This window comes from Girardinichthys multiradiatus, chromosome 4, assembly GCF_021462225.1.
Source record: "Girardinichthys multiradiatus isolate DD_20200921_A chromosome 4, DD_fGirMul_XY1, whole genome shotgun sequence".
Lineage (NCBI taxonomy): Eukaryota > Metazoa > Chordata > Actinopteri > Cyprinodontiformes > Goodeidae > Girardinichthys > Girardinichthys multiradiatus.
In genome coordinates, this window is record NC_061797.1 from 10811714 (window position 1) to 11087662 (window position 275949).

A 275949-nucleotide genomic window follows, 5' to 3' on the forward strand; every position below is an offset into this window, starting at 1 on the left:
GATTACTAATATTTGAATTAAATTTGGAAAAATACTTACATTTTTTCTAAGGCAGTGGGCATATCTGTTGATGCCAGAGGTCCTTGGTGCTTAATGTGCTGACTCTGCCTAGAAGCTTTACATGAATGACACACAGCCAAGCTTAGCTGGGTATTAGGAAAAGAAGGTCACTCCACATATTTTTGGCACACATACAACAGAGATACGGCCATCATACTGTAGTTCAGTACATATCAGTCTTCCACTTATTATTCATAGTTTTATGTTTTACTGTTTGTACAGAACATATTTCTTTTTTAAATATTCCATGATTTATAGAAGTATTCATACCCTTTCAACTTTCTGACATTATGCCATGTTACAACCACAAACTCCAATTTATTTTAATGAAATTTTATGTCGGGTCCACTGCAGAAATGCTGATTGGGTCATGGGAGTTTGCTTCTTGAGTCTACACGTGTTTTGTGGATCTGGGCCTACTACCGTCCTTTAATATTCAGACCCACAACTATGATGAGAAGATATGGATAATGACATAAAGTACAAGGTCCTAAGATGAAAGATGTTGATAGATGCCTACCAAAGAGGTCTAAATGCTGCAATGTGCTTCAGAAAAGTTTTAGTGTGCACACTTACGCAACCAGATTGTTGCAGTTTTTTTTTTCTTACCTCAAATTGTTGAATTGTGCATGTGAGTGTGTGTCACATCTCATCTCCTTGTCATCATACTACTCCAAGAAACTCCACAATGATGCGGCTTGGCCTCTGTGTGACACATATCATTCTCTTTTTGGCTGCTCTGATTGTGTGTTCAAATTCATTTTGCAGCTGGAGAGCAAATCTGCAACAAATCAGACTCTGTCTAATGCAATCCAGCTTTTCACTTTCTGTATACACTGAGGAAGAGCTGATTCATAGGGGCAGGTATGTTTGATGACTGAAGAAGAGTAGGAAATCCATCTGGATTTATGTATTAAATCTTTACACAAGCTATACGGTTTGATTAATTGAAAAATACTTTATTAAATGTTGTTGTAGCTCATATTATGCAGGTTTCTTCAAAGAGTCTTTGTAGCGGTCTGTCTTACAGTAGATCTGAAGAGGCCTCTGACTGAAGACACTCTGATGTTGTAAGACAGTCTCGTGAAGAGGATGCTCAGGGTTCTCCATAATTCTCTTCATTTTACAATTCTTTCATTTTAATGTTCTTTCATTTTTCAGTTGCTGTTAAATAAACTCAAATGAGTCTGCCAAGTACAAGAGCTAGCTTGGAGAGACGCAAGCTGTGACATCTGCATGGACCAACAGCCAGCAGCATTTGGATGCTATGTAAAGCCTCTAATTAATCCTAGCTTCTGAGAGGTCAATGGCACATCAACATTATGTCACTTGTTCTCTTTGTTTTGCAATTAAAATCCTTGTACATCAAGCCATGCAGTGACTATTTGAAATATTATTCTGCAGGGTTTTGTTTTGCACCTTTCACCATATGAGAGAAAAAAACATTCAATTTGAAAATTTAATTTCTTTCTTGCTTTCTTTCTCCATCTTATCTCTTAAAACAAACGCTGAAGGCTGATTTGCAGCTAGCATGGATCTGTGTAGGTTTAAAGCAAATTGGGCCTGACATATATCTCCACTGTTTGATCTGAAATCTTTTAGCTTAGTCTTCCATGGGATGGTCGTTGAGATGTTATTCTCTCGTTAAAACTACATCCCTTGTTATATCATTAAAGCAATTATCTAATAGTGAAAAATGACAGATAATAATGACTCAGTGGTCCTGTCCTTTACGGTTTTATTCCTGTTAACAGCCTATCTCAGTGTCACCCTGTCTAGTTATCTTCTCATTTACTTCCTTCTCGGCACTGACAGGTAGTGTTTTTAAGATTTCTATGGATCTGGCTTTAATTCTTGCACTTCTTGTTACTTTGTTTTAATAGACAAACGATTTACACTCTCATTACAGTGGCTTTCAAAAATACTCACAGTGGTTGAACTTTTTCACATTTTTCTCATGTAGCCCTGAATTTTCAAGAAACTTAATTGGGAATTTATGATCAACATAAAGCTGTACATTGTTGAGTGAAAGAATACATGATTTGTTAACATTTTCTACAAATAGAAATATGAAAAGTGTGACATACATTGATATTCAGCATTCAAAGTTGTGATGTGCATTACTAGTGGTTGTCCTATGAACAGATTCTCTCAACAGAGTGGAGATATCTTCTGCTTCCCAAGAGATACCATGGTCCTTTTATCTGCTCCTCTGATTAATGTTCTCCTTGCAAAGCCGGTCGGTTTTGGTGGACAGATGTGTCTTGGTAGGTTTGCAGTTGTGCTACATCCATTTTTTAATTATAGATTGAACTTAGCTCTCTCAGGTATTTAAAGCCTAAGATATTGTTTTATAACTTAATTCTGACTTGAATCCCTCCACGACTAACATGTCTGCTGTTTTCCTTGGTCTTCATGATGCTTTTTGTTCATCATTGTTTTCTAACAATAATGAACAGAACAACAGGATTTATCCTGAGATTAAATTACACAGAGATGAACTCTATTTACTATAAAGAGACTTCTGATGGCTGTTGGTTGCACTGGATTTTATTTAGAGGTATCAGAGTAAAAATGGCTGAATAAAATGCAAAGTACACTTTATATATTGTTATTGTTAATGTTGAAAAACAGGTATCCTTTTCCTTTTACTTCACAATTATGCAGTACTTTGTGTTGGTCTTTCAAGATTCAAGATTCTTTATTGTCATTATGTCACCATAATGAAATTTAGCTGAGACCCGGCTCAAACGATACACATGTAGGTTATAGACACTTACAAAATGTAAAAATACTTATAGAAAAAGTGAACATATGTACGTGGAATGTGGCCTGTTGTATTTAGTATTTATATAAAGTGCAGCTGAAACAGACTGAGATGGGCTGGTGTTTTTTTTTTGTCAGCAGGGATGTTTAGTGTCTGCCCGCAGGGGGGCAATTGTCCTTACTGCTTTAGGAAATAAACTGTTTCTGAGTCAATTTGTTTTTGATTTTTGTTTTCCTAAATCGTTTTCCTGACAGAAGTGGGACAAACAGTGCCTTGCCCAGGTTGGTGTGGTCTGTAGCAATGTGTCTGGCCCTTTTCTGGACTCGTGCAGCATAAATCGAGTCCAGATCCAGTAGATGACATCCTACAATACCCTGTGCTGTCCTCACTGCCCGTGCTAAGTCCTTTCTCTCCTGTGACATCCAGCTCCCATATCACACTGTCACACTGACGCACAGGATGCTTTCAGTTGTTGCCCTGTAAAAGTTTCTGAGCAGCTGAGTAGAGGGTCCAGCCCATTTCAGCTTTCTGAGAAAGAGGAGCCATGTTGGGCCTTCTTCACCAGGTGACAAGTGTTCTCAGTCCAGGAGAGGTCAGAGGAAACGTGAATGTCCAGAAACTATATGCTGTCCCCATGCTCCACCACCTCCCCCCGTATGCAGAGATGAGCGTGTTCAGTCTTCCTGTACTGTGGTTGTAACATGAGCAAAAATTTAAAAAATTTTCAAGAGGTATTCATTTGCTACTTACAGTTACTAAACAACGAAAAAAAAATAAAATCAGTACCTTGTAAATAGAATGTAAGCTGTTCATGGTGAGACTTGCTCGACGTTGTATAGAAGAATCCAATAAAGACGCATCTATTAAATACTCTGTATAAGAAAGACTATTCAGTGCTGTTTCCCCTTCAGAAATACACAGGCCAGTGAACAAATCAGAGTTAAAGTGGAGTTCAGTGTTCTGTCCAAGAACACCTTGACATGAAAAGCCATGGATCAAAGCACCAACCTTTCTAATGACAAATGACCTCTCCCTGTCCTTCCTCTGGAGAGTCAGCCGAGGTGTGCTGTGTGAACAGGTCTAGGATATGTGATCTGGCTGGTGTCTGTAAATGTCTGATAAAGGGAAAGATGGAATTTGTATGATTTATGACTCAATTATATTTATTATTATTAATGTACAAAATGTCTTTGCTAGTATCACAAAGTATATAATGTATACTTTAAAATAATATTAATATATAATGTAACATCCAGGGCGGCCTTCCCAAACCTTATTTTAATCTTAAATGTCGTGTTTTCATTAACTGTAAACAGAAAACCATCATAATTGACAGAAATAAAAGCTTGAAACATCATTCTGTGTGTAATCTGTGTGTTTCACTTGTGAATTATTTTAAATGTACTTTTGCAATTTACAATATTTAAGTAAAGCTGTTGCATTTAACTCACTAGAGTCTATTTTAAAGGAGGTAATGATGGAAGTTGAGGGGGCAGCTGCCACCTGTCTGCCGGTACACTGGCAGGAGACTGGCTGCAGGCTGGAGGAGACATTGCTGATCGTGGTATTATGCAGGTTCCTTGGTTAACAAGATATGTTGGTTTTGCTTAATGTCCATGTACTGTTAGTTCTCTCACATCTGAATAAATAACTGTATCCAAATCTTCATGACAAGCAAAACAGAATTTAGTTTCTTTACATATTTTAGTATTTACAAAGGATACATTCTTGTATAACTCGTACTCGTACTCGTTTGCTATTTAGGAAAAGACATGGTCCAAGTCATACCATGGTCTACAACTTGTACTTGCAGACCACATATAACACATAGCTAAAAAAGAATAAAGAAAAACATGATGCTTTCTGTTATTTTTGACAGGAGTACAGGGTTACAAAGCTTTGTGTTAATGGTGTAATGCATGCTGTGGGATTAGCCAAACATTTTTATAGTATGATGGGAAAAACCTGTAAAGACAATGTGTCTTCTCAGTTAAACCTCCCAGGAGTTGGCAAACACATGCTGCATTATTTTTGCATCTCAACTCAGCTTCAGGTATTTGGGCCTCTCACAGGAAATACAAAAATGTGTTTTTTAGGTGTGACCTGCACACACAGGTAAATAACCAGCTATGTTTTCTCTCTTAATTGCCAAAAGAAATGCTCTGGGAAACACACCCGACGGATTCATGCGAAACAGTCTATATTTTCTACTAATTCCTTTTGGAGAACATTGTTGGTACTTTTCCAATGTGGTGAGCGGAATGTCAGATTCAGTTTTTTTTCCATGTGATGATGAAGAACAAAAGTTTTTCTTATATGTAGATTTTTTTGCCATCAGTACATCCCAACAGCACCTGCTGATGTGGTGTTTAAATGGATCCTGAAGCATAGGTTCAGGTTACCTATTAGTAACAGCTGCCTTGCTTTTCTTATCTGTTTTTTTAGGCTGTATGAAATAAAATTTATGTTCCTGATTACATTTTTCCATCCAACAAAACCATTAGATAAACATTATAATACAGCATTTTGTGTGGTCCATCACTTAAGCATCAGACTCAAACTGCTGTCTGTTTTGTTTGTCTGAATCTCTTAAAGATAAATAATATATTTGATATGTTGTCTATTATTGTTGTGTTTTTAAGTGGACCTGAATATCTTTGTTGTATGTGATTCTATCTGGTTTTATGTAAAGATTCCAGAGACCCCTGCTGTTTAGAGACAGCCTCAGTCGCAGGAGAAAATGGTGCAAATAGAATTGAACGTGTTAAACAAAGCAGAACTATGTGGAAACTGCTTGCAATGTGAATGAAGGTAGTTTCGGCCAGATGTTTACATATCCTTATCATTAACTCAAATGTCCGATCACTTTTGGGTTTTTATTCATGCATTTGAACTGTCGGGGGAGGATCTCGGGTCGGACCAAAGCGCAGACAAGAGTTCGGTAGACGCATCATAGTTTATTCTTAAAAAAGGTAGAAACGTAACAAAAACACTGCAGGTACTTTGGCAAAACGTAGCATAAGCAAAGCAAAAACAAAACATAGTCATGGTAGGGAAAGGGGTAATCAACAGAATAACAGAAGGAACCAGCCCAGAACAGAGACACCAAACCAACTAATATCCTGGGGAAATAACAAAAGCAGATAATCAACGGAACAGGGAACAGGTATGACAAGGGGTCAGGGAAGGAGCAGGAACAGGTGAAACAAATACAAAGGCTGAGGAAGAGTGAAAGGACAGAAAACACAAACTAAGCAAGAGAATAAATCACAGGAGGAAATAAAGAACTAGAATAACTATGAACTAAAGTAAACAGAGAAACTAGAGTGGAACATAGAAACAATAACCTAAGAAATAAACAAAGAGCCATAAGGAGAATCTAAATTACAAAATTATCCATCAAAGAACCCACACAGTCCAAAATGTCACTCCATGACATGAACCATTTCTCTTTTTGGAGGGATTGATGACAAATGATCCTACTGCAATCATTTTAGAAAACAAGCGTCAGTTTCACAAATTCAAATTTATTGTGGATTTTCTCTAACCCACAGAGGAAAAAATCTGGGCATCAGCAAGGTTCTGGCATAATCCTGGCTGGAAATATGACCACCCTTCTTATGGGCTTTCTTGGTGCAGACCAGGCTTTTAAATTGTCAATGGGGCTGAGGACAGCGGAATCATTGTCCTGTTTAAATGCTTTTTTTGGTTCCAGTGTGTTGTGATTATGAATCTGAGAATATTATTTAATATCTACTATTAATATTTTATCAAATAATATTTTGGTCTGTTAAGGGTTGTCCTGTGAATACCAGCCCAGTAAGGCGATGGTATTAGGACAAAATAGAAAGGTGTGAGACGAGCTCTGACATTATTGAACAGCATAAACTCTGCACATATATGGAATGAATTCACACAATTTCTTAAAATACAAGAATTTATTAACAAAAATAAGTCAACTCAAAGTCAAACATATTTCAATCAACAAACTCTTTACTTTGCTAAAACAATCCAACTAAACTACCAAGCAGAATTAAAGAATAACAAAGACTAATGGACTATGTACAATATAAACAAGTTGATTAAAGATGATTGAAAACCATGACCAAAAGAGTGATGCAACATTACTATGCAATGTTTATGTTTGAGAACCAAGGATTATCTTGAAGGATCTGGAAATGAAGTTAAGTTAGTCTTGGAACCAACTTAGGCAATAATCAGCAAACGTTTAGACAACCCTTCACAATGCAAGATCAGATAAAATGTTATTTTATTAAAATAACGTTTTAAAGAATGATCTGCTCAATAAAACCAACCTTCTGGATGACTAATTCTCAACGGGGTCTCATTAGCTGCCTTTATTTATTAAAATAATATTTAAAGAAATATTATTAAGGGAATATTTTGGAAAAGAGCCAAATCTTTCTGGAGAAATGGGGCTTAATGGTGTTTACTTAGTTATCAGATTTAGTAAAATAATGTTTAGGGACTATTATTTACTAGCTTGAAAACTAACAACCTTTCTGTTAAATATTCCCTAGCAGCAAGCACGTGTTCTTAGCTTGTTAGCAGTGAAGCTAACAAAGAAAGCTGATAGCTTAGCACCAGAATCAAACACACACTTTTAAAAATACCGTTACTAAAAGGGTTAAAGTGCATGAGCGCGGACGGCGCGTTATGGCCGATCTTGGGGGGTTAATGCAATTTATTTTGAAAGTTCCAGAAAAGTCCGTACCACATTTCCTGTTGTAACTCATGGCTGTGGGTCCCAACAAGTGTCAACCACTTAGTTATGCTCCAGGGTCACTTACAGTGTAACAGTCCCCCAGCATAATGCTGCCTTGATGATGCTTGAGCATTCGTGCACTGCCTCACCTCACTGCTCCAGACAAACCTCTTGTAATTGTGACTAAATTGCTAAACTATTGTCTCATCTGACCTGTGTGTTCATAAGGCTTTGTTGGTAACTGCAAAAATCAGTCAAGCTTGAAGGTGTCGATTTTGGAGCGGGTGCTTCTTTCTTGGTTGTACACATTCAGTCCATATCTATGTTAAACTTAATGGTTTTCTACTATTTATATGCCATGCTTGAGCCTTGGTAGTTCCTAGGTTGTTCTCCAACATCCAAACAAATTTCCTATTATCTGCTGTGATAATTTGGATCAGAAAGTAAAACATTGACACAACTGGATGTTCCAACTGAACACAGGTCTACCTTAGGGTCCAAACACTAAAAGTTGCTCCTTTTGGATCTTTTTTGTCTTTAGCCTTAAAAGAAAATGTTTGCACCCCAAGTGGGGAAAACATACCTTAGTGCTTAAGTAAAAATACTCATTTGGAACAGCATGCACATTCCAAAATAGGTATTTTTGACTGTGGGAAGAAGCTGGGCTTTGTTCTGTATCCCACTCGGATACAGAGAGGAAGAGCAATCTCTACTTACTTATGTCTCCAGCCAAGACTCATATTTCTTCTCATGCTCTGGAGTGCACAGTCAAGCCAACCCACCATGCAGCTGAAAATGTACAAAATGTCAATTCAAAAATATTTCTATTCACTAACAATGTGTACCCTTGTTTGTTTGCACTACTAAAATGGGTCTTTGTAGTAATGATTTTATTTACATTTGGGGAAGGCAGTGGAATACCACAATGCAGATTAGGAGAAGGGCATTTTATTAATTAATGAAACCTCTTCCAACTAGCATCAACTAACAATTTCTTTGTTCTTTTTATAACCCCAAAATAAAGCAAATCTGAGATTAAATGTAAAAAATCTGGACTCAATTATGGGGGGTGGGGGCTTAATACTTTCATTGTGACATTTTGCTACTGCAGTAAAAGATGCCTCATTTTTGCACATTGTTACTAGAGATGCCAACGTTAACATTTAGTCTGTGCTTAAAAGTTATAGAAATAAAGATAATTCCTTAATTCTACCAACAAAAACGCAACCCTTGCTTTTCCTAAGTTTTTTTTTTCTTTTCTTTTAAACATAAAACCTTCACATCTTCAAATACATCCTGACATATTCTTTGATATTGGTGAAATCAAATAAAAAACAAACAATCAAAGCTTAAAGTTTGGGCCTATTTTACCATATTTCCCTGTGATATAAAAATCAAAAGTCAGACTAAAAACAAAAAAACACTAACCCCCTTCCTGAATCCGCCTCGTCACAACATGATGAGCAACTATTCGGCCTCGAAGACAGAGATGCTAATAGGGACTGCGGAGTCTAATTGCATTTTTTTCTGCAGGGTTAAAATTTGAAACTTAGCGGCGGAGCTCGAGCTGCACTGAACCGACCGACGCTCGCGGGACGCGGAGAAGTTCGTGCGCGCGCTCACTGAGAGCGTCTGACACGTGCACGTGCACGGCGGAGGGAGGAGGGTAGAAGAAGAAGCTCACCACAGAGCGCGGGACACATCTGCGTGGAGAGACTCTGTGGATAAATGCATTATTCTGAAAGGACACACGCAGGACGAAGCCGCAGCCGGCCTGGAACAGCATTTACTTTGGATTTCATTTCATGTTTTTTTTTTTTTTTACTTTGTTTGCAGGATAGAACGCTTGGGACTCTTGTGAGTTTGTTAACATTAATATTTTTCGATTATTTGAGATGTACATATACATTATTTTTCTCTGATAATGCATAATGTCTTAAACCGCGGGTTCCATACCAAGAAGTAAAAAAATAGTAACGGCAATCATTTGACAGTAACTATTAGAAACGTAATTAAAGTATGTGTTCTTGTAGTTGCTGAAATCAATGTGGAAATTTCAGTCCACGTTTGATCTGTCAAATATTGAGGTTTATTTGCTTGTCTCAGTCTAAAGATCTGTTGCCAAAAAAGCCGTTGTGTAAGTTTCCAACAAAATAATACTAAATTTCATGTGTTTAGTGTAGGGTTCAGGTTTGATCAGTGTATTTTCAGATTTGAACAAAAGATGATCAAATATTTTCCAACTTTCTTTAAAAAAACATTGAAACTCCTCTTTAATTTAGTGCCAAATAAGAATTTTGAATCAGATACCAATTATTGCACCCTGACAGCTGTCAGCTATATTTTAGTGTTTACACTATGAACATGTCGGGGTGCCTGATAGTCATTGACTGTAGGTGACAAACAATAGAAAACTTGTTGGGGCACAAATGACAAATGGGGCACTAAGTACCGGTGTTGCCCCTAATAAATTCACCCACTGCCAGTGACCTATATACCGGTTTGAAAAACTACCACTATCTTTAGATATTCAGTATAGGCTACCACAAATTATAAGCTATCTTTAAGTTTTACTGATAGTTTACTCCTGATTCAACAAAAAAAAAAAAAAACCCATACACACACAACCAACAAAAACGCCATCACAGATATTGCTGTTATGGTCTTCAAACCCTAGGCCTGTTTAAAAAAATAAAGGTACGCTCCTAGAGATTCAAATTCCTAATGCACAAATTTTTTAAAGTACCTATACAAACAAAAACAAAAAAATCAGCTGAATAGTGCTTGTGCTAAATTTTAAATCAGCCAATTTGGAATTTTACCACAGGCGTAATTTTTAGCCCCCACAAAATTTCCATGCAGATATTTTTGCGATATCATAGGTGTCTTCATTTTCACTCCAGATGCTTGTGTCATTTCAAAGTTTGTTTTGACATTTGACATATAAATTTGCAAATACACCGTTTTTATGCTGTTAAATGTATAGAGAGGTGGTGGCAGGGCCAGGAGGATAAGTAGCACATACAGGTCCTTCTCAAAAAATTAGCATATTGTGATCAAGTTCATTATTTTCCATAATGTCATGATGAAAATTCAACATTCATATATTTTAGATTAATTGCACACTAACTGAAATATTTCAGGTCTTTTATTGTCTTAATACGGATGATTTTGGCATACAGCTCATGAAAACCCAAAATTCCTATCTCACAAAATTAGCATATTATTAAAAGGGTCTCTAAACGAGCTATGAACCTAATCATCTGAATCAACGAGTTAACTCTAAACACCTGCAAAAGATTCCTGAGGCCTTTAAAACTCCCAGCCTGGTTCATCACTCAAAACCCCAATCATGGGTAAGACTGCCGACCTGACTGCTGTCCAGAAGGCCACTATTGACACCCTCAAGCAAGAGGGTAAGACACAGAAAGAAATTTTTGAACGAATAGGCTGTTCCCAGAGTGCTGTATCAAGGCACCTCAGTGGGAAGTCTGTGGGAAGGAAAAAGTGTGGCAGAAAACGCTGCAAAACGAGAAGAGGTGACCGGACCCTGAGGAAGATTGTGGAGAAGGGCCAATTCCAGACCTTGGGGGACCTGCGGAAGCAGTGGACTGAGTCTGGAGTAGAAACATCCAGAGCCACCGTGCACAGGCGTGTGCAGGAAATGGGCTACAGGTGCCGCATTCCCCAGACCTGGGCTACAGAGAAGCAGCACTGGACTGTTGCTCAGTGGTCCAAAGTACTTTTTCGGATGAAAGCAAATTCTGCATGTCATTCGGAAATCAAGGTGCCAGAGTCTGGAGGAAGACTGGGGAGAAGGAAATGCCAGAATGCCAGAAGTCCAGTGTCAAGTACCCACAGTCAGTGATGGTCTGGGGTGCCGTGTCAGCTGCTAGTGTTGGTCCACTGTGTTTTATCAAGGGCAGGGTCAATGCAGCTAGCTATCAGGAGATTTTGGAGCACTTCATGCTTCCATCTACTGAAAAGCTTTATGGAGATGAAGATTTCGTTTTTCAGTACGACCTGGCACCTGCTCACAGTGCCAAAACCACTGGTAAATGGTTTACTGACCATGGTATCACTGTGCTCAATTGGCCTGCCAACTCTCCTGACCTGAACCCCATAGAGAATCTGTGGGATATTGTGAAGAGAACGTTGAGAGACTCAAGACCCAACAATCTGGATGAGCTAAAGGCCGCTATCGAAGCATCCTGGGCCTCCATAAGACCTCAGCAGTGCCACAGGCTGATTGCCTCCATGCCACTCCGCATTGAAGCAGTCATTTCTGCAAAAGGATTCCCGACCAAGTATTGAGTGTATAACTGTACATGATTATTTGAAGGTTGACGTTTTTTGTATTAAAAACACTTTTCTTTTATTGGTCGGATGAAATATGCTAATTTTGTGAGATAGGAATTTTGGGTTTTCATGAGCTGTATGCCAAAATCATCCGTATTAAGACAATAAAAGACCTGAAATATTTCAGTTAGTGTGCAATGAATCTAAAATATATGAATGTTAAATTTTCATCATTACATTATAGAAAATAATGAACTTTATCACAATATGCTAATTTTTTGAGAAGGACCTGTATATATCTAGTCTTTACTTTCTTAAATTTGTAATTATTAAAAAAAACAAATGCATATAACAGTTTCTGGCTTACAACCAGGAGTGGTAGGAATGGGAGCTGAGGGGCTCTCATTATCATGAGGCTGGTGCAGAGCCCCAATATGAATTCATAGGTCATCCAAAAATCTGAGGAGGTTTCTTAGCAGCAACATTTTGTTAATCCTTTTGAGACAATTTTCCTCTTAAAATTTCTGTGCTTATCTGTACTTATCTTGATTGGTTTCTTGGTGGTGCTGTAGAAGGTGCTTTAAATTAATACTCTATATCCTCTCCCATGCACTTAATGTGATTTGTTAGAGCCAAGTGTCTTTCCACCTCATCAAGCATCAAATGTGTTTCCTCCTCAGCAGACTGCTCCATCTCAGCCAGCCACTGTGTGACTCACACAGCTAATTTCTGGTCTTGAAATACAAATCCACAGACAAATCTTTGGCTTTAACTTCATGAATATGATTTATGTATATGTGTGCTTTCTTTCCCTTTAGTAACACAAGCCTCTTTTTGCTGAAAGAAATGCTGAGAGTTAAAAAATGAATGCCTCTTCCTGCTGTGATTCTCCAGTCATCATTTATCAGCAAAGTTCAGGATCGGACCTCGATGCCAGCTGTGACCTGCTGCCCTCTCACTGCAATTGGACGGCTGTGGACAGGACCCCACAGTTGCCTACTTTTTCCACAGCAGCGAAAGTCAGAGTGATTGTTACTTTCATCCTGTGTGGTATATCCACTTTCTGCAATCTGGCTGTGCTATGGGCAGCCAGCGGCCACAGACGCAAATCTCATGTCCGTGTGCTGATTGTGAACTTGACCACAGCAGATCTCCTGGTCACCTTGATCGTGATGCCAGTGGACGCTGTGTGGAACATCACTCTTCAGTGGCTGGCCGGAGACCTGGCCTGCAGATTCCTGATGTTCCTCAAGCTACAGGCTATGTACTCCTGTGCTTTTGTTACAGTGGTGATAAGTCTGGACAGACAATCGGCAATCCTAAACCCTCTGCTGATAAGCATGGCTCCGAAAAGGAATAGGATCATGCTGATGATGGCGTGGACAATGAGCGCCTTGCTCTCAGTCCCTCAGGTGAAGATGTACTTTATCAGCTGATGATTTTAAAAAGTTTACTACTGGTCAAAAGTTTTAGATTTTCTCACTTTAGGAGTCTCTTTATTTCATGACTATTTAGATTGTAGATTCTCACCAAAACTAGAAATGAACACAAATGAAGTTATATAGTAAACAAAAAGTGTGAAATAACATTTTTATATTTTAGATTCTTCAAAATAGCCAACTTTTTGCTCTGATTACTGTTTTGCTTTCTTGGCATTCTCGCCATGAGGTGGTCACCTGAAATGGTTTTCCAAAGAGTCTTGAAAAAACATCCCAGAGGTTCATTGAGAGACGGCCAGAGGTTAATATTTCAGTCATCACAGCAAAGGGCGTGTTGTGATTATGAAGATGAATATATTATTTAATATTTATACCTTAACATTTTATTAAATAATATTTCGGTCTGTTAAGGGTTGTCCTGTGAATACCAGCCTAATAAGGCGGTGGTATTAGGACAAAATTAAAAGGGATGAGCCGAGCTCTGGCATTATTGAACAGCAAAACTGTTCACACAGAATTAATTCACACAATTTCTAATAGAAGAATTTATTAACAAAAATAAGTCAACTCAAATACAATATAAACAAGTTGATCAAAGATGGTTGAAAACCATGACCGAATGAGTGATGCAACATTACCATGCAATGTTATTTATGTTTGAGAACCAAGGATTATCTTGAAGAATCTGGAAATGAAGGCAAGTTAGTCTTGGAACCAACTTAGGCAATAATTGATATACCTTCAAACAACTGTTCACAATGATAAAACAGCATTGTAAAGAATGATTTGCTGACTAAAACCAACCTTTAGATGACTAATTCTCAATGTTGTTTAATTAGCTGCCTTTATTTATTAAAATAATATTTATGGAAATAATATTAAGGAAATATTAAAATAATATTTTAGGAAATAATATTTTGAATAAGAACCAAACCCTTTGGATCAATGGGCCTTAATGGTGTTTACTTAGTTATCAAGTTGAATAAAATAAAACTTAGGGAAATATTATTTCCTAGATTGAAAACTAACAACCTTTCTGGTTAAATGATCTTTAACTGACTCCTAAAGTGGCCGAGCACGTGTTCTTAGCCGTTAGCGGTTGGAGCTAAAAAAGAAACTAATGGCTGGTTACCAGAATCAAACAAATACTTTTAAAATACCACTAATAAAAGTGTTAAATGCATAAGCGTGGACAGTGCATTATGGCGGATCTTCTGTGTTTAAAAACCAACCTTTAAATAAAGTCTGTCTTAACTGTAAAAACACAACACAGAACACATCCTTAGCTGAGTGCTAGTCTGCTAGCACTTACTATAGCTGAGTTTCTCAACACAAACAAAAATAAACATCATTAAACCAACATTATTTAGATTATTTACCTCTAAACTAATCTTCTCTACCCAAACCTAACCTCTTACGTGAACCGTGCTGAGGAGAAGTTGTCTGGGGTGACGAAGTTGAGGAAAGCATCCACGGTGAACAAAGGGTTAACTTGCAGCTAACCTCCGTAGCTGTGGGTTGGGGCGGCTCATTCCGCAGGGCCGGCCAAACTGCCTGTTACTGCTTTAGCTACGGTGATGTGGTCCCGTTGTCCCTCCTTCAGACCGGGAAAAACTGCTCCACTCGGCGTTGTAGAGACAGGGTCTCTGCTGGGAACTCTCTGGAACACAGTTTGCTTCTGTAGACCTCAGAAAGAAATACCTACTTGCCTAGTTCTGCTGGATTTAGTAGAGAGAATCCTAAAGTCCACCACAGCAGACATCTTGCAACCTCCACAAACACACCTGGCTGATAGCCTAAGTAGTGCAGTTCCATTGTTTTTTTTTTTCTCCCTTTCCCCATCTAGATAACTTAGAGACATGAGTTATGTTAAACAAATTCAATTCAAATTCAGATTCAAAAATACTTTATTAATCCCAAAGGGAAATTAAATGCTGTTGTAGCTCATTATGTAGGTTTACCCTATCATAATTTGAAGGAGCTAATGTGTTTAAACCTAAACCAGTGTTAAACGTTGGTTTTTGTTAAGATAACACACTGCATAGTCGGTTAAAAACCAGGATTGACTCATTTATTTTCCCATGGTTAATGGCGCCGCCTATGCCATTGCCACAAGCTGATTCCCGTGCCTGACTGGAATTGGATGACTAAGCTAAGACCCCATTATTTGGTTATCTTGTTAATTTTTCTTTCATTTATTGTTGTTTCACTTTGTCTCAGGGTTGTCAAAGCTGATGACTGAAAGAATGTGATGATGATGTGAATGTATTGTTTTGTATTTCCCTATTGAACTACATAGACAGGTACGAGTTAGTCAGAGTTTAGTCCTGCCCAGGCTAACCTTATCCTGCCCGGTCATAGGCCTTTGAGAAGTGAACTGAACTGTGAACTACTGTTTCTGCCAACAGGAACACAGGGACGGTATTTTCGTTTTTTATTTTTGCTTCTTCATGGATCATTGATTTTCAGCTCTTATGATGGATGGACCCGGTAGCTTCAAAGACTGCGATTAATCGCACCTTTTGAACCTAGAAGCAATGTTGGGGTCAACCATTTTGGTCGGATAGACTGACTGTGCTGCCCAGTTCGACATGCACGGCTCAATAGATGTCACCCGGGATTATAAAACCTGCAGAAAATAAATGTTCGTTGCTATTTCCCTCGTGTATTTAGAGGTCTGAGCAGGATGATGCATAGTTAAGGTGATTTAGAATCACCAGTAGTTAATCCAAGGTATCAACTTGTTCCATGCAAGATTCATTGAAGTGTTTTATGAGGAGCTGTTTTCATTTGCAGCGCAAATGTGCTGAATTGCGGAGCTCGGATGCATTCACGGACATTCAAGGTGCGTGTTTTGTCCAGCCGATCCCAAATCAGCCAGGTGTTAGAAGTAGGACTTTTAAAGTTTTTCCATTCAAAGCAGCTGCGGTCTGGGCCTCGTGGCCTGACCACTCCTTTATCCCAGTTTTATTACTGGAGTTTTTCCACTGAGTTCCGGCCTTAGAGTTTTATGACTCTTTGTTCGAGATTTGGGGCAATCAGCTGCTAGGGCCTAAGGGAACAGCCCACCATCTACCAGCTGATCGCCAAAAATAAAGTCATCAGCACATCAGGAGAGCTTCTCTTTCCAAGTTAAACCAAATTGCACATTTTGTCCATAAAACTGCTGGTTTGATCTTCATAGACACTCAATGTGCATATATTTTTTTATTATTATTGTTAGGTAGTCATTTTTATCCCCTTTGTGTAGAATAGTGCTGGTTAGTTAGGTGAAGGTTTTTGGACCAAAAAAGTAGTATATCAGGGCTTTATGATGTTTATTTTGTGCAAGACTGATTTATCTGTCAAAATAAGGTCAACGTTCCCCCACCTTTAGTGAAGTGGTTGAATAAACAGTGACATTTAGTGGTTTTGGTTAATAACATTTAGTGGTTTTGGTTAATAATTATCAATTATTAACAATAAATAACTAATTATAGCCCCTCCTTGAACCGTCACCTTAACGTGGTGGAGGGGTTTGAGTGCTCAAATGATCCTAGAGGCTATGTTGTCTGGGGCCTACATGCCCCTGGTAGGGTCTCCTATGGCAAACAGGCTCTAGGTGATGGGTCAGACAAAGAATGGTTCAAGAACCCCTTATGAAGAACAAAATATCGAGGCACGTGACGTCGCCCGGTACGGCGGAGCCGGGGTCCCACCCTGGAGCCAGGCCTGGGGTCGGGACTCGTCAGAGAGCGCCTAGTGGCCGGGTTGCGAGGAGCCATCCCCCAGTGGGCCCACAACCTGCAGGGGGAACCGTGAGGGGACGGTGCAAAGAGGATTGGGTGGCGGACGAAGGTGGAGACCTCAGCGCCCGATCCCCGGATGCTTAGGCTGGCTCTAGGGACGTGGAATGTCACCTCGCTGGGGGGGAAGGAGCCTGAGCTTGTGCGGGAGGTCGAGAGATATTGACTAGAAATAGTCGGGCTCGCCTCCACGCACAGCGTGGGCTCTGGAACCCATCTCCTTGAGAGGGGTTGGACTCTCTTCCACTCTGGAGTGGCCCACAGGGAGAGGCGGCGGGCTGGTGTGGGTTTGCTTGTTGCCCCCAGCTCAGCCGTCTCGTGTTGGGGTTTACCCCAGTGGATGAGAGGGTCGTATCCCTGCACCTTCGGGTTGCGGAGAGGTCTCTGACTATCATTTCAGCCTACGGGCCGAGTGGTACTGCAGAGTACCTGGCCTTCTTGGCGTTTCTGTCGGGGGTGCTGGATAGTGCCCCTCCCGGGGACTCCATTATTCTGCTGGGGGACTTCAACGCCCACGTGGGGAACGACAGTGACACCTGGAGAGGCGTGATCGGGAGGAATGGCCTCCCCGATCTGAATCCGAGTGGTGTTTTGTTATTGGACTTCTGTGCTAGTCACGGATTGTCCATAACGAACACCATGTTCAAACATAAGGGTGTCCATCAGTGCACTTGGCACCAGGACACCCTAGGCAGGAGGTCGATGATCGACTTTGTTGTCGTATCATCAGACCTTCGGCCGCATGTTTTGGACACTCGGGTGAAGAGAGGGGCTGAGCTGTCCACTGATCATCACCTGGTGGTTAGTTGGATCCGCTGGAGGAGGAGAAAGCCAAACAGACTTGGCAGGCCCAAGCGCATAGTGAGGGTCTGCTGGGAACGCCTGGCGGAGCCCTCGGCCAGGGATGTATTCAACTCCCACCTCCGGGAGAGCTTCGACCAGATCCCGGGGGATGTTGGAGACATACAGTCCGAGTGGACCATGTTCTCCGCATCTATTGACGATGCTGCTGCGCGTAGCTGCGGCCGTAAGGTCTGCGGTGCCTGTCGCTGCGGCAATCCCAGAACCCGGTGGTGGACACCGGCAGTAAGGGTTGCTGTTAAGCTGAAGAAGGAGTCCTATCGGCTGTGGTTGGCTTGTGGGACTCCTGAAGCGGCTGACGGGTACCGTGAGGCCAAGCGTGCTGCGGCCCGGGCTGTGGCAGAGGCAAAAACTCGGGCCTGGGAAGAGTTCGGTGAGGCCATGGAGAAGGACTACCGGTTGGCCTCGAAGCAATTCTGGCAAACCGTCCGGCGCCTCGGGAGGGGGAAGCAGTGCTTTGCCAACACTGTTTATAGTGGGGGCAGGAGACTGCTGACCTCGACTGAGGACATTATCGGGCGGTGGAAGGAGTACTTCGAGGATCTCCTCAATCCTGCCATCACGCATTCCGTGGTGGAAACAGAGGCTGGGGACTCGGGGTTGGACTCTTTCATCACCCAGGCTGAAGTCACCGAGGTGGTTAAAAAGCTCCACGGTGGCAAGGCTTCGGGGGTGGATGAGATCCGCCCTGAGTACCTCAAGTCTCTGGATGTTGCAGGGCTGTCATGGTTGACACGCCTCTTCAACATTGTGTGGCGGTCGGGGACAGTGCCTCTGGACTGGCAGACTGGGGTGGTGGTCCCACTTTATAAGAAGGGGGACTGGAGGGTGTGTTCCAACTACAGGGGGATCACACTCCTCAGCCTCCCTGGTAAGGCCTACGCCAGGGTATTGGAGAGGAGAGTCCGACCGATAGTCGAACCTCGGCTTCAGGAGGAGCAGTGTGGTTTTCTTCCCAGCCGTGGAACACTGGACCAGCTCTATACCCTCTACAGGGTGCTCGAGGGTTCATGGGAGTTTGCCCAACCGGTTCACATGTGTTTTGTGGACCTGGAGAAGGCATTCGACTGTGTCCCTCGTGATGCCCTGTGGGGGGTGCTCCAGGAGTATGGAATCGGGGGCCCTTTATTAGGGGCCATCCGGTCCCTGTACGAGCGGAGCAGGAGTTGGGTCCGCATTGCCGGCACTAAGTCGGACCTGTTCCCAGTGCATGTTGGACTCCGGCAGGGCTGCCCTTTGTCACCGGTCCTGTTCATAACTTTTATGGACAGGATTTCTAGACGCAGCCAAGGGCCGGAGGGGGTCTGGTTTGGGGACCAGTGGATTTCGTCTCTTCTTTTTCTTCTGAGCCGAAAAGCAAAGCTCTCAATTTACTGGTCGGTCTACATTCCTACCCTCACCTATGGAAATGAACTTTGGGTCATGACCGAAAGAACGAGATCACGGATACAAGCGGCTGAAATGAGCTTCCTCCGTAGGGTGGCCGGGCACTCCCTTAGAGATAGGGTGAGGAGCTCGGCCATCCGGGAGGGGCTCGGAGTAGAGCCGCTGCTCCTCCACATCGAGAGGAGCCAGTTGAGGTGGCTCGGGCATCTATACCGGATGCCTCCTGGACGCCTTCCTCGGGAGGTGTTCCAGGCACGTCCCACCGGGAGGAGGCCCAGGGGACGGCCCAGGACACGCTGGAGGGACTATGTCTCTCGGCTGGCCTGGGAATGGCATACCTTTACCTGCTATGTCTTCTATGACCGCCACCAGGCGCCAGGAGAATGTCTACGATTTAACTCTTAGATTAAATTAGAATACATAAATAAATTCAAATCTATCTCATAGATGTAGGTATTACATTTGCTATTATGGTCCATGATGACTTCTGTTTGACTCACGTTTTTTTTTTATTGCAAATACCGCCAAATGAGCTGGCTAACATTATAATTCATACAATACTAAAAATACCTTTTATAAAATTCAGTAAATGTGGGGCATGTAGGGTAAGTTGTATTTTCTACTTCTGTGTATGTAAAAATTAGGTGATCAGAGTATTTAATTTCTAAATAGCAGACATCAGTTCTCAGGACTTGTAATCTCATTAATTTTAATTCTCTAAGGATAATTGTTGTCATATATCACACTGGCTACATAGTATAGATGATTCTTCTTATGATCATATTCTCTGCTGTTGGTTTCATTTTGACTATAAAGAATTTATAACTTATTTTCTGGGTATAGTTGATTTACACTGTAGAATGGTCACTGGTTACTGAAGATAACTCATTTAGTGTGACCTACCTGGTAAATTTGGCAGTGAAACCTGCTTTGCTACAACATAAGGTTATTTGGTGCAGAAGATATTTTGTGATAAAAGTACAGAATGACATAGTCAAGACAAGCATGTTGTGCTCAGTGTGTAAAAAGAAAATAGCTGTCTCTGGGTCTCTGGGTTGTGAGTCACTAATCTAACTTTTAATCAATCTATGATAATTTTGTTTCCTTATTAATCTTAAGAATTTTGTAAAATGCATTCTTGTTTTGAGTTTCTTTTTCCTGGGTGGTCATTTCCCTAGATCCCACAGGAAAGCTTGTTTTGTGGGTGCTTAGTAATACATATAAATTTTGTTCATGCTGTGCCCGTAATAAATCTCACACTACAAGGGCAGCTGACAGCTCCATGTGCCGCACAAGGTGCCCTTTTTTCCACTGGAGCACCTACCCCCCCAAAATGTCTGTGCATACCACTGATTGTAATTATTAAGGGCTTTGAGCCCATAATCACAACACCAGAGGACATCTCTGATTTCTATTCATAAGTAATGATTTTTGGTAATGAAATTATTTCTCTGAATTATGATTTTTATTTATAATTTTTTAAAATATTAGTTCATCAATAATCGTAATCCTTACCGGCGGCTGGATTAAGGAATCTAAAATATAAAACATGTTTAAAGTTCTTATACAATTTTTGCTAATTTCATATGTGTTCATTCACAGTTTTGATGCCTTCAGTGAGAATCTATGTACACACGTGGACAAAATTGTTGGTACCCCTCGGTTAATGAAAGAAAAACCCACAATGGTCACAGAAATAACTTGAATCTGACAAAAGTAATAATGGATACAAATTCTATGAAAATGAACAAATGAAAGTTAGACACTGGTATTCAAACAAGCTTCAACAGAATTATTTTAAAAAATAAACTCATGAAACAGGCCTGTTTCAAAAAATTTATATTTTTTTCTGCCCAAATTTCTGAACATGATGAACTGACTGACCCTAGCGTTGAACTGCTTGGTGATAGACTGGCCAAAACTAATTCTGCAAAAATATCCAATAAGTCTGTTTGGGGCATCACAGAGAAGTTTCAGCAAAGGGTCAACAAACACTGTGTTCAGCTTATGTTGCGTCGCTATGTGGTCAGCTAGAAGAAGTAGGAGACAGAATTTCACCAAGTTTGTCAGATGCTGCAAAGGAAATAAGAGCACTGACATACCATTAACAACACTCAAGAGTTATATCTTTTGCGGCATTACAAAGACTTTAGATGATTTAGACTTCTAGCTGATATCTGTCTCTTTTAGACCCTTCATCTTACATCAGTGAGTTGTGAGTGAGTCTCTGTCTTGCTGGAAAAAAAAAACTACCTGAGGAACAACAACAGGGACAGCTGAGGAAGTGACCTGGTAAAAAATCTCCAAGACCCTAGACCATGATAGAACTACTAACGCCTTTGTCCTCTACAGAACAACATTTTCCTGTAATGAAGACATCTGGTACTAAGTGTAACATTTCCCCTCTGCTAAATATCATTGAGTTTTCATGTTGCAGACCAAGTGTGTTTCTAAATAAACAGTTTACAATGGTCTTGTTTTTGTATGGTGTCATCGACAAGCCAGACATTTTCCACATACAGGTGCTGGTCATAAAATTAGAATGTCATGAAAAAATGTATTTATTTCTGTAATTCAATTCAAAGAGTGAAACTTGTATATCATATTCATTCATTGCACACAGACTGATATATTTCAAATCTTTTCTTTTTAATTTTGATGATTATAACTGTCAACTAATGAACACCCCAACTCAGTATCTCAGAAAATTTGAATATTGTAAAAAGGTTCAATATTGAAGACACCTGGGGGCACACTCTCAAACTCAAAACACTTGTAAAGGCCTTTAAATGGTCTCTCAGTCTAGTTCTGTAGGCTACACAATCATGGGGAAGACTGCTGAGTTGACAATTGTCCAAAAGACGACCATTGACAACTCGCACAAGGAGGGCAAGGTGTCAATGGTCTTCTTTTGGACACAAAAGGTCATTGCTAAAGAGGCTGGCTGTTCACAGAGCTCTGTGTTCAAGCACATTAATAGAGAGATGAAGGAAAGGAAAAGATATGGTAGAAAAAAGTGTACAAGCAATAGGGATAACCACACACTGGAGAATATTGTGAAATAAAACTCATTCAAAAATGTGGGGGAGATTCACAAAGAGTGGACTGCAGCTGGAGTCAGAGCTTCAAGAACTACCAAGCACAGATGTATGCAAGACATGGGTTTCAGCTGTTGCATTCCTTGTGTCAAGCCACTCTTGAGCAAGAGACGGCATCAGAAGCATCTTGCCTGGGTTAAAGACAAAAGGGACTGGGCTGCTGCTGAGTGGTCCAAAGTTATGTTGTCTGAGGAAAGTAAATGTTGCATTTCCTTTGGAAATTAAGGTTCCAGAATCTGTAGGAAGAGAGGAGATGAACAGAATCCATGTTGCTTGAGGTTCAGTGTAAAGTTTCCACAGGCAGTGATGGTTTGGGTGCCATGTCATCTGCTGGTGTTGGTCTACTGTGGTCCAAGGACAACGCAGCCGTCTACCAGGAAGTTTTAGAGCACTTCATGCTTCCTGCTGCGACCAACTTTATGGAGATGCAGATTTCATTTTCCAACAGGACTCGGCTCCTGCACACAGTGCCAAAGCTACCAGTACCTGGTTTAAGGACCGTGGCATACCTGTTCTTAATTGGCCAGCAAACTCGCCTGACCTTAACCCCATTGAGAATCCATGCGGTATTTTGAAGAAGATGCAATACACCAGACCCAACAATTCAGAGCAATGTGGGCTCTCATAACACCTGAGCAGTACCACAGACTGATCGACTTCATGCCACGCCGCATTGCTGCAGTAATCCAGGCAAAAGGACCCCCAACTAAGTATTGAGTTCTGTACATGCTCATACTTTTCATGTTCATACTTTTCAGTTGGCCAACATTTCTAAAGATCCTTTTGTTTGTATTGGTCTTAAGTAGTATTCTAATTTTCAGAGATACTGAATTTGGGGTTTTCATTAGTTGACAGTTATAATCATCAAATTTAAAATAAATAAACATTTGAAATATATCAGTCTTTGTGTAATGAATGAATATAATATACAAGTTTCACTTTTTGAAAGGAATTACTGAAATAAATAATTTTTTTCATGATATTCTAATGTTATAACCAGCACCTGGTATCTATTGGACACATCATTTATAATAGCAGGGTATGCTGAAAGTGTTATAGAGGAACATAGTGACTTATGATCACTTCACAGCACTCACAATCAAACGCCAAGCTTCCTCATGCAGAAAAGGTAAACCGTCAGCCAAGTCTTTTGCACCCTATAACAGGTTTTATTTCGAGATTGCCCTGAATTTAGGCCCATATAGCTTCCTATCAACTTCGACCAGCATCGTTGACCCTGCTGAAAAAATATGCCCCCACAGCATGGTGGTGCCACTACCATGTTTCACAGCAAGAATGGTTTGTTTAGAATAATGTGCAGTGTTATTCTACTGCAGCACACAGTGTGCTGACAGAAGGCAAAACAATTAAAACGTTGGTCTCACCTGATCAAAGTACCTTCTCCACATATTTCTTATGTCCCCTCCATTATTGTGGCAAACTGTAATTGAGACTCATTTTTCAAAGATTGCTTACATCTTTCCACTCTTTCATTAAAGCCAGATTTGTGAATTGTACAACCAATAATTGTTCTGTTGACAGTTTCTACTACCTGAGCTGCAGATCTCTGCAGCTGTCAAAAGTATTGGGGGCTTATCTGTCTGCTTGTCTGATTAATGGTCTCTTTATCTCAACTGTCATTTCATGTGGATAGCCATGTCTTGGTAGGTTTGCAGTTGTGCCATACTGGATAATGCCCTGACAGATGTTGAAAGGCTTTATACATCTCCACAACTTTCTCTATGACCTGTCTGCTGTGTTCCTTGGTCTTCATGGTGCTGTGTCTTTGATCTGACAAGACCAAGATAAACCTATTTGGTTCAGATGCTGTCAAACATGTGTGGCTGCCACCAGGTGAGAAGTACAAAAACAAGTGTGTCTCACCTACAGTCTATCATGATGGTGGGAGTGTCATGGTTTGGGGATGGATCAGTGCTGGCAAATATGGGGAGCTATAGTCCAATGAGAGAACCATGAATGCCAACATGTACTGTGACATATTGAAGCAGAACATGATCCCCTCCTTTCGGAAACTGGACTCCAGGTCAGTATCCAATATGATAACGTCCTCATACACACCTCCAAGATGACCGCTGAAGAAACTGAGGGTAAAGATGCTGGACTGGTGAAGCATGTCTCCAGACCTAAACCTTATTGAGCATCTAGGGGGCATCCTCAAACAGAAAGTGGAGGGGTGCAAGGTCTCCAACATCCACCAGTTGCGTCATGTCATCATGGTGGAGTGGAAGAGGATTACAGAGGTAACCAGTGAAGCTCTTAATGAACTCCATCGACAGTATGCTTCTCAGTACACAGACATAATGCAGATAACAGCTGTATTGTTGCAAACCTCCTTTCCAACTTCAAGTATTTATTCTCTCCAAGGTAACAGGTGTCTTGAACTATAGTTCATCTGCAATAATGTAAAAGACTGATAAGGTCATTCACACTGCTCTGTGATTTTAAACTGTGTATTAGGTATGTAACTAAAAAGTGAAGCCATTGAAATTGTCCATCTTTGAAACAATATACACTACAACACTACAATGTATGTAGTGGTTAAAGTTAACTTGAACCACATCTATCCCAGCTCTGACTAGACATTAGCTGTTGGGTTCAATAAAAATATGTATGTCTGAAGGACACAAAATTATACTTTTAAATGTAAAAACTCTGTACCAGCTGTCAAGTATGGTGATGGTAGCATCATGTTGAGTGTCTGTTTTGCCACCAGTGGTACTGGTGCATTGTAAGTGAGTTATTGCATGCAAGATATTTACTGATCATAACCTCTCAAAAGAACTTCACTTCCACTCTTGAAGCTGTGCATCTTGCATATTTTACACCTGTTTGTGTTTTATGTTTTTGGTTTATGCAAACTTAATATTAAAAACTAGTAGCTTGGTCTAAAAGTGATTTTTACATGCCCAGAGATATTTTTCCTCAATATGGACTGTGAACAGACATATAATCTCCAGTGCTACACGCAAAGAAATAACTGAAATATTTTCGCTTCCAAAGTTAGAATCTAATGTTTCTTTACAATTACCTCCACAGATGTTCATTTTCCATAAAGTCACCATTACTTATCCAGCAAACTTCACTCAGTGCACCACTAGAGGAAGCTTCGTCACTCACTGGCAAGAAACTGCCTACAACATGTTCACCTTCTCCTGGCTCTTCCTGCTGCCACTGGCCATTATGATCATCTGTTACACCAGGATCTTCATCCACATCTCCAAGCAGATGACAAAAAAGAATGGTAATGACACAAATCAGATAACGTTCACTTGCTAAAACAAAGCCCTGTGTCTAAACAAAGACAGGAAACACCACATGGAAAGACCCTATATTTCAAGCTTCTGTTGTCTGTTTTTCCATTTGTTTTGTGTTATTTTCTTCTTGCCACCCTGTTATACATTACTGTTACCACTTCAGGTGATGTAGTATCCAGCAGACTTATACGGCACATTGCCAGGCAGCAACCCACCTATGAGCATTTCACACAATTCTGTTGGTCTCAAAACGCTGGGCCAAATAATTAAGAAAAAAAAAACATCTTTCTCTGTCTTTAGTTCATTTTGCCCTGTGCTGGAAGTACACTGCAGGTGTGATTTTGGAACTTTTCTGAATGTGAGAAGTGCATGGCATGTACGTTCATTTAGACAGTTATATATGTACAGCTAATCCCATAATTATTCAAACCCCCGATAGAATTTAATTTAATATTATAGCTATTTTCATTGAACCAAGAAGTTTGTTTCTGAAAATAGCACAAGCATCTCCCCAAAATATTGGGGTATTGTTTTTGAAAAAAAAAAGTTTTGATTTACATTTTAACAAAACATTGTCAATTAAAAAATTATTTTTACCATTCTCAATAATATATGCTGGGTCTTCATTGGCATTGCAGCCATTAAACCTGTCTTGTCATTGACCCAGTACATCTCTTGGTGGCAGAGCGATGGCAGGGATCTCTCCCTGCCACCCACTGCTGATGCCCTAGGTGCTATTTGGCCCCCAACTCTGGTCTTTCCTCCTTAGCCACAACGAAAAGCTGTCCTCTTCATCCTCTGCTAGTTCTTTGATGGCTTTCTGACACCCTGCTGATGTGCATCCCATGTCGCAGAGCAGGCAAACAGTTGAGGACCCGATGAAGCCCATGCATTCCATTCGATGGGACACGTGGCAGTTTTCCAGCCTGCCTCCATGCAGACTTCTGCCAGGTCTGTGTACTTGGCTCGTACTTGTTTCACTCCATAACCTCCTCCCACGGGACAGTGAACTCCACCAAGAAGATGGTTTTGCATGGCTTTGACCACATAGTCAGGTCTGGCTGGAGCGATGTTTCTGCTAGAGGATTTGGGCTGCCTCCCCAGGTCGACCCTCATTATTCACTGACTGCCAGGTGAGAAGAGTCTTGATGTTACTCTCTGGCGAGGGGGGTTGATGATCTGTCCAGCCCTTGCAAACATGATGGGACGTCTCACTGGAGCATAAGGTCTGCTATTAGCCTCCTGTCTGCATGACTCTGCTACCTGTGCCAGCTTCCTCAACACCAGATCATTCCACCACCAGTTGCGGCCTTGGGACAACGTTGGTTGCAGCGTGACAGGATATGCTGGAGGGCTGCATTACTTCATAGAGGAGAAGTCTCTTTAGTGCTGAGCTACTGGTGAAGGTTTCTAGGACAGGTGGATCTGATGAGGAACCTGAACCTTGCTTGGGGGATCTTCAACTCAACAGGTCAGACTATGAAAAGGCCCTGTCTGCTATGCCTTCCCATGACATCCCGCCTCCTTGCTGGCTCTGAGACACTGGTTTGATGTTGAGGCGCTCCTACCTGGACAATGTCACGTCTGCCACCACCATGGCTTTCCTTTCTTCCTTAGAGGCCTTTGACCAGAAGAGGGGGGCCTTGTTCCTCCCAAGGTCTGCTAGCCCCTCTTGCACACTGCCAACTACCTCACGGTGTTTCAGTATGCTGATTGCACTGTCCATCTCTTCCTGGGCTTTCCACTTCGTAGGTCATGGGATTCCCTCAGCTCCAGCATCATCTCAACCTTCTCCTTCTTGTATCCCAGGAGAATGGATCGCAGTGGCACTTGAAGCCATTGCGATCCTGTGTTCCCGCCAAAGAGGCCTATGTCTGACAGGCATCTCGGCAATCCCAACCACTTCCTGATGAACGCATTTGCCGGCCTATCCATCATGTCTGCCGCCAAGGAGGGGACTTTGCTCATCTTCAGAGGCCAGATCACCCTTAGGGAACACTATGAACCAGTCCCATATTAGGGTATTTTATCCCTGAAACTATTAAAAGTCATTCAAAAATAGGTATTTGCCAGAGTCCCATTCCAATACTTTATTAAATTCTGTGCCATGTATACGCTTGAAAAATCTATAGCTTTAGTGCAGCAGATACTGTATATCTGACACTCTCATACAGCTATAGTCTTCAATAAACTCAGGTCTTGTTCCTGCTGACAATGTTTTCTTGGGGAGCAGTTTGCCATTCTGCTAGACTAACAGTAGCATGTTTCGTCTCTGGTTGGACAGGATTTGTTGACAGTATGGTATAACATAATTCAGTGCAGTGTCAGTTAGTCAAACGTGAACAAAACTCAGAGAAAAGGGTGTTCTCCTGCTTCACAAACTTAGCTCTTTGCTTAGAGCATCATAAACTTTAATAATTGGTGTTTCAGCTCCTCTCTCTCCTTCACGTGACACATAGCAATAGTATGGCAGCCAATACAGCCTCTGTTTAATTGATTCACATATTTTTAAAGATTTTTAGATTGTTTCAGAAAGGCCAGATTTGTTAGATCAACAAAATAATGTGCACAGCCTAGAGTACAGTTTTAAAAGCAGGGTACTCAAAAAACATTAGCCAAGCAAATGGCAGCTACATGAAATGCTGTGTGTCAGATACAATAATAGACAGTAGGCCAAAAACAGGTACAGTACAGACCAAAGGTTTGGACACACCTTGTCATTCAAAGAGTTGTCTTTATTTTCATGACTATGAATATTGTAGCTTCACACTGAAGTAATCAAAACTATGAATTAACACATGTGGAATTATATACTGAACAAAAAAGTGTGAAACAACTGAAAATATGTCTTATATTCTAGGTTCTTCAAAGTAGCCACCTTTTACTTTGATTACTGCTCCGCACACTCTTGGCATTCTGTTGATGAGCTTCAAGAGGTACTCACCTGAAATGGTTTTCCAACAGTCTTGAAGGAGTTCCCAGAGATGCTTAGCACTTGTTGGCCATTTTGCCTTCACTCTGCGGTCCAGCTCACCCCAAACCATCTCGATCGGGTTCAGGTCCGGTGACTGTGGAGGCCAGGTCATCTGGCGCAGCCCCCCATCACTCGCCTTCTTGGTCAAATAGCCCTTACACAGCCTGGAGGTGTGTTTGGGGTCATTGTCCTGTTGAAAAATAAATGACGGTCCAACTAAATGCAAACCGGATGGAATAGCATGCCGCTGCAAGATGCTGTGGTAGCCATGCTGGTTCAGTATGCCTTCAATTTTGAATAAATCCACAACAGTGTCACCCCCACACCATCACACCTCCTCCTCCATGCTTCACGGTGGGAACCAGGCATGTAGAGTCCATCCGTTCCCCTCTTCTGCGCCGCACAAAGACACGGTGGTTGGTACCAAAGATCTCAAACTTGGACTCATCAGACCAAAGCACAGATTTCCACTGGTTTAATGTCCATTCCTTGTGTTCTTTAGCCCAAACAAGTCTCTTCTGCTTGTTGCCTGTCCTCAGCAGTGGTTTCCTAGCAGCTATTTTACCATGAAGGCCTGATTCACACAGTCTCCTCTTAACAGTTGTTCTAGAGATGTGTCTGCTGCTAGAACTCCGCGTGGCATTGACCTGTTCTCTAATCTGAGCTGCTGTTAACCTGTGATTTCTGAGGCTGGTGACTCGGATGAACTTATCGAACTTATCGCAGCAGAGGTGACTCTTGGTCTTCCTCTTCTGGGGAGGACCTCATGTGAGCCAGTTTCTTTGTAGTGCTTGATGGTTTTTGCGACTGCACTTGGGGACACTTTCAAAGTTTTCCCAATTGTTCGGACTGACCTTCATTTCTTAAAGTAATGATGGCCACTCGTTTTTCTTTACTTAGCTGCTTTTTTCTTGCCATAATACAAATTCTAACAGTCTATTCAGTAGGACTATCAGCTGTGTACTGTATCCACCTCCTGCACAACACAACTGATGGTCCCAACCCCATTTATAAGGCTTGAAATCCCACTTATTAACCCTGACAGGGCACACCTGTGAAGTGAAAACCATTTCAGGTGACTACCTCTTGAAGCTCATCAACAGAATGCCAAGAGTGTGAGGAGCAGTAATCAAAGCAAAAGGTGGCTACTTTGAAGAACCTAAAATATAAGACATATTTTCAGTTGTTTCACACTTTTTTGTTCAGTATATAATTCCACATGTGTTAATTCATAGTTTTGATGCCTTCAGTGTGAAGCTACAATATTCATAGTCATGAAAATAAAGAAAACTCTTTGAATGAGAAGGTGTGTCCAAACTTTTGGTCTGTACTGTATCTAAAGTTGAGTTTAATCAGGGTGTTCCATACCAGTCCTTCAGAAATTATGTGATCTGACCCCAATCTGATCCAATTTCACTTTTCTAAGTACAGGCTTGTTTGTGTGCACAAACGTAACAAATAAGGTTCATTCTTATAGTCTCATTTTTTTACATGACCAAACCTGACATTTTTACGTGTGTTTACCTGTAAAAGCCACTATGGAGTGAGTTTAACGTGTTCATTTATAAAAAGGATAACGGTTTTTTTTCCCATTTTTCCTATAGTGTCTTCTGATGAGCCACATCTTCGCTGCTCTAAAAACAACATTCCAAAAGCTCGAATGAGAACTCTAAAGATGAGCATTGTCATTGTGGTCTCCTTCATAGTTTGCTGGACTCCGTACTACCTGTTAGGGCTTTGGTACTGGTTCTTCCCTGACGACCTGGAGGGAAAAGTCTCACACTCCCTCACCCACATCCTGTTTATCTTTGGGCTTTTCAACACCTGCCTCGACCCCATCATCTATGGCCTGTTCACCGTACGTTTCAACAGAAGACTGAGGAACGACTACTGCAGGGCCACCGTTGTGTCTGGGTTGGACGCCAACACAGTGACACTGAAGTCAGTAAAACATACATTAGCTGCTCTACCTTCTAAAGGAGGGTCTGTAGAGAGTGAAAAAGACAGCAACTGTGGGCAAATTGAGCATAAATCTACTCACAGCAGCCTCTGAATTCATTCAGCCATTGATTAGGAAGACAGGTGTCATTTTGGCACAGAAAGCAATATGTGAAGAGAAACAAAGACAAGCAATCTAGACAAGAGATTTAAAATGCTTTGATGTTTTATAAATATTTCTCCCTCATTATACTGAATGTATTTCTTTCCCTCTCACACCCAATATGCACGTGTAAAGGTATCTATAGTACTTACTAGGATCCAAATATTTGTTCGTGCAAGTGCTGCTTTGGGTTTAGAACCATTTGAAGGTGAGTAATATGTTTAACAACTTCTCACTGCATATTCTATATGCATACTGCATCTGCAAATAGCTTTAGCATTTGCTCATTGCTTGCTACTGAAGACCTTTGTGTTCTGACAGAGGTTCATACAGTTTCTAAAGGTCATTGAAATGTGCGAAGGACTTCCTGTGTTAGGTTAGTCATCATATTTCACATGTTCTTTGACTAAGTCAGACTTTTACAAGATAATCTTAACTGGGTGCTTTGCAAAAGTATTCATACCCCTTATATTTTCCACATCTTGGTACTTGTGTATTTTTATAAAGGTTTTATGTGATAGACCAACACATTGCACAGCATAATTGTAAAATAGATATTTTTACAAATAAAAAGCATGGAAACTGTGTTGGTCATTTATATACAGCCCCAGTGAATACTTTGTAGAACTACATTTTGCTATAATGTTTAAATCAGCTTTTCACTTTCAGAGTCTGTCTGTATTGCTCATTCTTCTTTGCAAAACTACTCAAGTTAGGCCAGATTTGATGGTGAAAAAATATGACAAAATAAGCACACAAAAAAACTATTTACCCTTAAGGGAACTTCTGAATGCAAGTCCCTGTACTGGATATTATTTAGGAGTGGTGTTTTATTTGTAAAAAAAAGTTTTGAAATTTTTAAAAAGTCCATCCACTTGACAATTATGCTCTGCTTTTTGTTGGTCTGTCACATAGGATCCCAATTAGATACATTGTTATTGGCAGTTGTGACATGACAAAATGCAAAACCATTTAAGAGCTATAAGTAATTTAGTAAAAAACTGTAAATTACCATGGTTTTAATGTGCCATTTTAAGGACTAATAGTTTGATGGTTAAGGTATATAGTAAAAAGACATAAAAAAACTGACAAAGTTAACTCTGCAAATGATATCAGAAACAAAACTAAATTACCATTACTGAAAGTGGGTACAAACTTGCTCTTTGTGGCCCACATTTTGACTCATGCAAGGACACGGACACAGCTGTAGGCAAGCTGTTGGTAGCGATGACTTTTTCCATCCATTTCTAATTTATCTGTTGTATCAACTCAGAAAATTAAATGTTTAACAGTGTCCGTGCTCTGAAACCACCAGTTAACGCTTGCCATGCCATTGTTGTACTTAGCCATGCTATCAGGCCTCTGAGGTTTTAAACCGAAGCAGCTCAGAAGGAAACAGTTGTGTGGTAGAAAAGAAGACCAATGAATCAGGTTGTCTTTTTTCATTTTTATTTCCCTGGAGATTATTGGATTTGAGTTTTACAGTAACCATAGAAACAGTCTAATGTTGCATTTGTTCAACCTCATGTCCATTGGTTAAAATTATTTAAACTGTCAGAAATTGCCATGTTTTAATTGTTTTAAATATATTAAACAGTGTAAAAAATGGACAACTCAAAGCACCTAATTTGGATTTGTATTAAATATAATAAAATAGGTGATATGCTGTTGTTTTCATGCTGACATAATTTTCTTCTTTTTCTTTGATTTAGTAAAAATATGAACTTCAGAATTTGCTTATCTCAGGCTGACCTCTTTGTTTTTAAGAATTTATCTGATGCCTCCCATTTATAAGATAGCTCAACAGCAAAGCATTATTGCATTGCACTAGACAGCACTGCACATTGTAGTATGTTATACTCATCCTTCACTGCTAAATGAATGGTTGAAGATGATGAATATTAGGCAAGAATTATTTACAGTAAAGACTAACACAGAGGTACAGTTCAAATGTAGGATTAGCTTACAGGTGATAGAATCTATAAACATGGTGCACTGTAAACCAGTGATGTGAAATTGCACTCCTCAGGGGCTGCAGTCCTGCACATCTTAGATGGGACACTGGTTAAGTACAGACCAACAAAAAGTAACGCAGGAAGTGTAAGGAAAAGGATCCATGATTTTTAACATTTTTGTTTGAAAAGTAAAATCTGAGAAGTGCAGTGTGCATTTGTATTCAGTCCCCCCTGATTCAATATTCTGTAGAACCAGTGTTTGCTGCAATGAGAGCTGCAAATCTTTTGGAATATCTCTATGTGTTTCTATACATCTAGAGATAATTTTTCTGCCATTTGTCTGCTTTGAAAAATAGCTCGGTCTGATTTAATGGTGAAAGATGACATCCACACAGCATGTTTCAGTGTGGTGGTGGGTTGTTCAGTGTGCAGTGTTAGTTTTCCACCACAAACAGCATTTTGCACACAGGGCAAAATAAAATATTTGGTAATTCTGGCCTCATCTGACCAGAGTTTCCTCTTCCACCGTTTGCTGTGTCCCATATATTGTTTGAGGTAACCTGTAAGCTGGACTTCACACTGCATCCAATAATGGTTTACTTCTTGTATAGGGCAGATTTGTGGAATGTATGAATAAAAGTTGACATGTTGAGATAGTCACCTGAGCTGCGGATCTCTGTAGCTCTAACTAGAGTAACCCTGGGGCTCTTGGCTGCTTCTCTTGTTAAAACTCTCCTTGCTTTTCAGTTTGTGTGGATGGCCATGTCTTTGTAGGTTTTCAGTCGTGCCATACTCTCCATTTTCAGATGATGGACTGAACAGTGATTTTTTATATGTCCAAAGCTTTGGATGTGAACTCTGAGTGACATTTCTCCCCAGCTGTATCTCTTACTTTTGTTACTTGGTCTTCATGATGCAGGTTGTTAGCTAATGTCCTCTAATGCACCTCTGAGCATCTGGAGAAACTTCACAGAACTGCTGGATTAACACTGAACTTAAATTAAACAGGTGAACTCTTTTTAAAAATCAGGTAATCTTTGAAGGCAAGTGGTTGCAATTAATTTAATTTAGGGGTATCAGAATAAAGAGGGGTGAATATTTATTTGTAAAAAAAAATTTTTAGAAACCATGTATCCCCTTACTTTAACTACATATTTAGGCACTACTTTGTGTTGTTCTTTCACAAAAATCCCAATAAAATACATTGAGACAAAATGTGAACAAGTTTAAGGGGTGTGAATACATTCCAAGTCATTGTACCTCTCCTCTAAAAGAAATGTAAGCTAACTTTTAGCTTTTCAATTCTTTGCACACATGATACGGACATCCAATGAGGTCTCTGTTAACAGTCTAGTCAGCAAATCTGGTCAAGGACAAACAAAATGACAGGACAGCCTCTGGCGTAATGGATGAAAGAAAAGGATTACACAGAGCTGTAGTGACCCATGACTGAGCCGTTGTTTTAATGTGACAGGTCACCTGCTAGGGTCTATATCAGTCATGATCAAGCTACTGCTATTTTTGGCAAAGATTGAAAGTGCTGAGTTGGATGACAATGCACTGATTTAAAATAAGATTTTATTTTCTGTTTAAGCTTGGCCCACAGCTTCTCATCTTTTGCTGGCTGATGATGTCCACACACTGACAGCTCAGTGATCTTTCTCGCATCTGTCCACCTCTATCACGTCTTATCAGGAGTGGGCAGCACACCACTTCTCCCAGCTGTATCAGAAAACACATGTGGACACCTGTAGCTTATAGAACAACAGCTGCTTTGTTCAGCAACCATGTTAATGTAGGCCCAAGTTTAATCACAAATCCAGTCCGCTGATTACAACAACTGGCTACTTTTGGACAGCCTGTTGTTACAGCCCATTGGCCCATAGTGATAATGATTTTCTGTATTAATCCATAGGAAAGTAGAGCATATCCTAGTTGCAATAATTTATTTTTATTGCGGAAGTAAGCAATTGGTGCCCAAACTTTTTGCCCGTGAACCAAAATCAAAGTACAAAAATTTGATTTTAATTTAAATTTAAAAAGCAAAAATATGGGCTTAACAATAAACTAAGCAAACAAGATTTTAAGGAAATGAAGAAATTAGTCTGACTTTTCTAGAAAAGACATCTGTAAATCATCCTTAATCAGAAACATATATTTGTACATTTGCCCAATCAGAAGAAGGGCATACAATTTCCCAAATGTTTTGGGGGGTCAATTGTTTTCCATGTTCTTTGTCTAGAAATGTTTTAGATCTATACTCAGCAACAAGAACTGGATACAGGTCAATCTTTCTTTGAGAACACCTGCTGTGTAGCCAAGTTAACTAAATAGGTGCGCCCAAGTTTGCTTTTGAGTAATAGCATTTAACCTGAAATAAAAGCAGTAAAAGTGGTTAATAAAGATGGATACTTTGTGTTGTACCTAACATTTTCTTTTAAGCTTTTAATTTGTCTGCTTTTTTGAAAGGCTTCACATCAGTGAAAACCTCACATCGAAGACTGAAAAAAACATCTCCATTAACCTCCTGCGCCAGGCATAATTCATAACATTTTTAAATTGCTCCCACAGACCATACAATATAATTCTGAAGGCTGCAAATGACCCACAGGCCACATTTTTGACAGCCCTATTTTACATATTCTGAACTTCATTCAGAGTTCCAACTTGAACTAGTTTGTAATCTTTTACCAATAAAAAAGAGAGTTATACAGACTGTGATATGCACCAATAAACATTGTAATTGCTTTGCATTTGTAACCTCCCCTTAGCCAGCTTATGCACCTTTGTTTAATTATCTACTTTTTACTTTGCTCACATACCTTAAACCCTACTCTAGATATGGTCAAATGTTCCCTTAATCTGCTGTGATTCACATATTTCCTGTATGAATTGACAGAAAGGTAAATGAGTCCGAAATTGTGATAGAACATTTGCTCTACACTGTCTTTATGTGCAGCCACTTTAAAGCACTATGATAAAACCCTTATTCTATTCAAGCCCATCAGCTGACAAAACTCCCACTCGTGTCGATAAAAAACAAAACCTGTGTTGTTATTTTGGCTACAATGACCTGTACTATAGTCAGTAAGCAGTGTCAGTAAAGACTGATTGCATTAGGCCTCTGTCAGATAGAAGAAGCCATGAGCTGCGCTTGCTGTGGGGGTGGAGCCAAAAGCAAGAGAGAAGAGAGCTGAGCAGGCTGCACAGAGGAGGCAAATATGTTCATGAGGGAATCAGTTCTTGACAAAATATAGTCATTCAATTTCAAAAGGTACTCACTCATACCAGAGTAAACTGATTGTAAGAAAGGGCAATTGTGTTAGCTAACAGTTTTTCTATCATAAAAAACAGATCTAACTCCATCTCGTTTAAACTCACCTTTTACTCCAAAAGTGTTAAATGGTTTCACAGACCTATTGTTGTAATATGTCTTTAATAACTCATCAAAAGCTCCAGATACTAAGAGATTGCTAGCTTCTCCTCTGCATTGGTTTTTGTGGACTTGTACCAGGTGGTCTGTGATTTTAGACATCCTGATGACATTACAGAACCAAGAGCCCAAGTTAAAATATTTTTAGCCTAGGCACATGGAACAGGAACAGGGTTGCATGCTTGGCAGTTAGCTGCAGTCTGAGCTTCGCTTATCTTGGCGCAGCCCAACCCTGCCGTCAAACAACACATTCACAGTAATGGCTTGGAAAGCATTGTCCACAGCTTATTACGTGAGGCAGTCTTAAGTTGCAGATTCTGCTGCTCGTCTCTCCTGTACCTGCAAACCCAGAGTTGAACTCACTCCCTGCCTGCAGTAGGCTCACACAAAAGAACTGCCATTTCATATTTTATTAGTTTTGATGGTTATGGCATGAGCTGGTTTATATTATTAAGTTTAAATTGAAGAGTAGGGGAAGCATCATCAGTAAAAGGTTCGAGAGAGATTGCATATCCATACATAAACCATGCCCACACCTTGACACACACACACACACACACACACACACACTTGTTTTGCTATATGTAGTGAGGACCATGTGTTGACTCCCATTGACTTCCATTGATTTTCAGTCATTTTCAACCCTTTCTATGCCCTAACCCTGACAATAACCCTAAACCTAACTATTACCAGTGCATGCCTAACCCTAACCTTAACCTAAAGTCAATTCACACCTTAGTCCTAAACCTAACCGTTAGCAAAATAGGTCGTGAGGACCAGCAAAATGTCCTCACTTTAGTACAAACGGTCCTCAATTTGATGGTGAAATCGGGAAAATGGTTCTCACTGTGATGCCAAGACAGGAACACACACACACACACTCTTGTTTTGCTATATGTAGTGAGGACCATCTGTTGACTCCCATTGACTTCCATTGATTTTCAGTCATTTTCAACCCTTTCTATGCCCTAACCCTGACAATAACCCTAAACCTAACTATTACCAGTTCATGCCTAACCCTAACCTTAACCTAAACTCAATTCACACCTTAGTCCTAAACCTAACCGTTAGCAAAATAGGTCGTGAGGACCAGCAAAATGTCCTCACTTTGGTACAAACGGTCCTCAATTTGATGGTGAAATCGGGAAAACGGTTCTCACTGTGATACACACACACACACACACACACACACACACACACACACACCAGAGGTAGGTAGTAACTAGTTACCTTAACTTAAGTAACTTTGTGGTAGAAATATGGAGGTCAAGAGAACATACAGGGGTTGGACAATGAAACTGAAACACCTGTCATTTTAGTGTGGGAGGTTTCATGGCTAAATTGGACCAGCCTGGTAGCCAGTCTTCATTGATTGCACATTGCACCAGTAAGAGCAGAGTGTGAAGGTTCAATTAGCAGGGTAAGAGCACAGTTTTGCTCAAAATATTGAAATGCACACAACATTATGGGTGACATACCAGAGTTCAAAAGAGGACAAATTGTTGGTGCACGTCTTGCTGGCGCATCTGTGACCAAGACAGCAAGTCTTTGTGATGTATCAAGAGTCACGGTATCCAGGGTAATGTCAGCATACCACCAAGAAGGACGAACCACATCCAACAGGATTAACTGTGGACGCAAGAGGAAGCTGTCTGAAAGGGATGTTCGGGTGTTAACCCGGATTGTATCCAAAAAACATAAAACCATGGCTGCCCAAATCACGGCAGAATTAAATGTGCACCTCAACTCTCCTGTTTCCACCAGAACTGTCCGTCAGGAGCTCCACAGGGTCAATATACACGGCCGGGCTGCTATAGCCAAACCTTTGGTCACTCATGCCAATGCCAAACATCGGTTTCAATGGTGCAAGGAGCGCAAATCTTGGGCTGTGGACAATGTGAAACATGTATTGTTCTCTGATGAGTCCACCTTTACTGTTTTCCCCACATCCAGGAGAGTTACGGTGTGGAGAAGCCCCAAAGAAGCGTACCACCCAGACTGTTGCATGCCCAGAGTGAAGCATGGGGGTGGATCAGTGATGGTTTGGGCTGCCATATCATGGCATTCCCTTGGCCCAATACTTGTGCTAGATGGGCGCGTCACTGCCAAGGACTACCGAACCATTCTTGAAGACCATGTGCATCCAATGGTTCAAACATTGTATCCTGAAGGCGGTGCCATGTATCAGGATGACAATGCACCAATACACACAGCAAGACTGGTGAAAGATTGGTTTGATGAACATGAAAGTGAAGTTGAACATCTCCCATGGCCTGCACAGTCACCAGATCTAAATATTATTGAGCCACTTTGGGGTGTTTTGGAGGAGCGAGTCAGGAAGCGTTTTCCTCCACCAGTATCACGTTGTGACCTGGCCACTATCCTGCAAGAAGAATGGCTTAAAATCCCTCTGACCACTGTGCAGGACTTGTATATGTCATTCCCAAGATGAATTGACGCTGTATTGGCCGCAAAAGGAGGCCCTACACCATACTAATAAATTATTGTGGTCTAAAACCAGGTGTTTCAGTTTCATTATCCAACCTCTGTATATTAAACACTAGATATTGTCACTGGAAGTAATTTGCTCTAATGAATACTGATTACCTACTGTAATACCGGTACTGTTTTAAAAGCTTTATGCTGTGAAAGAATTTGATTTGTAAATAGTTTCTCCAGCCTGAATTTGTCATTTTGTATTAATGTTATTGAATTTTGTGCATATTTTATTTTATTCAGTAATATGCCTGAACTGGCACATAACTTTACATTTTTGTCTGTCTGATTACATAATTGTTCTCAAATTAAATCAGATGTTATGATCAAACAGTTGCGCAGTATTTAAGTAGCCCTTTTTCTAAGTACTTTTTTAATTCTACTAGAGGAATTTTTTTGGAGCACAACGTTTTACTTTTACTTGAGTTAAAGTAACGCTACTCTTGTTATTTTTTTTAGTACAACCCACCACTGGGCAGAGATGCCAAAAATGTTGCAACCTTTTTACTCTTTAGCATATTGCGTGTGGCTCAAGCCACCAAGCAGCCCAACAGTGTGTTTTAATTTACAAAAATGAAAGCCTGACCCTAACCTTGGCCAACGGTGACAAGGGAGAGGCCTGACATTACTATGTCATCATGTTAGGAGGGCAGACAGGCAGGTTGCAAAAAAAATAATAAACCAGAACCTACAATGAATGAAGAAACAGGGGTCCGACAAGGAACCAAGAAGGCATATATGATTACTTGATGGAAAACAGCTGTGATTACTGATGTGTTCCAGCTGTGTCGGAGCAGGTCCAGGAAATTGAGGACAGCTAATTGGAGAGAATGGCTGAAAATAGAGAGCAAACACAGGGATTCAAAGCACAAAAACACAAACTGACCCAAACCAAGGTGTCAAAACTAAACCAAAGTTCTCTACATCATGACAAATACATGCTATACTTGTTTATATGGATTAAAAAATGTCCTACCGTGTTAATATCATAAACTCACTAGAAAAACTAAACTGAGATAATAGATCAATTTCCTTTTTATAACTCAAGAAATCACTAAATACAAAGCTTTGAAAAGTTATTTTTGAGTTCTTTAATTGCCTTCTAGTGAAGCTCTTGCAGTTTAGTGCAATTTAGAATGTTTGACTAATAACCCTGAAAAAGGTGGACTTCTCCCTACAGGTCAGAGATCAGTCTCTGCTTCAAGGGGAGGAGTCTAAGTTTTTTTATGGTGTCTTGTTTATGAATGATGGAAGGATGGATTTATCGGTGTCTTCTTCCTTTCATTGGGCGAGGTGAAGCAGTGAACTACAGTAATTTTTGTACACAAAGAAATCAATAGAAATTGAATTTTACTTTGTCTGCACAAGTGTTTAGTTTTTAGATGGAAATGTCAGCTTTGTAATGTGTACAGCTTTGTTTCAGTCAATATTAAACTTGTTGGGCTGTAGGCTTTGCACTCCAGGAGCCACTTTGTCACTGTGGTCAATGAATTTTTCGGTCACCTACAGATAAAGTGCAAAGATAGCAGTCATCAGAGCTCACAGTAGATAATACAACCACATTGGACATGCAGGGGGATGTAATCTCTGCTGACTGGCTCTGCCATTTCAAAGTGGCATTTAACACAGAGTGACCTTTTCAAATGTTTCATCTCTCTCAGCATCGAGACTGGTTCCTGTGAGTTACAACAGGAGCTCTCTTTTTAATGAAAAAACTAGTTATATGATTTTTTTTTACTACATTCCTGGATTTCTTTTGATATTAATCATTAAATTTAAATGTTGAAAGATTGGAGCAATTTAACTTTCTGATCCCCTGAGCCCTCCTTCACTCCAGTTAAAGCTATAATACTGTGTATGTCTCTACCTGCTTTATCCTTTTCTTTGCAAACTAGCTCATTGATGAAAAGTAACTGTGAACAGTATTTTCAAGTCCTGCCACAAATGATCACATTTGGACTTTGACTGGGCCATTTTAACAAACATATGTGCTTACATCATAACGGTTTCTCTGTAGCTCTGGTGGTGTTTAGGGTCATTGTCTTGCTGGAAGGTGAACCTCTTTTACAGCCTCCAGCAGGTTTTCTTCAAGAATTCCCCTGTATTTAGCTCCAGTTATTTCTCCATCAACTCTGATCAGCCTCCCTTTCCCGACTGAAGAAAAAGCATCCCCACTGCATGATGCGGCCACCACCATGTACCACTATGCAGATAGTGGCACATGATGGTGGCATGTCTTCCCCTTCTCTCTCCATCCTTATTCATGTCTGATTATGTGCTTCGCTCCTTTTTTTTAAACTTACAAACTTACAAAACCAAACATGGCATATATCAAGTTGACAAGAACACGGAAAGGAGTTCGAAGGAAATAACCAAAAAGGATACAACTTTAGTATACCATAAACACAAAATGCCGGGGATTTCAAATCATTCTAACACACTAAATGAAAGTATATTAAAAATTTTTAAAAGATGACTTGTTTTTAAGGCGTTTTTTATTATGCTGTCCATTGTTGCATCCAGTCGCACTGGATCCATAAGCAGAACAGGTTTAAATCATTACTTTACATTTTTAGGCAAATCTTTAAAAGGGAGTAAAGGAGTAATGCCATCTACTGGACTGTAGGTGTAGTGCAGTTCTTTTCACAACTTCCCCATAAATCATTAGGCTGATTTAAATAAATGGTCTTTGGCCTTTTTGAGAAATGCAAACAGAAGGTACCCAAATCCCCAGGATTCCTTTTGTCAGATGTGTGTTGGAGGTTCTGTACCTATAATCAAATGCAAGTTGTTTCCCTATCGGCTTCACAAAGATTACAATTGTACCCTGCCTTTCGCCTATAGACTGCTGGAGATAGGCACCAGCTTCCCCGCGACCCACTATGGAATAAGCGGTAGAAAATGACTGACTGACCTCTAAGTCTCTCAAGGTAGCGGTTAGTTAGATAGGCTTCAGTCACATTTAGGGGAACCCAAAACTTGTATGCAAGCAGACCCTCAACTACATGTCACTTGTCCAATAAATCTGACAAGCTGTTAAGCAGACAGACCAGACAACTCCAAAGAGCACAAACATCCAGCTACGCGTTACCTAATTTAGCATTAGCTGCATGCGTGGTCTGGGAAAACGTTTTACCAGGGGAGCCAACAAACATGTCCATGTCTGTATGTTAAAAAAGCCTACACTGAAGTATTTGTTTGATTATTTTCAGATACAAAATTGCAATGCTAATTAATGCTTCAGTCTTGATCTGATTTAATTGAAGTACAGGCAGCATGCCACTGCTGTGGAAATGTGGGAGGGGGAAATGTTTAATCCAGGTTTATGATTTCAAGAGCCATGAGATCATTTTGAGGATAGAAATCAAAAGAACAATTAAAAAGGCCATTTAAGTCCATGCTGTCTGCTTTATTGAAATAAATCTTGAAAAATGAGTGAAGTTGGTCACAAATAATTGCTACCCTTACAACCCAGCTGTACCAACCTCATCTTAGTTTTTACTAGCACCGTTATTCTATTGTTTCTACCTCCTTTATCTTAGGGAGAGTTGTTACAGCTGCGGGTTGCATGATGCACAGTTGGTAGAACTGTTGCCTTGCTGCAAGAAGGTCCTGGGTTCAACTCCCGGCCGGGGGTCTTTCTGCATGGAGTTTGCATGTTCTGCATGCATGGTTCTCTCTGGGTACTTCAGCTTCCTCCCACAGTCCAAAAACATGACTGTTAGGTTAACTGGTCAAACTTAAATAATATCTCTCAATTGCCCTTGTGTATGAATGGTTGTTTGTCCTTTGTGTCTCTGTGTTGCCCTGCGATGGACTGTCGACCTGTTCAGGGTGTAGCCTTCCTCCTGCCCATAGACTGCAGGCGATAGGCACCAGTTCCCCAGCGACTATGGAAGAAGCAGGGATGGAAAATGGATGGATGGATCTTTGATTAACACCAAGGTTTAAAATTTGATTAGATAAACAGTTACTTTCTACCATTTTAACAAACTTGAGAACTTATGTGATTTGATTTTCTGGGTTCTGTCTCTGAAAGATGTACAAATGAGTGCTTTAGGGTTAGATTCTGATAAGAGAACTGTGACAACAGCACTCAGATGAAAGCGGATAGTATGAGTGGCTTCTCTGAGGCACTTACAGGTTTTGTGCAGAAATCCAACAGGTTTTTAACAGAAGCATAAATCAGTGCATTTGCAAAGTGAAAAGGTACAGTTAGAGATACCAACATAAAGTAGACAGTTTCTTATTGCAATAACAATAATAACATTGTATAAGTTTGAATAGATGCTTTTATTAGAAGAGCAGGTCTAACAGCTAGGATTAAAATAAAACAAGTAGGAGACAGAATATATATAAAAATAAGCTATACAAATAATATACTCCTACAAAGAATGTAAATGAGTTTGAAGGGTTTCAAATCAAAAATGTTCTCAGGTTTTAATGCACAACACTGTAACTGAACAAGGTTTGGGATTAGAGTTGTTAGAAAAGGTTTTGCTGCCATCTGCTGACACAAAACCCTCAGACTCAGCCAGATGTACAGTGCCATGAAAAATGATTTGCCTCATTACAGATTTCCTGTTTTTTTTTGCTTTTTTCTCACACTTACTTCCGATCATCAAACAAACTTTTATTATCAAAGACAAACTGAGTAAATAGAGCAATTTTCCAATGGTGGTTTCATTTATTAAAGTAAAAACCAGTTTGCTGGCAATAAATCTTATGCATTCCTGTTTAGGCATTCTGGCTCACTCTTCTTTGCAGAATTGTCTTAATACAGTCACATTGGGGAGTTTTCGAGCAACAACGGTGTGTTTAAATGTCAGGCCACAGCATCCAAATCAGATATCAGATATATGAATAACATATTCAGTACCAGTCCAGACTGAATAGAGCACCTTAAAATCCTTTCTTTTTTTTTTTGATGGATCAGAGGTGGACTTGCTGGTGTGCTTCAGATCATTGTCTGGCTGCAAACCAATTACTCTTCAGCTTAAGGTCACAAACTGATTACGTCGTCCTTTAGGTTCTGATAGATAATTCATGGTTCCATCATTTACGCCAAGTCATCCAGGTGCTGAAGCACCAAACAACCCCACACTATCATGACCATGTTAGATTAATGCTAGGTTCTCTTACAGGGGGCCAGGTTGGGTTTGATAGCTTTTCCCCTAAATAAATACAAAACATCATTTTAAAACACTTTCTTGTATTTACTCAGGTTTTGTCTGGTATTAAATTTTGCATGATTATACGATACATGCAAGTGTGCCAAAAAAGAAAAAAAAGGAAGACACAGCGAAGGGGCAAATACTTTCCCACTGTTTAATAAGGCTTGGATACCTTTAGGTGGAGACATTAGATTCTGCCAGAAATGTTCATTTTTTTAGTTCAACAAGTCCTGTTTATTTTTACTCAGATTTTACACCGCATACAGTTGACTTGTCATATGGTGTTACTTGGGATTTTAATTATTTATTTTGAACTGGTTCACAGATGAGCTGGAGCTAAGCGTTGAGCAAAAAAAGAAACTGCTTTTTCACATTACAAAAATGATAAATGGAGTGAAGGACATATTATTGCTAAAAAAAAAAATCCATTGATAGGCAGAAAGAGCGATTCATCATGTAATTTGTGGACAAAAAGAAGGAAGCCAGAAAGAGTTTTATTTCTGCAACAGGAAACATCCATAAACAGTGGCCGAATTTCATAAGGGTAATATGGTTTTCTTCCAAGGGGTGCAATGTTCTGGGGGGCACCACCAAGCCCCATGTATCTATATCTATCCATCTACACTATATTGCCAAAAGTAGTTGCCTGTGTACTTTTACATGTACATGAACTTTGATGTCATTCTATTCTTAATAATCTATAAAGGTCCAATTTGTTGATGGACCCACCGTTCCCAGCAGTAGCAACTTTAACTATTCAGTAAATATCTTCCACAAGGTTTAGGAGTGTGTTCATAGATAAGAAAACCAGAATTGCAGCATCCGCTCTAATTCCAAAGATTTACAAGAAGGTTGCAGTTCGGTCTCTGTGCAGGTCAGTCACAACAAGCTTTAGACAAGTGTGCAGACTGATCACAGGCAGTAATTAGTTACAAAGAGCTTCTTCAACCTAACGACCTTCGTATTTAACCAAAATGCAACGTATTGTACTCTGGCACAAATGATTAGCTAGCTTCCCATTAGGATAGCCATATCATTAACAAAGGTAAAGTAAAACAGTCCAATTGAGATCTCTCAATCTAATTATTTGCAGACCGATTGCTAAAAAAAGAGAGGCAGATGGGTTTAAAATCATTGGCTCCTTCAATTCAGTAGTGGTTACCTCCAAAGAAAAGTCACAAAGCATTGTATCTAGGATCAAAATGGCCTCAGATGTAGGCAACCTCTGCTACAAATCACTGCCCCTGGAAGAAGGCTTTTCTGGATCATTGGGAACTGAGAGGTTCAGCAGCAGTAGAACTACAGGATAGCAAATGGGTGTGGATGCATCTGCACATTCAGTGAAGTCTAGACTTTTACCGACCCAATTATTCCCTTCCACAAAGACAGACTGATATTCTGCAATTATTACAAAATACAACACTGCCACAAATGAAGAGTTCTATCAAAATGCCCAAGAACAACTTCTTCCAAAAGATGTGGACAGGATCAGCGCATTTTCCAGAATTTTTTGACATAAGGGGAGGAAACTTCAGATTTGAACCTCAATAGAACATGTGTCAAGTTCTCTAAAAAGTAGGTGAAGAAGCAGCAAACAGCAAACTTAGATTGCTAAACTAAGAAAGCCTGTCATGCAGGATGGGGAAGCACTCCGATTTACTTCTTTTGAAAGGTTTCCCCAAATCAATTGGGCTGAAGAAGCTGTGGAAAACTGCAAAATGTGAGCGAATTTGTTTTTTTTAGAATGAAGATAACCCTCCTGTTTGTATAATCTGGACCTTTGCGAAGAACACTGGAAGAACCCAATACACTTTAAGGAGCAGGAAACAAATTGTGTAAGGAAAAAGCAAACTTTGTTACTTTTCTAGTGTTTTTATGATGTCCAGAAAAGTACTTGAATAATTTCATCAGTGACCCACACTGAAGGAGATTTTAACAATTACTGAGGAGTTTCCCTCATATTTTTTTCATAAGAAACATGAGGTTTAAATTATTTGCAGAGGTTTATTGGAATGTGACTTATTTGAAAATTAACAAGTTATTTAGAAAATGTAAATATGCAAACTTATAAAACAGATTTAAAGCTCTCTTCTTAAAAAAGAAAATGGAAGACTAGCTGCTCCATGTCAGTAATTCTTTTCTCAATAATGAACGCTGTCGATTCAGAGCCACAAGTTGTGTCTGAACATGATAAAGCTCAAGAAAGTTTCACTTTAGATCCTCACCATTTTAGTTCACACACACACACACACACACAACCTCTTGTTTTGCTATATGTAGTGAGGACCATCTGTTGACTCCCATTGACTTCCATTGATTTTCAGTCATTTTCAACCCTTTCTATGCCCTAACCCTGACAATAACCCTAAACCTAACTATTACCAGTTCATGCCTAACCCTAACCTTAACCTAAAGTCAATTCACATCTTAGTCCTAAACCTAACCGTTAGCAAAATAGGTCGTGAGGACCAGCAAAATGTCCTCACTTTGGTACAAACGGTCCTCAACTTGATGGTGAAATCGGGAAAATGGTTCTCACTGTGATGCCAAGACAGGAACACACACACACACACACATGCGCACACTTTCCGGTTTCGAAATCACTGAAATGATTGTAGAAATCAATGGTTTATGCTGTGGCTTTCACATTTATTTCAATGTAACCATAATGATAACAGACCAAAGCAACAGCTATATAAAGTAGAGAACTATATATCACAATAACTAATCTGTTTGCATGTCAGCTGTCCATTATTAGTCCGGGCCGAGCTGGGGTACCCTTACTGCCAATATGCAGATGTTCCCAATCCACTGGCTCACAGCTCTTCCATGTGTTAAACAATGCTGCTGTGTTCTCCTAGTGAAGCCACAGCAGGCCGGGTCTTATGCAGCGCAGCAGGTAGGGATGCTGTTAGTTTTTAGGAGGTGATGGACACCATGTTGTTAGGACTCAGAATTTCAATCCAATATCCATCAGGGTCCTGGATGAAGGCCAAGCCTTTCATTTTACCTGAGGAAAAAACATGAGGAGGAAGAGGAGAGAATTTACTTGAACAACCTGAATCTCATAAAAAATGAATCAAACCTTTAAATATTTACTGTGGGTCCAGAAAGACTGGATAGAATTTTTTTCTCTTCGCCGTTTCTCCCATCTTACCATCATCTGGCTTCTTGACGAATGTTACTCCTTGCTCCTCAAACATCTTACAAGCTGCATAAACATCAGGAACTGCGATACCAAGGTGTCCTACAAACAATTCAAATAGAGAGTATTTCTTTTTATGGCACACTGAACTTATAAACTTATACAAAACTTAGCCAGGTGGGTTTACACTGGCATATTTAGGAAAATCAATAATAGAAAGTCAGTTGCTCCAATAAGAGTCACAGGAGGGCTGCTAATCACAAACTTTAACACTATGCTTTCAGTAAAAATAGGAACCAAATTTACCAAATCCACGTGGATCGGAGTTCCCATTGTGATAAGATTGGCTGTCATCAGACTCTGAACCCCAGTTACTGAAGGACACAGGGGACAGTAGGACGAACACATGAGGAAAGACAGGGGACAAGGAGGACAGGCAAAGTTAATACCCAGTGAGATCCAGTCTAGATTTCATCTGAAGCTCTAATAAAGCCAATTACCAATTTATATTACTAACTGTAGCCTGTAGTACTGCTCCTTGAAAACTATTGATACCAGCTGAACTTCATCACCTTGACACTTTACAACCCAGACTTTAAACTCCATTATTAGGATTTTATACCATACACCAACACAAAATGGTGGATAATTGTGAAGTGGAAGGAAAATGATACATGCTCTTAATCATTTTTTACAAATTAAAATCTAAAAGGTGTGCTGTGCAGGTGTATTCACCCCACTGAGTCAAACCACCTTCTGCTGAAATTACAGCTGCAGGTCCACCACAGAATGTCTCTAGCAGCTTTAAATATTTAGAGGACATTTCTGACTCTTCTTTGCAAAACAACTTAAGCTCAGTCAGATTGGCTGGAGAAAATGATTTCTTCTCAATTATATGCTGGCCTGAACTTTGACTAGCCCATTGTCACACATCAGTATGCTTTAATGCAAACCCATGGTTCTCAAACTGTGGTGGGGGTACCACCAGTGGTCCTAGGGCTCCCTCTAGTGGCCCTTAGAGGACATGTGTTATTAATAATTTGCAAGGTGAATATAATGCAATAAGTGTTCTGTATTGGATGACAGCGAACAGGAAGAAAGGTTGATGGCTACCAATACGGTCTTCCATTTACATCTGAAATCGTCGGGGAATCATATATAACCTGGATCAACTGTGTTCCAGTTGAATCTGAAGAACTGATGTAATTATTGGCCATCATGCTATTAGTAATACAAGCTAAGACAATGTATTCGTCTGATTTTTACATGTTAACAAAAACAAGTTGTATAGAGTGAAAGATTTAATAAAATACAAACTGGCAGACGGGCTGTTGGAGTGTATGGTTGGCATTGGTGAGAAACCGCTGACTTCCCTGTTCAAATTTCCCATCTATGGATAACTGTTTTTATTTTTAAAACTTCAAACTTGGGAAGTTGATGTTCCGAGTAAAACTCAACTCCCCCGTCCACGCCTTGTTGACATATCCTTATCCTTCCACTTCCCACTTATGCACTTCTTCGTGTTGTTCAACCACACAAGTTCGGGGTTGTAATGTGACAAAAAGGGAAAACGTTCAAAGGGTAAAACTCCCTTTGCAAGGCTTCATCTCTTCTGTGTTGGTAAGAATGATTATAACTGAGCATCGCAGTGCTGTGAAACTCACAGCCTGTTTTTAAGAAAGCTCACAACTGTTACTGAAAGTGTTTCTTCCCAGCCATCACTGGTACAACCTCCATCCTTACTGTGTAAGCTCGACGGTGGCTCTCCTTGAAAAGGTCCAGGCTGTCCTTTCCTTCACATCTGCAGGAATCTCCTTCTTGTCCTCATAGCCCAAGAAGAAGAGCGTGAAACGCATGGAGGGAAAGTCAAACTTTTGCAGTAGCCTGCAACGTATTGCACAGCAGAAGGAAACCTTTCACAACGCTTGATTAATCTATGGCAGCTAGTCACATGTCATAAAATACATAAATATTTTCATATCCAGCAGCCTGCAAACCACAACTCACGTCATGCCAAGGATCCTGGTGTAGAAATCCAGGGATTTCACTGGATCTTTCACCCTCAGCATGGTTTGCTGCATCATAAAATCCTAAAACAGGCATAAATTGACAAATCTTTACACACACATAAACACATCACTTTAACAACAGCTACAGCCACCTTCAGTCATAGTGAGAAGCAGCTGGTATCTTATTGCAGCTAGTTTACCCATGAGTGCAGCAGAGCTTCCTGGCATCAGAGCTCAACGCTTAGTCTGTGGCTCGAAATCAGTCGGTCACCATGGCAATGGTGAAATAAATCGTAAAATTTGGCTTAAGACAAATTGTCAGAGGGACACCGACAGTGGTTCACTGTATAATATGTTTTCATACATAAACTTTTCTTAAGTAAATGTTGTCAAGTCACAACCAGCAACCTCTGAGTTGGTCTTTAAGGTTTTCTACTAAGAGAATTCTGGATGGTTGGCTTGCATTTATACTCAGCCCCCACCGGGTCAATACTTTGCACAATGATCCAATTACAGCTGCAAGTTTACATCTGTGTTCTGCTAGAGGGTGAGCCTCTGCCTCAGTCTTTGCTGCCCCCTTAAATCAAGGGGGGGCAGACATCATATTCTTAATCTATGAAGTCCAATATGTTGATGGACCCACTGTTGTCAGCAACAGCAGATATAACTTTTCAGTAAACATCATCCACAAGGTTCAGGAGTGTGTTCATAGTCAGATGTGAAAACCAGAATTTCAGCCTCCTCGTTAATTTCATCCCACAGGTGCTCAACAAGGTTGAGGTCAGAAATCTGTTCAGAACTCATCGATTTGGTGGTGTGACCCAATACTTGTGGCAATATAGTGTTTTTGGATATTATGGTGACTCAAGATCTTAAACATAAACATGTCCATTTGGGAGCACCTAGGTCAAACAGTGGCATTTAATGAACTATGGAGATTTGTAGATTGAACATTTTGGCTAACAGGGCAGCTCAGACAATGATCTAGCATTCACAGTTTGAATTCACTTCCCCTTTTAAGTCTGCTATATTCACTGTGGGTCCATTTACATAAAACTATTAGGAAATGTAACACTTTTAAACAGTACTTTGTCTAACATTTGATATGTGGATAGAAAATAGATTTATGTGTTGCTTTTTAAGGCATTTTAAGCATCCTCTCTTATAAAGTGTACGGCTCCTCAGGGGTTTGCATGATGGTGTAAAGCTGTTTATTATATAATCAAGTAACTAACACCAGCTTCGGTTATCAGAGCTGTATAAGGGAGCTGTTGTATTTAGACTAAACACATCACATTCATATAGGACCTCAGGAACTTCTGCCAGAGTGCACTGCAAGATGTGAAAGGTCATCCAATACTAATGGATCCATCTGTTGATACACCATCATTCAAATACCCTTCTTACCAACCAAATAAATGCTGCTTGTATATTCCAGATCAAAGCGAGCCCTGGGGGTACATGAGCACGCTTGGGACATCCATGAGGCATGAACTGAAACTGAGAACTGATCATAAATCCACCAAAGCTAATGCAAGAAGATATGATCTCATAAGGATATCCCAGTTCTCCTGTGTCAAACACATGAAGCTGCCTTCTTCTTTTTGCCCTAGAAACGTCTCAGTTAAAGTACAACCCCGGTTCTAATGAAGTTGGGACGTCGTGTAAAAAGTAAACACAACCATAATACAATGATTTGCAAATCCTGTTCAACATATTTACAATAAATACAATACAAAGAGGAGATATTTAATGTTCAAACTGATACTCTGTTTTTTTTTGCAAATATTCACCCATTTTGAATTTGATGCTTGCAGCACGTTCCAAAGAAGCTGGGACAGGAGCAAAAAAAAGACTGGGAATGTTGAGGAATGCTAGAAAACACCAGTTTGGAACATTCATCTCATGTCCTCCAGGCCAAAGAGGAAAAGGATCATCCAGATTGTTATCAGTGCAAAGTTTAAAAGCCAGCATCTGTGATGGTATTGGGGTCTGTTAGCAACCATGGCATATATAACCTGCACATCTGTACCATTAATGCTGAAAGGCACATACAGGTTTTAGAGCAACACATGCTGCCATCCAAGCAACGTGTTTTTCAGGCCTGTTATCTCAGTAAGACGATGCCAAGCCACATTCTGCACAGTGTTACAACAGCGAGGCTCACAGTAAAGGAGTCCAGGTTCTAGTCTGGCCTGCTTGCAGTCCAGACCGGTCGGCCTTTGTAAAATGTGTGGAGCATTATTAAGCACAAAATACCGGACTGTTGAGCAACTGAAGCTGTACATCAAGCAAAAATGGAAAAGAATACGCCTACAAATCCTTAACAATTAGTGTTGCTCATTAAGTAGTGCTAAAAGGAAAGGTGGTGTAACACAGTGGTAAACATAGCTTATTTTGGAATGTGTTGCAAGCATCAAATTCAGAATAAGTGAATATTTGCACACAAAAAAAAACACGTTTATCAGTTTGAACATTAATTATCTTGTCTTTGTAGTGGTTCTAATTACTTATAGGTTGAACAGGATTTGCAAATCACTGTATCCTGTTTTTTTTATTCGGTTTTACACGACGTCCCAACTTCATTGGAGGTGGGAACTGATATTTTAACTCATCTGTCAGTTTTGATGATGATTTAATAATGCAATATTGTTTCAAATGATTTCCACTAGAACGTAAACCAAAGAGAAGCCTCCATTCGTGTGATTTAACATGTATTGACGTGTTTCCCTGCAGACACCAGTCCACTCTCGTCTATTTCATGTCCACAATCTGCAGCAGGACACCCAGAGAGACACTGCATGTTGGCTAAAACCAATTTAGACCCGTAAATCCCTCTTTGTATTGGTCAGTTTACTCCCCTGTGCTGCGCACGCTTGACGGGAATACGTTCATAAATCCTGACCCGGGACAAAAACGTCCACCGAGTTCCGGAGTTCATTTATCGAACAGGCAAGCACAAGTTCGGCTACAACGGCCTCTGCGAAAAAAAAAACCACTTCAGTAGTTGGGAATGTGATCATCTACATAGCAGGTATCAGGCGCTTCGCCAACCATGTCCAAACGAACCAAAGAACTGCAAACGTCGAAAAATCCCACGTCTACAAATTAAGGAATGTGTCCGAAAATAGGCGCAGCGCAAACAGCAGGTTAACCTATCAGGAAGTGTTTGGCCTGTTGGCTTTGAGCGTGTTTATGGTTTATTATTTATGTTCACTAACACAACCTTCTGCTTACCTTAGTTAAAGGGTCTCCGTTTTTACAAGCCGCCGCCACGGCCTCGTCTGACAAGCCGGTGTCACCCATCTTTACACAAAACTACGTTTCTATACCTCGCTGCAGCCTTATGGGACTGACAGGACAGCTGTACAATTTGAAGAGTAAGAACATCCGCCATAGGCTTTCAAAATAAAAGACGTAATCACAATGCTAACTATTACATTTCAAATTACACCTTTCCACTCTAAACGATTACTTTAATTAAAACAAAAACTGTTGTAAAAAACACTACAAAACGAAAAACTAAAAGATGGTGACATAGAGTATTCATAATCAGAGTGGAATCATTTTTCCCATGTTTGACCAGACTAAATGTTGTGCTTTTTATATTTTATCAATTGGAGTCGACCCTAATGCCAAGAAAGCAGCAAAATACACATTTGTGTATCCAATAAGCCATAGAAAGATCGGTTACGTTCAGGCCACACCTGATGACGTTTTGTTGTGCTGCCCTGTGTAGGAAGCCATACAGTATCGTCCACATCAAAAATCGTTACTGACAGCCTCAGTACAGAACAGATATTACTTATTTATTTTGAAAATATATCAAATTGACCTACATTAGGACTCCTGATGTAAGCATCCTGATTAGTTACATCACAGCAATTAACCATCTGCTTGTTGTTCAAGTTAGTTATGACAGACTTCATGTAATTTTGAACGATTCCAAAAGCTATCAATAATGCAATACTCCCATTAAGTTATTTTAGTTTTACCATACAATAGACCATATGACTCAAACAACACAGGACCGTTTGCAGTGGAAATTACTTTATTATACACAGACTGCAAAGATATTTTGCTGGACAAAAGTGGTATGCAGCTACATCATTGACCTGTCAACATATAGTGATTCCTCCGGTGACAGTTTGTAGGCTTCAGAAGATCACAATGAGCCAACATGACGGAACCGGACAAACAGCATAGCTGATATACCTGTGAGAATTACTCTCCCACTGCAAGTCTTAGTACTCACCAAGTTCCTGAGACAGTTCCTCTACAAGTGAGGCCGAAGTGTTGCCAGGTTTTTCCTCAGATAGCAGATTGTTAAATTCCTTTCATTGCTACTTCTTATGTTTTGTGTTTTCCAGATTTCTAAACCCTCAAACCCATTAGATACAGAAGTTATGACCAAAACCATGACACTGATTACATTTGAATTCTAGAAAATACATTAGGTTTAGCAACAAGTCTGCCTTTTGGAAATTCTGGGCAAGAACCAGGATTGCCTTTTGGGATGCCTCTGCTATAAAAAGGCCTGATAAAGGATAATAAGCAAATTCTAACAGTAAACTATTTCCAGATCCCTAACTTCCCTTAATTTGCTTCACAACATGTAGAAAATCATGAAAACAAACATACATATTTTAAATTTGAACCACAGGAGTCAGCCCCCTCCGTTAAGTTAAACAGGTTAGAGAACGTGGGGCAGCCCTTTTTCTACTGGGATGGTCATTTTTAGTGGGTGCTTAGTAGCTCCGTCCGAACAAAGTGTAATACTGCGCCGGCTCCTTGCCGCTGACGCACATCTGACCTGGCTGAAGGGTTTTAATAGGAGAGAAAGGGATGCACAGGCTTTTAGCTCCCATGGATGGAGCTCCAGGCTCCAGGTCCTGGTCCCTGTGAGAGGAAGTATAGGTTTAATTCTCCACTTCCTCACTGACATATGAATTATCAAAATGAGACTAATAATAAAAAATATCAGTAAATGATCCTAAATGACAGTAAACAGAAACTTATTATAAACAAAGATGTTGGACATACTTGGCAGTGGTCTTCTTGATCCAGTCCTCACATTCGATTCCTCCACAGAAAGGAATCTGAACAATCTATGAAACAAGACATACGATCCACTGATTATATGCTCTAATGAGGAAGGTACACCGTCTCCACACATCTCTGGATTCTCCAGACTCAGAATTCAAGAGAAGAATTTCATTTTTAAAGTTCACAAGAAATTTGTTGTAAATATTTCTACAGTGGTCAGACTTTGCGTACGGAACCTGCAAAAAAATAAGACTAGGGTGGGAAGCACGGAAAAAGAAGGGAGTGGATAAATAGAAAGATGGACGGATGATGGAAAAACAAATGGCTGGATGTGGTTGATAGAAGAACCAATGGAAGGAATGGGTGCATGGATGGAAACAAGAGGATAGATGGATGCACAGATGGTTTGAAAGGGACGCGTAAAACCAAATGGATCAAAAAAGCAAAGAATTGTATGGACAGATGGATGGTTGATGGAAAAACAAAAGGACTTGCAGCCAGATGGATGGATAGACAGAAAGTAGTTTCTTGAAAAGCAAATATTTTTCTACACACTGTTTTCTTTCCAATACCTGACCAGACATGGAAAAACGCCTAAATGTAAGTCATTTTTTCCGGACTGCATTGTAACCCTGAAGCTAAAGAAGAATCTGTGGTATGAACAGGGGGGACTCACCTGGCCCTGGTCCAACTCTTTCTGGAACTCTTCCATTGTGTCTACAGCCACCATGTGAGTCTTCAGGTCATCTGAAGCTCTGATGAACACATTCAAGACATTTTATAGATAATATGTAATCAGAAAAGCAGGGTGCAGAAATCCTGAGTAATTCCCCTCCTAGCAGGTAGGGCTAATAATTTTTTGGGCGTAGGGATCAACACTACGTACCCATCATGCAGTAGTGTAAGCCAGAGGACAGTGATCATAACCTTCTTCTGCAACAAGCATGCCAAATTCTGACACTAATGTGAAACCTTATTATTCTGGACTACTGACATGCCATATAAGTATATTGTTTTTAAAGCTCAGCATTCATGTTGCACAGGTCCAGCCATGTTCCTTACTTCTTAAACAGGTTGTTCTGGATATCCTCCAACGTGCCAAGCAGCCGTTTCTCCACCTCGGCCTCTGGAATTGTCATCTTTGCGCCGGTGTCTCTCCTCACTGCGACACACTGCTTCTGCTGCATGTCTTTGGGGCCCACTTCCAGACGAACAGGGACTCCCTACAGAAAGGATACAGGCAAAGAAAAAAAAAAAGACCAGCAGAACATAAGTAGAGCTGGTTTTTCTTGATAATTTACTGAATGGTTGCTTTATTTGATCATATCTTCTCATTTTACTCATTTTTAAATCTAAACGGAATCAAGACCTTTAGCTCCCAGTGGTTGAACTTCCATCCTGGCGAGTAATTGTCTCGAAGGTCGGTTTTCACCCTGACGCCAGCATCTAGCAACCTGCTCAGGTATTTGGAGCACTGAGCCAAGAGGGCCTCCTTATCCTGCTCTGACAGGGATGCAGTGATCCCACATGGAATAATGACAACCTGAGAAAAGGAGCAGTTTGTCAGATTTTATTTTAGGAGCCATTTGTAACAAAGTCTAAAAAGCTATAGATGTGTGTACCTGTAGGCAGGCCACCCTGGGTGGAAGTACAAGTCCCATGTTGTCTCCGTGAACCATAGTGAGGACGCCGATGGTCCTGGTTGTAATGCCCCAGGAGTTCTGGAAAGCCAGCTGCTTTTCCCCTGGCTTCTTGGGGTCCTCAAACACAATCTCGAACATCTTGGAGAAGTTCTGACCTAGATGGTGGGATGTAGCACCCTGTGGGGACAAAAAAGTATTGAGAAATACTTTATGAATCACCACAAGGAGTTCCCATGGTTCCATAAAACATACAAGGGTTGGACAATGAAACTGAAACACCTGGTTTTAGACCACAATAATTTATTAGTATGGTGTAGGGCCTCCTTTTGCGGCCAATACAGCGTCAATTAATCTTGGGAATGACATATACAAGTCCTGCACAGTGGTCAGAGGGATTTTAAGACATTCTTCTTGCAGGATAGTGGCCAGGTCACTACATGATACTGGTGGAGGAAAACGTTTCCTGACTCGCTCCTCCAAAACACCCCAAAGTGGCTCAATAATATTTAGATCTGGTGACTGTGCAGGCCATGGGAGATGTTCAACTTCACTTTCATGTTCATCAAACCAATCTTTCACCAGTCTTGCTGTGTGAATTGGTGCATTGTCATCCTGATACACGGCACCGCCTTCAGGATACAATGTTTGAACCACTGGATGCACATGGTCCTCAAGAATGGTTCGGTAGTCCTTGGCAGTGACGCACCCATTTAGTATAAGTATTGGGCCAAGGGAATGCCATGATATGGCAGCCCAAACCATCACTGATCCACCCCCATGCTTCACTCTGGGCATGCAACAGTCTGGGTGGTACGCTTCTTTGGGGCTTCTCCACACCGTAACTCTCCCAGATGTGGGGAAAACGGTAAAGGTGGACTCATCAGAGAACAATACATGTTTCACATTGTCCACAGCCCAAGATTTCTGCTCCTTGCACCATTGAAACCAACGTTTGGCATTGACATGAGTGACCAAAGGTTTGGCTATAGCAGCCCGGCCGTGTATATTGACCCTGTGGAGCTCCTGACGGACAGTTCTGGTGGAAACAGGAGAGTTGAGGTGCACATTTAATTCTGCCGTGATTTGGGCAGCCGGGGTTTTATGTTTTTTGGATACAATCCGGTTTAGCACCCGAACATCCCTTTCAGACAGCTTCTTCTTGCGTCCACAGTTAATCCTGTTGGATGTTGTTCGTCCTTCTTGGTGGTATGCTGACATTACCCTGGATACCGTGGCTCTTGATACATCACAAAGACTTGCTGTCTTGGTCACAGATGCGCCAGCAAGACGTGCACCAACAATTTGTCCTCTTTTGAACTCTGGTATGTCACCCATAATGTTGTATGCATTTCAATATTTTGAGCAAAACTGTGCTCTTACCCTGCTAATTGAACCTTCACACTCTGCTCTTACTGGTGCAATGTGCAATCAATGAAGACTGGCTACCAGGCTGGTCCAATTTAGCCATGAAACCTCCCACACTAAAATGACAGCTGTTTCAGTTTCATTGTCCAACCCCTGTATATACACTGTAAGATGGGGAAGAGCCACGTTTCTGGCAACCACATTATCCTGCACTCCTCCTCTTCCCCACTGTGTCGTTTTCAACACTCCATTCCAATCCGTATTTTATTTGCCAGGAATATTCCCAGAGACAGTTGAGGGAAGAGATAGGTAAAAATGTCATCTATACACTTAACTTCTGTCCTTCCCTCCACCCACAATGTTTGATTTTATTATTGATGTGAATCTTATTCTGGGCTTTTGTAAAAGTTTATTCAGCTGCTACTGACTTATGATGTATTTAGTTTGTTGGGCAGACTTTTACTGCTCTTGATGCCCAAGATGCTTAACTTCCCAAAAAGTGGAGAAGAGAAAGAAAATATGGGTCAATATTAATCATTGCAATCGTATCGCAATTATTTGTTTTCCTGATATCGTACGCCCTAAATTTATGTAATAAATCAACAAAAAGTAGTGCCTAATTTTGAAGTGGAAAGAAAATAACTTTTCGTTTTTTGACAAATAAAAATCTGAAAAGTGTGGCTTGCATTTGTATTTAGCCCCCCTGAGTAAATACTTGGTAAAAACACGTTTCACTGCAACTACAGGTTTTTTTTTTGCACATCTGAAATGTTTTTCTGTTCCTCTTTACAAAATAAATTGAGGTCAGTCAGACTGCATCTAGTGTGTCTGAACAGCAACTGCAAGAGTTGACACAGTCTTGCTACTCAACTGAATTTAGCTCTGGACTTTGTCTGGGCCATTTTAATATGTAATTATGCTTTGTTGTAAAGCATGTATGTGTAGAGCCTTTATCCTGTTGGAAGGTGAACCCTTAGGCTTATTGGCAGAGCTATGCTCCTTTTCCATTAGTTTCTACTCAGCACGGTTCGCCTCGGGTCGGCTCTACATGGTTTGGTTCGTCTTCCATTACAATTGAGTACCATCTCAATGTGGGCGGTGCGAAAAAGTAATGTGATTGATGTGATTTCTTGTGACACAAACACAACAAAAGCGTTGACTGCTGCTCAGTCTGTGGCTGTTCTCAGACTCAGAGTGAAAGAAGAGCCAGAAAACGCTGGGGGTGGCAAGACAAAACACTCAGTACAGGAGAGAGAGGGAAGCCATGAAGTGGCTAAAGGATGCGAGGGTGAGCTAGCGCTACGTAGCACTAGCTTGTCATAGTGGTCATTTACACAATAAACCCAGCATACACCGAGTTAATGGTTGAAGATATTAGTTATTATAGTATGTATGCAGTGACTAATGACACCACTCCCATCTCAATCAGAGATCCACAGTCTTCTGACGTCATGTTTTCAGCATGACTCGGCATGGTTGGAACCGCATTCAACCAGGTACTAAAAACGGTAACGGTTCCATGCAACCACACTGAACCACGCTGAGTGGGGACTAGTGGAAAAGGGGCATTAAATTCCACGCACAACTGGCGCTTTAAATTTGTAAGAGTAATTTTGCATGTTTGTACCCACCTTGTCTAAATAGGACAGAATGAAGGGGTCAGAAAGACGATCCAGTGTATTACCTGAATGGCTCGGCCGCTAGCAGAGATGAATGCCTCCACTGTAGTTGTGTAATCTCCTCCAGCAAACTTTTCCTTCTCAGTCTTCCTCCCCTTCACCACAGGGATGGCCATCAGCTCTTCATACACCCTGGCATACAGATCCAGGATCTGCAACACCTATATATGGAGGACGAAAAAATAAATAGTCAAACAATCTTTACATGATGCAGTAGGTAAGGGCTGCTGTTCAGCTGCCAGGTGTGGTACCTCCTCAGCTGCTTCCTCCTTTGTGGCAAATGCTGTGTGTCCCTCTTGCCACAGGAACTCTCGTGTCCTCAGGAAGGGCTGGGGGTGTTTGAACTCCCATCTCTAAAAGGCAGCGTATTGAAGTGTTAAAACACAAAAAGATCTGTGCACTAATCAAGGAGGGTGAGTTTCAAAGAGGGTGAGTTTTATTTACTAACCACAACGTTGCACCACTGGTTGAGTTTGATTGGCAGATCTCTGTGGGACTGGACCCATTTGGCGTAAGCCGGATACATCACTGAGACGAACAAAAACAGAAGATCAGTACCAACACATCAGCAGTTTTTAAAAAAATGTGTAACTTTGTTCCAAGGCTTCACGTTGTGTTCATCAACACAGCAGAACATCAAATCCAAGGTGCTTGGACAGACCTGTCTCACTGGTGGGTCTGACAGCGATGGGCTCAGACAGCTCAGTCTTTCCTGAACGGGTTACCCAGGCAACCTGAAAACAACCATCTATAATGATCATAGGCACATCAAGCACTTTTATAGATTTACAGCTTTACACAGGAGTTGTATTTATTACCAACATGCCCATCATTCATGATGGCGCCTTCATGAGGACTACTAAATTGAGGAACAGTACAGACCAAAAGTTTGGACACACCTTCTCATTCAAAGAGTTGTCTTTATTTTCATGACTATGAATATTGTATCTTCACACTGAAGGCATCAAAACTATGAATTAACACATGTGGAATTATATACTGAACAAAAAAGTGTGAAACAACTGAAAATATGTCTTATATTCTAGGTTCTTCAAAGTAGCCACCTTTTGCTTTGATTTCTGCTCCGCACACTCTTGGCATTATGTTGATGAGCTTCAAGAGGTAGTCACCTGAAATGGTTTTCCAACAGTCTTGAAGGAGTTCCCAGAGATGCTTAGCACTTGTTGGCCCTTTTGCATTCACTCTGCAGTCCAGCTCACCTCAAACCATCTCGATTGGATTCAGGTCCAGTGACTGTGGAGGCCAGGTCATCTGGCGCAGCACCCCATCACTCTCTTTCTTGGTCAAATAGCCCTTACACAGCCTGGAGGTGTGTTTGGGGTCATTGTCCTGTTGAAAAATAAATGATGGTCCAACTAAACGCAAACCGGATGGAATAGCATGCCGCTGCAAGATGCTGTGGTAGCTATACTGGTTCAATATGCCTTCAATTTTGAATAAATCCCCAACAGTGTCACCAGCAAAGAGCCCCCACACCATCACACCTCCTCCTCCATGCTTCATGGTGGGAACCAGGCATGTAGAGTCCATCCGTTCACCTCTTCTGCGCCGCACAAAGACACGGTGGTTGGAACCAAAGATCTCAAACTTGGACCCATCAGACCAAAGCACAGATTTCCACTGGTCTAATGTCCATTCTTTGTGTTCTTTAGCCCAAACAAGTCTCTTCTGATTGTTGCCTGTCCTCAGCAGTGGTTTCCTAGCAGCTATTTTACCATGAAGGCCTGATTCACACAGTCTCCTCTTAACAGTTGTTCTAGAGATGTGTCTGCTGCTAGAACTCTGTGTGGCATTGATCTGTTCTCTAATCTGAGCTGCTGTTAACCTGCGATTTCTGAGGCTGGTGACTCGGATGAACTTATCGTCCGCAGCAGAGGTGACACTTGGTCTTCCTTTCCTGGGGCGGTCCTCATGTGAGCCAGTTTCTTTGTAGTGCTTGATGGTTTTTGCGACTGCACTTGGGGACACTTTCAAAGTTTTCCCAATTGTTCGGACTGACTGACCTTCATTTCTTAAAGTAATGATGGCCACTTGTTTTTCTTTTTCTTTACTTAGCTGCTTTTTTCTTGCCATAATACAAATTCTAACAGTCTATTCAGTAGGACTATCAGCTGTGTACTGTATCCACCTCCTGCACAACACAACTGGTGGTCCCAACCCCATTTATAAGGCTTGAAATCCCACTTATTAATCCTGACAGGGCACACCTGTGAAGTGAAAACCATTTCAGGTGACTACCTCTTGAAGCTCATCAACAGAATGCCAAGAGTGTGCAGAGCAGTAATCAAAGCAAAAGGTGGCTACTTTGAAGAACCCAGAATATAAGACATATTTTCAGTTGTTTCACACTTTTTTGTTCAGTATATAATTCCACATGTGTTAATTCATAGTTTTGATGCCTTCAGTGTGAAGCTACAATATTCATAGTCATGAAAATAAAGAAAACTCTTTGAATGAGAAGATGTGTCCAAACCTTTGGTCTGTACTGTACGTGGCATAGCCCGGTACGGCAGAGCCGAGGTCCCACCCTGGAGCCAGGCCTGGGGTCAGGATTTGTTGGGGACAGCCTGGTGGCTGGGTTGCCCCTTGCGGGACCATGGGCGGGCCAAGCCCGAATGAGAGATGCCAGGCCATACCCCAGGGGGTCCTACACCTGCAGAGGGAACCATGAGGGACCGGTGAAAAGAGGCTTGGGCAACGGACGAAGGTGGAGACCTCGGCGACCCGTTCCCCGGATGCATAGACTGGCTCTAGGGACGTGTCACTTCACAGGGGGGCGGAGGAGCCTGAGCTAGTGTGGGAGGTCGAGAGATATCTGCTAGCAATAGTCGGGCTCACCTCCACGCACAGTGTGGGCTCTGGAACCCAGGTCCTCGAGAAAGGCTGGATTCTCTTCTACTCTTGAGTGGCCCGTGGGGAGAGGTATCGGGCTGGGGTGGGCTTGCTTGTTGCCCCCCAGCTCAGCTGTTTCATGTTGGGATTTACCCCGGTGGACGAGATAATGAACACCATGTTCAAGCATAAGGGTGTTCATCAGTGCACTTGGCACCAGGACACCCTGACAGGAGGTCGATGATCAGCTTTGTAGTCATGTCTTCAGACCTTTGGCCGCATGTTTTGGACACTCGGGTGAAGAGAGGGGATGAGCTGTCCACTGATCACCACCTGGTGGTGATTTGGATCCAGTGGAGGAGGAAAAAGCCAGACAGACTCAACAGGCCCAAGCGTATAGTGAGGTTCTGCTGAGAACGTCTGGCGAAGCCCTCGGCCAGGGATGTATTCAACACCCGCCTCCGGGAGAGCTTTGACCAGATTCCGGGGGACGTTGGAGACATAGAGCCCAAGTGGACCATGTTCTCCGCGTCTATTGTTGATGCTGCCACCCATAGCTGTGGCCGTAAGGTCTGCGGTGCCTGTCACAGCGGCAATCCCTGAACCCGTTGGTGGACACCGGCATTAAGGGATGCTGTCAAGCTGAAGAAAATGTCCTATTGACTGTGGTTTGCTTGTGGGACTCCTGAGGCGGCTGACGGGTACGGTGAGGCCAAGCGTGCCGTGGCCCGGGCTGTGGCAGGGGCAAAAACCCGGGCCTTGGAGGAGTTTGGTGAGGCCATTGAGAAGCACCACCAGTTGGCCTCAAATCAATTCTAGCAAACTGTCCAGCGCCTCAGAAGGGGAAAGCAGTGCTTCTCCAACACTGTTTAGAGTGGGGGTGGGGAGCTGGTGACCTCAATTGGGGACTGTTATACTTCTGATTTCTTGTTTTTCAGAGTTTTAATTACCTCAGGAGCAAAATCTGCAATATGGGACTTTTCCTTCTCCAGTGCAGCTTGGGAAACAAACATGGGGAAGTAGCAGTTCTCCACACCCAGTTTTCTAATTTCCCTGTCAAAGAAGTCTTTTATTGCCTCCCAGATGGAGTAGGACCACGGCCGCAGCACATAGCAGCCGCTCACATCATAGTACTCGATCATCTCTGCTTTAGTGATGACCTGAAAGAGAAAACAAAGAACTTTGGATATTCTGGACTTTTATTCAAACGGACTGAAAGTAATGTGGAGTGAATAAGTCTCACCTGAGAGTACCACTCAGCAAGGTTCTCCTCTTTCTTGACCTCTAGACCCAACCTGAGAGGGAAAGAAAATAATTCAGTATTTGAAGGAAACTTTGAAAGTTACACAATACCTTGTCAATTAGTCAGTTTTTAAGCATTAGTTTATTTTTTGTTCAAAAGCTGAATATTTGTTGGTTTAAAGGCTGCAGTTATTGAGTTAAACACACACACACTTTTACAGGTCCGTTACATTATGCAAACCATGATACACTTTTCAGTCCAGAAACCGATGCAATTCAAACCAAGTTAGTCCTCTGCAGCAAAATGACAAAAATAAGACACAAATTAGTCGTTTTTTGGTTTGTTTTTGAGGAACAAAATCTTTTTTGACTTTTCACATCTTACAGTTGCATCCAACAGTTTCTTTAATTCATCAGGTTTTCTGATTACCATTTACAAAGAAGTCAGTCTTCCTAAACTCTGTGCACCACTAGGCATTGGCCAAGTATGAGATTCTTCAAACAAAAATCTATACCCTGATCTCATTATGTTTAAAACAGAAAAACAACAATTATTCTAAATGCTGCTAAAACACCAATAATATACAGGGGTAGGACAATGAAACTGAAACACCTGTCATTTTAGTGTGGGAGGTTTCATGGCTAAATTGGACCAGCCTGGTAGCCAGTCTTCATTGATTGCACATTGCACCAGTAAGAGCAGAGTGTGAAGGTTCAATTAACAGGGTAAGAGCACAGATTTGCTCAAAATATTGAAATGCACACAACATTATGGGTGACATACCAGAGTTCAAAAGAGGACAAATTGTTGGTGCACGTCTTGCTGGTGCATCTGTGACCAAGACAGCAAGTCTTTGTGATGTATCAAGAGCCACGGTATCCAGGGTAATGTCAGCATACCACCAAGAAGGACGAACCACATCCAACAGGATTAACTGTGGACGCAAGAGGAAGCTGTCTGAAAGGGATGTTCTGGTGCTAACCTGGATTGTATCCAAAAAACATAAAACCACAGCTGCCCAAATCATGGCAGAATTAAATGTGCACCTCAACTCTCCTGTTTCCACCAGAACTGTCTGTCAGGAGCTCCACAGGGTCAATATACACGGCCGGGCTGCTATAGCCAAACCTTTGGTCACTCATGCCAATGCCAAACGTCGGTTTCAATGGTGCAAGGAGCGCAAATCTTGGGCTGTGGACAATGTGAAACATGTATTGTTCTCTGATGAGTCCACCTTTACTGTTTTCCCCACATCCGGGAGAGTTACGGTGTGGAGAAGCCCCAAAGAAGCGTACCACCCAGACTGTTGCATGCCCAGAGTGAAGCATGGGGGTGGATCAGTGATGGTTTGGGCTGCCATATCATGGCATTCCCTTGGCCCAATACTTGTGCTAGATGGGCGCGTCACTGCCAAGGACTACCGAACCATTCTTGAGGACCATGTACATCCAATGGTTCAAACATTGTATCCTGAAGGCGGTGCCGTGTATCAGGATGACAATGCACCAATACACACAGCAAGACTGGTGAAAGATTGGTTTGATGAACATGAAAGTGAAGTCTGACTCACCACTCTTAACAGTCACTGACTCACAGCAGTGTGTGGTCTTAACAAATCCATCTTCTGTGTCCACATCATCTCCAAACACCAATGAACCTGTGTGCCAGCACTGCTCTACAGCAATGCACTAAAACCATCCAGGAGTCATTCATAACAACATCACACTGAGGACTGACAAAGTGACTCTGCATCCAGGCTTTTTATTGGCCAAGACCTTCCAACTTTGGTGCTAAATAATTACAGACAACTACTAGAACAAGCAGCTGTGGATGATCAGTTTATGGAAACACATCTATGATTTCTGTCCTTTACTAAAGTCCCAGATATATGACTTATTAATGCTTTTGAAATGATGTAACAGCTCCTTGATACATAAAAAGTAAAATAACATTTTGTTCCTCATTTTCCTGAAAATTACATTTTTTATTAAAATTTAGATAAACTCAAATAAGAGCTCCAGTATGAAGTCCAGGTGTGTCTTGAACTGGTTTTAAAACTGAAACAGATGATCATTGTTACAGCTTCTCTCTCCTTCTCCATCATTATTCTCTCACCGTGTCTGTTTCTTGGGGCCTTGTCCCTCTCCTGTGCCTCCTGCACCTCCAAATGACTCCTTTCCTTGACCTCCCTTGTCTCCTTTCCCCTTTTTCCCTCCTCCACCACCTCCTCCCCCCTGTTTCTCAGACTTGTTCTCCCTCTCCTTGCGGTTCTTGTCCTCTCCTCCAGTGGCTCCAGCAGCAGTTACTGGTTTGTAGTCCTCTCCAGTGAGAGACTTGTACTTGCTCTTCAGGTCCAGTAGAGTCTTCACAGCTTCATCCACCTGCTCCTAAAACATGACAGCAGTGTAACACTTCTCCTGCAGACTGAATACTGTATGAACAGAGCGGTTCATTCCCTTTAATGGGACATGTCCTGTCAGGGTTGTGAAAACAACTTGTGACTTGTCCCTTACCTTAGCAGCCTTCTCAGTCTTCAGTTTCCTCACCAGCTCTCCCTGCTGGGCCACCTGTGAGAAGAGTTGCTGAGCCAGGGCTGAGGTGCTGGTTTGGGTGGAGGCAGTACTGGCCTGGGTCTGAGCAGGGCTAGCTGAGGATTGTGAGCCTGGCTTGTATTCCTGTCCAGTCTGCTGTTTATACTGTTCCTTTAGAACCAGAAGCTGTTTCACCGCCCCGTCGACCTGATCCTGACACAAGTTCAAAGAAAAACATCTGATCACATTTAATCCCAGCAACACCACAACAGAAAAACAAGAGCATTTCCCTTGATCACCTTCACAGGAGGTAAACTTACACTCACAAACTTTAATAAAAAATATACTATAAATATAATTAAGCTAGTATTTTATTGGGATTTTATGTGTCAGCCCAATGCAGAGGACTTGGGCCTGGGGCATAGGTTCATCTTACAACAAGACACAAGCCTCAACATGCAGCCAGAATAGCTTGGATAAAAGCATATTCATGCATTAGGATGGCCCAGTCAAAGTCCTGACCTTGATCCAATTTATAATCTGGGGCAAGACTTGAAACGTACTATTAATAGACTCTCTACATCCAGTCTGACTGTGCTCAAGCTATTTTTCAAAGGGGAAATGGCACAAATGTCAGTCTCTAGATTTGAGTAAATAATAGACAGATGCACCCCTCCTTGAACCGTCACCTTAACGTGGTGGAGGGGTTTGAGTGCTCAAATGATCCTAGAGGCTATGTTGTCTGGGGCTTAAATGCCCCTGGTAGGGTCTCCCATGGCAAACAGGCTGTAGGTGATGGGTCAGACAAAGAGTGGTTCAAGAATCCCTCATGAGGACAAAAATATCGAGGCACGTGACGTCGCCCGGCACGGTGGAGCCGGGGTCCCACCCTGGAGCCAGGCCTGGGGTCGGGACTCGCTGAAGAGCGCCTGGTGGCCGGGTCGCTCCTCGCGGAACCCGGCCGGGCAAAGCCCGAACGAGAGACGCGAGGCCATCCCCCAGTGGGCCCACCACCTGCAGGGGGAACCGTGAGGGACCGGTGCAGAGAGGATTGGGTGGCGGACGAAGGCGGAGACCTCGGTGGCCCGATCCCCGGATGCTTAGGCTGGCTCTAGGGACGTGGAATGTCACCTCGCTGGGGGGGGAAGGAGCCTGAGCTTGTGCAGGAGGTCGAGAGATATCGACTAGAAATAGTCGGGCTTGCCTCCACGCACAGCGTGGGCTCTGGAACCCATCTCCTTGAGAGGGATTGGACTCTTTTCTGCTTAGGAGTGGCCCACGGGGAGAGGCGGCGGGCTGGTGTGGGTTTGCTTGTTGCCCCCCAGCTCAGCCGTCTCGTGTTGGAATTTACCCCAGTGGATGAGACGGTCGTATCCCTGCGTCTTCGGGTTGGGGAGAGGTCTCTGACTGTCGTCTCGGTCTACGGGCCGAGTGGTAGTGCGGCCTTCTTGGTGTCCCTGTCGGGGGTGCTGGATAGCAACCCTCCCGGGAACTCCATTATTCTGCTGGGGGACTTCAACGCCCACATGGGAAACGACAGTGACAACTGGAGAGGCGTGATTGGGAGGAATGGCCTCCCCGATCTGAATCCGAGTGGTGTTTTGTTATTGGACTTCTGTGCTAGTCACGGATTGTCCATAATGAACACCATGTTCAAACATAAGGGTGTCCATCAGTGCACTTGGCACCAGGACACCCTAGGCAGGAGGTCAATGATCGACTTTGTTGTCGCATCATCAGACCTTCGGCCGCATATTTTGGACACTCGGGTGAAGAGAGGGGCTGATCACCACCTGGTGGTGAGTTGGATCCACTGGGGGAGAAGAAAAGCTGGACAGACTTGGCAGGCCCGAGCACATAGTGAGGGTCTGCTGGGAACACCTGGCGGACCCCTTGGCCAGGGATGTATTCAACTCCCACCTCCGGCGAGAGCTTCGACCAGATTCCGGGGGATGTTGGAGACATAGAGTCCGAGTGGACCATGTTCTCCGCATCTATTGATGATGCTGCCGCCCGTAGCTGCGGCCGTAAGGTCTGCGGTGCCTGTCGCGGCGGCAATCCCAGAACCCGGTGGTGGACACCGGCAGTAAGGGATGCTGTCAAGCTGAAGAAGGAGTCCTATCGGCTGTGGTTGGCTTGTGGGACTCCTGAGGCGGCTGACGGTACCGTTAGGCCAAGCGTGCTGCGGCCCGGGCTGTGGCAAAAACTCGGGCCTGGGAGGAGTTTGGTGAGGCCATGGAGAAGGAGTACCGGTTGGCCCCGAAGCGATTCTGGCAAACCGTCCGGCGCCTCAGGAGGGGGAAGCAGTGCTTCGCCAACACTGTTTACAGTGGGGTTGGGAGGCTGCTGACCTCAACTGGGGACATTATCGGCCGGTGGAAGGAGTACTTCGAGGATCTCCTCAATCCTGCCATCACACATTCCGTGGTGGAAACAGAGGCTGGGGACTCGGGGTTGGACTCTTTCATCACCCAGGCTGAAGTCACCGAGGTGGTTAAAAAGCTCCGCGGTGGCAAGGCTTCGGGGTTGGATGAGATCCGCCCTGAGTACCTCAAGTCTCTGGATGTTGTAGGGCTGTCATGGTTAACACGCCTCTTCAACATTGCGTGGCGGTCGGGGACAGTGCCTCTGGACTGGCAGACTGGGGTGGTGGTCCCCCTTTATAAGAAGGGGGACCGGGGGGTGTGTTCCAACTACAGGGGGATCACACTCCTCAGCCTCCCTGGTAAGGCCTATGCCAGGGTATTGGAGAGGAGAGTCCAGCCTATAGTCGAACCCCGGCTTCAGGAGGAGCAGTGTGGTTTTCGTCCCGGTCGTGGAACACTGGACCAGCTCTGTACCCTCTACAGGGTGCTCGAGGGTTCATGGGAGTTTGCCCAACCGGTTCACATGTGTTTTGTGGACCTGGAGAAGGCATTCGACTGTGTCCCTCGTGATGCCCTGTGGGGGGTGCTCCAGGAGTATGGAATCGGGGGCCCTTTATTAGGGGCCATCCGATCTCTGTACGAGCGGAGCAGGAGTTTGGTCCGCTCGGAGTAGAGCCGCTGCTCCTCCACATCGAGTGGAGCCAGTTGAGATGGCTCGGGCATCTACACCGGATGCCTCCTGGACGCCTTCCTCGGGAGGTGTTCCAGGCACGTCTCACCGGGAGGAGGCCCAGGGGACGGCCCAGGACACGCTGGAGGGACTATGTCTCTTGGCAGGCCTGGGAACACCTTGGAGTCGAAGGTGTTCCCAGGCCAGCCGAGAGACACACCTTGGGCTCCATCCGGAGTAGCTGGAGGAGGTGTCTGGGGAGAGGGACGTCTGGGCGTCTCTGCTGAGTCTGCTGCCCCCGTGACCTGGTCCCGGATAAGCGGAAGACGACGAGTACGAGTAGATAGATGCACGTCACACTTTCTAAATGTTTATTTGTCAACATTTTTAAAACCATGCATCAGCTTCCTTCCACTTCTCAATTATGCATTTTGTTGTGTTGGTCAATCAAATAAAATCTCCATAAAATACATGGATGTTTGTGGCTCCGACATCACTAACTGTAAGATAGTTCAAAGGTCATCAATAAGCAACTGTGTGTGTTAATTAAGATGTGCAATTGATAAATCTCACTTTAGGGGCTTTTTCAGCCTTCAGCTTCCTGACCACCTCTCCTTGTTCAGCTACCATCTCATAGAGGGTACTAGTGGCAGCGGAAACGGGGCTAGCACTGTTCTGGTATGGGGTGGTGGTCTTTAGGGCAGGGGCTGCTCCTGGCTTGTAGTCCTGCCCTGTGGCCTGTTTGTACTCTTCTTTCAGGGTAAGAAGCTGTTTAACAGCTGCATCAATCCTGTCCTGTGGAAACACCAAGAAGCAAACTTGTAACTTCATTTACTCCTGTTTATCCCTGAACATTTGTGTCAAGGCAAAACCAGATACTAGGACTGAAACAATTAATCGGATTAATCGATTGGTCAATTTATTCTGTTTGCATTATTGAATCAGTCGCTTCATAGAAGAAGAAGATGCTTCCTGCAGATACCAAGTATATCAAATAAATAAAACTTCCAGTCAGGAACAATCCTGCTTCCAGGTTTACTAACAGAATAGCCATTCCTATTTACTCGTCATGTGGTTGTTAGTAACTCATAAAGCCAATCTTGTTTATTTCCATTGGAACTGGGATTTCATTAAGATGTAAAATAAAAGTTACATGAAGAAGATGAAGCAAATACCTGAACACACCAAAAAGAAAACTGTTAGCTTTACATGAAACTGTAATGATGATAGGAATATATGAAAAAAGAATCACTTCTCCAATCACATCGTAGCAAAGGCAGAATCAGTTTTTGACAGCATAAATAAATAAATACATTGCTGATTGACACGTCTCTGAAGCGTGCTTTACCCATTTCTTACATTAAGAGCAAAGCTATTTTATACAGAATTCAGTGCTTTATATCTGAATACCTTGGGGGCTTTTTCAGACTTCAGTTTCCTCACAACCTCCCCCTGAAGTGCGACACGCTCATACAGACCAGGAGAAGAAGAAGAAGAAGAAGAAGAAGAAGAGGAGGAGGAAGAGGTCGCAGTGGCTGCAGCCGAGGAAGAGGGTGTGCCCATCCCCGGTTTGTAATCCTCACCAGTGATCTTTTTAAACTCTGCCTTGAGAGCGAGGAGCTGCTTCACTGCAGCATCGATCTGGTCCTGGTACCATTGACAATGTATTTTAGAATAGTGGTGGATTATGATTAAAATTCACTCTCATGTAAATGATACGGCGACTGATGAACGGCGGTTTGACATGTCATGAGGGACGAGCAGAATAAGATGAAACAAGTGACTTGATTCTAGAGGACTGGACTGGGCAAGGAGGACATGAAAACACCTGGACAAATCCATCTCGGTGGAATAAGTGACGTGGGACATCAGCGGTGAGAACACAAACAGATGTGTGCACGATCATCATGGGTTAATGAAAAATGTCCTGTACCTTAGGAGCCTTCTCTGCCTTCAGTTTCCTGACCAGCTCCCCCTGCTGGGAAACCCGGGTGTAAGGACAAGACGAGGGCTCTGGTGTAGGTGCTGCTGAGGCAGATGCCGCCGTTGTGGTTGGTGCGGATGAGGGTGGAGCCATGCCTGGTTTGTAGTCTACACCTGTCTGCTGTTTAAAGTCAGCCTGCAACATATTTGTTTAAATGATGAGATGTAACCAATTTCCATATACAGGTCCTTCTCAAAATATTAGCATATTGTGATAAAGTTCATTATTTTCCATAATGTCATGATGAAAATTTAACATTCATATATTTTAGATTCATTGCACACTAACTGAAATATTTCAGGTCTTTTATTGTCTTAATACGGATGATTTTGGCATACAGCTCATGAAAACCCAAAATTCCTATCTCACAAAATTAGCATATTTCATCCGACCAATAAAAGAAAAGTGTTTTTAATACAAAAAACGTCAACCTTCAAATAATCATGTACAGTTATGCACTCAATACTTGGTCGGGAATCCTTTGGCAGAAATGACTGCTTCAATGCGGCGTGGCATGGAGGCAATCAGCCTGTGGCACAGCTGAGGTCTTATGGAGGCTCAGGATGCTTCGATAGCGGCCTTTAGCTCATCCAGAGTGTTGGGTCTTGAGTCTCTCAACGTTCTCTTCACAATATCCCACAGATTCTCTATGGGGTTCAGGTCAGGAGAGTTGGCAGGCCAATTGAGCACAGTGATACCATGGTCAGTAAACCATTTACCAGTGGTTTTGGCACTGTGAGCAGGTGCCAGGTCGTGCTGAAAAATGAAATGTTCATCTCCATAAAGCTTTTCAGCAGATGGAAGCATGAAGTGCTCCAAAATCTCCTGATAGCTAGCTGCATTGACCCTGCCCTTGATAAAACACAGTGGACCAACACCAGCAGCTGACACGGCACCCCAGACCATCACTGACTGTGGGTACTTGACACTGGACTTCTGGCATTTTGGCATTTCCTTCTCCCCAGTCTTCCTCCAGACTCTGGCACCTTGATTTCTGAATGACATGCAGAATTTGCTTTCATCCGAAAAAAGTACTTTGGACCACTGAGCAACAGTCCAGTGCTGCTTCTCTGTAGCCCAGGTCTGGGGAATGCGGCACCTGTAGCCCATTTCCTGCACACACCTGTGCACGGTGGCTCTGGATGTTTCTACTCCAGACTCAGTCCACTGCTTCCGCAGGTCCCCCAAGGTCTGGAATCGGCCCTTCTCCACAATCTTCCTCAGGGTCCGGTCACCTCTTCTCGTTGTGCAGCGTTTTCTGCCACACTTTTTCCTTCCCACAGACTTCCCACTGAGGTGCCTTGATACAGCACTCTGGGAACAGCCTATTCGTTCAGAAATGTCTTTCTCTGTCTTACCCTCTTGCTTGAGGGTGTCAATAGTGGCCTTCTGGACAGCAGTCAGGTCGGCAGTCTTACCCATGATTGGGGTTTTGAGTGATGAACCAGGCTGGGAGTTTTAAAGGCCTCAGGAATCTTTTGCAGGTGTTTAGAGTTAACTTGTTGATTCAGATGATTAGGTTCATAGCTCGTTTAGAGACCCTTTTAATAATATGCTAATTTTGTGAGATAGGAATTTTGGGTTTTCATGAGCTGTATGCCAAAATCATCCGTATTAAGACAATAAAAGACCTGAAATATTTCAGTTAGTGTGCAATGAATCTAAAATATATGAATGTTAAATTTTCATTATGACATTATGGAAAATAATGAACTTTATCACAATATGCTAATATTTTGAGAAGGACCTGTATGACTGCATATAATAAGGTTTTTCAGGCAAAGCTAGAATACCTTCAGAGAAAGCAGCTGCTGCACGGCCTTATCGACTTCCTCTTTCGGGGCCTTGGCAGCCTTTAGGTTGCGGACAACTTCACCCTGTGCTACAATACTTGAGAACAGGTCAGCTGCTGAGGCTGAGGCAGGAGTCGGTGTAGGAGCCGAGACAGGGGTTGAAGGAGCGCTGGTAACCTTAGCATGCTACAGGAAGAGTGAAAACAGGTCATTTTTGTAGCTCATAAAGAAAGCTTGAGATGTTTTGATGAAGCAAAAACAAAAAACAGTCAGGAAAATAATCATTTATATCATCATGGCTACACTCAGCCATAGTATTACAATTACATATTTTCCTGATATTGTGCAGCTCCACAATGAATGAATAAAAATTCCTGTTTACAAACATATTCTTAAGAGTTTCACAGCACATCCTGCGAGTGTTGCCAGCATGGCCCGTCATGAATCAAAGTGAGGCTGCGCCGGTTTATGTTGTCAATTCATCACTGTCAGATCTGAACTCTGGCATGGAAACGGTCCGGGAAAACACCACGTCTCTGGATATGCAAGCCTTTTTCAAGAAGAGGGCCCTGGTCGGAACAGGGCCTCAGAACTACATGCCTTTCTTTTTTACTACAGTATGGAACCACTTCACAACCTTTATTCATGGTGACTTTAAGGGGTATGTGACTGAAGTCTTTGTGCTTCAGCCATTCCTTTTTGTTCAGGATGTCCTGGTTGGACCAGTTTTAGTGCTAGTGCCTGGGCGTGTGTTCAAAAGATTTTATACCTGACTTGATTTAAGTGCTTTAGACAGGCCTGAGTTTTATCAGAGCAAACTGCAGTTGCATAATTTAGATGACCACCACAGACAAACCAGAGGAGCTGTATACAGATTGTTTTTCTTCTCTTAAGACACTCACTGTATTGCTGGAGGCCTGGCTCTTGCTTTTATCCTTGGATCCAGCAGTGGGCATCTCCTTGGTGTGGCCATCGGGAACGTAGAGCAGAACACAAGGACTCTCCTTGCAGCTGTTGGGACTGCATTACACAGACGCAGTTAGACCCAGAGCTAAACATCCACAGTGCCACAGTTAAACATCCTTTCTTTCACCTGACTGGCTCGTAGGGCTGGTCGCAGATGTAGAAGCCCCGCCTCTGAAGCTGGATGATGTCCCCTTTCTTCAGGCTCTTCAGACATGGATCGCCAAGCATCTTCTCCTCCAACTGAGAGCCAGACAGTCAAAACAAGACATAAAAGCAGGGAACTCCATACCATACACACATAGAGCATCACACCCACCTTGCTGTTTTTATTTATGTACTCTTTGAAATCATCATCTTTGATGATGACAGCTTTAGTGATGAGCGGCTGGTAGTTGATGCAGATGGTGGGCAGCAGAGGGGCGCTGTTGGTTTCAGCCAGCCACGTGATCTTCGTTGTCTTCTTGAAGTCTTTGTTGTCCAGGTTCAGGTGAGCCTCCATGGACACAACCTTACCGTCAGCCCCTCTGAGTGATAGGAAAGGAGGTGAGAACAAAACGAAAACCACTATGTGGGTTTAGTGTAAATCAGCTGAACATACTTGTTGATCTTAGTGATAACAAGGTTGCCCCAGTTGATGAAAGTGACCGTCTCTCCTTCTGTAAAGGTCTCTGCATCGGCTCCTTCAACCAGAACTCGAGGTCCGTACCAAACGCCCTTCATGCCGACCTCCATGTTCTGTGGAGAAGAACAATAGTGAGCTCTGTGATGCTTGCTGTAACAGGTACTGACTTGAAATTTAAAGTGGCCAAAGTATCCAAACAAATCTACCAAGAGCCCTGCAGAAGGTCTGGAGAAAAACTGTTTAGGGCACTTTACAAGATTACATAAATGTGAGTCTCTTTTAAAAGATACAGTGGGTAGGTTTCAAAAGTATTCATACGCCATTATTCCATACTTTGTAGAACGATTTTTCACTGCAATTACAGCTGAAGGTCTGCTGGAGTCTGTCTCTACTGGTGTTGCACATCTGGAGTATAAATATACAGGTCCTTCTCAAAATATTAGCATATTGTGATAAAGTTCATTATTTTCCATAATGTCATAATGAAAATTTAACATTCATATATTTTAGATTCATTGCACACTAACTGAAATATTTCAGGTCTTTTATTGTCTTAATACGGATGATTTTGGCATACAGCTCATGAAAACCCAAAATTCCTATCTCACAAAATTAGCATATCATTAAAAGGGTCTCTAAACGAGCTATGAACCTAATCATCTGAATCAACAAGTTAACTCTAAACACCTGCAAAAGATTCCTGAGGCCTTTAAAACTCCCAGCCTGGTTCATCACTCAAAACCCCAATCATTGGTAAGACTGCCGACCTGACTGCTGTCCAGAAGGCCACTATTGACACCCTCAAGCAAGAGGGTAAGACACAGAAAGACATTTCTGAACGAATAGGCTGTTCCCAGAGTGCTGTATCAAGGCACCTCAGTGGAAAGTCTGTGGGAAAGAAAAAGTGTGGCAGAAAACGCTGCACAACGAGAAGAGGTGACCTCAGGGTCCCTGAGGAAGATTATGGAGAAGGGCCGATTCCAGACCTTGGGGGACCTGCGGAAGCAGTGGACTGAGTCTGGAGTAGAAACATCCAGAGCCACCGTGCACAGGCGTGTGCAGGAAATGGGCTACAGGTGCCGCATTCCCCAGGTCAAGCCACTTTTGAACCAGAAACAGCGGCAGAAGTGCCTGATCTGGGCTACAGAGAAGCAGCACTGGACTGTTGCTCAGTGGTCCAAAGTACTTTTTTCGGATGAAAGCAAATTCTGCATGTCATTCGGAAATCAAGGTGCCAGAGTCTGGAGGAAGACTGGGGAGAAGGAAATGCCAAAATGCCAGAAGTCCAGTGTCAAGTACCCACAGTCAGTGATGGTCTGGGGTGCCGTGTCAGCTGCTGGTGTTGGTCCACTGTGTTTTATCAAGGGCAGGGTCAATGCAGCTAGCTATCAGGAGATTTTGGAGCACTTCATGCTTCCATCTGCTGAAAAGCTTTATGGAGATGAAGATTTCATTTTTCAGCACGACCTGGCACCTGCTCACAGTGCCAAAACCACTGGTAAATGGTTTACTGACCATGGTATCACTGTGCTCAATTGGCCTGCCAACTCTCCTGACCTGAACCCCATAGAGAATCTGTGGGATATTGTGAAGAGAACGTTGAGAGACTCAAGACCCAACACTCTGGATGAGCTAAAGGCCGCTATCGAAGCATCCTGGGCCTCCATAAGACCTCAGCAGTGCCACAGGCTGATTGCCTCCATGCCACGCCGCATTGAAGCAGTCATTTCTGCAAAAGGATTCCCGACCAAGTATTGAGTGCATAACTGTACATGATTATTTGAAGGTTGACGTTTTTTGTATTAAAAACACTTTTCTTTTATTGGTCGGATGAAATATGCTAATTTTGTGAGATAGGAATTTTGGGTTTTCATGAGCTGTATGCTAAAATCATCCGTATTAAGACAATAAAAGACCTGAAATATTTCAGTTAGTGTGCAATGAATCTAAAATATATGAATGTTAAATTTTCATCATGACATTATGGAAAATAATGAACTTTATCACAATATGCTAATATTTTGAGAAGGACCTGTATACCTATTCTTTGCAAAATAGCTCAACCTCAGACAGACTGGATGGAGAGCATATCAATCTTAAGTCTTACCAATGATACATGGTAGGATTCAGGTCTGGACTTTGACCAAAACACAAAGTTACTTCGATCTAAACTAGTCTGAGCTCTAATTGTATGTTTAGGGTCGCTCTCTTGCTGTAATGATTGAAGAAACGTGTCACTGCAGCACGATGCTGCCACCACTATGCTTCAGAGTGAGGATGGAGTATTTAGAGTGATGTGCAGTGTTGAGATAAAACTACACACAGATGGACTGTTTACTAAGCAAGAGTGTTCAGAAGTGAAAGAGTTGCACCATGCTGTGTTGTTCTGTTTCAAGATGCAGGTGAATTAACCTACTAACCTTGGGATGCTTGGCCACCTCCTTCATCTCCTCCGTTGCCCCTGGGACTGAAACCGGAACCACATAGGAGCTGGACAGAGCTGTGTACCTGGGAGCTATAGGATCAATGACCTAACACACACAGAACAGGTACATGGGTCAATAAGAGTATTGTGAACATGTCATTATAAAAAATTTGAGAAGCAAGAGGACAAAGAAACAAATGGTGGAAAATAAACGTTTCTTTGAAAATAAGCCCAAAAGAAAGCCTGCCAAGCTCAGAAAGCAATAAATGCAGAGTGTAAGCAACAACAAAAATTAGAAAACTGATTACATGAGTGAATCATGTTTGTTTAAGCTCAAAGGTTTGAGTATTAATTCAGCTACCACATCTCATCTTCCTAATATAGGTTTAGATAAACAACCGAATGATTTGGCAAACAAGTGAAAAATAATTTAGCTGTGAAAATGTGGTACACACCACATACTCAACAAAATCTGCAGGTCCTCGTCATACTACAGTAATTGAAACACAATCTTAAAGTGGAAGTAGCCATGTGACAAAGAAGCTGAAGCAACTAATAACTAAAGATGCACCAATCAGAAGATAATAGAGTTCTGATCTCTGGGTTTGAGCTGCCATTAAAAATTCGAGCTGATTCTGGTTTCCATTTAAGAAAAATAAAACAACTGGTTTCCTCTAATTAAAGCAAAGGTGACATAAAACATTTTTACTCATTCTTCAAAGAAAACATGATTTCCAAGTTAATATTTTAACTGCCCTTAGAATCTTGTATTGGCAATTAGCACGGTTAGCATTTCTAGCTGCAGTTTCCATGTTTATTCGTTATATAACAGAGCATGGCCTTATCTGAACTCAGAATTCTGATTAACTAGTTTACTGTACTCCATTCAACAAGCTAACTGAGGCTTCTTCAGTCAGTAACAACTTCCACACTGAAGAGCGTTGTTGTCAACGCAACCTAGTGGCCATTCACCAATAAGAAAAATATTCAACCTTTTCCCCCTCACATGTCAGGGTTGATCAGGCTGAAAATCCGTTACTTCTGTTCTCCAACTGGCTCAGTGTAACTCTAGAAAAGACACTACTGATATAATAAATCCTTCCAACAGGCCATTTAAGATCTATTACATGCATGTTTACCTACAGTAAATAAAAGCTAGAATATTTTAAAAGTCATCAACATTTTCACCTATATTTCCTTTTCATTTTTAATAAAATAGCTGAAAATTAAATAGTCAGGATCTTAGAACTTAGTAAAATGTGCATTGCTGCAAATATGTATAATGGCAGCTTTCAAACTGCTGAGGACAAAGGGTGAAAGAGGAACAATAAATGGGGAGGACCACAAAGGATGAATGGATTGAGAGGCCATTTAGTTCAACGGGATTATTAATAAGCCTTTAAATATTTGTCATTAACAATGTCCAGGAGGTGCTCATAACATGAATCTATTCTTTTGCTTGTTGATGTTTCTAAGCATTTGTTTGGCTGGTAAATGACTACAGGTTGCCATGGAACCTTTGGGTAACAGCACATGAGAAAAGCAGGGTGGGTCAGAATGAGGAAGAGGAGGACGTGGTGGAGGAGTACCTTCAGACAGCTAACGGGCAGCTTGGAAACAGAAGAGTGAGATGTTTGTTGAATGTCAGGAACAAAGAGGGAGGAACAGAGAAAGGAAAGAGGTAGACACATTTACATATAATGGACTTTTCACTTGTTTTCGCATGTTCTCGGTTTTGTTTCTCTCTTCTGGACTTTGCACCTTTTACTCCTCTTCAGACATCACAAAAAAAAAACAAAAAAAAAACACGCTACGATGTTGATGAAGCCTTTCATTTTTCCTCAGCAACATGACAGCAAAATGCCAAAATAAAATCGTTTGAAAACACGCCCAGAGCAGCCAGAGTGTACAGCAGAAATCAAGAGAGAGAAAGCAGCTGAGGTGGAGAATGAAGTGCAAACTGAGCAACAAAAATGCCAGATATGCCTGAAACATATGTACAGAACCATGTCCAGACCAAACTCCAGAACACCACCAAGAAACATTAGCTTCCACCGGTGCTGAATGATATTAGGAGAACTTCACATTGAGATATTATTGGTCTATATTGCAACGACAGTATTGATCACAATTAACACTCATTTACCACACAACTCTTATCCTTTTCCAAGCCCACATTGCCCCAACAGTTCTCCCTGACGTTTACCATCACTAAGGTCAATCTCAGGTGTGGGCATAGAGGACTTCGAAAGGCAATCAACTGGTGAAATATATCATTGGCAAGCAGAGTGGAATGCATGAGATGTAAAATATAATAGCCTACCTTGGTCACTGCACTCAAGCAGTCCTTTGCAATAACAATATTGTACACATTGATATTGCAAAGACTGAAACTCAATATATTGTGCAGCACTAGCAAAGTTAATGACGTTGTTCCCTTGAAGATACATTTGGCCCAGTGCTTCATTGTTTGTTATGCCTGCTCTGTCCTCTTAAACTCCAGCCAACGATGATGGCTGGCCGCTCATAAACAACCGGGATCTGCTGGAGGTTTCTCTCCGTTAAAAGCCCGTCCTCATACCTGTGGCCACATGCTTGGTCAAGATGAGGGAATCCTGCAAGGTCAATGACTCAATGCATTGGGCTGAGCTTTCATAGGTAAATCTTAACCAATTATGCTGTGCTGGATGTAACTGGATCTGACTGATAAGACTGGATAGTATAATCTGGGATTTAATTCACTGAGCTGGCTGAAATAGCAAATGTCTGCATGTTTTGAACATGTTTTGTGTTGAATCTGCATTTTGCAACCGTTTCTAACATCAATGGTCTGGAGACGGCAGGGGTGAAGCATCTGGATCAGACAAGATGCATTTAGGCATGAGGGACATTTGCATGGCGTGACACTGTCTAGAGGAGAAACAAGCTGAATGTGTACACACATCTATTTTATGTAATCTATGCTGGAATATAACTGTTATCATTATACAACAATAAGCAGCTCTTCATAACTGCAGTGTGCATTCTGAATTTCTACTCCCCTTTATTAGTATTAAAATGACTGTAAAACTAAAGCCTAAAACTACTCCCTAAACATTTTTAAAGACACAGCACCATGTTTTTCCACCTGGGTTTAAGATCAAGAAGCAACACATGGAAGCACTGATGCCCACGCAGTTTAAAAGAAACTGAACACAGAAAATGTGCGGAGTGAAATGAGGCAGCGGGTTTGACTTTTCAGGCAATGTTGTACATAAAAGAGATGAGGAATAGGCTGAAGAGCAGGCAAAACAGATGAAAGCATGGAGCAGAAAAAGAACAGCAAGGAAGCTAGAAGCCTTGCTGGTGTAAAGCATAGGGAGCAATCACTGAAGAAAAGAACGATAGATGTGTATCAGTCTTTTTACCGCACACACAAGCTAATAAATGATCAGCAGATAGGCTGTGTGGTGGTTTCAGTTTAGCATTCAACATCAGCCTGCGGAGTCATAACAATACAAAACATGCAGCTGAGGTCAAGGAAGAACAATAATTTTAAAAGGACGATAATTACTGAAAATCTTATTTAGATGAAGGATTAAGTTGTTTATCAGTAATAAATTTCAGTCCACAAATTCTGGTGAATGCCAACCTGAAGGACTGACAGACTGCAACCACACAAAGCAGCATACAGCCACTTTTAGCCCATTTAAAACATGAATACATAATAACTTTTCTATTAGTGTAAAAATAGGAATGCATTTTCAGTATTTGTTTGAAGTGATGCAGAAAACCTAAACAGGCTTCAACACAAACCGAGCTAAGATCATGATCAATAATACCTTCTTATTGAAGGCCCAGATCTTGTCCCACTCCATGTTCACCACTGACCTCGATCCACCCTAAAAGGAGAAAGATGAGGAAAAACATTTTCAGTACTTATTTCTCCAACACAATTAAGTTTATAATATTTCCCATTCATCTCTAACATTAGATGCTAGAGCCAGTTTAAAAAGATAGCTCTGTGGTGATTGTGTCTAATTTTCAGTAGGTTTCACTGTTATTCCTCTCTCATGTAGCATGGCCTCTGCTCCTAATATAAATAATTAATGACCGCTCATCGCTTTAATGCAGTTCTTATAATGTAATGTAAAGTGATATAATATAATAATTCTTAAAAGAGAATTTGGAATGGGATAAAGCTGCTATCAGCCATTCAAAGCTTTACAAACTGGAGATTGTTGCATATTAATCCTAAAACCAAGAAATGCATCTGTCCTTTAGGATCTCAACTTCTGCTTTGAACATCGGGTCAGGGCTCACATCACTCTGTTCTAAAAGTTTTGACCCCCACCAGTTTGTCTACAGGGCTACTAGACCCACTGAGGATGAATGCTGTACTGTCCCATCTAGAACAGCTGGGGGAGCTATGTGCGACTGGTCAGCATTTAACACCCTCATCCCCCACAGACTGTCGGACTAACCGAGGGATATTGAACTGCCACACTGCACCTGCATGTGAATCCACAACTTTCTGTAGGGCCGCAGCCAGAGGGCCAGACTGGGTCCACATAGCAACGGCTCTCTACAGGGCTGTGTGTTGAGCCCCCTGCTCTACACCTTCTACACCTATGACTGCAACCACACTCACCACATCAACACCATGGTCAAGTTTGCAGATGACACCACAGTGGTGAGGCTCATCTCTGAGGGGTGCTACTTATAGGGAAGAGGTGGAGCGGCTGACAGCATGGTGCACAAGGAAAAACTTGCTGCTCAACATCTCCAAGACCAAGGAGATAAAAGTGGACTATAGGAACAAGAGGAAGGACATTTCACCACCGATCATCAGTGGGGACAGTGTGGGTGAGAGTGGCTGAGAACCTGACCTGCAACGTGAGCACTTCTGAGCTGCAGGAAAATGCCCAGCAGAGAATGTGCTTCCTCATGGTGCTTAGCAAAAATAACATCACACAGAGACCGCTGGTGTGCTTTATTGGTGCTCTAATGAGAGCGTAATGACCTACTGCATGTCTGTTTGGTACACCAGCTGTACGGTGGCTCAGAGGAAAGCCCTCCAGAGGGTCATTAACATGACCAAAAAGATCGTTGGCTCCCCGCACTTTAGGAACTTCACAGTTCCTGCTGTCTCCAAAAAGCCCAGAACATAATAAAAGACACTCCTCACCCAGGTCACGCTCTGTTTGATCGGTTACTGTCAGCCGGATGCTACAGATCAGTTAAAGTAAGGATGAGTAGATTCAACAAGTTTCTATCCAACAGCAACACAGCCAGAATGTAAAGGGAGATGCAATAATGGGAATGTGCGTCAGTACGATTGAGTGTACATGTGGTTTAATGTTATCTTTTTAACAAAGTGCTTCTATTTTTTTTATTTTATATAAATTATTCTGACTAATGAAGTATGATGAAGCACTCTGTCTCTTCAGTGACAGCGGAGACACACCTGTGCTGCTATAAACTGTTTCAAACCCTCCACAGTCATTCCTCTCCTCAACACTCCTCTCACAGTAGGGAAGCGGGGATCATCCCTGGCAAACAAGATGGAACAGCAGTCAAACACAACTAAAGCTTCGAGGAGAAAAAACAGCAGGTAGCTAAACATATTAACTGAAACAAGCTTACCACCCATCCACATATCCCTGGTCGACAAACCAGGTGAGTTTCCGTTTTGACAGCACTGTGTTGTTGAGGTTGAGTCTGGAGTATTCCCAGATGTAAGGTTTTCTGATGTCAAGAGCTTCGATTAGCCAGTAGAATTGCTCGTCACGATCGTGGTACTCTGTAGTCCTAAGAGCATGAGTAACCCCCTCCAGACTGTCCACAATGGGGCAGGCAAAGTCGTATGTTGGGTAGACTCTGGAAGAAAAAGGAAGCGGGAGTAGATGCTTGATGAATATTTCAATATGTTCAATATTTGAAACAAACACTTAAAAGATGTAAGAGATGTGTACTGCAAAGCTGCCTCTGAAGTTACCACGTCAAACTTGATAGTTATAGTTATCAAAGCAGGGAATATGAAACACTGACATGAACAGATTGAGTTCTCCTAAATAAACACGTTCTCTTTGCTTTAAAAGTTTAACCAGAGACGAAAACAACAGCATAATGCTGCCACCACCATGCTCCAACCTACAGATTAGAATAACAAAATACAGTTACTAATGTTTAAGACTGTGTAGATTTTCTTTTCAAAACCAGATACAGTTTCCCTGATCTACTCAGTTTTTAATGTATATGTATGGGACTCTATCAGTTTGCTTGTATGGAACTGCATATGAATGGGAACATTTCTTTGTTGTATTTAGATGATGATTATGATGAAGATTCAGCTGCAACCTAACCTGAAGTCTGTGTAGTCCGAGATCTTGCTATCAGATTATACAACCCTTCTACAGGGCCAAAATAATCACAGTCCTTCCACATACATCGTGTTTTGACTGAGATTTCATTCTGACATGAAGTTGAAAAAGGCCCTTTCAAGGGTTCTTTCTGTACAGACTGGCTGTTGTTCGTCATCTCCCAAGTTTGCTTATTTGACAACATAGAAGCTGTTTAGTAATCATGGTTTGAATGCATGCAAAAGCAACAGAAAGGTTAAATCAGTTTCTTTAATTAAAGACTAGTACTTGTAGGTTGCTCCGGTGCGAGGGTGGGGGGCGTTCTTGCAACGGTATAGGGTGGGGTCTCTCATGCAGCCATTGTTGGAGCTCATGTCGATCTTGGCTCTCATGCAGCAGGTCTGACCAAACGCAGTCCCGGCTTTCATCTCGGCCCACATCTTCATGTTCTGCTCCACAGCTGCAGTGGACGAACACATATATGTTAGTCTGCATGTCGCAGAGCTTCGGTTTTAACAAAGCAGCGATGGTTCTGCATTTCAACCGACATACAATTATTTCTACATCTGGACTCAGTGCGCTGCTCTCTCTCCTGCTTCATCTGCTCAGGAGGGGTGTCATCGATGTAGGCTTTGCCCTCAGCAAGAAGCTTCTCTGCCATTCGCATGATGATAGGAAAATGGTCACTGGTGTAGGTGAACTGATCTGGATGGATCTGGAGCATGGCGACATCTTCCAGAATGACCTGAGGTAGAGTACGGACACATAGAGCACAAACATAACTTCCCTGGAATTTTCTGTTTTACTGTCTAATTAAAGACCAAATTTCTCTCATTTAGGATATGCACTTCCACATATGGATGGTGCTGGCTATGTAACCCCTCCAAACAGGAAACACATCGCCTACTTGACAAAAAAAAGATCTTTCTAATGGTATTATGCTGAAAGGACATGTGACTGCTAACGGGATGGAGTTAGCACTCAATCCTTTTGAAAAATAATCCCTATGGCTTTGCAGGTTTATGCCACGGCTACTACAGATAGTGCTAGCAGTGAGTCAACAGCCAGACCACTGAGGGGGTTCAGGGTGTCGTTTGTGAGCATTAAGTTGATCAGGTAAGAAAATGTCTTTCTTTTACTTTTGGTTTTAGTTTTTATGCATCCTGTCGGTAAATATCCTCTGCTGATTCATTTAATCTTTGTCTCTAAACATTCCTGCTGCATGTTTGTCCAATATGATGAGCTGCAGCAGGGACTGACAGCCCACTTCACTACAGCCCACTTATTCAGTTATTCTACATGAAGAAAAGTGAGACTTTCAGCTGCTTTAATATCCTGACATCACTGAACAGCTTGCTATATAAAGTGGGCTTTTCTGGTGAACCCTCTTTGGGAGACGTATTCACACACACTCTTGCACATCAGAGTAAAATAAATCACAATGTCTATATGCCATGTATTATACACACAGCTCTGGTTCCACTGCCTTATGACTTATTTCATTCTCAATCTTATCACGTTCTGATAATACCAGACCTTCTCAAAGTCCTCCTTCTCCTTCTCAGGGTTGGTGTCATCAAAGCGCATGATGAGCTTGCCTTTAAATGTCACCTGGTAGTGCTGGTTTAGCAGGGCAGCCTTGGCGTGGCCAATGTGCAGATATCTGCTCACAGAGAAGGACCGAAGCAATTCCAGTGAGAAGATCTGAAAATCTACCTTCATTAGACCAGCACATAATAAACTGCAGCCCTACCCGCTGGCCTCAGGAGGGAATCGAACAACCACCTTGCCCATCTCAGCTCCAGGCAAATCCACAAACTTCCCAACATCCTGCTTCTTGTCACCTGACTGAAACACATATGAAAAAGATGTTAATTAAAGATGAACTGGTGTACTAACCACAAACTTTATAATCAGCCAGAATAGACTGGATCATGATGGTGTCAATTTCAATGCAAGGACTACACAACATGTATTTAGTTTCTAAGCACCTGAAAACATAATTAATCAATGAATCAATCTATGGTTAAGATAGAACTGATAAAACACTTACGCTGGAATTGTTCTTTGCAGATTTCTTAATGCTGTAGTTGTTGCCCACGGCAGAGAACGGAACCTGTGAGTTCAGGAAGAAGAACCAGCGGCTGACATGAGGAAAAGATCTGCCCTGGCTTGGCCAATCACTCTGATCTGTGGAGACAAGAAATACGCAACCTGTACTGCTGTGGCCTACCAGTGTCATCTGCACAAAGTGCAAAGTGAAAACAGACAAAAAGTCAAACTGGGAAACCTTTCAGGGCAGCCCACACAGACAGGTCAGCCAGGGTGAGGGCATGTCCAACCAGGAAGGTCCGCAAAGAGAGGGTCTTGTCCAGGACACCCAGTGCCATTGTCAGATCGGGCTGATTACACAGACGACGAGCGCTGAACTCCAGCCAATGGTCCACCTAGAATCACCAATCAAATTAAAGATCAGCGATCAGGGGATGCCGTAAAACACCTTCAGCCAGTCTGACTATACACACCTCCGTCTGCTCCATCATATTGGCTCCGTAGAGGCCCAGAGCAGGAGCCACCCGGGCCAGGTAGCGGCTGATGGAGTTTCCATCGTTAAACTGGATCAGGCTGGAAGGAGGGAAAGAAACATTAAGTCTGTCAAATTGTGCCTGTTCACACAGAGCGCCTTGAAAAAATATTAATAAAACTTGACCTTTTCCACATTTCATCACATTACAACCACAAATTTATTACACTAAGTCTGACAGAACAGTTCAGTGTATTTTATTGTGATAGACCAACAAACGGTCACACATTACTGTAAAGTGGAAGATTTCTTTTTCTTCCCCTTTACTTGTCTGTAAAATCTCTGTAATTAATGCATAATTTTCCTTCCACTTCACAATTATGTGATCCTTTGTGTTGGCCTGCCACATAAAAATCCAAAAGAAATTGATTGAAGTCAGTGGTTTTTCACAGGAGAAAGGTTTCAGGGGAAGGAATACCTAGCAGGGCACTTTATGTATTTATTACTAAGTTTCTATAAAAAAACAATCATAACGTAGGTCCAACATGTCACTTACTCTGAGATGTGAAGGCTGTTGTCTTTGCCTTCCTCCACCGACACCTGCACAGTGTTCTTCACATGCTCTGCAGCTAACAGCGCTCCTGTATAACCAGAGAAAAGTTTTTATATTATTTTCTCTTTGCAAAACAACAGTCTGACTTCACATCATTGGATCTAGGTATTTTAAAGCGCCTGTGCGTAGCAATTTCAGAGCCCTTTTCAGGTGCTTTTAGCAAGTCAAAAAAAAATGGAGAGTTATAATCTTGTCAAGTTAAAATCGACAGAGGATTTTAAGTCAAAGCCCAAATTGCATGTATGCTGTATTCACTGTGTAATGACAAAAGTCCTTAACAATAACTATTCATCTTAAAGTCATTGTCTTCATAGTCCTTGTTTCAGCTCACCTAAACAGTCTGACTTAATGAAGTGTTACAAGAGCAATCAATATGTTTTAGTGGCATTTCTGCATAGTAAAGATTATTTGTAAGGCAACTGAGGAAAGTGTTCCAGTTTCCGGAAAGAGTGCTGGTTTCAAGCAAACAACAAAAAGCAAGGTTCAAACAAATACGCACAACCCGTTTATTATCCCACGTTTCAGTAAGCTTGCATCAGCCTGCTGTTTCCATTCTGAGGCACAGGGAGGCGCTGTTTGACCTGCTGTCACGGACGGTCTTTGCATTGTCTTAACCAAGTATAATCCTGGATAAACAACCGCTAGAAATGTAATAACATGTCGAACCAAACACAATGTGGCAAGGAAGGCGTCGGCTAACAGACGAGTTTAACAGGAAAAAACAACATAAATAACTAAGACCATAAAGCTAACCAGGCTCAGACTGACATCCGACACTCTGTGCTTGTCCCAAGGAAATCTGCGATTACTGGTGTTTTACTTTCAATTTTATAGAGCTGATTAGTTTAAAGGGCAAAAGGTTGATACACAGCGGCATTGGCTGTATAATATGTAATGTGGCTACTGTTTTAGGGCAGTGAAATTACAGGAACTGGTTACATCTGTGGCTTTTTAGAGCGCCACGACTACAAGTTAGCGGAGTTCCTGCAGACCTACTGATCGTAGATGAACAATATCTGGATCTCCTACATGATGGACTCTTATGACCAGTTTACACACTTTCTCCTAATATAAAAGAAAGATTTTTGCTGGTTTATTATCATTATTATTCATATAATCTCATGTCGCTCCAAAATGTTAATTTCTTGAACATAACAGTATATAAACATAGATAAAAATATTAAAGCGGTGTTTTGTTATGCTAGCTGCTGAGCTGTCACCAGGGGCGCGTGCGGGCGTACGGGCTGCTTGAAGCTAGGTTGACATTTATTCAAAGACTGGAGCTCACCTAGCGGCGGGTTGTTGGTGTTAATGGTCAGCTTTAACGCCATACTGCCGGATGCTTCCTGTGCACAGCCTGTAGAGTCTTCACACTAGATTATCAGAAACCAGAGAAGTGAAGGAGCTTCTCTCCACACGCCACACCAGCCTCTACAGCCCGGAAAAGAGAGAGAGGATGAGAGAGCCATTCTGTGGTGAACAACCAAGTGCATGTAGAGGCAACACTGCCCCCAACTGTACAGGAGGATGCAGAAATTGACCACTCCACACCTCCGGTAAAAGTGTCTGCTTGAACTTTTCCATGTGTTTAAATGTTAAAATCATAGTAAAGTGAAAGACAAATTATAGGTAGTCTGAAAGTGTGGTATACACTTGCATTCAGCCCCATTATCATTACGTAGAATTCACTACAAATACAGCTTTCAAGTTATTTTAGGGTATGTCTCACAGCTTTGCATACAAAACTGAAATTTCACCCATTCTTCTTTGAGAGAAAAGAGCTGGAACTTAGTCAGATTGGACTGAGTGCATGAGTCGATAATGAATTTCCTTTCTGCCAGGGCTGGCCTGAGGATGTATGGGGCCTTAAGCAGAATTTATATTGGAGCTCCTCTTCCTGTTAGGAACAATAACACTGTAAAAGGCGTTCAAGACAGATTTGGTGGAATGTGGGAGTGTCCCAGATTAATTAGCTGATCCTAAAAGCAACCATGGATAACTGGTCATTATTTGATGAGATGTATTTGTTAACAAACTGAGCTCAAACACAAAGAAAAGATTAAACTCACATCAGATTTTAACTATGGTAACATAACAATCAGACAATGAAGAATATTCTGTGCACTTTTACAAAGTAAACTTGCCAATTCCTTAAAATTGTACATTAAAATATAAAGTATTTTAAAATAATTTATGTTGAAACCATCAAATCAAATTGAACAGCATTCTCATTCTTAATTAACAAATCTAAACATTTTAGATCTATGATCTATGTTAAAATGAAAGCATTTATGGGACCCCCTGATGGTTTGGGGACCCTAAGCTCGCTTCTGACTTGCCTCTATGTCAAGTTATTTGCGCCTTTGAACGTTTTTTTTCCCCCAGGATTGTTTTGTAATTAGCTGCAATAATCTTCCCATCAACTCTGACCAGCTTCCCGGTTCCTGCTAAAGAAAAGCATCACCACAGAATGATGCAGCCACCACCATGTTTCACATTACGAGTGTTGTGTTTAAAGGGATGAGAAATGTTAAATTTCTTCCACACATAATGTTGTTTGTACTGTTGCCTTGCAGCAGAAAGGCCCAGACTGCAGCAATAAGTATGTGGGTAAATGGCTGTTTTGTTCTGTTTGTGTCTGTGTTGACCTGTGATGGACTGGTGAACTGCTCCTGACGACTACATCTGCTGTATTTTTATTGCCACTTCAATTTTGTAGTCCCAGTTTTATTAGCTTTTACCGAAAAGCATACTTTCTGTGAGAGTTTTACTTAAACAAGGAGCTGCTGCAAGAAAATGAACAAATAAATAAATAGATGAAAAAAATAATTCGTGGTCTTTATTCATGCTACCACTGCACCTTCTGGGTCGGCCGTCGATAGATTATTTTACATCAATGTTGAGGCGGAACTCAAGAAACATCCTACTGTTTCCAACCGGAACCGTTTCAACGTACGTCTTCTTTTTTCTGCAGATTGCATCTGATCAATGAACAGTAAAGCTTGGCAGCAAAGTTTGGCAGCGATCAGTTAAATAGTTTGTTATTGTCCAGCTTACTGAACCTGTGCCGCTCTTCAGTTTTCTGACTTGGTAAGAAAAACGCGACACCCGCAGATTACTGTAACATTGTTTAGATGTTTGTTATTTTCCTTTATCTCTCACGGTCCAGTTCAAAACTTGCATGTATACAAACTGTAGTCGCCTTGGTTGGCGCAAATTAGAAATTTTCTCCTCCAATATTTAGACAGCAATCCACAGCCTGAGTTCATGTTATTGGTGGCGTTTCATGTGCAAATTCTCATTGTGCAAAACCGATGGGAATATTAGTGTTCTTTGCATCACAGGCTTTGTTTACTGCAAGATGTATTTATTTATATTAACAAACCCATGCATGTAAACATAACAGTAAAAGTGGAGGAACATTGCATATAAAAGACGAGAAAAACAGAATTACCAGAGGTCATGGGGGATGATTTTATGTTTAAATAATAACAACAGACTCTCTGTCATCATCATCCAATAAGTTTGATATAAACAAAAATAAGAAAAACAAGTAAGCAAGTCAATAACGAAATTCAGACTTCATTACTTGTGCTGCTTCTACCCAGTGCTTGTACTCAGAGTTATCATCTTGCGATCCGATAGTAGTCGGTTCCATTCCTGGTTCCTTCTGTCACATGCCCCTGGGCAAGGCACTTGACCCCAAATTGCCTACTGAACTGTGTATCGGTGTATGAATGTGTGTGTGTGTGTGTAAAGAAATGATAATAATAATAACTGTGGAGGATATAAATAGACTCTTTCACCATCAGAAGACCAGGAAAGTTCCAGGACCTGACAATGTTTCCCTCTCAGGCCTGAGAACCTGCGCTGACCAACTGGGCCTCATCTTCACTCAGATTCAGAAAGTCTCTGGAACTATGTGAGGTTCCAGATCATCCTGGTCACCAAGAAACCCACCATCACAGGATTAAATGACTACAGGCCTGTCGCCCTGACGTCTGTGGTCATGAAATCCTTTGAGCGACTGGTGTTGAAGCACCTGAAGGACATCACAGACCTCCAGCAGTTTGCTTACCAAGCAAACAGATCAGCAGATGATGCAGTCAGTGTGGGATTAACTTTCATCCTGCAACACCTCAACCAGCCAGGGACATACGCCAGGATCCTGTTTGTGGACTTCAGCTTCAACACTATCAACCCAGACATCCTCCCCCAGAAGCTCAGCCAGCTCACAGTACCACCTGTCAGTGGATCACCAGCATCCTGACTAACTGGTGGCAGCAGGTGAGGCTGGGGAGCATCTTCTCCCACACAAGAACCATCAGCACCGGTGCCCCCCAGGGGTGTGTTCTATCCCCACTCCTCTTCTCCCTCTACACAAATGTCTGGACCTCAGCAGACCTGTCTGTGATACTCCAGAAGTTTGCAAATGACACCACTGTTATTGGACTGATCCAGGACGGTGATGAGTCCGCATACAGACAGGAGGTGGATCTGCTGGTACACTAGTGTGGTCAGAACAACCTGGAACTTAACCCACTCAAGACTGCAGAGATGATGGTGGATTTCCTGAGAAGACTCCCTAAAATGCCTTCCCTCACCATCCTCAACAACACTGCATCTGCTGTGGACCAACCTTCCGGTTCCTGGGAACAAACATTTCTTGAAACCTGAGATGGTCCTCATACAAAGACAGTGTTTAGAAGAAGGCCCAGCAGAGACTGTACTTCCTGAGGCAACTCAAGAAGTTCAACCTTCCACAGGAGCTGCTGGTCATCTTCTACACTGCCATCATTCAGTCTGTCCTGTCTTCATCCATCTCAGTGTGGTTTGGCTCATCCACAAAACAGGACAGGTCCAGACAGCAACGAATAATCAGGGCTGACCTTCCCTCTATCCAGGACATATACAGGTCTAGGGTCAGGAAAAGAGCTGCTAAAATCTCTGCAGACCCCACACACCCTGCACACAAACTGTTTAGAGTTTTACCTTCAGGTCAGAGCAATAACCAGCCTCCACAAAGACAGTTCCCCCAGGCTGTCTCTCATATGAGCACAATGAACACCTTACAGCCTGAGTCAGGTACTCTGCTGTGAAACTAAATAAGCGCATTTGCACTACCACAACCTGCCTTTTTGGTTTTTCTGTAACTGAAAAAAATGGCTGTTCATACACATACATGTACATACTTTTAATTTTATCCTTTATTTTATATTTTCTATAGTTTTATATTCATACTTAATGTCTGCACGCTGAGATTGCTTGAAACCAAAGTCAAATTCCTTGATAATAATAGTTGTAATAATAGTTTATCCTGTTGTATTCAGCTGGAGGCCTCACTCCCTCATCCTGCTCCCCGTCACTGGGTCTCTTCAGGAATGTCTCAGACAAGTCTGCATGGTAAGTGGGCCGTCTCAAGCAGCGATGATGATGACGATCTTCCTCCTTCAGGAACTACAACATCCAAGTCCAGTCGGCCAGCCGAATCCAGTCACAGCACCCGCAGGTCTCCGTCTCTGGTTCCAGTGCCAACTCCTCTGGAGGTGAAAGCAGAACCAGCCAGAACCCCGGTATGCTCTCTCACTATTGGTTCTGAAGCCAGACAGTCAGCAGCGAGGAACCAGGTAAATCCATTAAAGTTTGAAACCAGCCCATCACTGGCTGGAAAGCGGAAGAAAGAAACCTCAGATGGTTCAGGCTGGGCCCTCTCAGACAGTGATGACGATGATCTAGAAGTGAAAAGGAAGAACCAGAGTAGCCTGCCTAGGCGGGCGCCTCCAAACGGCGAGACAAAAAAGCCAAAGGTGGAGAGCGAGCGTCCGCCAAGTCCCCACGGCCAACTGTACTACATCGATGAGCCAGACGACTTCTTTGAGTCCTCTCTTCCCTGCCTTAATGACACCTACAGATTCTACCTCAACAAAGTCACAGGGCTGGACAGGAAGTTCAACAGTGGAGCTCTGCATATCAAAGGTGAGACTGGTGTTCAGCTGTTTAGAATAAATCTGAAAGGAAGGAATTACCTCGCAACATTCATGTAGTGGCTGCTGGTTGGACTGATTTAGTGTAAGAAAAAGACAAACCTGTTGTATTTTACATTTACCTTGTTTCTATGCAAAACTGTTATTGCTGTCAGAACATTTTCTCTCCAGTTACAGTTCCTTGCAAAGGTTTTCACACTCCTTGAACTTTTCCACATTTTGTTACATTACAAAGCCTGACTTTAAGAGTTTTTTTAATGAGATTCTATGTAATTGATGAACACATTAGTGAATAATTGTAATAGAAATCTGGAAAGTGTGGCGTGCATTTGTACTCCACCTTTAGTTGCAGTTACAGCTGGAAGCTCTTGGCCTTCAGTCTGTACCAGCTTTGCACATCTTAAGTCTGTATTTTTTGCTCAATGTTCTTAGCTCAAGCTAATGAAAAAAAAAAATTGGAATTGGCTCCATAATGGCTTGTAATAATTTTGTCAAAAAATGGTAAAGAACCAATTAATGTTTTTAAATACAGATATAATAACAAATGCAGGTTAAAATTTTTTTTCATGGAATAATTGCACTGAATTTCCACAACAGAATGACACAAAAAGTACAGTAAGATTTATTTAGATCTATTTCTCTTATCAGGTGGGAAACTGTGCTTTTTCAGTTTACATTACTTTCCACAAATATGAAGATCCCATAGAAGAAAATATATCAATCGTCTTTTGGCAAAAAATTATGATGAGATTAGTAATCAGACTTTATTTAGGGGTATCAGAATAAAGGGATTAGCCACTTCTCAGATTTATTGTAAATAATGTAGCGAACCATGTGACCTTTTCCTTCTACTTAACATTTATTTGTGACTTTGTGTTGGTTTATCACATAAAATCCCAATGAAATACATTGAAGCTTTTGGTTGTAGCATGGCAAAATAAAAAAATTAAAGGTGAATATTTTTCTAAGGCACTTTACCTCAGTTATCTGATAACGGCGACATCTTTTCCTCAGACATCCTGTCCCCATTATTTGGGACCCTAAAAGAGTCGGTTCAGGTGAGAAACTCATTTTTATTTGGCTAATTTTATAACGAGACTAAATTATGAAAATAAAACAGAAATTTGGTATCCCTTCATGATGAATGTGTTTTGGTTTGATTCAGGACATAGAGACCTCTTATTTAATTCACCAAAACGTTTCTTTTCTTAACACCTTTCTAGTATTTAACACCTCTCCATTCTTGTCCTTCCTAGTTTAACTACTGCTTTGACATCCCCTGGATGGTAAAGCAGTTCCCATCAGAGTTCAGGTAACGTCTGATTCTTGTTATTTGCTCTTCTTACCTTCTAATAAACATTTATGGTTTTATTCTTGTTTAGAGAACATTTAATAATGTCCATATTCTGCATATTATAGCAGTATGAGTAAATACAAACTTTTGTTTGTTGTTAAATATGAATAAATTAGCAAGTATTTTGGCAGTTGTTAATCCAGTAAAAGTAATAGAATATGTGCAGGTGTGAGTCCAGTTTAAAGTTCGGTTGTTGTTTTCAGGCATTGTCCGGTTCTGATTGTCCATGGGGATAAAAGGGAGGCCAAAGCAAGGCTGCTGCAGCAGGGTCAGCCTTTTCCACATGTTCGCTTCTGCCAGGTACAAACCCAGTAGCGATGGAAACAGATACACGATATGCTGTAAAGTAGAGAGAACGTTCTAAGTAATACGTCTTTCCCTTACAATCAAATATGTTCTTTTTCTAGGCTAAACTGGACATTGCTTTTGGAACTCACCACACGTAAGCATCTCTCTCTTCCCCCATGGCTTCTTTTTATTGGACTAGTCCAGATGATGAGATGACCTGTTAACATAGCATTGTTGATAAATGTGGGACTCATGGTCAAGGTCTAAAAGACTCCTTTTGTGCTTGAGATCCTGAGTTAAACTTTTTTTTTTCTTTGCTGCGTCAGTGAAATACTGATTAATGAGGCAATTTAAAGAGTCCCTAGGATGCTGTTTCTATGAGCGGTGATGTCTCAGCCACCTGCATCCTGCACCTGCAATGCACTGAAAGGTTTTCTAATATAATTTATATGATTTATGCAGAGCAAAAGGGATCTAAAACTGTTATGGCTTTCAAAAAGCCCATTTCATGTTTTGAGTTGGATTGAAATCATCATGAGGTAAAAAAAAAAAAAAAGGGTAGGAATAAAATTTTGCAGTTATTTCAGATATACATTTTTGCTTTCTAGTTAAGAAAGTATAAGAATTAACAAAGACTTTGTAAAGTTCTATGACTGCAGGGGGAAGTCAACCAGCTACCTTTACTCAGCTTCTTGTCCATTTGTGATACATCTGACGATTGCAGAATCATCCGAGTATTTCTGCAGATGACAGGAGTCTTTACAGAGTGAAAAGGAATGGTGAGAGTACAGTCCCTTGTGGTGCTCCTGTGCTGCTGACTACCTGGTTAGACTCATAACCATTCAGTCTCACAAACTGTGGTCTGTTTGTCCGGTAGTCTTTGATCCAGGAGATTGTTGAGGCCTCCACCTGAGTCTTCTGGAGTTTCTGACAAAGCAAATCAGGTTGGATTGAGTTAAAAGCACTTGAGAAATCAAAGAACATGATCCTCACAGTGCTGCCGGTTTGTTGGAGCAGTATGATATTTAATTAAATATTTTAATAAAATGAACAAAGTAAAAGAGATTATAGAACATCCAACACATAAAAAGAAAAAATATTTTATAGTATGCTCAACAACAAGAACGGGATATGGGTCTCTCTTCAGAAAAGTTTCATGGATAGTTGCATCCAAGTCTGCTACTGAGTAAAAGTCATGGGATGTTTGTGGTCCTACTTACTATGAGATCAATATAAAAGAAAAATAACCACAATAATAAAAGATGCATACTACCCTCTCCCTAATGTTTTGTATTTTGAGAAGACTTTAATTTGTCAGTGAAAACCTCACCCTGGAAAATAATAAATAAAAAAATGGTTCATCTCCCATCAACCGCCTGTGCTGGTTACCACTAAGGAATTGTTGTCAGGGGCAGCACAAAATCTTCGTAAAGGCAGCAAATGGGCCTCCAGTTTGGGCGCCCCTGGTCTGGTCTTCGTTGGGATTTAAAATTTAACTTTAACTTGCTGGACCTGCCTGCAACATGTTTTTTTTGTGTGCAGGAAGATGATGCTGCTGTGGTATGAGGAAGGTTTCAGAGTCATCATCCTCACCTCCAACCTCATCAGAGCTGACTGGTATCAGAAGACACAAGGGTGGGTTTTTACTCAGAGTTTAGGGGCTGTAGGCTGAGTGGCACTAGGTTAGACTGGACATGTGAAGGAAATAACTTACTCAAAATCTATTAGAAAATTTGCTGCAAAATTTGTTTTTGGGCTTATTAGGATGTGGATGAGCCCTCTGTTTCCACGGTTACCAGAGGGAAGCAGCGCAAGTTCAGGGGAGTCACCCACCTTCTTTAAGCGGGACCTGTTGGAGTACCTGGCATCATACCGCGCACCAGAACTCGAAGATTGGATCCAACGGATCAAAGAGCATGACCTTTCAGAGACGAGGTAAAACCAAGCGGATGCACAGTCAGATGTACTGCAGAGGTTTACTGCAAGATGAAGTTATGGTCAAAGTCAGGGCAGAAACATTTCTCTCTTATCTCGGTCTGTTTTCAGAGTATATTTGGTCGCCTCGACACCAGGGAGATACGTAGGTGCAGACATGGAGCGCTGGGGTCACCTGAGGCTCAGGAAGGTGAAGATTTTCCCCCTTTCTTCTTCTTCACAGTACATCTCACAAACCTCCTGCTCACTTAACACATGATTGCAAAGAACCCTTATATCACACAAAGTGATGCCTTTAACCACTTGTGGGTCGTTCAAGCTACAGATAGGTGGCAGATCATATTGGAAAACTGCAACTTAGAAACAGATGTTGATCAGTTTGCAAACATAATTGTAAAAAAAAACGGACTCACACCCCAGAATTTCTTTTCCATTTTTGTCACATTGCAACAAGAAACTTTAATGTAATTTATAAGCAATTTATGATAATAAAAAAATGTCATGCAGAATTGCTTAACCTCTTAGTAAATTTCAGAAAATTGTGGCATGGTTTGTATTCAGCTCCCCTGAGTCAACCAGGCTCTGTTAGGGCATGTTTTCACCAGCTTTCCTCATATAGAGACGTTTTTTGCCCATTCTTCTTTGCAAAATAGCTGAAGCTCATTCGGATTGGAAAAACAGTGTCTGTGAACATCCATTTTGAAGTCTGGCCATAGATTTTTAGTTGGATTTAGATCTGGAATTTGACTGGACCATTGTAACACATTAATATGCTTCATGTAAACCAGGGGCCTGCAAAAGTCTGCAATCCAAAGATATATTGTTGCCCTCAGTCCAGATAAATTAAATCTGTTTAGAGCTGCAAACGTCACATGACAACTTGTAATTATTTTAAAATATCTACCTCATTAGATTTTATTTTGGGGTATTACTGTAACCTCTGCTGATTTGTGTTGGTCTATCACATAAAATCCAAATAAAATATTATACACTGACATTTGTGATTGTTAAGTAATATAATGTAAAAAAGTTCAAGGCTTCTGAAGACTTTTATGAGGTACTGTATGATTTGAGCCTTAGAATCACAATGTTAAATAATTTATCTGTCCATAATAATTAAATAATGTACCTTAATACTGGGAATGCAAAATTATTTTGAATAACCTTTTTGTTTTGGCAGTTTTGGCCAACGACCCTTTTGTTCCTGTATGCTTTATTTTTTCTCCGTTAGCTGTTGTACGAGCACACAAATCCAATCCCAGGCGAGGAAAGGTGGCCTGTGATTGGCCAGTTTTCCAGCATCGGCTCCATGGGGATGGATAAGAGCAAATGGTTGGCAGGGGAATTTCAGCGCACACTGACCACACTAGGGAAATGCTCCCTCCGTCCAGATCCCATCATACATTTGGTACATTCCTAAAGTATAAACTTTCCAGATCCAAACCTCTTTTCTTTAATGAGCTCAGTAGTGAAGTCCATAGTTCTTCTGATCCTACACGTAGAGTTTAATATTACACGGCTCTGAATATCATAAGTGTTAATTTGATGGGATGTTATATTTCAGCTGTATCCGTCAGTAGAAGATGTGAGGATAAGTTTAGAAGGTTACCCAGGTGAGTCCTTTCCTTTCTTACCTTTGAAATGCTGAAACACTCATATGTTGTTTTATCCAGATGGGGTTAATTGATAACAAGAAAGCTGGAAAAACCCCAGTCCTAAAAAATGTGGATGCTCTGTAAAATGAGAATGTAGCTACTTTCTGTTCACACCTCACAGTTCTGAATATTATGCATTGTATTTGTTTCCAGGGTAATGTTTGATGTCAGATTTCTTGAGTGTTTACAAATGATGTCACTAAGGCCATGCAGTGATTTCCACAACAGAACCCTTTATGTTTCAGTGGAGAGCTGTCAGAAGATCTCAACCAGTTGGAATCAGCTGGAACTGTTTCACTGTCTATGTTTAATCAACATCCGCCTGGGTTTCTGATAGATGGATCCTTATCGTTTGTTTTCAGCTGGCGGCTCTCTTCCTTACAGCATCCAGACGGCTCAGAAACAGATCTGGCTCCACTCATACTTCCAGTAAGTTGACCTCTCCTGATGAAAACTCTCAGGCGTCAGTCAGTTCTGGTAAACTATGTTGATCTCTTTTTAAATGTTAGGTTATTTTGCTTTTTATTTGTATATGCAACCCGAAAACATGTTTATAAATCTAAACAATTCAGAAAATCCGGAAAAAGAGCAGAAAGTAGTACATTTAACTTCTAATAAAGGTGCTTTTTAGATCACTTTTCACACAAACTTCTAAGTCTTTTATTTAATGGATCAACACAAAGTAGTGAATATAAGTGAAGTGAAACGAAAACAATTCCAGTTTTCTTTTTACGAATAAAAATCTGAAAGGAACAGTGTGCATTTGTATTTATCTCCCTTTACTCTGATACCCCTTAATTACAATTTTGCAGAATTCCCATTAATTAACAAGAGTCCACGTGTGTCATTTAATCTCAATGTAAATCCAGCTGTTCTGTGAAGGCCTTAGGGTTTTTATGGAGAACATTAGTGAGCAAATAGCATCAATCTGATCAATCCATGATCTGAAAATGGAAAGCATGTAGCACAACAGCAAACCTACCAAGATCACCCCGAACACACCACCCACATGGTAAAACATGGTGATGGCAGTGTCATGGTTTGGCAATGCTTTTCCTGAGCAGGGACACAGATGTCGGTCAGAGTTGACGGGGCAGTTGAGGCTACAAAATAGTCAAGACTGGGATCGAGGTCCAACTTTAAGGACAACAATCCTAAGCATACCGCCAGAGCTGGGAAGGGATGTTTCGGTCGAAGCATATTCATTTGTTTAAATTAGGGGTGCACTGATCACAGTTTTCTGGCTGATCACCGATTACGATCTTTAAAAAGCCTGAACTGCTGATTCCGATTTTTGCCGATACCGGTTGTTTTTTTTTTATAACTGACACTGTCACAATACACCTTTAAAGTTCCAATTTTATTTTATTGAAAAGGATTTTTTTGATGTTCACGGTGATAACTCAGATGCAATCAGTGTGTTTTTGGGTGGTCACCTCTACTCCAGGCATTTCCGTGCGCGAGCAGTGCAGTGAGCACACCGGAGCAGAATGGAATCAGAAGTGGTGACAGCATGGCTTCCTCCAAAATAAGAAAGTTGATGCAGAAAACCTAAAGATGAATGGACAGAGAAATTTATGTTCATTCTTCCAACAGGCAGTTCAAATCCTGTGCCTCATATGCCCAAATAAACACCTATATGTCTGCATGAGAATGACTCAGACTCCATTCCAACCAAGATTTAAACTACTGGCAGGGCAGTACCATGCCCGTTTATCTTATTAGGAAAAGTAAAACAAAAGAATAATCCAAAGGGAAAAGATGGTGTTAAAAGCTCTATTTTAATATTTCCCCGTAAAGAGTTCTTTTCAATTATTGTTTTCTGAAGATGCTGACCTGTTTTACTTGAATTTTGTTTTTTAAGGGTGGTGATCTGCCATTTTGGTCTGTTTTTGTTTACTTTGCCATTAGAGGTTTTCTCTGTTCCTTTGATTAATAGTTGACTTTTGTCTAGTTAATATTTGCTTAGATCCTTGTGGTTGTGTGTTTACTTTAGATCTATTGTATTCCCCAAGTCTGTTATTTAGTTTAGTTCTCTTTTGTTTTGTTCCTTATGGTTATTTCCCCTCTTTGGTTTTATTTAGTTTTAGTTTCTCGTTTAGTATTCTTGTGCTTGTTTACTTTAGTTGTTTCCGTGTCCTTAGATTTAGTTCCTTCTAGAGTTACTATTTATGTTAGCCTATGTTTAGGTTTCTGTTCCCTGCTCCTCCCAGTTAGTTTAGTGTTTGTTTCCCTTAGAGTTGTCTCTAGTTTAGTTTCCCCTCCTCTCTCTGCGTTTCCCAGCCTCTCTCGTTCTCCTTGTTTCACCATTCACCTCTGTATAAAAGCTTACTGGTTTCACTTGTTCCCCGTTGGTTCCTCCTGTTATCTTCCTGTGTCTCCTGCTCCGTTTCCTGGTGTAAGTCATTTGTTTCTTGTTTTATTAAAGAAACAATTCCAAAGACCAAAGAAGCTTGGCTACCAAGCTGCGTCCCAGTCCCAACCAACCACACACCCTGACAGATGGTACCTCTTTAAATTAAGCAAAAAAAGAGAAAATTGTTTGCTTGCACTGATTGCACTTGTTTTTTTCCCAGCCTTCAATACTTTATTATGGGAACTCTTCAATTTAAGACAAAGGGTTATTAGGCTTTGTTTGCACTTTTAAAATGTATTTTATTCTAATGTTTCTGCTTTAATCAGAAATAAAGGCTTTGCATTTATTTGTCAGGGACTGCTTTTATTTATGGTAAAATAGCTAGCTGTTTACTATAAAAGTGCGCTTTGTTAAAAGTTAAAATGTGAACATCTGGGTAGGAAAGACACAAAAAGAGAAATGCTGGACTTCCGTTCAGACCTTTTAGTAGGAGGAAGTTTTTGTAAATGAACCTTGGTGAGTTTTAATTGAATGCCCCTGGTTTAGTTCATTTAGTCTTTCATTTTTCACATTTTAAAAATAAAAAAAACTTGCACAATAGGTTATACAACTAGATAAGATTAGTGGATAAGATCGGTTTTACGTGTTTCGGCCGATCACCGATCTACAAAAATGGAGGAAATTGGGGCACCCCTAGTTTAAATGGTCCATTCAAAATTAATAATTAATTTTTTTCTGTAGCCGCTGGAAGGCAAGTAGGACAGGGAGGAGTCACGCCATGCCACACATCAAAACATACATGAGGGTTTCACCAGACTTCACTCAGCTCGCCTGGTTCCTTGTCACGAGGTGTGTGTGTAAATCTGTTGGCTTACATCACCGCTACTCGTTTTCATTACTTATAATGAAATATGCATGGATCCGTATTTGCATTGATCTTTCTCTCTTGTATGACTGTATGAATGTGTGCTGTGGGAATCAGTGCCAACCTGTCCAAGGCAGCATGGGGCGCTCTGGAGAAGAACAACACTCAGATGATGGTGCGTTCTTACGAGCTGGGGGTCCTCTACGTGCCGTTAGCATTTGTAAGTGTGGCACACAAACACATAAACAACGGCTTTAACCCAGCATGACTATCTGCTGTGCCAATATTTCTTGTTCATTCAATACGAACCTTTCAATGTTTTTCTCTAGAATATGGTGCAGAAAAACAAAACTTTACACAGTTCTAACTCTAGGCTCCATCCTGGTTGGAATCTTCTTAAATTGTTCTGTTTTCAGCCTGTGTCCATGGTCAGTTACAGCTGCCCAGTGTTTAGAGATAGGCTCTGTTAAACTTGTGTTTAGATGGCTTTGTCTTTTTACAGAACATGAAGACATTCCCCATCAATACCAATCCATTTCCTGCCTCTTCCTCTACGACTGGTTTCCCGGTACCCTTTGACCTCCCCCCTACAAGCTACTCACCCAAAGGTACAGGTACCAACTCTGGGGGTATTAAATCAGTTTTTTGTAATTGCAAACAGAGTAATGTTTTGAATAGACAAGTTGCCACCTTAAAGGATGTGTTTTGATCCCAACATTAGCAGTTTTTGATACTGGCCAAATGGTTTTCCGCCCAGGGTGGAACAGCTTGTGGGGCGCAACAATGGCAAATAAGTCTCATCGGTTGGACCCTGAAGGAGTTTTCTATTGCTAATTTGCATGCTTAGTCAAAACCCAGAAAACTACACATCACAGGTGGCTGATGATGCTGAAGTTGGTGTGTAATTCAGTGCTGGATTAAAAGGCTTCTTTGGTGTTTTTAATAAGTCTGGTTTAAAGTATTGGTTTAAAATGTTAAAAACTCAACTGAAGGATTTTGCACTGAACAAAGATTCATTAAAAAACAAAAAGATTTGTGAAACTTTTATTCTTGTAAACCTGCATTTATTTGTCAAACCACAGAACATTTTCAGTGCATTCATAGGCATCCATTTAGATAAACTTTAAGCTAGTCAAACATGGTCCAAACTATTCTGTAATAATTGCTGATGTTTTCAAACTCCATGTGAAATTTGCATGCACACACCTGAGAGGAAACATGGAATATAACAGCTTTTCTGTTCTTCTCACTTAAGTGTATAAACTGAATGGTGTTTATTTCCCTCCACATTATAAACAGCAGCATGTAATTAAATCAGTATGTAGGTTTAATGTAACAGAACAAATGAAAGATGAGCTAAGATGAACAGCCATGGTTAAAGTTGCAGCGGCACTGTGAAATCTGTTTTCCCACTTCTTTAGTAACTGGCACTTATGTTTAAAGAAATCTTATCAACGTCTTGGTGGTACAATAACTACGCCCCAGTTTTCTTTACAGTGCTGTTTCAATTTAGGGTTGTGCGGAAATAAAATAGTTTCAGAACGCTATTTTAATCCGTATAGCAAAGAACTTGTTTTACAGTTACCTTAGAAGCCTAATGTTGATAATAATAATAATGGGTGCAATGCTTAAACACAGATATTGTAAACATCATGAGAGAGAAAAGGAGAAAATGATGTGACTGTTTGTCATTGTCACGATATTAAGCAGTGAGGTTACATGTTTTCCTACTTTTTGTCTGCAGTTCATTAAGGTTCAAAATAAAAAGCAGAGACAAAACAGTCCAGTACATAAAGGGATCATCTTGTTTTACATGTTCTCATGCACCTTCCCTCTCTTCTTTCAGACAAGCCGTGGATCTGGAATATTCCTTACAGTCAGGAACCAGATACTCATGGCAACATCTGGGTTCCCTCTTAGAAACATCTCTGTCACCAACCCCTGTGTTTGTACCTGTTATCCGTCTTTGTAGCTATCAGCTAAATGTAAGCTATTTTTTTACAGTAGTGTAGACTCGGATTTTCAATAAATAAGTCAAATACTGTTCACACTGTCTGGCTGTGTTGTTAACCTATCTTCATGCAAATGTTGCAATAGGATTTATGTTTGAAAGGATATAAAACAATGTTATTTAGTTAATACAAATGTTGTTTGTTTTGTTTCATTTTTTAAATTGTTATGGTTCTAAATGCTACATAAAAAAATAACGGATCGACTGAAAGTGAGGTGAAATTGAGGTGGGCTGACTGCTTTTTGTAGCTCAGTTCTGTTGTTTAGAAAGTACATATTCAACAGGAAGTTTTTGCTTCTGGTTATTGTTCCTAATTTAGGTTTCATCTTACATTTGTAATTGTTTCCAGAGTTTGCATAAGCTACAACTTACAGATTTTCCAGTTTTTATTTTCATTTCTAGTTTATTTTTTCCCTAATTTCTTGCCTGATCGCTGGGTCCCTTTTGGGGGCAAAAATAGATGGGCTCTGCCACGCTGAAATTATTGTCTGTACTTGAAGTTGTTCTTTCAGAGTGAACTTTCAAACGCATCCCACACATTTGATTGGGTAAAGTTGGGGGAAACAGGCTGGCCATTAGACTTTGCCAGGGTTATTTCTCAGGATGTAGTGTGTACCAAATTTCATCCAAGTGACACCGTTTCGTCTGTGTACTTTACTCTTCTATTATTGTTTATTTTGAAGAAGGGGCAAGTACAAGATACTTAGCAGCAAAACTGTATCATAAGTATGATACCACTAAAAAATAACTGCAGTCATTTTTCATATGTCTTAACTAGAGCTGTACAGTATATTGAATTGCAAATGCACTGCAATATCAATGTGTACAAAAGAGATACGGACGGACTTTGATTGCTCTTGATGTAAGAGCAATGAAATAATTTAGTGGTCATATAATTTAAATCTGGTTAGTTAGTGGTGGAACACTGACAAAAAAGAAAGATAATTATAGAAAGGTTGTTTATCATAATCAATATTGTCATACCAATATCAAATAGTAATATGGCAAACATGTAACATGTCTTCTTAATTTTATGCAGCCATAGTCTTATTAACGTTAGCCAAATGATAACTGGGTGAAATGCTTTTACTTTAAAATAAGAAGGGCAACATGGTGGTTTGTATATTCTAATTGTGCATACATGGGTATTCACCGGGTACTCCCACAGGGTTTTCTGACCTCCTCCTCAATGGTGCCACCTGAACTTTTTCACAGGGGGTGACACATGGGGCCATTAAAAATCTTGGGGTAGTGGCACATCACAATCAAAACCAATGACTGACTTTGAAGGATGCTGCGATGTTGTACTATTACTATATAATAACAACTGCAAAAAAAAACTATCATAGTCATCATCATTTGTCTTTTGTTTTTTTTTTTTCCTGCAAATTTATATGTCCGACTGGCTAGAATACAGCATTTAAAGTTTCACAGCATACAAGTATTTTCCATAGTTTCATTCTTTAAAATAACGGGATTGTTTTTCCTTGTTAAAAATGAAAAACGTTAGAAATGTATACACAAAAAATCATAATTTTTAAATAAACTATTTACTAAATGCCGGGTAACAATGACAAATTTCAATCACACTGTTAAAATGAATTCGAAAGTATATGTTGCAGGCAGTACTGCTGCATGAACAAACGTGCAATAACAGTTAGTTAAGAGAAGTGACAGGTGTGTTTGCTGCCCCGTGGACAGTTGAACTTCAGTCATTAAACCAGCAACTTACAACATCTGGGAGGACCACTGGAGCGGCTACTGTTATTCCATGGGTGGCCACAGCCCCTCCTGCCACCACCCTAATGGCGCCACTGTCCTTCCTCTCTTAACTGGACCCTCTAAACACCCTTAATGGCCAGAGTGTATGCGTGCATGGTTTGTTGCCTCTGTGTCTTTGTGTTGCCCTGTGATGGCCTGGTGATCTGGCAAGGTTTAGATTATTAGTGGATGGTGATTTGATGCCTCAGATCCCAGAATGTCAAGGGTCCAAGTCTTGGCCAGGGCCTTTCTGTGATGAGTTTCCATGTTTTCCCCATGTATGCTTTTATACTCCTGGTGCTCCAGCAGCATCCTACAGTCTAAAGACATGGATGAACGTGTGTGTCCATGGTTTTTTGTCCTTTGTCTCTGTGTTGTGATGGACTGGCAACGTGCGCTGTGTGTCCACCATCACTTCCTTCCTTCTGGAGATTTGCACCAAACCCATGACACTGAACAGGACTAAGAAGGCACTGTAACTGAGTGGATCATGAAAACAAATGTTTTGCAAAATTAAACATAGCAAGTAAGTTCCTGGTCACTATCTGCCATTTAGACTTCTGCTACAGTAAACCCTTTGAACTACGACTCCCGTCGGCCCTCGCGTCACAGTGTCAACATGGCGTCTGTCTGCCGGACAAAAGGCGAATCTGTCTGACGGCGGATTGAAACCCAATTAGAAGAAGGGGGAGACATTTTGGGAAAACTGTAACAGTCCCCGAGTCTCTGCGCTCCGAGGCGGCAGATATATGATCAACCTAACATCTGTGGAGGCTCTCGGACTGGAATAAGGTGAGTCTTTCTGCTCCAACAACTGCAGTCTTCAAACGCTCCTGCTGCTGCTAGCTCCGATGCATTTCCCCTTTTTTCTCCCAGTAAGGTGATAATTGCAAACTCCTAAAAAAAAATCCCCAGAGCCGCTTGGTTTTCCTCGGTTGGTTAGTTTCACACCTCCTATTCGGCCTCGGCTGAATAAAACAGGTCCTTTTGACTTCTTTTTGGTAAATATGCAGTTTATCGGGAGTTAAACATAAAGTCAACTTTTTTTTACCCGTTGGTAAATACTAATAGCACAGTGCAGAGTGTTTTATCGTGTTTTATGCGTAATTGCATAAAAAAAAATGCTTGAGCACAGAGTTTACTGCGCAGACTTGTTTGTCTTTGAGCAAGGCAGGATTGTAACCCCATGTACTTTTACGTTTTTTGACGTAAAATTGATATAATAAACACCAAAACTTCTGAAGACACCCACTAACATCTGGCCACTTTAAGCAGTGGTCCCTGGTTTTCTTGATGCAGTTTTAAGTTGTGAGTCCAGTCATGAAGTTGGTCTTTGCTTCCACATGTGTGCAGCAGAAACCGCTCCAAGCCACGTCTGGTTAGCAGCCTGCAGGTCCAGGTCACTGGGTTCAGCCTCTGCTGTACGGTTATTGTTTAACAAGTTTCTAGTTTTCTTTGGTGGAGGGATGGAGGTCCGCTGTCATTGAGTTATTCTTAGAGAGGCGAACACAAATCCATATTTCCTACACAGGTCTGGAAGAAGATAATCTGTGATTTAAATGTTTTCCGGGTCTGAATAAGGATGGTAAAATGTAATATAGTATATGAAGCATTTGTGTTTCCAATCCCGTGTGTTTAAAGGTTCCATCCATCCATCCCATCCATCCATCCATCCATCCATCCATCCATCCATCCATCCATCCCATCCATCCATCCATCCATCCATCCATCCATCCATCCCATCCATCCATCCATCCATCCATCCATCCATCCCATCCATCCATCCATCCATCCATCCATCCATCCATCCCATCCATCCATCCATCCATCCATCCATCCATCCATCCATCCATCCATCCATCCATCCATCCATCCATCCATCCATCCATGTGAAAGGCTTCATATGTACTGGCTGTGTAGTTTTGTTATGCAGGTCTGAGGTCTGATCTGATGATGATACACAGTTTTTATTCTTTATTTTTGTCTTATTGTCATTGTGTATTGCTCAGGTGACTCTGTGGAGGTCTCAAGGCAGGTAGCAGACAGAGGTCAACCTCATTAACTAAATCGTCACTAAAGCCTGGTGTCCTTGTCGTTTGAAATGCCCGATGAGCCGTTTGGTCCAAATCTCATTCTTCCAGTGCATGCACTTTCAAGTAATCCCCACACTGCTTTGGAGACACTTTATAAGAAGCTACCAGCGTCGTGTCAGCATTATAGGATTGACCCTCTCTTTCTTTGCACACTTTGCATCTGAGCCTCCCTGTTTGTTGGGGTCTGTAGGCTTTAGCAGTTTCAGAGGCTCAGACTCGTACCTCTATAAACATTTGCTTCAAGGAAGGTGACAAAACATTATGTTCCTCACACTTTTCTCGGTGTCATATCTACATTTGTCAAGACACAAAGTCACACGTGGATTTTGAAGAATCAGTCGCAGGGGAGACTTAAATTTTAAGTGGAATAAACATGAAAATGGATTGGAATTTGAAAAATATAAGCTTTCCCTTGTCACGGTACTTTTCAAAACTCTTTATACTCCATCCATCCATCCATCCATCCATCCATTGCCTATTCCTGCTCGTCCATGTCTGGTTGCAGGGCAGCTGGTGCCTATCTCCAGTATTGTTACTCCTTCAACCTCTTTACATTTGATCACGTTTCAATCACAATGCATTTCATTTGGATTTTATTCCACAGATAAACACAAAGTAGTCCATGATTGTGAAGGGGAAGGAAAAGGATACATGGTTTTCATTTTTTTTTTTTACACAAAGGACAATCTGAAAAGTGTGGCATGCTTTTGGATCTAGTCCCCCTGAATCAATAACCCAGAGAACCCATTTAGCAGATTAGATTAAATATGAATTTTCAAGTCTCATTAGAGATTTTCAATTGGATTTAGATCTGAAGGTGAACATCTCCCCCAGTCTGAACTCTATTGCAACATCTAACAGGTTTTATTCCCTGAGTTGTCTGTATTTAGCTACATTAGCATCCCCACAGCATAATGCTGCCACCACCATGTTTCACTGTGGCGATGCTGGGTTCAGGGTGATGGTCACTGTTAGTGAAAAATAGATGTTGGTCTCATCTGATCAGAGAACGTTCTGCCACATGTTTGCAGTGCCCCTTACATGTTTTCTGTGCCCCCTACATGTTTGATGTATCCTCTACATGGTGCCTCCTACATGGCTTGTGGCAAAACTCAAATTGGACTTCTTTCAATAATGGTTTTCTTCTTGTCACTCACACATAGACCATATTGGTGTGGTTTGTAAAAATGTTGAAAACCACATGTTATTTTCCTTTGTCCTTACAGTTATGCACTACTTTGTGCAAACCTATCACTTAAAATCCCAATGAAATCCCTAAAAGTCTTGTGGTCATACTGTGACAAAATGTAAAGAGGTTCTAGGACTGAGTGTGTTTGCAAGGCATTTTAACAGCTATTTTTAGTGCACATTTGTTCAGCAGTATCGCCTTTTAAATCAAACCTCCGAGTTATTTAATGCAGATTGACAAAACAATTTCTCTCATTTATAATATAGCAACATGAGGCCTTTTGCTGTAATTTTGCAGCTGTTATTTGTTTCATTCTGATTCGGTATACCATGAGTCATCCTCTGCAGCAGGAAGAGAAAGTATGTAGCTTGGCTGCCAGAGATGTAAAATTTTCTTGGCATTTTTCCTAAGACAAACACACACACACACACACACACACACTTCCCCTCTATCTCCATTTCCTTTTATATGCATGGATCTGCTTGCTGACTTTAATTTTCTTCTGTTGCCTGTTTCGTCTCTCTCTCTGCTCCAGAAAGAAGAAGAACGATGTGTTATCTCTTATTTCTGTTTATCTTATTCTCCCCCTTCAGCCTCCACCCCCCGCCCCACCCCATGCACAGACCGGCTTTGTTGTCATTATCAGGCTGTGTAAAGTATTTACTGTATGCTTAAAGATATAGGGCACAACAAAAATATAACCAATGGTAAGGATTTACATTTTACAGGCTAAAGCTGCATCGAACTAAGGGTGCATTTCCTTTGAAATTATGAAGCACAACACAATAGCTCATATTGAACTGGATCTATTTGCATAATGTTAGATGATTACTGGGGTTGAAAATGTCTGCTCAGATAAAAGCCTGATTGAATCTGTAAGAATGCACATCATATCTGGATAGCAGCTGCAGACTGTGTGTGTGTGTGTGTGTGTGTGTGTGTGTGCTGGCAGTAATTCTACAGACAAGAAGCTGACACATAATTATTATTATTTATTATTATTATTACTTATTTAGTTTGCTTCATTAATGCTGTCATAATGCAAATTCGTCATTCCTTGCTACATTATTAAAACTATGTTTTGTAATCATTACGTGCTGCATATCATGTTTTAACGAGCTCTTTTTAGATGTAATGTTCAAAATGAAATCTTGTCCACTGCTGCAAAACCCGCAGAGAACAGTACCTTACGAAAGATTTTATACACTAGAACCGTCTTGCATTTTGTTGCTTTAGAACCACAAACGTGTATTTTAATGGGTTTTTATGTGACAGACTCCCACAAAGTAGCTTCTGTGAGCGGACTTTGACTGGACCCTTGTAGCACATAAATATTCTTTGGTCTAAATCATTCCACTGTATCTTTGGCTGGATGTTTAGGGGTGCTGGATGGTGACCTCTTGCCTGAGTCTCACAGTTGTTGCAGCCTGTAACAGATTTTCTGCCTGTATTTTGCTCCATCCATTTTCTCATCAACTCTGACCCCACAGTATGACGGTGCCACTGTCATGTGTCCGCTCGCTGATGGTTTTTTTTTTTTTTTCAGGGTGATGTGCAGTGTTGTGTTTAAATGAGCGGTTGCAGATTAAAAGATGCCACATTTTCAGGGTTTTATCTGTATTCGTTCGTATGAATTCACATGATTTTATTTCAAGAAATCATATTCAAATAATGCAAAAAGCCAAACAGAAAATAGTCACTTACTTTGGTTAATAATTCATAGCAAAGAAAAAAGGTTTTACCGGAAAATGTTTGTAAATGTTGGACAAGAGTTCTGTCCCCCATGGAGAAGAAGGACTGATGATGGTATACAGTATATAACCATCATCAGCGTTGGTGTGTGTATGTACTACGTACACAGAGACATACCTCAACAACATCTCCAGCTCTCAGAGATGGAGCCCATCTCGGTGTCTCAGAACAGACGTGTTAGCTGCTTCTAGCTAACAGCTAATAATGTTGACGTGAGCATTCGACCAGGAAAGGAGATTGTGTTTGTTCACGATAGCTGCATGAATCCTGATGCGTGCATTTTCATAAAAGTTGAGCTTTTCCGTGGTGCGTTGATCACAACTGAAGATTCAATACATAAAATATGAAATAATTCCTTTTGAGATATTAATATTGCTGCAATATTATGTATATCTTAGTGACGTATCATTACACTCTTATCTACCTTCTTGGAAACATGCTAGAGATGAGCTTCTTTATGTAGCCATCGCTTTATGCTTTACAACGTTTCTGTTGATGTGACCCAATAGGGAGAAAAACTTGATATGTAACACAGGACGTTTTTTGGGTTCTGACTCTTGAAAAGCAAAGTTAAATAGGAATAGCAGAACCTGAAAATCAGTTACAGTGATCTTAAAACTATTTAGTTTAATACATCTGTGGTCTCTTGGATTTATTTCGATTTAACTGTTCTCTGGTATTAAACAATGTGCCTAAATATCTGTTAGTTCACCATGTTTAATTGATTACACCACATTCCCAGAGAAGTTGGGGGATACCTCACTAGTCGGAGTCACTTTACTGGTAATCGATTTGACCTTTGTGACATGGTGCATCAGAAGGTGAGTAAACCGCGGTCAGAAAGCGAAGCAGCTGGTCCGAAACAGTACTTAGGTTGGCTGTGGTCTTTAAATGATGATCCTCCACATTACTAGTTTCACTGTAATGTGGAGGCGGATCTTAATTCCTATTCTGCCTTTTAACTCTTTATTCCTGTTCTAATCTTGATGCTCTCTAGGATGTTCCAGCAGAGTGAGGAGCCTCGCTTCACCATTGAACAGATCGATCTCCTCCAGAGGCTTCGACGGACCGGTATTTCTCAGGTGGAGGTTCTTCACGCCCTGGACACTCTCGATCATCTGGACCGACAAAATGGCCACAAGCAGACCCGTAAAGCTTCCTACCTGCCACCCTCGTCTTCCTTGTCTTCCTCCAACTCCGTCTGCGCCTCGTCCTCCACGACTTCCACCTCCACTCAGACAGTTTTTCCAGACAACCGAGTCTCACTGTCACCCGGCAACAACTTGGACATCACCTCCCCGCCTCTGCCGGTCCCTTTAGCCTCGCCGGTTGTTGTCCAGAACGGGCTCACCGCTGTCGCCAACGGGAAGCTTTCTCCGCCTCGGTTTCCTCTGGCTGTGGTTGGTGGCAGTGTGATGGCACCAGCTTTTGGGTTTGAGGCCAGCGAAGAAGACTTGGATCTGGATGATAAAGTGGAGTTCTTAATGAGGTAAGATGTGACCAGAATTAAAAGGCTGGACGTAAAGAAGAACCAAACCAGAACCCAGTCATCAATATAATATTGTTCTAAAAAGCACCAAACTCTGAGGCTAGATAATATCTAAAGTTTTTGATGAGAATAACCTTTTAAAGAGATGCAGTTCTAAAGCATGCATATAGCTGCAGCAGAGGCCCTGATTGTCAACAAGCCAGCCTGTAGCTCAGTGTGAATCTGGATGTGCTGGCAGGATGCACACCGTTCACACAAATACACACATGTACTCTAATGTGTCTCGTATGTAGTGCGCAGCCAGACAGCAGCATCTCAGCTGTATCGATTTGAAAATGTGTGAAGATGAAATCCAACTAGAGGGAGAGCAAATGATATTATGGCACCTTGGCTTTCCTCACACCTACATACATTTTTACACATTTTACAGCTATTACTACTACCTCTGTGCCACAAGTGTGAACTAATGTTCTCCTCTGATGTTGTAGATTTAGATAGGTTTTGTACTTTGTGGCTGTGTATTGTAGGAGGGACAGCAGCGTGATCAAAGAGGAGATCAAGTCCTTCCTGGCGAACAGACGGATCTCCCAGGCTGTGGTCGCTCAGGTAACAGGTGAGTATTGGTTCAATCAGAGGCTAAACCGAAAAAGGTTTGACAAGCAATAAACCCACTGAGTGACACACGGCCATCACCCTCCAGGGATCAGTCAGAGTCGGATCTCCCACTGGCTCCTGCAGCAGGGATCGGACCTCAGTGAGCAGAAGAAACGGGCCTTTTTTCGCTGGTACCAGCTGGAGAAAACAAACCCTGGTAATGATCTGTGAATTAAACATTCCTCGTTGCCTTCACTTCCATTTTCGTCCAGTTCGTTAGTTCGGGTTTCTGTTCTAGAGGTGATCGGCTCCTCGACGCGTTTAGCGGATATTGTTGACAATCCAGACGTGTTTAGGTTCATATTTAAACCTCTAAAATCTAATGATCTCTGTCACAACAGGCGCCACCATGGCCATGCGAGCTGCCCCATTGGCTCTGGAGGATGTGATGGACTGGCACCAAACCCCGCCCCCATTTGCCTCCGCCCCCGGGGGCTTCCGTCTGAGACGAGGCAGCAGGTTCACCTGGAGGAAGGAGTGTCTGGCTGTGATGGAGAGGTGAGGAACAAAACAGATTTTGCAGGACTTGCAAAAGTATTCATACTTCCTGAACTTTTCAGAGCGCTTTATTGACACCATGTTCTCTGCTGTTCTGTGAAGAGGGCGGTTAGTGAACATTTGGGAATAGAGTCATAAAAATCAAGGAATTCACCAGGTATAGTCGGGGAGAAAGCTTTGGAGAAGTTTGAAGCAGGCTTAAGTTATGAAAAAAATACTGCAAGCTTAGAATAACTCAGTGAGCACTGTGAGATGTTCAGACATATACAGGTCCTTCTCAAAAAATTAGCATATTGTGATAAAGTTCATTATTTTCCATAATGTCATGATGAAAATTTAACATTCATATATTTTAGATTCATTGCACACTAACTGAAATATTTCAGGTCTTTTATTGTCTTAATATGGATGATTTTGGCATACAGCTCATGAAAACCCAAAATTCTTATCTCACAAAATTAGCATATCATTAAAAGGGTCTCTAAACGAGCTATGAACCTAATCATCTGAATCAACGAGTTAACTCTAAACACCTGCAAAAGATTCCTGAGGCCTTTAAAACTCCCAGCCTGGTTCATCACTCAAAACCCCAATCATGGGTAAGACTGCCGACCTGACTGCTGTCCAGAAGGCCACTATTGACACCCTCAAGCAAGAGGGTAAGACACAGAAAGAAATTTCTGAACAAATAGGCTGTTCCCAGAGTGCTGTATCAAGGCACCTCAGTGGGAAGTCTGTGGGAAGGAAAAAGTGTGGCAGAAAACGCTGCACAATGAGAAGAGGTGACCGGACCCTGAGGAAGATTGTGGAGAAGGGCCGATTCCAGACCTTGGGGGACCTGCGGAAGCAGTGGACTGAGTCTGGAGTAGAAACATCCAGAGCCACCGTGCACAGGCGTGTGCAGGAAATGGGCTACAGGTGCCGCATTCCTCAGACCTGGGCTACAGAGAAGCAGCACTGGACTGTTGCTCAGTGGTCCAAAGTACTTTTTTCGGATGAAAGCAAATTCTGCATGTCATTCGGAAATCAAGGTGCCAGAGTCTGGAGGAAGACTGGGGAGAAGGAAATGCCAAAATGCCAGAAGTCCAGTGTCAAGTACCCACAGTCAGTGATGGTCTGGGGTACCGTGTCAGCTGCTGGTGTTGGTCCACTGTGTTTTATCAAGGGCAGGGTCAATGCAGCTAGCTATCAGGAGATTTTGGAGCACTTCATGCTTCCATCTGCTGAAAAGCTTTATGGAGATGAAGATTTCATTTTTCAGCACGACCTGGCACCTGCTCACAGTGCCAAAACCACTGGTAAATGGTTTACTGACCATGGTATCACTGTGCTCAATTGGCCTGCCAACTCTCCTGACCTGAACCCCATAGAGAATCTGTTGTGAAGAGAACGTTGAGAGACTCAAGACCCAACACTCTGGATGAGCTAAAGGCCGCTATCGAAGCATCCTGGGCCTCCATAAGACCTCAGCAGTGCCACAGGCTGATTGCCTCCATGCCACGCCGCATTGAAGCAGTCATTTCTGCAAAAGGATTCCCGACCAAGTATTGAGTGCATAACTGTACATGATTATTTGAAGGTTGACGTTTTTTGTATTAAAAACACTTTTCTTTTATTGGTCGGATGAAATATGCTAATTTTGTGAGATAGGAATTTTGGGTTTTCATGAGCTGTATGCCAAAATCATCCGTATTAAGACAATAAAGGACCTGAAATATTTCAGTTAGTGTGCAATGTATCTAAAATATATGAATATTAAATTTTCATCATTACATTATAGAAAATAATGAACTTTATCACAATATGCTAATTTTTTGAGAAGGACCTGTAGAAGAAGGTCCTCTGGTCAGATGAGACCAAAGCTGAACTTTCTGGCCTGCATGTAAAATGCTGAGTGGCAGAAAACTAACACCGAACATCACCCTGAACACATCACCCGCTCTATGAAACACGGCGGTGGCAGCATCATGCTGCAAGGATGCTTCTCTTCAGCAGGAACAAGGACGATGATCAGAGTTGATAGGAACATGTATGAAGCAGTTCTGCTTTGTGTGACTATATATACAATATTAATGTTTGTGGTTGTAATGTGACAACATGGAAGAAGGTCCAAGGACTATAAATACTTTAGCAAAGTACTGTGGCTGTAAGAGAAGCTGTTGCCTGTAATGAAAGTGGTTTGACAGAATTCTGTGTGTAAACAGCTTCTTCACTGATAATCAGTATCCTGATGAAGCGAAGAGGGAGGAGATAGCCACCGCCTGCAATGCTGTCATTCAGAAACCAGGTATTATATTCGTCACTTAAATCCTCTGTATTTACCATGAAATCTTCAGTTGTATCACGCTTTGTATTGTCATCATAGAGACACTGAAGCAGACGGGCAGCCGTTCAGAGATCTCCTGTCTGTGTTTTGCAGGAAAGAAGTTGTCTGATTTGGAGAGAGTAACGTCTCTGAAGGTCTACAACTGGTTCGCCAACCGCCGTAAAGACATCAAGAGGCGTGCCAACATAGGTAATGTTTACTTCTGTGTTTGCATCAGACGTTCATGCATGTCTATTAGACTACATTATATTAAATTGAATCTACTTTTGTAGCAGTTGATTTCTTTTCTTAATTTAAAGATTTTACAAATTGTACACAATCACCCTCACCACATCCGTTTTAGAAGAGAGATCTTAAAAGAAATATGGACACAAATTTATTATAGCAGACAACCAAACCTAAGCATGATATCAATGTGAAAAGTAGAAGCAAACCTTGATTAGGACATATGTTATCATACTTTTTGAAGTCCTTTCTGCCAGCTGCTGTTGCCAAGCCTTTTTCAGGGTTTCTGCAATGTCCTAAAACCCATAAAAACTCTTAACTTTATGTCTCAAAAAGTCTTAAATACATCCTGATTTTCTATACCAGGTCTTAAATTAGGTTTAGATCAGATTTGGAGCTTTTGCTGAATATTTTGAGTGTTATAAATATATTAACACGGAAAACTGCAAACCCCATGATGCAGGGAAGCAGTAAGCACCGTCGAAAGGAATATCTCCTCAGACATTCATCCTTCCCCACAGACCTGTGAAATTATTCTGCCTCCTTAAAACATTTAAAGCGGTTAAATTAAACAATTTGTTATTTTATCTGCTACCAACTTATTGATTAATGCTCAAGTTTTTAATTGTTTAAAACATCATTAATAAGTGTTGTAAAGCTAATTGTATTGTGAGGGTGGAAAAACACGCCAGAGCTGGAGAGGATCAATTTAGGTTGACAACATTGTATTTAACTTAATGACACTATAAAGTTAGGTAAATATAATTTATTGTAACTCGGGTTTTGTTATATTTCATAATTCATGTGTTTCTTCCATTTAAAAAGCTTATTGAACATGATTGAAACCCTGGTTGGTCTCTCCCCTCGCCTGCATGGCTCCGGTTTGCTCTCACATGTGCTCCTTGTCCAACTTCGATATTCTATGATAAGGTTTGTGTTTTTGAAGAAGCAGCCATCTTGGAAAGCCATGGCATCGAGGTTGAGAGTCCAGGAGGTCAGTCCAACGGTGATGAAGTGGATGGCAATGATTTTCCTGACCAGGTGAGCTGGATCTGCACAGCAGGTTAACTTCATGTATAATCCGCGGCACCATCTGCCTGCACTTGCACTGCTTTTTATGTAGCACAAGATTAACCTGTTGGACGTTGCAGGGCTGTGATGTGTCCCTATTTGACAAGAGATCATCAGCCAGGCAGTTTGCTTTTAGTCGAGCTGACCTGTCCTCTCCAACCCAGGTAGATCTCAAATTCCCAAATATCTCCAAATTACTACATTACCAAAGAATTCAACATCTGCTCACTGTTTTCCTTCCTTTCCCGTCGCTTAGGTTCCGCCGCAGCTCCCCAGCTGGTTTTCTGCCCTGGCTAGGGGAGGCACATCCGGACAGAGGAGCGCTTCACAGATTGGCCGCTCCCTCATGTCAGGGTCAGGCTCTCAGGCAGAAGGATCCAGACTGACGGGTGTGTCCTGGTCCCCCTCGTCCCCAACCCTCCAGGATGAATCCGGCCTCCATAGCGTGTTGTCCGAACCCCAGGACCTGGTGACTTCGGGGAAGACGGCAGCCAGTCGCAGCAGCCCAGCCTCAGCCAATCAGGCGGATGGAGCAGGATGCAGCGTGGGGAATCAGATCAAGATAGAGGATGACTGACGGGACCAGCGGATGCTGGAGCAGGTGTCATTATATGCAAGCAGATTTTATAGGAATGTTATAAGTGAACAAAAAGACCAAACGTTGTGTAAACTCCAACCCTGAGATACCTCCCAACCCTACCTCCAACCACCAACCTACTCTGCTACACTCGTATAGCTGTTAATAGTGTAATATGATGATAATGACAAACCTTTATACGTGAGTTGTCTCTGGTAATCTGTGGAAGATTCAAATATTGTATTTTAATACAATGCCTAGAAAGAAAGTTCACTACTTCAACCTTCAGTTCTGACACTCCCAGGGAAACAGCTGGAATAGTCACAGACGATTTCCTTGCTGATTTCTTTTATATCGAGATGGTTTGAATCTTCCACGGATGGCTGTCAAACAGGACATGAAGCTTTGTGCAGGTTTCCATAGAGACTGTATCGCTTACAGCAGGGCTACGCTGTATTTGGCTTGGGAATCAAATGCTTTCAGGGTCTTGCACTGTGATCTCAACTGAACAGCCTCAGTATATAGGATTATGAAAAATGAGCTTCATGTTTTAAATTTTTCTTTTGCTGAATCTTTTAAGGCGTCATCGTCTCATTTCACGGCAGATTTCTGGCAGATGAATCTGTGAAGGCGAAGAATACGCTGGAGGTCACAACATTTCTTTGAGCTGAAGATGAATATAAAAAATTATCTTCAAAGAGGCAGAACCAGAATAATCGCCCCACAGAATAAGCTTAATATATAATAGCTAAAATACCTGTAAAATATAGGTATGAAATTGATAGAACATCATAGTTTCTATAACTTGGCAATATATTCTTACCCCTTGAACCTTTTTACATTTTGTCACATTACAACCACTGACTTTAATGTATTTTATTGGTGGTTTTCAGTGATAGACTAAAATAAAATCCAGGGCCTTCTGAAGACACCTAGTTGGTAAATAAAGATGACTGTGGTGTGAATCCATGGTGTTCGCTGAAGGCCTTAGAGGTTTCTTAGAGAAGATTAGTGAACAAACAGCATCATGAAGACCAAGGAACACAGCAGACAGACTGTGAAGATGTTTAAAGCACAGTTAGTCTTGACAGGTCGTTCATCATCAGAAACTAGAGGTGTAGCAAGAAGAAAGCCATTGTTGGAGGAAAGACGTCTTGCCCGTCACAGTCCATGTAGAGAAGATATGGCAAACCTCTGGAAGAAGGTGATCCGGCCAGATCAGACCAAATTTGAACTTTCTGGTCTTCATGCAAAATGCTGTGTGGTGGAGAACTAACACTGCACTCTGAACGCACCATCTCTAATGTAAAAGACTGAAACATGGTAGTGGCGGTATCATCCTCTGGGGATCCAGCGGGGCCAGGGAAGTTGATCAGAGCTGGCCAGAACACTCCTCATTCTCGGTCTATCCCATAAAATGCCGATTAAATACGCTGAGGTTTGTGGCTTTAACCAACAAAATGTAGATGTTCAAGGGATGTGAATACTTTTGCAAGGCACTGCATAAAATGTAGCCGGTGCTAAATACTGGCTGTCAAAGTCTTCAACATTTCTTAACTGACTGCACTGAAACATTTGACTTTATGTTCTATGTTCAGATTCAGTGCTTAGGGATTTTAATTTTCTTCATTCTGAGAGACTCTAAGGTTATTTTTAATGCACTGCTTCAACATGCCCACCAGAATTTAAACTGCATAAAATCAGCTGCTTGGTAAGCAAAGCGGATTATTTGAACACTATAAATTTACTGGTATTTATGACATTGATAGAAAACCTAACTATTCACTTCTTAGATTTTATTGAGATTCAATGGAAGCCAAAACTACACGTTTGTATATAATATAGCCATGATTTCAGTTTGATTGGTTATTATTTATTCATTTGTATCCAGAAGTGATTGATCACTGTGAGATCTGCCTTTTAAAAGAAATGAGTCGGTCAGGATGGATTCAGCCAGTTTAGAAACTATAAATGAAAGTGTGCTGAAGACATACAGTCATGGTAAAAAGACAAAAGCATGCTCTCCTTCAGTCTGAAGGTTTCACAACCTCTACTTTTTACCACGTCTGTACATATACTATGTAAGTGTGCACACACCCATATGGTAAACTATATGTAACATTATATAAACATATAAGCATCTATTGAGAGGAACTATCAGCCTGAGTGAATATTGTTGTTGAAAGGTGAGTGGAACATTAGCCAAAGTATTGAGTTTTATTATTTGTGTATTTTTTTAAGTGTGTTATAGTCACGGATGGCTCTAAAAAACCTGAGATATATATGCTCATCAACGTCACATCAGATGTGCCAAATAATCACAGGGGAATTACGTCATCTTTCTTTTTTTTTTGTTTTAGGTATATCTGTGCTTCCTCTGGATATGCCATGTGTTTTAAACACATACTGCCACACGTTAGTTGTATTTTTTGGTATCAGTGATACTTTATTGAATACCATGGAGCTTAGAGTCCCGGCTGTTCGTAACTTCTAATTATCACGTTGAGTAACTGATAGACCAGAGCAGGAGCAGCAGCAGCAGGAGGGGAAAACACTAGTTGGGAAAACTCTCTTTCACAGATAATAAATAGTATCAAACCAACTTCACTGACAAGCTTTCTTCAGTTCTTAGGAACACAAAGATTTAAAATAAATTATAAATGCAAAATAATATCTGAATGTACAACCATTGTAGAAATTGATCATGTTTTTTTAGATTTTTATCAAACATCTAGTCCATTTGTTCTGAATATACAGACTACTTTGCAGTTTAAAACCCAAATCATTTAAAACATTTAAATTCTCCTGCATGTTATTTTATGACCACTAGAGGGCAGTTATATTGCAGTTTTCATGGGTGATGCCCAATGGGGGCCAGGAGAATTCCACTATGGTTTCATGGTATAAAGGTGTCTGAAAATAATATCGTTAATAATAATAATAATACAACTCATCAACACAGTAACTGTTTCTCTCTGAAATGTTCATAAAACATTTTAGAGATCTAAGACTGTGGCCAGAGGAAGAGGTGGCCTCTGCTCTTTGGTTACTGCCCTGGTTAGCTGTTAATGTTTCAGCAAGTTGTTAATGGTGATCAAGCTTGCAAACTGATACTTTGTATAAATCCATCAGACACTAAGACAATAACATTACTGACTCAGAGTCATGGCTCAGCCCAGATCTTGTAGGATTTCCACTCATAAAGGGACGTTTTCAGACGTCAGTCTTCTTGCCAGTGAGAAAGGAAACTTCAAGCTCCAATACAACAAAAACAAAAGGCCGTCAGCGATTGTGGTGACTGTAGATTACCATTTTATAATTATTTCGAAAAAGCCCTAAATATTGCTATAGCACACAGACTAGGCTCACTTACATCGTTTTTTTGGAGCACTTTGGTGGTTAGTAAATAACTTGGTGCTGTACCGCCCCCTTGTGGTAGCAAAATTGGTGAGGAAAAAAAGGGGAGAAATGTGTACCACTGTTTCATTATATTAAGTTTATTGCATATTTCTTTCTGCCAGCATTAAGTGAGAACTTATATCAAGCTTTCCAGTCTAACCCTTTTAGCTCGCTGTGCTACAGCTGTGTGATCCAAGCAGTGCTGGTACATTCACGCAGAGAGACGTCAGAGCCTTGGCTTTCACTCTCTGCTACATGTTTGGCAGGATTTATTCAGTGTAGTTTCCTTTTAAACTGAGAGCTTTACCTTGCTGTGAATCTGTTTCTCAGAAACCTGAGATGAGCCAAAAGAGGCTCCAGACATGAGCACTTTACGGACTACATATAATAACCTGAGGAAGCTCACCGTCAGTGTTATGCATTGACATTTGTTCTAAAGGCACTAGGTGTGGCTCTGACATGAGGTTCGTAGGGAAACCACCAGCACTGTAAGTATCCATGTATGCATGCAGCAGGACCGTTGGTTGTGAACACCTCTGAGTTCTTACCTTGGTCATCTAGGTGGATTTTAAAGCACTGCACAGTGAAACAAACCCTAAAACCTTCCTACAGTGCTGTGTATGAACATGCTCATGGTTTTGTTACTAATCACAAATACCTAAAGTGAATGGAAGTCACTACTTAAGCATTAAATGATGGTCTAAGAGTGAGCTACTGCTGTAGGTAGATTAAGTATTACTCCTAGTTCTGCTCTGTGTGCCATGCTGTTCAGCAGCAAACAGCCTTGTTCTTCCAGAAGGGGCATGCTAGTAAAAACATACATTCACTACTATCACCAATCATCATTTGAAAGGGAAAACATTTCAGAAATGTTCATCTAGGACAATTGTAGAACAAGTTTCATTTAGCATACAACTTTCTCAGAATGGAAACCAAAAATGTTTCAGATAATTCAACCGTAACCTCATGCAAAGTAAAGTTTGCACAGAATTAAGTCGATTCTCCCAGTGAAAACAAATCCAAATAAATAGGCTATAAAATGTTTTACTGTTACCCTCCTGGTTTGACACTGTTTGATCTCTAGGTGGCGCTTGTGTCTTTAACTTCCTGCATGTCAGTATTACCAGCCATTCTCGCATTAGTTTGGTGTGGTCGGCTTCAACAGCTTAATCTACTCCCGTTCTGCCATGGCTCTTAGCAAGAATCAATAAAGACACATGGTCGCCCTCTGCTGGATGCGAGTGGGGATTGCGTGTGACTAACGTGTTCTACATCTGACTGCATTTGCCAATGAGTGTCTTCTGTAATGTTACGGTTCGTCACTAATAGATTTAATATTTCGCCCCTAACAGGCAAAGTAAGAGTGAAGAGAAAACCCAGCAGGCTGTGTGCTCATCATTTGGCAGTCAGCTAAAAAGGCATGAAAGTCAGAATACTAATTTTTGGTTAGATATCTACTTGGTTCCTATTTTTATTTTTATGGGGGCTCCAAATTGTTCCTGACCTTTAAAAAGTTGAATATCAGCTACCGTGGGGATAATCATCGTCCTCTGTGTACCAAGGGATGGTTTAATACGCTGTCCTAAGGAGCAGCAGAACCGTTGTGTTTTACCTGAAAATGATAGAGGACAATTGATGTAAAAGGCTAACAGAGAGCAAAATGCTAAGTGATGCAATGAATTATGCTTCATAACACCTTACATAATTCAGTAAGAAGTTATAAAAATATACCCCTAGTTGATAACTGGAATGTTAACTTAAGAGTCGTGAATAATAAGCCATGACCTGGAACAACTTCATCAACTGGGAGCTAGGGCGCAGCGTTGGTGGTGTAGGGATTTAGCACGCGACCACATATAGAGGCTATAGTCCTCAAAGCGGCCGTCCCGGGTTCGAGTACCTGACCTGGCGACCTTTGCCGAATGTCTCCCCCTCTCTTTGCCCCTCCTTCCTGTCTGCCTTCTATCAAAAATAAAGGCCTCTAGTGCCAAAACAATTCTAGAAATAACAAAAACTGGGAGCTAAACCAGTTTGCGTGGGAGAAAAAAATGCTTCTTTCTGTTTAGTGGGGCTGAAACAATCGATTATTGAAATAATTGTCAGCTAATTTAGTAATGGAATAATTGTAGCAATCGTAATAACTGGAGTATACAGACACTCAGAGCAGTAATTAAACCAGAATTGTACAAAAATATATACATTTGCATTTAAGATGAAAAAGCTTTGTTTGTAAATATGCTCTATCCAGAACTCCTCAAGTGGCATCGTTTAGCTTCACCTGATTCAAATCCTGTAAAAAATGTTCCTATTAAGCACCTTTTGCTATCTGGTTATTAATCGATTAATCTTTCGACTATTTTTCCGATTAGCAAAAAAATTGTCAGTTGCAGCCCTCCTGCTTAGAGATACAACGATTAATCAGGCAGAGATCGGAACCTGCCAATTTTTCCTCCATTGGCTTTGAATGCACTTTTTGTGTTTAGCAAAAATCAGATAAAGGTTATAGGCCGTGTCTTTAAATAAATAATGAATGCTCTTATAATTTCTTCATTTTATGTTCAATCGAAATGGCAACCTCTATCAAAGAACCTTCAGTACATTTTTGTCTTATGAGTTGTAGCCTTTTGACAAAAATAAAATCAGAATCAGTTCAAGTTGAAATCGGCAGGTCAGACCGAAATAAAAACTGGAAATTAGTGCATTTCTAGTTTTGAACAAGTCTTAATTTTCTATTGCAATTATCAGGTGTTCTAAGTTTCAGATTGATGAGGACCTCTATAATGGCTGTATATTCATAAAAGGTCATTATTTTTCAGCAGGTGCTGCACAGGCTAGCTTCTTAGCTTAGAGTTAAAACTAGACAAAGATGCCTCAGCTGCTCCCCTTCAGCTATAAGCTACACCCCCACCCCCCCGCCCCGTTCCTCCGCTGCTGCTTCCAGGTTTTAGGCTCTCAAAGGAAAAAAACGGATCAGAGAACAGCCTCACTGTCAACACACTGTGATGAAGTTCTTCAAAAAAAGATAAATGATGTGAGGGAAACTGCTTCTTAAACTAGATTCAGTGAATATAAAAGCTAGACATAAAGGGTAGTTCCACTCCAGAAAGGCTCAATAAGTTCATGTGTTCACCATAAAATGTTCAGATCCTTCCTAATTTGGGGAATTCAAGCCGAATCTTCAGTGTTTTTGTGATGGAATGTTTCCATTTTTGTGGCAGCAGAGCTGTCTGTGTCTTTGCTTTAAGCTTCAGTGGCATTATCAGTTATGTAGCTCTGTCATCTTTTTAAATTATTTACACCAAAAACTTTAAATCTGCCTAGCAGAAACCTTTGTGAAAGGGAGCTATACGTTAGTTTAGAGAATCTACTGTGATGAGATTATTTCAGAGATTAAATTATTTCATCTGCTGCCTTCGTGGTAGATTTACTGGGTCTGGTGTTGCCATTTTGAAATTATTTAAAACGAACATTGCAGAGGAAGAGGAGAGGACTGTGCGAAAGGGATCTAAAGAAATGTATTTTAAAATCAGATCTTTCCTTTTTTTTTTTTTTTTCTTGCTCATTATGTTAAAAACAAGTGGGCCACAGGAATATGAAATCATGTTGTCAGGAGTCATTCATTCAGGACACATGAGGACAAATCACTGATTTATTTGCCAGTATTTGAAATAAGCTAAACCTTCCCCTCTCCTCCAGTTTCACACCGGCAGCCTTGATCTCTTCTGTTGTTCTTGTCCTCTTAATTTAGGTTCTGTTTGTGTCCTGATTACCTCTTTTTGTGTCAGAACATGTGATGTTGTCACTCGCAGATATTGTGAAAAAAAAAAAACCAGTACCACAGAAGTTTTGCTCTTCCAGGTCTGTCTGATTTGTATCTGTGTCGAGTCTCATTTGTCTGAATGCAGTTTAACGCCTGCCTTCAATCATGTGTATTTCTGATTATTGCTTAGATGAAACTGTTTTGTATATCTTTCATGCAGTTGCCATTTACTGTATACTCTCCAGCCTTAATATTCTCATCAGCCAGGGACTGGAAACGCTACTTTAAAACCAACACCTTTTCTAGCAGTCTAAGAATTATGGTTGGTCCATCATTCTGGCAATAAACTCTTCAATAAATCTCTGTAAAACAAACCTCAACTGGATGGATGTTGGATCAGTTCTTGTTTTTTAAATCCCCTCCTTCATTTCTGTTTCAAGATTTAGTGCCTTTTTTGGACAAGTAGACTGTTGTGTAATTGCTATGTAGATTTTCTACATATGCCTTTTGTTACTTTTTCATCTGTTCGATAAACCTTGATTTGTTATTTTTAAGGTGTGTTTTTATCAATATTCTATTTACAAGGGAATAAAAGCTGATCAGACTCTATGTGCTGTGTCACTGTTTCTTATTTAGTATGTAGATATAGACCATCTGTGAACAAGACTCTGGTCTGGACTTTGACTGGGCCTTTTTAACACAACTTTTTAAACCTACACCATTCCCATTGTAGCTCTGGCTGTGTCTGGGTTTATCCTGCTGGAAGGTGAATCTTTACCTCAGTCTTCATTCCTGCAGCCGAGGTTCCAGATGACATATTCCAGACAGATAGGATCACATTGGAAACACATTGCTGCCATCTAGCAATCCAAGTGTGAACAACAGCTGCTTGTGATTTGTTCTACTGTGACAAATGGTAAATAGACTGAACTTCTATGCAAATATCTAGTTATTTGAAGTGCTTTTCTCCTAGAGCCACATCCACCCAGCTGCATTCACAAACATGCACACGTTCCTACACTGAAATGCAGATCAGTAGGGAACTCTTAGTTAAGTTGCCCTGCACATCAACAGGTGGCGGAGAGCTGGAATTTAACCTACAACTTTCCGATTGCAAGATGACTACTCATCCAGTTGAACCAGAGTCCAATCAAGGTGGAGCAGCAATATGTTGTTATCCAGTTTAAAAGCCCTGTTAAAGTAATGCCAGGATCAATAAAGTAATTAATATAGTTGAGACTAGAAAAGTAAGTATTTTAGTGTGTAACTTAAATTCAAGCAGTAAGTTTGAAACTTCAGGACAGGGCATTGTTGTAGAGCAGCAGGCATTTTCCCTCAGCCACTTAATATCTGTAGTATTAGCTGTAGTATTAAGTTACTTTAAAGTTAACATTTACTAATTAAAAAGAATGAATTGTTTCTATTATTTAAAGCCAGGTTTCACATGTGTTTCTTCAGAGATGCTTTTTCTACCTTGGCAGGATTCATTTAAACATGCTTTTTGACCCCTGGTACTTCTACTTATTGACCAGCAGGTGTCAGTAATCGTCAGAAATTAAATTCAAGCTTTTTTGTTTTTTTAAGTAAGCACAGAAAAATCTTTCAATTGTAAAGGCAACATTATAGAAAAAACAAGAAAATCCTCTTAACATAGCGTTTTTTATTCTCCTTAATCTATTTACTGTTCAGATGATTAAAAATGAAAGTTAATGTAATATAATACACGTTTATTCTTTGGATTCAGCATAAAATTATTACATAGAACAATTAAATTAATCAAAACCCAAACTTGTGCTCAGATTTCTCTCCTTTATAAGTCTTAATATGCGCATATGTACACATACATCCAGAGAACAAGCACAGAAATGATGCAGACAGACACACCTGCTCCACAGAATCAACAGCAGCAGTGACTGATAATGATAACTTACAATGATATAGTAATACCGTTGACCGGGCCAAAGGCCGCATTAAAAACAAATGGTTGAGCATTAAAGTTCATCCAAATAAGTATAGTTACTAATATGAGGGAGGAGCATTGATACCAGCTGCTGTTAAAAAGCAAACAGGAGATGGATCTGAAATTAGTTGAAATGGTTGGATGCTGCACCTGTAACTAGGCTGTGTGGCATCCCCTGACAGCCATGTATTGCTTGTTTGTGTGGTTCTTTTTGGTGTTGGAGAACACACTGGAGCAGGTACTCAGCAGGAGAAAAGTCTCAGTGAAGAAGGAAGCAGAACAATCCAGATGACTGGAGCAAGGATTGAGGTAGTTCAAAGGTGGAACATTTCCAAATTTGTTTTAACCAAATGGAAATTCCTGAAACTTCAATTTATCCGATTTGATCCTGGATGGTTGAGACTCCCGATTTTCTGGTTGTAAGTAAAATCCCCTGCATGGAAGACAAGCCCCTTCTGGCTGAGGTTTTCTGGCGGCCACTAGGGGGCGAATTTAGGCATTCCTTCTGAGGGAACAGGCAGTGATAAACCTGACAGGACCAACAGAAACACGTTTCTGTGCAGCAGGAAACCAGAGTTTAACATGATAAACTGCACCTTTACCTCTGCATCCCGGCTGAAGGCCACATGAAAGACGGGGATGCTAGAGACTGGAGACGAAGCACTCGGAACACCACAATAAAAAAACGCAAACAGTGCGAGGGTCTGAAGGCTCATATGTAAGATCTAATTAGGAATAAAAAGAGAATGTAAAGTGCCTCTAATGGCTGATACAGATCCATAAATAACAATGCTGGCTTGGCACCACTTTTATTGTTCTTTGAAGATGATGTGGGTCGCTCAGCCCACTGGAGGTGAGTTAGATTTCATCCATCCTTTGGGATCCTACAAAACATGTACAGATTTATACAGAAGAGTGTTTGTTGGGACCAACAAAGCTGAGCTTAGCTCTGCTTTTACATAAAATAAGAACTTGAAGTGTAGTGTGTTTGGTTTTTTCTTCTTGTTTTTACTTCAAATCGTTTAAAAAGAAAGTAAATGAAGAACAGACGAGCTTGTAGCTCAAGAACATAAACATAACAAATAAAAATGGAAAAAAATCCCGAACAGGTGTGTCTTCATCCAAGCACTTCTATCCCCTCTGTGCAAAGTGTAGTAGATATAAAAAAATGTGTGAAAGAAACCTGGTTTCTGAGGCACAGCAACATAAAGGAACCAGAAGTCTGAAGTGATCTCAGCCCCCTCCCCATATTGACCGCTTCTGAGCCTGGACTAGAAAAGAAAGGTCCAGCGACCTCACAGGAAGCAGCTGGTGATCGTTTTCCATCTGACTCAGAGCGGATCTACACAACACACACACACACACACACACACACACACACCAGAAAACTTACTGCTTTCCTTCATTACCACCAGTTTAGAACAATAAAGCCAGAAAAAAGTAAAATCCTCCAAACAACAAAGCACTTTAAAACCTGCTGATCAACTTTAGACACAACAACAAAAAAGCTGAAGAAAACTCCAGCCAATGCTGCACTTTCTGGTCTCTCAAATGTCTTGAAAGCACAGGAACACAATGATGGAAATTTTAATGGCTTTGAAACCGTAACCGTTCAAAACCTTTTATGTATGCAGATAACATTAATCAACCCATGCCTAAAATGCTCACATAAACTCATTTTTCTAGTGAGATACTGTTGTCACACCTTATATTTATTTCAAAGTTATTGCAATTTCAACATTAAACTGTCTCATTTCTTTTAAGAACACTGATGTGTCTGTTCCTACCACCTCCTCCTCCCTGCTCACAGGATAAAGTGCCTCAATATCACCTAAAGAATATTGACCACCCAACCTGTCTGCACCACCCTTTAGCTTTTTAAAAACAATTAAAATCCACACAGCAAGAGATGGAGAGAAAAAAATCAATCGATTCATTAACAAGTATATTTACATCGCTCATAGCAGCAATTTCCGTTAAATAATTTGTGCAATAATCATTCAGCTCCTGTGCGATAAAAGCCTGTGTACAAGCAACGCTTACCTCTCAAATAAAGAATACACAGTATAAAATAGATGAACTCCCACTGGTTTCCTCAGACACGAGGAGAGGGTTTAACACGAATAAGAGTATTACCTATAATTTAATGACCAAACATCTTTACATCATCCACGTTACGAGATCTTTATAGAGTCCTCTGTATACGGTGCTTGTCACAACGTTATGTACATTATTCATCAGTGTGAAGGTCATTTTAATTTGGGATTTTTATTATGCATTTACCTATTGTTTTTCCAACTGAGACACATTTCTTTTATCAATCAAAAGGTGACAACGAACCGTAGAGTTCAGAACCTGTTGGCTGATTATTTGAGATGGACTGGGCTTATTATTAGCCTGCTTCATCTTTACCTGGAGCATGAACCAAGGTTCCACTCGGGCACCGAAGAATACTTGGTTTTTCTGCGCAAACCATGACATAACCCGTGGGCGGGTCAAAGCTGGAGACAAAAGAAACACAAAGTATGGCAGCAAAGACGAAGAACAAAGCGTGCTACTACACTTTTCTTCTGCGTTGGGTAAAGCCCTATGCTTAATTATAAGTCCAGAACAAATACGACATTCATGTTGATGAAGAGTGTATATAAACATCGGACCAGCACAATGTGGACAGACGTCCATAAACATAACTCCATCTGTCTTCATCAGGTAAAACAGGAACATAGTGGGCTGCGTTAGTAACACAAGGCTAAAGTGTCCCAAGACAATAAATATTCCTCTTCCACCTTTTTATAGACCGTCAGCTCAGGCCTTTTGCCCACTTGGTTACACATCATGGCTCCAATGCTTTTTCCCTCTAACCTCAGTAGAGCAGAAAAACCTCGGTAAACCAGGTGGACTTACCCTTTATCCAACTGATAGTACTGCAAATGGATGCCATCTAGTACAGTACTTAAAAAGATAGAATGTGGAGTCCTGAAAACATCTTTATAGTTCAATCTTTAGGTTAAAATCCCGCTGGAATGTTTCATCAAGTTAGAAAGACTAATTTAAAACCTCCCAAAGTTTGCTGCACCATGTCGCGTTTTCTTCACCGGGTGCGTCTGGAATATAGCCGACGCTCTCCCAAAATACACTCATTTTCCCAGCTGTGTCAGATTTCAAAACTCAGGTTAAAAACTAGGCTCTCTTTAAAACCATATGCATAGAATAAAATCAGCTCTTTTCTGAGGCTGGATGTATCCAGCAGAAACTCTCTAACCCGTCCTAAACACATCCTCTTTCTGTCTACACTTACAGTAAAATGACAGCAGGCAGATGGAGGCGAAGCCATCATCAGAAATCTTCACGCTGCTTCAGCCACAGGCGGCGTAGCCACGCTCATATTGTGCTCATGTACAGATGCTCTTCCTCCAACGCCCCCAGTGCAAAAATTCAACCCATTGTGGCTTTTCCTGACCAGGACGCAACTCTTCCTGCTGCCCCACGCGGTTTCCTCTTGTTACAAAACATGACATTTACATAATCTGTACATTTCACAAACACACACACAAATCCCATCCTCTGTAGTCCCTGAGATCACCTCACACTTTGCATGAGGCTTTCTCTTCAACACAAACACAGCAAACAGAACACAAATCTACAAAACAGAGAAAAAAACACAAACCAGACCATGGCGAAGGCACGTTCTGGGAGGATCTGTCGGAAAAGCAAAAAGAGTCCAGAAGGGAGCGACAAGGCTCCTGCAGATTCAAAGGCTGCGAACTGGACCTGCAGAGTTCAGGAGGGCGGCAGTCGTTGTGGTGTATTCTGGGACACTGGGTGGGCAGGGGGGATATGCAGGGATGCAAACATTTCTTCTAAAAATGTTTGTCAAAGTGTTTTGTGTCCATTTCTATTTCCTTATTTATAAAAAAACAAAAACAAATCCTATCATTTCCATCTCTGTCAGTATGTCAAGGCGAGGTTATGGATCAGATGTTTTATGGTGTTTTACAAACTGTTCCATGTCAGAAAACCCAGGAGCTTCTCAGCTGGGATCGTGAAGAACATGACGAGTTTATATCCCTGCGTATCGTCTCAGAGAGGATCTCTGAATAAGCGTCAGACAGACAACTTAAGCTTCCATTCACTCTCAGTATCCTAGCTAATTTCTTCCCACAGAAACATTTTCCCATGTGGTAACCAGTCCTTCCTTGGACTGCGTAGTCATTCTGCTCTTGCATTTTTCCTAAATAGGTTCTATACTCACTGATGTGTGTTTTTAATTCATTTTCTTTGACTTTAAGTAGTATGTATAGTTTCCAGCTACATGTTATCAGGCAGCAGGCCAAGCCTGATGCATTTTTAGGAGTAGAGGAAGAGCAGAGGGAGAAGATTGACTGTGGGGAGTTTCTCTCTCCCATCTCAGTTGCTCCAGGACTTGCGGTTCTCTCCTCTACGTCCTACAATGGCTTCCCCTCGCAAGACAGGGATGTGGGCTGACTGAGCAAAGTCTGCCGTTCGGCGAGCAGTCCGATCGCGGCGTGACAACCGATCTGGGCGGACCAGCACCCCGTAGCCTGGTTTGCAGAGGAAATATCGATGACCTCCCACTGAACCGTCGTTTTTACCTGCAGGAGGAAATACTGCAGGTAAACATCATAACTAAAGTGTCAGTATTTTGAGTGATTTTGCCCCTTAAAGCTCACACTTACCCACTGGAGTGTCCAACTCCACTCCAACCCACAGTCCGTTGGCAAACTGTGTCGTCCCCACATAGCGCACAGTTCCAGCCTTGTTGCTTCCTACAGTCACATACGCCCCTTCTGTCAGCCAATCAGGTGGTACATCGTCATGACTATGGTCATCGTCATCCACAAAGATCTCCAGCCTCTCAAAGCCTTCGCCTGTTCCTGAGTTGACGAGCGTCTGGTCAGAGAAGGAAAGCTCTGCTGGGACGTTGTTGTGATTGGATGCTACGACTGTCGTCTTAGCGCCACACTGAGGAGGAGAGGTCACAACATCGTTCCTGTCAGCACCCTGTTGCTGAAGGTTTGAGGGTGACGCCGTGTCTGCACCCAGGAGGGATGACGACGACGCGGAGGGTTGGAGGACGTCAGACAGGGTAACCGTAGAAACACTAGCGGAGAAATAGCCGCTTGACGACTGGCTGAGGGGGCTGAGGGGGGTGGTGTCATGCGGGTCATGCACAGGAAGAGGAGGGACATCTGGAAACTCTGTCTTTCTGTCTTTGGGAGCGGGCCGTAGGACAACAGCCTGCAGGGACCCAACGGTTGCCGCAGCAACAGAGGGACAGACGACAGCATGCAGAGACAACAACATTCTGTGAAACATTCAAACTAGATGACTACTTCATATGCTGACCTAAATCAAAGAGGGCAGCATTTAATGAGAGGAAGGATGAGATGATCTCTCACCGTCTCAAGCTTGGCTCTGCCATCGTCCCCTCCTGATGATGTCACAATACGAGGCACATGCTGCTGTGTGACAAATAAGAGTTAGAACAAGTATACACAAACATTAAATTGCTTTGCTGGTTATATTTTTCTAGCATGATGAAACAAGTGTTCAACATCCTTTTGTCTTTGCTTTATTGACCATTTCCTTTTCTGCTGACCTGCTGGCCTTGAGGCGAAGGTCTGAGCTCTTTCTTGTCGTCCCGTGCAGGAAACAGAGACTTGAGCAGTTTGGGCATCTGAGGAACCAGGGCCTTAACTGAAAGATAAGAGGCAGCAAGTCCTAAACGACCTGGGGGAGGGTGGAGGGAGAGGCAGCAAGGTGGAGGCAGAGGAGAGGAAGGAAGCAAGAAAACAAGAGGAGGTCCAGGAGGCGGAGGAAGTGTGAAAGATTAAGACAAGAAGTTGAAAGCAAGTCTGGAAAATGGCAAAAATCCCAACATAGTGACAGGCTGGCAGTAGAAGCATCTAATAAAACACACCAACACAGAGATGACTGATTTAGCAATGAGACTCTAAAATTACTGGGACAGAAATTCATTAAGATAATTAATTCTGTTCATTTCTGAAACAAAATTAATTTAATGCCACACTGAAATGGAACAGAAATCTCGTTGCAATAATTAGCTGTCAGAAATATCCACAATGAACATATCAGACATGATACAATGTTGATCAGCGAGAGGATGGAAAATGTTTACGGGCTAAAAAAGCAGAATAGGTGAAAGAAGCTGAAAAAGAGCAACATAAGATTTACACTATACATGTTTTAAAGCTGAGGGGTGTTTAGACACTGCCCTTAACAGCGGGACACGTGCAATAGTGTGATAAATGTAATGTCTTTGAAACGTCACACAGAAGAAGAAAATAATGAAAAGAAAGGAGATAAGCCAAGGAGGAAAGCTGTGATAAAGGATGAAACCAGGGAGAAACAAAGAAGGAGGGAAAGGAGGATGGCTAGGAAAGTAAAGATGGTGGGGTAGAAAGACCATAAAAGACAGGATGTTTACCTTGCTCTGGTTCCGGGTTCTGTGGGGGGGTCATACTGAAGGGCATAGCTGATGAAGAGGGGGAGGTGGAGTAAGTAGACGGGGACGAAGCCGGGCGAGGGAGGGTGCGGTGAGTGGGGATGAAGATATCCTGCTGACTCTCCCATCGACTCTGAGAAGCAAAGACAGGATTAGTTCTGGAATGAAGGAAGTCTTCAGATGTGATCCATCTACACAGAGTGAAGACTAGTGGGCCAAAAGGGTGTAACTTTTTATCATGATGCATGTCCGGATTAATCACTGCCACATACCAACATGGTGACATAAAACTGAACACATGAGTTCAAAGCCATCATTTTCAGTTGATTACAGGAATCTGTGGTACCTTATCATCCAACAGGCAAGACGTGGATAGGTCCTGCCTGCTTCCAGACAGCTGAAACATGGGACAGACAGAAACGTTAGCAAAGTCTTTCTGTATTTCAGTATCATATAAAATAATCTGATACTATATTTTACCCTGTGAACCGAAGGAGAGCTCAGACTCCTCCTATTACTCCTCCCTTTGCCTGCCAACTGCTCCTTCACTGCTACTTCCTGCCACCAGAACACATTTAACCAAAACAGAATCATTTAACAATAATGCTGCATGACTGAATGCCTTCATGATCAGTCTGACTCATTTCTGACCACCTTCACTGTTTACAGTTCTAGTAGTTTTTCCTTCTACCTGTCTGAGTCTATCCAGAGTCAGGATGTTCTCCAGACTCATTACGCTGCGAAGGTACTTCTCAATGGCAGCCTCGTCATCTCCTGACTGGCTGTGGTGTGCATTCGCCGCTAGCCGGGCCAGCATCTCCCTGTCCTCTGAACCTGGAGCGTCCTGATGGAAAAAAATATATATCCATGCACATTTGTCCTTTTGACAGAGCCTTGCCAAAGTACTCCTATCCCACAAGTTTTTTCCCATTTTACAACCACAAATTCAATGCGTTTCAGTTGTAAAGTTGTGAAGTGGAAGGAAAATGCCCTCATTTTCAAAATTTATTATGGATAAAAATCTGAAATTAGTGGTATATATTTTGTCTTCAGACTCCGTCAATCAATACTTTGTAGAAACCTGTTGCTGCATTTAGTAATTTGGAGTACATCTCTACTAGCTTGTATATCAAGAGAGTGAAATATTTTGCCCAAGGTCTAACTTGCTCAGAATGGATGGAGTACGTATGAACATATGTTTTTTTTTTAGGTACTGCCACAGATTCTCATTTGGATTTGTGTCTGGACTTTGACTGGGCTGTTCTAACTCCTGAATATGTTTTGATCTGCAGCCTCTAACAGGTTTCCTTTAAGGTCTACCCTGTATTTAGCTCATCAATGTTTCCATCAACTCTGAACAGCCTTCCTGTTCATGCTATAGATAAGCATGCTCACAGGCATGATGATGCAAGCATGCAGGGTGATGTGCAATGTTAATTTTACTCCACGGACAGTCTATTGCATGCAGGCCAAACAGTTTAAGGTACCAGAGCACCTTATTTCACATTTCTTCCATGTCCCCAATAAGGGTTGAGCCACACTGCAAACATGATTTATCATGGCTTCCCAATGCCACACCTGCACAGGTCGTGTTCCAGGTGAAGGTCGTTGGTTGTACTGGCTTTTTTTTTTTAGGGGTATCAGAGTAAATGGTCTCAGTAATTATACATGCCATACCTTTCAGATTTTTTTACGAAACAATTTTGCTACTTTTTTCCCTCCAAGTTCACAATGATGCCCTGTTTTGTGTTGGTCCATCACATAAAATCCCAATAAAATACATTGATGTTTGTGGTTGTAATTTAAAAAAAAAAAAAAAAACAGGTTGAAGGGGTATGAATACTTTTACTTTCTGTAAAACTAAACATCAATGTCCTTTTCTTTGTCTTACCCCAGGAATGTTGGAAACCACCTCGAAGGTAACACCACAGCCAGGTATTGTGCTGCGGGTAGACATTCTCCTGAGAAAGTTGTGGGCAAAGCCCTGGCGGCCCGGGTTAACGTTGACACAGACCCTCTTTCTCAGGACCAGCTGCATGTCGGCTGGGTGACTAAGCTGAACCACCGCTCGAACCGTCAGGTAGACGCGCTGATCTGGCCATGACCCACCACGACTGAGCTGGGGACACTCGTGGACAGTAGAATCCCATGATCCCTCTGCTTTCACCTGTCAGGCATTAAGAGTCATAACTACAAGGCAAGTGGATGGGGGTCCAATGTCTCTTAAAAATGGAAAAAAACCAAGTCCTAGCAAGCCGATGTTCACCTCTCCATCATAGTGTTTAACAATCTGCAGGTCGAAGAAGTCATCCTCGTCTTCTCCATTCAAAGTGGCATCCCAGCCTCCAGCCTCAGGCACTTCAAACTGCTCTTGAGAGCTGAGGTCATCGGCTTGGGAAGCAAAACAATATATTGTAAATTAACCTGGAAGAAACTAAGTGCAACAATGTGAGCACAACCTGCACCAACTAACTAAATTCCTTACGTTTGAGGTCCAGGAAGAGGACGGGAATGTGTGTTTCCATCCCTGGCAGAGGAGCCCTGTAAACAGACAAGCACTATTTCACAAACACTTTGTAGGTGTGTATTTTTGGCTCCACTTTGGCACAATAACAACAATAAGTTGAGGATTTTAGATCTGAGCAATGGAGCTGTACCATTCTGCAGGAGCTCCAGGAATGCCACTGCCAGCAGACGGCACCATAACAGCATTTCTCTCCTCAGTGAGAGTCAACCTCCACTCCAGCAGCTGGGCCTCCCTCTCCATATCATCCTCTGTCTTTTCTGTACACACAAATTAAGACATTAAACACGTCAGACACAAAGTGAACAAGGCATGCACAGAAACATCCAACAATGATAGCAGGTGATATTGACCCCGCTGATGGCCTCTGGCCTATCAGTAAATGGGAAAACAGCACGAGTGGCTAACATTAATCTTGTGTTTATTGAATTTATTTGGCATTGGAACCAAATAAAAATAAAAATGTATTTATCTTCTTAGACTGCATTATGTTGAACATAAGAATCATTTGTTAACGTTTTAGAGACAGTGTGATAAAGGACACATTCAAGTTACATTTACTTCATTTTTTTAATCAGTCAATAAAAAGGAAAGTAAAATGCTAAATTAAACTGTAAAACTGTACAATTAGTGCAACTCTACAAAAACCATTAAGATTGCCTATTTGCAAATATTTGTAAATGTTACCTGCTTTGCTAACCAGGCTCTGCAGGTGCTGGTCCAGGTACTCCTGTCTCTTGGTGAGAGCATCTAACCACTGCCGCCGCAAACGTTCCAGATCTCTCTCCTATCCAACAAACACCTTAATTAATGCATTTCCTGTTTTGACACATCTAGAAATAAGAAACAGAAATATGTAGCAAGTTGTGCTGATTTGACGTACCTGGTAGCTGTCCATCTCATCCCCTTCCTGGTTTGCTGTGCTGTTTCTGATCTCCACACAGCCCACCGACACTGCTAGCACTATCTCTGCTATCAGAGGCATTGTTCCAGAGTCCTGAACTGAACGCACATCCACTTGGATTCGCCTCGATTGTCCCTGGAGATGACAGAGGAGAAGTATAAGTTGACAGAAACAGGACTTTGAACGTTAAGAAGATTTGATCATTTACTGAAGTCTATATGTCTCTGTGATGCAGTCATGCTGGCTGTGATTATTTAGGTTTACATTCCTACCTGTCGAAGCTGGAAGATTCCCCCTGTGCTCACGTCTCTAGCAGAAACTACTTCCACTGGAACAAAGTCTCCATTTTCATTTATTTCCAGGATTTGAATCCATAGTTCCAGGCGACGTGTGACCTCACTCCATCTACAACAAGCCAAAAAATATTACATAATTTTGAAATATTTTTTTACAAATAAAAATCTGAGAAGTGTGGTGTGCATCTGAATTCAGGCCCTTTACTCCGATACCTCAAACTGTAATCCAGTGAAACCGAAAGCCTTCAGAAATCACCTAAATAGATTCTACCTGTGAGTAATTTAATCTCAGTGTTTTTGGAAGGCTTCAGAGGTTTGTTAGAAAATATTAGTGAACAAGCAGCATCATGAAGACCAAGGAGCCCAGCAGACAGGTAAGAGAGGAAGTTCTGGAGAACTTTAAAGCAGGGTTAGGTTATAAAACAACATCCAAAGCAATAAACAGGTGACAGACCACCCTTCTTTAAATCATCCTAAAAACAGAAAGAGTTTAGTACAGCTGCAAACTAACAAGAGATGGCCATCCACCTAAACCAAGGAGCTCATGGTGACTCTGGGAGAATCTGTCAAGAGGCCAACTATTAGTCATGCACTCCACAAATTCGACCTCCATGGACGCGTGGCAAGAAGAACGTTTTCGAAAGAAAGACGTAAGAAATCCCGTTCAAAGTTTGTAAAAAATATGGTTGACACAGCAGACATGTGGAAGAAGGTGCTCTGGTCAGATGAGACCAAAACTTTTTGACCTACTTTCAAATTTATGTGTGGTGGGAAACTAACACTGCATATCAACCTGAACACAGCATCCCACAGTGAAACATGGCAGTGGCAGCATCATGCTTTTCTTCAGCAAGGACCAGGAAGCTTGCCAGACTCCAAGGAAAGATAACAGAGCTGAATACAGGGCACTTCAGTTAGAATAGAAGCTGTCAGCTAGAATGAGGGTCAAAGGTAACCGAGTATATGTCTACCTGTCTCGTAGCGTGCGTGTTTTGGCCTGGATGATGCTGAGGTCCCACAGGGCGGGGTTCCTCCCTGCGTCAGACTGTTTGTGTCCGTACACCTCGATGGCAACTGCTCCTTCAGTAAGATACTCGATGAAATCCTCCGTTACCGACACCGCTAGCTCCTAGAGCACCAGCAAAGAGTCACATCTGTTAACAATGCCTCAAAGCACGGTAGATATTTGTCAACAAATATTGTGCGGTACCAGTCACTGATTATAAAAAACCCAAAGATCGGTGTTGATCGGTGTTCACCTTGCAGCTGTCAAACACAACCATACAGTGTGGGTCCTTGGAGTTAGGTGACGAGGAAGAAGGGTCCACTTCCGGTGCCACGATGGTGGGCTCAGACTGGTCCCAGAACGAATACTGACAGAAGACGAAGTTGGACAGGTGCTGGGGAAGACCAGTGGCTTGCAAAATCTTTATCTGTAGTTAAACACATTTCAGTTAGAGTCTGAATTTCAATGAAAGAAGACAGGCTCGTTTATCCACAGGGCATGAAGGAGTTTCAACAATGATCATCAGCATTGTTTACCGAGTAGACCAGTTTGCGGTCCTCAAATTCAGAGTCCTGGTTGTTGTCAGGTTCATCTCCCCCCACCATGTTGTCCTCTAAGCCCCCTCCCACTCTCATCACCTCCACATGCAAGCGTCCAGCAACCTAACAAAAAGGACAGAGAGGAGGAAAACCTTAGTTTCTGTTATTGCACCTGATGAGAAGGTGAAAAGGCACAGGGATTATACCTCTCCCTTTTGGTTAATGATAGGAACAGCGTACTGCAGCTTCACGTCGTAGAACAGACATGAAAGAAAAACATTGGCGACGCCGATCAGACTGTGATTCTCCTGCTCATCGAAGAACGGGTCTGCTCGACGGAAGTACGAACGCATTACCTGAAGAAGGAAAAAGGAGAGATTTAAAAGCATGCAGATTTTTTATTTCATGATTTGATTCTGATTCATGGCTGACTTGCAGAGTTAACTCACTGGGTTGTCTTGGTGATGGAGGTGATAGTCCTGCCACTCCTGGTAAAGCTCTCTCATGTCAACCAGACGGTTCTCCATCTTCTCTAAACTCCAAATTTGTTTGCCTCGACACCGCCTTCGAACCTGAATAGCTGGTTCACTGAGCACTGCATCTCTCTGCACACATTTTATTTAGGTAATGAGCGACAGGTGAATACATGTCAGCACAGTCATGCTAGAGATTTATTACTATGTGCGAGACCTTGCGGTTTGCATTGAGGTTGTCTGATGGGATCTGCAGGGTGACTCTGTACTCTGTGTGACGCTCCAGCTCGTCTGAGATAAAACACGCTTCCTGCACCAGGAGGTTTGCTCTCACTATCTGCTCCCTCAGCCTGCGGAGACTCCTCACCAAAACTGCCTCCCTGCAAGGAGAAGGCAGTTGATAAAAAAAGACAGGTGGAAAGAGGAATAAGGAATTTCAGGCTTCTGCTTAATGTGTACACACCCTGTATTCACACACACCCACCTGTCCTCACTCCACTGTCTCAGTCTGCTCTGAGCGCTGGTAGAATGGCTCATCCCTCCCATACTGAGCCTCTCCAGGCTGCGGTAGTGAGACTGCTGTCCTTGTCCTTGTTGGCCAGACATCTGCCCAGACTGGCCTGTGGACAGACGGTCTGGGTTTAGCTTCTTGCGAAGCTGCTGAAGCTCCTGCTCGTACATCTGCCTCTGACGCTCCAGAGCAGAGCGCTTCTCCTCCTCGTGCTGCCTCTCCAGAGTCTGGAGGACTGCCTGCATGGGGTCTGAGTGGATGCAGCGCAGATTAGTCAGCAAACAAAAGCAAAATGAGTAAAGGCCTCATGTTCTGCCTTGCAGCAAATCACTGTAACATTCTGTTATCTCCTCTCACCATTGTTGCCCAGGGCCTTCATCATGACCTCCGTCTGCGCGAACTCATAAGAGAAGCTGACCTCGCTGGAGACTTCGCTGGCTGTGTCACCGTCTGCATCCAGCTGCTCACTGCTGCCGCTGTTCTTCAACACGCCGCCTTCACCCTCTTCTTCTTCTGTTGGTTGTGAACGCCGCTTTGCCAGATTGATTCTTTAAGTGAGATAAACATGCCAGTGACTAATGGTTTATTGTAGCTTTAATAAAAGTAAAAAGTACAAAAAGATGACACAAATGCCTTTTTTTATGATTAGAAAAATATTTGTGTAAATAAAATAATGTAAATTACCTGAAGAAGTGGTTGTTTCCCCAGAGGATCCGGTCACCATGGTGAAGTTGCAAAGCACTGGTTACTGGAGAACCATTAACACATGTCCTGTAACATAAATCAGAGACATCGGCCGAAAAACAGACATTTAGTTGTCAGGTTTATCTCTACGCCCTAACATGATTTAATAAATATACTCGTACATAGGTTGTTTTATGTAGCATGGTACTTAACATTTCTTTCACACAGATATTGATTTTCTCAACAAATATTTGTATAGAAGCAATTGTTAGCTACTAGTGTTGCACAGAAAAATCGGCCTGTCCTGATTGGTCTGTTGGAAAATAAAGCACTGCCAGAAGACTCAGTTAGCTATTTTCAGTTTCAGTGATGTGTTTAATAAAACCAGTCAGTGGAAGAACAAACAGAGACATGCCCAACATTTAACTCAGAGAACACTGGCCAAATGGTATGAATACATACAATATATGCATGCATAGCGTGTCATAGTGTGTTAGCTGGAAGCATCCAGTTATTAAACAATACATCACTGGGTGACTTTTAGATGTGCTGTAGACATTTCTTTTATGACTTTGGCTCCTGTTAAATCTCTCTTGTTAAAATCTAAATGTTTTCTTTTTACTACACTGTCACTGTTTGCACTGCAAACAGTGACAGTGTTGAGCTGACTGATGGGTCAGTGGACTAGCTGTTTTAATGCTATGCTGACTTTGTTCATCAGTATGTCAGTGACAAATCCATACAGAGTTTTATTCTAACGCTACTGTGGGAATCTTGGATCTGCCTACAGGGCTTCCTCCAGGCTATATTGGAGTTTAGTTTAGCTCATTTGTCTGAAACATGTTACAGTGGCGGTCCTCACCGAGCGTTAGGGTAGGGGGTGAGGATGACAGCAGTCTCCAGTGTAATGTCAATGACACAGTGCTCTGCCTGGATACCCATCCCACATAGCTGGATGTCCTGGGAGTCTGCTGAGCCCACCCGTGTGTGTTCCTGAGATACAGCATTCAAAATGTTGCAATGTTGTCACTAGGTGCATCAAATATCCTGCAGAATACAGACATTACATTATGATGTGGACAATGCTTAGGTGTCTGTACCTTCAGATAGTACACCAGCAGCTCATTTAGGGCAGGATCCGCATTCAGGTTGACAAGAAAACTTTTATCATCTCCAACTTTGATCCCTGATGACTGAAGGGAAATCCCCAGACTCTCCAGCTGCTTCTGACGTTCCTGAAAGGCCAAACAAAGAAAACAAAAGTGTTCCTAGTAAAGTCAGTCTAACGTTAAACAACAGCTTAACATAGTTGCTAAGCTGATTGCTAACCTGTGCAATCTCCTCAGTTTTTCTGAGTTTCTCCTCCCAGGTGTAGGTCATCTCTTGGATTAACTTCTCAGACTCTTCCAGGCGCTCTTTCAACTCTGGAGCTTTCATTGACTGCAGAATGAGAAGCCAATGATGATAGAGAAAAGCTGATATAATGTTATGTCTAACATTGCTAAAAAGATGTCTCACCTCTGCCTGTGTAAGCTGCACTCGGAGTTTCTCTACTTCTTCCCTCAGCTCCCTGATGATGCGTGCATTTGGGTCTTCGTTAACGACAGCGTGGTTAACAATGTTCTTCGCTCGGTCAGCGTAGCGCAGCGTTGACAGGGTTTCCTCGTAGTTGTCAGCCGCTGGGCTCACGGTTGCCACCATGGCAGTGCGACTGTTGCCTCCTAGGCAGTCCTGGAAAAATGGTGAAAAGGGATGAAGAGTCAAAATAGCAGCGAATGAGAACATATGCTTAAATAGTTCAACCAAAAGCCTGCTGTTGATCATGTGATGGTCGTTCACCTTCAGCAGCCACGTCAAAACTGAGTCTCTATATGGAACAAACTTGGTCTTGTTCTTGGCCGTTCCCTGTTCAGCTAGTGCAGAAATGACCAGGCCAAGTGTAGTAAGGGACCTGGACCAAACAGTAAACACATATTAGGGTTAACAACCTTGAGCTTGATTATCATAATAAAATAATAATAAAGCATCAGTATTGTGGGAGCAACTGTATCATGGTCAGTATATGTCTATTAAGTTTGTTACTTTATTTTATAGAGGTCAGGGCTCTGCAACCTGCAGCTCCAGAGCTAAATGTGGATCTTTAACCGCTCCACAGGGTCTCTTAATAACTTTGAAGAAAAATACAATAGAAATGAAAATGTTTTTTTTATTAGCAGCAGGAAAGGTTAGTTTTTGCAATTTTGTTTCCTGCTTTTATTTAATAGTGGACAGCAGGATGAGACTAAAGGCATAGATATTTATATATATATTTTTAAATTGCTATTATTGTGCTGTACTACTGCCAGAAACTTCATTTCACATTGGCATCTAATGATGATCTCATGGGACCAGTAAAATAGTTAAAACATTAAACGTAACAATAACAAACACAATGCTAGATGTTTGCTTTGTAAACATCATCAGTCAGGGTTTTTGGTCATTATCTCAGGAGGACTAATTTTTATCACAAAAATGATTACTAATATCAGAACTGCCCATTCCTATTGCCAACTGTTTTTTCTCAAAGAAGCAGCGTTCCTCTGAAAACATGTTGCAGGTTTGTGCAAAGCTATTTGCCTACTTGTTGATGTTGCTTCCTTCCTTCAGTCGCTCTCCTGCTGCTCCGGTTTTTGCTGCTCGCTCACTTCCAGCCAGGTCTACCAGACTTAAGCGGCTCACCTTCTCCCCACTCGTCTGCAGAAAAGACAATAAACAATTTAATGTCTCATTCCATTTTTTCTTAGTAACGCTTCAATGACAAAGCTAAACACAGGAAATGTTTATAGTGGCAAAACAGGTTATGTTCTCCTCAGATGTCATATTTAAAGAAAGCACTGCCAGAAGATCTTGCTGAAAAGGTATTTTCTATGTTTTTCTCCCACTTGTAACTCTACCAGGCAGGCATATGCATCATCATCATCTCTCAGCCTCTTGTGTCCTGCTTCGCTCTGCATTTTTCTGAGGACTGTCAAAGAAGAGGATATCAGATCTCCATTTGTGACTGCTCAGCAGCTGACAAGGTTGAACCGAACACCTCAACAACACCTGATGTTAGCCCATGTCCATGGATGTGGCTCATTTTCCGTCGATCTAACCAACCACTTGACTTTATTTGAGAAAGCTTAAATGCATTCTTGCACAGAGATTGAGCAGCCGGGAGTAAGGTGCTTGGGGCCTTACGGCTGTCTAACAATAAAACCTCCAGCTCCTTTTTGCAGTAAGGCATCCAATGCTTTAAACAGACCCGTCATTATTGAAAAAAAAAACCAAACTCTTAGAGGGTAGGAGGTACATCCACATACCCTCACACAGCCATTCTTCTTATAGCAGTAAAATAACTGCCAATGCATTATGGGATTTGTCTGAAGTGAAGGGTTAGCTATCCTCATTATCTTAAACATTTGAATTCTCTTTTCAAATGTTTTATGTAACATCACATAAAAAATCTCGGGGCGAGTTTACACACAACATTACTCATAAAAAGACAGGAAGATGGAAGATAAAGACACAGCCTACGGTGCAGCGATACAGATTAGCCACCACCAGAGGAAAACCAACTGCTGAACAAGGGACATTTGTCTATCTGGATAAATAAAATAAAAGACACAAAACATTAATACTGCTGTTAAAATTTAAGATAAAATGATAAAAGTTAAACTTGAGTAGCTGCTTATCTAAATGACAGGAATGAAACACACAGACAATAGATTCTGCGTTATTTTTATTCATATCTAAACAAATGGTCAAGAAAGTAAAATAATAAGGTGGCAACACTTTTTACCATGGCAACAATCTTAAATTTGGTCTTTTATTTGCTTGATAAGGGACTTGGTGATTAGTAGTATGAATATTTGGACCGATAACAATATTCAATATTAATTTTGCTGTTATGGTTGATAACTGATATTTACCTATAATATACATAATTCCCCATCCTTTCGACACTGGAAAACAAAAATCACTAAACCTCACATTTCTTCCCTGCTTCAGTTAAAACAGCCAACAATCCTGCACTGCATCACAATCACTGTCACGCGACCGCTCCTCCTCCCAAAACACACACACACACACACACACACACACACACACACACACATGTTTTACTATCTTTATGAGGACTTTTCGGTTACTTCCATTCATTTTCCTTGATTTTTAGTGCCTAACCCTGACCCTAACCAGTTAATAACTCACCCTAACCCTAACAATAACTCAATTCATACCCTAGTCCTAACTCTAACCCCTGTCCCAAGAATGGAATCTGAAAAAGTGAGGACCAGGAAAATGTCCTCACTTTGCGATAAAAATACGAAAGCAACAGCACAAGTACAAGAACACACACACACACACACACACAGCAACAAGATGGAAATAAACATCGGTTGTTAATATCAGACCGATATCGATATGTTATTAAATTACTAACATCAGGCGATACCGATGTTAGTGCAGATATATTGGCACCCTTGGTGATTACCAGATCAGCAGGACCGATGTGCAGCAACGGTGTGTCAGGCTACTTGGCTGCAGTTTCAAAGACTCCAATGCAGAATAACAGTCAAGGTATAAACAACTAAATAAACATTTTAGTCATCTAACCTGACAGTGTCCCCAAGGGAACAAAGTCTACCAATGGACCAACAAAAGATAGACAAATACAAAATATCAGCAAAAAACATTTTACTGTTTTCATCTCCGCATTGCAACCAACCGAATTTAATGTAAATAAGTTCAAAGTGCAAACAGAATAGAGTTTTTCACTGAATGAAAGTCCTGTGAATTGTATCTGAGAATGACTCATCCAGCAGTGGGGGGGAGGGTGTTTACTACCTGTTAACCGTTGCAGCGTTAAACATGCAACTTCAACCACAGTCTTCTGCAGAACTGCACAGATGAGCACTGGTGACCTAGAGAGACTGAACATGAATGAAATACAGTGTTGTCATGTGACAATTCACCTAGGAAAATCCTGTTTCTGCTGCTTTAATAAAAGCTAAAAAGCTATCCCCCGTTGTGCATTTTCCTGCCTCAAACTACAAATAGGGCTTTAGTGGATAAATGTGCTAGCAAAGTGACTCGCTCGCTGACTAAACAGTTTGTATATTAGCTGCTGGTTGGACTGTTGCGCTTGATGACTGCAATGAGCGACCGACTTGGTGAATGACTGCGTGTGTGCTGAAAACAACGCAGGGTGTATCAGCTGACAAACTCAGTCATGACTTTGAATTATTAACAAGGTCTGGTAGGAGCCAGGAACAAGAGCAAGGAGTAGGGAGGGTAAAGTGGGTCAGTGAGGAAGGAGAATGAGTCACAGAGGTATTTCCACCCTCATCTCTTTGCAGGCTCTAAAAGGTTTTCTTCCAGTTGCCCTGTATTTATCTCCATCCTACCACCAACTCTGATCAGCTTCCCTGTCCATGCTGAAAAAAGCATCCCCACAGCATGATGCTGCCACCGCCATGTTTTACTGTGGGCATGGTGTGTTCAGGGTGTTCATAAATACAAGATATTTTCATTGTCTCACACTTTTCAATTCCAACATTTTTTTTTTTACTATTTATCCTTTTCCTTCCACTTTGTGTTGCTCTCTCACACAAAATCAAAATGAAATACTTTTGTGGAAATTTGTAACTTGAACTCAAAGAGTGTCACTATTTGCAAGTATTTGCAAGTCACTGTTGGTGTAGTTGATGTGATTAGATAGTGGTGCTAATAACAGGAGCTGGATTCTGCTGTAGGGCATCTTTTTTGATTCGTTGATCAACCTCCTTAATGGGCAAACAGTACACACAGAGTCAAAAATTAAACAAGTGTTTGGCTTCATGTGCAAAGCTGCTGTTGTACAAGACCTATGCAGAGGCCAAGCATCAAATCAAACTATGTGCACAGCTCAATCATGTGATGAGACGAGCTCAGCTTAATCTGTGGGAAGAATTACTGACGGATCGCTCACAGATTATGGTCTTGAATGAATGTGAACCCAGGGACTGAATGAAAGGTGACAAACAAGCGATGCGAGGTTATCACTGACTGATCACGGATTTTGTAAGAGTCTCTTCTCTCACTGCCGTCAAGATCTGTGTACAACACTCCCTAGCATGTTATCTTAATTTTTCCAAATCTTCTCTAAATTTGTGTACTTTAATCCTACCTTCACAAGCAGTGATTTAAAATCCTATCTCTTTTTAATCTAAAATAAAACAGTCTTCAGTAGAAATCATTTGTTTGCATTTTTCCTTGCTCAGCTGCGTGTGTGGTTGCATCTTACCCCAGACTGCAGGTCTTTGAGTGTGTGCGTGAGGATGATGTTGAAGACGGCGTGTGATCGACTGCTCTCCTCATTCATGTTGGTAGCAGCTACGGTGCGAGACTTGTTCCCCTCCGACATCAGAGACTCGATGTCCTGATAAAAGAAACAAGTTCGTTATGGGCATCAACAAAGAAGAGCCAATATTTTTTTTAATTAATTACAGTCCTGCTAGTTAAGCTCTTGTTCATGCAAGCTACCACACTGGTTCTGATTCATTCTGTCAGTCGTTTAACAGACAAAGGCAAAGTTGTCAGGGGCCAATTTTACTGTCAAACTAAGTGCCCCAACAGTGACTGTCTGCCTGAAGCCTCATTCCTCATCATTACAGAGCAGAGCAGAATCAACACTGGTAGTCCTTCAAGCAGTGTAGTTTTATTACATCGACTGAAGATAAGGCCTCTTGGCATTGCAAGGGACTTTTTTTATTCTTTTGCCCTGATTTTAACATTTGGCAGCAAATATGTTATTTTCTATTTTTTTCATTATTTTCCTAACCCTTGTGGCCACTCTCATTTGAAATAACATTGGAATGTTTAACCAATTCACAAATTAATCTTGGATCAATTTCCTCCAGATCTCGGAACTACTGCTTGGTAATAAGTTTTAAAGGCACAGAGAACCCCAGATTGGGCTGTATTCACTGTCAGGAGCTTCTGTCTTTCTGAGACAGCGAGATGTTGAACTTCAGAGCCCTACAGTAGTAGTTTTCACCACTGGAAAAGAATGGGTTCGTAAAAACCTTTAAGAATTATTCAGATGTGGATTTTGGATCATTTTTTAAACCCTACAGTGGCTGAGAATCTTTGTGCTGCCAATTATTATTGATACTATTGTCTGTGATATGATTACCTTAAGCGTTTTTTGGTGAGTACTCTAAAGACAGCAACCATTATAATCAGAGATGTCCAGGATATTGGCTCATGGCCTCAATTAAGACTTTTTTCTAAATGACTGAACTCCTGATACCTATTGTTACTGGACCTGTTGTCAGCTGCACCCAGGTGAACCCTGAATCGAGTATTGCACAGCCAGTTCTGTAAAAGTCTATTAAAAGAGCTGTCTGCATTTATTGATCTGATAAATTGAGATTTTCCTTTTTTTCTTCCAGTGACATTATTTGTAAAAGAGAGACTGCTGCAACTCCTTGCCTGTCTAGGTCATGTGACATGATCTGCACATTAAGCTGAGATCATATGGCTTGGATTTCCCCAGCTGTCCAGCAAGAGCTGCACAGAGAGCAACAGAAACACTGGTCATTAAACTGTATGACCTTGACAGGAAAGTGCAAAGTTTATGAAGCACATCAAAACAGAGTAAACATGCTAATGTTAGCCAGGCACTGCAGCATGATGTTTATTGAGGACTTTAACTGCATTTGTTGACTCAGGTAATACATCTTGAGATGATTAAGCTAAAAGGTGTTTTAGGTGAAGGTCTGTCAGGACATAACAGTAGCTAACTTATCCTTGTTAACCCCGAGTTAACTCTTGTAAGGACAATCTCATTGTTGATTGAGTTAGGTTCTACATAGCCACAATCCTAATGTAGTCCACAGCCTGTTAACAGATCATCACTTTCTTCTGTGATTTACGCGATTTCGTTACGTCTCACCATCAAATGAAAGGTCCTGATGCATTATCACAGATCAAAGTTATCCCATCCATCTTATGCCCCTTAACTATCTTGGAAGGGAATTAGCCAGTAACCACTTTGACCTGTAAGGGGTTATGTGTTATGGAACAAGTGTGACGTAATGATCCAACACAAAGCGAGACAGGTAACAGCCTAGAGGTGTTCACAAAGCAGAGCAACCAGATGGTCTTATATGCCCGTCAGATCTGAGGAAGATATTGCTCAGCAGAATCTGATGTAGATAACGGCCATGTAAAATACAACATGTCGGCAACAACTTTGCTTGAATTTGAAGCACTGGATGCTGAATGGGGATTGTGAAACGGTGCTTGGCAAGATACAGGTTAAAATCCCCAACATATAACTTAAGCATGTAGCTCAGGTGAATGGTGTGTGCTGTAAGCCGTTGGTTCCACAATCCCAGCCGCATGCTCTGAAAACCCATGTCGCCTGCGACCTCACTAGACTGACTTGTGAAAGGACAAAGTGAACCGTAATGTTGGCTTTGTGTTTGCCTGTTTATTGTGGAACTGGAAACTGAGAGGAGCTCTAATCATACTTAGGGAACACAGTGTGTCATTTTACTACTTCTACATGGCACTGATTTGAACAAAGTACAGCTTTTAAAATTGGCTAATTCTGTTTTGTTTTTTTTATTACTGGGATCGGTTACGACAAAGAAATTCAGGATCGGGACATTTTCAGCTACAAGTAATTTTTACTCTGGTTAAAAAGTGGAAAAGGTGTACAAACGTTAAGCCGTTTAAAATAAATTATTCCCTGCTGTAAAGACTGCAATCCTTGCAGGAACCAACTCACCCCAATTAAACATCATTAATCTTCTATGGTGGTGCAATTCAGTCTGAGTGGTTTGAAAAAAACACAAATTCATTGACTAAGGCATGAAGAATGGCACCAACCGCACCATAAAAAGAGACTGCTAGGTTGAAAAGATTTTATTTCTCACTCTTAGCTTACAGCTCAAACCTTCTGTGTGGGTACAGTAATTTCCTTAGTAATTTTCTCTGGAAGTTGTTCGTAGTGTGGCCCATTAAAGCCTGGAGGATTCAGTGTAATGCCCTACCTTAAGGCTGTCAAAGCTCACCAGTTTGATCTTTGGCAGGTAATAATACTTGTTTGATTTTGGAGGCATAATCCCTGTGAGGCCCTTATGGTTCTGAAGGTAAACCAGCAGAACTGCTAACAGGAAAGCCATTAACTGGTCTAAGTGGTATGAGAAAACCAGTTTAAACATGCAGCAACTGGCTTAAATACAAATTAGAGCAGCACAGTTACACATCAGAGAAAATGCAAGTCAGATAATGCAGTCAAACATCTTTGTGAAACTGAAAACTTAAAAGAGAAATGTGATCACAGGGATGACAGTAGAAGATAAAAAGTCAATAAGCCTGGCAGAGAAGGAGTGAAAACGCATGAGATCCACAGCTTTACCTTGTAGCTGGCTACAGCTAGTCGTGACAGGCCATCAACGTAGGTCCCCAAAACTTTATGTTCCCTCACCCTCAGAGTTTGTTTGCCCCTGGACACAAACAAAAACAGGGTGAGAACACAGACAGTCAGCATGGTCACTATTGGTGTTCACTCTTTGTGCTTTGTGTTAACAGAGGAGTGATAATACCAGCCTGGCTCCTCCTGATGACCACTGAACACAGCTCACAGCACATGTCTCTCTGACCTTAATTCTGCCACCTTCCTGACAACCTCATCATTTGTGGATCCATGGCCAAAGAGCATATGGCGGTCAGATGGTGTGCTTCTTTTTGGGTAATTTTACTAAGGTTAAAGGTCTTGTACAGAGGAAGAGTCAAAGGTTATGGTGTCTGGGGCAGCAGACGGTGACCTGAAGTCCTGATTTACTGCTGACCTGCTGGACATAAACTGGCCTCAATTGGTGGCGGCAGGGCAGGCTGCTAATCTTTTTATCTACTGACCACGGCACACCACAGCAGCCATCACAATACACCACAACCTTCTCAGATTTATCAGCTGACAGAGTTGAAAATAATTACAGCTAAGCTGATAACCTGAAAAAAACATCTGCTTTTTAAAATCAGAAGATCTAGTTAAAAACACAAGAAAAACACCATGTTGCTAACATCACATTAAATTTAACTCAACGTAGTTATGGTTTAGTTTGTTCTTCAGCATTTGTACATGGACTCAATATTACTTAACATTTTTAGCCACTGCTGCAATCTGTTTGGTAAAGGTAATGGAATATTAATCAACCGTAAGAAAACTTAACATTGGAGGAAAACAAAAATTATATCAAAAAGCAATCTAAACACTATAAAGACAACAACCTGTTATCTTTTAAAATCGATAATTTAGCTGAGGGGAAGACTAACTTTGAATTTGTAGATAAGAGACACTGTGCTACGGATAAGACAGTAAAATCTGATAAGAGTGACTTGAAAGTTAGGTGGGAGTTCCTACCCCTTTGGGTCGAGCAAATCTCGGACCTTCTCGTTGTAGATCTCCATGTAGGACACCTCAACAGTGAAGCTCTCCCCCTCCTGCTGCTCCTCCTTGGTTCGTTCAAACAAGGCGCTGCAGAGACGAGGAATCAGCCCTGGCTGGTCCCCCGAGCCCATCATGGTGTATGACTTCCCTGAACCTGAAACAATGTTACAGCGATGTAAAGATATTAATGAGCATAACCGCTGCTGCTAAATGACTTTTTTTTTTAGCGTTTTATCTAAGAGAGGATGGAAATTAAATTATCAGCCATGAGAACATCACTCACATAGTTTACACAAATTGTATGCAAAACAAGCTGTAAAGTAATGTTTACAGATATACAGGTCCTTCTCACAAACTTAGCATATTGTGATAAAGTTCATTATTTTCCATAATGTCATGATGAAAATTTAACATTCATATATTTTAGATTCATTGCACACTAACTGAAATATTTCAGGTCTTTTATTGTCTTAATACGGATGATTTTGGCATACAGCTCATGAAAACCCAAAATTCCTATCTCACAAAATTAGCATATTTCATCCGACCAATAAAAGAAAAGTGTTTTTAATACAAAAAACGTCAACCTTCTAATAATCATGTACAGTTATGCACTCAATACTTGGTCGGGAATCCTTTGGCAGAAATGACTGCTTCAATGCGGCGTGGCATGGAGGCAATCAGCCTGTGGCACTGCTGAGGTCTAATGGAGGCCCAGGATGCTTCGATAGCGGCCTTTAGCTCATCCAGAGTGTTGGGTCTTGAGTCTCTCAACGTTCTCTTCACAATATCCCACAGATTCTCTATGGGGTTCAGGTCAGGAGAGTTGACAGGCCAATTGAGCACAGTGATACCATGGTCAGTAAACCATTTACCAGTGGTTTTGGCACTGTGAGCAGGTGCCAGGTCGTGCTGAAAAATGAAATCTTCATCTCCATAAAGCTTTTCAGCAGATGGAAGCATGAAGTGCTTCAAAATCTCCTGATAGCTAGCTGCATTGACCCTGCCCTTGATAAAACACAGTGGACCAACACCAGCAGCTGACACGGCACCCCAGACCATCACTGACTGTGGGTACTTGACACTGGACTTCTGGTATTTTGGCATTTCCTTCTCCCCAGTCTTCCTCCAGACTCTGGCACCTTGATTTCCGAATGACATGCAGAATTTGCTTTCATCCGAAAAAAGTACTTTGGACCACTGAGCAACAGTCCAGTGTTGCTTCTCTGTAGCCCAGGTCAGGTGCTTCTGCCGCTGTTTCTGGTTCAAAAGTGGCTTGACCTGAGGAATGCGGCACCTGTAGCCCATTTCCTGCACACGCCTGTGCACGGTGGCTCTGGATGTTTCTACTCCAGACTCAGTCCACTGCTTCCGCAGGTCCCCCAAGGTCTGGAATCGGCCCTTCTCCACAATCTTCTTCAGGGTCCGGTCACCTCTTCTCGTTGTGCAGCGTTTTCTGCCACACTTTTTCCTTCCCACAGACTTCCCACTGAGGTGCCTTGATACAGCACTCTGGGAACAGCCTATTCGTTCAGAAATGTCTTTCTGTGTCTTACCCTCTTGCTTGAGGGTGTCAATAGTGGCCTTCTGGACAGCAGTCAGGTCGGCAGTCTTACCCATGATTGGGGTTTTGAGTGATGAACCAGGCTGGGAGTTTTAAAGGCCTCAGGAATCTTTTGCAGGTGTTTAGAGTTAACTTGTTGATTCAGATGATTAGGTTCATAGCTCGTTTAGAGACCCTTTTAATGATATGCTAATTTTGTGAGATAGGAATTTTGGGTTTTCATGAGCTGTATGCCAAAATCATCCGTATTAAGACAATAAAAGACCTGAAATATTTCAGTTAGTGTGCAATGAATCTAAAATATATGAATGTTAAATTTTCATCATGACATTATGGAAAATAATGAACTTTATCACAATATGCTAATTTTTTGAGAAGGACCTGTATACCCTGTTCATCATGTGTCCATTTATATTAAATGCGTAGTTGTCATCGTAAATTACCAGTTTGTCCATAGGCAAATATACAGGCATTGTAGCCCTGGAAGGCGTTGTGGAGAAGACTTTCCCCAAGGCACTGGAACACCACCTCCTGACCTGCAAGGAGGTACAGTTCAGACATCTTTAATAATCCCAAGGGGGAATTCATCTGTAGCCTTCCAGTTCATACATTCACCTCCAACATGCGTCCCATTAACCAGAATCATTAATTCACTGAACAAAACCTGTATAAGCACCAAGATAAACACACAAACACTCATTGTCCACAAATCTTCTTCATATGTGTCGGTATTTAAATTAGAAACTAAAAACACTAATTAAGTAAATTCACTAATCGCAAACTGACCTGCATATTTTTCCTTTTCTGTCTCATCCATGGACCAGAAGCAATAATCGTAGGCAAAAACCTGAACAAACAGTGGAAACAACAGAGGCGTTAGACACTGGAGAAACCTGGCTGCTACTGAGAGGAGTTCCAAAGTAAAGACTGGCTCTCAGACAAGTCAGTCTAAACTGCAGGTTTAACTTTTTGTATAACTGGGAGCGTGCAGCTGGGAGTGAGTCTACCCATGGACCAAGTTCTTGCTTCAGAATAGTAATCCACATATTAAAACTGAATTTGTTTAAAGCTTTGCCTTTTGCATAACTTTTTTCTTTTACTAAACATGACTTCAACCAGCTAAGAAAAAAGCAGCTCTAGAACCTAATTTCTATGCACAAATCTGCCCTTAAATATAGTCTAGTTCTTTTTGCTAAAAATATTTGCTCCAATTCAATTTAGACTGATATAACAAAAACAACACAACTTTTATTTCAATTTATAAAATCTTTCAGCAGTATAATCCTGGTGCACTTCCAGTGTAATTTTAGCTGCAAAGCAATGCATTAAAGCCTGGAAATACATACGTGCAGTGAGGCAAAGCAGCCAACAATAATTACATTTTCAAGACAAAAACTTTCTCTGAAAACTTCTCAAGTAAAAAAAAAAAAAAAAAACGTAAGACTCAAATTGTTATTTTGTAACGTTGCCCGTATGGCTCCACACAGTTCTTGAACCATTCAGAAGTAAAACAGCAGTGCCTTTGTTCGACACAGAGATGATTCACAACACTGGAGTCAGCTCAGAGCTAGAAACGCCTGTGTGTTGGTGTGTACCGTTACCTTGGACTGATTCCTGCCGATGTTGGGAACGTCGAGGTCCAGGAGAGCATGTGGAAAAACAGATGAAATGTGGTGCACATTAATAAGGTAATCAGACGATACCCATCCAGAACGAATAAAACGGCATTTTTAGATGTGTCCTTAGCAGAAATGAGCATTAGAGTTGGAAATGTCCGCATAACAGACAGCACCACAGGCAACACTGGAGCCAATCCCTTCAAACATTCCTCCTTTTCATTCAAAGATTCAACTAACTAACTGGAATACTTGTGCGCATAAGTAGATTTTCCAAAAATAGAATTGAGTGGATTTGAAAGGGATGCTTCTTTGGGTTACAGAGTGCAGTCTGAGAGCTTGGTGAAACGTTCTAGAGATGTCTGTGGCTTTATGCGTTTATGGATGTGGGGTGGGGGTGTCTTGGTGCATGCTGAAAAAGATGATGGCATACAAAGGTTACTGGGTCAAAGTCACACACAAAAACAGACACATGTGCCATGAAAAGCCTCTGATGAAAATAAAAACAGGAAACATGCTCAAATAAGACAGAAGGCTGCAGCAAGATTCTTCTAGGGAAAAAAGGAGACTTTTTTCATAAAACATATGGAAATAGAGACTCACACAAGCTACAGGACACAGAAATATCTGAATTATCCGCCTGTATTCACCTGCTTATGTGAAAATGTCAAAGCAGCCTGACTGGGCTAATTTTATACTAATTAACCTTAACAACCAACAACCCCTTCTGCAACCTAACAGGACATTATTTTACAGATAAATGAGAATCTGAGCACCTTTTAACCTGGAATGATCTCTGATATTCTAATATAATGACTGCAAATGTCTTAGTACTGCACCTATTATTTTGCTATTATAAAATGATTAAATATGATTTGAATTCATCCTGTTGTCAAACGCAGTTAAGACAAAACAAAACCAAAGAAAACACTTTCCATGCTAAAGTATATGTTGTACATCCACTGTCAGAATATGTTAGACTAGCAGGTTAAACTGGGGTCGGCTATCCTGAGCAAAACGGCATAACCAGCCTTCATGGTCTTTATCAGCGGACAAGTTATTGGACTTATCTTACTGACCCACTACTATGGTGCACAAAAGCTGGTTAATCAAGGCACAATTAGGGTAATGAGCATCTAAATAATCTGTTAACATTTTTAAACATTTAGGATCTGTTGTTCTTACCCTAAGTACCAAGTCTAATTGTCAGTGGTAGAGATGTGCCGCTAAATTAGCGGGTCACAAGAATGGAACGATTTTAAGCTTAATTGGAAACTAAACAACAACAACAAAAAAAAACTAAAATCGGATCTTTTTCCAATCAGTAAACACACCATTTCTGAGCAATACCAGGTCTCGCGTACCTAAACATTCTTTGGTGTGGACACGGTAACGAAGTAATGAAAACTCAAGGTTGGCTGTGTTTGGTCCCAGTAAGCATATATGACGCCAGAGGAAACACAGAGAGGTAAGAGGTTATTTGAAAGCAAACAGTTTTCTACAGAGGCACATGGGCTGTTAATTCAGGCGGTGACAAATGAGAGTCTTTGATTTCATTCTGCCATTTCATACTTTTGCAGCTTTGGTTATATCCTACCAAACTGTTTTGGGTACAAACAGAATCCCTCTGCCACAGGACATCAATTTGTATTGTCTTATGGACGTACTGTCAAAATGGTGAAGGAGTGCAGTGACACAAAGCTGCCTTCAGTAGATTTAAGAAAGGCTGAATGCATTTACTGCAAAGCTCCTTTGTTTGATTCATTATCAACCTCAGTATGTTATGGAACATGGTGGATTTGGAAAGGCAGCCTTTTGGAAATCTCAGAAGTTAGCATATGATCTTCATTTTCTGGGGTAATACACACTGACACTGATGCTTACAGATAGTAGTACTAACCATGCTAATGGCCAATTAGCTAAGAAAGTTTAAAAAGTCAACTCCAAATCAACATGTATTTTAAAATCTATGAAAACCCCGTTTTACAGCAACTGCTCATTCACTCTCACCTAGATCCTATTATGAATAAGGAGAACTCGTGGCTATAAGGTTGGAAAGAAATTTTTAAATACTGTTAATCATAGTTTTTAAAAAGGAAGTGGAATAGTTTATAAACATCATCAGCAGATGATTTACAAAACTGAAGACTGGAAATCTGTGTAGCCAATGGGCAAGGAAGGTACTAAACCCCATGATTCTCTTAGTCTCTTTATTGTGGTTCATTTTGGAGATTGTTGCTAGTTTGTGAGCCCCATCCTCTCGTCCACTGGTTTTCTCTTCATTAGAGAAAATGTGAAGCATCTTTTACTTTCGGTGTCTCAATTTCTATAAATGTTTGTCTATTTCTTTCAATCCTGATGTAGTTGTGCCTAAATCCAATTGCAGGATGAGGCTAAAGAAAAGACAGCTGTTGATTCAAAGTTAGTTCAAAAACCTAATTCAATGTTAAGGAGAATCCCCCATACATCCATAAATGTAATTAATATAGATTAGGCTAAATTCTGAGCCTTGGCTTCTTTTGTGTTTGACTACATATTTTACTGAAATTGTCAATTTGTTATTAAAACTTAAAACAACTAAACACAAATGAGGAGAAAAAGTCTAACTATACATAAAGCCAATTAGATTGGACCGTCACGACACAAATCTTAAGTAAAAATTAAAATTTTACAGCACAGAGGTCTATTCTTCATTATAAGTATCTTTTATTATGCTTCACTTAAATACAAAATGCTCCTAAACCAGAGCTAAACTAAAAAGCCCAAACCGTCACACACCTGTTTCCTTTTACCCATGCACATTCTTTATAAGCCACCAAGGCTGCAGCTCTTCCATAAATCCGCCAGCAATCTGCAACACTTCATATTTCAGATGTTCCACTGCTGACAAGCTGACGCTCACAAACATGCACAGCTACTCCTATCTGCAGTCTCACTGAATCCAGCAGCTTCTCATCATGACACAATAAACACCTTCGCTCCTCTGCTTTGCTTTTTGGGTCAAACACTCCCAGCGGTCACTTTTTGGTGGCTATGCTTATTTTAATAGAAGATTTAGTGCAATTTTCTCTCCAAAGAGAGGATTCAGCATGGATTCTATGATGAATTTCAGACGGGTTAATCTAAACTTTTAAAGACTTTTTAATACAGTTGGTGTCAGCATGTTGAAAACATGTTTCTGCTTGTCTGAAGGCTACACAGTTTTTCCAATCTTTCTGAAGTCATGTCAGATGGATGAGGGGTGAACGTACTGTTGCAGGTTTTGACATGCTTAATGATGACAGCTGTCATGGTTGCTTCAGAAACGAATGGAGAGATGGGTCACCCATGTTTTGCGCTCAAACACCCATTAGCAGAGTTAGGGGCTTCCCCAACCAATAACAGAGGAGAGTGAGGTGGTCAGGAGAGTGGTGAACCCGCCTCCCCTCCGTCCTGAAACAATTCTATTTGTTCCTCCTCCCTTCAGCGTCATTTACAAAATAACTTAATGCATGACTGCTTCCCCTCTCCTCTTCCTTTCCCTACTGTTCTCGCATTCTTTTTTTCCCCTCTCCCACACCGTAGTATCCATGGCTCAGTAGGAAGGAACAAGGAGTGGAGGATGGAAAGAGGGCTAAAGGTAGCCAGGAGAATTAAAGAAAAGTGAGGCTGGGCCTGAGACAGGAATTTTAAGCTCAAGTACAAAGGTCCGAGTTACCCAGTACAAACTGATGGCTCATGAGAGTGAAACATGTAAGAGCTTAAGGCCTGAGTACAGTGCAAACAGACTGCAGGACTACAGGACAATGGGTCCTCATACTCTGCAATGATGAAAAGACACTTTCATGTAAACTGTGCATTCATCCAAAGAATCCTAAATTTATTTTTTTTATAATTACAGCCGATTTAAGCAGGGTTTTTTTTTTGTAGTTTTAGCATTGTGAGTCAATTGCTTTTGCACTTAAGTTACACAACTGTAACACCTATGGAGTTAGTATTATAACAGATTTTAACAACAGGCTTTAGCAAACTATTGACCCAGCTGCTGGTGGATTAAGGTAACAAGAATGCTTTGATTTCAGGTCCCTAAACCAACACTAATGAGCACATTTCATGAGCAGATGTCTCTTGCTGGTTTAAGCGAAAGGCTAAAGACAATCTATTTCTTTCTCTCAGTAAAGGCCGCTTGCTGCCCTGCAGCATGAGCTGTATAGTTTTGTATCCGCCTAATAACACTGATTTCTCAATGAAAAGTTAAATTTGTCACTGGAAGAAGACAAAACATAGGAATTTCAAAAGCAAAGTAAACTTTAACAAATATAATGGAACATCTGGGCACATTTAAGACTTTATGGCCTCTAATTATGATATATAAATTTCAGACATTTAGAAGAAAAGCTGTAAAAATAACCGCCTTCACAAAATGTCCTCAAACATGTGCTGAAACTTAAAACACCGAACACCAAAAACTTACAACATAAATTAAAAAGACAGGGCCAAACACCCTCCTTTGTTGCCTGGGAAACCAAGTCGCTTGTGCTTGCATCACCTACAAGAGACTGATCTATATCAGCATGCCTCAACTTCCAGCTTCACTGGTGCAGTGCAAACAGCCCTCGGGTCATCATGCAATCCACAGCATCTGAACATGCAGCTGTGCAGGGGGTTAGTCATCTGCTTATCAAGAAAGCAGCACAGAGTGACCTGAGGCTGTAGTTTACACTCTGGAGTTAAGGGCATCTCTAGTCACCTCACCCGCAAAGGACATGGCAAGTACGCAGGCCACGAACAAAAACATGAAATATAATTTATAGCAATATGTCTATAATAAGCATCTCACAAAAGGGAAAAAACATCTCTCTGTATCAGTTTAATCAGTGGGCTGCACTCAGCCAAAGTTGAATACAGTCTGGCATATTGCATATTTTCTACACAATTCACTAACTGACAGATGGGTGGAGTGGTGCACAGCTCTATTTGTAAATATAATTTATACTTTTTTCCTTTTGTTTGTTTTTATTAAATTATACACATACAAATTATCTTTTGGGGATGGATTATTATTCAGCACTATAAAACTCTGTCTCTAGTAATAAATGACTAAAAAATTATACATTTAACATTTGCTGTCTATGTGCCAAAGCCACATAACACATGAGCTCTGAAAGAGGATATCCTTTCTGGAGCTCATTTGTATAACAGGCAAATGTGCAGCAAGGTTTCCAGGGTAGCCATTGCTCTACACTGGGTTTCTCAAAAGGGTTTGTCAGTGGATGTTCAGAGCTCAAATTAAGCTTACATCACTGCTAAAGGTCATATTTTAGAAGCAAATGGGCCAGGATCACATCTAAAGGAAGCATGAACACACTTACGGCATAATGCCTCTTTGCTAGTAAATAATCAGTAACATAAATTATTCTCCCTGCAGACCTGATTGTTTGTTGCAGTCTGAACCTGTGGGATAGTGGGATCAGCTGAGATTATACAGTGCTTTGCAAAGGTTTTCATGATGCCTGTACTTTTGCACGTTTGTCTCTCTCCTCGCTCTTCTTTAGCAAGGAGAGGGATGCTCCACAGTTGTGTTTGCAACGGGACACATTGGGAAAAAGTTCTGGGGGTTAATATACTTTTACAAGGCACTGCATCTGTCCAAGTGTTAGCCCTGGAATGGACTGAAAACATTTCAGACTGTACCCTGCTTCTCTACTGTTGACTGCAGGGAAAATCTCTAGCTTCCCACAACTATAAACAGGTTTTAGGCTAAAACACAAAATAGAAGGATGGATAATAGTTTGGTTTCAACCGCCTACACTACATTGCCTAAAGAATTAGATTGTATGCCTTCAAAAAACTATGAACTTGAGTGACATTCCCTTTTAATTCATAGAGCTTAATAGGATGTCAGCCCACTCTTTCCAGCTATAAGAGGTTAGACTATTGTGGGAGGACTTTCCGCTAGGGTTTGGAGTGTGTTCATGGGAACTTTGACCATACTTCCATGACGTGTTCAGACACTGATGTTGGACAATGTTAGGTCTGGCTTGCAGTCTAGGCTCCAATTGATCCTAAACATGTACAGCTTTAAATGTACATATATACACACAATTGACTTTACAATAGAATATAATGTGAGTCCAAGCGTGCATGGTGTTGTTCTGAAACTGATTATCAAGTGTTCAGTGAAACAGCTTGGGGGAAGAACCCGTTTCTGTGGCTGCTGGTTTTAGCAGACAGCGCTCTGTAGCGCCACCTGAAGGTAAAAGCCTAAACAGTTTATGTGCAGGGTGTGTGGGATTTGCAGAGATTTTAGCTGCTCTTTTCCTGACCCTAGACCTGTATAAGTCCTGGATGGAGGGAAGGTCAGCCCTGATTATTCTCCCTGCAGACCTGATTGTTTGTTGCAGTCTGGACCTGTCCTGTTTTGTGGATGAGCCAAACCACACTGAGATGGATGAAGACAGGACAGACTGAATGATGGCAGTGTAGAAGATGACCAGTGGCTCCTGTGGAAGGTTGAACTTCTTGAGTTGCCTCAGGAAGTACAGTCTCTGCTGGGCCTTCTTCTAAACGCTGTCTTTGTGTGAGGACCATCTCAGGTTTCAAGAAATGTTGGTTCCCAGGAACCGGAAGGTTGGTCCACAGCAGATGCAGTGTTGTTGAGGATGGTGATGGAGGTATGTGGTGGTGGTGTTCTCCAAAAGTCCACCGTCATCGCCACAGTATTGAGTGGGTTAAGTTCCAGGTGGTTTTGACCACACAGTGTACCAGCAGATCCACCTCCTGTCTGTATGCAGACTCATCACCGTCCTGGATCAGTCCAATAACGGTGGTGTCATCTGCAAACTTCTGGAGTTTCACAGACGAGTTCGCTGAGGTCCAGTCATTTGTGTAGAGGGAGAAGAGGAGTGAACACACCCCTGGGGGGCACCGGTGCTGATCGTTCTTGTTTGGGAGAAGATGCTCCCCAGCCTCACCTGCTGCTGCCGGTCCTTCAGGAAGCTGGTGATCCACTGACAGGTTTAGGGCGGGACGTTGAGTGGGGTGAGCTTCTGATGGAGGATGTTTGGGTTGATGGTGTTGAAGGCCGAGGTGAAGTCCACAAACAGGATCCTTGCTTGTGTCCCTGGCTGGTTGAGGTGGTGCAGAATAAAGCATATACCCAAGTTAACTGCATCATATGTCAACCTTTTTGCCCGGCAGGCAAAATGCAGGGGGTCCAGCAGGGGGCCTGTGATGTCCTTCAGGTGCTTCAACACAAGTTGCTCAAAGGATTTTATGACCACAGACGTCAGGCCTGTAGTCATTTAATCCTGTAATGGTAGGTTTCTTGGGTACTGGGATCACGGTGGAGATTTGAAGCAGTAGGGAACCTCACACAGCTCCAGTGACTTGTTGAAGGTCAAAGTGAGGATGGGTGGCAGTTGGCCAGCGCAGGCTTTCAGGCATGATGGGGACTTTGCTTTGTGCACTGGTGTGCAGTCATGTTGGAACACGTTGGGAGCAGAAAACTGTCCAAAATGTGTTGGTATGTTGAAGCATTAGGAATTCTTCTCACTGGAACTAAGGGCATAAGGCTAACTCCACACCCTCTCCACCAAACTTTACACTTGAGGCAACGCAGGCAAGTGATGTTAACATGCCGGCTGCTAAATCCAGACTTGTTCATTGGATTACCAGACAGAGAGCTTTGATTCATCACTTCAGAAAACCTGTCTCCACTACTGTAGAGGTCAGTATTTAGTAGTAAGGAAAGTTAAGGACTGGGCAGGTATTGCACAGGTAGAGCCCTCTCACAGTACAACGATAAATTTCACTGAGTTCCTAGGCATGACCCAATCCTTCACACGTTTGTAGAATTGGTTTGAATGCATAGATACTGAAGTTTATACACCCGTGGCCACAGAAGTGATTTGACAATCTAAATTAAATTATTTGGATGGGCATTATACTTTGGCAATACGTTTGTAATATAGTGAGTATAATCAGGGGAGGCTTACCTGCTGAAGTTTTGGATAGTCAGAAATGAAATACAAGTATAGCAATGATTTTACGTGAAGAAGCAGTCCTGTATCCCAGTAATATGTTGCCATATTTAAACAAAGGGAATCCTGGTGACTGTTATCTTGAGCAAACATCATGCACCTGCAGCAAGCTAACTTTACTGCCTGCTTCCTCAATTAAACGAATCTTGTCTTTCTTAACGAACATGCAAAGCACTATGTCAATGTAAACTGACCTCAAACAAACAAAATTAAAACAGCATCTGCACACTGAGCACAGCAGTCAGTCACCCCATCCGGCTGTCGCCTCTCTGCCCCTTTGTCGCAGGGCGACAGAGAGGGAAACTACAGCTCTACTCTTGTTCCGAGCTCCATAAACGTCACTGAAGGATGTTTATGGCCGACAGATGCTCGAGTAAATGAAGCTGCTTCCCCCTCTTCTATCTTCTCCTTACTCAAGGAAGGGGCTCCCTGGTCAGCAGCAGCAACCCGGATTTAACTTCCTTAAAAAAGGAGGAAGCTGTGGCAGTGGGAAGTTACAATCTGACGAAGCGAGGGATGGAGAGAGCTGAGTGGAGTCAGTCTTTTTCTCCACAATTGTCTGTGTCCATCTGTGTGTCAAAACTGCTGTCTATATTTTCAGGCTCCTCTGACACACACAAACACCTGCTGCTGCAGTCACTGCTGCTGTCTGCTCCTGCGCCTCCGCCTAAAGCCAGCCTAATTTATTGATTCTGATCAGACAGACAGCAGTCACAGGGGCTCCTTTCTTCCAACACAGCTGACCTTCCTCCAGGATGAGCATTGAGTATTTAAGCATGGCCTAAAAGCAGATTATTAGCCCTTAAACATTGAAAACCACAGAAAAGACAGGTTTTACTTTGCAGTTCCAACTGTGACCTTCATAACGTTTCCTTCCAGAAGCATTCCAACATTCCTCTTCTGCTTCGTAACCTATCTAATAGATCTCAAACTCTCTCCCAGTGCTGAAATGTTAGACTCAAACCTTCAAGCACATTTAGCCTAACCAAATAAAACAGCTGGTTGACAAGATGAAAGACAATCAAACCAAACAAGACAAAGAAGTAACAAAGGACATTTCAAATCCACCTGTTGTGATTGGTTCGTCTTATGCCAAAAACACATCATGTGAACAAAGGAATGTTCCAAACAAATGTAAGCCAAGGCTTTTTGAGAAGTAGCAAAGGGTTAAAGATTGTGAATAGTTTTAGTGAGGGTTAGTATCTCTCTGTAGGAGTACAGAAATTACACCAAGAATGTAAATCTGCCATATGGGAATCTGCACAATGACAACAGTAAGCAGCTTGCTGGCAACTCATAAAAAGCTGTGGTTCTTCTGTCTGCAAGAATCAAAGTCAAATGGGTCCAGCTGTAGCAATGAAGGCCACCTCCAACACCCCTCAACATGACTGCTGCAACCTACACAGTGTTTACACTGTAGTGAAAATCCTCTATGTGACATACAGCGCCTTGCAAAATCTATTTACACCCCTTGAGCTTTTTTCACATTATAAGCACAAACTTGTGCTAAATAAGATATTTCTTACAGAATTTGAACCAGGTGAAGGTAAAGAGTGTATTTACAGACAAAGAAGGTTTTTCATCTTAAATGCAAAATGTATATATTTTTGTACAATTATTGCCCAATTTCAGCTCTGAGTGGGTAGTTCTTTCAGCAAATGGCATGTTTTAGAGTCTGCATACTCCTGTTTACGATTATTCGATTACTGAATTAGTTGATTATTTCAGTAATCGATTAATCACGATTAATCCGATGAATTGTTTTAGCCCTAATTTTGATACCAATACATAAAGCCTAGTACAAGTAATTGCCTCCAAAAGTCACCCAATTACTTATAAAAGTCTACCTGTGGGTAATTTTTAGTTGAGAACTACATAAATCTTGCCTTTACCTGGATGGCATTAAATTGACCTCCGGTAATAAAGTAAACAACCTTGGTGTTACTTTTGACCAGGACATGTCATTTAAATCCCATATTAAACAGGTTTCAAGGATTTCCTTCTTTCATCTCCGGAACATTGCCAAAATTAGAAATATCCTGTCCAGGAGTGACGTAGAAAAACTAGTCCATGCATTTGTTACTTCAAGGCTGGACTATTGTAATTCTTTACTATCAGGATGTCCACAAAAAGCCTTCAGCTGATTCAAAATGCTGCAGCAAGAGTTCTGATGAAAATTAGAAAGAGAGATCAAATTTCCCCTATTTTCATTGGCTCCCTGTTAAATTTAGAATAGAATTTAAAATTCTCCTCCTCACACATAAAGCCCTTAATGATTTAGCTCCATCATACATCAGAGATCTGATTGTTCCATATGTTCCTAACAGAGCACTTTGTTCTCAGACTACAAGTTCACTGGTGGTTCCTAGAGTCTCTAGAAGTAGAATGGGAGGCAGATCCTTTAGTTATTTAGTAAGGCTAGGCTAAAACTGTTATTTTTGATAAAGCTAATAGTTAGAGTGGCTTAGGTTATCCTGAGCTATCTCTGTAGTTTTGCTGCCATAGGCTTAGGCTGCTGGAGGACATAATGACTACTTTCACTTTCTTCGCTACATTCTCACACTACTCTCCAATTTTACATTATTTGCTGTTATTTCAGCTTTTAACTTTATGTTCTCTCTATTTTCTCTTCCTAGAAGCTATACCTGGCCTGACTCTCTGTCTACCTGTGACACCTTTCTGGAGAGGAGCATCGTCCAAGCTTCTGTTGGCAACAACTTAATGCTCACCCTCTACCAATGATCCACATGGCCCCGTCTTTCAGTGTTTAACCCTTTCTCTCTCCTAGACATGGCAATTGACTGAGCTTTTACTGTGACTAACTCTATGTGCTCTCTTTCAGACTCTAACCTTGAAAACTGGCTCAGAGTTTATCTGTTCTTTCTTTCTAGATGAAACGACTAAAGGAGCTACATCCATTAACATTTACTTTTCCTTCCCATAGAAAGTACTTATGGATTAGTGCTTCTGTATTCTTTGTGTGTCTCTGCTCTGTTCTCTCAAACCCCCAGTCGGTTGTGGCAGATGGCCCCTCACACTGAGCCTGGTTCTGCTGGAGGTTTCTTCCTGTTAAAAGGGAGTTTTTCCTCTCCACTGTCGCTACATGCATGATCAGTATGAGGGATTGCTGCAAAGTCAACGCCAGTGACTGTCCACTGTCGCTACATGCTCATCCAGGAGGAGTGACTGCTACAAGTCTCTGACTCGATGCAATCTGCTGGGTTTCCCTAGATAGAAAAACTTTTAAACCAATTTTATTATATAACAGAATCCGACTGCACTATTAGATGGTTAGGGTTAATTTGGAACTTATGAACCTGACCTGAATTCTGTATTAGATTGAATTGACTTTGTAAAGTCCCTTGAGACGACATGTGTTGTGAATTGGCACTATAAAAATAAAACTTAATTGACTTGAATGGTAAAAAAAAAAAATCCATTGCTGATAAGGAGTTGGGGTAAATCTTGTCAAAAGTCCTGCAAGCTACATAGGAGACACAGCAAACATGTGGAAGAAGGTGCTCTGGTCAGATGGGACTAAAACTGACATGCATGCAAAACGATGAGTGTGACAGAAAAAATACCACCATGCATCACCGTGAACACATCCCATGGTTGAAACATGGTGGTGGCAGCAGCATCATGTTGTGGGGAACATTTTTTTTTTTAATCAGGGATAGGGAAGCTGGTCGACACTGCTATGAAGAAGGATGAAGCTTAATACAGGACTACACTGGAAGGAAGTCTGTTAGATGCTGCAAAACCCTTGAGACTGAAGATTTAAAAACTGATGTTCACAACTGGTCTCCATTCAGTCTGATTTTTATTCTGACTACAAAGCTAGTAGAGACATACTCCAAAAGATGTGCAACTGTAATAGCAGGAAAGGTAGTACAACAAAGTATTGACTCAGGTGGCTGAGTACAAATGCACACCAGGGTGGTACAATAACAAAAAATCATGCCAAGGCAATATTAATGTTTAATACTGTGATGAAGATGTCAGTTGCAATAAGTCCACATGCTGTCTCATTGGTGTTTCCAATATTTTTGTGATCATTTGCATCTAACACTCTTGTCTGTGTTCAGTGTGGGCCTCTACTGCAGTCAGACTAGATCCAACCGCCTCAACACATATAGACATACAAAGTGAGAACAAAGGACACTTGGAAAATATTAGCTGACAAATATTGCATTTCTAACACTACTTTGCGATATTTTGTGCACACTGACATTGCAAAGATGATATATTTGGAATATATTGTCTGGCCCTAATCCAAGCCAGACTTTTAGATATAAATTTGTGAAGAATTTTAAAACCAATCTTTCTTCAACTTTACAATTATAGTAGTGTCCAAATAGATTTCTGATAGATGGTCTATCCCATAAAACCCTCCCATAATTCAATGAAGTTTAAGGTTGCAAGGTAAGAACATTTGAAAGATTTCAAGGAGTATGAATATTTATGGCCTTGGCCTGCAAGACATTTCAGCACTGTGGCATTTGCTGTGCTTAGTTAACAATCATGGGCTAAGCTGCTGAGTTACGCGTTCTCAAAACAAGTTAGTCTAATCAGAACGGGATTTTGTTAAGGATGGTTGCACTCTAATAATTTAATTGCATAAGAATGATTTTTCTTTCCTTAACCACAGCATTTAATGGGGTACAAGGTGTTGGTTTCAGAAAAATTGCATGATGTTTTGGCTAAGTTGAGTGTGTATGAGAGAAATAAATCTGTGGTGTGGAAATAGAGCTTAGTCACGCAAATAACATGCTTACCGAGAGTCTGCTTTTCCTAAGTTGGCTCCAGCGGGATGGAGGATCGTCTGGTTCTTCGACATTTCCACAACACATTTTGTGTTTAGCTCCTTTTCTGTTTAACAGACAACAACACAGTGTTACTACAACAGCTCTGAAAACTTAAATATGTTCTGCAGCATGCAAACCTGGTGACTTAAAACCTTCTCAAAGCAATCAATGCTTTGTAAACTGGGCTGAATTGTGGACTCTGTCTTTTTGAACATTGATTGGCTGATTTGAGCTTTACAGCATGAGTTAAATAACAACACACCAGTGATTTTTCTCTTAAGCATCAAGATAAAACAAGTGAATAGGCTAGGAAACTGAATGTGAAAGTGACCTTTTACCTTGGACAATGTGGCTAATCAATAAAACAGGACAGGTTGAGTCATGATGCAACACTTCTGAACATCAACTAACCCTTGCTAGTCACAATTAGGACTGGTCCTTGTGCTTTTATCACTCAGGAATATCCACATTCAATTCTCACTGTAGAAATAATTCATTATAACTGAACTTTTGGCAACCTCATTTGCGTTATGTATCCCCTTCTTTAGAAATAAATCTGGATAAATCCAATTCAGAGGGAAGTTAAACAAAGGAGTGGATTTCCTTTAAAGACTCAATTCACTTTTCTCAAACAATCATTGCTGAGATGACACAAATAGACAGAAATGCATCATAGCATTCCCACTACAGATACATAATCATGCAAGCCATCTTACATGTGTGCAAGACTGCATTTATCCTTGGACAGCTTCTCTCCTTCTGGTTCCTGTAATCTGAGGTCGTCAATAGCTTTATGAAAACCATCAATATGTAACTTAGATCCTAGCCAAACCAGACTGTGTGAGTTGTCTTCTCCAAGCACACCCATATTAGACCGTACTGTTCAATATTTATTCATTTCATTTTATTGAAAAGAAAAACAGATTGATAAAAAAAAGGTTTTCCTAGAAAACTGTGTGTCATGATTAAGGGCATGAGAGCAAAGAAAACAAACCAACCCTGTTTCACAGTAATTTGGAGTACTGGTGAAAAACATCAATACTTCCCCTCATGGACTTGGATCATCTTAGTGACCACATTACATGGTAGCATATTTAACACAATTTACAGTTTACCCTGAAAGAAACAAGCTGTTTTTATAAAAACCAATCAGAGTAAAAGTTTAGGTCTTAAATTTGCAAATATATTAAATTTTCTTCATTAAATGTTTTAGTTTTCCACACAAACCTCTGTTAACTTTGAAGTACCACAGGGCTCTGTGCTTGGATTACTGTAGATCAATGAACCACAAAGAAGATGACAATCTTTTCATCTTTGTAACTCATGAGTCTTTAGCCTCTTTTAGATGATAGTTATGTGACAAGAAAACCTGAACCCTCTTTACACTTCCCTAACCAACACATCTTTAAAGTTATTTATTTCAATGTGATACTTAACATGTAACTAAACTGAATACAAAATACAAAAGGGACACTTCTGCCTTCAGAAAGCCTTTTTGAAAGACAGGCAAAACAAAACTCAAGAAAATTTTAGAACTTGAAATAAATAAGACAGGTTACATTTGCTTCCCCTCTTTCTTCTGGGTGCTGATTTCCTCCTCCTGCACCCTCCCACAAAGATTTAAGGAGTCAGTATGAGACCAGCTCTCCGACAGCCAACAAGTGTTGTCCCAAGGACAATTACCCATCATAAATGTCCTCCTTTAACAGGAGGAGGCAGTCAGTGTCCCCAGGTTATCATGTTGCTATAGTAGCCTGTATTTTTAATCAAGATGTATCAAACCAATCCATATGAAATGTCACCCTTTCTGCTGCATAACAAACACATTCATCTAACTAAATTCGATCACATTAAGTGACGCACATTATCTGCTATTTGCCAACATATTTAAATACAATCAAATCCATTTACATTTTGCCAAGAGCTTAAACAGAGAATTGGTAGAACATTTTAACTATCATATAAAACAAATGTGAGGAATAATTGTATTCATTACAGTGCAGTTGTGATGCATGAGCATGCAAGGATGGTAAGCATTAACAAGCACGTTAGTACAGGAAACTCAGATTGGTTTCAATTCCTTTCTTCAACCAGTACTGTTTTAAGCACTATTACACAAGTGTACCAATATGCAGCCTCCTGTTGCTTTTATGACAGAGCCATGACTACTGTAGAGTGTGGATTTATTATAACGGACTAGTTACAGTGAGGCTGACAACTGTTCACCATGTGTTAAAAAGGTAAAAACTTTCTGAACAAGCAACAAACACTCCAGGGTGACCCGCAGGAATAACATTTTAAAAAGTCTTTAATCAGTGAGAAATGGCAGTCAACTTGTTCAAGTTTAATTTCAATACCAAACTCTTCACATGTCAATAACTACAGTAAGTCAAAGGCACAAGCTTTGTAATCTTCTAGTAGTTGCTGCCCAAGTTCACAGGTGAAATCTGCAGACTACAGTTAGAAAAGTAATGTCATTACACTCCGATACACCAAAGGGTTCCCCAGCAGAGTAGGTTTACATCTGATGGAAGCCACTTGATTAAAGTAGCAACACTGAGTATGGTTAACGTTTTTTAATGAAAACAATGCCCTCTGTCCATAAAATACAGTGTAAAGAGCTCTGAACTGAAGTAAAAGGATCTGAAACCTCCATAGCTTCTGCTATCAGTGACACTAAAAAGACACAAGTTTACCTAAAATTCTAGGGGGTAAAAAGCAGATCATGATCTAATCGATGTTACTTAAATACAGGAAAATGATAAATATTTCTTCTGCTGCAAAGTTAAATATAACTTTGAATACGATAGTTACAATAATGTTATGTAACATTGTTACTTTCACTTGGATAAACAGACTTAACTGTAAATATATATATTTAAAAAAAAACATTGTTACACCAGGCCAGAGAGAACTCCAGTGACTCTAGAATAACATAGTCACTGGAGGAACAGTATGAAATAAAATATTTGCACTTTTAAAAGATTAATTTCTGAAAACTCTGTAAAACTTAAAACCCGTAAGAGGCCCATGTCTACAACTAATCAGAACAGAATACAGCGAGGCAGATAAAGAGGAGTTTCAAGTAAACGTTGAGCTTCCATTTCTTCTTTTCTGCCTACATTACCCATGTTTCAACTACTGTACTGAGAGAGAACTTCCCGCTCAGTCAAGGGGAAGGTGTGATAGAATATGGTTCAGAGGATGAATGTCCTCATTGCTTGCTGCCTTTGGCTGCTCCATAACCAGATCCCATTTTCCACTGGCCCTTCCTTGGGCTACCTAGCATGCTAAGGTTTGGCACAACTACCCTGACTTCAGCTAGGACGTCTGCTGACTGTGGTGCCGCTGTTGCTACACCCGAGGTTGTTCTGTTCTTCGAAGGACAACACCATGGGAACATGGAGCATTACACAACGTTAGCAAATACACATTCGGACTCACTCCCTTCCTGCCTTTGTGCAGCTAGGCCATGTCTCCCCTCCGAAACCTGGGATACACAGGGACAGTGGCCTCGTGGTTGTGGCTGCATGCTGACAGGTCTGAACTGAGAAAATGCAAATATAGAAAATGTCTTCCACCAACTACTGTGACTGCATCATGAAGTTTCTGTCCGAGCGCTGAGGAGAAATTAACAGCAGTTGTTGAAATGAACGACTAATATATGTGGATTCCTGAATAAACATAAGTGTGAAGAGCTTCATTCTTATGTTGAATTCTTCTTCTGCTGAGAAATATGCAAGACTACTTTGATCCCACTCAAGTAATGAGCAGACAGAAGCACTATTCACAAAGAAACCACCAGGAAGCCACTATTGGAAACATGGCAGTGCTGCTTTGAAACCCATTCTCCCTGCCTTCAGCCTTTCCATGCTTACTTCCTAATAACACCCATATTGCTGCATTTTTCCTCTCAAAAAAAGAAATGGTGAGTAATGCATGACTTTGACAGGCAAGTACCAAGTCTGTTAACTAGTTGTACTTGAACAAAACAGAAGATGTTTCGACTGAAACAAGCAGGCAGTTTGAACTTGTCTTTCAGGTCAGTGAGCAGGCTGAAAAGGCAGAAGTGAGTGAGGGCATAACCAGGACGTGGTCGGACAGAACCCAGAGATGTAAAAAGGGACGGGGTTTTGACAGCTATCCATCCAAATGTAGCTGACCTGACAAAACCTTGCCAGAGGTAATACACAATGCACAAAAGTTGTAAAAACTATTCATACCTTGTACTGAGGGTATGAATAGTTTTTGAAGTTTTATCACTTAGTGAAGCAACAAATACAAGCAATGTATATATTGGGATTACATTTGATAGACTAACATAAGGTAGCACAAAATTCTGAAAAGACAAAATTGCTCATGTTTAGCTCCATCCGTCTTTCCATCATTTTGACCAGCTTCCCCATTCCTGCTGAAGAATACTTCCCCACAGCATGATGCTGCCGCCACCAAGTTTCACCGTGGAGATGGTTTATTCAGGATGGTGTGATGAGCTAGTTTTCCACTACACATAAAACTGTTATATATCCTGTCCACCTGATTGTCCTACCTGAGCTGTGAATCTCTGCAGCTGCTCCAGAGTTTTCAAGAGTCACTAGGCTGCTACTCTGATTAATACTGTCCTTGTCTGACTAATTTAGGTGGATGACCAGGTTCTGCCATACTCTTTACATTTTTGAATAATGGAGATATTAAAATACCTCAGGTGTAATCAGGTGATTTCTGAAGGCAATTTGTACCACTGGCTTTTATCTGGGGGTATCTAAAGGGGGCTGAATACAAATGCATGCCACACTTCTCAGATTTTTATTTGTAAACATGCTAAAAAAATGAGAATCCATCTTCTTCCACTTGACAATTATGCACTACTCTGGCTTGATCTATTGGTTTCAATGTGACAAAAACATTTATAAAAAAAAAACATCCAGTGTAAACAATCACAGATAGATTTCTGAACGAGTATCAACACACTAGTGCAGATGATGAATCCCCAGCCTGAGAGAACCGTGTGGTGCTCCACTGCCTTGATCCTGTGACTGACATCTCCAGCTCAAAGTGGGCAAACATAGAGGGAAAAAGAAGGGGGGGGGGACGTGTGATTTATTCTGCCAGTTGTCGGTCAACCACTCTGCCTCTGCTGCCTTCTTTCACTGGACACATGGTATCCCACGGCACAAACCCCACTTGGCAAACAACCAGGAAATGTCATCTGCGCCTTCCTTTCCTGCTCTGGAAATCTGCTATATAATTGCGTGAACCACTGGAGCGTGAACGAAGACTTGTGCGACACTGTGTCTTTGTTATCCAGGCTTTCTGAAATTAGACACAAGGATGTAATAACATATAGCAGCCCTGGGAAGCTCAGTGGCATTTGTGAGGTAGCAGTGACACGAATAAATGAAAGCTTCTGTTAAGCGGACCTCACAGTGCAACTTCAGTTCCAAGGAAAGACATCGAGCACCGGGACGCTCCAACCGATTTGGAGGTAAGAAGATTCAGACTACATCCTATAAAACTACTGACTCTGTTGTTGTCTTCAGCAGGCAATAAATAAAATAAAGAAGTTATTGACATCTCAATTAAACAGCAAAAATCAGACAAAGCATTCAGTCTCTCCAACAGCAGATCTCACACAGCAGCTTAGTTGGGTGGCAGCCATCCATAAGGGAAGCCCTGTGGCAGCACTGTATAAACATGTGCCATCCAGACAAGCCAGGCTACGGCCCTTTTTTATATCTACAGCAGCTCATTTCACTAATGGCCAGTGATTTCTGACCGCTATCTCATTCCCAGGAAATGAAACAGGGAGAGCTTAAGACAGGCCACTCTCCTGTGGACAATGTCTCAAGAAGATGCTGTTTTATAGTGGCAAAGCTGAATCAGGGCCTTTTACCAAAATGATTTACAAACTTGATCTCACAGACAAAGGAAATCAAACAGCCTGAGCAATGGCCAAGACACACAAAAACCCTGTGCTCAACATGGACAAAACGAAGGAGATGATTATCAACGTCCAGGAGTCACAACCGCAGGATCAGTGACCGTGCAGCACAGAAAGATAACATTAAATTTCATGGAGGTCAGATCTTTGATGAGCTTGATAGGTATAAGAACACTGGGATTGTGAAATGTGCACTTTCTGAGGAAACAAACATAACTCCCTACCAGCATCCTCACAACATTCTTCAGAGTTGTGGTTTAGTGTTTGTGGACAAGCTGTTTCAGTGTGGTACTACAGCTGCCATGCAGCAGAGAGGGGAGCCCTGCAGAGGACAGTGATGGGAGCTGAGAAGGTAATTATAGCCCTTACATTTTGTCTAGGATCTGTTTCAGAGCTACTGCAGAAACAGGGCTCTGATCATGTTTAGACCTCTTTCACCCACCATGAACCTTCTGAACTTCTGCCATTAGGCAAACCGTACCATAGCATTAAAACCAGAACCACCATACCGCCTATAAGATATTAAAATACTGAAGATTTTGTACCGTTTACAATACCATATTTTTATCTGTTTGATTATGTCAATGTTCTCTGATTTTTCTAGTTAATTGGTTATTTTTTTGTGTTATAGATTCCAAGGAAATGCTAGATCGTCTTGATATTTAGAATCCAGAAATATGACAATGAATTGAATTGACGTGTATTCAGGATAATACATGGCATGATTTACATAATCCTTTAAAAAGTACTATGTAAAGACATCGCTCTGTGTTCAAGATTTCTTTTTCTCACATCTAATCACAATGAAGCCCTCTCACCTCTCCTGTTCATGGGCCGTACTCGCACAGCCACCTTGACATTGGAGTCGTCCAGGCTGGGCTCCCCCATGCTGACTCCTTACTCCAAGAAGGTCCGAAACAAATTAACTCCTCAGCTGGACAATCATCTGAAAAGGCTAGAAATGTTGCGCTAGCCAGGGTGTCGACCAGCTAGCTCCTCACTGTTTTGCTCCACAGACTAGACATGTCCTCCGGTAAAAAAAAAAAAAAAAAAAAAAAAAAAAGAGACAAAAAAGGCTGAGTAGATTCCCACAGGAAACCAGCCTTCTCTGCTTATTTTCTTCTTCTGTTCATATTTCAGATTGACTTAAATCCACAGAGGCAAGGGAGCTGAAAGAAAAAAAGTAATGTGCGTTAGATACGATTTTAAAACAGCTGGTGTTTGTGAATGAGGACATCATATTAGCTATTTGTGAGGAAAAAACGGGGCTAGCCAGCTAGTTTGCCAGGCAAACACTGGAGATGCAGCGAACGGAAGGGGACACGTTTCTGGCCTATTCTATCATCTGACAACATAACACCACTGAATAGCACCCAGTCATCAAACTACATACCCGAGTGGACATATCCCGGAACTCCCACTGCTAAACTGCGAAGACAACAGAGAGAGATCAACAGAGAGGAACCCATGCGATGATCTACAGCTCACCAGCGGACCCTCTCCCTCTCTGTCGAGCTCCAAACTCCCAGCAGCATCCGCCCTTCGTCCTGACAGGCTGCCCTTCAAAGTAAAAGCTACTTAACCACGTCTGTCAAAAAGAGAAAGCATTTTGTTTATTGGCCGAAGCAGTAGGCTATCAACAGTCAACTTGCTAAAAAATAAAAAACATATGTATCTACCCCTGTCAGTATAGCGTTTTAGCGTATACAAAATAAATATATCTATAAACTTTTAACCTAAAAAAAACCCCGATAACTTTCACTCAGGTTTACCAAATTACTGTACTGAATTCGGGTTATGGCAAGTTTTGGACTAATTTTGATACGTGAGCAGTGCAAGAAGATTAATCTTCCTAATTCAAAGTTACGGTTTCTTTTTTCGGCTTTCCACCTACGATTTCCACCCGGAACGTTTGCCTGCAAGCCTCCGGGCTGGGACCGTTCATTAGAAATTAGTGTATTATAACTGGAACAATCTTGTTAGCTATAAATGATAAAACGCAACACCTTTTCTAACTTTTAGGATAAAAAGATTGTGGGAAATAAATAGCTCGCCGACTGTGCTCGCGAGGCCGGCCGGTCAGTCACGCGACATTTCCGTTGTCCATTTCAACACCGAAACGAAACACGTTGCTGTTAACACTTCCCAAAGCTTTCAAAATAAAGGCTGTCAACGCAGCATCTGTTCATTACGTGGTTCTCAAAGTTTTTATACCACGTATAACCTTAGTGAAAGAAAAAAACAAGTTTTAAAAACACCATCGTTTTTATAGATATTATGTTTATTGTGTATAGTTGCAAAACAGGTCTTGGACATTTATAGGTTGTTTTGTTAAGTCATAAAAGCAAAAAAAGATATCTTCCATTGACGCTGCATTACTGGTTAAACTTATGTTCCAGTTTTTACTCAAACGTTAAAATTTCCATATCTAAAGTTGATTTTTTTTTTTTTAAGTGGGCAGACTATGACCTGAAAATTCTAATATTGCATCATAGGTGAATACAAAACTTAAAGACCACCACATTAAAAAGAAAACAAAAAACAAAAAACACTACAGTGTTAAGCATAACAGCGTTAAGTATAAAAGTGCATCATGAGACATGATAAGCTCACTATGTTGACTTTATGCTGAATCTTATTTTAGAACAACAATAAACATGCCTATCGAAGAAAAAGGTTGTCTTTTATTTTGTGAAGACATCAAGTGTGAGCAGTTTGTGACACCTAGTGGGCAAAACTGAGCCGATATTGCAAAGCAATTAAGAGTTGTGTCTTTAAATGTGGAGAACTGTGATGATTTACTCAAAATACAGAACATTTATTTAACTGAACTATAAATAACATCAATATGACAAGTTTCTTATTTAGTATGCCAAATTTGTCGCGCCTTATTTCCACCAACTGATTTCTGCCCTGTCACAAGTTTCAGATATTTAAGGCAAAAAGAAAATCTCAAAACATGTTTAATTTACATGTATGTTGTTCCTGACACGCGTCATAAACCTAACTTATTTTTGTGTTAGGGATTTCAGACATATAGAAGGTTTGCTTTTCGAATTTGAAACCTCTTCCACAAATGATTTAAATTCCTTCATTGTGAAAGGAGCGGTTTGGATCACTAGAGGGCGCTCTTCTTTAAGATGAAGCAAATCGGAAGTGGTTGTTAAACTTGAAAGCAGCTGGCTTTTTTGAGAGCATTCTTTTCACAGAGGTGCTTTTGCTGGTTAGTAAATGTTTGAATAGGTGTATGTGCATTTTGCAGTTTCATGTTATATGAGCAGTCTGTGATAAAAGTGGCTGAACATTGCAGCTGACATGTTAAACTACTCTACGGATTTCTATAGTGCAGAAATAAAAACTTCTTATGCAAGCAAGCAAAACCTTAAAAAAAGCCAACATGGTCAGTTTTTGTTAAAGAAAGTCTACTTCTTCTCCAAGCACTTCTTGATAACTTGAGTTGAGCCCGTGATAGTCTGGCTTCTTGGCCGTGTGCTGGGTACACAGCAACAGCCCAGCCTTACCTATACAACCCAGTGAATTAGATGTACGTTTAATCCCATTTGCTCAACTTTAAAATGACTTGTCAACATTGTAGTACACAAACATTTTGTGAAACTGTCTCACCTCTGTAGCTCCCATTTCTGCATTTAATCTGATTTGTGAGAAACAGCTGTTCCAGAATGAGAGAGAGTATTTAAGCAAACCTGGAGCACAGCAGAGAGGGAAGGGTTACACACTGTATTTCTTAAAATATGTCAATTAGGTTAGTGGTGTTGTTTTGAGAGCTACTGCTGTGGTTCTTTTGGCAGGACTGATCTGCTTTTTCTTTAAAAATGTGCAAACAAACTAACAATGCTGTGTTGAAGTAACATGTACTTAGATCAAAATGAGTGAAGAAATTAAGAATGACATAAACATATAATACATTAACATAAACCTTTATTATGTTTGCAATTATTGGTATCAAATAGTCCCTTGGGTCTTAAACACATAGTTCCAGCAGCCTTAACAACAAGGTCCCCTTGACCCTTGTGTTTAAGGCTGAATTATAGTTACTTATTGCCTGATTACTTGAGCATAAGAAGACATTTGGGGGATTATGGATAACATTAATTTGGGGAAATCAATAATTAGCTCATCAATGCATAAATTATGCTCAGGATAGGACTTCAATTTTGCCTTTGAATTTGATTTCACACAGAAGCAATACAGAGGCACATGGCTTTTATGATGAATGGGGATTGATTTCTAAATATAATTGCGGGTTGCAGATTAGCAGGACTTCCTGTATGTCTCCAACATTTCTCAAAGGAAGAGTCAGCTCTCAATCCACAACATCAGATCTCAGGGGGCTGTGTGGGCTATTGGTGTCTTAAATTCATATAAGTTTATGTGAATTCTGCATGTGTCTGAATTGAAGTCAGGGCAAAACAGTACAAAATACAAAAAGGAAAAGTTTTGGGTTACTGGTCTTTAGGCGTGGCTCTTAGAAAAATTTATTTACTGGTAACAGTAACAATAGTAGAATCTGAGGCTGGGAGAGTTTCTTCCGTCTATTCCTACCTTTTTCTCGGGCAAGAGATGCTCTTCAAAAGCTTTTTTTTTACGTGTTTGCTTTTTCTACATGTTTCCTCCAACTCTGTTTCTTCATTTGTATTTCTGTGTTCTCTCTGCTTCTCTGTGGTTCCTTTCTCTTTGGAGTGAAATTCATCTGACCTACATTCTTCTGAAGTAAATAAAACAAAAGAACTATCTTTGTGCTTAGGGCAATGTAAAATATAACGTTGAGTTTTTGTAAGCCATCCTCAACTGATTGTTGATGGTGGAAAGGAAAAAGTCATTATCATACACTGAGGATCACATTATAACAACTAACACAAACTTATATTTCAAGAATATTGTTGGATTATCTTTCTTAAAGAAACACATCTGCTGGAAAGAGATGTCCATTTTCTCATTTTCTCTGGCCAGCTTTCCTGTCCTTGTAACAGAAAAGCATCCCCACAGCTCAATGCTGCCATAACGTTTTTCACTCTTTGGATAGTGTATTCAGGGCAATCTGTAATGTTAGTTTTCTGTTTCTTCGTCTTCCTGATGCCATTTACTCATTGATGTTCTCTAACGCAGGACTGTTTATTTTTAGGCGTATAAGAGTACTGAGGCAGAACATATGCACCCACACTTGTTTTAGCATTGCCTTAGAAACTTTCAATTATATTTCTTTACTTTACAATAATGCAGTATTTTATGTTGGTGTATGACATAAAGTTCCAACAGATTTGTGGTTGCAACCTGACAACGTGTAAAGGTTACTGAATACTTTTGCAAGGGACAGTGTATGCCTATATATATTTTCCCTTTTTTATTATATTCATAGCATAACCTCTTAATCTACATAACCTCTTTTCACTTTTTCATTTGTTGTTATAATTATTCTTTTTTTCAGGTGGCCTTAAGGTTCGGATTGTCTTTTTCCCCTTTTTAAGCCAACAACAGCTTATACTGTTCTGTTTAAATTTGCACTCAGTCTTTCATATTCATGTAGCCATCTACAGTACAGACCAAAAGTTTGGACACACCTTCTCATTCAAAGAGTTTTCTTTATTTTCATGACTATGAATATTGTAGCTTCACACTGAAGGCATCAAAACTATGAATTAACACATGTGGAATTATATACTGAACAAAAAAGTGTGAAACAACTGAAAATATGTCTTATATTCTGGGTTCTTCAAAGTAGCCACCTTTTGCTTTGATTACTGCTCCACACACTCTTGGCATTCTGTTGCTGAGCTTCAAGAGGTAGTCACCTGAAATAGTTTTCACTTCAGAGGTGTGCTCTGTCAGGTTTAATAAGTGGGATTTCAAGCCTTATAAATGGGGTTGGGACCATCAGTTGTGTTGTGCAGGAGGTGGATACAGTACACAGCTGATAGTCCTACTGAATAGACTGTTAGAATTTGTATTATGGCAAGAAAAAAGCAGCTATGTAAAGAAAAACGAGTGGCCATCATTACTTTAAGAAATTAAGGTCAGTCAGTCCGAACAATTGGGAAAACTTTGAAAGTGTCCCCAAGTGCAGTTGCAAAAACCATCAAGTGCTACAAAGAAACTGGCTCACATGAGGACCGCTCCAAGAGAGGAAGACCAAGAGTCACCTCTGCTGCAGACGATAAGTTCATCAGAGTCACCAGCCTCAGAAATCGCAGGTTAACAGCAGCTCAGATTAGAGAACAGGTCAATGCCACACAGAGTTCTAGCAGCAGACACATCTCTAGAACAACTGTTAAGAAGAGACTGTGTGAATCAGGCCTTCATGGTAAAATAGCTGCTAGGAAACCACTGCTGAGGACAGGCAACAAGCAGAAGAGACTTGTTTGGGCTAAAGAACACAAAGCATGGACATTAGACCAGTGGAAATTCGTGCTTTGGTCTGATGAGTCCAAGTTTGAGATCTTATGTTCCAACCACCGTGTCTTTGTGCGGCGCAGAAGAGGTGAACGGATGGACTCTACATGCCTGGTTCCCACCGTGAAGCATGGAGGAGGAGGTGTGATGGTGTGGTGGTGCTTTGCTGGTGAAACTGTTGGAGATTTATTCATAATTGAAGGCATACTGAACCAGCATGGCTACCACAGCATCTTGCAGCGGCATGCTATTCCATCCAGTTTGCATTTAGTTGGACCATCATTTATTTTTCAACAGGACAATGACCCCAAACACACCTCCAGGCTGTGTAAGGGCTATTTGACCAAGAAGGAGAGGGATGGGGTGCTGCGCCAGATGACCTGGCCTCCACAGTCACCGGACCTGAACCCAATCGAGATGGTTTGGGGTGAGCTGGACCGCAGAGTGAAGGCAAAAGGGCCAACAAGTGCTAAGCATCTCTGGGAACTCCTTCAAGACTGTTGGAAAACCATTTCAGGTGACTACCTCTTGAAGCTCATCAACAGAATGCCAAGAGTGTGAGGAGCAGTAATCAAAGCAAAAGGTGGCTACTTTGAAGAACCTAGAATATAAGACATATTTTCAGTTATTTTACACTTTTCTGTTCAGTATATAATTCCACGTGTGTTAATTCATAGTTTTGATGCCTTCAGTGTGAAGCTACAATATTCATAGTGATGAAAATAAAGACAACTCTTTGAATGAGAAGGTGTGTTCAAATATTTGGTCTGTACTGTATGTACATACTGTGTGACATTTAGAAAAACACAATGACTGTAAGACCAATGTTTACACAGAGTTATTTATAGAAACCCACCTGCTATTTCTAGTTATCATTTATTTTTCTCCGTAATATTCCTGTTTATGGCCTAATGAGTTTCCTTTTCAATTCTCTGCTTCCACTCCCCATCCTTTCACTCTGCAGTGGCCCCTCGCATGACGTATGTGAATACGTAAGTGCTGAGCACAAGTGAATAAGGAGATGTCAAAGGATTACTGGAACACATGACTGCTGTCATACGTTGGGAATTTGGAAATAGTCAATTTAAATCAGACAAGTGAGGAAGGATCCCTGGGTAGGTACAATGTAGAGAAGGGTCAAATCTAAATTCTAACAATATTCAGTGAATTCATAGATCACAAGTCTTCTGATTCAGTTTCAAGTGGGTTAATTTAAAGCAAAAGCTTGCTACCAGCTACAAAAAGATGTTCTAAGAGTGAATGCAGTTAAGTTTCCTAGGTAGTTTTCCTATGAAAAGGGGAGAGAGTTTAAGGATAATTAAGAGCTCTCTGACTATCGAAATTATTTGCTTTAAATTAATGTCATTCAACTAGGAAGAGGACGAATTAGCCTGGTTTTCGCCTCACACAGATGCAGAAAGTGAGAAAATGTCAAATAAGAAGTCAGAAAATAGAAGAAACACTTGAAAGAAAAAATAGCTCAACGACATTGTAGACCATTACCATGCAAGTCTAGATTTTGTGAGTTTTGTTAAGGATTATGATAAAATCTTATTCAACAATGCCTCTGTATGCAATCAAAGCCACACAAGTAACTGAAGGAAAGAAATAAAAAACACCAAATGTGATGTAGAAATTTTGACAATTGAAAAGCTTTTGCTAAATCATTCAGACAGAGGGACTTTTTAAAGGGGACCTATCATGCAAAATTCACTTTTTGATTGTTTTTATACTTCCATTTGGGTCTCTAATGCTTCTACAAACAGTCCAAAAGCAAATAAAATGACATTCAGCTGTTTTTTGGCTGTAAATAAATGTGTTATGTTTTTCTAGAAAACACTCGGTTTCAAAAGCTGTGTAATTGTGATGTCACAATTACACTGGCACCTAGCAATGTAACCTGAGTCCCGCCCCTGACTAGTAACTGAAGCGGAGCTACACCTACTTGATTTTCAGTAGAGGATCACGTCTCACCAGCTGGTCTTACCTGACATGCAATGGCTACCCTCAAAGGGAGATGGTCTGTTAGCTGCAAAGACCCACACGTGTCCATGCACATTCTCCTGCTGTGGGATAACAGAGATTCGTGGCTTCATTTCATTTTATTAAAAAGCAGTTTATTAAATGGCACTGCGTACGCGGTTGTATAAATTTTGCTTTGCGTGGACATGTCCGGCAGATGTCCGCAGAGTTAAGTAAGCGCGACTTTGTTTTGCCCTTTCTAATTTTCGTTTTTGTTTTCATGTGTTTGAAGTGTGGGCCGTGGCCAGATACAGCTAATTTTCATCAAAGTGACAGAGCCCTAAAACAGCTCATTCTGCAGGGAGCTCAAAAAAAGGGGAACTGAGGAGGTGAAATCTCATTATTTGAGAATGATCTGGGGCGAACAATGTAATTAGCCTGTTTTGACCTATTCCAAATGCTTAAAAGGAAGTGTAATAGGTCACCTTTAAAGAATGGAAAACACCAAAGATAAAATTAGGGTTATGCAAAGGTACAAGTGAAAAGTCAAGTCAAGTTTATTTATATAGCGCTTTTCAGCAATAAGGCACTCAAAGCTCTGTACATGAGGAAAAACATTACAATGATACAGAAAATCAAACACAGAAAAACAAATCAAATGACATTAATAATTCTTGGGTGTTTACTGGTAAGAGCTGGTTCTAATCCAATCTTTCTAATAGAGGTAATTAGCTCATTAAGTCCTCTGTGATAAGGAATTCATCCTGTGCTAGAAGAAAAATGATAATATTAATCCTTGAAGTTGCTGGTATGTGGCAGTTGTGGTCCCATCATTCAAATAGTAACAGTCATGGGCACACACTGAAGTCTAATGGTGTGTTCACACCAAACGCGATTTCTGCGAATTTTTCACCTCATTTGTGTACTTTTGCCCGCTTCACATTCCGCTTGAACTCCGCGTTGGTATTCGGCAACAAGCGGCAACGCTTCGCCGCGTCATCAAATAGGAGGAACTTCCATCTGCTGCTTGCTGGTTTCAACTGAACATGCTGGACATGGATTTCACGGATAATCACGGTGTTTTACCTGTGGAGAGCAGAAAAACGCCGCCGACATCAATGTCCCTGGATTCACCAGATTCTTCAGGGACGGGAACAGTTTGGAGATTACCACCACCTACACCAGGAGCTGCGTCTGGATGACGGTCGATTTCAGCTGTACTTCTGTCTATCCAGGACCCAGTTCGAAGATCTGCTGCCCCGCGTTGGGAGATGAATCGGCCTCCGGGACGCCAACTACCGGCGACCGCAGTGAAGCCAGCCCGAAGCCGGACACCGGACACTCAAGCTCTACGGAGCCAGCGGCATCCAGCCCACGGCCGATCCGAGTCAGGCACCCAGATTTCGGCTAGCTGCTCTCTGTTGCTCCCTCTTCTGATGCGCGGTGGTTCACTAGGGACCGTCAATAAGTTTCCGAACCAAACAATTGTGGAAAATCTGAGTGCCTGAATCGGATCAACCGTGAGCTAGATGCCGCTAACTCCGCGGAGCTTGAACATCCAACTTCAAACTAACTTCACCGCGGTTTACCGGCACTGTATCCCCGCTGCTGAACGTCTGTCCATCTGTCTTCGGTGAGTAAATAAATCTCAGCTCAGTAAAAAAAACAGCCAATTTTTTATGTCCACATCTCCTAAATTTAAGATATTTGTGCCTAAACATAACCAGGCCAGGCCCTTTCTGTACTTGTCTCGGTAAAAGTAATTAGTTGAGTCATACAACTCTGGCTTGCCGCACACCGCCACTATGATCTGGTCCTCCATCATTGACAACTGCTTCTTTTCCCTTTGGTCCTCCACCCTACGTCACAGCCACATCCAGTCCCTGATTAGTTGACGCGAATTTAGGAAAAAGTTCAGATTTTTCAACTCGTCCATCGCGCCGCTCCGCTACCGCTTTGCTTGCCGCGCCTTCCCGCCACGCCATCCGCATCCTTCGCACTGCGCCGCTCCGCTCCTGAACGCGCCACTACATAGGGATAACATGTAAATTGGCCGCTCCTTTCGCAGAAATCGCGTTTGGTGTAAGTAGAGAAACTGGGTCACTGGTATAAAACATTTTTAGTCCAAACTTTTTAAATACTAATAATGTTTGGCTTTCAGTGGTATGAAATTGTTGCAATACAATCCTTCTAAGAACTCTAAAAATCTCTGATCATTGGTGTAAAAACAGCTTTAGTCAAATTTTCAAATACTAATAATAATTGGCTTTTACTGGTAATCCTTCTGAGAAATCTGAAAATCTATGAAAAGTAATGAAATCACACATTTAGGTAAAGTAAGATACGAAGGAAAAAAAAGCACATTTCAGACTCTCTCCTGAGCAGAATACAGTCTGAAGTAGTACAAAAATAACCCAAGCAGGGTTAAGCAACACACACATAAGTAAAGATTTAGCAACGGTACGGAGGAATCTTGAGGGTGTGAATGTATAACTCTGAATGTGTTTGCAAGAATTAGACTGTCAACACTGATAGAAGCGCCATTGTCCTTGAGAAGAGAGGTGGAAGTTTTATCAATCGGCCCCATGGTCCTATCAGCACACAGCTGGTAAGGGAGTGCTGGGGAAGAGCATCGTGTTTATATAACATTCAGGAGATATTTTGTCGATAACCAGTTAGCAGAAATTGCCAAGGCCACACTGGGGCGCCAGATTTAGAAAAACAATAAATGTTGTGGTTCAGGCAGTTGTGAATTTCCAACTACCTTAAGAGTTTTACTGGTATGTCTCAATTGCGAATCAAAATAGCCAAATTACTGGTACTGTCTGCAGATCTTGAGCGTACAACTTCTCCAAGATTATATCCTTTAACCTCTGAGTCCAACCGCTGCCAGGCTCCGATTCTGTTAAAGAATTGTGTCCAGCTTGCGATTCTGCTCTCTTAACATTTCAGTCTGGGTGTTGATCGCTCTACAGACTCCATCCAACATCTCAGGCAGCTTTGGAAAGCTTTGAACAGCCGCCCACGTTTTGCGAATCACTCGATAAGCCAGGTAACCACCAACTCCAAAAAGCAGAAATCCTGTTATCAAAAGTCCAAATATGTACACATTTTCTATGTCCTCGACCGACATCGTAGTCAAGCACACAAACTTCCACTGTTGCCAAGAATCCATTGTGTATCCAGAGAAGAACGTCTGGACAAGAGGGTCTCCTTTACCATGTCTTCCCGTCGAAAACATTTGATCAAGTACGTTGAGAGACCAGCTGACCAAATCCATAATTTACAAGTTTGGAGGATATGCAAAGCGAGGCTCTGAGAAAAATACAGACAAAAGCAGAAGCGGGGATCAGCAGGGAGGAAGGGAGAGACAGAAAAGAAAAAAATCAGCTCTTTTTTCTAAAACAACCAGGGCTCAAATGAAGACATCCTGGAATAACATTTCTAATGGCGATAAAGAAATACTATCAAAATGAAAATAGAATCATAATATTTAATAAGAGTGACGTTTTAATGTCATTAACACAACTCACATCATTATATGAAATAAAATAATCTATTTGTCTTTTCATGTGGTCAAGGATAAGTGAAGTCCAACTAGAACAGAATATAATCTGTAGAAGGCAAAGGCAGGCCATTGTGTTGCTCAAAATGGTGGTGCCTGAGGCTTCTTCTAGTCTCTCCCTAACCCAACAAACTGGGTGTCCAGTTTTTGAGCCAGTGTTTTATTGAAATTGCCTAAATTCTGTCCCAACAGCATTAACCTCACATTAGGATTGTCACACCAGTTTGTAAAGTATAGGGTTGTTTACCATATTTATGTGCTTGGATTTGGTGAGTCTGAGACTACTTGTGTAGGCTACTTCTCACTATATCTGTATTTTTGAGACACTGGAATTAGTGATTCAGTATAAATTGATGACAGAAAATGCAGGGCACTACTCCCTTAAAGAGTGCTGTGAATAAGTATTTGCCTTCTTTTGAATTTCTGTTTTTTTCTGAATTGTTAACTTTAAATATTGCAGATCAGATCAACAAACAGATTTATATTTTTACACAAATATAACCAGAGTACAAAATGCAGCTTTCAAATGATAATTGTATTTATTAAAGGAAAAATAAAAAGCTACCCAAGCCAACCCTCACCCTACAATAAAAGAAAAAGAACCCTACAAGAATTAGAACGTTTCTGTCCTTCTGATGTGAATTAGGCTAAAAGATCTCAAAACACAACATATCACCTCATAATTTAAAGAAATTCAACAACAGACATCAAGCAGATTGGAAAGGGTTACAAGACCATTTCTAAGGTTTTGGAACTACAGAGAACCAATGTGAAAACCATTCTCAAAAAATGCAGAAAACATAGAACAGTGATAAACCTTGTCAGGAGTGGCCGGCCTACCATAATTACTCCAAGAGTGCATCAACGACTCATCCAGGAAGTCACAATAATACCCAGAACTGTCACATCAGTCTGTTAGGTTTTTGTGTTTGGTTACTTTCTGCTCAGCCAGGTGCTTTTCTGTTCATTTAGGTTTATTGAGATTTCTTCTGTTTAGTTTTGTTTCTTTCTGGATTCGTGTGTTAGATGTGTTGAGTTTATATTTTCTTATAGATCGTGTTTCCCCTTGACTATGTCCCCTAGGTTAGTTTTACTGATTACTTTTTCTGTTCAGTAGACATGTCCTTGTTTTCTTGCAGCACTGCCTGCTCATTCAGGTTAATTAGGTACTCTCCCTCAGTCTTCCTGCAGCCCTTGTCACCATCTTTTCCATGTTCCTTCTGATTAACTCCTCTCCGAGTTCATTGGTCCATACTCCACTTCCCTCAGTATTTAAGCTCTCTGGTTTCATTGTTTGCCTGCTATGAATCAGAAAAAGGTGGACCCAAGATTCAGCCAGACACAGTACTGAAAGTTTAAAAGGTTTATTAAGACACAGGAAAACGTCACACAGGTAACACTCCTCACAGCTTCCAGGAATCACTGAGGCAGAAAGAGGGATTAGTGACTTGTAGTCTCTCCAGATTTTGCAGGGATCAGAAAAGCCACTAACCTGCTTTTGTCTTGAGTGGAACTTGAAACCCAGAGGGGAAACCTCAGTGGGTGGCAGGCGGTGATCTCCACAGCACAAGTAAGAAGTGACTCCAGGCTGAATAATCCGAGGGCTAGGCTGGCTCAATAATCCAAGGACAGAAACAGGGCCAACGATCGGAACAAGAGGCGTCAGGCAAGGGGCAGGCAGAGGCATAAACCAGATGCAGGAAACAAGGTCGACAACCAAAATCCAAATAGTCCGACAGGGAGCAGGCAGAGGCATAAATCCAAAAAGCAAGGCAAGGTCAAGAACAATGATCAGACAGGAAGGAACGCTGGATATCTACTCACACAATGGCTTTCAAAAATCTGGCACCGTCTGCTTGTCAGAGTCAGTATATATCAGGGAAGACACAGGTGCTTGGCATTCCACAGATTGCACTACACTGCAGCAGCCACCAGGTGCATCTAATCTGCTGATTGCAGCCAGGGAGACAGGGTAGAGCAGACGTGCCAGAATCATAACATTGCCACTGGTTCCTCTTGTTTGTTAACCTGACTGCTACCCTGTTTGCTTTCTGAGTCCATACTCCTGTCATTTTCCTGCTTATGCTATTCACCTGCAGTTCCTGTACCTGGTCAATCTGTAAGTTTGTGCTTTATTAAATCCTTCTCATCCTATCTGCTACGTTCTGCATTTGGGTCCTACCTCAACACTCATCATGACAAGAACAACATGTAAAACTCTGCTGGCCTCACTTCAGTTAAGGTCGGTCTTCAAGATTCAACAATAAAAAGATGTGTGACAAGTTCCATCTGTAGGAGAGTTACAAGGTAAAGACTAAAAAATCTGAATCAACTTTGATTTACATCGTATAGAAAACATATATATATATATATATCATAAGTTGAATATTGTAACTTCACACTGAAGTCATCAAAACTATGAATTAACACATGTGGAATTATATACTGAACAGAAAAGTGTAAAACAACTGAAAATATGTCTTATATTCTAGGTACTTCAAAGTAGCCACCTTTTGCTTTGATTACTGCTACGCACACTCTTGGCATTCTGTTGATGAGCTTCAAGAGGTAGTCACCTGAAATAGTTTTCCAACAGTCTTGAAGGAGTTCCCAGAGATGCTTAGCACTTGTTGGCCCTTTTGCCTTCACTCTGCGGTCCAGCTCACCCCAAACCATCTCGATTGGGTTCAGGTCCGGTGACTGTGGAGGCCAGGTCATCTGGCGCAGCACCCCATCACTCTCCTTCTTGGTCAAATAGCCCTTACACAGCCTGGAGGTGTGTTTGGGGTCATTGTCCTGTTGAAAAATAAATGATGGTCCAACTAAACGCAAACCGGATGGAATAGCATGCCGCTGCAAGATGCTGTGGTAGCCATGCTAGTTCAGTATGCCTTCAATTTTGAATAAATCCCCAACAGTGTCACCAGCAAAGCACCCCACAACATGACACCCCCTCCTCCATGCTTCACACTGGGAACCAGGCATGTAGAGTCCATCCGTTCACCTCTTCTGCGCCGCACAAAGACACGGTGGTTGGAACCAAAGATCTCAAACTTGGACTCATCAGACCAAAGCACAGATTTCCACTGGTCTAATGTCCATTCCTTGTGTTCTTTAGCCCAAACAAGTCTCTTCTGCTTGTTGCCTGTCCTCAGCAGTGGTTTCTTAGCAGCTATTTTACCATGAAGGCCTGATTCACACAGTCTCCTCTTAACAGTTGTTCTAGAGATGTGTCTGCTGCTAGAACTCTGTGTGGCATTGACCCGTTCTCTAATCTGAGCTGCTGTTAACCTGCGATTTCTGAGGCTGGTGACTCGGATGAACTTATCGTCCGCAGCAGAGGTGACTCTTGGTCTTCCTTTCCTGGGGCGGTCCTCATGTGAGCCAGTTTCTTTGTAGTGCTTGATGGTTTTTACTTTGAAGAACCTAGAATATAAGACATATTTTCAGTTGTTTCACACTTTATTGTTCAGTATATAATTCCACATGTGTTAATTCATAGTTTTGATGCCTTCAGTGTGAAGCTACAATATTCATAGTCATGAAAATAAAGAAAACTCTTTGAATGAGAAGGTGTGTCCAAACTTTTGGTCTGTACTGTATATATATATATATACATGTATACGCACACAAATACTACCGGTCAAAAGTTCTTCAGAAATCCACCGACATCTCCACGGTCTTTAGCGGGTTGTTTAGCTCTAAGTGGTTTTGATCACACCAGTGCACCAGCCTTTCCGCCTCCTTTCTGTGTGCTGCCTCATAATTGTCCTGGATAAGGCCAATGACAGTGGTGTCATCTGCAAACTTCAGAAGATTTACAGACGGGTCTACTGAAGTGCAGTCATTTGTGTACAGGGAGAAGAGGAGTGGGTAGAGAACCCACCCTCATGCTGGAAACACCTTCCGAAAAGGATCCAGGTGAAAGAGAGAGATACAGCTTTTCCCATAGAATCACAATGCCTGCCCAACTCAGCCTCAGCAGAAAGACTTGCCTTCCCCGGAGCTTTGAACAGTAAGCTTTATCTCTACCCACACATTACTTACCATCCATCCGCTGTCAAGATTATAACATCTCAACTCTCTTCCGTAGTACCCAGTCCGATTGTCCTCAGACCCCGTGATGACCAGCCAAACCATTTACACTGCTCTTCAATAAAGATTGTTAAACCTGTCATCCTGCTTCCTTATCTGTGCTCACTGTCAGAGTCTAACTGCTGAACATTATGACGGGTAGTTCATTAGAGAGATTCACACTGTTAAAATCTCCAGAACAATGATGAGAGAATCTGGATGTTTTCCCCTGCTGTTATCAGGTCATTGAGCTGTCTTTTTGCCTCAAAGGTACAGGATGGAGGGATGCAAACTCTGACCAGAACGAATGAGGAAAACTCCCTCTGTGAATAAAATGGCTTACTATTTTATGAAAAATGACTAGGTGAGGACTATATGTCTTCTGCAGCAGTGTAACATCTGAGCAAAAGCCGTCGTCTATATAAAAGCAGATCACACCTCCTGTTTTTCCTTTAGAGCTCAGCACTGCGGTCCGCACAAACCAGCTGGACGCCGAGTATCTGATATGCATTGTCCGGGGTGTGTTCACTGAGCCAGGTTTTGGTGAAACATACTGCAGCAGATTGGCAGAAGTCTGGGTTCTTCGTGCAGAGAAGGAGCAGTTCGTCCGTTTTGTTCACTAGGGAGCGGACAATAGTCAGATGGATGGATGGGAGCGGAGTGCGCTGTCCCCGCTGATGGAGTTTGACAAAGTTTCCTGCCCATTTACCTTGCCTGCACCTGCGGTAAATCCCGCACAGAGCTGCTGCTCTTCCAGCCAGGATCTTGGAAAAACTGGTTCAAAAAAGACTGGAGAGGAACTGCCCAGACAGGACTCTCTGATGCTCTCTCGTGAAAGTGGCTGCAGAATACAGAAATAAAAAACAAAAATGCACAAAATGTGATTGAGCAAAGTGCTGAGGCAACCATCTTGGATTTGAAGAAAAAGGTCTCCAAAGGTCCTTATATGTGCCAAAAATACATCTTGATGATCCCCAGACCTCAATGAAGATATTCTGTGCTCTAATTAGTCAAACATGGAAGTGGTAGTGCGATAATCTGCAAATGTTTTGCTGCTTCAAGACCTGGACAGCTGACTGTAGTTCATAAAACCATGAATTCTGCTCTCTGAAAAAAAATCCTAGAGGAGAAAGTACATCCCTCAGCTTGTGACCTTAAGTTCAAGGGCTCAATAGTTATGCGGGACAATGATTCAAAGCACACCAGCAAGTCCACCTGACTGGCTCCAGACATGTCTTTGAAAGCGGTCCTAAGGCATGACTTTAAGTGGATCATTCATGCTGGGAAAACCCTCTGGTGACTCTGGATTAAACAATTCTACAAAGAGGAGTGGGCCCAGTTTCCTTTGCAGGGATGTAAAAGACTCCTAGAAAGTTATCGCAAACACTGGATGGCAGTTGTTAGCCCCAAGGGTCACAAAACCAATTATTGAGTTAAGGTTGTAACTGCTTTTTTAAAGATTTTTAAGTAATTGTAGTGTTTGTTTACAGTAATAAGTCAGAAAAGGGACAGAGACAGAAGGAGGGAGAACATGTAGCAAAGGTCCCAAGCTCCTGAATTGAACCTCAGAAGGCTGCGTCGAAGACTAATGCCGTCATATACAGTATGCGCCGCCCTCTCTGCTTCTACGCCACCGGTGCCCCCAATTGCATTTTCACAGTCAGGTTGGTTTGCTTGGCCATTTTAACCTAATTAAATTAAATAATCATATGAAAACTGCTTTTTGGATTTGCTAAGATTATGTGTGTTACATTTTGTTTGAAGATCAGATACCTTGAAGTGTGACGAAAGAAGTAACAAAAGATCAAATCTATAAGGGTACCAGTACATTTTCCCCAGCACTGTAGGTCTTAATCATGGTAAAAACCAAGATTTATGACCAGGGTTGGAGGAACTGAGGCTATGGATACAACTGCAATGGTAAGCGTGGGCTCATGAATAGATTACGTCAGTGATGAATCACTGAAGAAACTAGTTTGTGTGTGTGTGTGTGTGTGTGTGTGCGTGTGTGTGTGTGTTTTGTGCACATGGGTGTGGTGATAACAGTGATAAGGACGAGGGGAAGGTCTGACTCCTTATCTAATGCTTTGTTAAGATGACACGATAACAGTAATTGTTCCGGCCACTAATCGGACCAGTGCAGGAGATGGTGAATGTGTTTATGTGTGTTTGTATTTAAATAAATCTGTGTGTGCATAATCTAGTAATGATTTGGTAAAAATGGGCCCTTGGTGAGCCTTCAGTTCAGTCTTTAGGTGCTTTCATTTAAACACGCTGCAGTCCATGATTTGTTGTTGGATCTTAAAAGTCGTGATGTCTTTGTTTTTGACATCACTCTTGATATCATGAAAGTAAAAGTAATAAAAGAGTAAATAAAAAGCCCCATTCAATTGTAATATTTGTAATATGGCCATTTTAACTTTTTTTTTTTTGGTGTCTGAATGTCTTTACATTTTTATGTAAGTGTTCAAAAATGAGGGAAATCTGAAAACAGAAAGAGTTTTGCATTTGACAGAGGTTCTTAAAAACCAAGCTTCCACTGTAGATTATTTTTCCCAGTGCAGGGAGAAGTAAGCTGATGCATTAAATGGTGGATACTACCCAGTTTTCTTATTTTGAGCTCTGTCCACAGCAGACAGTAGTCACAACAGGTTACTGGAGCCAGCTGGAGATTAGAGTGGTGCTCGGCCAAATTCCCCCATGGCCCAGGGGATATCCATGGGGAAAGGAGACATCATCGACCAATGCCCCTCCATCCGTGCAGGGTCCTGCACACACAAACCTGTATGTACAGTTGAAGTACTTTTTGATAATGGTGTCTCACATGGAAAAAAAAAGTACTTTCACTTTCTCTACCTACCTTCACTCAAGCAAGACTGAAAGCAAAAACAAGTAAGTAGAAGATTCCAGTTGCTTCTCTAATCTCTTCCTGATGCTGTTTTTTTCCCAGAGGTTTATTAGGTAATTAATTTTAAATTAAACTTTTTTTCCCCAAAAATATTCACCCAATTTGCAGAATACTTCCAATCCTTTGAAATATAAAACACTTTGTGAAGGAAATAAAATATTTTATGCTATTTTAGCATCATATCAAACAGACATTACTTAGACATTTGTCTTGTTATAGCTAAACACACATTTGGCTCTTTGACTTTGATCATGGTTACTATTAATGATTCATACAGAGGAAGTCCAAAAATAAGCTCAGCAACACTACTCAACATTAATGCTACAGACTGATAAAGATTTATTGCAATATATTCAGATCAGACAACATGGAGGACAGATAAAAGATATATAATTTTTCTCACTGCGGTAAGAACTGGAAACACAAGCAAACAATTAGTTAATGCAATAAACTTGCAGCAACTGAAGTACAGTGTGGGCCATTTAAATGGATACACCTTAATAAAATGGGAATGGTTGGTCATATTAACTTCCTGTTTGTGGCACATTAGTATATGTGAGGGGGGAAACTTTTCAAGATGGGCGGTGGCCATGGCGGCCATTTTGAAGTCGGCCATTTTGAATCCAACTTTTCTTTTTTCAATAGGAAGAGGGTCATGTGACACATCAAACCTATTGGCAATTTCACAAGAAAAACAATGGTGTGCTTGGTTTTAACATAACTGTATTCTTTCATGAGTTATTTACAAGTTTCTGACCACTTATAAAATGTGTTCAATGTGCTGCCCATTGTGTTGGATTGTCAATGCAACCCTCTTCTCCCACTCTTCACACATGGATAGCAACACTGCAGGAGAAATGCTAGCAGAGGCTTCCAGTATCCGTAGTCTCAGGTGCTGCACATCTCGTATCTTCACAGCATAGACAATTGCCTTCAGATGACCCCAAAGATAAAAGTCTAAGGGGGTCAGATTGGAATACCTTGGGGGCCATTCTACTGGCCCACGACGACCAATCCACTTTCCAGGAAACTGTTCATCTAGGAATGCTCGGACCTGACACCCATAATGTGGTGGTGCATCATCTTGCTGGAAAAAGTCAGGGAACGTGCCAGCTTCAGTGCATAAAGAGGGAAACACATCATCATATAACAATTTCGCATATCCAGTGGCCTTGAGGTTTCCATTGATGAAGAATGGCCCCACTATCTTTGTTAACCTCGGCGACATGTCAATGGCTGTAAACAAAGATAAACTTGTAAATAACTCATGAAAGAATAAAGTTATGTTGAAACCAAGCACACCATTGTTTTTCTTGTGAAATTCCCAATAGGTTGGATATGTCACATGACCCTCTTCCTATTGAAATAACAGAAGTTGGATTCAAAATGGCCAACTTCAAAATGGCCGCCATGGCTACCACCCATCTTGAAAAGTTTCCCCCCTCACATATACTAATGTGCCACAAACAGGAAGTTAATATGACCAACCATTCCCATTTTATTAAGGTGTATCCATTTAAATGGCCCACCCTGTAGAAAACAAATCACCGTTATAGACAGTATGAGGGGGAAAGTTAGGACAATTCCAAGGGACCCTGACTGAAAAGGGCCCCAAAGGTTATATATAAAGGTTTCATACACACATGCATATATATATATATATATATATATATATATATATATATATATATATGTTCCTGCATTAGCACAACACTCATTAGATGCACTACAAGTTAAGAACAAGTGATGACCATGCTGCCTAGAAAAATAGTAAAATCGGATTTTCAAAAAAGTTAAGAGAAAAACGAAAAACAAACCTAGACTTCAAAGACTTGTTTATTGAATTTGCTAGCAAGGAGGCTCTGTGCTGCTCTTGGAAACTCAGACTGAGCAAGGGCAGTGATAGCTTTCAAATGGCATAATTCAGAGAAACGTTTGTGTTTCCAGGAGTTCTTTGCACTGATCTGGCATTTTAAGATTATGTTAATATATTTTAATTTATTTTGATTGAAAAGTTATGCAAAGTTACACATGTTATACGTTATAAATTTATATATGTTATACAATTAAAATTGTATATTTCAGTTTCTCTGTTTTATTATTCTTTCCAGAATTATTAAGAGATATTTTCAGTTTGAATTTTCACAATGCCATATACATAGAGACTGTAAAATATGATTGTTAGCACATTTTGTTATGTCTACTTTAAATCTTGCATCAAATAACGACTTGCATACTATATGCAGACGGTTGCATATACAATTTACTAGCAGTAAATACTGTACTACAGGATGTGAGACAGTTGCAAGCCTTAGTTATGTAAAGCTTTTTATAGGTCAGTTAGATTCTAGAAATGTGGTGACAGTAGCTGCACCGAGGGCTGAATTAGATTTTTTTGTCATGGGGCCCAAAATTCCTGGCTGCGCCCTCGGGTATAGGCATAATCTCTGATGTGGGCAGTTTACAATGATGCAGTAAAGTGAAGAATAAATGGCTTGCGCGGGCCACAGATATTTCACTCTCTGAATTTCTGCTACAGTCAGCAGCACTCAGTTAAGTTGCTTCAATTGTACTTGATGCTTTTTGAGGGTTCAGTGTTGATTGAGAGGTCTGATGATCTGAAAACAGTGATCAGTGACAGTATGGGATTGAATTCCAGTTGTATTGCACAAGACCTTTGAATTGCTTTTTCATGTTCCCCCAGAGAGTATGGGGGCCTTTGTGCCTTTGAATTCATAACCCTCAATCTTTTAGACCAATAGAAACTGTGTTCTACTGCAAAATGATACAGGATCGGGTGCTGATGAAAGATGCTGCTGATTGCTGCATTAGAGGGAGAAAGTAGTGTTCACAGAATGCATAAATGACTGGAACCTGTGTATGTGAGATCCTTATGAACTCTCAGTCCAGCCGCCCTAAGCATCATTCCATGGTTTGTCATATGGATAATTGGCTTTACACATTTTTCTTTTCTTGATTTTAAATCTGGCTCTTACATGTCTGGACAGTAGGTGGATGTGTTTAAGCAGTGGGTTCATTGGGTAGGTCATCTGAAAGGTGAGTACGTTGAAAGGCAAAGCAGGAACATGATGTGTTTTGGGTCTAAGGTAGAGAAATGTATTTAGCGCTCTGCAAATTACTGTGTAGAGTTTTTCAAAAAGTGTGATGCTGATTTTGTGCTTCTAGATGTGGTCTGTTGTTTTGCTAGTTGAGTGTTGTTACATATTTGTTTCAGTGTCCAAGATCGGATTTGGTTTAATTGAAACACTAAATGATAACCTTGTTTTTTAGGGATTGACTAGAAGTATGCCTAGTTTTATAGGACTACTTTTTGGTGCAATTAAGGGGATCTTTCAGGGTATGTCTCTACTAGCTTTGTACGTCTAGAGATTGAAGTTTTGCCTATTCTTCTTTGCAAAACAGCTCAAGCTCAGCTAGATTGGATTGAGACCACCTGTGAACAATCATTTTCAAGGCTTGCCACAGATTCTTTACTGAAAGTAGTCGTAGACTGACTGGGCCATTCTGACACTTGGATTGGCTGTGTGCTAAACGATTCCATTGTAGCTCTGGCTGTATTTTTAATACCATCTGGGTGGAAGGTGAACCTCTACCCTGGTCTTAAGTCGTTAACAGGTTTTATTTTGGAAATTCCCTGTATTTAACTAAATCCGTCCTTCCAACACAGTGATTTATAGGAAGATGGATGGTGGTGGCTGCATCCCAACAGGATGATGCTACAACCACCAGGTTGCACAGTATGAATGCTGTGTTTTGGTTTATTTGGAGTGTTAGTTATCCTCTACACAACGTTTTGCATGTAAGTCAAAAGGTTACATTTCAGCACTTTCTTCCACACGTGTCTTCTCATGGATTGCGGCAAATCAGACCCCTTATGGCTTTCTTTCAACAATTGTTTTTCTGCCACTCTTCAATAAAAGCCAGATTCGTGGATAGCTCTAATAAAAGTTGTCCTGTCAATAAGTTCTCCCACCTGAGCTGTGGATCTCATCCTCTTCAGAGTTACCATGAGCTTCTCAGCTGCTTCTCTGATTAATGTTCTCCTTGCCTGTCCTCTCAGTGTAGGTGGACGGAGAGTGTCTTGTTTGGTTTGTTTGAGTGTTATATTTTTTCCATTTTCAAATAATGGATTGAACAGAGCTCCATGAGATGTTCAAAGCTTCAGACATTGTTTTATAACCTAACCCTGCCTTAAACTGGTACTGAAAATGATTAGCATACTTTTGCAGCTGCTGAGCAGTTGTTTGACTGAGAAGTGAAGAGCAGTGAAAGATTGAAGAAGTGGGTAATTTTTAGATCTGGCTTTACTACATTACGTCAGAAAAGCTTATCTCTAAATTTTTTACGCATGTATCAACATTACCAGTCCTAATAAACTTAGAAAACAACGTCATTCAGTGACATTTAACATCTGGCCTTAAATTAGTCAAACTGCAGGCACAGTCATGACCCAGGAGATGTGATATCATCCTGTCAATTACAACAAGTAAAGTAATACATCAACTCTCCCACGTCTCATAAACCAAAACCTCCAGCCCACCAAACTCTAATGGGATCTCAAATGGTTGCTTAATAGAATTGTCTTTAATGTCTGTGGTTTGTGGTGGGTTAGGGCTGCAGTTAGTGTTGTTTGTGTGAGGGCAGTGGCTGGAGGTACGGGCCTAAAAGCTGAGTCCTCGTCAGTAGACAGGGGAAATTGCTCTTTATAGCTCCGGTGGTGAAGGTCCCTGCCAGAATATGGGCAAATATTACAGAAGGCTCTATTAAGTTAATAGCTTTAGCAGTTTTATGGGCATGAGCTTGTTACTTAGGCAGACCAATCTAATCAACAGCTGCAACATGGTCGCAGCAAACTGGTAAGTGAAAATAGACCCAAGGGTTCTCCCTGTCCAGACCATCTCATATAGTGGTTTCTGACTTCCCTTAAGTATTTAACTTCAGAAAATGACTTAATAGGGAATACCATACAATTTTATGTCTCTACTGTCACTAAATGTACAGTTTCTTGTTCTTTTTCAGATTTTGGTACATTACAACCACAAACTATAAAGTATTTAACTTAATTTTTTTGGGATTAATACAGAGTGGATTAGTCCTAGACTTTTGCAAGGTCTTTTGCATTGGTCCTTGCAAAAGTGTAGTTCTTCAGACCATGTGTTTTGTTCCTACACTTCATAACTGTGACGTGTAGGAAAGAAAAATTATAGTTTCCAACATTTTCAACAATTAAAATCTGAAAGGTGTGGCATGGTATGTAGTAGGCTCCTTTTACTCTTATAGACCTGAATTAAATCCAATACAACCAACTGCCTCCAGAGGTCATCCTGATCAAGAGGCCCATTGTAACTCTGGAGGAGATGCAAATATCCACAGCTCAGGTAGGAGAATTTATTGACAAGGCAAATCTCATCTTTATGCAAGAGTGACCGAAAGAAAGCCGATTTTAAAAGAAAGCCACAATGATTCCTGTTTGCAGTTTGCTACATGTAGGGGGAAGAGCAAATATGAGAAAATAGGTGAAGTTGTCAGATGAGACAAAACATCAACTTTAATGGACAACATTAAAACATTTTTATGTGGTATTGAACTACAGTAACAGTACATCCTCCTAATCCTATTATCACCATGGTGAAATAGTAGCAGCATCATGTTGTGAGGAAGCTTTTCTTAAGCACAAGCGGGGAACGTGGCAAGGCTTGATGAGTAGAAAGAAGCGGAGAAAAAAGCTGCAAAAGACTATAGACTGGGGCAGAGATTCACTTTTCAAAATGACCCTACACCTTCAGCCAAATCTGCAATAGAAGGGTTTAGTTAAGTGTATTCACGTGTGAGCATGCAAAACAGTTCAAGCTGGCTTAGCTTGAACTATTTTGCAAATTAGAATGGGCAAATATTTTAGTCACAAGATGTGCGGCTTCGATTGCAGCAAGGTGGTTCTGTGAACTATTAAATAAGGGGTCTGAATACAAATGTGTGCAACACTTTTCAGCATCTTTACATAAATTATACGTAATTTTCCTTTAATTTGATAAATATGGACTTGTTTGTGTTTGTCTATGACATAAAATTAGTAATGTGACAAATGTGAAATGGTTACATTAAAAATAATTGTGTCCAAAAGCAAACTGAATTCTGATATGGGGATAAGAATTTTGTTTATATTTGCTGAACCCGTGAGAGTACATGTCCAGCATGAATTTTTGTATGTATGTATGTTTTGTGGAGCAAACAATTCAGTGACAGAGATAAAAAGCAGAAGCAGCTCAATCATCGACTCCTCCTGCATTGACTCAAGAGCCTAAGTGCTTCCTGGGTCCAAGGTGTTCAATAGGTAAGCTGCAGGAGTTTGTTTGGCTCGTCTCACACTCCCAGGATTATTTTAAGACCTGGCTTGATCGTAAACAGCAGATTGGAGGTTAGGAAACAGCCTTTGTGGTCGTAAGACCAAGTTGGTTTTGTAACTAGCATTATTCATATTTTTCCAGTCCATAGTTACTTTCATCTTGTCCATTAATATCTCACTGGATTTCACTCAGGATGTTTAATTCCAGCCTGTAGTTTAATGCACTATGGACAGCTTTAATGGCTTGTGGCTTGTACTTGTATAGTGCTTCATCAAGTCCCCAGAGACCCCAAAGCGCTTCACACTACATTCAGTCATCCATCCATTCACACACTGACAGTGGTAAGATACATTGTAGCCACAGATGCCCTGGGACACACTGACAGAAGTGAGGCTGCCATACACAGATGCCACAGAGCCCTCTAACCACCATCAGTAGGCAAGGCGGGTGAAGTGTCTTGCCAAAGGACACAATGACTGAGACAGACATAGCGAGGGCTCAAACCTTACAAGACGAACCCTGCCACCATAGCCACGGTTGCCCAACAAAGTTGTTGTTGAAGGCACTTCAAGGACGAATGGCTTCAACCTTTGCTAGCATCAAGAAGGATTTGCCCAAAGACTTCATCTGATTAAGGGGTCAGTTCCTTCTTTCAGGGGTCAGTTCCTTTTGCAAAAAACACTAAAATGACAACAAACATATTATAGACAGGAATTTATTGTGTGTTGAAATGACGTCCTGGCCATTGTTTTAAAAGCAGTAGCATTGTACCTTCTGCTTATGTAAGTGCTGTGTGCTGCTTTTAGCTCCTTGAAGACATAACTGTACTGCATGTTTTAGTTAGTATTATTACATAAACAGGTTTGCATTGTTTTTGCTGTTTTTGTCTCGTTTTTGCGGCACTATATATGTTTCTGTTATTAAACTACAAAAATAACTGAACGGGGTAGAGTGAAACGCTCTTTGACCTCGAGGAGGGCGGGTTGTACAGTGCCTCAACAGCATTTAAAAAGACCGGACCAAAACGAGTTGCTCTCAGACACACCTCAGAACACGGGTTAAAGAGGGGCCTGTGGAGCTACAATAAGTAAATCACACCAAAGCATTGGAGTTCCACTTTATATAGACCATGGCTGAATGATTTAAGTTTGAAAACGAAGGATTTAAAAGGATGATATGTCCTCCTTTAAATGTGCATAACTTTAAATTAACAGTTAAAAAAGGTAAAACACATTAGTATGACTTAAATTTTAAATTTCTGCTTCTTATTACATAGATGACACAGGTTGTTGTGTTTGGACCCTGGTGGCTGAGGAATATGCTGTCTACAGTGGAGGTTACTGCATTGATGGTAACTGGGCAAGCCATTTCCTCCCTTTCACAAGATACAAACCGTTAACTACACTCAAGACAGAAACAGTCTTAAGTGTAGGTGAAGGTAGCACCAAGCCACTCAAAAAAAACACTATATATTTACTTGTACCTAACCCCACGTGGGAACCGTGTGGTTGACAGCAAACAAACCCAAAGATTTTCAGCAGCAAGCAGAATGTGCCTTCCCAAAACATGGTGGTGCCACCTCTCCTTTGGCTGCACATGCAACAAAACAATAAAAAACATGCTTAGAGCACCACTGACAGATAAAAAAAGTTCTATTTCTGATATGGTGCTTTTGCATTACCCTTTGTAATACCGCCCTGGGCAACAACCCTTGCCAAAAACCCTCACTTGCCGTCTAGCACAGTAGTGCAAACTGCAAACCAAATTTTGTTTTCTTTTTTTAAACCATGTCCTGTCCAGCGGAGTGCCGTTCAGAATTGTTGTGAGTGCCAAGACGAAGCCCAACAGATTTACTTTAACCTGTGGAGAATTACAGCTAATGCTTTAAGGCTCCGCTTGATATTTCTAAGAGAAACTTTATTAGAAACTGCTTTGGGATTATTTTAATTTACAGACGTGGAGATGGAAATGAAAAGGAAAAAATAAGAAGCATGAAAGAGAGAAAATGAGGTAAAAAGGAAAAAGGGAGAGAAGGAGAAAAGAATGGTGGAGAGAAAGAAGGATGAAGAAATTACAAGACAACACCCTGCTTGCTTCTACACCTGCAGAAACATATATAATACCAGAATTGTTGCAAAAAAGTGCACGGTACTTATGAATGCAAGATGTATTTAGTGGTAAATACAGCTCAATATAGAACATCTGTATATCTGTTAACCCCTGAATCTAAACGATTGTGGGTTTAAATGTGAGTGTGCTTGTTTATACAAGGTTTCTCCATAAAAATATGCAATAGCGAGCGTGAGGAGCCACAGACCTGCCACCCTGGACAGACATAGAGGAGATCCGAGCCACAGACATCCAAAGGCCCCTTAGAGCACAGGAACCCCAGGACAACCACCGCCGGGACTATTGCAACCCCCCAGAGAAGAGCAGAGGAGAGTCCCAGGGAAAACCACCCAGCAGCCACAGTGCAGAAGCCCCAGGGATCTGCAGCAACGAGCCCACAGGCCCCCCGGCAACCATCTATGCCAGAGCAGATCCAGCCATGGACCCACAGACCCTGAGACACATCATTCCCCAAGCAGAGGCCAGACAGAGCCCAGTGGCTCAGGCCATGGCAAGCAGCCAGTGGGAGTGAGCCAGCACACACCAAAGCACCCAGCCCCCCATGCTTCACCCTTCACCGATCCGACCACAGTCTGGCGCCCGGCCAGGGTCAGAGCCACAGAAGGAAGCATTGGAGGAAGGCCACCACAGCACGCCAAAGACCGGACAAAGATACTTTTCTGAACAACCGAAAAAGCTGTCAAACGTGCACATGCTAAATGCTTTGCTAATACATACAGTACCAGGTCATTTCTCTTTTTTGAAAGATTTTTGTGCTCTGGTTTTAGATATTTGCAGAAGATTGCAGACTTGCTGTCTTTTATTCTAAGAATCTTCCTGTAAAGAGAGATTTATCTTAAGGTCATCCTGTTATTTAAAAAAAAAAAAAGCACATTAACTGCTCTTTGGATCTCAAGGGGGTAAATATATTTTAATAGCACTCTATATTTTTAACCTCAAGCCTTTAATATTTTAATTCTGTTTCCCAAAAAAATCAGTGATGTGACAAAAATGATCAAAAATGGCCCAATAAAACAAAAACCAGACAAAATTTTGAAGGACAGACAGTACTTTTACTTTTTTTTAAATGATATAGTTATGTTTTGCTTAGATTAAACTCAGCTACTAAGCTTGCCTGGTGGAAGATATCTCATGATGTGCTGATCATGGCTTCTCACTCTGCTCACTTTACTCTTAAATAAGAGAAAACAACTATTTTCATAATCTCTGTATTTTCTTTTTGTTCCACATTGTGTTTCAAGCTTATTCTTGATGTGTTTGTGTGGTTTGAGTTACAGATAATATCAGAAAATTTGGCCAAGTCTGCCCTAAGATTGATTTCATAGATATACCAGCCAGAGAAATTCTTAACATTTTGCTGAACACAACTTTTAGGTTATAGGCTGAAAAGAGGAGACACGAATAAAGGAGAATGAAGACAAATGAGTGCATGGAGTAAAAATAGATGAGACCACAGAGTCAGGGACGGATGCTAGGCAGACAAAAATTATTTTGTGATCAGCTTTGCCTGTCTCAACCTTATGTGTACGAGGATATAGAACCAAGATACAGGACACAAAATGAAAACAAATAAGGGATGATATGCAAGCCAGCAGATATCAAAAATGGCTGGTCGTTCAGCAGACAAAAGGAAGTAAGCAAATGAGCAGAAGCCAAAGAAAATGCAAAACCCATGTCCTGGAGAAAAAAAAAAAACATGGTAGGGAGGGGACATACAGTGGGGAGAACAAGTATTTGATACGCTGCTGATTTTGCAGGTTTGTAATTACAGATATCAGATTTTTCCTGTAGTTCTTGATGAGGTTTGCACACACTACGGCAGGGATTTTAGAACACTCCTCCATATAGATCTTCTCCAGATCCTTAGGTTTCGAGGCTGTCACTGGGCAATATGGACTTTCAGCTCCCTACAAAGATTTTCGATTGGGTTCAGGTCTGGAGACTGGCTAGGCCATTCCAGGACCTTGACATGCTTCTTACGGAGCCACTCCTTAGTTCCCCTGGATGTCTGCTTCTGGTCGTTGTCCTGCTGGAAGACCCATCCACGACCCATCTCCCAATACTTGGCCCCATCCATCCTCTGCTCAATATGGTGCAGTCGTCCTGTACCCTTTGCAGAAAAGCATCCCCAAAGAATGATGTTATTAGGGTTGTACTCATCCTTCTATTTCCTCCAAACATGGCGAATGGAGTTTAGACCAAAAAGCTCTATTATTATTAGCTCAGACCATATGACCTTCTCCCATTCCTCCTCTGGATCATCCAGATGGTCATTGGCAAACTTCAGACAGGCCTGGACCTGCGCTGGCTTGAGCAAGGGGACCTGCAGGATTTTATTCTATGGCAGCGTAGTGTGTTACTAATGGTCTTCTTTGAGACTGGTTTCCTGGAATTTTTCTTTAGATTCAGTCACTCACAGTTGTTGTGATAATGAGTATGAATAAATTATTTAATATTATTACTTTAATATTTTATTAAATAATATTTCAGTCTGTTAAGGGTTGTCCTGTGAATACCAGCCCAATAAGGCGGTGGTATTAGGACAAAATTGAAAGGGGTGAGCCAAGCTCTGCATGGGAAGAAACTTGTGCCATCAGAAACTGAATTTGAATTGCTCTGCCTGAATTTGTATTTATTTAATTTGAAATCGAAGGCATTGGTTTGAAAATAAATTTCACTAAAATGAAACTGAATTTTATGGTTTGAAACTGAATTCATTTGCTTTTAAAATGTATTTCATTGTATTAAAAACTCAATTTGACTACTTTCAAGTCTGAAATTCATATATACGTTCCAAAATTCATTTTGAGAATAGCCACAGATTAATCAAACACAGATTTATCAATTTACGTTTCACATCAGGTTCAACATCCTTTACGGCATGTTGAGCTGGAGCAGTGCAGCATACATGAGCTTGTAGGATGTCAATCACCAAGTCAAATGAGCGTCTATAAGAAGCGTCATGTAAAAAAATTATGTTGTCTGGGTCTTAAATGCCCCTGGTAGGCTCTCCCATGGCAAACAGGCTCTAGGTGACCGATCACACAAAGAGCGGTCCAAGACACCCTCATGAGGACATTACATCAAGAAATAAGACGTTGCCTGGTACGGCGGAGCTGGGGTCCCACCCTGGAGCTAGGCTTGGGGTCAGGACTTGCCGGAGAGCACCTGGTGGCTGGGTTGCTCCTCGTGGGACCTGGCCGGGCCAAGCCCGAACGAGAGACACGAGGCCATCCCCCAGTGGGCCCCACCACCTGCAGGAGGAACTGTGAGGGACCAGTGCAAAGAGAATTGGGCAGCAGACGAGGGTGGAGACCTCTGTGGCCCCAATCCCCGGATGCTTAGGCTGGCTCTAGGGACGTGGAATGTCACCTCGCTCGGGGGGAAGGAGCCTGAGCTCGTGCGGGAAGTCAAGAGATATCGACTAGAAATAGTCGGGCTCACCTCCACGCACACTGTGGGCTCTGGAACCCATCTCCTCGAGAAGAGCTGGACTCTCTTATACTCTGGAGTGGACCTTGGAGAGAGGCGGCGGGCTGGGGTGGGTTAGCTTGGTGACCCCCAGCTCAGCCATCTCATGTTGGATGAGAGGGTCGCATCCCTGCGCCTCAGGTTGGAGACAGGTCTCTGACTGTCGTTTCGGCCTATGGGCTGAGCGGTAGTGCGGAGTACCCAGCCTTCTTGGCTTTCCTGTTGGGGGTGCTGGATGGTACCCCTCCCGGGGACTCAATTATTCTGCTGGGGGACTTCAACGCCCATGTGGGAAATGACAGTGACACCTGGAGAGGCGTGATCGGGAGGAATGGCTTCCCCGATCTGAATCCGAGTGGTGTTGCATTATTAGACTTCTGTGCTAGTCACGGATTGTCCATAATGAACACCATCTTCAAGCAATGGGTGTCAATCAGTGCACTTGGCACCAGGACACCCTAGGCAGGAGGTCAATGATCGACTTTGTTGTCGTGTCGTCAGACCGTCGACCGCATGTTTTGGACACGCGGGTGAAGGGAGGGGCTGAGGTGTCCACTGATCACCACCTGGTGGTGAGTTGGATCCGCTGGAAGAGGAGAAAGCCGGACAGACTTGGCAGGTTCAAGTGCATAGTGAGGGTCTGCTGGGAACGTCTGGCAGAGCCCTCGGCCAGGGATGTATTCAACTCCCACCTCCGGGAGAGCTTTGACCAGATTCCAGGGGATGGTGGAGAGATAGAGTCCGAGTGGACCATGTTCTCCACATCTATTGTCGATGCTGCTGCCCGTAGCTGCGGTGCCTGTCGCAGCGGCAATCCCAGAACCCAGTGGTGGACACCGGCAGTAAGGGACGCTGTCAAGCTGAAGAAGGAGTCCTATCGGCTGTGGTTGGCTTGTGGGACTCCTGAGACAGCTGACGTGTACTGTGAGGCCAAGCGTGCCACGGCCCGGGCTATGGCAGAGGCAAAAATTCAGGACTGGGAGGAGTTCAGTGAGGCCATGGAGAAGGACTACCGGTTGGCCTCAAAGTGATTCTGGCAAACCGTCCAGCGCCTCAGGAGGGGGAAGCAGTGCTTTGCCAACACTGTTTACAGTGGGGGTGGGAGGCTGCTGACCTCGACTGGGGATATTATCGGGTAGTGGAAGGAGTACTTCGAGGATCTCCTCAATCCTGCCATCACGCATTCCCTGGTGGAAGCAGAGGCTGGGGACTCGGGGTTAGACTCTTTCATCACCCAGGCTGAAGTCACCGAGGTGGTTAGAATGCTCTGCGGTGGCAGGGCTTCGGGGGTGGATGAGATCTGCCCTGAGTACCTCAAGTCTCTGGATGTTGTGGGACAGTCATGGTTGACACGCCTCTTCAACATTGCATGGCGGTCGGTGTCTCTGGACTGGCACACTGGGGTGGTGGTCCCCCTTCATAAGAAGAGTGACCAGAGGGCGTGTTCCAAATACAGGGGATCACACTCCTCAGCCTCCCTGGTAAGGCCTACGCCAGGGTATTGGAGAGGAGAGTCCGGCCGATAGTCGAACCTCTCCTTCAGGAGGAGCAGTGTAGTTTTCGTCCCGGCCGTGGAATACTGGACCAGCTCTATACTTTCTACAGGGTACTCGAGGGTTCATGGGAGATTGCCCAACCAGTACACATGTGTTTTGTGGACCTGGAGAAGGCATTCGACTATGTCCCTCATGGTGCCCTGTGGGAGGTGCTCCAGGAGTATGGAATTGGGGGTCCTTTATTAGGGGCCATCCAGTCTCTGTATAAGCAGAGCAGGAGTTTGGTCCGCATTGCCGGCACTAAGTCGGACCTGTTCCCGGTGTTGGACTCTGGCAGAGCTGCCCTTTGTCACCGGTCCTGTTCATAACTTTTATGGACAGAATTTCTAGGCGCAGCCAAGGGCCGTAGGAGTTCAGGTTTGGGGACCAGTGAATGTCGTCTCTTCTTTTTGCAGATGACGTGGTCCTGCTGGTCCCCTCTAGTTAAGACCTACAGCATGTGCTGGGGCAGTTTGCAGCCGAGTGTGAAGCGGGTGGGATGAAAATCAGCTCCTCCAAGTCCGAGGCCATGGTTCTCGACCGGAAAAGTGTGGTTTGTCCTCTTCAGGTTGGAGGAGAGTTCCTGCCTCAAGTGGAGGAGTTCAAGTATCTCGGGGTCTTGTTCACGAGTGAGGGAAGAATGGAGCGGGAGATCGATAGACGGATCTGTGCGGCTGCCGCAGTAATGGGTGCTGTGCCGATCCATTGTGGTGAAGAAAGAGCTGAGCCGAAAAGCGAAGCTCTCGATTTACCGGTTGGTCTAGGTTCCTACCCTCACCTATGGCCATGAACTTTGGGTCATGACCGAAAGAACGAGATCCGGGATACAAGCGGCTGAAATGAGCTTCCTCCGTAGGGTGGCCGGGCGCTCGCTTAGAGATAGGGTGAGCCCGGTCATCTGGGAGGGGCTCAGAGTAGAGCCGCTGCTCCGCCACATCAAGAGGAGCCAGTTAAGGTGGCTGGGCATCCTCCTGGAGGCCTTCCTCGGGAGGTGTTCCAGGCACGTCCCACTGGGAGGAGGCCCAAGGGACGGCCCAGGACACACTGGAGGGACTATGTCTGGCCTGGGAACGCCTTGGGCTTCGGAAGAGCTGGAGAAGGGGTCTGGGGAGAGGGACGTCTAGGTGTCTCTGCTGAGTCTGCTGCCCCCGCGACCCGGTCCTGGATAAAGTGGAAGACGACGAGTACGAGATATAAAAATCTAACACTAGATAAAATACATTGATGACAAATACCATTTGTTTAAATTATTTGTAAAGCTTTCAACAACTCAAACTCTAACATATTAACTTTAGGAACAAAGTTTAAATCAGTTTACTTGCAGAGCATAATAATAATAACTAGAAAATTTCGGAAGAAATTTAGACGGGGCCTGCCTCTTGGTGCGTGCTAGAGAATTTAAGTACACCCTTTCATCAAACTTTTTGACAGGTGGGTGGGACTTCCGGTGAGGGCGGGATTTCCGGTGGGGGCCATATGGGCGCCATGTGGTTGCCACGTGGGCAGGAGGTCACGTGGTCAAGCAGGTGGTGTGTCCAAGGGGGGCGTAACAGTGGATGCTGATTGGTTGTCGTCATTAGGGGCAATACCTTAAATGAGTCAATTAAAACACAGGGGTGTGTTTGTTATAAATAGAACAAGACAAATATGGTATTATCGGAAACTGTTTGGCATCAGCACCAATTAAAAATAGAGGGGTGTGTTTGTAAGCATCGTTAAACCTTGAATAACCCAATGAAAACAATAGGGCGTGCCTTAGTGTTTACTTTAAATACAGAGATAAAACTCTGCACTTTACATGCAGCATTCGTTGGAAAAAAAAAGAACACCCGTTCAACAATGGCTAGAGTTAAGAGAGTTTATCGTCAAGCGGAGGAGAAACGCAACGCGTGCCAAGATGATGATGATGAACAAGCAACTGCATCATATACTTCCTCAACGGAGATACCTATCGGAATTCCCGTCGTGACATACTCTACCGATGATGAGGATCCAAAATCAACTTCAACAACCATGGTTGAAAATCAGACCTCGGTTCGGCCAAGAGGTATGTCAGTTCTGTGCGAAACCCCAGTGACCGTCTACCAGTATTCATCCCGTGAATTGAATGCTCCTAAGAAATCAACATACTACATCTGCAGGGTACAAAGACCCCCGTTCAAGACTCTGCAGGAAGAATGGTCTTTGGAGCCATATGGCCTGGTTGGCAGCTGGGGTTATATTTTCATGTATGAAATAGGAGAGCTTTGCCTGTATCAATTGGATCAAGACGAGGTATTTAATGGATCACTGGCTCTGTGTACACTCACCCACAGCGACTGGGCTGTGTTAAAGCTTGCAATCCCGCACCTTAATGATAGCCCTGAAACAGTCTCAAGGCAGGAGAGGGAGAAAGAAGAAGAAGAAGAAGAAAATGAACTGTCTCCTCGACCTGTAAAACGGGCGAGAATGTTTCATATACCATCCGATGTTGAAATAGCTGAGAGAGAACCTCTCTTTAGCGCAGTGTGGGGGTCAAAAACCACAGCAAATGGCCGCTGGTCTTTTCGGGCAAGCAGACGCAGGAACAACCGGACGAGTCCCTCAGATCTGTTTGTGTTGGAGGCTTTCAATCAGGACTGCGGCGTATTCAAGACAATGCTGGCTCTGCCGTTTGAAGCTTGGGCAGAGAAGATGAGTGAAATTGGACATCGTCTTTCCGACCTTTTCCAAAAGTCACGAAGTTGGATCGATGTCATGTCAGTGAAAAAAACGCTGACGTTTCCTGTTTTACGTTTAGAACGAACCCTCTTCTGAGGACACGCCCCTTCCTATGATATATATACGGGGGGATAACTGCAAGCTCACAGACACTGAGAATCGTATCATGAGAATGAGTGGACCGACACCATACAGAGATCTCTACAACCACCGAGCAGAGATCCACTTCTCTCCTGAGCACGATGAAAGCTTCAACATTGGACCATATCATCCGCCTTCCCCTGACCTCTTCTCACCATCCACCTCAACATCCTCATTCTCAGAGAACCACTACAGTCCTGCATCACCTACAGGATACAACATGAAATATCTACCGCTTTCTCCAGACCTCTGCTCACCATCACCGCTATTCATGGCTGAGTCTGTAGACGCGAATGTCCTGCCTGAAGACATGAAGGTGGTCGTGGAGGAGGAGGTAGCCACCGGCTACTCACCCTCTACCGAAGCTCCTACACAAACCCTGGAACCGATGGAGGACCCTCAGCCTTCAGCAGAGGATGAGAGTAACCAGGAGGACGAAATTGACGGTTGGTTCTCAACCACCCTCATCAATACGGTGAAAACAGCGATACTTCATTTATTCAACATAACCTCTTTGAACTATGTCAGAGAAACCTGCTATGGATGTATAACGAACCACCCAAGCCAGCGTCAACACCATTGCCTGGAGGTACTGGGGGAGGATTATTACCAAGTCAACTTTCAACGCATCGTACGACGACTCGTAACCCCCAAACTCATTCCTGCTATTCAGAATCTTCTGGTACTTCGAAACATACAAGCGGATGACTTCAGAGTGAAGACGATTGCCAAGACGGTTTTATATGAACTGAAATCGGTACAAGGCATCCACAGTGCAATAGCGCACGTTTATGATCGCATGGTCGATGAGAAACATCTCAAACAACTTAACTCTGTTTCAGAGTGCTATGGACTGACAAACTGATCTCACATGTTTGATGACTTGTTGTTGTATCATTTTTTTTTTTTTTAGTATTCCAGTACTTTAGTTAATCTGCATTATATGATTTTTCTTCTTTTTTCTTTTTACTATTAAATACAATTAAAGTAGGAACATAGTAACCTTTCCCAAAAGTGTTGTTTAAAAAGCTAGTAGTGTTTGAATTCATCTGCATTTTATCTGATTTTGTTTTTCTGGTTGTTTTTTGTTTATATTAAATAAAAAAATAAAAAAAAATAAAAAATAAGGATAAATCTACCCTCCTGTGTGTTTTTTTCTCATTATTTAACAAGTAATCGGCAGAGATGGCAGGAAGACGGCTGATGAAGAAAGTATATTATAGCCCTTCAAATCCGGGAAGTTTTGGGGGTGTAGATAGGCTGAGGAGGGTTATGCAAGATGAAACGGGAAAGAAGGTTGCGGTTGAAAAAGTTAAAGATTTTTTATCAGGAGAAGATACCTATACTCTACATAAACCTGCAAGAATAAAGTTCCCGAGAAACAGAGTTTTTGTCACCAGACCATTGAGGCAGTTCCAGGCTGATCTCTGTGACATGCAAGCTCTGGCCATGGAAAATGATGGTTATAATTATTTATTAACAGTCATTGACATCTTTTCAAAAAGGGCGTATGTACGAGTTTTGAAGAGGAAAACAGCCGCTGAGGTGGTAAAGGCATTTGAATCAGTTTTTACAGAAAGTCAGATCCCCAAAAAACTTCAGACTGATGCAGGTAAAGAATTTTTTAACAAGAAATTTAAAGTTTTAATGGAGAAACACGGTATTGAACATTTTGCCACAGCGAGTGAAGCAAAAGCTTCAGTGGTCGAGAGATTTAACCGCACATTAAAAACAAGGATGTGGAGATATTTTACAGCTAACAATACCCGGCGGTACGTCAATGTACTGCAAAACCTAGCTAGAAGCTACAACCATTCCTACCACTCCAGCATTAAAATGAGCCCTATGGAAGTGACCCCAGAAAATGCCTTTCAAGTGTTTCAGAATCTGTATGATGTCAAGTCCAACAGATATTGCAAGGACTCAGTGACAACATTTAAACAAGGGGATCTTGTCAGAATATCCAAGGTCCGTGGAGTGTTTGACAAAAAATACGAACAGAGTTTTACGGATGAAGTGTTTACAGTGTATGACCGGATACCCCGTTCTCCTCCTGTATACAAACTCAAAGATTTGGATGGAGAACCTATCGAGGGTTCCTTTTACGCTGAGGAACTTCAAAAAGTAAAAATATTTAACGACAAGATGTATCAAGTGGAAAAAATATTAAAACGACGTACGGTCAAGGGAGTCAAACAGGTTTTTGTAAGCTGGAAAAACTGGCCTGAGAAATTCAACAGTTGGATCAAGTTTGATGAACTTCGAAATGTATAAAAAAGGTTTGCACTAAACCTCACAGTTGACACAGCATCATGAACCGTCAGGTAGAGGATGATGGCTTTTACGTTACTCTTCCATCTAATGCTAGCATGGAAGTGTTTAAAAATAATACCAGTTCAAGTTTCCGTGTAAATTTAGCTCAACATATTGATTTAGAAGGCCAATGGATGGTTGCATTAGCCGAGATTTCATACCCTCATACATGGCATAATTTACCGGATTATGATGCCTACTTTGAATGGAGGAAGGTTGGTGATGTGGAGATCAATACGCAAAGGATCAGAAGTGGCTACTATAACAGCGTTGTTCAACTCGAGACAGAGATGGAAATGTTTTTCAAAAAATTGAAATCGGGTTTACGCATTAAATTCAGCAAAGTTCAAAAGAGATTTGCATTTCAAGCAAATAGTCCGTATGAAATACGCTTCTTCAACACTCTAGCTTATATGATGGGCGTGAAACCAGGGGAATGGATTCATGTTTCTGAACCAAAACTGGCTCCTTTTCCGGCGGATATAAAGGCTGGTTTCTATCACCTATACTGTTACAGCGACGTGGTCAGCCCACAAATAGTAGGCGACACTTTTGCACCTTTACTGCGGACCGTCAAAGTACAAGGCACATTCAGTGATATGATTACTCAGACGTTTAACCCCGCCCACTACCTTCCAGTCTCCAGAAGACATATTGAAAATATCAATATAGAAATTAAATCGGACCAAAACGTTCCTGTAAATTTCGTCTATGGAAAGACCGTCATAAGACTACACTTCAGACCGGTGATATCACAACGTAGCCTGAGATAAATTTTATTTGTATAAACTATTCCAGAGATATGTATATAACCTCTAAGATTGATTGGTTATCATTCATATTACGCTGGTCATTCAACACTGCATCAAGCAGGCAAGAGAGAACATGGCACATCTAAGTCTGAGACGTGATCCAAATCGCTTTGTAAATTACTATGTAAGTCAATCAGGCGGTAATCTGCCAGGGTTTTATGGGGCCCCGGTCATGTACGGACGCGGAATTGGATCATTATTTTCAAAATTATTCCGCTTCATATCCCCTCTGGTTAAAAAAGGATTTGCAATTGCAAAACCCCATCTTAAAACGGCTGCATCAAATATCGCTTCGGATGTCATCGGTAGAGCCGTGAGTAAAATGAGTGGTTCTGCACACATCGACGGTCAAGAAGGTTCAGGAATTATGGTTTTATCCAAAAGACCCAGAACAAGACCCCCTGGTGATCGTTTAAGGACGGTTAAAAAACAACGACAAACGCGAAAAAGGAGATCAGTCGCAGCTGACAAACGAAGAGGAAGGAAGTCATCCGCAAGTTTTGATATATTTAAATAATGGCTCTTTTACATAACAAATCATCAGAGTGCACGCTGGCAGAGTTGGACTTATTTTCTGCCCCGATGACGCAGCTATCGATCGAAGATAAAATTTTCACCGAGATCCAGCCTTTATCAGCAATCACCGATGGAGGGCCGATCGAGTTTTTCATTCCGGGAGACGGAGAAAAGTATCTGGATCTCAACGATACGCTGTTGCATCTCAGAGTGAAAATTACTAACGAGAATGGAACAAACCTGCCAGATGATGCACCTGTAGGGCTCATCAACTACCCGTTAAACACCATCTTCAGTCAGTGTGACGTCACTCTCGGAGATCGAATGATTTCACAATCCAGCGCTACACATCCATATAGAGCCATGATTGAGACATTGTTAAACTTTTCTGAGGATTCTTTAAAAACCCAGTTTAGCTCTGGTCTTTTTTATAAAGACACTGCAGGTGCTCTGAACTCTATTGTTACAACTAACGGCCCTAACCAAGGTCTTAACAGCAGAGCAGGCTTTACGGCAAATTCCAGGGAGGTACATCTCCTAGGCCCCCTGCATGCCGACATATTTTTCTGCGAGAGACTTCTTTTAAACTCTGTTGACCTTAAAATTAAACTTACAAGAGCCAACGAGGCCTTTTGTCTCATGGCCGCAAGAGACTCCACTTACAAACTCAGGATATTAGGAGCATCTCTTTTTATCAAAAAAGTTACTGTCTCTCCAGCTGTACGACTGGGGCACGCTTCAGCTTTAATGAAAGCAAATGCTCTGTATCCACTTTCACGTGTGAATGTAAAAACATATTCCATCCCTGAAAATTCAAGGGTATGCAACCAAGAGAATCTTTTCTTAGGCATCTTTCCCAAGTATGTGGTGATTGCGTTACTGGATCATGACGCTTTTACAGGAACACGCAATCTCAATCCGTTTGACTTTAATCATTTTGATATGGAATATTTAGCTTTGTGTAAGGATGGCAGACAAATTCCTGCTAAAGCCTTCCAGCCAAATTTTAACCAAGGTCATTCAGTGAGAGAGTATTACAACTTGTTTACGGCTACAGGACGACATCTAAAAGATCTTCCACTGAGTATATCACGTCAGGAATTTAATCAAGGATACTCTCTATTCACATTTAATCTTAACCCGGGTGAGGACACAGATGCTCTATCTCCAGTTTCCAGTGGGAATTTAAGATTGGAAATGCGCTTCAGAAACCCGTTGCCATATACCACCACGCTGATCATCTACGCTTGTTATGATTCTATTTTAGAGATTGATTCAAAGAGGCGTGTGCTGGTGGATTATTATTAATCTAATCAGGCATGAATAATCATGAAATTGAGAGCCTGATGCGTCATCTGCTGGGAGATTTGTTTTGCGGTGTGTGGCCGTGCGACCAGCTGCCGCTGCTAGCTGACAAATTCCCAGGGCCGGCCTACTTTATTGTGAACACACATCCTTCACACATGCCGGGGGAACACTGGCTAGCTCTGACATTGGATGAGAATGGTCAATCCAGCTTTTTTGACTCTTATGGATTCTCTCCGGATTTCGAGTTCTACCCGTCAAGCATCGTAACATTTTTAGAAGACAGATCCTCAAAAATATTGTATCATAATAATCAGCTTCAAAACACTCTGTCCACTGTGTGCGGTCACCATTGCATTTTTTATCTATGTCATAGAGCGTGCGGATTATCAATGCAGCAAGTGTTGTCGAAATACACCGGAGATGTGATTAAGAATGATTTAATGGTATCTAACTTTGTGAAAAAATATCAGAAATGTGTCATTAATCAAAGTTGTACATTTTATACTCACGGGACATGCTCTTTGGAGATGTTTCTGGATTGTTATGGAATTTAAAATGTCTTATTTTTTTTTTCATTGTTTGTTTTTTTTTTCTTCTTATGATTTAATATTTGTGTAATGATATCATATGTTAGTGTGTGAAGTAGAGAACGAACTTAGACTTGAAAAATATAATCAATAAATATTTTATTGAATAAAAGAAATAGACTACATGTTTCATTTTTCTTATAACGGTTTATGGTGAAAATGTAATCCATCGGGGTGGTAGTGTCGTCTTACGAAGAGACCTTTTTGATCTCCCATCAGCATTTTTTGGATCTTCCAGCTCAGATCTCGACCAGTAGGGAGAATGAGTTATCTGCCTTCTTCTTCTTTTTCTTCTCTGCTTAACGCTGGGGGGTGTACCCCCATTTTCAATCGATGTACCCTCTGTTTTGAAACGTCTATATTCTTCACGAGCATAAGGGTTAATGACTGAAGATATAGGTATGTTTACTTCTGACATGGAGTGTAGAAAATCAGACCATCCTCGGGTTTGTGATGCTCCAGATTTTTTAAACGGAAGCATGAGATTTTTCAACAAATCAATCATGTGGGACCCCTTTATAATATTTCCGTTAAATAGTTGGAAGTGAGTCCAACTCTCACTTCTTTTGGATAATTTCTTCAAAATGTACTCGGCATTTTTACGATTGTGTTTAGGAAGGCTTTTCAGTACTTCCGTAAGAACCTGATCCTTAGGGGCCTCGTCCTGCCCTGGGCCTTGTTTTTCTTGGGACCGCTCATGTTCAGGAACCTCTGTGTCACGCTGCAGCGTTAAACTGACCCGCTGTTTTTCTTCTTTGACACCTTGCTTAAGTAAAGTCATATACCTCTGGAGAAGAGCATCGTATCTCTTGATTTTTTCATAAGAAGTCAAACCCGGCTCGTTTAATATCGCTCTCATTTCAGCATCCAAATTCTCCTCCGCCGTCTGTCTGATGGACGTGTCTGACTGGGTCAGACGCTTGAATTGATGAGGGGAAATGAGAAACATCTTCTGCGATGTTCTGAGAGACATTATCTCCTGATGATTCCACCCACTAGATCACCGATCAAGGGTGCAAGAGCCGTTAAGATGGGCAGAATAAAACCACCTCGTTGCTTTTTGAGAGCCAACTGTTTAGTTTTTATCCCGGTTCTTTTATCACCCAACAATCTGATGATATTTCTTTGTTTCTTCAATTGTCGGTGTTGAGAGGGTGATAGTTTAATGTTACCTTTTAGGATATTCAGTGCAATCTCGCACAGAGCCTGAATAAAGTCGGGAGAGCAGTGTGCGAGAATATCTTTACGTTTCTGTGGACAGGCCTGGTACAAAGCTCTGAATAATGGTAAATTCCTTTTTATACGCGCTGACATGAGGACTTACTTTGTTCTGGGTACGTACACAGCAGGCCACTGCTGAGGAAGTATCCCCGTTCTCAGTCTGAAATGTTCTGGGCAGGTAGGCGTAAAATCGATGATTAAATATCCATGAGCTTCTCTCGTTGCGTCTTCAAAACTCTCCAAGAAGAGACCCTTTTGAGATGGAAACATTTGGCGCGCCAATATGTTCAGCTGCAGCTTATCTCTCGGGTTCTTAAACAACACCATATAATTACAGTTCAAACTAATAGTGCGACTGAACTTTCCCTGATGAAATACATTCTGAGTCAACATCATAACACTCATATTACGATGGTGACGAAACTGGGTAAAGACCTTCATCACGTTTTCATCATCTGAAGCTTGAGCAATAACATCGTCTAGAATAATCAGATGATTCTGATCAGGAGGAAACAGGTTTTCATCTTCAAAAGAATGAGGCAATCCTTCCACAAAGGTAATATTTTTATTCATCTTCTGCAATTCAGCATACATGGGTTGAAAAGATGTGTAAATCCATACAATATTTTCTGGAACAATATCCATGACATGATTACAGTTTTGTAAAATACTTTTTACAAAGAAAGTTTTCCCGCAGCCGCTGGGTCCAACTATCATACATGAGAAAGGGGCTCTAAATCTAGGATCAAAATCAATCTCCTGTAAATCCATGTGACTTTTTATTTTATTTCTTCTTCAACTCTAATAACCGAAAGGCAGAGTTGTCCCGTCAGAAAAAAGACGTCTCTTATCATACACCAGTCGAAACTTTTTAAGAAATGTCGCGTTTGTCAAACGGAATCTCTTTTTATCCCTCCTGATCGTGTGCTGAGGGATTTCAATGACACCCTCACTTGACCCCTGTAAGTAGCCCTCGACCAGCCCTTTGATGCTGTCAAAATTGACCCTCTCGCTGCATTCATGCGTCTGAGTGATGCCTTTAGCACGTATCATTACATTTTTACGGTTTTTGGTCTGGTATGCATAACTCTTGGGTCCTGTCGATGCAAACTCCGAAATGCTGTCACCATCTAACTCGTCAGTAAGATCACCCAGATAATTCCCCAATTCCAGAGGAGTTTCACCACTTTTTGTCACATAAATCAAACTGTCCGTGTCAATATAAATCAATCTGTCCTGTAACTTCTCCATGCTGCTGAGAAGTTTTAAACGTGCATAAGCGGTGGTGAATGCTGCTATAAACACATTATTTGTCTTACTTGGTGGATATATGACACGTTTGCTGTAGTTCCACTGCACTACACACATTTCAGGGTTGAAAAAATGAAAATAGTTAACCCTGTATTTACTCGAGAACATGAAGCTGAAAAAGTCTTCAGGATTAGTGATGACTGTGGTCTGAGACAGATCACTTCTTTGCGCAAATTTCCCCCAAAAACTGTTTAAACACAATTTTGCAACCTGCCTTTTGGCAGGATTCATCTCGATTTTCTCAGGGTCTAATTGGATGCCCTGATGCAGTTTGTAGTCGCTTATATACTTTGACTTACTCTCCTGATCCACTGCTTCAGACGGATAGCCTGAAGCCTCCTGCTTACCCTTTAAAAAGCAATGAATGTAACCTTTAAAGATTGTATCACTTCTCTTTTCAAAATGCCACACCTCTGTGATTTTAGCAAGACGATACACTCCAAAGCTTTACAGAATTCTGCAGTCACCCAAACTCCCGTCAGAGCTCTTTCTTGATCATTATGCATGCAGGGACCTGACTGGTTATTTAATTCAGCGCATGAGCGGCAGAGAGTGAACACAAGTTTACCTTGGGATGTTCTGTAAGGTAAAACAGGGAACAACAGGTTACGTGGTGGGTAGACCACAGCTTTGATTATACCGAAGTAGCTGCTGGGGTCATCAAAATCTTTGTAAATGATGGTGGGGTGTCCGAGGGGAAAAACGCAGTTGGCGTTTACATAAGGGTACAGAGATGTGTAATCCACATAGTGTACAGTTTCATCCGGTTCCGCTGTGTACCTCAACTTCATAGGACAGGTGTGTCCACCATACAGCGCATCCCGGGGGGATAGCGGTTCGGGTGCATTAACTTTCTCAAGAAAGCTGATCACCCCTGGGTCTGATTTTTTCATTTCAATCCACTCATGCTCCCATATGACTTCGAGACGAAGGCCGTACACAGTTTGTAACACCTTGCTTCTCTCAACAGTGGCTGCGTAAAACTGTTCAAATGCGACCCCTCTCAACGGACACTTGTCATGAGGCATGTAACACTTTTTACAGCCGTGGAAAAAACAGCCATAAAATTCAAACGCAACTTTGACACCGTTAATCTCTGCATACCCATCCACTGAATATGGCCCGATTTTCTTTTCACCCCTATTTAATGCATGCTCGATAAATATGGCTCTGCTGTCTGCAATCCAGCCGAGCCATTGAATGGACGCGCTGGAGAACGTTTTACTGCTACGTCTGTAGTCCAGAGGTGATGGAATGGCTAAGGTTTGAGGAGGAAGGAAATTGGTTACAAAAACCTTCATGCAGGCTGATGCTATTGTGATACTTTTAAACGGATCCACACTTGTCTCCTTAAAGAACTCGTCTCTGAATTTTAAGCATCCTTGAAAAAGAATTTCAACGTCATTTTTACAATAACGAATAGCTTCTTTCTTAAAGTCAAAGACCTCTTTGCTCGCTTCTCTGTACCAGCTGTTAAACACCTGTTGTTCTTGAAGACTCATGCGTTCTACAGCGTAGCAGGATGGAGGAGGAAAAGCCCCTACATACTGGAGATGTTGTTCAGAGGAAAATAGGTGGGGAAAAAAACCCTTGCTTTGATCGGTAAAGCCTAACGCTTTCGGCATGGCACTAAGCTTCATGCACATGAAGGACAGGCTATCAATGTATTTTAACCTGTAATCAGGGTCGGTTAAACAGAGAACTTTACTCCCTACCATGACGATATGTGGTTTAATGCCTAACTGCAGCATTGCTGTGAGAATCAGGTAACCATCGTACCCCCGCGCATTGTGCGCTATTAAGGTGTAACCTTTGTACATTGGCCTCCTGAAATGCAGGAGAAATTTTTGGGTGCAATTCAGTCCATAAGCGTACCATTCATCACCTTTCAACGTTTTAGCACAGACCAGAAAGGGGGTATGCACGCCGCTCTCATTGACGAGGCATTCGAAATCATAAAAAATCAGTTTATCATCAAGCTGATTAATTGCACTGCAAGGCAGAATGTAACACTTATGATCATCGCATGTAATGTTTAGGCTGGGGGGTACATTTTCACCGCAAATACTGCATTTTACATTACACACGTGTGGTTTATTCGGTTTACTGATTGGAATAACGTATATCCGTTTGCATACTTTACAGAGTTTTACCAACTCACAGTCACTCATAGGCCTTTCAGCACTATTTCTGATGCGCGGTTCCCTGTGTCTGCTGAAACATGAAGAATTACGACAGATTATTTGACCGCCTGCACAGCTTACAGGATTGCTAATCTCTTGCATACATTTATATGTTCGACACACTGGACAATAACCTTCACAATGGTGTGTATTGGCATTCTGATAGCTGGCGTAACAGTAATTACAAATATATCTGCACCCCATAAAACCTTTGAGATTTTTTATCCCATAGTAATGACCTTGAAATAACAGCAAAAACAGAGGGTTTGAACGATCGGGGAAACTGGTCTCAAATTTACACAGAGCAGTAGAGCCCGTGGTTCTGTGAAACACTACAATTTTTCTCTTCAGAATGGTTTCAAATTTACCAATATCACTAAAAGTAACTGCTGTTTGCTCGTCAAGGCCTGCCTGATGCTGCCATCTCCTCCCCAGTTCTACAGCACGGTGATCCGTGAGCTCAGGATCAGAGACGTGTGCGAGGCTGATTGCAAAACATAACTGATTACCGGTATTGTTTATAATATACAAATGACGCATTTTCTTATTAAACAGTTCACAGTCTAACGTTCCTGCAGCTTTATGCTTAGAACCTCCTGCTGGGTCATTAACAACCTGAAGAACAAATTCCATGTTATTATCTACAGGTATATTTGCATTCGATTGTACTAAATCGTCGAGGAAGTTTTCGAAAGCAGGCAGGATCATATTTCCATCATCTGTAACAGTAAATGTGATGTGACGATTGAGATTTTCACCCACTAATTCCAGCTGCACAACGTCGTTACGTCTGGTTAACGATCTCGCAGCGTCGGCTAATTCAATTATAATACGCATGATGTCTGTATAGAATGCTGCTAAATCTGGAACGTTACTTGGACAGGGCGGCGGTATGGTAAAAGGTCTCCTTATTTCATGGTTATTAAAATGTTCACGTTCAACCACAGCTGGAGGATCTCGCTCTATTTGATCAGAACTAACCGCTACTCCCGTATTGAAATTACCCCCGTGATGATCTGCGGAGTGTGACGTAGAAGGATTCTGATGAGTGTCAGGTGAATCATTTTCCTCAATGCTGCTGTGTGGAGACGGTTCGCTGTTCAAATCGGAAAGAGCCTGATTGATTACGTTTAAAACGTCACCGTGCCGATCTGCGGCGTGTGACGTAGAAGGATTCTGATGAGTGTCAGGTGAATCATTTTCCTCAATGCTGCTGTGTGGAGACGGTTCGCTGTTCAAATCGGAAAGAGCCTGATTGATTACGTTTAAAACGTCACCGTGCTGATGTTCATTTATTAAATTTTCACTGTTAGCAGGAGATGCATTAACGGGGATTTCGTTAAGTTCATTAACTAAATTTCTTATTTCATCCAGGGCAAGTCTGATTACTTGATCAGAACTAACCGCTACTCCTGTATTGAAATGACCCCCGTGATGATCTGCGGAGTGTGTCGTAGAGGGATTATGATAATTTTGCTCAATGCTGTGTGGAGACGGTGTGCTATTTTCTTCTGCATTAACGGGAATTTCGTTAAGTTCATTAACTAAATTTCTTATTTCATCCAGGGCAAGTCTGATTCGGTTATCCATTTTCTATGAACATAAGAAACAAAAATAAAAATAAAACTAACCTACAGAAAAAACAAAAACACAGTGATCAGTTCAGTTTAAAATCACCTTGATGTCACCAAAATGCTTCTTTAACAGAATCTGACATGCTGCCAGAAGCGTTAACGATGAGGCCTTATTACGAAGATTCCGTGAGGCTGTAGAGACTGTCTTCCTGCGCTGTCCGTTTCTGTGACCAATCTGTCCTACCATCAACGTTACCTCTGTAAGGAGAATGAACAAAAAATAAATAAATAGATAATAAATATATATATATATATATTGAAATAATCACATTAAAGCTGAAAAAAAAAAAAAAAAAAAAAAAAAAAAAGGGGAATTAAAATTAATTCAGTATGTATGTATGAATTAAAACGTACCGTTCATTAAACCACTCACTAGCGTTGCTCTGGTTTGTAGCGCAAAGAGTCGCTGTCTTTTGGCCGGGGTTAAATATTCTGTAAAAACAGAAGACAATAAAAGTTATCACAGCACAGCGTTCATAAATAAAACGAAAATAGTTTTTTAAAATACACAAGTTTTTTTTTTTATCTTACTCCGATTCTTTGCGGTAAAACCTCCAGATTTCACTTCTTGTTGGACTGAAACTGTGCCGTTCTGCTGAAAGCTGTCTTGATCTTTGAAAAGCGACCTTCTGGTGGGCGGATTTAATGTAGCATCTTTGGATTAAACATGTATACAGGTTTATATGACATTTTTATTGAACTATGCTTAAAATACATATATATATATATATATTGTTTTTATTTAATTTTTATTTCCTTACCTTGCTCCTGCTCGACAACTATGTCTTCCACAGAGCTCTCAGTCGAATCTGTAAACAGTTTTATCTGAGGTTTAAAACAAAAGTCTCTAATAACACATAAATAAAATACATTCACTCTCAAAGAAAAAATAGATAGTTCTTAGGACTTACTTACTTTCTGGTGGTGCCGGTAACTTATCCGGTGTGTCTTCAGGGGAAATGATGATAATTGACGGGGGGGTATTCAAAGAATCTGTCGTAATTTCTGTGTTAAAAGAAAGTTCAGTTGTTGCGAGTTTTTCTTGTTTGGAAATAATTCGCCTTCTTAATTTGGAGTGTGGATTCCAGCCGCTGAACCCTCCAACTTGATCATTCGGGTTTACCTCTCTCATCAAATCTATAAATTGAAACATTGTCAAGGGTTAACTATAATATATATATATATATATATATATATTTTATTGCATTTAACATTTACTTACCATAATCTGATTGTGTCAAGATGAAATCATCAAGGTCATCAGCGGTGGGTTCTATGACAAAGAAACAAATATATATATATATATATATATATAAACAATATATATAAACAAAATTTGAGAACATTCACATGCATTTAATGATACTTACTTACTTACTTACGTTTTAAGATGTCATTGTGCTTTTGTGAATTATCAGAAGAAGAAGCCACAATTTCCGGGTTTCCTGAAATATTTACCGACATTTTTTCTTGTCAGTACTGGTATTTTTTCAATGTAACAAGTGTTATGGTTCAAAAGACATTCAGCATTTGAAGACCCTGACACTGAGGTTAACCAATGAAACAGAGCCCCAACATTTACACACAGTATTTATACCAGAACATGACAGTGTTATCTCAACTGCAAAGACTATGTTTTTAAGACCAAAACCCTTCTTGAGTTCAAAGGTGATATGTTATCTAAGAAACAGACGTAACTGCCCCTTCCTGACATCGCCCCTAACAGTTGTAACCCTGTAACTCTAAGATGAAAAAGTAAAATGTTTTTTAGAAAAGCTACAGGTAACTAAAATTATCATTCCTTTTTTTTTTCCTAAAATGGAGTCTCTCATGATTCAAAAACAAACACATCATTGCTAGTCAATTTGTAACTTGGAAACAGTATACTGATGTTCTTTTTTTTTTTCTGTTAATCTGATATTCGTCTTACCTATTTTCAGCTGCTTTTCCAGTATGTTGACGCAGAAGCTGAAGGTTTTTCTCGTTCCATCGATGTAGTGAAGCACAATTTTTTATTTATTTACTTTTTTAGGTCTTTTCTATTTTGAACGGATTTAGACTGGCTCATATATTCAACAAATAGGTCCTGCTGTAAAGCAAAATTAACTTACAATTCTGTCAGGTTACACAGTTCCTTTATTAGGATTTCATGTGATAGGTCAACATTAAGTTGATTATACCTTTAAAAATATAAAAGGATGCATGTCTTTTTTGTTTTGTTTTGTTTTTTAGATGTATTAACGCCTGAAAAAACATACAGATTATTAATAACACCCTTAAACACACCCCTGTGTGTTTTAATTGGCTCATTTAAGGCCTTCCCCGTAACACCCTTAAACACACCCCTGTGTTTTAATTGACTCATTTAAGGTATCGCCCCTAATGACGACAACCAATCAACATCCACTGTTACGCCCCTTGGACACACCCCCCTGCCCACATGGCAACCACATGGCGCCCACATGGCCCCCACCGGAAGTCCCGCCCACCTGTCAAAATGTTTGATGAAAGGGTGCACTTAAATTCTCTCGTGCTTCTCCAAACAGAACCAAACTGTGGCCGAGTTAAGCTTATGCCTCCTTGCATTGCCATGGCAGGCCCCTATAAATATATCCAGTTTAGATGTGGATAATAATAGGTGAGTCTTTGCAAAAGCACTGGGAGGAGTGAAGCAAGCCCATTCACTCCTCTCCCTCTACTGCTATGGCAAGCCCTAACTAAGGAATGTTGAGGCTTATCTTTTGAAAGGATAAAGTAGACCAATTTCCATCACTGAGTCCCAGCAGTAGTGTTAAGACCAATGCTGCAATTATCGCTGTATGAAATACAAATACTTTTATTTTTTAAAGTATGTCTAGGTGTTATTTTGAAAGTCCTGCATGGTTATCCTTTCAGGTCTGGGTTAGTTCGATTAGTTATATAGAACCTGCTTGCTACATTAAAATCATTGTGTATGCTATTATCAGCTTTAAAAGTTACTAGTAACTCTGGAAGACTGAGGCTTTTATTTTGAAATTTTCAGAAGGCCTTATTTCAAATGTCCACCATAGTGAAATTTCCATCACTGGGTCATCTCCAATATTAGTGTAATGCCCAGTCCTGCAATTATTTATAATTCAAAATGTAAAGGCTTTTATTTTGTAGAGCATGTTTTGTCTTATTTTGAAAGTCCAGCATAGTTGTACTTTCAGGTCTGGGTTAGTTCCATTAGTTAAATAGAACCTGCTTGCTATTTAAAAATCGTTTTCTATGCTCTTGTCAGCTCACAAAATCCATAGTAACTATGGAAGGTTGAGACTTTTATTTTGAAAGTTTCAGTAACCCTTATTTCAAAGGACCAGCATAGTCCAATTTCCAACACTGGGTGAGCTCCAACGTTAGTGTGAAGCCCAGTGCTGCAATGATCTACTGTTTAAAATGCAAAGGCTTTTATTTTTCAGAGCCTGTTTTGTCTTATTTTGAAAATCCAGCAGGGTTGTCCTGTCAGGTCTGGGTTAGTTCCATTAGTTATATAGAACCTACTTGCTTCTAAAACCAGTGTGTATGCTATAATCAGCTTTCAAAAATCACCATGGAAGGTTGATGAAAGAAATTGACCTTTAGGGTCAATCACTGTTGTGTGGATGTTGGAACAGCAGTACATGCTGTTTAAGTTCCCCACACAACATGGCCGCCATGTAGTTGCCTCCTACGAAGATGGTCAAAGGGTTAGGGGTCAGGTCATGTTTAAGCCATAGAAATGAATGCAAATCAATGAAAGTCAATGCAAAGTCCTCAGAAAGATAGTAATCCATGCATGTGTGTGTGGGAGTGTGTCTGTGTGTGTGTGTGTTTGAGTTTGTGTGGGTGTGTGTCTGAGTGTGAGACACAGAGAGGCAGAAAGAAAGACAGAATCACATCCAGACATATACAGTAGGAGATACACAGAGCTATAAATAGAACAGTAAGGAATGAATCAGCCAATCAGCAAAGAGCGTCAGTGTAACTTGACACCTGCTGTTTCTCACTCACGCAGCACCTCACTCTGTCTCCCCTGGTCTAGGCTTTATAACATGGAGGCGCATGCTCCCGAACGACTGGCCATAACTCGGAAACTGTAGGGGTGATCGATGTCATTCTTGGACCGTTTTTCTCAGAACGGACAGGGGAACATTAATATTCATCCTTTATTTTTGAAAATATAATAATAAAGACACAACACTGGGTGAAAAGAGAAGGAAAATGGAGAAAAAGACCAAAATGCCTGAATATGCTCCCGAACAAAGTCTAATATCTCGGAAACCGTACATGGTATTTGAATAATTTTTAAACTGTGGGCGAAAGCCATCCCTCATACCCAATCCTGGAGATTTTCATAGCTCTATGTCATTCACAGTATAAAATAGGAGGATGGAAAGAAATTGTGTCACTCATGGATTACTGGTCAAACTCTCATTGAAAATACATGGGAGAAGGCCTAAAGAAATCTACTGACTCTTGGTGATCGAGGGGTGTTTGACAGAAAACTATGAGACTTAGAACAATTTTGAAGATATTGTGTGAAAGCAGAGGCCCGGCCCTACGAACTGATTGAAAATGGTGACTTTAGAGTGAAATTTGTGGCCGTGAGTGCCAGTTAAAAATCATTTTTCCTGAAAAAATCCCCTATGCATTGCTATGGCAGTCATTTCCTCCCGCTTATTCCATAGTGGGTTGCGGAGGAGCTGGTGCCTATCTCCAGCAGTCTATGGGCGAGAGGCGGGGTACACCCTGGACAGGTCGCCAGTCCATTGCAGGGCAACACACAAACAACCATGCACACACTCATTCATACACCTAAGGGCAATTTAGAGTGACCAATTATCCTGACAGGCATGTCTTTGGACTGTGGGAGGAAGCCGGAGTACCCGGTGAGAACCCACACATGCACGGGGAGAACATGCAAACTTCATGCAGAAAGACCACCGGCCAGGAATCAAACCCAAGACCTTCTTGCTGCAAGGCAGCAGTGCTACCAACTGCGCCACCGTGCAGCCCTAATAATAATAATATTATTATTGTTATTATTATTATGAATAAACCAAACATTAATGTTAGATTTCATCTGACTAAATTATATCTGTTTAACTTCCACCCCTTGGGGAAACCCAGCGGGATTTTGAAAACAATGTGCCGGGAGTCAGCTGTTCTCTCGGTGTTCAACGTACCTCAACCACCCGGTCAGCTGACAGCTGGCGAGGCGAGCCGGCTGCTGGGGCAGCGGACGAACACATCGGCGCATTTGTGCAATTAAGCGATATCTTGATAAACTGATCAGATATTTTAGGTTTTCACAACTACATTCTTGTCTAAAAACATTGTAAAGGTTCAGTTGTTTAACAGAATGCGTAATATACCCAATTTATTCACAACTTTTCTCTCTCCTCCGGCATTTGCTACTTCCGTTTGAACAATCTACCCGCAATGAATCATGGGATAGGGTGGGATAGGTGGGACACGGAGGATACACTGGATCGATCCTTCAAATCTGGGTAAAAGGACACATTTGTTGGAACCTTGGAGATTGGACAGCATTCGTCGCCTCATCCAGGACGTTATCGGCCTACAAATGCATCCTTCAAAAGAATGCAGTCCTGAATTTGGACACAATAGTGAATGACATCCATGAATCAGTAAATCTGTGCTTAATCTGTGGCTTCAAGGACCCGGATGTGTGACACAAAAAGCTGAATTTTGGAACTGAAATAGAATTTCAGACCTGAAAGTGAAAGTAATCAAACTGAATTTACAATACAAAGCAAAGCAATTTTCAAAGCAAACAAGTTCAGTTTTAAACCATTATATTCAGTTTCAGTTTAGTGAAATTCATTTTCAAACCAAAGCATTTAATTTCAAATTACACAAATACAGATTCAGTCTGAGCAATTCAAATTCAGTTTCTGATTGCACAAGTTTCTTCCCATAGCTCTGGCATTATTGAACAGCAAAACTCTGTACACACAGAAGGAATTCAAACAATTTCTTAAAAATACAAAAATATATTAACAAAAATAAGTCAGCTCAAATTCAAACATATTTCAATCAACAAACTCTTTACTATGCTAAAACAACCCAGCAAAACTACCAAGCAGAATGAAATAATAAGGAAGAACGAAGGACTACGTCCAATATAAACAAGTTGATCAAAGATGGTTGAAAAGCCATGACCGAAAGACTGATGCAACATTACCATGCAATATTATTTATGTTTGAGAACCAAGGATTATCCTGAAGAATCTGGAAATGAAGTTAAGTTAGTCTTGAAACTAACTTAAGCAATAATTGGTATACCTTTAAACCATCATTCACAATGCAAGATCAGATAAAACATTTTGATAAAAGGTTTTAAGGAATGATTGGCTGAATAAAACCAAGCTTCTGGAAGACCAATTCTCAACGGTGTTTAATTAGCTGCCTTTAATTATTAAAATAATAATTATAGAAACATAGTGAAAGAAAAATAAATGATATTTAAGAAAATATTATTTTGAATAAGAACCAAAACCTTCTGGATAAATGGGTCATAATAATGTTTAGTACAATAAAACTTAGGGAAATATTATTTCCTAGATTGGAAACTAACAACCTTTCTGGGTAAATCTTCAGCTGACTCCTAAAGTGGGTGAGCACATGTTCTTAGCCGTTAGCGGTTGGAGCTAACAAAAGAAGCTTATAGCTAGTCACCAAAATCAAAGACATACTTTTCACCATTTAAATAAAGTTTGTCTTAACTTTAAAAAAACAATCACAACACAGAACACATCTTTAGCTGAGGGCTGGGCTGCTAGCACTTACTGTAGCTGAATTTCTTAACATAAACAAAAACAAACGTCATTGAAACCAACATTATTTAGATTATTTACCTCTAAACTAATCTTCGCTGCCCAAACACTACCTCTTACGTGAATCGTGCTGAAGAGAAGTTGCCCTGGGCATTGAGGAAAATACATCCACGCGTGGGTAAACAAAGGGCTAACTTTCAGCTAAACTCTGTAGCTGTGGTGTGAGGAGGCTCGTTTTGCCGGCCCAGCCAAAACCATATGACAAAGGCACATTCGGCTCCTTAAATGGCGGCAGAGTAGGTCTCGCTACCTGGACGTACACGCAGGAAGGCGTGCGATTCGGTCCTGGCCTCCTTTTATAGGCCGTGGGGAAATCCACTTCGATTATGGCTGCTTCTGGAGGCCTCAGAAGAAAAGTCAAGTCAAGCTTGTCTTTTTACACCCTTTATATGAATGAATGCCGGATACTCGAACAGCAAATCATTACTTAACTTTGGCTACGTTCACACTGCAGGTCTTAATGCTCAATTCGCATTTTTTGGTGAAATCAGATTTTTTTTTGCGTGGTCGTTCACATTTCCAAATATATGTGACTTGTTGTGATCTCCTGTGTGAACGCATTCATACAACTCAAGTGTCCCGCATGTGCAGTAGACAATGCAATAATGTCACATGTAGCGAACGTGCTTAGTATTTGCGGAAGTAAATATGGATGGAAATGTTGGCCTGTATTTAGCGATTTTTAAGTTGTTTTCCAACCGGAGCCAGCATATTAACAACGCAGTATTTTTAAGAAAATCGAAAAGAAAGAGAGCCAGGTTTTTGGCCATGGCATTTTGTGGGGCAGTGGCAGCATTGTCGGTACAGAGAAACGTGTGGGTTCGGACGTAGTCAAAACCAGCAGTGGTGGGATAGTGATGTGAAGGGCTTTAATGATATGGACTTCATTCATAATTTTCGAATGACAACGGCAACCTTTATGTGCATATGTGAGCGCCTAGCAGGACCCACAATAGTGACGTTTGTCGAGTATCAATGACATACAGGTCGGATGAATATGACCTAGCGGTACAGACACAGGTCGCATTTGAAAAGATCAGATACGTATCGGATTTAGGACCACATATCCAAGTGGCCTGGGTCGCATTTGAAAAAATCGGATCTGTGCCATTCAGACTGTCATGAAAAGTTTGGATACAGGTTGCATATGGGCAAAAAAATCGGATTTGGGTCATTTCAAGCTGCAGTGTGAACGTAGCCTCTGTTGCATGTAATCGTAGTCACTCCAATTTGAAGAGTTATATCTGTTTGCCAAGAAGGAGACATTAGCACGCGGTCTCTCCTTCAGCTCCGGTGGAGACCTGCGTGGAAGAGGTCTGTTTGTTGGGACACAGAGATTTATTAAAACAGTGACATCACAGGAAGTTGTTACTTCCTGTGATGTCACTCGCTGTTACTCCCTTTTTGTTCCTGTTCCTGGCTGTGCTGGAAGTAGGTTCATGTGATTTATTTTGAAAGTTACAGAAAAGTTCTTACTGGCCTTTAATGTTGTAACCCATGGCTAGGGTCCCAACACAGTTTAAGAGTACCTATGATAAAAATTAAAGACCTTTACATGCTTTACAAGTGGGAAAACCTCCAAGATCGGCAGTGCATCAAAGACTTGTTCTCTCCACTGTCTTTCAAATTTGCTGGGATTAAAAATGGGATCAGATATACAGGCAGAGTGAAGGCTAAACATGAAGACAATAAGACATCTGGCAACTTACATAATAAAAATATGGTATTATTTATAGTACCTTGCATTGGTGAACAAGCAAGCATCGTGTACAACAAGAAGTACAGCAGACATATCTGGGATAAAGTTGAAGAGAAGCTTAAGGCAGGAAACCATGTTTAAACATTTTATGTAGCTCTGATTAAGCCATCACCTAATAATTGAAAGAATATGGCACAACTGCAGGCCTAACAAGACATGGCTATCCACCTAAAACTGAAAGGCCTGTCATCATTAGAAGTGAAGCCAATGGTAACTCTGGAGGAGCTGTAAGATCCACAGGTCAGTTAGGCAAAATAATACACATTTGATGTTAAACATAACCAGGAAGAAAAAGATCTATAGAATAGCATGATGCCTAAATGTGATGTTGAAAAAACACACATATTGTGTAAAAACTATGAAAGGTGTTTATTATGCATGGTATAAGTTGCAAATACGCTGGGGAAATTTTACACTAACATAGAAATGTAGCTCATTTAATCACATACACTTTCTTATTTAGCTCATATAGAGACCAAAACAGGCATTCTTACAATTTCATAGCTGGAAAGGTTAAAGATTCTGACAGATTTGACAAGGTTAACAATCCATTATAGCAAAAAAAATTAAGTACCTATAACAGACACTTGTAAAGATGCCTTAACTATTATACTACACTATACACAACCTATTACTATACACAACCTTGATCTGTATGGAGTTAACCTACATAATTAAGTGGATCCACATGTACACATATGTAATTTACATTCTCTATTTTCCCTCCTGCAAATAAAGAAAATACTTGCACAATATACTGATTTGTTTTCATGGTGCCCCCCATGAAATGCAGCATTTTTGGACTTTTATCAGAATTTCCCTCAACATTATTTCAGCAGAATAATTAAATCCTTTCTACATTTTTAGAGCCTCTTCACACTTTAAAGAGCATTTATCCTTCGATTTAGAGCTTTGTGAAACCCATCAATTTCAGGCAGCTGCAAATGTGCGTGACAGCGTGTGTGTGCATGGTTGTAAGTCGATGAGTGTTCTGTGTGGATGCGTGCGTGCTTGTCGGAGAGGGAGCCAGAAAGAGATGAGGTGGCAGAAGCGAAGCAACCAGGGAACACTGGTTGATAACAAAGTGTTTCAGTTCTCCGCTCGGCTGAATACCAATCACTTTCCCTTTCAGATAAAGCCTAGAGAAGAATGAAAACAGACTAGTGAGCGTATGTGTGTGTTCTGAGTCTATGTAAGTATGTGTGACAGAAAAGTTTTTACTGCATTTAAATCTAAGCGTTAAACGGCTCTGCGGCATTGCTGATCCAGCAGTCCTTGAGTCACGTCTCTCATCTAGAGTTTAAATGACCTGGAGGAGGTAGAAAAACCACTGCTACTGAGCTGGGCATCTCTCAGACCCTGATGCTTTGACCTGCTGTCCACATCCCGCTTTCTTAGCTAATAGTTCTGACCTCTATTAGTGCCCCCTTTCCATCAGTGACTCACCTCCTCCATCCTTCTCCACATTTGACTCTTACCTGATTCTATGCATTCTGCTTCTAAAATACTTTTTTTTGTTACTCTGGTGAGCACAATGCACTGAAGCTAATGATGTGAAGAAAAAAGGGTATTAAATTTTATTTTGTATTTGTTCAATTTCGACATGCATTTAGACTTTGAAAAATGTGTTTGTTAAACATAATAATCTTATAATTTGATATATAAAAACTATCAAATTAAAATATTGTGGCCACATATTTTACAAGCACATAGCTCATCCAGCTAATCCATTTATGAGCTATATGCATTTACTAATCTGAAAAATAAACTGAACTTTACTGCATAATTTGATCACTTGTATTAAATTGGAATGTATGTATTTGAGTTTGAATCTGTCTGTATAATTGTACTGAATTGACTTTTTTTTCAAGTTCCTTGAAAAACAATCTTGTTATGAATTGGCACTATATAAATAAACTAAAGTGAAATGAATAAGAAAAATATGCTACTGACTCAGCCTCCTTTTTATATGCTCTTGCCTCATCCTTCCTTTTTCAGGTCTTTGGCCTTGACTCTTCGCTTCCTAACTCTTAAACAAGAAATATTTTCTACAAAAATAAAGAGAAAATACCGTCCATCCCACTGAAAAAGTATTGCGATCGAAGCAATAAAGAAGATCACGAGCAGCTCATTTTAATTCCAGGAGCGCGTGGATTACGTTCCATGCGCGCATCGGAAGTCCCACGCGCGCACAATCCAATGACCTCGAGCGCTACTCTATGCTGCAGGCCACAAAAGTCAACACAGGGGCGCCAGAGATGCTCCTTTCTGTTCTGTGCTCTCTGTGTATCAATCTGCTCGCGCGTGGATTACTCCTGCGCGCGCGTGTGAAACATTTGGCTGTTTAGAAAAAAAAAAAGACATTTACCTGCCTATGATTGGCCACTTTTCCGCTATCCCCGCCCCGTGACCCCTGTTGCTAACCGTGACCAGCTAATGCAGCTGAGATGAAAACGTTTTTCAGGAAATCGGAGTTTGGTGAGTAAGGGCTTTATGAATTTATCATAGAACATTATGCATGTTTCATAGTTGCATCGGATTATGCATGTATTTATTCACAATATTACTTGGTCTGGAAAAAGATAGGTTAAAACGTTCAGTAGCTAATAGGTTAAGCTAACATTTAGCTGCCTTCTGAAGGGAATCAGCAGGGGATACAAGGGCTATAACCACCCAAATCTCCAGTTGATATTGAGTGACAAATACAGAAATTATACAAATAAATTACAGCATTAGGATTAAAGTCTTTGCAAGCCGTTAATAATATGCTTAAAACCTATGGCACGTTTTTCTACACATGGGATAAGCACATGCTAATCTCTTGCTATTTGAAAATAATATCAGCCAAAAACACACGGAATAGACTGTAATGCAGACACTTTTGGTCTATCTTTAAATACGATCAATTCTACTTATGCATTATATCCCCTATATTAAACAGAGATTCATTATATGAATAAAAACTAGCAAATACATTGTTAGGTATTATTTAGTCAACTCAGATCTTTATATTATACCAGTAGGTGAAGTTGTTAGTATCTCATGTAGACTGACATATACTGTTGCATTTGGAGAGGATCTCAGATTAAATAAACATAGTTAGAGCTTCAATCCAAGTTCATTTTGTGTCTGCAGACTTTAGCCAATTTTTCTTTTCTTTCTTTTTTTTTTTTAGACATAAAGAGCAAGATTCAAAACATTTTCAAAAGGCAGATTGTGGCAGAATGTAGACAAAACTGCTTATTGATTGACAAAATAACATTCAAGCACACAATCACCATATTAAAAGGCTCTACTTCTAGAGAATCACTAAACTCCTGAGGTCCGGTTTTGGCCCGCGGACCTTGAGTTTGACACATGCAGGGTAGAGTTACAATTTTTTTTCAGACCTTTCAGCAGAGACAGGCTTCTGCTGTTTGCAGAAGTTTTATCTTTGTTTTCAGGCAGCTGCATCTCTTTGTCAAGGTCGTTTCACAGAGCTGAAATTTAACTTCTCTCAAAGAGGAAAACTCAAGAATGCAAACAATCTGAGCCAAATATGGAATTATTTCCCTGTAAAATTAATCTTTTGCATTTTATCATGATATTGTTAGTAGTATAACACCATAGAATTATTTTTAAAGCACCTGTTTATCACTAATGCTTGCCTACAAAATCATTTACTCTCAGATTACTTCTTTAACAACTCTAGTCATTGTTCACTGGGTTGTCCAGTTGGACAGTTTCCATGTTGTCCACATTGACACCTCCTCTTTTAACTTATTTTACCACGTCCTCTAAAACCATCTCTTAGTCTTTATAATTTGGGGCTACCTTGGTATTCTAAACTGGGATGGGTGGCAGTCCGCCCCCCTTTATTTGTTTTCAGTTAAGCTGAAAGTTTTTTCCTGTGCTTTTCTTAAGGCCTCAGTATTATGGCTATGTCAGTTAAAAGCTGCTCTTATTGTTGTTCTTTTAATTAAACTTTTTGTTTTAATCTGTTTATCAACTGTGTGCACTCAGGGACTGAAAAGTCCCCTTTGAAATTATAATCTGGCAAGGTTTTTTATTGTCTCTTGAATCTTTTGAATGCATAATCTCCAGTTTAAGATCCCCGTGTAGTTTTAGGATTTCAGTGATAATTAAGTTACCTGAAAATCCGTATTTTTATGCCATCGTGCACATATTTCTGTTAAATCAGAGCTTTTTCTCTGTTCTTCCCCCATTGTTCTTTGTTATTTTTCTCTTTTTAGTTTTCATTATTGCTAATTTTAGATCCCCTTGTAATTTTAAGACATCCTTTGTATCTAATTTGCCCAAAAACCCATGTTTTTTATTTTTTATTCCATCTATGACAGATCATACCTGCTCCTTTTACATAGTTCTCCATAAACTTTACCTCCCATTCTAAGTCAATTAGTTTACTTTGTTTCTTCCCCATTATGTTTTATGTTAGTTTAATTGTAGTATAAATGTCCCAGATAAAAGGTCACTGGCATGAGACTTATGGAGAGGACATTAACACGGCCTTCTACTGCGACTAATTCGCAGCGGTGTTAATTTTCTGGAATGAAATCCGACCTGAATCTCCAAAGTCACCAGTACGTAGTTTTAATCTGGGCAAAAGAAAACACAGGACTAGCAGAATCCTGCTGATTCTATTAAAATGCTTAGTCCTCCATACACACACAACACAGTCACACAGTTAGTTTCAGGTACCTTGTAATTTTTTCTAAGTTAACTTGGTGTTATTTTATGAGCTCAATTTACTCCGTTCTTTTTACTTTTATAGCGCTTATTCTATTCCCTCGCAGGGGAATAACCCTTAGTCGTTTTATTTGGCCCCCTTCTTGGCGGGGCCCTACCTTAATTTGTCACTATTCCTTTCACGGTGGAATAAAACCATCCCAATGCAGCGTCCTTACCGGCGACGCACTACCAACGACTTTTAAGTACTTTTCTTCTTTTATTTATATAGCGCTTTACTCTATTCCCTCACAGGGGAATAATCCTCAGTCGTTTTCTTTAATCCCCTTCACGGCGGAATTGTACCAAATTTGTCACTATCCCTTTCACGGTGGAATAAAACCATTCGAATGCAGCGTCCTTACCGGCGACGCACTACCAACGACTGTTAAGTACTTTTCCTATGAACTGTATTTTAAAACTGTCTCACCTCGGAGTTGACTTCTTGGTGACTCTTTGGACCCTGTGAGAGTCACCCCGCGCAGAGGAAGGCAATAACCCACTGGCCAGGTGTGAATTCACACACACCGGGACTTTCAGCCACTCCGGCTAATGGAGGCTGTGCAGCGGTGCTTCGCTCGACGTCAGGCTTCCCCCACGGATCCCAGAGTCACTGTTAAAGCAAAGAAAAATAAGGTTATTGAATTAATCCGGCTTCGAAGGACCAATAAATGTTAGGTATTATTTAGTCAACTCAGAGGTAAGAACAATACAGTCAGAGTTACTTGTGACAAGGGTAGCCCACTTTGCAGTGAAACTACAAAGTTTTGACACCCTATCTCTTTATTTATATGCACAGTTCAACAGACAGTTCAGACAGGGTGTATGTGTGTGTGAGACAGAAAGGAGGCTGGTTCACACAGAGATAACAATGATCTCACACACACAGGGAGGAAGGCATAGTGCAGGTGCCTTCCAACCCAAGGTTTTTACATGAGTGATAACAAGTTTTTTGCACCCATCCAACATACATCAAACCCATGAAAAATAGTGCTAATCTTGTATTGTAATTGTATACTGTTTCATGTTTTGTTTCTCTGTACTTTATTTAATCTCTGCGCTCATGTTTTTTATTCTTTTTAGATTAGTTAAGGAAATGACTGATTCAAAGGAGGTAATTACAATACATTTACTGGGAACTAAGATAAATATCTGGGAACGTGGGTGTAATGATGTACTTTTGTTTCAGGAGCAGTAAATATATTAACTATGCTGCGATCAGCAAGTGACCCAGCTGGTATGTAAAATAGAGCACTGTACACAACATGGTTATTATTTACATATAATAGTCTATTTGGAATGTGTTTTGAATGTATAAAATACCTGTTGCAATTTGGCACCACTGCTCTTATACGTTATTGTGCAGACGGCACTGCTGCTGTTAATGTTACAGCTAATATTATTAATGTGTAATATATTGTATAATTAAGTTCAGGGACAGAGTCCTGCTGGGGCAGCTAGGGGACAGGGAACAGGGGGAGAGGCAACAGGACGTCAGGGACATAGTGAGGCACCCTCATGTTCCACCCCAATTCAGCGAAACATGGCCAGGTTTGGAAATACATTTCCAAGGATGTGTTATATCTCTGTATTTTGGCAAATTCTCTAAGAGTGGAGAATATATGTGAAGCTCTTAATTAACTTTGAAGTTGTCCATTCTTTTTAAAAAGATGTTTTCCAGGTCTTTTTAAAGACAAAAAGGGAAAGGCGGTAAAGAGGGCAGGAATAAAGAGAACACCGGTGGCTTTTTTCCTTTTACACAAACCCACAGAAAAAACACCAAAACATTCTGAGGAGCTAACCCTTCTTCAAGCTGGGTTAGGAAAGAAGACAGTTCAAATTCCTGAGGATGCAAATCACAAGGAGGTATTTTCATCATCATCATTCTCTGCAAATGCTTTAATGGGAGCAGGAGAACACCAAGTCTTTGCTTGCACTTTCCCATTGCTTAGTACCTTATGCAGCACCCTCTGAAGTTTCTGCATACTGCTTTTTTTAACATATAATATTTACACTTTGTTGAGACCATCAGATATATTTTATCTGTACACTTGTCTGTTTTTATTTGCCTTAATCTGTTTCTGAGTGCCATTTTCGCAAAGTACGATGTTTGCTAAACAATTTTAATGTAGTTATCTTCCATATGATTTTTGACAGATCTTAGACATTCTTTGTGAGACATATCCAAAAATAAAGGATCTAGAAGGGGGCTGGTTAATCCATAAAGCTATGGGTAAAATCAAAACATAAATATTAATAAATAGTGTTACTTGATATGTTTAATATGTATGTGAGGGGTTAATGATTTTGTAAATTTTTAACAATAGGAGGATCGGGCCAAAGAAAGCTCAATGTGATCACCCCAGAAGAGATGGGGTATACAGGGAGCAGTCTTGTAAAGACCTGGGGAGGCCGTGGGTGTCTGTATATAATGCCTATAGAACAGGTGCTGGACACAACTCCCCTCCCTTTTACGGCAAAGGAGTTCCAGGCTATGCCTAGAGCGCGATGTTCTTCGTGTCATGAACAGCTTCTCTCTGTTCATGTACAGACCTGCTTCAGTACACCAGACATCAATGAGGTATATGATATAAATAAAATGTTTGATGTGTGAATGTACATATGTGTACACTTTATTACTGATTTGTCTTTTAGAGTGACCGTGAAGTAATTGTCTTGAAAGATGATACAACTGTGAGTTTTTAATCAAATCTAAAGTCATTGTATCTCCCATACCTTATTTCTATTATTGATCATCTGTAATTATATAGGTGACCATTAATCCTGAGGACTCTGCTGTCAGTGTAAATATATAGCAGTGCTGTACTTAGCTAAAGTATATTTTTTCTTTTCATATGTTACACATGTGTCATCATTTTTCCTGTAGGCACCCAGTTCTCCAGTGGGATTTGACAAAAATGTAAGATGACAGAGCTGTAAATAACCAAAAGGGTACAACAGGAAACATGGAACATGCAAAGAAGCAATATACAAAAAGTTTTAAGCAACTTTGATGCTAGTCAGTATAGAGTTCCTATGATTGCTTGTTCACTAGTTATTTTGAAATTATGTCTATAATAGGTTTCCTGTCCATTGTGTGACAATGATTCACACAGGAGTTTATCCAAATACATGCCAGCATGTGTGGTGAAAAGGAAAGGCACAGGTACATGTTTTTACCATACACATTGTTCAGAGTGTTTTATCAAAGATTTAAAACAGATTTTTGGTTTATATGTTAACATCTTCACAGCACCATACTAGGTGCAGATGACACCTCAAAGCACTTGAGCAGGTATGCACTTTTAGCAATTTTGTATCTAGCTAGGTTTTATACACAACTTGTTTTAATATGTTTTTGTTGTTGTCAATAGCTTATCAGACATCCTGAGGTTTCTACAAGAAAGAATTGACACCACTAAAACCTTTAACATTAATGTGACAAGGGAGGACCTCTACCAGAGAGGTCTGAAACAGTGGGCCAGACAGAAACAGGCCTCCCCCAAGAACCAACTGCTTTATTATCTGCTTTAGTTGGAGAACAAGGCATTGATGATGGAGCACTACGTAGAGAGTTTCTTACCGGTATGTAATCCTTACAAACAACAAGATACCATCTTAGAAAGGATTTGTAAATGGCAAACAGTTTTTTTCATAGAAATAATGGCTTCAGTTGAATTTATTTGAAGGAGATGCATATAAGGGCAAAAACCCTAAATATAGTATTTCCTACTACCAGGACAACAAATACAGGTATGTGTAGTATAATGCCATACAGCAATTAAAGAGCAATACAGCCCAATTGGCTTTTTACTGTTTTTAAGAATCTGTGGGGAGATCATCGCCACCAGTCTGGTTCAAGGAGGACCAGCACCAAACTTCTTTTCAACTTGGTCCTACCATTTTTTGTGTCATGGACAAGTAACAAATGAAGATTTGCTGGAGGTGACTGATAACAGAAATCCAAAATCTGATTCAAAAGATAAATTAAACAAATTATTATATTATTTTTTTACTCTTAAATGGTACCAACAGATGTGATTTGTTTAAGGTTGTTTAAGGAGAGACACTGAGAGACTTTTCATTGCAGCGTGTGGCTACACAGGTCCCATTCACAGCGATCGGAAAAAGGCTATTATTTAGTATGTTAATGCAGCATTAAAAAAATCCCTGACTTACGAAAACATTACTAGATTTGCATTTGTTTTACTAGTGCCACCAGACTGCATTCAGGGATTAGGCTCATACCGATGCTAACTCAGCTTAGAGAAGGACTGGCCATCAATGGTTTAGATGAGCTGCTGCCACATCACCACCAGGTTTTCCAGCCGCTCTTCCTTCCCAGGATCCTAAGAGAAGTAAGTAAAAATTCTATAGGTCCCTTCACTGTCCACTTTTAAAACTTTCTGAAAACGCATTTCTTTTCTCTGGCTTTTGGCACAACCTGTTTTTATTTTTGTACTGATTTTATTTGCTGTTTTTATTGTTCTTTCCTTGTCCTTTGTTTGCAACGTTGCTTGATTTTACACAAGCAGCACTTTGTTTCAGCTGCAGTTGTGGAAGTGGTAAAAGTAGTAACCTCAGGCTGTGTACTGATATCACAGCACTGACGTATTTGATTGGTAGGTACATTTTTTCTAATTCACATATTTGAAAAAAAACATATTTTGTAGGTGGATGCAGACTTCATTCTACAGGCTCTGTCTCCTCAGTTCAGTGAAAAGGGATCAGTAAGACACCGAAAGGAAGTAAACATTATCAACTTTTTGCAGGACTTCTTGCAAAACCTGGAAGGCCAAGGTAGCTACAGAGCACTGGCCACTTCATAAATACCACTCTGTTACCCTGAAAAAAAAAACTTTCCAGAAAACAATCTCCTATTTTGCAAAGAAAAATGAAGTAGTTTGATATGTAAATACATGTTTGAGAAGCAGATTTACACATTGTACATTCATTAGCTCTCACATGGTGCATAAGGGTGCAACCAAAATGTATGGTATTTTTGTGACATGTTTTTTCCCTCCAGGAACAGAGAATCAAGATGGGAGCCCATCTAATGGTTGTGGAGCAAAGCAGTTGTCAGTGCAAGGTTTCTTCCAGTGGGTTTCAGGCCAGGCACATGTGCCACTAACAGACGCTGAACGAGATTCATATCGGATAACTGTGAACTTTGATCACAACTACTTCCCGGTATGGGTCACTTTGTGCTACCCTATTGTCAATGTATGTGCTGTGGCAATCACCTTTCCTACACATCACTTGACAACATATGATGATTTTGAAAATATTCTTACACAGGCAGTCTGTGGTGGATTTGATTTTAGCAGACACTAAGTGCTAACAGGACCAAAACTTTGGACTGTTCCTAGTTTTGGATTATTTTCAAAAGTTTTAAATCTCACTTTAGTTTTAAAAAGACAGTTTGTCTTGTGAGATTTGTAATGTTTTGGGGCTGGGCAGCCAAATTTGTATATGAAACAAAAAATTCTAGTTCATTGCAATGTGTAAAACAGGTATGTATATGTGTGTTTCATAATAATAACAATAATAAAACACTGGAAATCATGTCTTGATCTTTTTATTTCAAATACATATTAATCTGACAAGGCAGCATTGACATATTCTCTGCACAACAGATAAAGCTCCTTAGTGTCTGTTTGCCCTAAATGTTGAGCCAACAGCAACTGTAATTCAGTGTGCTGCTCCTCAGTGAGGGGATTGCCAAACTGGGACCACAATTACCCCTTCCGCATCTGGTCTGTACCCTGCTGCAACATCCCAGTCAATGTCTGGCTCTTGGAAATCCTAACATTAGACCAAGACAGTATCGTTATGTTTCTGCTGTTTGTGAACAAATGAAGCAACATTTTCATAAATTACCTTAATACTGGACAATTTTATTACATTTTATATTTTTGTGCATACAGGGTAGTGTAGGATTACTATATGTCCAAATTAGATAAAAACTTTCACTTTGATAGGACATTTATAAATGTTTGAATTTGAGCAGGTATCGTTTTGTACCACTAGATTGAGAAACTGAAGATTGACCTTGTCTATACTATAGAAAGAATGGCCCAAGGGTATTGATTTACTCTCTGTTGTGCTTATATTTCCAAGTTTCCAAGTACTTATCTGCTGTAGTCGTAGTTTTGTTGTACATATATAAACCATATACACCATTAAACTATTTAGAAATGTTACCTGAAGACTTTCTGGCTGGTTTATTGGGTTTGACATCATTTCTAAGAACCACATCTGCACTGGAGTTCTATTCCCTTCTGTCCAGAGAGGGTGGTTGTTCCAACCTTCTACGAAGGCCTGCAGGTCTAGGTTGAGTTGTGGAAGAAATGTTTGGTGGACAGAAAAAAGATCTCCTGTATCAGAAAGACAAATTAATAAATGTATAATTAAATGGAACAGTGTGGATGCAAAATAAATTACTAGATTGTGAAAGGTCTTATTTCAGTACCTTGAGAGGACACATCAAGGTGTTCTGCTTCCAAGCTGTGAAGTGTGTTGTAATAGTGTGAAGTTACACACATCCTGATGTCTCGCCATAGACGTTCGATTCTATAAACAGATTTTTTTGTAAATTGACTAGAGCAGTGACAAACTTGGCACTGTGAGAAATCTGATAATTAAGTTACCAACTTACCTTTGATTGTGCACACTTTTCCCAGATATGAAGCTTCCCCTGTCAGTTCCACGCACAGTAAACATATATCGAGCAATGTCAACATTCTCCACTCCTTGGTCGCCTCTGACCCTGTGCATAAAACAACCTCTTTTTATGCTTATGCAATTTAAGGGGGAAAAAAGAGGTGAAGAGGTAGATTGGGGGAATCATGAAGTAGCAACAAGTAATATTAGCTACCAACCTTGAGGGTACGCCATGACGGTCAGTAGCTCTTCTGAAGGCAGAAAAAGCAGTTGCTGCACAGTTGTTTGTTGCAGCTTCCAAACACATAACCTGTGTAATAGTAGTAGGTATTGTTACTTATGTGATTATATTATACAGTATAATAAGCAATATTGCAATACTATGCAATATAAGCAATACTGCTCTATGCTGGAAAACATTATTTCAACATACCTTCCTGGAGTACCCATCAACAGCTCCAAAAAGACTGTTGAATCTGTAGTGCAAGTGATGCTATTATTATAATTATATATTTTATTTTTATTATCAAACAGTAAACAACGTAATTTTCACCTGATAAGTTTGTGGTTTGTGTCCACATGCCACAGGGACTGTGGTCCTCTGACAGAGTAAGTATGCCTCACCCAATCCAGTCAGTCTCGAGAAAATACCAAGTGAGTCCACTCGATGCATTGATGCAGTCAATCTTTGGCACTAGTCTTCCCTTCACCATTCGATAACCTGCTGTGGGCATTTCAGTCTTTATCCGTTGGATGGCTTCATCAAGCTCATCATCAGAAATCTGGCTGTACTTCTGTCTGATGGAAAGACCAAACTCATTCATCCTTTGAATGGTTCTTGAGGAAACACGGAGTAGTCTTGAAATGCAGTCAACAGACAAATTTATGTGCAAAAGTTCTTTCAACCTTTCCTCCTCAATATTATATCGCAGTCCACCGATTTCTCGAACTACAGTGTCCACAGTGCTGCTAATTGCCACTTCTTGAAAATGTTCATTATATTGAATAACTGCTCCCAAAAAACGTTGTAAGGCCTGTATGATTTCTGCTGGAACATCCACATGTCTAGAAAGTGCTTCCCAGAGGTACAGCTCCTGATGACATGCAAATTCCAAAAAATCTGTGTTGAGAGGTGTTCTTGCGAGGGATGTCTCCAATTTCATAATCAGTCTGGATATAAACTCTTGTCGTACAATGCCCTATAAAAAGAGTAAACAATTTAGATAAGTTAAATAAATAAGCAATTCAGACAACTTTCAAAACAAACTGCCAACGTTTTTAAAGATAATTACATGTATATCTTGAAGCTCTGCCGATGCCATTGCCAACAGCGTTATTTTTTTTTCCAAATATAAAGCTGGTCAAAAGACAAGACAAGTTAGAAAGAAAAGGCACAGTTATATAATTATTTCAAACTACCAATAAAGTTAGCTTCTGTTTTTTCTTGTCATGAAATGACTGGGGGGAAACCAAAAGTTTATAAGCTAATGTTAATTGCAAGGGCATGCAACAGTCTGGGTGGTACGCTACTTTGGGGCTTCTCCACACCGTAACTCTCCCGGATGTGGGGAAAATAGTAAAGGTGGACTCATCAGAGAACAATACATGTTTCACATTGTCCACAGCCCAAGATTTGTGCTCCTTGCACCATTGAAACCAACGTTTGGCATTGGCATGAGTGACCAAAGGTTTGGCTATAGCAGCCCGGCCGTGTATATTGACCCTGTGGAGCTCCCGATGGACAGTTCTGGTGAAAACAGGAGAGTTGAGGTGCACATTTAATTCTGCCATGATTTGGGCAGCCGTGGTTTTGTTTTTTGGATACAATCCGGGTTAGCACCCGAACATCCCATTCAGACAGCTTCCTCTTGCGTCCATAGTTAATCCTGTTGGATGTGGTTCGTCCTTCTTGGTGGTATGCTGACATTACCCTGGATACCGTGGCTCTTGATACATCACAAAGACTTGCTGTCTTGGTCACAGATGCGCCAGCAAGACGTGCACCAACAATTTGTCTTCTTTTGAACTCTGGTATGTCACCCATAATGTTGTGTGCATTTCAATATTTTGAGCAAAACTGTGCTCTTACCCTGCTAATTGAACCTTCACACTCTGCTCTTACTGGTGCAATGTGCAATCAATGAAGACTGGCTACCAGGCTGGTCCAATTTAGCCATGAAACCTCCCACACTAAAATGACAGGAGTTTCAGTTTCATTGTCCAACCCCTGCATATAACCTATACCTTACTGATAACTGCACAGTATTGTATTTTTCCTCTCCTTTACTGTAAATCCTATTCAGCCATTTTGTGATTATTTTTTGCACTTTGTTTCTTATAGGTTTTAGTTTGGGTACGTTTTCTACTTTTTTAGGTAAATATGAACCTGTGTACTTTCATTGCCTTATGGTTTGGTGCTGACACACTCAAATTTTCCTATTGTGGAACAATAAAGGTTTTCTATTCTAATTAATTGAGAGAGGTAACCATGACTTCTGAGATCACGCATAACCAAGTTACTGTTTGAAAATGTAATCTACATTATACTTTCGAAGAAGAATAAACACTTCTGATTCGGAAAATTAACTTTATGTTACGAATCACCACAGGTAAAATATGGCATACTTAACCATCTAAGAACTTGTAACAAAGAACATTAAAATAGAACCTATTTCTGGTCAGGAATATAAAACCATGGCAAAATGTATTTGCCTTTTGATCTGGGCTTCTCAGAAATGTTCCCCCAAAATGTATTGATTCACAGCATTCAGTCTGCTGTGCATAACACTGCATGTGGTTGTATTGTCTTCTTTTCAGACACTGTCTTCACTTCATTTGCCAGGTCATCATAAAGCTCCCACACACACGGTTCTCTTCGGCAGTATGCAGTGTAATGTCCCAGACCATCTTTAGTCAAGCTTCCCTTGAAAGCGATGACTCCTCTCAAAGTGAATGTCTTTCCTTGGAGAGCAACAATGGTGGGAAATTCATTCAAAGGAAATTGAGTTGTGTTTGCAAGGTCAGTGTCAATCCATGCTATTTCTCAAATGCTGTAGCTGTGAGTAACAGTTCCAGCACAGAGCATTTTTCCTGAGGTGCTGGCTCCTGTTTTGAATTCAACTGGACATTCTGATTCCTTCGGTAGTGGGCGAAGGGAGGGAGACTCCCGAAGGAAGAGTCCGTTTTCCACTGAATTGTCAAGCTGAGCCATGCCAGAGTCCATCAGCACAGAAATGTCGGGAGAAACAAATGGTACTTCCCTTGTTGTTCCTTTGTTTAGCTGGCAGAACTGTGAACTGTGTCTTCGATGGAACACTGAAGCAGCATTGGGCTGTTTACTGTTGGCTCTCTAGCACAAGTCATTTTAATATGGCCTTGACACTCTTTACACTCTTTACAGAAGCCTTTGATATCTATGTAGTTGCTTGTGACCGTTGGATAAACGTTTGCTCTCTGGAACACAAATGTACATGTGCTTTTGATCTTTTTCCAAATCAGATGGTTAATTACATGACTCCAAGTGCCAGGCTTCAAAATCATATATTCCCTTTTACCAGATGATGAAAACTTGTCATTATATTCCACTTTCTCAGGTACAAATTTGATCCATTCCTCAAAAGGAACTTCAAGCTGAAAACCTGAGCAGTTGTCTTGTCCAGGAGAAATGGAGCCAGAGTCAAACTCTGTGTCCACACTGCTCTCATAATCACTTTCCTGCTCACTGATCTCCAAACATGACCAGATGTTGTGTCTGTTTGATTTTACAAAAGTGTACAGGGCTTTTGGAGACATCTTGTTTTCCCGCTGCTGACTTACTTCTGTCCAAATAGTGGCAGCTGGAGTGGCTATTTTGCCATTTAGAAGGATATCCTCTTTTGAACTGCAGAGAACTGCAATAAGGGAATCCCTGTCTATTGATGGCTGTCAAGGCATCTAGTTAAAGAATGAAAAGGCTTTGATTAGCATTAATCAAAATATTATTCTGGCCCATATAATTTCCCAAAGCCACAAAACATTGATATTTCAGCATTCTATCACAACTCAAAAACTCAGTTTAAATTGTTCTCTCAAATCTATATGAGATTTATGCTGTGTTGTAATTATAGTATGTTTTTATTTTATTTTAAATGTTGAATTTTTTACTACTACTTGTCTTGTGAATTTTCAATTGAAGTATCTGTTCAACTTAAAAAATGTGTCTTAGTTTTGCGGAGTCTAATGTGCCTAAACATCGATGACTGAATATGAATGGAATAGCTGCAAGATGAAGCCTTGCAGAATATTTGTTTCAACATTTTTTAAAAGTCTGGACTTAAAATGTAATTGAATTGTGGGTTTACAGAAATATATATATGCAAGGCATGCAACCATGAATCCCTCTCTGCTAATCGGGGGCTGGATTGCAGTGGCAACAGTGTTTTATCTAAAACCTAAACATTATTAGTTTACTTACCTTGTACATGTGTAGTAAAAATTCTAAGGATGTAGCCTACATTTTTCATAAAAATACTAATCGAGGTTTTTAAAAGATACTGGTAGGTGGAAAATTTTGAACGGGAAGTTTAAATTACCGCCGAAACAAGGTCAGTGGTGGGGGTCAATACGTGGGTGGAGCCAATCCCTATGACATTGCGTGAGAACTTCATATATCAAAGTTGCCAAACGTTCAATGCTCTTTTAAAAATTCTTACATTTAATGTCAGAAATTAGAAATTAATGCTTGATGCATTTTAAAATTTTATTTAAACAAAAAGTAAATTACTTGGTTATGAACTTTGAGCCAATGACCTACTCGCACTTCTGCTTTTGTCCAGCGTACACGAGCTGAATTAGATTATTAAAACCACCTTTAAAAAATACTGTTATAACACAGAACAGTTCATGAAATTATAAACATTGCATCATAGTGGTCGCAGACCATGTCAGGTTTCGGGCAAGGAATGTGTAAGCTGCAGCTGGTCGTTTTTTCCCCATTTGTGAGAGGATAATATTGAATTACTGTGTAGAAAGATAAATGTATTGGTGACTTAGTAGGCATATTTAAAGCAAATTTCTTTGAGACCAAAAAAGTTTCATAATCTTTATTAAGGAATAAAGTGCAAAACAATATAACAAGGCACACATTTTACAACATCGGATAAAAACACAATTTAACTTGCATGATGAAAGAAAAACACAAAATTAATAACTGCTTGCTTTGTGGTGATGATGTTCAGCGCAGGCCATAGACGTCATCGATTTAAGTCGTCAGTGATCGCCTGAAAGAAAATTATATAGCTCGTACATAAAAGCGGCACAAACAGCATTAAAAAGGTAGACCACTCCGGTAATCTATTTAGTACACAGATGATTGTTTGCAATTTCTTTCTAACCCAAAATCAATAGTTTTAAATTTAATTAATTAAATTAGTCATTAACTGTGAATCCAATATTTTGTTTACTACATGCAAGAGTCTCCTCCAACATAAGGAGATGCTTAGGTGCTTGGCATTTGTGAGTTTTTTTAGTTAAACTGGCCAGTAGGTGATAGTGTATTAAGCAAACAATGGTACTTACTCACACATGTACAAGAAAATTGCTTCTGAATAGCAGTTCACTGTAGTGATCACTACGCTTAAAAGGATTTTATATGTACTTTCCCTCTGAATTTTTGATTATGATATTTACATCCTGGAATTTTGCCACATGGCAGATTTGTAAATGTAATTTGAATATTTGGAGATGATTTAAATGGACAGATTTATCTTTGTGCTATATTGAGCCGTCTTATGTGCATTTTCAGCGTAGATAAAATAAGAAAAAGTGGACATGTGGAAGGGAAGAGAAAACAATTTAAATCTTTGGCTAAGGACAGCCAACAAGCCAATTTCCACACAACCTAATGTTCTGATACTGCTGATACTATTAGAAAGTTTTGATGTTCACAGAGCTGTAGCCAGTCTCCCTTGATGCTGTCTTTGGAAAGTAACTGACCCCAGTTTGAGCAGAGGCATGGTCTCAATGATGAACAAAGAATTAAGGAAAACTTTGAAACGCACAGAGAAACAAGCTCTGGCTAGTGGCACTAAGCATAGATTTTGGACCACGGAAAAGCCCAAAATGCATTCCTTCCAAGAGGGAAATGCAGAAAAATACTTTTGGTTCAGTGGCTTCTGAAGAAAAACTGACATAAAAAAGGAGCTTTTTGATAAGGCTTAAAAATTCCCAGCTATAAAACACAACCTACGACCTTAAATCATGGATGTGTCTCAGTGAGCATGGAAATAAAATCTGTTGCAGCTGCTCTGCCTTTGAAAAGGCTTAGCTTTAATCACTGATCCTAACTTGCTTGGTAAGTTTTTAGTCCCCTTAGTGTACCTATCCAGTCTAGATGTACCTGCGACAGAAGCAATTTAAGAACTGTATGATTTCACCTCCTATTATTTTTTACTACTTACAGCACGGTTTAGTTTGTATTAACTGCACCTGTTTGAACACATCTGTATAATACACACCTGTCAACACACTTAATCAACCAAACTCTCCACAATGGCCAAGACCAGAGAGCTGTGTAACAACATCAGGGATAAAATAGTTGACCTGCACTAGGCTGGGATGAACTACAGGAAAATAGCCAAGCAGCTTGGTGAGAAGGCAACAACTGTGCAATTATAAGAAAATAGAAGAAGTTCAAGATGACAATCAATCTCCCTCAGTCTGGGGCTCCATGCAAGATCTCACCTCGTGGGGCATCAATGATCATGAGGAAGGTGAGGTGATCAGCTCAGAACCACACGGCAGGACCAAGTCAATGACCTGAAGTCTCAAAGAAGCCCATTAGTAACACACAACGGTGCCTTCTGGTGGGATTGAAGTGCCAGTGTTAAAAAGACTAACGTTTTGACAAGGCAAGACGGATGATGGTTCCATATCCAAAAGATGGTTTCAAAAAACCTGTTTGACTGGACATTTTCTTGATTGCCTCTTTGTCACATTCCTCTTTTTCTTTTTTCTTTCTTTTCCACACTCCCCTGATGTATTTCTAATCTAATCACAGATGCTCCAACTCCAGGATAGGATTCATCAAACCTGGACCAAAATAACCAAGCAATTGACATACATTGGCTAAAACATATTACAACACTGTCATGATTTAAAGGTGTCTGAGTTTTGTTTTATGTTTTTCTCTGATTCTGATTACGTTTTTCTTGTTGTGTTTTGGATCTTCCTTCTGATCATTGTTTTTCAGGCAGTGCTTTAGTTCTTTCCTTAGGTTTAGTTTCTTGTGATTCTTGTATTCTGTTTATAGTGCATGTCAGTTTATGTTCTGTATCTGTAAGATGTTCCTTAGGTTTGACTGTGTCCTTGTATTCCTGTTTAGCTTCAGCTATGCCTTGTTTCTACTCCCTGCCACAGTCAGCTTGCAATCAGCTTCATTTGGTCCACCTGCAGTGTCCTTGCATCACCTGTGCCATGACCCATATATACTCCTTATTTCTGTTTTTTCCTTGCTGGTTTATTCATCTCACTTTGCTTTCCACAACTGTTTTGCCAAGCCTAACCAGTTTTATGTTCAACCTCCTGCCTGCCTGAAAGTTTTTGTCATTAAATCTTTTTAATTTCACCAATCTGCTTCTGCCTGTCTGCATTTGGGTCCACTCCAAAGCTGTTCTTGACAAACACATCTCAATGACACAGTCAAAATGCTCATAGCAAGTAATACAATTAAGGCATTCTTACACAATTCATTCACAAAAATAACAAATAGTATTTAGGGCCCCTTAAAGCACTGGGGCCCTGGGATGTTGTCCTTGTAAGTCCTTGCTAAAGTCCAGTCTTGCCAGCACTTGTGGGGGAAAAGGAAATGATTGACACCATCCCCACAGTCTGGGAGACTTTACAGCATTCAGGAGCTAGTTGGGGAGGCCATATATAATAAAATCTCAGAAAATCTCAGAAAAGCCTTCTTCACTCAGACAGAACATTGAAGACAGGTTATGGTCTTCCAGTATGAAAAAGACACCAAATGGGCAAAGAAGTGGCTAGAGAAGAATCACATTAAGATCATGGAGTGGCAAACCAATTCACCAGACCTCAATCTACAGAATATCTGTGGAGGAAGTTGAAGGTTTAAATTTTCATGTGCCAGGCATTAAATCCAAATGATTAGAGAGGAGTGAACCAAAATCCTTCCTGCGATGTTTGCAAACCACATAACTAATTACTGAATATTTCTTAGCATTGTCCTTGTCAATGAAGGTTTCTTAGCCAATATCTAGGACATGCTTCAAATGTATACATTTATATAACTAGTCTTTGTGGGATTTTTGATAAATACAAGTAGAGAACAAAAGCATGAGGAATCTAAAAACTGAGAAATGAACTGAATAACGAAACCTAAGACTGACAGCTAATAAAGCTAGACACAAAACCAAAGTCCCAAAGTTTATGACAATTTGTTCAACTGTTCAAATATTATCATCAAAAATTATGATGTGGGCCCACCTGGTTGTTCAGCCTGTTAATACAGACATTCAGCTCCATCAAATATCTTTTCCGTCCAGAGAATAAGCTATTAGTTGTCCGGATCTGGAGAGAATTATCCTGTAAGGTAGAAATCCCAGTTTTTTGCCTATTGCCTATTTCAATTTTTAAACTGGTGTGTATTTACTCTTTCTTTAGCCAAATTGTCTCTTTCTTCTATTCTTCTTGCTTTCTCCATCACTGTTCCACTAAGCAGGTATAGGGTAGATTACTGATGCTAACCATTTCCTACCAAATCAGTTCTGGCTATGAGTCATTCATATTGCATCCCATTACAGTGCCATCGTGGCTCTTTGTCACGATTAAAATGCTTAGATGCAATGACCCATACGGTTAAAGTTATAGAGGAATATATTTATTCAATCATTGTCTCATAAGTTAAAGCTGATGTAGCCATTACCACATAGAATTTATTGGCTAATAAATCAGCCGGTGTGGTGGAGGTGTGATTGAAGCCTAATTGGATCCAACTTAAATGAAGCTGACAATAGTGAGAGAGTCCTACAAAGGCTAGCCATGGAGGCTATGAAAACAGGCATCAATCAAGCCAAGCACAAAACTCAATTTGATGAGATTTGGCATGGGATGATAGAACATTCTTAAGGTATGTTAACTCCTGACTAAAAATAAGAGTTAAAACAAAAATAACCAATATTCAAATGCTTACAAAGCAAAAAATATTACTTCTGTAGCTAATATATCATTGATTATTGTAGTCAAAATATTGTTTTCTACAACACTGATACAGTGCTATTTGAAATGTATACCTTCTTGCTGTTCTACTCCTTATAAACTAACACAGTTATAACTAGAACTGCAAAAGTTATAAACAGGTTCCAAGCATAAACTAGCAAGTCTGCCACTGGTTCCAGCACTCCCAACACACCACATCACACACATTGCCAACCCATTTAATATGACTGCATTTTCCATAGGGTCAGATTAGGATTTGCTTGCACAAGCACTCAGTCCTGAAAGGCGTGGTCATTACAATGCACTCTGGCTATTTGGCAGCATTGGGGGAAAATCATGAAGAATCCTTAAATTCTCAAAAATATTGATGGAGGAAACATTTCATGAATGAAGTACAAAATTAATTCATCTCCTCAGACTGATGATTTTTTTCAAAAGAAAAATACCATTATGAAAGTGAACAATGTAAGCCAAAAATTACCTGAAAAATTACCTGAATTAAAATGTCATTGATGATCCATATCTCATCATGAAATTCCCAAAATATTTTCAGATGAACACAATTAAAGAAGGAACAAGATGAGTGTGTTTTCAGGTCACTGGATTAAGTACTTTTTCAACCAAAAATAATTAACCATAATTTCTACAGAAGTTAGCCAAATTCAGAAATTCATTAAAATAGTTTCTCATGTTGGACCATGTTTTCCTGAATATTGGACCATTTGAACGTTGCTGAACGCCACCAGGCCTTCCGGCATTTTCGGCCATTTTGTATCCCAGGACAGTCTGCTACTACAAATCCCAGCGGCCACCATGGCTGATAGGACGGGGGTGTCGCAGCTTTGAGGCTACAGCCAACTATAAAACAGAGGATGAGACGGCCCACCATTGCTTTTTACGCTGGAAACCGGACCAGCAACTGAAGCGCATCCCTCTGGAGAAGAGGTCCCAAGTGGATTTTATTAATTCTCCTTCATTGGCCAACGAGAAAAATAAGCGAATTAAGCTTACAGGAATAAGAAGGCTTGTAAGTTTCAACTTTACCGATCGAAGACGTCGGTTTAACACGTAACCAAAAAAAAAAAACACGGAGTTTTCAAGAAGACGCAATTTTTCCTCCTTGTTTTGTACCAGTTGACTAGTGACGGTCCGTCATAATTTTTCTACCTTTCTGCCACGGAGGCCACCAAGGAAGAAAACGGACTGCTTTGTGTTCGCGGACGCGTGGAATTCTTCACCCCCCTCTTTCTCCCTTTGCTCAGAGGAGACAACAAGTCAAATCCACCTTTCATTTTTATTTCTTTATTAGGAATAGCTTGGGCAGGGGTAGAGGAGGTTTTAGTGCAATGTAGAATCGCCACTTAAAGTCTAATGCAGGGGTCAGGAACCTTTTTGACTCAGAGAGCCATGAAAGCAAAATATTTGGAAATTTATTTCAGTAAGAGCCATATATTTTAAGACTGAATTCAACTAAATGTGAGTATAATAAGGCTCAGAATTTATTCTTTTAAATCAGGGAAAGGGAACCTTTTTGACTCAGAGAGTTATTTAAAATTTAAATAATGTTGTTATAACACCATTAATGCGACTTCTGGTGCTGCATGGATTTGCTGATGGCTTTGTAGTCTGGTTGGTACTTGGTGAGGTTGAGCTTCATGCAAGCGTTGAGGCTTTCATCCGTTAAACGTGATCGTAGGTTGGACTTGATGTTTTTAAGATGTGAAAATGACTGCACACATGCATAAGTAGATCCAAACATGGTCAACACAGCAATACTCACATGCTGCAGTGTGTGGTATGTGACAGGAAGCGTGTTCCAAGTTTTGATAATTAGCTGGTCTTTGGGTTGAAGATTTTTCATTTCTGTCCACATGTGCTTGCTCCCCAACTCCGCTTTGTGTCGTGCGATTCTTTCCAAATCTTCATTCAGTGACTTGAACTTATTCACCCACATGTCTGAGGCCTTCAGGTCAGCCACTTCTGCTTCAAAATATCTGACGGAGACACCAGGAATGTAACTCAGGTTGGCTGTGTTTAGTGAACACTTGTTATTGTGTGGAACTCCACAAGGGACCCCTGTACCATTGAAATAAGTGGGACTGCCATGTGTTAAAGAGAAATCCACAGAACGTTTATTGCGAGGAGATAAAAATTGGGAAGCTGGCAAATGTTTAAGCAGGTCCACTGGTAAAGCTAATCTAACTTTAGTACATGTACCTGACCGAGAAGAAGGCAAATAATTTTACAGTATTTTCTTACCACAATACCAGAAGATGTCAGCTCATGCATAAAGTGAACTAGCATTAACTCAGGGTGTGACATTAATAGTGTGTAAACATCAACACTTAGGCATGTGATCTAGAGAAGTGTAATTCTTTCTGGTAAGGTGTGTGTAGTTTCCTGCTCTAGGAGTGAAAACAAGAGGGATGGTGTTATTATTAGTGGGGGAAAAGAGGTCACTCAAAATGGAACAATTTTAAGTTTAGGGGGTCATATGTAACGCTAACATGCACTCAAACCCAGGGAGGTCTGTAACATACAATTAAGGTGTGGGGATAGTGAAAAGAGTTAGTCTAGCAGATGAGCAGGAAATACATTCTGTCATATTACTGCTTCTAGCGGTAAATGTTATCCATTCCAACCCGGTGTTCCTGTAGGGTTTCAACCTGTAACATTACTTCAGGTGATATGAGATTCAAATACTGTAGGTGACAAGTTTCTGAGAGGTGGTGGAGATAGGAGAAGGACTTACACCAGAGATATGTAAGTCCTTGTCAGAAGTGTTGGCTGATCCACAAACTGAACCTTTAACAATCCCAGCAACATAAAACCAAATAACACTCATTAAGGAGGGTATGATCAATAGTATGCCAGGGATTCTTCCACATACCCTTGACAGTTATAATCAGTGGGTTACACCTAGTGGTGTCAGATGACTGACTGAATCTATTAAACTGTTGCCACAGGCCTTGTGGAATATAATTAGAGCTTGGGTTGACAAAACCTTTTGGATTTAAATTTCAATACACAAAGGAACAGTCCGGACACCACTTTCCAACTGTCAGCTTCCCAAGGGAGTAGATACAAATGCACACGTCAGCATCTGAAACCAACTGTGATAACCTTCAAAGGGGACGTCACAGAGGTCAATACTTGCTGCCATAGTGGTATTCTTGGGGACGTTTATGGTTACCTGTTTTGTTTTTTGTTTTTTCAATTGGCACTGAGACAGCTCTGCCTGACCGGATGAGCTTCTCAACAACAAACACATGTAAAGGAAAAAACCAACATGCAAACAGAGTTGAAACAAAACATGTTACTGGATCTGCCAGAGGAGTCTGGGTTGGCACTGAAGAAGAGGGGTGAAATGTTATTGTTTGTTCGGATAAAGCTGTAGTAGGTTGTGCAGGACAGTAGTGAGGTTTGCTTACTGTATGCAAAGGCTTGTTGGAGGAGGTAAGTTTTCCCAAAGAGGCTAGTTTGGCAGGAGTGGAACAGAGGTTCAGTACTGACTCTCTCTTTGTGTGATCCTCTGAATGGCAGCGATTCAGCAGAGCTAGCAGTTTTGGAGGGTGGACAGGCAGGTGAGCAATGGTTTGGTGTTTCCAGGAGGTGTCTCCAGGAGACAGGAGGGAAGGGAGACTCACGGCCAGATTGGAAGGGAGGAGTTCCAAAGAACTCGCCTGAGCAAAATACGAATGAATAGGGTCATGGAATCTAGGACACGGCTACCAGAGGAATCCAGTTTGTAAAAGGCTGGAACAGCGACATGGGTAAGAGCAGGCTCAAGAAACACAGGAGAACTGCAGACAACGGTCAGGTTACCATGGATGCAGAGATAACGATCTGTTGGGACCCACAGGCATGGATTGCAACATGAAAACTCCGGTACAGACATTTCTGGAACTTTCAAAATAACTTGCATTTAACCGACTTCCAGCACAACTTCAGAAGGGGAAGGGGAGTAACAGCGGACTTCCCATGATGCCACTGCCCGTATAAAACCCCCACCTTCCCAATGGTCCAATCTCTTCCACACCGGTGATCATCGGGACAAGGGAGGGCGCTGTTGGAGTTATCCCTAAACTCCTGCATGCTTGTTTGTTTGGTAAAGCTAAGACATCCTATACTGTTATTAATAAAAAACAAAATAATAAAAGAAACACGGAGACTGCAGTCTTTAGATGCCTGTACAGGGAGAAGATTGTCCGAATCCTTCTGAAACTTCCGAAACTTCTGATTACTATCCCAAGAACAGCAGTCTTTATTCAAAAGCCAGGCGTATACTTGTACATGAAAAAACATACATTTTAATCGACTTTCTGATTTCATATCTGGAGCTGTCTGACACCCATTCAGCTGACTTTTCGACACTTCCTGTTTTTCTACTTTTGACCTTTATTTACATATGTAGAAATATAAAAATATCTGTTGTCACTGGGCACACGTAAGTCTTACATACAGAAATATCTTGTTATCACTGGGCAGAAGTTATCTAAGTCAAACACACACAGGAGCCTGTTAGCAGACCTCCTCTAAATTACACAATACATTTTATTTCACACATTATTAAACATACTTAAGCATAGCCATACCAATCCTATAAGCATAGCATGAATATTTTCCAGCAATTTCCCCCTTTTGAAGTCTTAATAATGACTTCACCCTAAAATGCCCCAAAAGTCATTTTTAAAATCAGTGTAACAATAAAAAAGGAAATAATGCATGAACCTACCAAAATCCAACCCCTATGGGATAGGGTTTTTGCCTTTTGGCTCATACTTTCATCAATATACTTACTACAAGTCCTGGAATATGCAATGAGTGAACAAACCCTGTAAATAGAAAAATAGAAAGTTTTTTAGTTCAGTTCTGTTCTGGGTGGGAGAGCAGCTACAACCACCCTGTGAGAGGGAAGCTCAATCACTGCTGTATGCTGTCCTGGTCTTCAACTCACAGGTGTAGACTGACCTGGAGCCTGAGATTCATACCCGGGGATTATTCTGCCCCTATGTGGGTATGAATACTTTTGCAGATTGTTGAACCCAAGGTGTAGACTAACCTATGGGTATGATGACTTCTCCTCACCCCTAGGGGATTATTCTGCTCCTTCTGTAGGGTGAGAAGGTGACTCTTCTGTTGTCGTGTTCTCTCTCATTTTTTCCTGGACCTCAGCGAGGGATCTCTGCGGAGCGTCTGTCGCTGTACACTGACTCCAGTGGTACCAGGTGTCGCCTTTACCCTTGAGTCTCACCGCGTGTGAAGTTCTTTCTGTGACCTGGAATGGACCAGTCCACCTGGGTTCTGACCACTTCCTTTTGATCACCTTCAGCAGGACCCACTCAGCGTCGGACGTGGTTGGCTGGGGTCCCTCGGTTAGTTTCTCTGGAACCTGTTTTGAGAACTCTGTAACCAAACTTAAGTTGGTGACTGAGGTGTCCTGCCAGTCCCCAGCTGCCAGAGAGCGCTTTACCACTCCTCTCAATTCCTTAGCTTGATGCTCAGGATGCAAAGAAAGAGAATCATGAGGAACAGCTTCATCTGACAGTAAATACCATTCTGCTTGGTCAGGTGTTAAATCAACTGTTGTAGCCACACCCTCAAGAGCCACATAAATATTTTTGGATAAAATAAACCATGTCCTACCTTCTACTGTTTCATTAAACAAATCTGGTACCATTCAGTGTGACAACGGTCGTAGAACAGAGTGACATGGGGCGGGTCAGGCGGGGAGGTGTAGGGGCAGAGACTTTGAATCCAGGGTTTCCACAGCTGATACACAGAGAAGATGCTGCTTGGAGGTTCGGTCAGCAGTCCCCAGTAGATGTCAACATATGCCTCTGCAACTGGCTGTAAAAATATTGTTCATGCATTTGTCCACATGCCAAAAAGGAGAACAGTGGTTTAGGAGGTTGCTGTGTTCAGGCAACATGAGATCTGCTGTGCCCACGCTGCCTTGGTCCTCCTCAGGGGTGTCAGTATGGGCTATAAGACGGGTGTCTACCCACCTGTGGATACTGGCCCTGCTGGGGTGGTAGAGGTGCCATACCTGCATTAGGAGGGACCGTTACTCCCTGCTGTTACCCCCAGGTGCGTGCCCAATGTCCAGACTGACCGCAGTTGTAGCACACATCTCCCAGTGCCCTGCTGGCTCCACCCCTTCCTCTTGGTGCTCCACACCATCCACCATGACCAGCTGACCACCAACATGCCATCCGCCTCCACGACCGGGGACACTGTACCTCGTACTCGTACTCGTCGTCTTCCGCTTATCCGGGACCGGGTCGCGGGGGCAGCAGACTCAACAGAGACGCCCAGACGTCCCTCTCTCCAGACACCTCCTCCAGTTCCTCCAGGGGGAGCCCAAGGCGTTCCCAGGCCAGCCGAGAGACATAGTCCCTCCAGCGTGTCCTGGGCCGTCCCCTGGGCCTCCTTCCGGTGGGACGTGCCTGGAACACCTCCCGAGGAAGGCATCCAGGAGGCATCCGGTATAGATGCCCGAGCCACCTCAACTGGCTCCTCTCGATGTGGAGGAGCAGCGGCTCTACTCCGAGCCCCTCCCGGATGGCCAAGCTCCTCACCCTATCTCTAAGGGAGTGCCCGGCCACCCTACGGAGGAAGCTCATTTCAGCCGCTTGTATCCGAGATCACGTTCTTTCGGTCATGACCCAAAGTTCATGGCCATAGGTGAGGGTAGGAACCTAGACCGACCAGTAAATTGAGAGCTTTGCTTTTCAGCTCAGCTCTCTCTTCACCACAACGGACCGGCACAGTGCCCCCATTACTGCGGCAGCCGCACCGATCCGTCTGTCGATCTCTCGTTCCATTTTTCCCCCACTCGTGAACAAGACCCCGAGATACTTAAACTCCTCCACTTGAGGCAGGAACTCCCCTCCAACCTGAAGAGGACAAGCCACCCTTTTCCGGTCGAGTACCATGGCCTCGGAGGAGCTGATCTTCATCCCAGCCGCTTCACACTCAGCTGCGAACCGCCCCAGCGGATGCTGTAGGTCTTGGCTAGAGGGGGCCAGCAGGAGCACGTCATCTGCAAAAAGAAGAGATGAAATCCACTGGTCCCCAAACCAGACCCCCTCCGGCCCTTGGCTGCGTCTAGAAATTCTGTCCATAAAAGTTATGAACAGGACCGGTGACAAAGGGCAGCCCTGCCGGAGTCCAACATGCACCGGGAACAGGTCCGACTTAGTACCGGCAATGCGGACCAAACTCCTGCTCCGCTCGTACAGGGACCGGATTGCCCCTAATAAAGGGCCCCCGATTCCATACTCCTGGAGCACCCCCCACAGGGCATCACGAGGGACACAGTCGAATGCTTTCTCCAGGTCCACAAAACAGATGAACCCTCGAGCATCCTGTAGAGGGTATAGAGCTGGTCCAGTGTTCCACGGCCGGGACAAAAACCACACTGCTCCTCCTGAAGCCGAGGTTCAACTATTGGCCGGAATATTAATATATTTATATTAAATAATATATTCAGATTCATAGTCACAACACCCGGAAGCTTTCGCCCCCCATTTCATCGGACCATATGAAATAGAGACTGTGATCAGCCCCTGTGCGGTTCGCCTTCGTCTGCCAGCAAATCTTCGTATACATCCTACGTTCCATGTTTCCCAGATAAAACCTGTGATCTCTAGTGGCCGTGGTTGGCAGTTCCTCGTCGACTGGGAGGGTTACGGTCCGGAGGACCGCTCTTGGGTGTCCCGGTCGTTCATTTGTGATTCTTCTCTCATTGATGACTACCGTGCTTCCCTGTCTTCCACCTCTTCTGGGCCACCAGGCGGCGGCCGTTGAGGGGGGGGATGATGTTGGTGTCTGGGTTTTGTGTGTATGTCTGTTTGTGTGTCTGTGTGTGTGCTTGTAACATTGCTTCAGTTCTCAGATGGTGCTGGAGCTCTCAGGTGCGCCAGGTGACAGGTGCGACTGATCTGCTTATTGCATGGAGGAGTACTTAAGCAATGCTTGCCTTCAGTGGTAACCGACCACTGACCTCGCCCCCAGACGTTTCTGGGCAATTAAGATTACCTACTCCTGTGAATAGGACCTACTTCTGAGGACTTCGTTTCCAAACTACTGTTACTCATCTGGATAAGAATCAAGCTGGCAGCTTCCCGTTTCCTCCATCTTCTGGACCAAGGCATAAGCATACCCTATCCACCCTCCAACGCAAGTACCTGGACCTTTAACCGCCTTTTGAACTCACCTAAGTTCACTCAAACAGCACCAGAGCAAACATCTGAACTACTCCTACTTCGTAAACCTGGACCCTGAATCCCTCTACCCCTGGCGGTTAGACTGCACCTACTTAGTAAGCCATTTCCTAGATTTCAATAGTTATTTTTCGTTAGCTCAGCATTATCATAGTTCTTTGTTTCACCAGTCATCTCCTTTCTCTCCCATACAGTTGGCGATCAACTCGTTCACGTTCCCGATTACTTTGCTGACAATAAAACACTTTTACACGTGTTCAATTCTTCTGAGTGTTCTTCTGTATGTGGGTCAGATCTATTTCGAAAGCGACGACAACCTCCTTCATTGCTACATTCACAAAATGTGTGCCATTGTTGGAAATCTTCCTGGAAATCTTTGAAGGAACACCCCTTTGAAGAATTATTTCTGTTAAAGGGGCTTTTGTGACTATGTGACTGTCTGCAGGTGGGATGGGGAAAGTTTAAGTTCACTTAAAAACATGTCAACAATAACCAACACATAATTTTTCCCTTCAGATGGAGCTAGTTCAATAAAGTCCATCATGAGATGTTCAAACTGCCTGTTAGGTTGTAGGTGTGAAGCTCGAGTCATCTGTGGTGTTTTGTGTCAGAAAAAAGACTAACGCACGTATACTGATTGGGGTTGGTGTGTAGCGTGCTGGGGAACCCCAACTGCAGTAGAAGTGAGCGGTGGGTAGATGGAAGCTTGCAATTCGATATAGTAACACCCAAAGTGCTAAACGCGATCTCGGTAGGGGAACAGGGTTACAAAAGGTCCTGGATATCAACTGGAAGACAGAGAAACAGAACGAGTGGGATTTATGGTTCTGGAGATGAGCCTCGACTGACACAGAGGAAAGATCTGAGCTCGTGACATGTAGGAATGATGTCTGAGCAATGAACAGGTAAGAGGCACTTCCTTTTAAAGCAGATTTCCGTGGTCAACTGACCACTTGTCTGACAGGACTCCCCTCTCCAAAACCGGAGCCTGGCAGTCCTGGGTGACGATGAAAGTCTATGATCAGGGACTGATCCACATGGTGGAGCCAGCGGGGATGTAACATGAGGCCCGAGCTGAGCAATATGGAAGACTGGGTGAACTCTCATGGAGCGTGGATGGTGCAACAACAGGTAACAGGTTTGATCCTGGCAACAACCTCATAAAGACCTATAAACCTGGGAGTGAGTTTCCTGGCTTCATATTGAGCTTTAATGTGAGATGTGGAGAGCCAGACTCTGTTCCCGGGATGAAAGTCCAGGGTCCAGGGCAGTGTCTGCTGTGATGCTGTGTAACATACTGGGAGTTTGATTGCGAAATGGCAGCCTTTGCCTTGATCCAGGCCAATCGACATCAGTGGATAAGTTGTTGAGCCGCCAGCACCTCAACCTCAGTCTCTTGATAGTTGAAGGTAGGAGGTTGGTAACCATGGGAAACTTTGAAAGGGAATAGTCCCATGGATAAGGAGACATGGAGGTTATCAGACAGCTTTGCCCAAAGTAGGTAGCGAGGCCACTGGGACGGTTGAGTAGAAGCAAAACATCTTAACACAAGGACACCCAGAATTCTAACACTACTAGAATTCCCAAGCCCGTCAACTTGCAGGCGAGCATTCTGGATGTGAGGGCAGTGATGACATCATCGCATTACATTGGTCAGAATGCTAAAGGTTTTCTTGCACGCTATAAAATTATGGTTTTGACAAGAATTAATAATAGTATTTGATCAAAACCTGTTATGTTTTATTATTATTTACAAATAGTACTGAAAAATAATACAGAGTAGCGTACATTTAAAAAAACAAACTTTACTAATCTGACCAAAAGCTGGACAGCTCCATGTTACGCCCCCCTTTCACTTCAGGAACATAAACTAGTGCTAAAAATGCCTTCAGCTCATCCACACTCATGACCGAGGAGGAATATCTCCTAAAAGTCTGCGGGCCTCAGCCACGTGAACGTGGATGAGCATTTCGGCGTCCACCAAGCAGAGGAATGCGGTCTGGGAATCTTGGATCTGGCGCTCTGTCAACACGTTCTGGCTCTGACGCCTCCCTCTACTTTCTTCTTCCCCTACCACTGTACACACAGTGCCATCTTTTCCTATCTCCTCCTCCTTCCTAGGTGTGAGCTCGTCTTGCGATGAAAACGCTGTAAAGCCCAGAATAGATTTTCCCCGCTCAGCAACACACAACCTTTAAAGATTCTCTTGTTCATAGTGTTACTTCATCATTGCGTGATGCATTAGACAATGCAGCCCCCTTGAAAAAGAAGGTAATTATTCATAGGAGGCTAGCTCCCTGGCTTAATTCAGAGCTGCGTACTTTAAAGCACAATGTTAGAAAATTGGAGAGAAAATGGCGCTCTACACACCTACAGGATTCCTGCTTAATCTGGAAAAATAGCCTACTGTTGTATAAAAAGACACTTCACCAAGCTAGAACAGCTTATTTCTCATCATTAATAGAAGAGAACAAAAATAATCCTAGGTTTCTCTTTAGTACAGTTGCTAAACTTACACAGAGTCATAGCTCTGTTGAGCCATCCATTCACTTAGCTCTCAGCAGTCATGACTTTATGGGATTCTTCCAGAAATAAAATTGATTCTATTAAAAATAAAATCTTTGACAACTCCCGAAGATGATTACTTCATCCTCAGCAAGTGACACAACATTGGAAGTAACTGTAGAACCTGATCTGTGTTTGGACTGTTTTGATCCTGTGAAGCTTCCTGAGTTATCAGAAATATTAGCTTCATCTAAACCTTCAACTTGTATGTTAGACCCAATCCCAACCAAATTATTTAAGGAAGTGTTCCCTCTGATTACCAGCCCCATTTTAGATATGATTAATCTATCTTTAGTAAATGGATATGTACCACAGGCTTTTAAGTTAGCTGTAATTAAACCTTTACTTAAGAAACCTTCGCTTGATCGAGATGACTTAATAAATTACAGACTTATATCCGATCTTCCGTTCTTACCTAAAATTCTTGAGAAAATAGTTGCTAATCAAATGTGTGAGCATTTACACATCAATGACCTGTTTGAAGAGTTGTACTAGATTACACAAATGAAATACAGTTCATTTTATCTGATTTTAATGCATTTTCTATTTTTTATTTAATGTTTTTATATGAAATTTCATGATTTGTTTTCTTTTCAATAGCTTTCTGGTCACATGGTCCGGTGACACAGAACAAAGTTATGTCATTCTACTAGACTGAATAGATGAGACACACTCATTTTTATTTGATTTTAAGACATTTTTTCAATTTTTTATGAATTTGTTTAATTTCATGATTTGTTTTGTCAATGGCTCTTAGGTTGACTTTTACATATTGAATGTTAAATTATTCTACAAAACATGACAGATGAGCTACAGCCTTAAAGTAATCTAATAGATATACAGTTTTATTTTAGAGACAACATATTTCTCTGTTTGCATGTTGTACACATGAAGTACATAGTACAAGCATCAAGGATTTTAAGAGCCAGATTGCTTTCATTCCCTTTCTACTTGTTTCATATTTGACATCTGGCATCAGGATAAAGATTTCCATCAGTGCTTCTGCCATCTAAAGAAACAAGATGTCTGTTACAGGCTGTTTCTTTTTCATACCATAGTAATGCAACAGACTCTGACAGTTGCATGTGGACACACATTATATAAGGCACCCACACATACAGGACTTGGGGTGGTTGCTACAATTTGGGCTGCTTTTACAACATTTGGCAGGTTTTTAAGAAATTATTAATAGGAAAATTCTAATAATTCTAATAAAACAATTGTCATTGTGTGACAAAAAAGGTAGAAACTTATACATCTCAATAAAATGCCCTTGCGCTCATATGATTAGTTTATTTATTTTGAAATGTGGAAAATCTCTTGAGGCACAAATCTGGGAAAGGATACAGAACAACTTCTGCTGCTTTGAAGGTCCTAGTGAGCACAGTGGCCTCCATTATTTAAAGGTGGAAGAATCTTGAAACCACCAGGACTTTTTGTAGAGCTGGCTGGCCGTCTTTTATTTTTTTTTTTTATCGTGTCCTGTCCAGCAGAGTATCGCTCAGAATTGTTGTCTGAGTGCCAAGAAATTGCCCAACAGATTTACTTTAACAAGCAGAGCATCACAGCTAATGCTTTAAAGCTCTGCTTGATATTTATAAAAGAAACTTTATAATTAACGTCTTTGGGAATATTTCAATTGTTACGGACACGGTGACTGAAATGAAAAGGAAAAAAGAAACTCGAAAAAGAGAGAGATGGGGCAAAAGGGGAAAAAGGGGTCCACCCTTTACTCACTGAGTCCGTTCAAGCTCCTGACTTCCACCAAGGCCCTGGCCAGCATTAAAACTTGCTGGTGTCCTGGCTGACCATCAGGACTTTAGATCTCCTCCTGAAAACAAATGTAGAGAATAAAGACATCTGTCAGTTAAAAAACAACAAAAAAAAGTTTACAGAATGTTTCCTTTTGAAGCACTAAGGAGTCCTGAAGAGAAGGACCCTGGCTTCTTGGTCCTTTGGGAGACAGAGGGTTGACTCAGACCTGGCTGCACTGGACTGGGAAGATGGTGGAGTCTGAGTCAGAGTCATCCGCTTGTATCCTCTCATCCGCGTACTCGAATGTAGAGAAGGCAGCACCTCATCCAGAGTGTCAGGATCCAGGCTGATGTCCTCAAACATGCTGCCTGTCTCCTGAAACAGGTACTCAAGACTGATGAGTTCACCTTGGATGAAGCAGAAATCACAGCCTTTTCTTCAATGTTTGCTGATGAAAAAAATACATTTTTAGTTACCTGTGTATGCAGCAGGCTTGGTAAAATTGTCAACCATCTGGAGTCCAAGCACCCTTTGGCTCTTCTGGTTAATGGCGTGTGTTCGTGGTGGCCGCTGTAGAAATGCAAAGACGTCTGGACACTTGGCTGCATTCTCAGGCACTGCTGTCGCTGCGCAATCCTCACTCCACCTCACCAGTCCATCATATGCCTGAAAGTACCTGGCACTAGCAGATGTCCCTGAGGAAAAATATTTATCAATGAACAATTCGAATCACCTTCATATGATGAAAACACACACACACACACAAGTGGGCATCTCATAATTTGTATTTTCTGACAAGGAGCTGCGTTCACCTGGGATGAAGCAGTCCAGAAAGAGGTGCAAAGACTCCAGGGAGTTGAATCTCCTCCCACAGCAATACACTGGGAGGCTGATGCCGCCTTTTGTTTGCATCCCTGTCTGTGTGTATGGCTGCAGGCTTGGTGGGTCCTGGATGCAGCTCAGGTGATGTCTCTGCATCTTCCAAATATTCTGGATGAGGAGAACATCCAGCAACGGGATATTCAGCGTGTTTTTTCCTGCCGGCCACCTCAAGGTGTTCGGGAGGTTCTGGATGAGAAGTGCCTTATCCTCTGCCTCCTGTAGCAACAGTGGAGCCTTCACTCCTCCTTGGAGATCCTGTGGATCACCTCAGCATTACTCAGATGAACCATCCCTTGCTTCCTCTCCAGCTAGGTTTGTTGGTGAGACGGAGGACATCTCTGGAGTCCACCTTGAAGATGTAGTGAGAAAGATGCCTCCTGAAGGTGGGGTAGAGCTCATGGCTTTTGCAGGTGACACCGCAAGTGAAACATCTCATCAGGTGCAAAATGTCAAGACGAACCACGAAGTTACCTCACACCTACAACATACATCAGGGTGAGTTAGATGAAAATGTTACAGAAATGTTGCCCTTATGGAAAGCTTAAATTGGGCAGCTGCCTTCGAAACACCGTCTTGGTTGCAGCAATCACGGTCCACATACCGCCCAATCAATATGTAAATATTTAAAATCATATTTTATTATAACACTGAAGATACCTTTTGTTAATCCTCCCCTTTAGAAAGTTGGTAATCCAAAGGTTTTATTATTATTATTACTACAGGGTTCTCTTGTAAATGAGACCACAAGTTTATTGAATAAATATGAGCTCTTCTTTCTTCTTTCTCCCTGACGTTACTTCTGTACAGGTACTAACCATGATGTGTACTGCATGCATTTTCTATAAAACATGTTAACATATATACATACATACATCACAACAATGAACAGAATAAATAGTTTAAGACAAACACAAGTATTTCTATCAATGAACAGATATACCTAAATACATTCATATTTGTATATGTAGTCAGTCAGTCAGTCATTTTCTACCACTTCTTCCATAGTGGGTCACAGGGGAGCTGGTGCCTAACTCCAGCAGTCTATGGGTGAGAGGCAGGATACACCCTGGACAGGTCGCCAGTCCGTCGCAGGGCAACACACAAACAACCATGCACACACTCATTCATACACCTAAGGGCAATTTAGAGTTACCAATTAACCTAACAGTTTTTGAACTGTGGGAGGAAGCCGGAGTACCCGGTGAGAACCCACGCATGCACGGGGAGAACATGCAAACTCCATGCAGAAAGACCCCAGGCCAGGAATCAAACCCAGGACCTTCTTGCTGCAAGGCAACAGTGCTACCAACTGCGCCACCGTGCAGCCCTTTGTATATTTGTGTATGTATTTGTAAATAAATGTAATATTTTAAAGACAATAAAGTCATTCATGGAAAGAAAAAAGCATCCTTTCACAACGTACAACAGTGCAATGACAGTGCAGTGCCACCAGAGGGCACTGGGGGATTGGTGAATTTTAGTAATTTTAGGCAATTTGTTCAAATTTTGGAAGTTAGATTAAGGACTTTTCAAACTTTTCTTAATATGTCGTGTGTACTTACGTCAATCATTACCATATTTAATATATAATCTTAGGGCTTTACACTGAAGGTATGTGCAAGATTTGGTGAAAATCCGATGAACCATTTTCGCATAATAAAGTTTGCAACTTATCACAACGCCCCCTAGTGATGGACGATTGCCAATTTGGGTATACATGCTCACAATCGTATCTGTGATTTGGGTATTGAAGAAAATTTGAGACAGTTTAAGAGTTATGGCCACTGAAAACATATGGCTAGGTAGCGAAAACATTTTTTGGCGTATACTTTTCTGATGCAGAATAAATTTAAAAATCCGACTGGATGGTATGTGCAAATATTCACACATGGTGGGGGTCCTGTTGTTTTGGTTTCGGTGAGCTTTATCACCAAAAAACTAGCAGGGTGGGAGGGCCTATGTCACATGATGCAAAATCATCCAAGGAACAACATGATGTTTTGAAGTGTGGGATTTACAGTTTAGGGGTTGTAAGCCCAAACATTTTCCTTTGTAAGAGTGCTCCCTAGTTATTGGGGGGGGTCTGAATTTTTGTATCTGAGTAGCATTGTCCACATAACAAATCCACATACCAAATCAAACTGGACAAACATTTTGCAGTATGGGCTGTGGTGTGAGTTTTAGCTGAGAATGATAATAATAATAATAATAATAACAAAAAACAATAGGGTTCCCTGTTCCGCTGGGAGCAGCCAACTGGCCTTTGCATGGCCTTTGCTCATTACCGTGGTTTTGAAACCCTAACAAGCAGATATCAGCTGGTTATGACTGGGTATGGGCTTGGGATTTTAGTCTGCAGTTAACTGCTTAACCAGGGTGTTGCTCAGATTTCTAGAAATGATCATGTGAATTAGTCTGGATGCATACTAAAAACAGTGTTCCTGCTTCAAGCTAAATACCTCCCAAACGTTAATAGTTATGAGTTTTTAAACCAAAGTTTGGTACTCCAAACCGAGGTTAAAGTTAAAACTAAGAAATTAATTACTTTTGCATGCATTTGAAAGTATCAGAAAGGCTAATCACATTCAAATTACTTTGCAGAATTAAGGTACGCTTTGTTGCATTAAAACCATCTGAAAAGTCCTATCTCATCTGGGAACAGTAAATGTGCTTATCAATCAAAGTCCAATGAAAACAAAACACAAATTATTCAATCCCTTTTTTAAACTAAGCTTGTACCATTGAGATCAAGGATTTCTTTTCCAAGGAAACCTGTCCAAAACAGCAGCAAGATATAATTGCAAAGATCAGACAACACAGTGGTACATTTATTGAAAAAGGGCACACAGCCAGCTTAGACTCTGGGTTATTTCCCAGGGCTTTAAAATCAGGGATGCCAAGAACCTGAGTGAAGATTGAAGAAGGAGCTGGAAACCTTTCCCAGTTCAGTTCGTATTCTTGGAACTACAGTTTTCAAAAAGACCAAATAGGGAAAACATAGTAGAATAACTCAGGTGATGGGAACTGTCATTGCTGATTGCGACGATGCTCTTAAAACTGCTCATAAGTGCCATTAGGTGGAAGATGCTGATTGGACAAGTCTTTTGTGGTTCTGTTACAGTATCTTTAAACTTGGTAATATGGCTTAATGGCTTTACTTGGTGCAGACTCCAGGCATTAAAACAAAATGACTGAATATAATGTAAAGGCTTCTTTTAGCAGATCTCCCAGTAGAAACAAACCTACAAGGATCATAAAGAATCTTAATTACTTTCCTAACAATACTGTTGGCCAAATAGTAATTATATTACTAGCTTAATTGTCCTTAATTATCCCACAATTATTCATATGCTTTTCAGCTGTCATGTTGCTTTTTTTTGTTTTGTCACTCACCAAAAAGACTATAAGGTCTCCACATCAGCTTCAAGAGTTGACGTCGATGTGGAATGCACTGTTATGATGGTGTTTGCAAAAAACAGTTTGTTTCTTCTCTGAGCCTACAGCAGAAAAGCACAACACAAGGGACTGCTTCTTTTAGAAAGTAATTCAGTTTTGTTAAAAAGGTCACTAAAATGATTTAATGCAAGAAGGAACATTGATAAAAGTGTATGAAGTCTATCAAAAGTCTCTATGTTCGGGGCCCAGCTGACACATCTGGCACACCTGCTGCCTATTGAGCTAATTAGGTCTGCAGTATTTAAGGAGCTCCACAATCATTTTTGAGTGTCAAATCTATGTGGCAGTGCCACGTTCCTAGAACAATTCTTTGCTGAATTCTTAGTTAAATTTAAACCATGGTTAAAGACTTAACTGCCCTGTCCTCTAGGTTTCCTTCAAGGGAAGAATTTCTGCAGATCCCCTCATGCTCCTCCCACAAACAATCCCGTCAAACAACAAGCTTTTGCTTCAGTAGACCTTCCTAGAACTTACCTGATTCAGCTTTAACAATCTTCTCCACCATCCAGAGCCGACTAGCCACTTTGGTACGCTAGGTGAGATTATGGTTTGGCGTTCCCCCTCCCCAATCCCAAATGTTAATGGCCAACAGTTGTATGTTTTGAAGGTTTAATTGTATGAATAAACTATTTTAGCCTTAATATGTCCTGTAGAAAACTGGAATTACTATAATTGGTTGTAGTATATATTCACTGTGTAAACTAAATATTTACTGGGAAAATTTCTAAGCAATTACAAGACCTGTAAAAAGAGGCTCACGTTCTTCAATGCAGGTGCAGAAATGACAGCCTGTTTCAAAGTCTAAAGGTTTACTTCACTCTTGGAGGACTTGGAGCAGACAGATTCTCAGCTGATCTGGTAGATTGATGGGATCGGTAGCCCGTGTATACCCAACTTTAGCGGAAAAAAGGGAATTGTTTAGCTGAGAGACCAGAGCCAAACTTGATGGTGTCTTGAAAGTGTACTGGTAATTTCCTCTAATACACTTTGCTATTCCACAGATATGAGCAATTTCAGTTTTAAATTGCTTTAAATGGCTAAAATCAGTTAAAACGGGTTCAATCTAAATAGCTTTTTACCACATTGGGGAGTTATTTACTCTTAATACAATATATCTATCTACTATAGGTCAGGGAATGATTACTAAGCATACCAACAGAACCTCACTTCCAAAAATATGAGCTATCCCTTTTAATCTGTTTAAACTGTGCAAAGATGTTTACATGTCCATAGAAGTCCACGATGGATACTCAGATATTAAGCATAAATCCCACTTCTATAAGGAGGGGTGGTTGTTAAAATGTTCACCTACAAAATAGGACATTCCTTCAAGAAGATGATACCCCATCACCTGGCACAGCTTTTATTTTTGTATTTAAAAATATGTTGTTTGACTGAGTTTTAAGATTTCATGTAAGGAGACATCAGCCCTACAGCAGACATCTGCTTAATTTTATAGCTTGTTATGAAGATTGAAAACGATCCCAAACAATACCTTGAAGTTCAAGACTTTAAAGTTAAACAACGTTAATAAGGGTTGTTGTGACAGCGACATATTAAACATTTTTGTAAAAACATTTCCCCCAAAAAACATCTTTTTTTTAGGCCAGATACTCTTACTTCTGTATCCTCCCTGATATTCCACAAAGAACTGTGGCAACCCTACCACCTGGTATGACGGTTCCAAAACCGTGGCTAAGTGGGATTTACTTCACACTCCTTGTCCTGCTGTGGACTAAATCACTAAATCACTATCCTAATGTATGCAGCTTACATTTGAGTCCAGATGTCTGTCAGGATCTGTGCCGTGTCTGTTTGTTTGGTGATGTTTACTTTGCTTAGCCTCTAGATGGTGTGGAACCTGGAAGAGAGGTGACAGGTGTTCTCTATCCCCCTGATTATCTGCTGAGGAGTATTTAAGGAGGAGGCTGCCAGCAGCTCACTGCCAGAGTGTTTCCCTTAGTGGTACAGCTCAAGCCACATTACCTTTGCCTTGACCTTGCCTTGTACTTTGGTAATTTTGTACTTGTTACCTTGCAGGTTTACCTGAACCTGACTTTGCCTTCTGCATTGAACCCTGCCTGGATTACTGTCTTCTGGAAGGAAGCTATCCAGCTCCATGAACAAAGACTCAAGCCTCTTATTGCTTCGTTGGATCACACCGGCTGGCAGCCTCCTGATTCCTTGATTCCTTGGATCTCCTTCTGTGAACCCTGTCCACCCTCCTCCATCCACTGCACCAACTTCAGAGACTCTTGGACACACCAGTATTCACCATCTCCTGTCTCACGGGTAAACAACCCCTTGGTCTCTCCACCCCCTCTGGCGGATCTCTCCATTAATCTAGTAAGGCAGAATTATTATTTAAGAGTTTAGATCCAGAGTTATCCCTTGCTTACCGTTCTGTTTATTTTACAGCTGGTATCCCGGTTCCAGTTCCTTGCACATTTCATTACACTGTAAAAAAGAAAACTCATTACCGTAAAACTCTGTCTCCTGAATTGCTTTCTGCATGTGGGTCAAATCTGTTCAAAACAATATGACAATGTCTAGACGATTGAATGTCAGCAGGCTGTTGCACTTGTGAATCTACACAGATCCGGTCAAATCTTTTCGCTCCTCATCCAGTATGATGTCCAAACACCTCAAAAAACAAATCTTTTATTGCAGTAACACACTAAATCACTGGCCTTGCCTTGTGAGTATATTTATTCAGTAAAGAAATTGGAGAGGAACAACCCACAGCATCACAGATCCTCTGCCGCACTTAACAGTGGGCTAGAATTGCTTTTCTAATCACCTACTTTTTTTCCAATAGACCCACCCAGAGAATGTGCTGCCAAAAAGTCTTATCTGACTAAAACACGCAGTCCACTTTAGGTCCAATGTTTGCATTTCTTATGGTAGGACAGAATTGTCTTTTTTTTTTTTTTTTTTGGAATTATTCTCAAACAACTCACTCTTTGCGACAATTATCTAACAATGAGCTTTGGAGATTTTTTTTTTTTTGCTCTTTTACCATCCTACAAACTGTGCATGGCAAGGTAAATGTGGGTCCTTTTCTCATCTAATAGCCAGTATCTAAAATAAACGGGCCTCTGTGTTGTGTTATATTTATACCCAAGAGAAACGTAAAGTAATGGAGTATGGATTAGAAGTTCCAAGATACTCGGATCTATTTAAAAAAAGTAAAATGTATTATAAAAAATGTTTCAGTGGTACCAACTTCTCTGCCACCAGATATTTTGTTAAAACTAATTTTTAAAGGTTTTTTTCTAAAGGTTTTTTTTTATTCTATCAGGTAAAAAAATATGGGATTAGTGGTTCTTCCTTAAATAATTTCACTGGGCATCAGGAGATTGCTCCTCATGTGGCTAAGAAGAAGGTGGCACAACCAACCTCTAGGGCCAACTTTAGCTCTTTAATGCATTTTTGTCATGGTATTAAACTTCAATGAGTCACTAACTGTGGGCTCCACCAACATCGACAAGGTCATGGCCCTGAACTTGGCCTTTGATTCTTTCCTCAAGGAGAAGCTTGAGCACAAATGTGATTCTCTGAAGTTTTAAATCACCTTTTAGCATACTTACGCTCTGGTTTAAACTTTGCTCCTTAAAATGAATACATTTGCTATACTGCTTTATTTAATTAAAATGCATTCGTATATGGGGTTGAAGATTAGCTAGCTGGTTATCAGCTTTAATAGTACATTACATTTGGATTATTTTTAGCACAGATGTGACATTGTGCTTTAAATGACACAGTATTTATGAGGTGTTTTCAATGACCTAACACCTCATTAGGTGTGAACTGCATTGTGGCGGACGGTCCTATAGGCTTGTCTTACCCAGAAACTCCGCCAATATCAGCTAAGAAGGAAACGGGTGGCAGCATTTGGCTGCAGAGAGGAAGGGGGCAGTCACAGTAACCTTTTTGGTATGTTGGGTGGAGGGAAAATTACATGTTAGCGCATGAATCGTGTCTGTGACATTTAGTCCATAAAGAGGTTTTCACAGCCACACACAACTAAACATCTTGGCATGGAAAAGAAAAGTTTCAGATAGTTTAGTATGGAAGAAATTATGCCGTTCTTCACCTCTCTTTACCTACCCCTTCAGTTCACCTACCAGAAGAGTATTAAGGTGGAGGGGACTATCATCTACCTTCAGTACCACTATTTCAGTGATCTGGACAAGCCCACAAGCACTCTGAGGACAATGTATATTTTTAGTACTTTTAATACCATCTAGCCAGCTCTCCTGGAGTGTAAGCTTGTTAGATGCAGGAGGATCCTTCCCTGGTGTCTTGGATTATGGATTATTTCACACGAAGACCTCTGTATGTAAGATTACTAGTATTTGTGTCTGACACAATGCTGAGTAGCACTTAAGCACAATAAGACAGTCCTGCCACTGTTTCGTTTCACCCTGTACACCTTGGTACAATACATGGTAGCAGAAACCGGGAGGCTTAACGAACTGATCCAGAAAGTTGGTTCTGTGGTTGGTGCAGAATACCCTAAAGTCCGAGGCTGATTAAGATAACACAGTAATTATATGAGAATGGCTTTTCCTGTTCACATTGGAATAGTTAAGGACAACCTGCAGTGTGAGGCTATGGAGTCTCTAACTTGACATATTACAGATATAGATAGACCTCTTTGTAGAGCAAAAACCATTTTCCTTTACTTTCCTTTACTAGGATAAAAATAGGAACACAAGTCAAATTCTTTTGTCTGAGCTGCCTCAAAAAACAGGTCTCCAAAAAACAAATCTCCAAAAACTTCCATTCAACATTGTAGGGAATATCCTTCGTCCTACTGAAATAAATGAATTTAAAATAGTGCATGGTTCCTTCAAGATGTTTACATTAACAAAAAGAACCCTACGCCTCCACTCCTTTCCTCCTCCCTGAAGCTATTTCTTATTGGGTTCAGGTGTAAAAGTCAATGAATTGTTTTAACCTGGTCTCGATTGGATCAGTTGTGTCAGCGTCTGGTGAGGGGAAGATAAGATGCGTTATCTCTTTCTGACAAATCTGCAACCTCTTGCTGTCCTTTCTTAGACTGAACGGGAGGAGGGTAAATAAAGAATAAAGAGGGAAAAGACAAAAATGGACACAATGGCGGAAGTATATTTGGAAAATCATTTCCCTGAATTATGATTTTTAATTATAATGTCTGATAAATATTCATTAATCGATAATCATAATCCACACAATACTTATTCAATTTGTTTTGATGCAAGCTAAAATAAGCATCTGATGTAGTTCTGACAAATGTACTGCTTAGCTACTAGCTATTTCCCACAGGAAAGGTTTTAACGAGTGTTTAATAAATGACACTGATCCATTTGATAGAGAAAATTCTGCCTCACAGAACGAACACAATAATCTTCTTGTTTTTCAGTCGTCTTCTGAACTTCTCTGCTTGTTTCCCACAAACTATATTTGATAAAATGTTCAGTTGATTTTTTCAATGGAGGCACATCTCCTAGTGGTGCTCTTTGGCGTCACTGGTGATCAGCTTGATGCGGTCAGCTGTACAATGCAGTCTAATTGCTCATTTTGCATTTTGTCTCTTTTCAGATCTCCACAACAAGTAGAGTGCGTAATAAGGGTTGGACACTCATAAGGCGAGGCAAATAAGGCGGTATTGTAAACCACAATTATCGAGTACGAGCTGCTCTTCTGGTGCCATTGAGGTTTATTTCCTGTTTATTTTGTGTAACTGTGTAACTTTGAACTGATGAGATATGCATCTGTTGACCCTGCATCTGTTCAAATAATGACAGTCTTTCTGCCCTCTAATAATCCGATTTTTATGTGATTGGATGCCTTGTGATTGGATTTTAGCTAAGCTTGGCTGAGGTGAGTTTCATCAAAAATTCTATTTTTTCCGGCACTTTTTTGACAAAAGCCAGGCAGTGTTAATTGTGGCAATGTTATTTTTGTTTTCAGATTAAAAACATCCTTTAGCTGTGATTATGGTAAATGGTTTGCACTTGTATAGCACTATCAAGTCCACAGAGACCCCAAAGCGCTTCACAATACAATCAGTCATTCACCGATTCTTACACACATTCACACACTGACAGTGGTGAGCTACAATGTAGCCACAGCTGCCCTGGGGCAGACTGACAAAAGTGAGGTTTCCATACACAGGCGCCACGGAGCCCCAGGACAAAACTCTACCGCTGTCGCCCCAGATAATCATGTTTAAGATGTATTAAGATCATTACAAACTTGATTGTGATTCATCCACATTCTTTATCACTTAGGTTAAAGTTCTGTATAATTGCCCCCTAGCAGCAATCATCACAAATGGGCTTAGATGTAAAAAAAATTAAGGTTGGGAGAAGATGCCGACAGGGCTGCCCTCTCTCACCCCTGTTATTTACAATTGCTATTGTTTGTTGTGATGTTAATATGACTGGGATCCGTATTGGACAAATGCCAGAATGAAATTCTTCTCTTTCTATCCAACCTAAATACGTGAATGAGCCCTGTCATTACAATTGTTGACCAGTCATGTCTGTTTCCTGGCTATAAAATCAACTTTTCAAAGTCTGAAGCTTTTGGGAAATCAGCAACAAATTCCCAGTTCTTTGTTTAAGTGGTCTCAAGGCGGTTTTATTTATTTTGGCATATGTGTCACAACTCGCTTTGACCAGATGTTTAAAGCTTTGTCCCACTGCTTGAAAAAACATTAAGCAGGACTTTCTTCCCATATAATGAGGCTGAATCTTGCTGCTGGAAATGAATATCCTTCCTTGTTTACTTTGTCCAATGAGGATGATTCCCATTTTGTTCACCTACAAGCAAACCCAAAAAATAAGGGGCTGGTTTAACGCCTTCATATGGAGAAAAAAAACAGGTACTTATAAAAATGCCAACCCAACAACTCTCCGGTCATATGGGTGGTTTGGACCTCCTGAGCCTTAGAAAATGTCAACTGAGTTAGGTTTCGGTATGTGTGAGAGACTGGGGCTGTACAAGTTCCTCTTCTGCCGTCTGGTCGGTTTTAGAAGCCTCTCATGGTACATGTTCTCTGTTAAACCTGCTTTTTTTTTTTGAAGATAGAAGAATGGTTAAAAATTGCACAAGCATCCCAATATCGCTTAATACAGTTAGAGCTTGGAGGCTGGTACAGTCATTGAAGGAAGAGCTGGGAAAGCATCCACTTTCACCCCAATAACGAATAATCCAGACATTCTCCCAGTTGGGTTGCTGGATTTAGGTTTTGAAGACTGGGTTTCCAGGGGCATTACTACTTTTGGCTGTCTTTGCAAGGAGGGGGTTCTCTTGTCCTTTACTCTAATGATGCAAAACTTTCAAATTGGAATAATCTCTTCCATTTTGTTTTAGATAAGACATTTTATTTAAAAAGAGATGTTACTTAATGACACTGACGTTTGTGAGGTTGAAAAGCTGCTATTTAATTCTTCACGAGAATTTATATTTAGCATTCGGGATAAAAAATTGAACACATTTAGCGAGGGTGCTCTTTACTCACTAGCTTAGATCTGGGATAGTGAACAAGGCTTGGAGATAACTGAAGACATGTGGGATTTGATTTGAAATGGCGCTAAAAAGATAGCAGTCTGTAACCGCACCTGGGCTTTACATCTTAAACTACTGCACAGAGTTCATTTATCCCCATTTAACCTTTTCTTGATTAAGTTGACGGGAATGTTTCAGTTATTTTGTCAGAGGCCTTTGTTTGTCTATAAATGATGCTATTATCAAACCAAATATTGGTAGACGTCTGTTAATGGGCTGATGCTGACTGTAGTGTCTACTCTTTTGTGTGCATAGCTGAGCAATTTTAGGTTTTGTTTTTTTCTGAAAATGAAAAATGTATAAAGATATTTGGGGACAGAAAATCATAACAAACATCACGTGTCTAATCCGTAGGGAATTTGAAGTAATCCCAATTCCTACAGGAGCATTGCATTTTCAACTGTATTTCCTTTCACAGAGAAAGGTAAGACAAGATTAAGTCTGAGTGATTCCAATATTCATTGCATGTGCATTAAATGGTTTTGAAGGTGCATCAAGTCATGATGCATTGTGTGAATATTCTGTAGTGGGCAGGACTGATGGGTGAGAGAGTTGGGAACCCGTAACACCTTAATTATAAGTCCGCCTGTTAAAGTATTTGACCCAGCAGCTGGCTTTTCTCTGATGGATATCTGCTAATGAAGCATGCAGTAGAAAAGACAAACTCAATAACAGCTTATTGACCTCAAGAGGTTGTCTTCGCTGTTGCAACAACCTATGTGTGAATAACACTTCTTGGTTTGTAGGCAGTAAAAGTCTGGAGATTTTATAAAGCTGCAGCCTTAGCTGTATCATGTACAGTAATTTGAAATCATTAAGACACAACACAACAGTTTCTTTTCTAACATACAGTATTTGAATAAATTAGGATAGGTACTTAACACCAGTTTAACAATGCTGAAGCATTATATTAATGTAAATAAACAATGAAAACTGAACAAAAGCCCCTTTTCCGCAAAATGTAACAAATAATAGAACTTGTGGTGAGGAGTAAATTCAAGTTTACTGAAGAGAGAAGACTCATCTTTTGACAGATGAGCCTAAAACTGTGTTATTATTAAGCCTAAAGGGAAGCCATGTTTGGCATAAACCAAACGTATCATTCCAGGGAAACAACTTAATACCGGCTGGGAAGCTTAGAGGTGGAGGTCCCATTGTCTGGGGAAGCTTTGCTGGAGCAGGACCTGACTAGCTCACCTTCATAAAATTCACCTTGAATTCTACCGTGTATCAGAAGGTCTTTCAAAGTAAAAGTTAAATATTCAAGAGGCTTTCTGTGGAGTTTGCATTTTTCCTGCTGTTTTAAAAGGTCTAAAAGAAATGTGGGTTTTCCTCATTTATTCCTCCCCAAAAAGTGCACTTTTAAAATTACATTTGATAGATTTTGTTTAAATTGTTTCTTTATATTATTCATAAATTTTAGAAAAACATACAGACTGTCATAGGTAGTCCATTTTTATTTCACGTGTGGGGAAGAAATGCCTTTTTCTGGGTGCAGAAATATCAAGTCAATAAAGGTTTAATAGGCAAGAAAATATTTTTCACTCATTCTCTGTGCCTACTCATTCTGTTCAGAGTCAGGGGGTCATTAATGGCGCCATCCCAGTAATTAATGGGTGAGACCCTGAGTCCACACAGAAAAGCTCTAGTGGAGATTCAAACTGGTGACCTTACAGATATAACGGAAACAATACTTACCGCCAGACAAAAGGTGATTCATAGAATAAATTAGAAAATATTTTTTGAGCAAAAGTCCTTATTTTTAAAAACACTTGCAAAAATATTTTTTACTTAAATAAATGTACCACAATGAGTGGGTAGAATACTAGAACTCTTTAGTTTAATCTTGCTACCCAAATGGATTTGTAAAAATTGATAAAAAACGATGTTAATTTTTAGGCCAGAGAAACTCCATCATTGACTTAGAATTTCACAATCCTTCCCCTGTGCAGACTGTAGATAAAAGTTGGCTGTGAAATGGTTTTGTGTCCCAGTTTCCTTCTGTCTACATCTTGTTGAGTCAGTCTTTGTGTGTAGTGATTGTTTCCAGCTTGCTTCCAAGAGAGGGAATATTTCTGAACTTTCAAACATAAGACAGAAAGGACATGTGTCGGCCCAGAGTCAGCATGATGCAGGTTGTACAATCACCCAGATAACAGTGGGTTAATGGGAGTTGTTTATGTCACCAGTGCACTTTTTTTAGTTGTAGTGGTGCAGCACATTTTTCAGAGTTATGAAGCAATAAAATGTATAAACACTTTGACAATAATTGAATATTGCTTTCAGTATAATCGGTTGATAGAACACTAACTTTAAAATGATCAAACCAAGTTGAAATGTAAATATTTGTTTGTTGAAGAATTTCTTTTGATATTTCCTGTTAAGTTAATGGGACGTAACTTTTGATGGGGAATATTAATCCATCCATCCATCCACCCACCCATCCATCCACCCACCAACACACCCACCCGTCCATCCGTCCATTTGCCCATGTATTTCTTTCCTTTCTTCCCTTTTCTTCTTGTTTCTGGTTTTTGCAAGTTCCATAGTTGTAGTGGGCTTAAAAGCACTTAAAACTAAAATAAATGTGGTCTGGAAAAATCTGCTACTTTAATATGAAAAATGCATAAGAACCCTGATAATTACGCTATAAACTGTTCTGTTTGACTCATAACGACTTGTGTGTTTCACTTTTTTAACCTCTTGCTGTGACAGACTCATGGATATAGATACAATAACTTTAATCAAGGAGAAGCATGCAACATGCTCCCAATAATGCAGCATGCCGACGGACACACAATAAAAAACTCCTGAATTGATGCTTGTCGTGATTCTTTTGTTTCCAACACAGAGATTTGCTTGTGAGCAGAGTGACAGTAATACAGTCCTGCCACTTCTTGAATAGAGGTTGGAGGACATCTTACTGTCACTCCCACAAATTGGTGGAGGAGTGACAGCTAGTTGTCCTCCAAACTCCCCTTTTAAACATCCCAAAACACTGACTAGGACATAATCAAAGGCAGTCGTAGTACATGCAGTACATTGAAAAAATATTTTCCTCTCTACAAATTTCTTCTGTTTTTGCTTTTTTTTTTTCTCAGCGTGAACATGTCAGAACATTGTTAAGTTTTGGTTTAATTTTCTGGACTGTCACCTTTTCCCAGAGGTTCTCAGAAATGTGATCAGCTCAGTAATTCAAATTTTTTGTTGCAGGTAGACATTTAGGGAGTTGAGGGGACCAAAGCAGGAGGAAAATGGTGAGTATGGTTTGCACGTAGAAGTTCTGTCTTGGTTTAGGGGTTGAGGTCTGGCTCTGGAAAAATTGCTGGTGTCATTTTGCTTCAGAAGGTGTGGTGCGGCATTGATAGTGGCATGGTTTCAGAATGGGCTTTTGTAATCCAGTAGATCTACAGAATGGAGCACAAAAGAATGGACAGGTAGGAAGAGATGGTAAACCTTCTCAAAATGAAGAACCAGTGTGGATCAGATTGAGTTTACAGGTGAGTTTATTTGCTGATCATGGAAAAGGCCTGTGGCTAGAGGGATCTGATTTTCAATAGAGACCATTAGCTTGTAAAAACTGGTCTGGGAAACACAGAGAGGAAGCAAAGTAAGTATCTTAGATTACAAATATGGAGACTTTACATTACTACACATAGGTTGGTAATCAAGTGTCCTACAGGCATCAGGTAGCTCCTTACATCTCCAGCAGCTTGTCAGAGATATATAAATGTATAAAACTACAAACTTGTCCTGTTGAGCAGCAGCTCTTCCCTGCACTCAGGTGAAGAGCCACTGCTAAGGAGGAAGAAAGCTATACACACACAACATAAAACTTCAGAACCATCACATATACAGCATTTCAGAAAAAGATCATCATACCAACATGATGGTGGTTGTGTAATGGTTGGGGGCTGCTTTGCTGCTTTAAAACCTAGGGAAGTTGCTTTAATTGATGAAACCATTAGTTCTGCTCTTTATCAGAAAATCATGAAAACAAATATCAGATGATCATTTTGGTGACTTTAAGCTCAAGCACACATTGGCTATGCAGCCAGACAATGATCTAAAGAACACCAAGAGTCCACCCCTGAGAGGCTGGAAAAACCAATTTGAAGGTTTTGGCCTAGTCAAAGTCTTGAGTTAAATATGATTGTGGTGTGACCTCAAATGTGCCATTTATGCTCAAAAACCCTCCAGTGTGATTGAATTAAAACAATTCTGCAAAAAAGAGTGGGCTAAAGTTCCTCCACAGCATTGGAAAAGACTAATGGCTAGTTAGCACAAACACTTGATGGCAGCTTTTTCCACCAAGGGTGCAGGCAATTCCTTTTCATAGAGGATCAGGTGGGTTTGAACAACTTTTTTCCAGTAATAAATTAAATCTTTACCTAAACTGTATTTTGTATTTACTCATGTTAGTTTTGTCTGGTATTTAAAATTGCAAGATG

The 275949-nt window shown here is 41.1% G+C and overlaps 7 protein-coding genes and 2 long non-coding RNA genes across 21 annotated transcripts; 5 read left to right on the forward strand and 4 right to left on the reverse strand.

Annotated features, from left to right (window-relative positions):
- The first annotated feature begins 9273 nt into the window (after positions 1 to 9273).
- Positions 9274 to 31356, forward strand: LOC124866727 (putative gonadotropin-releasing hormone II receptor). Its single transcript, XM_047362647.1, has 4 exons — positions 9274 to 9410; positions 12671 to 13264; positions 25479 to 25683; positions 30275 to 31356. The coding sequence occupies exons 2-4, from the start codon at positions 12716 to 12718 to the stop codon at positions 30721 to 30723; spliced, it is 1203 nt and encodes a 400-aa protein (XP_047218603.1). The 5' UTR covers positions 9274 to 9410; positions 12671 to 12715; the 3' UTR covers positions 30724 to 31356.
- A 15101-nt stretch (positions 31357 to 46457) lies between these two features.
- Positions 46458 to 52376, reverse strand: glo1 (glyoxalase 1). Its single transcript, XM_047362604.1, has 6 exons — positions 52221 to 52376; positions 48982 to 49064; positions 48718 to 48858; positions 47281 to 47348; positions 46987 to 47076; positions 46458 to 46839 (listed from the first exon to the last, which is right to left on the reverse strand). The coding sequence occupies exons 1-6, from the start codon at positions 52287 to 52289 to the stop codon at positions 46748 to 46750; spliced, it is 543 nt and encodes a 180-aa protein (XP_047218560.1). The 5' UTR covers positions 52290 to 52376; the 3' UTR covers positions 46458 to 46747.
- A 640-nt stretch (positions 52377 to 53016) lies between these two features.
- On the reverse strand, positions 53017 to 87089 carry eprs1 (glutamyl-prolyl-tRNA synthetase 1). 3 transcript variants are annotated; one of them, XM_047363433.1, is made up of 36 exons: positions 86936 to 87089; positions 85591 to 85675; positions 85036 to 85135; positions 84801 to 84957; positions 84564 to 84700; positions 84264 to 84358; positions 84047 to 84173; positions 83063 to 83255; positions 82799 to 82970; positions 81795 to 82028; positions 81616 to 81700; positions 79991 to 80050; positions 77759 to 77779; positions 76165 to 76275; positions 73721 to 73857; positions 73439 to 73646; positions 73250 to 73362; positions 73059 to 73176; positions 72157 to 72342; positions 70313 to 70498; positions 69790 to 70026; positions 68953 to 69174; positions 65326 to 65556; positions 64928 to 65199; positions 62813 to 62864; positions 62520 to 62729; positions 59378 to 59450; positions 59165 to 59244; positions 58968 to 59069; positions 58722 to 58877; positions 55652 to 55849; positions 55399 to 55572; positions 55092 to 55252; positions 54706 to 54784; positions 54027 to 54091; positions 53017 to 53882 (listed from the first exon to the last, which is right to left on the reverse strand). In XM_047363433.1, exons 1-36 carry the CDS (start codon positions 86976 to 86978, stop codon positions 53732 to 53734), a joined length of 5031 nt encoding a protein of 1676 aa, XP_047219389.1. In that variant the 5' UTR covers positions 86979 to 87089; the 3' UTR covers positions 53017 to 53731. The 3 variants fall into 3 exon arrangements, with proteins under 3 accessions (XP_047219389.1, XP_047219390.1, XP_047219392.1); XM_047363434.1 differs by lacking the exon at positions 77759 to 77779; XM_047363436.1 differs by lacking the exons at positions 69790 to 70026; positions 77759 to 77779.
- A 1490-nt stretch (positions 87090 to 88579) lies between these two features.
- tdp1 (tyrosyl-DNA phosphodiesterase 1) lies at positions 88580 to 102130 on the forward strand. The gene is made up of 16 exons (XM_047364019.1): positions 88580 to 88737; positions 90978 to 91623; positions 92646 to 92689; positions 92888 to 92943; positions 93189 to 93285; positions 93393 to 93427; positions 94816 to 94908; positions 95038 to 95208; positions 95320 to 95398; positions 96440 to 96616; positions 96773 to 96821; positions 97226 to 97292; positions 99961 to 100068; positions 100202 to 100304; positions 100587 to 100692; positions 101931 to 102130. Exons 2-16 carry the CDS (start codon positions 91029 to 91031, stop codon positions 102002 to 102004), a joined length of 1854 nt encoding a protein of 617 aa, XP_047219975.1. The 5' UTR covers positions 88580 to 88737; positions 90978 to 91028; the 3' UTR covers positions 102005 to 102130.
- Positions 102131 to 104472: 2342 nt separating this feature from the next.
- On the forward strand, positions 104473 to 123498 carry LOC124867106 (homeobox-containing protein 1-like). The gene is made up of 10 exons (XM_047363371.1): positions 104473 to 104648; positions 109888 to 110379; positions 110907 to 110992; positions 111080 to 111190; positions 111375 to 111531; positions 113736 to 113818; positions 113951 to 114046; positions 115029 to 115123; positions 115234 to 115317; positions 115410 to 123498. The coding sequence occupies exons 2-10, from the start codon at positions 109889 to 109891 to the stop codon at positions 115728 to 115730; spliced, it is 1524 nt and encodes a 507-aa protein (XP_047219327.1). The 5' UTR covers positions 104473 to 104648; position 109888; the 3' UTR covers positions 115731 to 123498.
- A 1031-nt stretch (positions 123499 to 124529) lies between these two features.
- kif13ba (kinesin family member 13Ba) lies at positions 124530 to 172213 on the reverse strand. Of its 4 annotated transcripts, XM_047363042.1 has the most exons (38): positions 171504 to 172213; positions 164715 to 164808; positions 151901 to 151913; positions 151086 to 151146; positions 150743 to 150835; positions 148709 to 148889; positions 147704 to 147791; positions 144578 to 144712; positions 140894 to 141006; positions 140113 to 140224; positions 139792 to 140004; positions 139603 to 139713; positions 139374 to 139508; positions 139136 to 139266; positions 138274 to 138360; positions 137947 to 138137; positions 137563 to 137839; positions 137296 to 137458; positions 137055 to 137210; positions 136812 to 136961; positions 136603 to 136728; positions 136320 to 136493; positions 136032 to 136189; positions 135037 to 135169; positions 134744 to 134899; positions 134548 to 134647; positions 133994 to 134120; positions 133822 to 133877; positions 133603 to 133727; positions 133228 to 133503; positions 132028 to 132180; positions 131817 to 131894; positions 131683 to 131733; positions 131319 to 131469; positions 130470 to 130600; positions 130270 to 130332; positions 129547 to 130108; positions 124530 to 129462 (listed from the first exon to the last, which is right to left on the reverse strand). In XM_047363042.1, exons 1-38 carry the CDS (start codon positions 171571 to 171573, stop codon positions 129257 to 129259), a joined length of 5400 nt encoding a protein of 1799 aa, XP_047218998.1. In that variant the 5' UTR covers positions 171574 to 172213; the 3' UTR covers positions 124530 to 129256. The 4 variants fall into 4 exon arrangements, with proteins under 4 accessions (XP_047218998.1, XP_047218997.1, XP_047218996.1 ...); XM_047363041.1 differs by lacking the exons at positions 147704 to 147791; positions 148709 to 148889; positions 150743 to 150835; ... (2 more) ...; positions 164715 to 164808; positions 171504 to 172213 and having other exon boundaries at positions 130270 to 130329; positions 130470 to 130567; positions 144578 to 144733; XM_047363040.1 differs by lacking the exons at positions 147704 to 147791; positions 148709 to 148889; positions 150743 to 150835; ... (2 more) ...; positions 164715 to 164808; positions 171504 to 172213 and having other exon boundaries at positions 130470 to 130567; positions 144578 to 144733.
- A 12340-nt stretch (positions 172214 to 184553) lies between these two features.
- On the forward strand, positions 184554 to 186788 carry LOC124866671. Its single transcript, XR_007037874.1, has 3 exons — positions 184554 to 184927; positions 186479 to 186635; positions 186714 to 186788. It is a non-coding gene; the product is annotated as an uncharacterized LOC124866671 (long non-coding RNA).
- Positions 186789 to 232367: 45579 nt separating this feature from the next.
- LOC124867327 lies at positions 232368 to 236721 on the forward strand. 8 transcript variants are annotated; one of them, XR_007038015.1, is made up of 13 exons: positions 232368 to 232410; positions 232604 to 232724; positions 232844 to 233039; positions 233331 to 233406; positions 233501 to 233754; positions 233829 to 233867; positions 234061 to 234093; positions 234255 to 234339; positions 234427 to 234468; positions 234548 to 234758; positions 235387 to 235795; positions 235886 to 235973; positions 236200 to 236721. XR_007038015.1 is itself a non-coding variant. In XM_047363728.1 (10 exons), the coding sequence occupies exons 1-9, from the start codon at positions 232383 to 232385 to the stop codon at positions 234435 to 234437; spliced, it is 843 nt and encodes a 280-aa protein (XP_047219684.1). In that variant the 5' UTR covers positions 232368 to 232382; the 3' UTR covers positions 234438 to 234468; positions 234548 to 235353. The 8 variants fall into 8 exon arrangements, 1 of the variants encoding a protein (XP_047219684.1); XR_007038014.1 differs by having other exon boundaries at positions 235387 to 235531; positions 235847 to 235973; XM_047363728.1 differs by lacking the exons at positions 235387 to 235795; positions 235886 to 235973; positions 236200 to 236721 and having other exon boundaries at positions 234548 to 235353.
- A 940-nt stretch (positions 236722 to 237661) lies between these two features.
- Positions 237662 to 238081, reverse strand: LOC124866781. The gene is made up of 3 exons (XR_007037913.1): positions 238055 to 238081; positions 237832 to 237942; positions 237662 to 237746 (listed from the first exon to the last, which is right to left on the reverse strand). It is a non-coding gene; the product is annotated as an uncharacterized LOC124866781 (long non-coding RNA).
- Between the last annotated feature and the right edge of the window lie 37868 nt (positions 238082 to 275949).

Coding starts and splice junctions, on each gene's coding strand:
- LOC124866727 (XM_047362647.1), top strand. CDS start 12,716: ATGAATGCCTCTTCCTGCTGTGATTCTCCAGTCATCATTTATCAGCAA. Junction 13,265..25,478: donor CCTTGCTCTCAGTCCCTCAG/GTGAAGATGTAC, acceptor TTACCTCCACAG/ATGTTCATTTTCCATAAAGT. Junction 25,684..30,274: donor GCAGATGACAAAAAAGAATG/GTAATGACACAA, acceptor TTTTTCCTATAG/TGTCTTCTGATGAGCCACAT.
- eprs1 (XM_047363433.1), bottom strand. CDS start 86,978: ATGGCGTTAAAGCTGACCATTAACACCAACAACCCGCCGCTAG. Junction 77,780..79,990: donor TCTGGGCCTTCAATAAGAAG/GTATTATTGATC, acceptor TCTGTTTCCAAG/CTGCCCGTTAGCTGTCTGAA. Junction 53,883..54,026: donor ATCAAGAAGACCACTGCCAA/GTATGTCCAACA, acceptor TTCCTCTCACAG/GGACCAGGACCTGGAGCCTG.
- glo1 (XM_047362604.1), bottom strand. CDS start 52,289: ATGGGTGACACCGGCTTGTCAGACGAGGCCGTGGCGGCGGCTTGTAAA. Junction 48,859..48,981: donor ACCAGGATCCTTGGCATGAC/GTGAGTTGTGGT, acceptor AATACGTTGCAG/GCTACTGCAAAAGTTTGACT. Junction 47,349..48,717: donor GCCACCGTCGAGCTTACACA/GTAAGGATGGAG, acceptor TGTGTCCTTCAG/TAACTGGGGTTCAGAGTCTG.
- LOC124867106 (XM_047363371.1), top strand. CDS start 109,889: ATGTTCCAGCAGAGTGAGGAGCCTCGCTTCACCATTGAACAGATCGAT. Junction 111,191..111,374: donor GCTGGAGAAAACAAACCCTG/GTAATGATCTGT, acceptor CTGTCACAACAG/GCGCCACCATGGCCATGCGA. Junction 115,318..115,409: donor ACCTGTCCTCTCCAACCCAG/GTAGATCTCAAA, acceptor CCCGTCGCTTAG/GTTCCGCCGCAGCTCCCCAG.
- LOC124867327 (XM_047363728.1), top strand. CDS start 232,383: ATGCTGCGATCAGCAAGTGACCCAGCTG. Junction 232,725..232,843: donor ATTCAGCGAAACATGGCCAG/GTTTGGAAATAC, acceptor CTTTTTAAAAAG/ATGTTTTCCAGGTCTTTTTA. Junction 233,040..233,330: donor AGGATGCAAATCACAAGGAG/GTATTTTCATCA, acceptor GATTTTTGACAG/ATCTTAGACATTCTTTGTGA.
- kif13ba (XM_047363042.1), bottom strand. CDS start 171,573: ATGGGGGAGCCCAGCCTGGACGACTCCAATGTCAAGGTGGCTGTGCGA. Junction 141,007..144,577: donor TCAAAGACCTGCAGTCTGGG/GTAAGATGCAAC, acceptor TCTTTTCTGCAG/ACGAGTGGGGAGAAGGTGAG. Junction 139,267..139,373: donor TGCTGGTGTACTATCTGAAG/GTACAGACACCT, acceptor GCTGTATCTCAG/GAACACACACGGGTGGGCTC.
- tdp1 (XM_047364019.1), top strand. CDS start 91,029: ATGTCTCAGACAAGTCTGCATGGTAAGTGGGCCGTCTCAAGCAGCGAT. Junction 92,944..93,188: donor CAGTTCCCATCAGAGTTCAG/GTAACGTCTGAT, acceptor TGTTGTTTTCAG/GCATTGTCCGGTTCTGATTG. Junction 94,909..95,037: donor TGGTATCAGAAGACACAAGG/GTGGGTTTTTAC, acceptor TGGGCTTATTAG/GATGTGGATGAGCCCTCTGT.